At 36.2% G+C, this 268,384-nt stretch overlaps 4 protein-coding genes and 1 long non-coding RNA gene across 8 annotated transcripts; 1 reads left to right on the plus strand and 4 right to left on the minus strand.

Annotated features, from left to right (window-relative positions):
* Positions 1 to 20,560: 20,560 nt before the first annotated feature.
* Positions 20,561 to 39,777, minus strand: LOC149576296 (uncharacterized). 3 transcript variants are annotated; one of them, XR_016361423.1, is made up of 2 exons: positions 39,441 to 39,777; positions 20,561 to 21,451 (listed from the first exon to the last, which is right to left on the minus strand). XR_016361423.1 is itself a non-coding variant. In XM_089816744.1 (2 exons), the coding sequence occupies exon 2, from the start codon at positions 38,970 to 38,972 to the stop codon at positions 36,813 to 36,815; it is 2,160 nt and encodes a 719-aa protein (XP_089672870.1). In that variant the 5' UTR covers positions 38,973 to 39,051; positions 39,441 to 39,703; the 3' UTR covers positions 36,567 to 36,812. The 3 variants fall into 3 exon arrangements, 2 of the variants coding, with proteins under 2 accessions (XP_089672870.1, XP_089672866.1); XM_089816744.1 differs by lacking the exon at positions 20,561 to 21,451 and adding an exon at positions 36,567 to 39,051 and having other exon boundaries at positions 39,441 to 39,703; XM_089816740.1 differs by lacking the exon at positions 20,561 to 21,451 and having other exon boundaries at positions 36,567 to 39,704.
* A 1,270-nt stretch (positions 39,778 to 41,047) lies between these two features.
* On the plus strand, positions 41,048 to 41,740 carry LOC149576297 (F-box/kelch-repeat protein SKIP20-like). Its single transcript, XM_089794222.1, has one exon. It carries the CDS (start codon positions 41,048 to 41,050, stop codon positions 41,738 to 41,740), a length of 693 nt encoding a protein of 230 aa, XP_089650348.1.
* Positions 41,741 to 43,834: 2,094 nt separating this feature from the next.
* Positions 43,835 to 51,940, minus strand: LOC149576298 (uncharacterized). Its single transcript, XR_016360169.1, has 2 exons — positions 51,889 to 51,940; positions 43,835 to 44,303 (listed from the first exon to the last, which is right to left on the minus strand). It is a non-coding gene; the product is annotated as an uncharacterized LOC149576298 (long non-coding RNA).
* Positions 51,941 to 75,342: 23,402 nt separating this feature from the next.
* LOC149576299 (nudix hydrolase 20, chloroplastic-like) lies at positions 75,343 to 243,267 on the minus strand. Of its 2 annotated transcripts, XM_089816748.1 has the most exons (9): positions 242,748 to 243,266; positions 181,993 to 182,057; positions 172,332 to 172,539; positions 171,755 to 171,835; positions 159,498 to 159,623; positions 144,631 to 144,710; positions 94,666 to 94,781; positions 92,417 to 92,537; positions 75,343 to 75,770 (listed from the first exon to the last, which is right to left on the minus strand). In XM_089816748.1, exons 1-9 carry the CDS (start codon positions 243,018 to 243,020, stop codon positions 75,701 to 75,703), a joined length of 1,140 nt encoding a protein of 379 aa, XP_089672874.1. In that variant the 5' UTR covers positions 243,021 to 243,266; the 3' UTR covers positions 75,343 to 75,700. The 2 variants fall into 2 exon arrangements, with proteins under 2 accessions (XP_089672874.1, XP_089672877.1); XM_089816751.1 differs by lacking the exon at positions 92,417 to 92,537 and having other exon boundaries at positions 242,748 to 243,267.
* LOC149576300 (uncharacterized) lies at positions 103,068 to 105,371 on the minus strand. The gene is made up of 5 exons (XM_089816754.1): positions 104,736 to 105,371; positions 104,364 to 104,596; positions 104,104 to 104,256; positions 103,565 to 103,962; positions 103,068 to 103,423 (listed from the first exon to the last, which is right to left on the minus strand). The coding sequence occupies exons 1-3, from the start codon at positions 105,350 to 105,352 to the stop codon at positions 104,189 to 104,191; spliced, it is 918 nt and encodes a 305-aa protein (XP_089672880.1). The 5' UTR covers positions 105,353 to 105,371; the 3' UTR covers positions 103,068 to 103,423; positions 103,565 to 103,962; positions 104,104 to 104,188.
* Positions 243,268 to 268,384: the final 25,117 nt, after the last annotated feature.

Here is a 268,384-nt window from a genome sequence, read left to right on the forward strand (position 1 = left end):
AGCAAGAACTTCTTCTGCTTCTGTTAGTTTTTGCCATTTATGAAATACAGAGGTCACCTTTATTATTGAACCAATGCGGTCCTGAATTCCCTTACTTGCCAAATGCCTGTCAGCAGTGCTGTTGATTTCTTCCATAATCTGCTTTGCAGTTTTCTGTCTCTGACCAAAACTTTTGTTCTCCTCAAGTTTCTCTTTCAGCTTCCCAAAAACATCTATAAGAGCTTCGTAGAGTTTGAACCAATCACACAAACTATCAGCAGAACTCTTTATGTGCCCCCAGAAGTAATTTTTTATTTGCTTTATTGTATTATTTACATGGTCATTCAAGCCATTTTCATATTTTTTAATAGTATCATTTACCTTCTTTAGGTCTTTTTTCATTTCTGAGTACTAGTGTTCACTATGTTTTTTTATTTGCTCTGCTTTATTTTCCCACCCTTTTGCTTTCTCTTCCCACTCTTTTGTTTTTACCCTCTCATTTTCCAATTCTTTATTTAACTTATTGTTTACATTTGCAGCATTCTCCAAGTTTCTGTATAACTTTGTTGAAGATTCTTTTTCATCCTGGAGTTTTTTTCCCATTTTTTTCAAATTTTCCCTCAGAGTTTTCAGTTCTGCGTCCATTTGTTCTTGCTGTTCAATTGCTTCTTTAGAGCTAGAGGATGAATTTTTATCCTTTTCTCTAATTCTTTGCATCTGTTTATTGCTGCTTTCTCACTTGCCTTTACATTTGTCAGGTCTGCCTTTAACTTATCTATTGTGCCCTGAAGCTTTCCTTTCTCTATCTCCAACTTCATCACTGAATTGTAGACCACTTGATTGGTCCTTTTGGACACATTTATCTTGTCCACATTTTTAATTTTGGATAAATCCATTTGGAGGGTGCTAACTTGAAATTCAGATGGATCTAACTGACTCTCTGGTGGATTGTTATCTCTAGCTGGGGGCATAACAACCATTAATTCCATCATATCTTTATCTGGGTCATATGTGGGAAATAGCCTGTTGGTTGCAGGTTCTGCATCACAAGCTGCAGCAATTGCTTCCATCTTCATTGTCTTACTATTTTGTCTATTCTTGTTTTTTGATTTTTCATAGTTAGTTACAAATTCATTGTAACGAAAATCAGGATTTTGTGAGACAATTGAATGTTTGAATGGTGAAATAGCAGTAGCACTTGCTCTAATGTATGAGCTTCCATCAATACCATGAGGATAACCAACACTTAGACCCATTAATGGAGTTTGTGGACTGTTTTGAGGGTTTTGTCCTGAAGGATGGGCAATTGTTGGACTCACAGTCACCATTGGTGTTGTTGTACTAGTAGTACTACTAATACTTGTCATAACCTTCTACTTCTTTACACTTTCTTGATCTTTGGGACCAATTTTTTTTGCATCTATATAAATGTCCTTTTCAGACCACTAGTTGTAGTTGTACCCATGATATCTACAGCTGTGGGAGTGACAGTTGATTCGGATTGAATCTGAGTGCTTGGAAGTGGAACTATAAATGAAGCAGGAACAAATTTAATTAACTGAGATGAATCCAATGTGGATGGAATTGACTGAGTTGATGATTGATCTCCATGCCCAAGGCCTGGTTTCTAACCATGTTTTGGTGCTACAGCTGGTGGTTGAGGTGGTAACCAAACCCCTTCTCCACTGGGACCCAGACCACCAAAACCTTGGTAGCCCATTTTTTCTACAATTTCTGCCCCTTTACTATATAGAAGTTTGGTAGATGCATCAACTTCTCTCTGAATTTGTGTACTGGATGAGGGATTCAAAGAATCTTGGTCATCATAATCATCATCAATATCACTGTGATGTGCTTCAATTGGATGCTCCTTATTCCACAATTCGTCAAATATTCTATCCTCTTCAGCCTCATCACGATCTAAAGAGGTCTTTGGCTCACCGAGATTCTTCCTCATTTTCCAAAATTGATAAATTTTGCTTTGACTCCATCCAGCATCTATACAATCATTCATTAGCTCTTTTGGAATAGGTTTTATAGATGGTTTATTAGCTTTCTTGTAGAAATTGGACGATGTCATGCCCTGCACTTTTCCTTTCTGTTTGTGCAATGCCATTATTTGTGATGACAATTCCTGTATTGACATATTATTTTCAGCAACATATTTCTCCATCTGTTTTTTGACCTCCTCCCAGAAGTCCATGTTTTTAAAATTTTCAACCAAAGGCATACTTTCATGTTGATATTTGCTTGCAAAAGTCCTAATGCCCTTAAGCCTTGCTCCAATTATGTTCAGTGGATCATACTGCTAGTGACTATCAACATCAAATTGAAAAATTGAAAAAAAGGCTTCTGCCACTTTGAATCCTCTTCTCTCAAATGTGAACCCTCCAAAGGAGAATGGAAAGGAGGGAAATATCATTTTCTTTTGCTGACCATGAAAGAGTACATCTATGCTCTCCATTTGTCATACATATTCCAATGCAAATACCCTCTCTGTTACATGTATTGGAAGTTTGTAGGGTTCTACCCATGAACCATAAAACCTTAACACAGTGTACTCTTCCATTAAGTACTAGTCAGCCAATTGTAGTTCACTTTCAAGTTGAATGCAATTTCTACAAGTAACAGGCAATCTAGGCATTGGAGTGCCTGTAATTTTATGGTACATTGGTGCCAAAAAGAAGTCTACAAAATTGTTGTAGTTCCTTCTGTTATCAATCATCTTTATATGAGGTGTCCACTCATATATTGGATTTTGGCCTTTAGTCTGACTACAAAGCTTGTTTGCCTCAAATAATGCACAATGCTTTGCTAGGAGAAGATAGCACAAGTAGGTTGTGAATCTAAGTGTCTTCTCTGAACCTCTTTGAATCATTAGTAATTGATCTTGCATGCAACAAACAATGTGCTCAATAAAATGATATCTTACTGGTTCTTTTTTTAAATGAATATGATAAAGCATTTCAAGAATGTTGGCATCCACTTGTTTGTTACTATCCAATCCCAAACAAAATGCTAGCAAGGAAATATTGTCATGTGCCCATAGCACAAAAAATTCAAAATCATAAGGAGTCATGTGATTTGGACTCAGCCTACAACCGCTTGTTATTCCTCTAATATAAGAATCTCTCTATTCTGCATCTAATTTTTCATAATCATCTGCCAACTTTCCCAGGTCAATATGTATGTTTGAATGTTGTTGTTGAAACCCTAGGTTCAACAGACTAGCAAATTCACTCTCAGTTATGGACAAAATTTCCTCCTGAGTAATTTTATTCACAATTGCTTTTCTATTTTCATCATAATTTTCGGCGCAGAGCATAACAATTTCTGGGCAAGGGAATACTTTAGGTAATGCCATGTGTGTCGACCCAACTAGCCACGGTGCAATTTTATTTGCAGTTGCATTTACACTAGGGTTAAATGAACAAAATTTTGAAGCGTTATTTAGATCGTTCCACTTGTTTTCAAGTGCAAATCTTATCTCCATTATACCCTTATTTCCATGAATAACAGGATCATGTATATCATGGAATAAATCACTGAAACCTGGTGTTTTAAGCATATTGTGGAATTATGTTATTTTTCCCATGTTATTCTTGGTATTTGTTTTGCCCATCGTGGTAAATATTTAAACACAGCTACAAGCCTACAGGGGTGATTCAAAATTAAAACCTTACAGACTAAATTTTTTTATATAATATAAACAGTAAAGTTGTAAAATTTAAAATGCGGGACGTAATTTTTCAAGATTTTAGTAGTTACACTTACCCGTTCACGTTCACGTTGCCCTTAGTTTCAATTTTTGTAGAGAGCCGAGAGTCTAGAGACTGTAGTTTTTTGCTTTCCTCGGACAACAATCCTCAACCCAGAAATTAAGAATCCGTAACTTTGTTGCATTGTAACTTTGTAAATTGTAATTTGTAACCCCTTTCTAATTTCTAAATCTGCAGACAACATATAACTGCAAAATTAAAGAAACTGAACACGCCAAAATTGTACAATCTGTACTCTATAGTCTATAGTCGATACACTTGTCACAGTACACTTTCAATATAAATGTGAGTGGAATCGTGGACCACTAGTGTTACCTAACCCATCATAATGTATTAATGTCATTCATAACATCACTGTTAATTGCAAGTGGAATGTGATTATGTCAATGTGTTAACTGAGCAGTGACACGTGTCATGCTTCTGGGACACGTTTGAAATGACAGGGTTTCTTTTTCCTTTTCATCTCGAAACTCAACTTCGATCGTTGATCTATTAACATCCAATGGCACCGGTGAATGGTGTGGTGGCCCCATGGGTCGTGGGTCCCACTCCCATTAACTATGGTAGTAAGGTATCAGGATGACTCACATCACGAGTTAGACGTGTCAGTGTCACGTCATCACCAAATTGAAACTACATTGTTATTTGTTGGTCGACCGAGGAGTTTAGTGACATGTGTCATGTTTCCAGGACGCGTTTGAAATGACAGGGTTTCTTTTTTCTTTCATCCCAAAACTCAACTTCGTTCATCGATCTATAAACATCCAACGGCACTGGTGAATGGTGTGGTGGCCCCGTGGGTCGTGGGTCCCACTCCCATTAACTAAGGTACTCAGGTATCAGGATGACTCACATCACAAGTCAGATGTGTCAATGTCACGTCATCACCAAATTGAAACTATATTGTTATTTGTTGGTCGATCGAGGAGTTTAGTGACATGTGTCATGTTTTCGGGACGCGTTTGAAATGACAGGGTTTCTTTTTCCTTTCATCTCGAAACTCAACTTCGATCATTGATCTATAAACATCCAATGGCACCGGTGAATGGTGTGGTGGCCCCGTGGGTCATGGGTCCCACTCCCATTAAATTATGAGTATAGTTAGTATATTATTGTACTTGTTGGTAGGCTAGTACTATTGCATTCAGTTTACACAATAAGTGAATTCGTTTAGAATCAACCAACCAATGAAAATGAACTATTTTTCTTTTTATCAAATATTTCTAAAAATGTTATATAAATTTATTATTCTCATATATTATCTATACTATTTATCTGAATGATAATTGGTTCTTTTTATTTAGTGTTATAAGACCTCTTTTCTCGGAGGCTACCTCCATGTTCATTTATTTTCGGCTAGATTCTCACATACTTTTTGACATAAATTTTCTTTTACATAGATTTCAATATCACAATTTGTAAATTGAATAAGAAATAATTATATTATTAAAAAAATTAATAATTCATGAAAAAAGAGTTTATTGGGTTAATCCTAAGCTAGGTGATTCTGATAACATTTTGATATGCAATTATCTATAAATTATACAATTTTAAATCTAGAGAAGGATTGGTTAGAACCTTCTTCACTAATTTGGTTATTAAAAATTAAAATTAAATAATTTAGTAAACTATTTTAAATGTATATTTGTATAATTATATATATTCTAATAAAATATTTAAATTATTTTGTACCTAATTAGAATTAATTTTAATTGAAGTTAAAATTAGTAAATTTTTGTAGTTATTTTAACCAATATTTGATATGCAAATTAATAAACCTTTTGCAAACATTGGTATATCAATGAAATTTTTAGATTATAGAACTAATATGGAACTAGGTGATTCCATTAGTTTACTAATAATATTTTATATTCACATAGGCGTTTATAAAAAATTCAATAGAAAATTAAAAAATGCAAAATATTGCAATGTTGCATAAGTAAGCATAAGAAGTTAAAACAATGAAATACAATTTTATATGGAACTGAAACTCGAGAAATTTCATTGATATTTCTTGAAATTTACAAATTTACAAAATCGGGAAAAAATCCTAGACTCTAGAAGTACTGTACTATTCATTGTGGAAACCACTAGAATTGACCATGGTTGCGAATTCTTGTAGCCAGTTGTTACCATCTTCCACTTCATCCAAGAAAAACCATTTTCGAAGAAAATTCAACCCAATTCTTGCGCATTTCCTATGGTGCTGCAACTGCCCAACAGTCAAGCTCAGTAAAAATGGTTGCAGGACCACATTCTGGCCAGGTTCTAGAAGCTTGTGGACTTCACCCGCCCAAGGGATCCCCACTCCTGAAACTGCATGAGCGATGATTTCAATGTCATCGCCCAAATATACTACTTTAAAAATCTTCCTCAGGAGCAACAGAATTTCGGCCCTTGCTTCTCCGAGGTCAAGTAGGGAGGCTAGAAATTGTGACGTAATGTCACTGTTGACACGATACTGATTCTCATTCTTCAAAAACTTACGCCCCAGAACCATTTTGATAGCAGCAATAACAAACTTCACACCAAAGCATGGGACAACCTCATTGCAAATTGACAAGAGGTTTTCCTCAGGAACGCGGCCTAGAAAGACCTTCTACTCCTCTTCCAAAATGCATCTCAGGCGAATAGGGTTGTCCATCTTTACTGCAAAGTTCAAACTAACACCAAACAATTAACAAACAATTAACAAACTAGACCTATTGACTACCAAAAATGAGATGAGCAATGATGAAAGAATTAGCTCAAACGCCTATAAATAAGCTTGGCAGGCAGGGTGCCAGGGATTATTTGTTTGTTTCCGTCTGACTGCCAATTCAATTACATCAAATTAGCACATATTCTCAAATCTTTAACATAATTGCAAGTGTGTGCTGAAAAGGCCAATTCTAATTAAACACTAATACCGTCCATTGTCCTGTAATGCGTGTGAAGCCACTTAACTGATGGAAAAGGCCAATTGTAATTAAGACTAATAGTAATAGTACTACTGCTAGTGGACTGTGGCATGTCCTGTAATGCGTGTGAAGCTACTTCGTCGATGGAAAAGGCCAATTGTAAATTATAATTAATAGTGACAAGACATCAATATGCTATCTCCTGCAACTTAAGTGATACACGTTGGATAGAAACGTGTCACCGTTCCAGACACTTGAACAAGGTCGAGGCTTCACATACTAGTGAGAGAATGTCGCTATCACTGACATGGCATTTAATTCTTTTCGGGTGCACTGTACTCTACATACAACTTACCTTGATACGTGTCAACATTCTGGTGACTACCTCGACAATTCTTCTTCCTTCAAGAAATGTTGGCCGAAATTAAACCTCAGCGATTGATCTTGGATCATCAGACTGTCTAAGTTCTCAAATAATACATTTGACATAATTACAGTGGTAGTGGCCAATAATTTATGTAAGTTGGTATGTTAGGTTAGGCTACTTATTTCCCATCTTTTGAAAATAGCCATACCAACTATAACTTTCTGAAAACCATTTGCCATAACAAATAAATTAATTCAATTATTTGGAAAATAATTTTGCCACCTTTTTATAAAAAAGGTATTGGTTATTAAAATATTCGCCAACCAATATCCATATTTCAAAACATAATTCGCCATCAATATTAATAATTTTATTAAAAACAAAAATTATAACCGCCATTATTTTATAAAAATTGTCTAAACTATTAAAAAAATTGCCACCAAATATCCATCCATTGACGCATAATTCTCCAACACTATTAATTTTTTTTTCACCCAAATGACATGTGATTCGCCACAATTTTATAAAAAAAATTTTGGGGGGGGGGGGGGGGGGGTGGGGTTCCTTAAAGTTATCCCTGTATAGAGCTTGAGGAAGAGGATACAATATTAGTGATCATATTTATTATCATGAGCATACATACAAGATTCCAACCTACATCAAATCAATGATAACCAATATATAAGTGTTGAGTATGTGAAGTCCAACAATCATACTGCCTTTCACCTTCTCCCACCTCTTCAATTTTTAGTTGTATATGCTTCTATAAATGGTTGTGTACATGCTAAGGATAACTTTTTGGTTAAAATTTAAAAAGATTGGGTGTATCCTGAATCAATGTTAGTGAGTAAATGTAACAAAAATTATTAGGTAAGAGTTAGATATATGCTATGCAAATTCCTTTCCCCGCATATTCATTGAAAAGCCCAAGACATACTAGACTTTCCACTTTTCAGTAATTTTCTTTATGTACAGCCATGAAGTTTCTAAAAATTATCCAAATACTTCACAATAAATTTCACCTCCTCTTCTTTCACTACATTCAACTTTGTTCATCTCCTTCGCGTTGACTTTACAAATGCATTTTCCCTCTTTTTTCAAATTTGTGTGAATTACTTCTATGAGGTTAGATTTTGCCAAGCAATCTTCCTCTACATTGATATTTTTTGTATTATGTCTGGGTTGTTCTACTCGTGATTAATGGTGAGGTCATATACCATATCTAGATAACATTTTCATATTTTTGGAATACAATCTCAATAAGCACCGTCTATATTATATATGCTATGGTATATTATGTATTGTCTTCTATTTTCTTTTACAGATTCATTTGTATTAGTATCTCTTATATGTACCATTAATTTATGGACTCTATTTATTATTTATTTACATCTTTAGCCTCCATCATATCTACATACATATGTTATTTCCAATTTAGTGATGATCTTATTGATCAAGTCACTTGAGTATAAAGGATACTATTTGAATAGTAAACTAACTATTAAGTAAATCAATATTGGCATTTTTACCCTCTTCAACTAAGTGATATATGGATTTTTATTTTATCAGTTACCGTCATCTTTTCAATTTTAGATCATTGAGTATAATTCAAGATGTCTATTGAGTATATAAACTATGATTAGAATAGACACATGAATGAAATTATTGTTTTGTTTGACTATTATTTTGAATCCTATAGTTTTTAGACCATTTTCATTATAATTCAAAGTGATTGAACATGTAACAGTAGGTAGTTTTTATAGTACTCCACGAATGTAGGATGATGTTAGTGGCAGTAATTTCAAGTTTCTTCCTACGTAGGTTAAGGGTTAAAGTTGTTTAAAACAAATAAAAATAAATTGCATTGAATTATAGATGTAAGGAAAATATTAATTACTTACATTAATAGTGGAACATGGGATGCATCTTGCATTTTCTTATGCAAAGACCTAGCTTCATCTGCCTCCAATACACAAAGGTCAATCATTACATTAGAAACCCATAAACCATGTGCATCTAACTTGGAAGGACTTGGAAGGAATTTTCATGGTAAGAACCTCTCTGTAGTCCATAGATGAATTAAGTCTACCATCTATTAAACTTTTCAAGAAATGTCACAAAGTAGAGGAAATCTATTCTCATAATTGAAGAGAGAGTTCCATAACTAGAGTGAAGACACTAAAAAATGCACTTTCTAACTCTAGCATGATTGCCAAAGAAACTATAATCATTTTGGGCCCATTACAAAGCCAACCACCATTGTCGAGGGCCAATCTTTCTAGCCATGGTGGTAGGAAAGTCCACAGACATCTTCTCAAAAGGGATTTTCCTGCACCCCCATTTCATGGATGACCAATGTATTGTGTTTTTCGTCCTCCAGTAATAGTCTTTGGAACTTACTGACCTCTACATTTGGACAAAAATCTAGTAATAGTAATTGTGGACAAATGTTCTACTAAAAGTGTACAAATTGATCAATTAGCAATCAATTTTTTTTTTAAATGATGATTACTTAAATACTCTTATAAAATTAGTAATTGGGGATCAATTCTATGTAAAGCATGCGAGAATTATGCATGCTCTTCCCCAAAACTAATTGGTAGACTTTGACATTTATATTGTTGGTATTTTAATTGGTAAATATACGCATGCTCTTCCCCAAAACTAATTGGTAGACTTTGACATTTATATTGTTGGTATTTTAATTGGTAAATAGATAATCATAAAAGTACTTTATAGAAAAATATATAAATAAAAGTGGATTATTTAGGATGTCACATTTCAGTTATAATTAAATATTATATTATATTTTTTAATATTAATGTCAAAATGTATATTTCCTATTTTTTTCTCATTGTTTTAAACTTAGTTTGTTCATTTTGTCTTTCTAATGCATTGATATGTGTCAAACTTAACTATCAAGTAAAGAAAGTAAAGTACTAAGTTTTTTAAGTTTTTTTTAATTGCTCTCTATGGTAATTATTTAGGTTACGAATTCTATATGAATATTTTCAATATTAAGGATAGTTTATAAAGTACATCATGAAAACAAAATTTATATCCATCCATAGTATTAGCAAAAAAACTAAACTATGAGAAGTTCCATCAAAGTTTAGTTAGTTATAGTAAAATTATACATGTATTATATTGCATTAAAAATAATAATTAATAGTCCTAAGCCTACTAAGATTAAAACAAATCCCTTGTCATCAATAATCCAAAGGCCCTATGATGTTATTACTTCCTTCACATTGATCAATTTCATATGTACCCAAGGGTGGTTCAATATCTAAAGCAACTTGTATTTCCTAATTAGGAGCATCATTTTATTTAGGTACTCTATTTTTTGCACCTATAGATCAACTTTAGTAATGTGTTTATCCTTCAACACCTATTCCAAGACTTGGAGTTCATCTTTATCTAACATATCTTTATATGCACTAAATAAATGGGTAGAAATAACATCATATTTGTAGAGGAGCATAACACAATTGAATATTGATAGCAATATTACAATTTGAGTTGCTATGGAAAATATCTCCTACTTATCAATTAAAGAGATTTTAAGGGCTTTCTAATCAATGGTTGATAAGGCACAATACTTGGAGAAGGTTTTGCAAATGGAGTTGCAAGCATAGTCAATTTAAACTATGGGAGAAAATGCATAGTTAAGTACACTCAAGCTAGAGTAGAATTGGGATGGTTGATCTTCTAGGAAGTCCTAGTGACTATATTAAATGTTTAACACAATATATATGTGGCCAACCTTCTTATCTCTACTTGCACCTTTTGTCACTATCAGTGTACCCCTTGCTCCTTTGGGTGCAAGTGCTAGTTTAATGTTTCCCAATTTTTTTATTTAAATAGCTCATGCGGGTCCCACAGATGTATCCTATTTCAATTCGCTAGGTTCTCAACCCATTTACTCAGTGATGGTGATGCTCCTGCCTAATTCTTTTCTAACAATGCTTCCACCCCTTCGACATGCTTCCTACAAGGAAATTCTCCACAGTTAAATTATATTACCATTAATAATTTATTTAATTATAAATAATCATAGCAGTTAACCATCTTCTTAATTCCATGAATTCGTGATTAACGATCAACTAACATGTTATATTCACTTGAAATCACAATGACTAACTATCTTACCATTTTGCCAGATTATAACAAATTAAACTATCAACTGACTTCATGTGAACCTCAATAGCTATATTTCAAATTAGGTCAAAAATTGGGATGTAACATATCATTCCCCTCATGGTTCATCATCCTCGATGAACTTAAAATTGAAATGAACATTATAAAGGAGTATTTACAATTGGAATGTAACGTACTATTCCCCTTTGTGTTTCATCATCCTCGATGATGTCTACAAATTAGACACTAAAAGAATATTCCAAATACAAGATATATAGCATTGTGATATCATTTCTTTTCAAAGTCAAAATCATAATTGAGACTCAAGATCCATTTTTACTTCAATGTTTCCAAAAAAATACTTGCATGATATCATAAAATTAAACACATACTCACCTGAGTCCTCTTTACCATTCTTGTGGTCATCTCAACACCAATTGAGTTGATTCTATTTCCTATTCATGTCATACTCATGTAAACACTCACCATATCATTAGTTTGATTCCATATGGATATCTTCATTTAAGAGAGTTTTCAGGTTTTAATAACTAAAATTAAAGATAAGTATTCAAAGTTGGAATTCTTCAACTAAGAATTTCTAGATCATAATTTGGTTAAAATTTTAAATGACTTATACATACCATTTGACATATGAGACTTATTAATGGGTAGATCATCCTTCCAACTTATAGATCACCTGAAAAGGATTAATAAATCCATGTTTTTCCATTTATACAACCTTGGCCTTCATGCCCATCATTTCATTAGAATAAACATCTCATGATACAATATTTCCAAAACAATATACAACAGTTCAATATGTAATGTCAACATCGCATGTGTATTATATTTGTATAGCAATGTGTCAAAGGGAAAAAGCATGATATACTATGCAAGATCATCATACATCCAATCAAGATCATAAGCATCTAAAAAAATTCATAAAATTCTCATGAGTAACTCATCATTCATCTGTAAATATCTAGAAGGTTATCTTTTCCACTTGTGTGACCTAGGCTTTCATGCCTATCTTGTTAGTATAATTGTTTCAAGGAATAACTTATGCTAATCAAAAGTTTACATTTGTAAACAAGCATTGATAGTTTCAATTATGCAAGTATGTTTATTCCATACCAGAACACAAAATGATCAACATCAGAGAAGGATCATGGTTCACATTTTGTTTTCCTTCAATTCAAGTTCAAAAATATATAACAAAAATATTATTGCCATTTCATACAAATAGGAATATAATTGCGTAAAGTAAATGTTGGGAACATTTAAATGAAAAGATATATTTAGCCATCATCAGTTTTTTAGATAACATCTCATCAAGGTTATAAGAGCTGGTTGGGATTGTGCAAGCCTTGGCATCTAGACCCATTTTAATCTTCTCTTTCTCTATTGAGAATGACCCTCCCTCCTAGGATAAGGCACATATACCATTTTGGTCCTGTCATTCAAGCATCCTAGTGTTAGAGTGTCCTACTCAGTAACAGTCAAGGTTGAGGATCTGCTCCACCAACCCATCATTCTGTCAGCTAGCACCGCTGACCTCTTAGTGATCCATTTTAGGCAAGCATGCCTTTAATCTACCTTGGCCAAGGATTTTAAATGGGCGGATAAATGGCCCTGATCACCACTATTCGACTTTCCAATCATGTCATCTTCTTAATTCTGTTTCATCTTTATGATATTGCAGATTATCCATCTGTTCATTTCATCTCAACCCTTCCCCGACTATTATGAATGATTTCCCGGTGTGATTTTTTTCTAGCTTTGATTGTAATAAATCTTTTTCAACATTTACATTTTCAATTTCTCAAAAACAATGTTGGGCCCAAGGTTTCAGCATTGAACCCAACTCTCTAATATCATATGTAACATCTCGTTTTCACGGGGTCTTAAATAACAAATAACATACTCAAATAAATACAATTATCACTTCATCTTTATAGGAAGTCAATTAAATTAGTTTCATTCATATGAAAGGGACTGATGGTTAAAATCAATTAAACAAAATTTCTTAGGAAGAGTTGAAAACACCATTAATGAAAATTACTATAGAAGTTAAAAACCACATACCATGAAATTTGAGATTGAAATCAAAACTAGGGATGCTTCTGCAACCACCTAAGTTAGTCCACAAATACCACTATAACAATATCACAAGACAACTACCACCTAAAAATCGCTTTCTCAAAATCAAATGATTATTACAATTAAATACCACTATATTTAAAATTAGGCAATCACATACCACTGTATCAATTAGGGCATCAATTACCATTGGTTCATTTAAGGCTTTCAATTATCTCAGTATCACTTACGGCTTCTGATACCACTGATTCAAATAGGGCTTCTGATGCCACTGATTCAATTAGGGCTTATGATACCACTGTATCATTTAGGGTTTCAGTTACCACTGAATTAATTAGGACTTTCGATACTTTTGTATTATTTAGGGTTCTAGTTACCACTGAATCAATTAGAGCTTCTGATTTCCTTTCCATCTGATTACCTAACTATTGCAAGAACTCAAGATTAGGAAATATGCTCATATAAATAGAAGTTTGATGTATCAATTTATTAGATAAATCTATCCATCGCATATAGTTGTAATAATGAAATAACTCAATTAATCTTACCTTCTCATAAATAGAAGTGATAATACTTGTTTCCGATAAACAATTAAATGTATAGCTTATCTTGTCTGATGCATGTTTGGAAACTTATGGAGAGGTGAAACATTGTCAAGGATTTAACCACCCAATCTCGGACCTAAACTTTATCCCCACACAATCTCCAATAAGAAAGGCTCTCCCTACTCAGAATAGATAGGGACCATCTTGTCATCAGTTGAGTAACTTGGTATTTAATCATACCCCTCGACTTGACAGCAAGAGATTACATTAAACAGAATCATGCATGAGCTATTAAATAATTCATATTAAAATGATAAACATTAATATGTCATGATTGATGTTATTGCAGATTCCTTTCTCTCACCTCATCACCCATTTCCTTGGCTACATAGTTGGGTGAGTCCCAAGAGTTTGAAATTCTTAGAACAACCAGTTCTATCAATTATACAAGAAGATTACATGCATCCAACATTTCACAATTTGTGATTACATGATTATGGTTTTAAAATATTCTAGAATTTGATTTCTTAATTCTAATATCCATCAGTATAATGATAGATCCATACTATGTTTTTCTTGGCTTCAACAAAAGATTCATAATATTTGTCTTTCATAAGAGTACAGAATCATTTTATAATCATAGCCAATGCAATGTGCCCGACCTGGGTATATGGCTTAGCATGATTAAAATTGCTTTGTAAATTATTTATTGGTTCTTCTTGAGAGTGTTATCCCTTATCTCAAAGGTATATGGAAATTACTTTTGTATAAGCTTGCACTGATATGACTTCCTTTTAAACAAAGTTATGATATAAAATCTATATTCTATTATGGAATCAATATTCTGATTATAAAAACATGATCATTGATGTTGGTTCATTCATACATTCAGGTTTTTACAGTTATCATAAGTTTATTTAATGAAAACCTTCAATGAATTCTATATTAAGCCAAAAACCAACGACAAGGTGTTATAATCTAGTCTCAATCTATTAATGTATAGCCGGCTATGGTTTTAACATTCAGACCAAGAAAGAAAAGGTTATGAATATGCAAACCCCTTTGCATTATTTCCAGCTCTATCAATATGTACCTAATAGTAATCAATTAAAGAGGAACTATGAATCACAAACGCATTTGTCATATTTCGTATAGCCAACTATAGTCAACACATGCACAGTGAGGAAGGAATTTCTATGAATTGTGTTGGTGTTTAATCATGACTTGACTTAAGATTGTAGTTGGTCTAGATGTGGTTCCTCCATCCTTGGCCAGAACCCCTTGCTAGTGAATTGCTCTGCTCGCTAGCTCTGAGACTTGATAAGTGTTGGCGGAGTAGGAGCAAACAGAATGATACGGGATTAGAAAAAAGAAATGGAAGTTCGCCTAAGACTTCTCATTGCTTGAATGAATTCATAGCAAACATGGAGAAAGGTTCTACTGTTGGGTTGATTCATGGCTTGCTATAAAGAATTGTCAAGATGCCTCAACTTCCTTTAGTTTTAAAAAGATTATAAAACCATTCGAATTCCAAGTATTAAATCGTTGGAAAAAGAGAGGAAAAGAAAAGAAAAGGTTGGAAGAGAAGTTGGAAAGATTATAAGACAATTGGAATTGCCAAATATTAAATCGATTTATCCTGCCAAGTGTAAATCAATTAAAAGAAAGAATATTAAAATAAAAGGAATGGAAAGACAGTTGGAAGATCGTAATTCGAAAATTATAATAATTCAAATGTTATTATAATTCGAAAATTATTATAATCTTATATGTACATGTAAACATCACTTTATTAAATTATTGAATTATAATGGTGCCAAGTCATTTTTATATTATATGCACATATATAAATATTTATTAAAATAATATGATGAAAGATAAATTAAAATCCTTTGTGATATGTTTTATATTTTGACTCAATTATTTTATGTTTCTCAATTTGTTTATTTAAATAGCTCGGGGGTCCCATAGATTTATCATGTTTCAAGTCGCTAGGTTCTCAACCCATTTATTCAGTGATGGTGATGCTCCTATCTAATTCTTTTCTAACAATGCTTCCACCCCTTCAACATGCTTCCTACAAGAAAATTCTCCATGGTTAAATTATATTATCATAATAAATTATTTAATTATAAAAAATCAAAACAGTTAACCATCTTCTTAATTCCATGAATTCATGATTAACGATCAACTAACATGTTAGATTCACTTAAATCATAACAACTAACTATCTTACCATTTTGTCAAATTATAACAAATTAAATTGCCAACTGACTCCATGTGAACCTCAACAGCTATATTTCAAATTAAGTCAAAAATTGGGATGTAACAAGAATCCCCTATTAACAACATGATTTGCAAGACATTTCCTAAGGATCATCACAAAACTTGCTGTCATATTCAATGCAATGTAAAGTTTCACTCTAATCCCCAATCTCGATAAACATGTTGCAGCCACCACACTTTATTAAATTTATCATTTACTTACACATTTGAAATGCAACTTATAAGTTAAATGCAACGAGAAAATGAAGGTCTACAGATGTTAAATACAAAAGCAGCATAAGAAAAGATAAAATAATGATATTAATATCCAACAAAAGACCAAAAAGAGGTCCATGGGACTGAAAGATTACAACAATGAGGTAGACACCAGCAAGAGCACACAAAGGTGTCCAAAAATAAGTGAAAACAACCAAAGAAATAGCAATAAAGAACAGAGACAAAGAAAGCACTAGGAGGCTTTCTTGGGCGAAAAGAAATCAGTCACGGAATGATACACATGCTGATTTGTAAAGGTATTGCACTATCTCCGACCAATCACAAAGGAGTGTCTCTAGTGCAAATAACCAGAATGGGATCTGACGCATCTGGAAAGCCCGTTAGGTGAAATAGAGCTAGAGGACCTTTTCACACCACACAAAGGGGATAATGGTGTAAAAAAGTTAGTAATGAGTTGAGTAGACCAGTGCCAATGTGGAAGTAGTGTCTGGAGCATGCTATCATGGAGCATAGTGGCCTCACAAAGATATAGTGCAAGGCATCTTTGATCATAATAGCTAAAGAGTTTATAGAGGGAGGCACTCCCAAAATAGATAAAAGAATCTCCCTCTAATCTCATAACAAATAGGGCATCGAAAAAGAAAATGAGCCTCATTCTCAACCTCCCTTAAAGTACAAAGCATACATATCCGCTCCCCACTGTCAATATGATGATCATTTTGAGCCCAAAGACGATGAAAACCAACTTTGAAAGAACGTAAAGAGATCCGCAGGGCATGAGACCAGTGCCATGAGAGATAGCTAGGACGGGCAATAATCCCATCAAAAATCTCCAAAAGATGCGCTACATAAAAAGATATTCGTCGGCTTAACCTACCAAGAGGGTTAACCCAAGTAGTAGTAATATAACGTCTATAAATATCCAGACGAACAGGCTCATTTAACTCCTACAGAGAAGGGAGAAGATGAGCTGGGGCATCCAATGAAAACTGAAAAAGGGGGGGGAGACGATCAATGTCAATCCCAATCAAACTCAGCAAAGAAGAAACCTGTACATACCAACATCGCACACGAGAACCAGACTCAGCAGTCGCAGTGGAAATGGAAGAGCAATAAGCTAAATAGGAGTAGCAGTCCTGGTCCCCAACATTATCTGCAAACCCACGAAGGCGATGAAGGAACCAAACCAAGTCAACAATGGCCGCGAGTCTGAAAGAATGAGCACCGAACTCAACAAGAATGACACGATGAGGAGTGAACCTGTGACATATGATAATGCACCTCAAGAACAAAGTCTAAACCCGCTCAATCAAGTCCCAATCAAAGCTAAGAAGAGAAGGGCCCCAAACCACAAAACCATAAAGAACAGTCGGTTGAACAAGGGCATCTAAGAGAGATAGCTTAGACAAGGTATCTTGGAAATGATGTCTGAAGCATCGTTTCTCAAGAAAAGCAAGAGAACCCATACCCTTATTAACTCTGGGTTGAATAATTGGTCCCATACTAAACTACGAACTGGAAAACAGAACACCTAGATATGTGTAGGATGAAGTGATCTTAATCTCTTGACACTAAATATGAAGTGAAGATGAGAAATCTTTAAACAATTAAAGATCATGACCCGAGTCTTACCCAAGTTAACCACAAGTTGTCTCTGATTACAAAATAAAGCCAAGTCATCGAGAAGTCTCTATAACCTATCTAGAGAGGAAGCAAGGAGAACAACATCATCTGCAAAAAGTAGGATATAGATCAGAACTTAATGAAGATAACAACCATCTCCTAGGAGCAAATACTTCAAGAGGAAGTCCTCAAGCTCATCAATATATAACCCAAATAAAGTAGGAGAGAGAGGACACCCCTGCTTAACCCCAATGGTGCTATGGATTGGATTTGAGAAGCCCTCAGGGATCTAGAATCTGCCAACCACAGTCTCATACAATTTCATAATAGCAATACATAGCATCTCAGAAATACCAATCTCCCTAAGTCTCTCAAATAGAGCCACCTTAGGAATAGAGTTAAAAGCTTTGCAAAAATCAGCAAAGCAACAATAGACCTTCTTCAATCTGTTTCTGGCCTCAATAATAGCTCGTAGCGTGAAGATGTGATCCATAGTCTGATAGTCTGTCCAAAAACCAGCCTGCCCTCTAGCCCTACAACCAATCCTGTCGAGCTCCGCAGATAGCATAGTATTAAGACTCGTCGCATACAATTTAGCAAAAGTGTGCCCAATCATGATGGTTATGTAGTTCTTCGGATCAAAGACAGGGCTGGTCTTGTGAATAGGATAAATCAAATGCCTAGACCAGGAAGCCGAAAACCTAGTGTGAATCACTCTATTAAAAAGAATAGAGAGATAGGGGCCCAGAACTGAGGCACTGGACTTGAAAAACTCGGCCTGGAAACCCTCCTCATCAGTAGCTCTACTACACTTCATGGATCTGATTGCCTCAAAAATATGGGAAGGGGTGAAAAAGCAGACAAAAGGAGGCGAGGAGGGGTGGATGGAAGGCTGCCCAAGAATGTCATAAAGAGCCATGGTGTGAAAGGTAAAGGAGCAATAGTCAAGGGTGGAAGGCAGAGAGGAATTATGGAGGAAAAGAGTGCACCAAAAGAGCTAGAGATTGTGAATCAGCATCGAGCAAAGTGACTTACACTTAGAGGCAGCAAAGTTACGCTTCTTACTCTGAAGCAAGCGGAGATAAGACGAGCAAATATTGGCAAAGTCAGTGGAGTGAGCCTCAAAAGTAGAGCCCATAACATGATGGAAGGATTTGCAATCCGAATCGAACCACTAGTTCATGGAGCAGGTAGATAATGGTTACTTCATTAAAAACAAAAATATTAATTATAAAATGATCCACAAGTGCACAGATTATGAAAATGGATGAAGGTGACAGTATCAAATAGTTTGATGGGAATACATTATGAAGTTTATATCAATAGTAGTGGCATATGAAGATCATACACAACATGAACGGACAATAATGATAAGAAAGCAACGATTTTACCCAGAAACAATGATATAATACTCAAAGTTATTAGAGGTACTTGTTTAGAATGTTGTAGATAGATATGGTTGTATGCTTCAAGTAGCATAGAATAACAGCAGCACTTCAAGAATTAATTTTTTATACAAATAAAATGGTAACGCAGATTATCCATTATGGTTGTTCACTAACACACACAAGGAAAACTATCTAGGTTAAAGGATAGAAAAGATTACAAAGTTGTTAAACCTTGGTCATGAATACAAAGCAATGATCGATGACATACACATCAGATTATATATGGAAGCCAATATCATGAACAAGGGGCATTTCAGTGATTCACACATCAATGCCATTTAGATTCCTTCTCACAATTTCAAAGATAAGCTCATTCCATGTGTTAGCTGGAACAGGCATACGCAAATGTAAGCAATCATGAGGTGGGGGTTGTCCATTTGGACCTCACTGAGTTATAATGACATTCAAAATTTAGAATTCATATGTCCACAAATTTAGAATTTATAATGATACAAACTGGAAGCTATGAACAACAAATTTGCCACTAAATAAATTATGTAAAAAACTACTTAATGATTAAGTGAAGATAAATTCAGTCAAATACAATAGGGATTGATTTAGTCAAATACAATAGGAAACCCAAGGAATAATACAAAGAAAGACGTAATATCCCAACAAAGAGGAGGATAGCTGATTTTTCTAACAAGATGCACATAAAGAAAGTGGAGTTTACAACTAATCCTAAATAGTATGCCTTGATAACTGAGATTGAGATCTATAACCATCCCACATCCTTTTTGCTATTTCATCCCTAAACTTCCCCCAATCCTCTCTATCACGTTGAGTCATCCCATATGTCTCAAGTATTGGTACATGTATCCCCTCACAATCATCTTCCTCATCAATGTCTACTTTGGAAGGAAAGCCGTCTTCAATTGTAATGAAGTTGTGCAATATGCAACATGCCAAAACTATCTTTGTTTGGGTCATGATTTGATATGACGTCACGTGCCTCAAGATTGGAAAATTTTGCTTCAAAATGCAAAACGTGTGTTCTATTACATTCCTGAACAACGAGTGGTAGTGGTTAAACAACTCTTCAGGACTATTTATGGGGTTTGCTCTTAAGAACTCTTTTAGGTGGTAACGTGTGCATTGATAAGGCACAAGAAATCCAAGCACATTGGGATATCCAACATCAACCAAATAATATTTGCCTACATATAATAAAAGTATATTAAAATATAACTTTATAACAACTGTAATATGCATCACTATATAAACATATTTGACATACTTGGGGGAACTACTAATGGATCGGGTCTTGACAAAGTTGATGCTAGAACATGATTATCTACTACCGACCCTTCCCAACCAACAAGAATGTATTGAAACTTATAATAAATGAAGACACACCCATTACATTCTGTGACAAGTTGCCCTTTCTATCACGGTATGGAGCTTGAATGTCAACATTGACAGTGACTAGAATATGTATTCCATCAATTGCTCCCACACAATCCTACAGTATGCAAATTTATGATCAAACAAACATCCAATAATAGGATTTAGAGTCTAGAAACCAAATTGTATAGACATGATATCTACCTTTAAGTATGGATCAAAATGATCCTTCCCACTAATTTCTAGAGGAGTGGTTGGACCAGGTGGCAAAAGATAATCACCATGGAATGCCAAGATTGCTGTCAAAACCTTGTGGAAGTATCGGATGATTGTCTCTCTTGAGTGACCAAAGTTATGGGCAATCTTACGATTCCTTAAATTATGGCCAAGGGTGTGGAGGAACATCACTAGTTGTTCTTCCAATGTTAAGTGCACCGTATTTGTGATGCTACCTTTTTCCCTAAGAATAGTTGCTAGGTGAAAAAAAAAGCTCCTTTACTCATTCGAATTTGATCATGACAATCAGTCTCGTTTGAATAAATAATGTGTTTATAAAAGGGAATCTCGCCTCATTTGAACTTACATATTGATCTTCTACCTTCTTGCACAAACACTGCTATAGATGTAGCAAAGGCAGCCAGAGCAACTACAAGAGCACAAATGACTCTTCTCTTCCTAGCAATGTGTCCTAGAATGTTTGTCTTTCATTAAATCCATCAACAACCTAAAATCATTGTAGAGACGGATTTCATTAGATCGATGAAATTAGTAAAATACAAATAATCCTATGATGAACAATTTTTGAGAGTTAACAAACTTTACACATTTTTTAACATATTTTAGACATGTTTTAGTCGAATGTTTGATTGAAAAGGATGCTTCGACAAATGTGTAACCATATACATTGACTAAAGAAGTATGCATTCATGCATATGCTAAAAATATCTATAGGCAACCATATACAACGATTAAAGAAGTATGCATTCATGTAGCTGCTAAAAATATTTCTATTTTAGATTCACTGCTTCCATGCGGCTAAACAATTTAATAAGAAGTTCTGAGATAATAAAGTAAATCAGTTCTAGCTGCCTCTTAGTAGAGTATCCTCTATTCTATTCAGCATTCAGATATATTTTCTTTTTTATATTGGTTTGCTATTATTTTATCTTTTTGTGGTTGCTGCTCTTAATATCAATAGCCACAACACTCAAACCCCAGGAACTGCAAATTCTAAATTGACATAAATTAAAAGTGTACATCAATGGAAGGGCAGGAGAAATAATGAGAAAAACACAATTTTAGACCACAAATAAAATTCTTCCTTCATTTAAAGATTACAACTTGTACCATATATCATCTTTCTTCTGAACATTGAACCCAGAAAAGAACTAACAAATATCGCCCCATAAGACCCCATCATTTTTTGCTATGTAGTTAGTTCAGTTTGTTGAATAATTTAGCAAATAGAATGTTGTACCCAAAATATTCTTAATCCTGATTATATCTAAAATGTACACAATTATAAATCTTTTGTGTTTAATCTACTCGTACTTCCAAATAATAATAATTAATCTTAGTTGACCCACTAGTTAAAGAAAGAAAAAGTCTTGGTTGAGCTTTTGACAGCACTAAAACCCATCTGCACAGAAAGGGACGGCAACGAAATGAGTTTATCTAGTCTCTTTCTGTCCAATTTCAACAATAATTGTCTAAGAGAGATCTTAGATGAAAAAATATTGCAAGATGAAAACCTACAAGAGATGAAAGATATGGAAAGAGTAGCGAGAGAATGTCTTTATCTTGAAAGAAGGAAAAGACCATCAATGAAAGTAGTGGAGGAACTATTATGGATAAGAGGGAACACAAAAAAGATGAAATTCCATGGGAGTGCAGAGTTTGAAGATGAAAGCACTTCCAAAGAAGCATCGAAAAAGGCATACAAATTCAGGAGATACACTTTTCCATCTCTGCTATTGAGTATCTCAGAGGAGCCATCTAGTGCACTGATTCGGATTTTGACCCTTTGATCAAGAAAATGGAATGACAAAGATTCATCTTTATGCATTTTGAAACGTTTTTGATGCTTCATTTCTAAACTTTTCCATTTATGAAGATAATTTCTTTTGGAAATCAAGTGCTCTATGTAAGCAGTAGTCCCTACCTTGAGCTATTCAGTGATAACATAAAATTGACTTGAGGCACAAGTCAGAATTTGCAATGCACAAATCCATAACTGTTTTCAATTTTTTTGTTTGGCAATTCCTTAGTAATCAGAACATAACATCAGCAGTTGCATTTTTTGTTCTATGCAACATTAAATAGCAAATGTCCAAAATGCACAACATATTGCCAGATAAGTTACAGTTGGTGAAGGTGTGCACAAATATGTTTGTAAGGATGCGAAAGATAGCAAGGATAATTACTAATAATGCATATGTAGATAAAGCAATAACTGGAACAATCTGGTAAAAGAAACTCTCTCACTGTTCTTTGCATTTGCATTCCAAGCAACTTTCAAAGGATAGCATAAACTAAAAAAGTAACTACGTATTTTTTTGTTGATGATTGAAGGAATTCTTAAAGGTGAGAGGAATTTTCTCCAGATACTCTAGAAGGTGTTGTGCCACATTGTTTATTCAAGATATTTCACTTCCAGATCATGTTTATTTATTTTCAAGGAATACGAGTCTATATCTAGATAAACAACTATGAACTACATATAAAATACATGGGATCAGGGAAAAAGAAAAGAGGTAATACTAATCTATTCTCTGGCAAAAAATAAGATACATGTTGATAACAAGGTACATGTTACCATATTTGTATCGGACCATCTACACATAAAGCAGAAATATGTCCAACATTTAAAAGAAAGTACCTTCTAATGTTGAACACATTTCATATCTACAGAACTTCAATTCCTTCAACTAGATATCTCAAAAGTTTAGTAAAAATTGAAACTTTGGAAACTTTTTTTTTTTTAAATCGAAGCTAAATAGCCAGCTAAACATCTCATTCAACATACAATGCCAAGAAACTTTAATAAAAGTTTATAGAAAACTACGACTTACAGAACCAGAAAGAAAAATCAAGACTTCTCTCACCATGTCTACGAGCCACAAGACTCTACACTTGGAGAGAAGATATGAATAAAACATATACACCAAGAGCAACTAAAACAACTATTGAAGTTACATTAAGAAAAAAACAGCAGATTCTAAGGGGATTCTGGTAGAACTGGCTTCTATAATGGTCTAAAAAATAAAAATATACTGCTACATTTTTAATTACATAGGTGAGGGAACCAATAAACTCAACCAAAGTTTGTCGTAAGCACTTAAATAATGGAAAAAAAAGCTATTACACAATATGAATGCAGAAGCCCTAATCAAAATGTCATAAGCTAGAGTGGATGATTAAAACTAAAATGTTAAGGGTTTTTGAAAATACCTGTATATGGAAATAACCGTTCAATGCTATGTTTAGAACTTTTACGACGGCTCTTAAAATATTTGCAAACACCCAGAATTCATTAGCCAAGCAGAGAGGAAACAAACCTCTACATCCCGCACAGAGGAAATCAGAACATATAATAATGTGTAACACAGAATAACTGAACCACCACCAAAAATTACTAAATAATGTTACATTGGCAGTAAACCCTAAGCAAGCTTGAAATGGGCTAGCTAACGTATGACTATTTTTCCCCAAAACATGAGAAGAAAATAAATAAACAATCAAACACACATTTTGTGGACGACCTAATGAAAGTAAAACTGTATGCTCATACTACAATGTAATCCAACAAATAAATGGAGAAATATATGTCACTGTGTTGGGCTCATGGTATTTGAAAAAAAACATAACCCATTATTAATGACAAGTGATTTTATTCGGTTGCTTGGCAGACTTAGAACAATAGCATGCCGAGAATGTCGAGAAGATTGGAAGTTCATTAGTTTTGGACGCTATCATTAGCAGATGGCCAAATGAAAGATCAAAGATGGCTACACCCCAAACAAGACATCAAAAAACCCTTGAATGCATACCTGTGTACAGAAACTCCAGACGTGACAAGATTTCTAAGCAGAGAAATGTTTGATCGAGACTAAAATAGGGTTGAGCCAAAGAGCGGGAAATCAAATACGTCAGGTGGACCTCAACAAAAACTCATTTTTCATAAATTTGCAATTCACGTTTTCACCAAATTGGAATTAAAATCAGAATTAAACCAATTCCACCTATTTTGGTGGAATACGAAATTCAAGTTTTGGGGGTTAAATGGGCACACGGAATTCCATCTTTTTACAATTCCCATTTCGATTTGACAAACCCAAACAGTGGATATATTTTTTCCCGGAATTCCAAATACCAATTCCATCCTAATTTTGGCAACCAAACAGGCCCATAGTGTGTACACACGAAATAAAATTGGAACAAGGTTTACAATTTGGTTTTTGCAGCTTGTCTTTTCTCTACAGGCCACTACTATGGGAAAACTTGGTCATATATCTCGCTTTGGTGTACACCCATATTCTATTGTCAATTTGCTACGACGTGTATGCAGCAAACATTTCCCCTCATTCGCTAAGGCATTTGAACATATTCATTTTGTGTATACTGCGGAACCATAATATGCTGGAAGACGATATGTCGATGAATCGTTCTGTATATACTTTGCAATCATTTCTTTTGTTTCGTTGAAGCAGGCAGCTGGTGAGACACACAGTCAAACTATTTGCATCCAATGTCAGATTCCACATCTTGCTTGCATAAAAACATAACATATCAACTATAAAAATTCAATAGAAATCTTTCCACCATTACGTTGTCACAAAGATCTCACTTTATACTAGACGTAGGGGAGAAATGGTGCATGTTGGCAAAAGTTGTCAAAATTGGGCTTTATTCCTGCTAATTCCATAAGCTAGAAAACTTTCTCCGTTAGTTCTTTAACAGACGTTTTTCTTTGCAAACCCTTGTGAGTGGCATATTCTATGACCTATCAATTGTTTGGGACATTCTGTCAAACAATTACCATACATTGTCATTGATTCCATATTCAACCAAAAACAATTGAGTGCGAATTTCTAAAGAATATTAACAAATCTATTTCTTGCGTTACAAGGAATCACAAGACAATTTTATTTTTTGCGTTGCAAGTAATCACAAGATTTCTTTTGAGCATATGCTGTGGTTTATATGATCACCTCTATTAGAGACACGGTTGCTAAATAACCCAGCTCTAGTGTTAACAATTTTCATTTCCAGCTGTAATATTAGACAGTACTCTTCTTCGATTTGCTTTCATGGTCATCCACAGCTCTAATATTATCACAGATTACCTTTTCAGAATTTGAACCCATGGTGGCTAGTTGTATTTGGTAGATAATTTTCAGAGTTTAAATTCATGGTGGCTATTTGCATTTGGTTGACAATTAAGCATCACAGCAAATTTATTTCAATCATTAGATGTCATGATATAGAGTACAAAACCATGAGCATTTCCAACCAATTCTTGAAATGAGTTTCAGTTATGAGGTTAGATGTGCTTGAAACTTGAGTATCTTTTAAAAAATCTTCACTTTTTGAACATTCCTAACCCTCTAGGTTTTCAGTGCTCAATTTTGTACTATGCTATCCTGGGTTATCAGAATAGAGATAGATAGATAGATGGTTTTTAATGTCCACAAGGCTAAACATAGCCTATGGGTTAGTCTTCCAACTTAAACCAGTTTTAGAAATATTAAAATAACAATAATAATTTTAACTATTATTAGTTTAATTTATTAAATCCATAACCTAAGTCAAAATGAACTTGGTGAAAAATCACAACTGTACCAAAAATAATCAAGAAAAGAAACTTTGGACCACTAACAAATATACAGGTAATACAAGGATTTTTGAACCCTGAATCCTGGGATTAACATGAGATTCCTTTTATATTATAGATCGTTTACAAACCGTGTGCTCATTTGCACAACATAAGATCATTACAAGCTTATTCAATCATCAAACCGACAAATATGACCTCCCTACGAGTAGCAACACTAGACACAACAATTGGAAGACCAAGAGTCACAACTTAGAATCGCCTTTTTACAATGAGACAAATGGAAGACCAAAGATCACAACTTAGGATTCCACAAAGATGTTCCTCTTAGGATTTGAACCAGGATCTCCACAATGAGAACTCATTGCTTCAACCAAGGCAAACCCCTTGGATGATTGACATGAGATTTTGGAAAAAGAGGGCTGACAAAAATGAGGGTAACAATGCCTAAGACTACAGTTGATATGAGACTGCGGTCGAGAAATAAGATCATTCCAAGGTCCTTGGTAAAATGGAAGAATCTCCAGCTCAAAAACTATAATAAGAGAATTTTTACCATTTGAATGTGAAATTTCTTGAGAACAAACAATTTACTTAAGAGCAGTCATATCCCCTCTCCTCAGCCAACATTGACACAAGCATTTTGTATTGAAAAAATGTTTATTTAACCCTAAACTAACCAGGCACTCATTGTTGGCTGGAGGGAACTCGTCCACCAGACATTTGTTTTCAGCTTTACAAGCTGAATTTCATCTCAATACTTGCAAGTATGAACATTGAAAACCATAGTGATACTCCAGGGTTAGGATGGGAAACCTGACTATCTTTGTCGAAAGAAAGGTTTTTCCGGTCTACAACCAAATTTGTAATTTTGTAATTATGGATAGTGCAGGCTGGTCGCCATCCATTACTAGGGTTTGCAATCTGATTGTAGGTTGTCTTTGGTGAACTCAATGAGCGCTACCCTAAAAATCAGTCCCATCAGCATCAAGGAGGGTCTCTACCATCACTCAGAGAGATAGGTCCCAATCAAACTACCATCTGGGTGATACTCTTGTTGTATATCAGACTCAAGGACACTTGGCGCCATCAACCTAGACCTGGAGTTACCTCATGTCAGCTGCTACAGCCTGAAATCATTCAGTACAAGCAACCCTACAGGTTTGTCTACACCTGGCACCTAAAAATTGCCAGATATGTCTTTAAACTGTCATCCAATGACCTTGCTGGGCAAAATCACAATCACTGAGTGACAGTATACCAGCAAATCGGTGGCCAAATCAGTTGAGAGTGGCATCAATTGATAAGGTGTCAACGATATCAGTTACTAATCTTTTTACATGTATATTTTGCATCAAAACTAAGGTTCTAATGTAAAGAACACCAGGTTCTGCAGCCCAGAGCTTTTAGATCAGAATAAATCTTTGCTTTGTGGTATATTCTACTCCATGCTCCTTCTCTCTGACTGTTTACCAAAGGTAATTACCATTGCATATCAGTAAGTTCTTTAATTGAAGATGCTACGGAACAAGCCCTAAAATATTTAGGAATATTTCAGTCCACGAGCAATAAACTCAAACAAATTAAACTCTGTGCAGGTGCTCGTGGCTGCTGTGTGTGCATGAGCCCCTCTGCTTGTCTCTGTGCACATGTTCTTGTGTGTGTGTGCATGTTACTGTGCACAAAGATCTTGAAACCAGAACTGACAGGAAGGGGCATCAGAAAATGCTGTTTTGATATACCCATCTTTATGGCAGATCCTCAGTTTAAAGTTCAAGTTTATTGAACACTATAGAATCCTCCATATTGTTAAAATAGAAAGTGCATGACTTGCTGTGCACATCTTCAGCAAAGGCCCCTTTATAGAGCATCATCCTGATTGTTCATCATTTGGTTTTTACAAGGCACTTGGCAGAAAGAAAGCAAAACTGCAAGAATCTCTTCAATAGATGAAGTATTTTAACCTGTGAAAAGTTCAATAAATATTTCTGTAGCCACTTGTTCTTAAACATATGAAACCCAGAAAGAGTATCCAGCTGAGTTTAATGAAACAGACACTTTGACAGGATTTCAGATGTTTATTACAGATCTCTCCACAATTCCAACTCTCACAATCTCCTAAAGTTAGCAGGGCTAACCAAAACTGATTTTAAAAAGCATCCAAGAATGAATCAACATGTCTACAAAACAGTAGAAGTCTCTTCATACACATGAAGAAGCTGCATCTCATCGAGGACTTACATTCACAATACAATTCCTGTGCCTTCTAACTTTTACCACCGTTCTTAACAAACAGAGAAAGAATCCTCATATTGTATTGCCTACTAATAACATAGCTGATAATATAAACAAGATTCCATTATTATTCCTGTAAGTGTCTGTATTTTACATCGTTACTGTCTCAATACACAGTCAAATTGCACTTCTGATTCTGTACGCACTGCACTCACTCAACCCAGTAAGATGAATATTTGAAACTTCTATGTAACCAAATTATTGACTTATAAAGTCAAAGGGCTACAATTTAATGGCTATGCCATCACTAAACAACAGTAGTGACACAGCCCCAGTTGTTTCCCATAACTGTAATGAATGCAACATTCAACCCAATTGTTTCATAGCTTCTTTCATTGATCATTTATTTATGATCAAACCAAATATTGGATCACAAACATGACAGAATTGAGGGAAAAGTATTGTGCATTTGTCCAGATGTCGGTGCCTATCTCAGGGGAAGGGGGAGTGTGATGTCCCCTTCTAGCTAGAGACATCACTTTAGCTGGTGATTAGCCTATCAGAGACCCTCGTAGGCTAATAAGATTGGATAGAGGGTCACCTTGGTGTGGAGATCCTCCAAGGACCAGAGCAGAGTACTCTTCTGGGTTGCCAGAGTTTGTTTATGATGAGTTTTGCTTTGAGTTTGGCTTGGTCAGGCTATTTTTAGCAGTTTTGGAGTTATAAAGATAGACCCCTGCTATTTTTAGAAAAGGGGTATGGTCATATGCAGTTCTATCATGTTAGCTCCCAATCCAAATGACATTCAAAAATGTTGAGTAATAATGGAGATATTAATGTTTATTTAGTTAAAATAAACATTATTGGTTTTGAGCCTATATTGTTAAGTTATAATATATAACTTAAGTGAGGGTCATGATATCATAAAAGGGGCCATTGTTTCAATTAATTGTGGGTCCAAGCTTATGGAAAAATTAAAAGGGATTTTCTAAGTTTTAATGTAATAACATTTTTTTATGTTATTATTATATCTTTTATCCCACATTGAGCGTGGAGACTCATTCTGGAGTTGAGGAGTCCTTATAAACAAACCTTGTCTTCCTTCAAGAGCAAGTTATGAGAATTGCTTAAAAACTTTGCCTTGTGAAATTTCTTGAAGTTGTGGCAACAAGTGTTTCTACAAGTTTGAGAAGAATTCAGACTGTGGAGAACGTAGTATCTTCAGAGTTGATGCAATTTGAGGGTGTGAAATATCACTTGAATTTTGCCTGTGAGTTGACTTCATTCTGAAGTCAATATTGTGTTTTAGTAGGAAAAAAGTGGATGAATCTGTTTACAGGTTGGAAGGGGTTATAACAGCAGTTACAGTGCTGTGAACAGTACAGCGCTACAGTGAATTAAAAATCAGAGATTTAATATTGCGGTTTTTGATAGGCGTTGCCCAAGGAGGAAGCAACCAGCAGCGTGGTTGCGTATTGGAGACAAAAATCAGGTTTTTTCCAACTATTAATGATGATGTTTTTAATGTATTCTTCCAGCAATAAGTATTGTACATACATTAGGAGCCATCTGAATAAATGAATTTGATTAGCATTATAACCAAATTTGAGTTATAATTTTAAGTAAGATTAGTTTTCAATATTTGTATTTTCTTTTCATCAACTCAAAAACCCAAAAACAGCTTAAAACATTCAAAAACAAACCAAAAACAATCATTACACCCAGGGAAACAAACAGTGATCAGCGTAGAGCCTATTTGGGGTTCTTACATTGGTATCAGAGCCTCATTCCTGCCATCCTGAGGGTTTGGGGAGTCATATGCAGCCACTGAAAATTGGACCACACAGGTACCATACTCGTAGGAGAGCTCTGATTGAAAGAGAACAGTTACAGGAAACAGGAAATATGGAAGAGAGGCATGATAGTAGTCCACCTAGAAACAGGAGGAATAATGATGATCAGGATACCAGAGAATTCTACCGTGCTATGGTTACAGGGCAGCAGCAGATGGCACAGGCATTACAGGCACTCACTACTATGGTAGAAAGGATGAACCCACCTGTTAGACAAAATGGGGAGTCGGGAGAACAGGGAGATAACAGGAGTGCTACAGGTAATCAGAGACCACAACGGACCCATTCCAGAACAGCTGATAGGCCTACACGCCCTACATTTGTTCCGGAGGAGCCAGAAGAAGCTCCGATAGAGGAGGCGACAGGAGACCCCATATTCGCAGATGCACTCATGGCTGCAAATGATGAATGGGAATTATTAGCTCCGCAGGTTCGGGAGAGGATGACCTTTGAACGCTTTGTAAATCAGAGGAGAGAGCATTACAGGTCACTCAGACAAGATAGGAGGCCTAGAGGTCAAAATAGTGAGCTGAAGACGGCTACAGGCAAGCTTACTATGCCTACATTTGATGGGAGTGGTAAGATGACAGCTCAAGCTTAGATTCATAAGCTTGACACATTTTTGGCACTGAGGCCAATGACAGAGATTGAAGCTATCAAATATGTCACCTTGCATTTGGAGGGAATAGCACATGATTGGTGGTACCATGGTATGGTAACACTTCAGCATAACCAAGTTACAGAATACCAGGACTTCGTGGATAGGTTGGTAGAAAGATTTGACAAGAAAGATCCAGAGATTTACTTCCGGGACTTAGCACAGCTGAAACAAACAGGCAACTTGGAGTATTTCATTCGTGAATTTCAGCGGTTGGCAGTCATGGTGCCAAACATTTCAGAGCATAGATTGATAGTTATTTTCATTGAGGGCCTATCCAAACCACTGAGAGGTTGGATAAAGGCATTTGATCCTATTTCTTTACAGGAAGCGATGAAAAAGGCAAGAAGTATGGAACATGCAGTCCCAACAAACAAATTTCAGTCCAAAGGAGCATCTTCTAATAAGGATAACAAACCATTTTATAAAAAATCAGAGAGGACTGATTTTAAAAATGATTCTAAAGATAAAACTCCAGCACCTTTTGACAGGGAAACATTAAATGATTTGAGGAAGATAAAATTATGTTTCTACTGTAAGGGACCCTATGATGCAAACCATGATTGTCCTCTTAGGCCAAAGGGAAAAGCTAACAGAGTTATGTGGGCATACTATGAGGAATCAGAATCAGATAATTCAGATCAGCAGTCTGATATAGAGGAAATAGATGGTGAAAAAGAGGAAGACAAGGCTGAAAACTTGTCTAAAATAGAGTCCAAGGATGGGGAAGGAGATGGGCAACTTAGGGAAGCTCGTCTCACTAGTATTAAGCAAGAAGGGTCATTCCGGATGAGAGGAGTACTTGCTGGACAGCAAGTCATAACCTTGGTTGATACAGGTGCCACTCATAATTTCATTGATGCTAGGATGGTGGAGAAGCGTGGCATACAAACAGAGGAGTTTGGGGGAATTAGAGTGAGGGTAGCGGATGGCTATGTCCTCAAATGTGATTGTAGGATCACTGGACTCCCATTGAAAGTTAATAATTATGACTTTAAGGCAGATTTTTATGTTGTACCTATGGGAGATACAGATATAGTTCTTGGGATGAGTTGGTTGCACGATATTGGTGAGTTCACTCTTAACCTCAAGGAGATGGAGATGAGGTTTAAAGTGAATGGGAAGGCACATATTCTTAAGGCAATCAGGGACAGTGATCTCAGGATGGTCTCTTTTCGTAGAATGGCTAGATTGATTCGACATGATCAGGTAGAGTGGGCAACAGAGTGCATGTTGATGTCATCACAGGAGGGACAGCATAAGATTGAATATCCTCCTGATACTCAGGAGCTTAGAGTTAAACACTCTAAGGTGTTCAGTGACATTCCATCAGGTAGACCACCAGACAGAGGTATTGAGCACATCATTGAGTTAGAGGAGGGGGCTAAGCCCATCATGATTACACCTTACAGGCATCCGAAGAGGTTGAAGGATGAAATTGAGAAAACCATAAAGGAGTTACTTGCTATGGGCCACATTAGACCAAGTAAGTCTCCTTTTGCTTCTTCAGTGGTGTTAGTAAAGAAGAAGGATGGGACATTGAGGATGTGCATTGATTATAGAGTGCTTAATAGGAAGACGATTAAAAACAGATACCCCATTCCCAGGATCGATGAGTTGATAGATGAGCTTCATGGAGCTTGCTTCTTCTCAAAGATAGATTTGAGATCAGGTTATCACCAAATCAGAGTTAGAGAGCAGGACATCGAGAAGACAGCCTTTAGATGTCATTGTGGCCATTTTGAGTTTGTAGTTATGCCATTTGGGCTAACTAACGCACCTGCTACTTTTCAGGCAACAATGAATAGGGTTTTCCATCCTTAGTTGAGGAGATTTGTACTTGTCTTCTTCGATGATATCTTGGTATATAGTAGATCTTGGGAGGAGCACTTGGTTCACCTGGACACGATGCTGGGTATATTGGACAGAGAATCCTTGTATGCAAAGGAGTCGAAGTGTGATTTGGGCATGACAGATTTGTTGTACTTGGGTCACATCATCAGTGCAGAGGGCGTGTGCATGGATCCTAAAAAGATTCGTGCCATTGTGGAGTGGCCTTCACCGGTGAACCTTACACAATTGAGGGGCTTTCTAGGACTATGTGGTTTCTACAGAAGGTTTGTGGATCGATATTCCAGGCATGCGGCACCCTTGACAAATTTGATGAGAAAGGGAGCTTTCTTGTGGACTCTTGAGGCACAGGAGTGTTTTGAGAAATTTAAGGGGTTGATGACTTCTTGTCCAGTGTTAGCATTACCAGATTTCAGCAAACCTTTTGAGCTACATTGTGATGCTTCTGGAGAGGGCATTGGAGCGGTGCTTATGCAAGAGAAGCACCCTATTGCTTATGAGCAAGAAATTGAGAGGGCCAGAGCGGAGCTTCAGCATATATGATAAGGAGATGTTAGCCATTATGCATGCTTTGGCCAAATTCTGGCAATATTTGGTAGGTAGCAAATGTTGTATCAAAACCGACCATAATAGCCTAAGACACTTTTTGGAGCAGCGAGATCTCAATGATAGGCAGCAAAAGTGGGTGAGCAAGTTACAGTCCTATGACTTTGACATTACATATTTTAAGGGGACACAGAATGTAGTTGCTGATGCCTTATCACGTAGGCCCCATTTGAGCTTATTGACAGACATATCGGAGGATTGGAGACACTTGATCCTTGCAGAGTATGCAAAGGACACTTGGGCAGCTGGATTCATAGATGGGACTATTCAGGACAGCAGATACACCCTTGTGAATGAGCTCATCATTTACAAAGGACGAATATTTTTGGTCCCAGGATCAGTAGTGAGGAGGGTGGTTTTGAAATCTTTTCATGATTCACCTATGGCAGGACATCCTGGTTTCTACAAGACATACCGACAGATTAGAGAGTGATTTACATGGAAAGGGCTCAAAGCAGAGGTACTTCAGTATGTTAGGGAGTGTCCCACTTGCCAACAAAATAAGCAAGAACACTCCTATCCAGCCGGTTTACTGCAGCCACTTCCGATTCCTGATAGGAAGTGGGAGTGCTTGTCTATGGACTTCATCACAGGATTGCCTAGAGCCCAAGGCAGGGACTGCATATATGTGGTTGTGGATCGCCTTACGAAGTTTGCACACTTCTTTCCGATCACTGCTACACAGGTGGCAGAGTTGTTCTTCAAAGAGATATTCAGATTACATGGCTTACCTCGGAGCATTGTAAGTGACAGAGACAGCATGTTTATGAGTCACTTTTGGCAGGAGCTATTCAGGTTGTGTGCAACAGAGCTCACTCCGAGTACTAGCTACCACCCTCAGACAGATGGTCAAACGGAGATAGTAAACAAATGGGTGGAGGAATATCTCAGAAATTATATAAGAGGGCAACAGAGGGCATGGGTAAAGTGGATTTATCTCTGTGAGTATTGCTACAATACCACTTATCACATGTCTATTCAGATGTCACCTTTTATGGCCCTGTATGGGTATGAGGCACCCAATTTTATGGATCTGCTTTTGAGTGACAGTAGAGTGCCCAGTGCAGGTGATTTGTTACAGGAGAGTCAAGACCTTGTTAAGACTCTCAAGGATAATCTAAGGCACAGTTGCAGATCAGAAGAGGACTGAGCGGACTTTTGAGGTTGGAGACATGGTGTATCTTATGTTGCAGCCTTACCGTCAATCCACTCTCAAGAAACTCAAGCCACGATACTATGGTCCATTTAGGATTATCAGGAAAGTGGGAGAGGTGGCTTATGAGTTAGACTTGCCGGCGGAGAGCAAGGTGCACAATGTTTTTCATGTGTCACGCCTCAAGAAGGCACTAGGGCATCATATTGTGCCTTCTACAGTACTACCACCCCTGGATGATGAGGGAAAACTTGTTTTGATACCGGAGGCTATCATTGATTTTAGAGAGAGGAACTTGAGGAAACGTACCATCCGAGAATATTTGGTGAAGTGGAAGGATTTGCCGGTAGAGGATGCTACTTGGGAGAGCGAGGAGAATTTACAGCATCCAGAGTTGAGATTGCTTGAGGACAAGCAATTTCAGGGAGGGCGGACTGTGATGTCCCCTTCTAGCTAGAGACATCACTTTAGCTGGTGATTAGCCTATCAGAGACCCTCGTAGGCTAATAAGATTGGATAGAGGGTCACCTTGGTGTGGAGATCCTCCAAGGACCAGAGCAAAGTACTCTTCTGGGTTGCCAGAGTTTGTTTATGATGAGTTTTGCTTTGAGTTTGGCTTGGTCAGGCTACTTTTAGCAGTTTTGGAGGTATAAAGATAGACCCCTGCTATTTTTAAAAAAGGGGTATGGTCATATGCAGTTCTATCATGTTAGCTCCCAATCCAAACGACATTCAAAAATGCTGAGTAATAATGGAGATATTAATGTTTATTTAGTTAAAATAAACATTATTGGTTTTGAGCCTATATTGTTAAGTTATAATATATAACTTAAGTGAGGGTCATGATATCATAAAAGGGGCCATTGTTTCAATTAATTGTGGGTCCAAGCTTATGGAAAAATTAAAAGAGATTTTCTAAGTTTTAATGTAATAACATTTTTTTATGTTATTATTATATCTTTTATCCCACATTGAGCGTGGAGACTCATTCTGGAGTTGAGGAGTCCTTATAAACAAACCTTGTCTTCCTTCAAAAGCAGGTTATGAGAATTGCTTAAAAACTTTGCCTTGTGAAATTTCTTGAAGTTGTGGCAACAAGAGTTTCTACAAGTTTGAGAAGAATTCAGACTATGGAGAACGTAGTATCTTCAGAGTTGATGCAATTTGAGGGTGTGAAATATCACTTGAATTTTGCCTGTGAGTTGACTTCATTCTGGAGTCAATATTGTGTTTTAGTAGGAGAAAGGATGAATCTGTTTACAGGTTGGAAGGGGTTATAACAGCAGCTACAGTGCTGTGAACAGTACAGCGCTACAGTGAATTAAAAATCAGAGATTTAATATTGCGGTTTTTGATAGGCGCTGCCCAAGGAGGAAGCAACCAGCAGCGTGGTTGCGTATTGGAGACAAAAATCAGGTTTTTTCCAACTATTAATGATGATGTTTTTAATGTATTCTTCCAGCAATAAGTATTGTACATACATTAGGAGCCATCTGAATAAATGAATTTGATTAGCATTATAACCAGATTTGAGTTATAATTTTAGGTAAGATTAGTTTTCAATATTTGTATTTTCTTTTCATCAACTCAAAAACCCAAAAACAGCTTAAAACATTCAAAAACAAACCAAAAACAATCATTACACCCAGGGAAACAAACAGTGATCAGCGTAGAGCCTATTTGGGGTTCTTACAGGGAGAAAATGCTTTGGCAATAATGTGTATTTGATATTTGGTACCAAAGTTCTATGGCATTAACCTAACTGATAATTTCCCTGTAACACATCTCCCTTTGTTAGAGAAGGCTAAGTGAAAACAGAGCTTGTTGGAGCAGTCCTCCACTCACAATATCCCCAACTCAAACAGCTGCATTTACACACAGATACACTTGCAAGAATTAGAATCTAGGTTGCCGTCTTGGGAAACGCCCAAACTCACCACTAGACCACAGCCCAACAGGAGTGGCATGTCTTCTGTTGGCTTCCTTGGTTTTTTGCTGTCCCGGGAAGCGCCCAAACTTACCACTAGACTGCAGCTCAACAGAAGTGACATGTCTTCTGTTGGCTTCCTTGACTTTTTGCTGTCTCGGGAAGCGCCCAAACTTACCACTAGACTGCAGCTCAGCAGGAGTGACATTTCTTATGTTGGCTTTCTTGGTTTTTTGCTGTCTTGGGAAATGCCCAAACTCACCACTAGATTGCTGCCCAACAGGAGTGAAATGTCTTATGTTGGCTTTCTTGGTAATTTGCTGTCTTGAGAAGCACCCAAACTCACTACTAGACTGCAGCCCAACAGGAGTGGTTTGCCTTCTGTTCGCTTTCTTGGTTTTCATTTCCAGTTTCTGTGAGAACTTAACAAACACATCTGCAACATCCAACTTCCCTGTTTGTCTCATCTGTTCTCCAAGTTGCTCAAATATATGATGCCTGCCTGCTTGTGAAAAATCAGCAAGGAATTTATCATAACTGAAACGAGGAGCCTTCATGCCCTTCTCAACCATTCTTTCAATGTAGGTGCATGCCTCCTGCGATCTGCCTTCCCTAAAAAGTCCTCCAATAAGCACAGTGTACGAATTGACATCAGGACTGCACCCATTCTGAGCCATCTGTTTCCATATATCAAAGCCCTTTTCAAATTTCCTTGCCCTGAAATATAATTTCATAAGCATGTTGTAGGTGTGAATGGTGGGTTTGAAGTCACATTGTATCATCTCATCATAGAGTTTAGCAGCTTCATCTGGTCTATATAGATCCACCATGACTTTGATTAGAGCATTGTAGGTCTGGCAGTCATGAGGGATCTCTCTCTCTTTCATTTCTAGAAGCAACTTATAGGATTGGTCCAAATTCTCCGCATTGCCATAACCTGTGATCAAACAAGTATAAACAGCAGCATCTATTGGGCAGCCATTTTCCTGCATTTCAAGAAAGAACTTCAGGGCATCCCCCATGTTGTGTAATTTACAAAGGGAAAAAATCACAATGGTGTAGCTCCTAGTATTAGGAGTAGGGCCATTTTTTTTCATTAAGTCAAAGAGCTTTAGAGCCTCATCCTTCCTTCTTCCTGTAAAAAGGCCTTCCAACATGATGTTGTGGGTGACAAGATCTGGTTTATATCCTTCATCCAACATCTCATTCCAAATTTTACCTGCCTGTAATAGATTCTTCGCCCTGCACCATCCTGACAGAAGCACAGTGTAGGTTTTTGCATCTGGAGGAAACTTATCTCTCATTTTCTCAAATAGCATCTCTGCTTCCTTTGCAAGTTTTGCTCGACCCAAAGCATCCAATAGAAAGTTAAAGTTGTTAACGTTGACCCCAAATTTGTACCGTTCCATCAAAAGAAACATCTGAACAGCTTTTTTCATTTCTCTGCCAGCTGCACAGGATTTGATAGCAATCTCTAAGGTATCTGTTGTTAATGCAGAACCTTTCTTGCCCATCTCTTCAATTAGCTCACACATAGTCTCAAACTGTTTTGCCCTTCCCAAGATATTCATCAACATATTATAAGTAAGTGAATTGTGAGAAAAACCAGCCTGATGTCCTGCCCAATTGAAAAACCTCAAAGCAGGCTTCCTGGCATTGGAAAATCTGCTCAAGACATGGAATACCAATGAGTGGGACAAATTAACTCCACATTGATCAAGAACTGCTTCCATATTCCTATCCAATGCAAAAAGCTCCTCCACCACTTTAGAAACTCTCTCCACTTCCCGAAAATCAACAATTTCACACTCCTTCAGACAAGTTCCCTGTTTCTTATCAGTAATTTCGTCATCTTCCTTCTCACTGCAACTCCCATCTGGCTTAGACATTGGCATTCCCTTCGTAGAAACAAGACCAGAACAAACAGCCATAGAAGCACAATTTCTCTGTGGTGTCCCAAATTCAGGAAGGAAACCTAAAATTGGCTCTACTTTCTGCCAGGGTTTCTTCCAATTGTGTGCACGAGTGTTCAAGCATGCTTGAACATTGACAAACCCCACAGAAGGTGGATAATGACAATCAATGGCACCAGACAGGATCAATACATTTTCAGATATAATGCTTGACATTTGACAAGTACAAAATTTTCTTCTTTCTTCTCGTCCTCTTCTTGCAAGGCGACATCCTGTGCAGCAACGGCTGCTTCTGCTGCTAGCAGCATTACAAGTGCGGTGAAAATGAGAACGAAGAAGCCGGGAATGTAAACTAACGCATTCCAAACCAGAATAAGAGGAGCATATTTCAGAAACCCACTTCCATTTGCCCATGCCCTTTAACAGAAACTACACCTGCCTTTTCCTCCTTTAAAACTTTTGGCCTTAACCCTAACTCCCTCTAATCTATTCCCTGTCTCCATTGATGAAGGCAATGGAAAAACTGCTGGAACTATACATTTGTCGATTATTGGGGATCTCCAAATTTCGTATTGTTTATAGAGATTTAGAATATAATCACATATAAACCTCCGCAGCAGAAAACTGTATAGTCCGACTTACAGAAAAACAATTTTTAAAGAGGGAAAAACTGTATTGCCTTACCTCTACATTGACAAAACATTATCCATGTTCTTCAGTAGTTTTTCCTCGCACATAGGAATTGTTCGTCCAGACAAAAAGACATATTGAACAACTCTACCAGCAGCGATTTCGCATATTGCATTTCTCCTTTCTTTATCGACTAATTTTGACCCTTCCAGTCCCGCCTCAAGGTTCAGTTCACCCAGAAATTGTTTTAGGTTAATTTTTGCATCGATTTAGTTTGTGGAAATTCTTCGTAATTCTAAATTCAAAATAGAAATCTATTCTATTCTATCTTCTCTATTATACTTAATTTCCGATGGTTGAAGTTGTATTTAGAAATTGATTTGAAATTAATTTTTGATATTCTTATTTTAAAATATTTGTTATGCTTTTACTTTAGCTTAAAAGCTAGTTTTAATTACTTTTATTTATTTCAAAATTATATAAATTTTAATTTAATTTAATTTTTTATTATTTTATAATATATTATTTATTATTTTATTATTTTTCAAGTTAGAAATTTATTTATTTTTATATTTTTAAAAAAAATTCTAAAAGGTAAAAGTCATTTTTTTTATTTTTTTTTTAATTTAATACATTTCATCTATTTAAAATAGGTAGTGGTGGGAAATATTTTATCTTACATTGTTCATAAAAAAACTAAAATATTAAAAAAGGCATTCCTCAATTTAAAACATTCTCTCAATTATAATTTAGATTTGGAGGATATCCCCTTTTATACATTCATATAAATTCTTTTTGAATGTTGAATTTACTAACGGAGTACTACTTGACCACGGTTAGCTAGTTTAAGTAAGTTATAAAAAGTTACAGTCAAATTACTCGATGTTATATTTCTATAATGTATTGCTTAAATTAGATTTGAATGATAATAAGTTTAGCCAACTTATCCACTAAATCTATATTTTTGTTTCTCTTCCCTTGGCTTTTATTCAAATAGTAAATAAAATATCACTTCCTTACTTATTCAAATTATTTTGTAATTTCAGTTTTATATATATATATATATATATATATATATATATATATATATATATATATATATATATATATATATAATTTTTATTTTTATTTTTATTTTTTAAATTTTTTTTTAAAACAATAAATTTTATACAATTGATATTTCTAAAAATAAAATATTGATTAAATTAAATTTTAAATGATTCTTTATACAATTGATATTTCTAAAAATAAAAGGTTGATTAAAAACAATTAGAAATTAATTACCATTCTATATTTAGAACTATCTACCAAAAGCGAGCAAATATAGAAAAAAATCCTTAAAGCTTGGCATGTGTTAGAAAGTCTATATATTTGGGAAGTCGGATCCATTGAAGTCGTAACAATTTGAATCCTTTGAGAATCATTTAAGCAGTGTACAATTGGTGATGATGGAGTATTTTAATGCAATTTCAGAAGATTTGACAAAAGAAATATTGACGAGAGTGCCTTATACATCTCACAGAAGAGTGAAGCATGTATGTAAGAATTGGAAGGGAATGTTAGAAAATTTAGAGTTTTATGGAAGGAGAATGAGTTGTGGGAGGTCTGAAGAGTTCATATGCTTGATCGATAGTGTGTATTGTCAGAATCTCCACATAACGATGTATGACCCCATTAACCAGTTATGGGAAAGACTCCCTGCCATCCCTGCCAAATTTAAACTCTACTCATTATCCAAGTGTGTTTATGTGAAGCATAAACTGGTTTTACTAGGGTTATATAAGTGCTGGAGATCCAAGAGATCATCAAACAGGAATGTTTTGGTCTTTGATTTCATATTGTTCAAATGGAGAAGAGGTGTAGATATGCCCACCCCACAATTTTTTTTTGAGTTTGCATGCTGTGCATCTCCTCAAGGCGAGATTTATGTTGCAGGAAGAAGACCGTTTTTGGAAAATACAAACCAAACTACAGTTTACAATGTGGAGAGAGATGAGTGGAGGCTTCTTCCCAACATGCTTCAAAGACAATCTTTATACCACTCTATTTTCATAGAAGGAATGCTCTATGTTTTCAGCTTGTTTACTGAAAAGCTTCAAACATTCAATCCAGAAGGAGGAGTCTGGTCCACTCTGCCCAATGTCTGGTTTGTTGAAGATTGTGAGCATCCCATTGTGGTCGCACTTGGGCGTTTTTATTGCTTCCAATGGTATGTTGTGGCAGAATTTGAGTCTACACAGAATTTGTGGAAGATTGTTCATGTTCTTCCTAAGCCTCTTGAAAGAATTGATGCAGTTGTTTTTGGGGATGATGGGATTTTCTTGAGTGGGATTCAATTGGGCACAAACATTTAAGTGTTGTACATGTACTACCCTCCATTGGAAACAGGGGACATGAACACAGGGAAATGGATTTCTGTTGAGATGCCTCCATGCTTGTCCCACAGCAAGATCGAATCTGTGGCCACCATCATTATTTGATTGGGCTTTTCTTTTTTCCTTCAAATTGATTGTTTGATTGCTAGATTGTGTTTTTTTCCCTCAACTTGCTTTGATATTGTGCGCAGTCGCCTTAGACTTCCTCTTTGTAAGCGAGTGCTACATCCGAGTATGTAGATGTATTGCTTTACTAGTTTGGTCAGATTTAATATTTCTGGGACATGAAAGTATGACTGTCACATCTCTGAATCAAATCATTTCAATCTATATAATTTTTTTGCTTTTTCTCTATTTACAGAAATAGAGTTATATGGAGATTGATTTTGGTTCGCTTGAATTTCTTTGATAGGGTTTTGAAGTATATTTCCTGCAAATTCCCCCATTCGCTTTTCTCGGTTTCGTTTAAATTGTTGGTATTTTATTAGGGATGTTTGTTGGTTTGAATGAAACGGCTTGAACATCTCACACATATTAAGTTTAATTCCTAGACTAACAGTGTTAAATAGTTGATTTTTTCAGAGCAGACAGTTCACAAAATAAGAACATTTTGAATAAAAATTATTGTCTACGCTTAATTAATCCCCAATTCACACGGCAATTTTTCTACCACTAAGGTTCCCACTGATGTGTAGAAAGAACTCCATTACAGTTTGTACAAGTAAATTTAGTAAAAGGATATTTTTATAAATATTGTTATAGAAGAATAGATTAAATAATCAAGGATTGAGGGTATTCATTCTCTTAGGGGCATGTTCTGGGCCGCATTCTTTTCAAAAGTTGAGGGCTTTGCATTCGGCAACAATCGATCTCTCATGAGCTCTATGTGAGCCTTTCAATTTCACCAATAGATCAAGGGCCATTGATGATTTGTTTAAATTTGAAAAAAAAAATTATTATTCTTTTATTATTTAATATAAATAATAAATTATATAATATTGTTAAAGAATTTAGATAGATTTTATTTTTAAAAAATTATAAATTTAATATTTATAAAACATATTTAATAATATTATCTAATTGAAATAACTATAATTATGCCAATTATATTATTTGAATTCAATTTATTTTTTCAAAACTTATTTGAAATGTTAAATTCTAGTGGTTTTTATACAATTAAATTGCTTATAAAATTATGATATCATAAAATTTAAATTATTTTGAAGAGGCTAGTCTGCTTCATAATGTGTGTGGTTGTGGGGATATGCAATATAACAAACATGTGTCACCCTTTTAAAAAGGAAAAGACTAACCACAAAATAAGTGTCAAACTCCAACGATGTAAAAGTGATATTTCTGTTTTCAAGTTTAAGATGGTGTAAATTGATGAAGTGCATATAAATGAATGAAGTTTGTCTGTTATTTTAAAAAAGGATACAAAAATAAAGATAGTATTTTTTTAAAAAATTCTAAGGCCTTTTTTTATTTTCTAAAAATTACTCCAAATCAGGTATTATAGTTCCCATCACAAAAATAAACGTAAATAAATGTGTTTGCATCTAATTTTAAAGTATGTTTTAGATGACATATGCAGCTAGAACTATCAAAAAGAAAGATGTGAAAATGTTGTATATTTTACCTGTTATAGCTAATTCCAACTTTGGCTTTCAGAATCTAACTATTTACGGTTACCACTATCTTTTCCATAGAAAATCTATGTTAACCAAAAAACAAGTTATATATTGTCAAAGAAGACTCTTCCCTCTACAACAAGTGATAATTTTTAATTGTTTTCATTGTCATCCACTACTTTTTTTATCTTTTTTTGAATGTGCATCATTTTTAACGTTGAAATACCTACTTGCAATAATTTTTAATTATTGTAAATGATATGTACTCACCATTTTTAAAAAAATTATATGTGCATAATTATATGATATAAATTCTACTAAATTAGTCTATTTAAATTATTTTTTATATTGAAATCAATTATATAAATATTTTATTTGATATAAATTAGTTATTATATTTATTTTAATTGTTTTAAACTATTTTTAAATTATTTTTTAAAAATTAATTAAATTAAATTAAATTAAATAATCGATAGTTCAAAAAGATAGGTACAAAATCAAGAGAGGGGAGGCGAACCTCAACCTCCTAGTTCAACTGGTAATCCATGATCAATCAACTAGCACAATATATAACAGTTTCGGCGAGATTACACAAAAGGAAATTAGATAAGCTAATCCAGAGTATCATTACGATCATCAATCCATGTTGTCCATCCTAGCTCTCCTTCCATCCAAACAACTTTCTTTCGTTCAAGAATATGAGCAAAAAAATCAAGTCTATCAGAAAAAGGGCCTCTAGTATCTCACATCTCCTTAATCAGCCACTTAAGGGCTTCTTCAAAAGCAGCCTGGTCATCAATAATGCTGGCCCATTCCAGCCCATGCTTCATTTTGTAGATGAACATCGTAGCATGCCCATCACAGAGAAATCTTTTCAGTTTGTCTTTTTCAAGTTTCATAATGCAGCATACCTGCGAGACAATCTTAAAGCGTATGAGTTTCAAATGAAACAAAGTAAGGGATCTACCAACATATTGGAATTTGTCCTCATTTCTACTTTTCCAAATAAACCAAAGAATATGAGAAGAGAGAATATTCCAAAAAAAATTAGCATCCTTCTTAAGACCGGATATGTTTCCAAGAATAGTATCCAGCACAGAGACATGAACAGTTATAGATATTCCAAAAAAATTCCATATAATCCTAGCAAAATGACAAGTAAAGAAAATATGTCTTAAATTTTCAAGAACCTTGCAAATAGAACAAGAGTCAGTATCACCAATTTGATTTTTAATAGAAAGTCTATCAAGAAGAAGTTGCCATTTAAAATGTAAGATTCTGGGAGGAATATGAGACTTCCAGAATCTGTCAAGGATTTTGTGCCATACAAGAGAGTCCAAATTCATATACCAGGTGGTATTCAGGTTTGATAAAATAGAGTGATCTTTATTAAGCACCTTATATATATCTTTAGCTTTGATTTTATGTAAGAGGGATCCATCATCCCAACGGAAATATAAGAATCTATGGGAATCCACATCAAATCTACGAGGAAGATTGAGAGGGCGACAGGCATTAGCTATCATATTATAGGTACATTTATGAGAGTCAGGAAGATTGAACTTAAGCCTAATATCTTGCCAATTGGCAAGGTTGTCATTCTCCAAAATATCAATAAAGCTCTTGATACCATGATTGTTCCAATGTTTAGCAGAACACCCTTGAGTCATGGCAAGAGGCTTGCCATTATGTTTAACATTCCACCAGATAGAGCGTTCATCATGGATAGAATTATTGCTCTCGAAGTTAGAATTATAAATAAAGCCCCTCACCAACTCCCAAGCCTGCCAAATAGACTTAAAAACCACGAAGCCTTGAACAGAGACAAGGAACGTCCCAACAACAAGATCAACAAAGGGAAGGTTCTTCTAGTGTTTAGCTTGCTTAGGAAATCTAGATTGAATATTATTTCTAAGAAGAATTTTCCAAGGCTCATAACCATCAAGAGCCTGAAAAACCCAACAATCTTATGAGGTCTGCCCCATGAGTAACCAAATTGGACAAACCAATCTGGAGGTTCCTCTTTCCATCCAAGCATGATAGATTTGGGCTTAGATATACAAGCACCTAAGATGGTTTCAAACCGAGTTTTAGATTAAGACGTTGAATATTAAGACAAGATAATTCAAGGAAGAGCGAGGTATCATCTGCAAATTATATTGTATTTTGGTCATGCATTAAAAAATGTAGCAACTCCATGCAACCAATTCATTTATTTTTTATTTTATTTTTATTTTTTGGTAACTTGTTTAATTATTTTATTTAAATTAATTAATACATTAATTAAGTTTGTTTAATCTAAATTTAGCAACCCCTGAATGCAACTAATTCATCTTAAGACTATCTATCTTTTCATGGAACCAAATATAACGAGCTTCTAAACTTGATAATATTTTTCTAAATTGTTTATGATTTAGTATTGTGTATGTAGGTGAATTTGAAACTCTTTTGTATGCAGGTGATTCAAAGCTCTCTTTTTCATGTTTTTGTGCAATGAGGAATAAAGAGAAAATAGCAAAAATGCATGATCGAGTAACAAATGACTAGAAGAAGGGATGGACAAAACATATTGTAGAGACACCAATTGAAGAGCAATTGATTAAAGTTGAAGAAGATCATGGTGAAGTTCTAGAAAGTAGTAGGAAATCTACAAAGTTTTCTTTTAGGTTGGAAAATTTGATGGAGATGGATGAAGAATCTATTTTTATAGAAATTGAATCATCTAAACACATGGTGTGTGAAAGTAAAATTAAGCTACATCTCAAAAACATGTGGGAGCAATATTTTGAAAAACAAATCTTTGGTTGGTAAAGCACAATTATTTGCTAGGTTATTTAGGAAAAGAGAAATAAGTCTTGTTCTAGAGTTGTTGGGTGTGAACAATAAGAAAAGCCTTGTTCTGGAGGAGCTTCAGTGATTCAATCTAGAAGGAGGAGTTTGGTCCACTTTGCCCAACATCAGGTTTGTTCAGGATTGTGTTGAGCCCATTGTTGTTGCATTTGGGCATTTTTATTGCTTCCAATCGGATGTTGTGGTAGAATTTGAGTCTACACATAATTTGCAGAAGATTGTTGATGTTCTTCCTAAGCCTCTTGAAAGAGTTGATGCAATTGTTTTTGGGGATGATGGGATTTTCTTGAGTGGGATTCAAGTGGGCACAAACATTAAAGTGTTGTCCATGTACTACCTTCCATTGGAAACAGGGGACGTGAACACAGGGAGATGGATTTCTGTTCAGATGCCTCCATACTTGTCCCACTGCAAGATCGAATATGTGGCCACCATCATTATTTGATTGGGCTTTTATGTTTTCCTTCAAATTGATTATTAGATTGTGTTTTTTCCTCAACTTCTCTAAATTTCACCTTGCTATTGTATCAAATTTAATGCAGAGTCGCCTTAGACTTCCTCTTTGTAAGCGAGTGCCACATCTGAGTATGTAAATGTATTGGTTTAATATTTTGGTCAGGATTAATATTTCTGAGACATCAAATTATGGTTGTCACATCTCTGAATCAAATCATTTCACTATATAAACAACAAATTATATAACATTGTTAAAGAATTTAGATAGATTTTATACCCTTTTTTAATAAGTTTTATGTTTTTAAAAATATTTAATAATACTATCTAATTTAAATAACTATAATTATGCCTATTATATTATTTGAATTCATTATAAGGTTATTTGAATTCAATTTTTATATTTGTTTAAACTTATTTGAAATGTTAAATTCTAGTAGTTTGTAAAATTAGTTGAAATATTACAATTTTAAAAAACAAAGTTTTCTAAAGTTTTGAAATTTAAATTCTTATAATAATAAATTTTGTTTATAGAATTATGATATCATAGAACTTAAATTATTTTGAAGAGGCTAGTCTGCTTCATAATGTTTGTAGTTGCGGGGATATACAGCATTGTTGAACTAGGTGAAGGAGACTTTAGTTGCAAGGGTCACAAACTAATGTTTTAATTAAATTATATTATCTTAAATATATTAGTATTTTAATAATTATATTTATTATTTATAGATAGTATGCCAAATTCTTACTATTGTGTTGTAGGTTGCCTAGTATTTCAATATATTTTTTATAGGTAAGAGGCCAAGAGGCCCAAGATTGTGTTTAGATTAAAAATCATCTCAATTGGACACCAAAGATCAGAGATGAATAGGTATCCTTGGCCTAGCCCTTACATAAATATCTCAGAGTAATTTAACTAATTTTAGCACATATTTTTATTTCTGAATTTTTAGCTTTGCTCTTGATAATTTCTTATGAATATAACTTGAAAATTAAACTTGGTTGTGATCACGTTGTTAGAAGGAAACAAAGTATGCTTCATAATAAAAAAAATGTAACTTATCTCTTTTTAACTTTAATTTTAAAATCAAATAGTATATAAGGATAACTTTGACAACCCTAAAATATGTCTCTTATTAAAATCAAACTTCCATGATATCAATTAAATTGGTCAAAACATATAGCTTGCACATAAACACATACAAAACCTATCAAAAGAATTAATATGTTTATTTTGATAGTAAAAGTTCTAAACCAATTTCACTCCAAGAACATGTGTCTAACTTATCATATTAGCTTGTCTTATTAGAATTTGTTTTCCATCTGCTCCTTTGTTAGCAAGATTATATGTTTATCTATTACCTTCCTTGTAAATATGTTTGATGATTGTTTCTTCAAATTGATCAATGGTGACTATGCCATATTCAAGTTTATAATTAAGGATCCAATTTGGGTTTTCTCTTTTTCATAACGCGTTTAGGATAATTTGTGAGTCTCCTTTGATAACTAATATGTTAATACATATTTGTCTACTTAGAGTTAATCCTTCTATTAGGGCCTCTAATTCCACTAATTTATTAGGCATTACTCCTAAAGGCTTGACATATTTAATTAGGCATAATTTGGTATATGAATAAATAAATAATACATCATAAGCCTACTACACTTGGATTACCTCTAGAGGCTCCATCAAAAATTAACTTTGACCATCTAACAGAAAGAGATCTCATTTACATTCTTTCATAACAATCTTGTTGGAGTTTTTGTATATTATTGGTGGATTAATTAGTTTAAACCATTTTTTTCACATATCTGCATCTTAGTCTAAAAAGGAACCTTCCTCATTATATGAGTTTCTAAGATTATTGTTAGCTACCTCAATAATGCAAGCCTCCAATTTATTAAAAAATGATGTTAGATCTATCTTTTTATTACAATAAAACCTTCTATTTCTTTCTTTCCATAATTCCTATAGGAGTACGGAAGGCAATATTTTCATAGATTACTATAAACCTAGGAACAATCGTATTTCAGCTAACCATTTTTACAAAATTAATGTTCTATCAGGGGTGCAATTTGTCAATTTAATTTCTTACATAACCAATACTAGAACAATTCTTAGCAAAGGGACGATCATAAAGCAAGTGTTCAGAAGTTTAACTGATTCTTTTTCACAAAGTGGGCATCTAGATGGCCCTTGAAAACCCATCTTCATAAGGCTATCTGCTATTGAAATTATCTTTTGAAGAGTGGCCCAAAGGAATATACCTTCTTTTGGGAGGCATTTTGGATCCCAACATAGATTTAGAGGAATTTCAATCTTATCCATTGTTGAGAATTTATTATATTTGTATACCCTAGTTTGAGTTTATAATTTCCATCCTTTGAGGCTCCCCAAATTAGTTTATCTTTCCTATCTTAATGATAATTTGCTTGTCCACTTTCTAAAATTTGTTTTAAAATGTATTTTTCCTGTGATGAAAGTGGAGTTTCATCTAGATTTTTCTATTGCCATCCTCCATACTGATTATCATTAATTTCAATGTTATAATCACTTATATTCTTACCCCACAAAGCTGAAAGAGTGTTTTTGATGTTGATAGGTAGAATTACACTATCTGGAGAAGGAAGTCCATCACATGAATCTTCCCAAAATAAAGTATCTTGCCCTAAACCCACATCCCAGGTTAAGTTATTAGATATTAATGGGTGATAGGTCAACATAAAGTTCCAACCTCTTGAACATTTTGAAGGAATTTTAGTTCTAAACAAACACACAGGATTATTATTTTTTAAATATTTATGAAATAAATTTTGGCCCATTTACTATTATGTTCTTTAGACATTCTCCAAATAGGTATTGCCCATAGTGCCTCATTTTGCCAACTCAATTTTTTTGTGCTTATACCTCTAAATTCTTTCGGTCTACATATTTTTTCCCATTTTATCAAAACTAGTTTTTTCTTATCTCCAGTACCTTACCAAAAGAAGTTTGTAAGATTACAGTCTAATTTCCTTTTTAAACCTTTGGGTAGGGGAAGACATGACATAAGATATGTGAGGATGGTTCAAAGTACTGCTTTGATCATAGTCATTCTACCAGTTTTAGCTAACCATTTCTCTTTATAACTTCCCATTTTTTATTCCATTTTTTTCTAAATGTATATCCCGAGCTTTACTTTCTCTAATGTCCTTTTCAAATTGAATACCAAGGTATTTGCATGGAAGGTTTTGAATTCCATTATTCTACAAATTTCTCTCTCCACTTCCTCTTTGCTATTAATAAAGAAAGTATATGATTTGTTAGCATTTACTTTTTGACCTAATGCTTCCATATAATTATTTATTAATTGATTAGTATTTTGAGCTTCTTCCAAAGTGCTTTCTCCTAGTAGAATCGTATCATCTACAAATTGTTGATGTGTTATTTTAGGGACCTCTTCAGTTACTGTGATTCCTCTAACTTTCCTTTCAGATTGAGTCTTTATTATAGCTCTGCCAAAAGCTCCTACCATAATAATGAAGAGAAAATTTGATATCACTAATACATTAGGCCTCCATTTTCGACCTAAATTTTTGACAACATGCCAATTTGGCTTGTCAAATTCTCTTTTTTTTAAATATGTTCCTGATAACATTGAAAGTTTCATGAAACTTAAGTTATTTGGTCAAAATTTTGATGTTTACGGGATATTAAAAAAAAAGTGAAACACTACATTTTGTTTTCACGCTGGCGGGAGGGTTCAACACTTGAGATTGCGGGTGAGAGGGTTCAGCAAGAGAAAGCACTTGCATTTTCTTCAGGTAAGTATGCCAAGCTCACATCTTACCAAGTTGATTTTAGGGTGCTAGAAATGTGCCTCTTCTAGGGTTTTAATGTTGGATCTTGACCAAATTTGTCAACTCTCTTGACTTTCTTTGTATTGTGTTCCATCTAGTATGAATTTCTAATGCGTGCAAATTTCAAACTACCAGAGCATCACACTTTAACACAAAGAATGGAAGGCAACTTTGCATCACCCCATTTGATCTGCAGAAGCACTATCTAGACCAGTAGATCCCAACCATGAATATCCACAGCAGAAGTTTTGACCTCCTATGTTATTGCAACCTAACAAGGACCATAAGTTACAATGTTTCAACATTCAAGTCATCAAACTAATATCACAGAAAAATACATGCATATGCTTCTACACAATATGAATCTAACATGGTTACTCACAAAGACAAGTTCCCTCAATCATGACAGATTTGATTGGAGAATCTAAATATATTGAAATAGTGAAATACCTCTACACCAAGGTGATTAAAAAATGTAATTTCTCGAGCAATTAACATTGTAACCTACAAGAAGAGGACATAATATTCCAATTTCTATTTAGTTTCAAAATATCTCCAAAGATATATACCTAAATTGTTTAGTGTGCAGTCATACAAAGGAAGTAGTCAGATTGCATACTAAATGATTTTTAGAATTCAATCATGAAAGATTGCTACCTTTGGATCAACATTTTGGGCATTCCCAACTAAATTTGTTCCACTTATTTTAATTAGCACTCTATGTCATCTTAGAACTAAGAGAGCTTTAGTTTTAAAATTATTAGGTCGACCAATCAGAGAAGTTGTAACTACAACCATAATTATTTAAGTCACGGAAGATCCTAGGTTTGAGTCTTGGAATGTACAAAATGAACTTGTAACGTTGTCCTACAAGCAATAATGTTTTCAAGAAACATGTGAAGGAAGAGCTCTACTTCTCAAGATTTTCAATTGATTTTCAAGGCATACAATCTAATCCTCTATGTATTTTGGCAATATACCTCTATGGTTTTTGCTTTCACGTTGCTAGGGTTCTTTGGATATTGTTTTTGATACTTTTAGTGCCATGATAGGTTCATTTATTTTTACAGCCGTAACCTTCTATTTTCCTTTGTTATTTCAACACTAGTGGCTTAGGTTACTCAATTTTCTTATCTTGCATCCCCATATTGGGTGGGCTTCTCAAAATGATACAACTATCTCTGAAAATGACCAATGTCTCTATTGTTTTGGCTCTTGATTTGACATGTTTTACACATGACCAATGCTACCAAGATCACAACATGAAATGCCTAAGGTATAGCTAATTTCTATGCTTCTATGCTTGCTGAAACATAAATGAGAAATAGGTCAATTTATAGAAGATCATCTCACCATTTGTCTATGCTTGTTGAAATGGAAATGAGAAGTAGCCAACCTCCACTCTAACATAATTCAACAGTAAAGTATGAGATAACATTCAACTTACCTAACAACATAACACAAAATGTAATAGATCTAGTTATTTTAAATGATGTTTATACAAATATTGATGACCCTAATTGAAAAATCACTATCTTAGATCAATGCCTTCTCCATGGGAAATAGAGTCAGATTACCACTCATATAATGTAATGAAAATTTTAAAAGATCTATCCTACCATCTTGTAATAATATGTATCATTCATTTCTAAAATTTTCCTTGCTTATTGGATTCAATTCTCCTTCCATATTTATATACTCTCTACCTTCATCCATTTAACAAATTCTTTGAATTGAAGCTATGAATTAGACAATAGATATCATAACAATGCACTAAAGATAATTGGAAATTTGTTCAAATTACTCTAAAACACACAAGTATAGAAATGGAGAGGAATAAATTTTTTTTTAAAATCTGAGATTTTATTTTATATTCAATTAATAGATCAAATGTTCAACAATTGACTCAGATATGCAAGAAAATAAGATTGGCATTCTAGAAAAAAAATTATGATCCTTTGTATTCACTGTTCATAAATATGACATCATATATCAATAATGGATAGACGTAACTGGAGAAAATATGACTCCTTTAATCAAATTATAAACCCTACACTCTGGTCTTGGATACTCTTTTATAGACTAAGGGTAACAACAAGATTTAGACATGGAGGTAGTACACATGTCAAAATAAAAATTGTTTACCAATGACATACATAACCTAAAGTAAGTTACAACAAAAAATGGAAAAATTTGCTTGTACTTAGTCATATTCACCTTTTGATGTTGACATGTTAAAATACCCATGACACCTTTGGTTGCAAGAAGAAAGGTGCTTGTCCTAAAATGTGATGTAATCATGTTATTTTTGTTAAGCCTTTGATGACGTGCCTTCTTTACTAATATATGTATGAATATTCCTTCCCTAATGACCAATCAAAATCCATAACCCTATCTACGATCTTCTTGTATGGAATATACTTAAATGAACATTGTTTGGCTTCCCTCTTAGAGTTCTCATAGTATAACTATGAGGTAATTAATTTGTCTAGTATAATAGTTAATGTGGGAAACTTACAATATGGAAACAATCACAAACTTGGCCTTAAATAGGCCTATAGCATTACTTTTTATGCATCTAGTTTGCAACAACATAATGATGATTTTTTTCATACTTTTTGACGATTTTTTATCAATGGTTGTTGATTATTAATGTTGGCGTTATTGTTTTTGAATTGAAACATTGACATGGTGGTGTATTTTACTATGTTGCCTTACTATTAACATAGTGGTGTATGAGCTTATTTGTTCTTGCATCTATGTACATATGTATGTATATTTAAAAAGCATATATTCTTGTATGGACAAACCCAAAAAAAATTCAAACCCAACCCCCAAAAAATGCAAGGTGGTTCAATTTTGCAAAAAGTTGTCAAATGCAACTTTTGCAAAACTTAAAATTGATTTAGCGACTTTTTGCAACTTTTCATTCTGACCAATTATGAACTTAAAAACCTTAATCACATTAAAATACTAAGTCCAAATTATGGTGGAGGAAAAATATTAGGAAAGATGATTTGGGAAGGAATGTGCAAATTGGTTGGCCTAATCTTGTGAGCATGATTTGTGTGTGTATTTGTAAATCTTGTATAATCTTGTAATATATTATTATTTTTTATTATATACAAGATACTATTAATACTTGTATGTTTACATTTTGTATATTTATAGCCTAAATATTTTCCTGTGAAGAAAGATCACGCCTTCCAATATGAACCCAGAACAAAATAACGAGATAATTGCTAGATTGTGGTCTCAATTCTGAAGAAAAGTTGATAAATGAAATTGTCCTTGAAAAAAATTTAAGGGCTTAAAGAATCAAAGAATTCTAATCACAATAGCCCAAGGTCATTATAGGAAACATGGTCACGTTGAAGGGGGCCATGATTTTTCTCGATTGGTGAATGTGGATTTCCAATTGGAGGAACATGGAGGTGTGAATATCCAAGTCGATGATAACACTCCCATGGAAGAAGATGATCCTATGATAGAGAACACAATTGAAGACGATGGTATTGGCATAGTTGATAATGTACTAGAGGACATGATTGAAGAAGATGGTATTGGTGCAGCTGATCAAGATGATCATGATGATGGAACTAGTGCATTTGATAATGATGATGAGCATGGTCTTGATATACCTATACTTGAGAAGGTATATGAACCCCTAAACCAAGGCTCCCAAACTACTCTTCTCTCTGTTATAGTGTTGTTGGTGAACTTGAAGGTTATGAATGAGTTATCTAATGTAGCAATGTCACCTATCCTATGGTATGTCATTTTTTGTTAGAAATACAATAGGGAAGTAAACTCTGAGGGGGGGGGGGGGGGTGGTGCAGCGGTGAATCAACACTTAAAACTTTCAATCTCTAAAAATATTCACCACACTTCCATCTCACAATCTATGCATATAAACTGAAATACCAAATTAAGTATATACATCCATAGCATGAAAGTAAAGTATTCAACACATGTTTGACACAAGATATTTGGTTACCTAGAAACCCTCCAAGGAGAAGGTAAAACTGGGGTGGGGATGACACCCACAAATCTTCTCTACTACAATAATAAAGTGTATCCAATGAAGGTTATGACCATGAAACATGATCTACCCTGTGAAAAGTCTACCTTGTTAAGGCTTACAAGATTGTTAGATCTTACCCTATTAAAGGATTTAAACACCCTGCTAAAAGTGTGCCTGGTAAAAGGACTTTAATTTACAATGAAGTACGCACCCTATTGAAGGATTTACAATACCCTATTAAGACTATTTGGTTAAGAGATTTAACTGATTCACCCATTAAAATGTCTCAACAATGATCCTTCAGTTAGCACTTTGTTGCTTGATGTCAAATCACATCTATACTGATGTGTACTTGATCCTTTCTGATCAGATGTACCTCTGCTATCTTTTGATTCCTTTCATATGTTCTCCTTTAGCTAATACTGCAATATAACTCAATTCATAACACCTTAATCACCTTGAATACTATGTTTGCACATGAAAACTCTCTTTAATTCTCCTTAGCATTCATTAGAGAGTTTAGGGTTTTTCTTCCTTAAGAAGACCTAGGTGACTTAGGGTTAGGTATAATCAACAATAATGATTCACCCATATTTCTACTTAAACCTTCCCTTTTTGTGATTGGATGCATGTAATGCATAAGGATTCACAATTAAGATTCATCCTATATCAACAAAGATCATAAAATAATACTTAAGTTGGCTAAAAAATGATTTACATGGTAGTTTGTACCAATACAAACATTTATGTCAAAACTATATTACTCGACATCTGAAGTCCCTAGTGCATAGCACAAACTGTAACTTCAATGTTGTAACTCAACATCTAAATGATTCACTATGCATTGCTTGCTTGACACTTGAATCACTCAACACATACTATCTGCTCGACACTTGAGTGGCTTGACACTCCCTATTTACTCAACATGCTCTATCTTATATGTTATGCTTGACATATGTTACTTGTTTGGCATCAACTAAGTAAATGAATTTTGTTTGGCATGAACTAAGTAAATGAATTAAGTGTATAGACACTCATTTGTCAAAACCAGTATGAGATCAACAATCTCCCCTTTTGACATGAGTGTCAAAAACACTTGGTCATGCATTAATGATCTTATTCTTACGAGCATAACTTAGATATCTAGTATCTAATCTACTTCTATACAAATTTTCAAAATATCAAAATTTTGCAACACATGACTTATTAGTCATACCTCAAAATTTCATAACTCCCTCTGAGTTGATTGTTCTGTGCTATACTCTATATTTGAACCAAAATCTTTCTCTTGTTGAGTAGATTTTGTGTCTATTTATCTCTGTCTGTCTCCCCCATACTCTTTTCTCATTTTGTTCTCTTAAACCCCCTTTTCTCTTACTCCCCCTTTTTCCTTACTCCCCCTTTTTGACACTTATATCAGTGGGTTATACATGTATAGTGTGTTTATCAAAAAATGGTTTGTAGATCTCTAGTATAATCTTTAAAGCTACATCCCAATTATCACAACCTACCTTCAATGACTTGATTTAGATGGCCAACTCGGTAGCAAGGTGTACTAAGCCTTCATGTGTCAAAAGATAAGAATCTTTCTTCATGAGAGTTTCACCGTAGGCTAGTTCCTTGTACAGTATCTCCATGTGTGGAGTCAATGTAGACTAGATGCATATAATAGGAAGTTCATTATAAATTTCACCCCTAACTGAAACAATGAGGGGAGATAGAAAAGAGTTCAAATGGATTACAAAATCTACAAGAAGTTTTGAATTGCTAAAGAAGAAAGTGAAAGAAGAGCAACATGTGTTAGCACTCTCTGATTTCAACAAGGTGCTCCAGGTGGATTGTGATGCCAGTGGTAGTGCCATTGGAGTTGTGTTGAGCCAAGAAGGTAAGCCTATTGCATATTTTAGTAAGAAATCAAATGATGCAAAGAAGTTTTTTTTTTATGAACAAGAGTTCTATGCAATAGTTCAAGCACTAAAGAAATGAAAACATTATCTATTGCCAAAAAAATATATATATATTGTATACTTATCACAAGGCATTGCAATACCTAAATAGCCAAGGTAAATTGAATCATAGACACTTGAAATGAGTAGAGTTCTTCCACAACTATACATTTGTATTAAAGCACATAAGTAGATGATCTAATAGGGTTGTGGATGCCTTAAGTAGGAGGTGGATATTACTTACAGAAATACAAACTGAGATGGTTGTGTTTAATGAACTCAAAACTTTGTACCTTGAGGATCCTAATTTTGTAGAGGCTTGGAAGGATTTCAAGGAACCTGTTACTCTAGATCAAACAAGGTGGCTAGACTACATGACCCAAGATGGTATCCTATTCAAAGGGAGTCAATTATGCATTTCAACAAGTTCTCGAGGGAGAATTTGATCGAAGAGAAACATAGTGAAGGAATGACATGACACTGTGGTCAAGATAAGACCATTTCCATTGTTAGTAAATATTATTTTTGGCCTCAATTCACTCATTCCCACTCATTGCACCCTGCTCGCTACTCTCTGCCTGGTCCATGGATGGCTATTGGGTCTGCGTCTTCTCGGCCTATCTTCGACGGTCAGTCGTGGGATAGGGTTCCTACCTCAGCCACTAGCAATTGTGCTACTTCCTTTGCAGATGTGGCCGAGGTCCATGGTTTGGGGGTTCTGACTGTGGATCGTCTGGTTTGCTCCTCAGGTGTGACTCTTGTCACGGTCTACAATCCAATCCAGTTGGAGTTTGAGGATGATGTTGCAGAAGAAATTGCTCAAAAGATCAAGGACTTCTTTGAGAAGGAAGCTATTTTTAGATTTCAAGGCTTCTAGCCTTCCCTTTTGACTCTTCATTCTTGGATCTCTAATAAGCACTAGGACCTGTTGATTTCTGAATCTGTCTAGATTTACCCTATGGCTAGGGGTTTTTTCATAGTAAAATTTGATATTGCTGAAGATAGGAGGGCTATTTTGTGTAGTCACTTCAGCTGGGAGGAGTGTTACCCTTTGTTGGCCAAACCCTAGCATGAGGGTTTTAACCCTACTTTTGAATCTTTTTCTCATATGCCTCTTTGGGTTAGGATCTTGAATCTTCTTCTTCACCTGTGGCTGGATTCAGTTCTTGAAGTTGTGGGAGATGCCATTGGAGACTTCCAAATGGTGGATTCTAAACCTTTAGATATTATTCATACTACTTACGCTTGCATTCTTGTGGTGGTTGATATTTCGAAGGGCCTCCCTGAGAAGATCAAACTTGAGGTTCCTAATGGTTCCTGGATTCAGACTATAGATTATGAAGGAATTCCTTTCCATTGTAGAGTCTCCTCTGGAACTGGACATCTGGCTGCGCACTACCCTGCAGAAATAAGGAAATCAAAGAAAAGATCACCTTGGTGGGATGGAGCTTTGGTTCAACATTACTCTATCCTTAAAGACACTGCTCCTTTGGTTTCCCCCATGTCTGTGGTTGATTCGGGTGCCTATAGTTCTTCCCTGTCTGACCAGGCTTCTAGTCCATTGTTGGTTTCCCCTCCATGGGTTGGGATCCCATGGGTAATCTTTCTAGTATGGTTTTTCCTATTTCTTCGGTTCAGCCTAATGTCGATGCTTTGGTTTGGGAAAAGGAGGCTTCTTTGGTGGAGGAAGGTTGGACAAAGGTTAAAGAAAAAAATTGCAAACGATCCCAACAATCCTTTGATCGGCTTCTTAGATCTCACTCTTTTGGGACTAAAGGGTCCTAAATGGTTTTATTAAGTTGTAATTTGGTGGCAGAAGTGAACTGTGTTATCTATGAGGCCACCCTGGTCACATTATTTTGGTTGGTGACCTGTTTCTCCTCTAATTTGTTGTATCTTTTGTTTGCGCTCCATTGAAAATATTTTGATGTGTAAAGGGTTTCAGGCACCCTTAAAACCTATTTTACTTAATCAAAAACATTATTTTTGGCCTCAGTTGTCACAAGATGTAAATAACTTTGTGTCAAGTTGTCAAGTGTGCCAGAGAACTAAAGGAGTTAGTCTGACCACAAGACTCTATCAGTCATTTCTTGTTTCATCAAGGCCTTGGGAAAATACAAGTATAAATGTTCTTCTTGGTTTGCCAAGAACACAAAGGGGCAATGATTTAGTATGTTGACAGGTTTTCAAATATGGATCATTTCATTCCTTGTCACAAGACCCATGATGTGGTTCACGTTGCATATTTGTTCTTCAAAGAAGTGGTGAGGCTACATGGTCTTCCGAAGAGTATAGTTTCACACTATGATACAAAGTCTGTTGGGTATTTTTTGGAAAACCTTGTGGAAGATGTTGAAGTTTAGTTTTCCACATCACCTACAAACTAATGGGTGGAATGAAGTAGGGAAAAAAAAGTCTTGAGTAATCTATTGAGGTGCTTAGTAGGTGGTAAGCCCAAGGGAGAGGACTTGATTCTACCACAAGTAGAATTTTCTTACAATAATGCACTGAACAAAAGTAATGGTAGGTCAACATTTTGTATTGTGTATGGGAGTAATTTGAGAACTACACCATAATTGAGTGAGATGGATCATGGAGGTAGGACTAGTTTTGAGGCAAAGGACTTTGTTGAACATGTCAAGAACCTGCATGAGGAAGTGCATGAGCATATCACCAAAATGAACATGTAGTATAAGGCTAAGGTAAATCAAAAGAGGAGGCATAAGGAGTTCCAAGTTGGAGATGAGGTCATGCAGTACTTGAGAAAAGAGTGGTTTCCATTGGGCACCTACAACAAGCTAAAGATGAAGAAATTTGGTCCCATCGGGATTTTGAAGAAATACAACTCAAGAAATGCATATAAGGTGGAGTTTCCATATGAAATTCACATTTCTCTGATTTTCAATATTGTATAGGAGGTGGAGTTACCATGGATAAGGTGGTATAGAGGAAGAATTAGTACTTGAGTAATGTCCAATTCAGTTACTTTTTTGGGTTGGTATTTTGGCACACCTCGGGATATGTGCTAATGTAGAAAATGAGTTATTTTGTTGATGAGCCATTATTATGAGGAACTAGAAGGTGTCACCTTAGGAGAAGGTTATAATTTAAACTTTAAGCACTCTAAAAGAAATAGATCAAAATGTTTCATCGTTTGAAATTATTGCAATTTAAGTTGCTTGATGACCTAGAAACCCTTTAGAGTCGGATTTAAGGCACTAAAGAGGCCCATACAACCCCAAAATATGGGGAACAAATGCAGGCAAACCATAGGGATATAGAGTGCTCAGAGAACTATTCGACGATCATGTAAATAGTTTGTCAATGGAATCTCGGATCATAAGTTACACTTCCTAAAGGTTGGACCACTTTTTTCTATAACCTTATGTTCTTGCACTGACTTCTAATTTGAATACTAGAACCTTTGTTTTGGCATCATCCGCCCAATGACAAAATGTAAATTCTATTCCTATCCCTAACCCTAAGTTAGGTTATTTAAGGTCCATCCTTGAGGTGAAAAGATAGCTTTCAGAGGAGTTTAGGGGAATATACTATGAGAAAGGTTTTTCTCCAAAATCTAGTAATATTGTAGCCCATAAGGCATGTAGTTAAGTCTGTTTAGATTGTAGTGCATGTAATATCTTCTTATTTTAGATAACATAAATTTTCCTTCTTTGTTGTGTCCATTATGTCTCAAGTTGTGACCTCATCATCTCATCTTACGACTTAACTTGAATTTCATTTTTTGTCACCAACCATAAATCAATCCCCATACAAATCAAATGTGTTTGCATCTTGTTCTTCCAATTGTCATAGGAATTTCCTTCCTATAAGCCAAAGATCTCCTCAAGCTATTAAGCTCCCTTCTCAAAGAGGAGCTAGTACTTTTATACCAATCGTTGAGAAGCAGAGTTCACAAACAACTAAGAAGCAGAGGGAGGTGAATCAATTGTAACAAAATATACTTCAAACAAAACTTATAAATTTGGTCTCCAATAATTAAAACAATGTTTCACAACAATAAGAAACCACACACCATAACACGATTACTTGTTTACAAGGGAAACCCTAGAGCATAAGGAAAACCCTGGTGGGGATGGTGCTCACAAGAGAGCATACTAATTCATAAGCTCCTTGTGAAAGGATGTGACTCTGTTAGGCATCAAGCACAATGTGTTTGGTACAAAATCCATGTTAGAGGATAGATCCCTGTTAGGAGCTCTTGAACCCTTGCTAGAAGGTTCAAACCCCATTAAAGGCTAATAGAAAACAAATAGACCCACTACCAAAATGTTTTAGCAAGTGTGAAATCCTTCAAGATAACATATCCAAAATCATGAGCTAACCAATCTACAACTTGCTTGCCAAAAGAATTCATTTGAAGCTCACCAACATGACCACTACACTGTTTGGATCATCCATAATATAAGCATGCATCCACATCAACCGATCACGTACATGATGATATATCAACCAAGGAAATTGTCTTTCCTTTATTCCCCTACAGATAATTAATTAGGTTGGCTAGTTAAGGGTGTCCCAATGTACATTTAATTATATAGGTCCATGCTAAGGCATACACACCTTCACAAAAATAATTACAAATATTACAATAAATCTCTCACATGTTACAACAAAGATATTACATTTTATAATGATAAAATATATGCTTCCTCAATATTGTTAGCTACCAATAAAATACATTGTACACTACACACCAATGACCTTTCTAGAATACCCCAAACGTTTTTTACTCTCAAACATAGGTGAATGAATAGGTCTTCTATCATATCCCAAGCTTGTTGACATTAATTCCAGCTCACCAATAAGATACAACAAAAATACAACAGTCTCTATCATTAATCCCTACTTACTAGTCTACTACTAGTCTTCACCAAACTAATTGTAACTCATCTAAAACTAAACATAAGACCCAATGAACTTAACCTATCACATACCAACATTGTTGTACTAATAATCAACCTACATTATACAAAAGTTGTGTATGTCCCGATCATACAAACATATGTTGTCATCAATGACAAAACTAGTCATCAAAGAAATACACATGAATGCCAACAAAGACCTCAATTGCTAACAGTAACTTAACCTTGCTATCAAATCCAAATATTCCTAGTTTAATCTTTGACTGAATGAAGGAATCTAAACCTAAATTGTGACCTCATATAGTTTGATTGAAGAACATATAGCGATATCCTTGCTAGATCTTGTCCTGCAATCCTTGATTTGTCTCTATACTATTGATTAAAGATGCAACAAGATCCCAAAATTTATTCTCAATATCATCATAAGGTATTTGAGGGGATGCATTATCTAATTAAAAAAGATGGTTATCATATGCCCTATGACGTATCCACAAGTCAGTGTGTATACTTCATTTCAAAATTAAATATTTCCAAGCTCTCTTTAATTGATTCTTTGAGATGATAGTCATAAGTTTTATAAATGTAGCTTAGTATCGTGTCTTCTTCATTTCCTTGTGTCTTGTGGATCATTAATTGCTGCTTCTTGTATGTTTTGATACTTAGTTATCAGTTTAACCTTTCCAAGCTTTCACGATTTACAAACATCAACCTCTTCATATTGCCTCTCTTAATTTTCAAGGGCTCTAATTTTATTTGTTGTGATTTTTTATTGCATGTTTCTGTGTGAGAAAATGCTAGTGCAATATCATGATTAGTTTGGTAACTCATCTCTTGTCCCTCCAAGTGTCCATGCCTTTGCTTGGCTTTTTTTAACTACTCTTTTTCTTGTAAAGTTACCATCTTGGCATGCTTAGCCTCCTCGATCCTCCATTCACATAGTTGATGATTTATCTCCACATCTTCAACAATATCCATTAACTTTCCTTGCTCTTTTCTTTTCCATGGCTTCATACAAGAATTTCCTCATCTACTCATCTTTAACTTTTGATTTTACATTTTCTTTTGTATCTTCCTCAATGTGATTATATATGATACCGAATTTTTCCCTTGGTTCACTCTCATTGGAATTGTTATCAATCTCATTCACAATCACTTGTTAGTGTATCACCTAGTTTAGTAGAGTAAAATGAACACTAACTATTAAGGAAAGCATTAACAATACTAAAATGAGTAAATAGTTAAGATAGGACCAATTTGTTATCACCACAAATGGAGGCAAACCAAGAATGGTAAGCTCCAAATGGTATAACACAATGATGCAATAGATATGTCCCCGATTTAAGGTATGTGTGCTCACAAGTATAGCTCAAGCTTAGATGGATGGATGGAGTGAATGAGGCAAGGTTTCAACAATGGAGTCATGGAGTGATTCCAACATTATAATGGTATTTTGGTAGTTTATGAGCTCTCAAAATAGCATTATAACTTTGCATGGAGGATGGATTAATTTTAGTGAAGGGAGAGGGTTCAATTTATAGGCCAAGGGTTAGAGGAATGGAGAGCCAAGATGCAAGGATGGCAAGATGGTGAGGGAGGGCTAGTATGCACTCAAAGGGGAGCACATGGATTGTGCTTGTTTAGCACCAATAGGGAGGTGACACTTGTCACAAAGAGGATGAGTGTGAGAGGATAGGATAAGAGTTGGTCAAAGGCTTGATGAGGGTGGTTGAGTATGTAAGAGTCATGAGTGAGGATGTAAGAGCCATTTATGGCTTTGTAAGAGCATTCATGGTTTGGTGGTTGGGATATTTTGAGGGCAAACTTTAGCTTGGTTTAGGAAAGTCTTAAGCTTGCTTAGGTATGTGCAAATGATTAGGGGATGGGTTAGGCTTGGGTTAGGATTAGATTAGGGATGTTAGAGATGTGCAAGTGGATGGTATTGATGAGGGTGGGTGAGTTAGTGGCTAAGCTTGGTTAGTATGGGTGGATGGGGTGGATTAGGCTAAATGGAGGATTTAGGATAGTTTAGGGGCTATTAGATTTTGAGGGCTTTATTTATTAAAGTGATTTTAATAAATTTGAGATTTTGGAATTAGATAGGAGAATAGGATTAATTGATAAATAATGAGTTATTTGATTTATCAATTAGGACTATAGATGATTAATTAAATTAATCAGCTAGGGGATGACAAAGGATTAATTAAATAGGAATTTAATTAATGATGCCTTTAGAGATAGCTAAATAGGATTACCAATGCGGTGTAATCAGATTTAGGTGTCTATAGTTAGTGGATGTTATTTCGACTTAAAGAGATGAATGAGACTTACAAATGCTATTCTACTTTCTAGAATTGCTAGACAAGTTATCCTCAATTGAAGATTCTTAAAATGGGGTGATAAGATAAGATAAATTTATTAATGTCCAACAAGAGACCACAAGGGTCTATAGGACTAAAAAGCATACAAGATACAAAACCGCCAGTAGCAAGAGCACCAAATGGTGCCAAGGAAAGAAAGAAAACAAGAAAAAAAAAAAGATACAAGAAGAAGCAAGGAGCACAAGACAAGGCAAGGACTAAGGGTCCTTCCTCGGTAAAAAGAAGCCAAGCACCAAAGGGTATGAACTAGGGCAAGCAAGTACCCTAAATCCTCGTTAAGAAGAGTTGGGAGGGTGTCACTGACGTTGACGAGTATAACAACTACAAGGTCTCACAGATCTGGAGGGGCTAGCGATGGTGGCACTGGAAGGCCGGGTTAATCTCATAATTCTAATGAGTTATTACATTGGTGATTAAAAAGAAGCATATGAAGATGGGCTTATTTTGTTATTTTTAAGAATGAGATAACACATCTTTACTAGCTTCTTGCTTGCATCTTCTTCAATGCTTGATGTTTCCTTCAATTGTGTTTTCCTAGTTGTGGAGTAAGTAGGTTCTTCGATTGCACCTAGCACTAAATCTGCTTGTTGAATGAATTTCGTCTTTCTACCTTCCACATTTCAATGGCCTTCAAATATGTTTAGGGGGTTGTAGAGATGGAAGGATTGCTTGGGTGCCTATGTGATCATCGAATGTGTTGGCTTTCCAGATAATAGTTCATGGCTATCACTCCATAACATGAAATAGGTGAAAGTTCATGTCATTAGCGTCGAATGGAAAGGAAAAAATGAGAGGAGTGATATAGATAACTAGCTTGTTGCAGCCTAAAGAAACAATAGAGAGGAAGAATAAGAAGAATGGAAGGAGTGTGCATGCCAATAGACAATCCCCTTTCCCTCATAAGGGCACAACACAAAGTAACATGCCTAATAGAGATCACAACCAAAGTAAATTATGCTTCCTCTCTCACCTTGAGAACAAATCTCTTTATACCCATGATTGAGTACACTTAATCTTATCTATGTATTCTTACGTGAGTGGGGGCATGCTACATATAGAACTGAACCTTTGTCCACTAATTATTTAATGTTTAGTTACTTCCTTCTTGTAATATATCAATGTTATTTAAGACAAGTCATTGTGTAAATGCACCTCTTTAGATATCTGAAATATAATTGTTGATCATAATATCAACTATTATGATGTCTGAGATTAATCTTTGTTTATTAATTAAGGTTATTATCAATGCTTGTCACTAATAGTGGTTGATTGTAACAATTTGACAAATACTTGTCAAATGTTACATTAATACAAATTGGTTTTCTATCTATGGAGGTTGTGGGTTCGGACTCTGGACATAGGTCTCGTTGTTGGTACACCCAGGTCTTTGCCCTCTTGGGCTTAATTGGTATTAGTTTGGATCGTCTTCCCCCCTTCAAGTTTTCTCTTGACGCTCCAGCCCATCTTCTTCCACCTCAACGAGAGTTGAATGAGCATGCTAGACTTGACATCTACAAATTGTATGTTATGACGACCTGGAGGAACCCCCCAAGTGGATTTCGCCTGCGTATGGCCTTCTATGTTGAGCACTTCCTTGATATCCAGGATGAGATCATCTTACGCCCCTAGTATCTAACTCGCCATTGGATTTACACTCTTCGTATCTCCTTGGGATCTTTTAGAGTGGGATCTCATCAGCTACGTATTCAAACTGATCACTAGATCAGCAGGTTGGATAGGATCTGTCGGCTTTGTCACCTCAAGGAGGTTGAGAACGAGGCTTACTTTATTTTTCGTTGTCCCATTTACTATTAGATCCAAGGGAGATTCTATAGTTTGTTCAGAGAGTGTCGTTCTCTTCCCTCATTCCTCAGATATATTGACCATCACTGTCTTGCACTCTACCTTCAAGAGACCACACAGCTTTGCAAGCACACTATACAACTCCAGCTTTGGTCGACATCGACCCCTACGCAGCTCATCACCTCTTTCTTCAATCCTTCAGTTCCTACTCGAGGATTGAAGTAGCCTCCTTGTACTATATTAGTTCAGACCAAATCTATAAGACCCCGCAGAGATCACAATCGATAGCGACCTTCCAAATTACCTAATTGCTCTAATGGCGGCCACCTTTCCATTATGGAATACTCACCTGTGAGGAGTTCTTAGTTGTTGTTATTCCTTTTCTTTTTTCTTTTGTTGTTTTAGTTACATGTTCTTTTCGCGAACACTGTTTGATGCTCCCCACTGCTAGCATTTGCCCTTTGTATTGTTTCTAGTCCCTTAGACCCTCATTGGTCTCCTGTTGGACATTAATAAAATTATCTTATCTTATCTTATTACCTATCTATTGCAAATTGTATTGCTATTTGACTTGTTATCTTCACTTCAAGTGTCACTATTCTTTAAACAATAGTTGATTCCTCAAGGAATCATTACCAAAAGTCAATATTTCCATAGAAATATCAAAGATCCCTTATTGTTGCCTTTCACGTCTACAAGATGAGTTTTCTAAAATGCGGAGCTATTATATAAATTGATGCTTAACCAATGTTTGTCAAGATGGCTCTATCAATGGTGGTACTCATCCCTTAATTTATCTGCCTTATTTGATCTTGAAACTTTGTTATCACTAAATCTCCTTGGTAGTCTCACATCCTCTACCAAACAATTATTATTTATTTAGTAATTTTCTTTTATGTGACTCGGGCAACTCTTAAAACTCTGATGTCTTATGCGGGATTACTTTTGCCATGCTATTTGTTCAATGGAGAACTTATGCAACAAGACTTGTTGATCAACTAGAACCTCTTACTGGCATTGCAACTCATTGATTATGGTTGCCTTGCTTTTGCAAATTTCTCTATTTATATAGACATTTTATCTCTATTGAAATATTGTAGGCTTGTGACCACAATTCATTAATAATATCATATAGATCTTTTTTGTTTGACAAGGATAGCGATGAGAATCTTACCATATTCATTCTTCATTTCAATGTCTTTTAATATTGATCTTTTGATGCACTTTTGTAATTTTGTCTCTTCTAGAGATTCTCAAAATTGGTATATTTGACATCATCTGAAAAAGGATGGGAACATCATAGTCTCCCCTTCTTGAAAATTCTAGCCTACAAGAATTCTTAATTTGTCAAGTCAAAACTTCAATCCCAAGTTTGGTAGCACCATTTGTTTAGGGTATGATGTGATGGGTCATTAACATGGATGGACTTCTAAACATCGTCAAGACATAGGACATTACACTATTGCCTTAACTTTTTAGTAAAATATATTTTGTTGATATGTGATTCTTAATTAGGTACATCATAATTCATTTGATGTTCCACAACTTTTGTTTTCTAAATCATTCCTATTGGTGGCCAATCATGTTGATACTACATGACTTTGATTTCAATAAATTAACTCCCACGCACAAATTGTAGTTGTCTCAATCAAAATTTTAAGGAGTGTTCATTATATGTCTTCCAATCAAAATAGATGTAATGGTTGGCCTCATTCTTTACTAATGAGAAGATTTGGTTCAACCATGGGATCACACTCTTTACTTATTTCCTAAAGAATGAAAGCAAATAACTCCACTTGTTCCAACTTATCATGATCATGATTGTCGTAGGATGTTGGCAGGAATCATTCTCTTGTGATGGAGATAAAAATATGAATAAAATTAATCTCCATGAACTTAGAGATGTTACAATGTCTGATGGATTAGTTACCTTTACTTCGAGTGTCAATAGTTGGCTCCTCGAGGAAATCATTACTAGAAGACATCATTTGCTTAACAATGCCAAAGTTTCCTTATTGATTCCTTTTACATGCACAAGATGAGTCTTCTAAGATGTGAGGTTGATATTTAACTCCTTCCAATCTTGAAAATAGTTTTATTAATCGAATGCTTAACCCATCCTTGTCAAAATGGATCTATCAATGCCGTCACCATTCCCTTAATGTATTTACCTTTGTTGAATTGTCCTTATGGTCATATTCAATCTTGAAAATCTATTATCATTGACTCTCTGTAGTAGCCAATCGCTCCTTAATAATTACCTCGCATCCTCTACCAAACAATTACTATATAATTAGTAACTTCTTATTATGACTCGATCAATTCTTAATAATCTAATGTCTTATTCAAATGGACATTTCTCATGATGTTTGTTGAATGAAGAATTCCTCCCATGACAAGATTTGGTGCTCAGCTAGAACCTCTCAATGGTATTGTGACACCATGATTGTGGTTGCATTACTTTCTTCAAATTGCTTGATGGTTACATAAATGCTTATCTTGATTAAAATATTGTAGTTTTGTGTTAATGATTCATTAATCATATCATATCAATCTTCCTTGTTTGACAAGAATAGCAATGAGAATATTACCATATCCATCCTTCATTTTACTATTGTCCAATGGTGATCTTTCGATGAAAATTTGTAAATTTATCTCTACTATAGAATTCACGAAATTGAGGTACTTGACACGATGTGACAAAAAATAGGGACATTGCATTCCACAAAGTGGATGTTTATTGCTACCAACTTGGACATTCCATTATCATTGTGTTAGTTGATAGTTTGCTTCTCCTTGTATTTGGTTTATACCTTGACTCTTGAGTGCCCAATGTGTTGGAGAAACTGGCTATTACCAACAGAGGGACCAATGTATGGTGATATCACTGCCCTCTAAATTGAAAGGTACATCTCCCTTGAATGCAAAGATTTGCAATGAATATAGTTTTCAATAGATCTTAATCTAAATAGGGGTATGCTCTTAACCAACGAGCAAGAGAGGAAATTACCAAATTGCCCATAGCCACAAGAAACCTAGGTTGATTGATTGAATTAGACAACTTATAGCATCCACATTTATGAACACCATAAGCTACTTTTAGCTCTCTCTATACTAACTTCTACTCTATACCGCTTCTCCTACATGCATGGCTATAACTACTAGATGGAAAGAAGGCATGCTAAGAAATGAAAAATTCATGGGCCCAAGAGCCTCTCTGGCCAGATAAAATCACCCAATAGCACTTTCCCAACTCACTTATATCTAAATCTGAGAGCACACAGATCATTGCAATATCAACAGCTTCATTAAAAAATGTCTTTCATTTCCATGCCAATCTAATCTAATGAACGACAAAAGCTCATAGTAAACTCAAAGTCTTAAACAATAGTCTCAACTACAGGGGTGAATTCACATACAAAAATTTCAATCCTTGTATTCATTTTCGACATTACATATATAGGCCCTCTTAAGAGTCTAGTCATTACATTAATCATTACATTGTGGAAGAGGCATAGCCAAAATTAAGATAGGAATTATCTACTGCAAAATTACATTTGAGGGGAATCATCATGAGAAGAATGTAATGCTAATGATTTTGTTAGTTTCTCCTCTTTAGGGTAACTAACTTGGCTTTATGCGCCCTCATAGCATCGAGCACTACTCTGAGCTCTTAGACACTTGGAATGTAAATGTTAACTACTTTGATGATCTAGAAATCATGGTCTTCTATCAATTTCTCCACCGTGGTGACCTTGGATTGCAATTTCTCTAGTGCCTTCATCAGAACATCTATAGCAGTCGGTTCTGAAATCTTTGAATTCTGAAAGTTGGCTAGGTTGGTTGTTTCCTCAATGAAACTTAGTAATTTGGTTTTCATATGCTAGAAGTCTGCCAACTGTCCGTTTGGAGCCACTTGAGATTCCGTATGCAAATCATTCAGGTGTACATAGATCTTTTATATAATCCTCTTCACGGACTCATTTATATTCTTCAATTCTTGCCTAGACTTGTCCAAGCTCTCCTTCTTTAACTCCATTGATTGCTTCCAATGAAGCAAAGATTCTTTGCCACTTCTAAGAATCCCATTACTGATGGAAATGTTAGTCTTCATGTCTATCACTTCTTGTAAAAAATACAATTCTTCTATTAGCTTCTCAAACTCTGATTGAATAGAGGCCTGATGATTGCTCATTGTCTCCTTTAGCCTTGATGTATCCAACAACAAATTACCAAGGTTCTCGATCAGAAGAGAACCTCGGACCTTCATATCTTTGATCCACACACGACTCAACTATCCAAAATGCCTCTCTTATTGTAGCTTAACAAGTAAACTCTTGTGCTCCTCTATAGTGGGATCAAATGAGTTTGGGGTGGGACTACCTGCCAAGATAATTGCAAGGTGCCTGAACATTGCTCTTATGTAATCAATTATCTCTTTATTTGATGCCTTGAGAATAGCCTTAGCCAGCTTTAACTCCTCTAATCGATCCTCAATACTCACATTAGTGTATTTACACACATTAACCATGGTGTCGTGCATTGGAGGGCCCATGTCATGTGTCTTCAATTGGAAATCGCTTGCGGCTAAATCTTGAATTTTTCCCTCCTGTGACTCTACTATCTCCATGACCATATGACCAGTGTTGACATTTGTAGAATGAGTTGCTAATGCCTTTGGGTTTTGTCCTTTTCGGCACAAGGTTGGTTGTTGCATTGCTTGAGCAATTAGGTTCTTATGGGGCGCACTCTCCTCCACTATTTGGCTCTTCCTCTCGTTGGTATCCTCCAACCAAGAGCCGGTTGTGAGGACATTAAGCATTGATTGTAGTACAGAGGCATCAAACAACTTCCTCGCAATTAGAGGAGTCTCCTTTCTTCTTGAAAATGGAAAAGTCAGAATTTTCATTATAGAGTGAGCAAGGGGACCTTAATCACCACCTCCTTGCTATAGTTGTGGTGTGCCTTGAGCTTGATCATCTCCGTCGGGGCTACCATCTAGGGGATTATCCTCTAGTTCATTGCCATCTCCATCTAAGTTTTTCATTGGAATTTTAGAGGAGTCCTTCCCAACTGATTGCTCCTTTTCTTTCTCCTTTTATGCCACTATATGACCAACATTTCCAGTGCCCAGTAGAGAGCCTCCTCTACATGTAGGAGTGACTTGATTCTAATGGCTGGTCACCTCCTCCTCTCCCACTGATTGAGAGGAACCCATATAGGTGGATGTAGTTGCCGTAGTGGTTGAAGTGGCCACAAATAATGCTTGAGCTCCTCCAGAAGCTATGCCTGCAAAAGAACCACCAGCTCTTGTTCTTTTCCTTCTAGATCTCATCCACTGCACCCACTTGTTAGTCCTTTTGATGATACTATCCATTAGGATCTCCATCTTATCAACTATAGGGCCCTCTGGTGGAGTAGACATAATGGATGTGTTTTTGATCTCGTTTTCATATGTTGAGGACCTCAGATATGATCTATCATCTTAAACATCAACATTAATATTTACCTTGTATAATTTAATTTGCTCAACAGTGGGCCTCGAGCAAAACTTCTCCCATGTTTTAATCTCCATGTAGTAATTCACCCAGTAGTTCTCAATATCTGGTATATGCTTGTAACTCAAACCAAGCTACAAATTATTCTTCACAAAGTTCATAGGATCAAATTGAGGCCTAAAAACTTCATAATCCTTGAATTTATAGTTGCCTTCAAAGGCCTTTATCAGGTTCTTTGCATCTAACCTAGATGCACAGGAGTATAATTCTACAACAACTGGGAAAGGAATTCTCACCTTTCTAACAGCTCCACAAAAGACATTCACCTCGAGTATTTTCCTACATAATAAACACAATCCTATCATCAGGATACCTTGGCAACCTCCATGGGAAACCATCAAATCCATTGATTTTGATGTAGGAGGATGAGAATTGGATGAAACAACATCTAAATTGGGTGACCACCAAAATTTACTAGTGAGAATCCCCTTTCAAGGCATCCTTGTAGCTCTCTACACAATCTCATAGTGAAGGCATCATTGACCTTTACAAACTCATAGCTCCTCTTGAGGTGTAGACAAGTGTAAAAATCATACACCTTAGTCATCTTGTTCAAGTCTTCTATGCAAGGCAAGCCTAGCCACAAGTAGTGTGTTGCCAAAGTATAAATAAAATATGAAGACATTCGAAATTGTTTGAAAGCTTTGGCAGAATTCATCCAGCTTGTAAGCTCATTTCAGATTATCTAGGCCCAATCAATATATTGCCCATTCGCACAAATTGCTTGCCCTAGAAAGAAATGGTGCTCCATGAAGTTTAGGACTTCTTCATATCTTTTTTATCTCAGTAATGGGATCAAGATGTTCACAATCTCCCTCTTTAAGCTAGTTGCAAAGAGAGTCTTCAAAACTTTGCTCCTCTTGCTTATAGGCTGCTGGAACCAAGTTGCCATGATGTATGCTCGTCACAGGGTCTTCTTTTCATTGAACATAGAGGCAAACAATCGAAAGTTTGTCACAGTATTCATTTTTGGCCAGAATCCCGAATGCACTCTACGTGAGACCTCTGTCAAAAGTGAGCAAGATAGAGTTGTCTTGCATTTTAATTTGCTTTGTCTTTGCATCATATCTTGCAATACACTCCTAGACAAGCTTTGGTGCTTGACCGGCCATTGGGAATCCTTTAGCTTCAACTAACCCACTTTCCTTAAGCTTTTGAGTGATGGGATGAATGAGTTGAGAATTCAATCTTCTATGCAGGTCATTGAGATCATAGAATTAGAAAGAGGTATCTGAATAATCCTTCAATTTGCTTTCTAAACAAGGCAAACGATCTTGCATACCAATTCTTACAACCATCAATCTTTATATAAGCGCAGAGCAAGAAGCAATTCATACTTGGGATGAAATTGGATCATTTCAAAATGGAGAATTGAGATTGCCTACTTTTCGATCTTTATTGTATTCAAATCTGATTGTTGGGCTTCGAATTTCCTGTGTCACCCGAGTCAGGAGTGACCCATTAACTCACAAATGCCCTTTTAATGGCATAATGATCAAATTTCCCATTAATGTAGTAGGTTAATGACTCCTTTTGACGTCATTCACACCAAATCTGGCTTTAGCATGGTGTCAGACAATGAATTTTATAAGATTTGTCCTCTTAAGCATTGGAGTAGTGAACAACTCACTTTTCTGACATCCTTTATACTTAGTCTTCTTCGAGCAACATCAAAATGGAATCTTCAAAAGAATATTCTCTTCTTTACTTAAGCTGCTACCCAATAATATGCTTTAAATTCACTTTTCGAAAAAGAAACACGTAGGGTGCCTTTCTGGATGACAAAGTGGCTAAAGAGGTGCAACTCAAACAAATCATATACTTAGAGGAAATTCTTTGATCTGGATGGCTTTTTGGCTCAAACATTCTTCTAAGCATCTTCAAGACGTGAACAAATTAGATCTATACTCCATGCATTCTGCTAGACTTATACTTTCAAAAAATGGGAGTCGCAGGTACACTAGGAGCCAAGGTGCACTTGAAATGGCTAATTTCTAAAAACATCAACTCTATCTTCGGGACACTTGTTAAATGGTTCCTTGTTGAGAATTCCCTCAAACATTCCTAGAACGTAGAGTTTCACAAGTATAGTTCATAAAACAAGCCATATCTGCACTTTCAAAAAAATGCCAGCATAGTGCTCCTTTGGTAGGAGTTGCAACTATAGAGGTGGATTTCTGACAAAGTAACAGTTTGTCACTTTCAACTTCGAGGGACTTCTAGAGCTGATTCTTTTTCATTCAAGTTCCCTCAAGCATTTTTGGAATGTGAGACTCTACGTGCTACTTCACAAAATGAGCCAAATCTACGATTTCGAAAAATAGAAAGATTGGCTTCACTGAAGCCAAAATCGCATCTAAAATGGGTTCTTTCCGACAATGTTGACACTTAATTTTCTTCATCGCGAGAGACCTTAGGACCTCTTCCTTTCTTCAAGCATCACTTTATGGGATCCCTATGAGCATTTTCTTCATTTATGTTACCCAAAATGTACTCTAAGTCTCTCTTCATTTTTGGGCAAACTGGGACTTCCTTTGCTTTAAACTTATGCTCTTTTAACATTTCCACTCCACATTTCTTGAACACTTAGCTTTTGGAGGGGACCTTTCTTTGAGTTTTGGCAACTCCTTGAACAAGCTTCACTTCTGATGGAGGGGTAGCGGAGCAAGTGATTTTCCGATGAGAGCACACTTAGGCATAGTGTTGATGTTTCAATGGTAATTTAAACTTTCTTCTCATCGGCGAAGGCGCTCTACAATAATTCCACCCAACCTAAGAGAACTAAGACTTTTGGCGCACTTGATTTGCATGAAGCGTTGGGAGAGAAGGCGGAGCAATGAAATCCTAAAATGCTGCATAGCAAGGGCAAAGAGATAATGGATGAGAAGAAAGTCACCGAAGGGGCAACCTAGACTTGGACATTTAGAAACATTTGCAATGACTTCACTCCAAGCTAAAAGCTTAAAAGGGGAACTAAAAGTCTGGCAACATATTGGCATTGACACAAGAAGCAAAAAGGAGGGGAATATGATGTAGTTATCACCCTATCAACTTGGACATCTCATTAGCATTGACATTTGACACAAGAAGCATAAAACTGGGGAAGATGATGATGTATTTATCAACCTTAGTGAGGCAAACAATTTCTACAAATGAATCTACGAACAACCTAGAATATAAAACGTTGGCTACATTTTGCCATTACATCCAATATTGCTAAACCAACGTTAGTCTACGATCTTCATGGACTACCAGGGCAACTAATGGTAAAAATAATAGCAGGCTGTAATCCTGGATGCAACTTCATTGACAATTCAGATTGTTCTATTCAGCAGAGCTAGATTCAATTTATCCTGTTCTTCCTTAATGAAAGCCTTTCTCTTTGATAATTCTTCTCTCTACCTTTCAAACTTGTCCATCCGGTCTTCCAAGTCCACTCGCGTCCTCCCTTTCCAACTCAATTTATCCCTTCTTATCCATTCCTTGGTACAGTCCCTTAACTTTTGGGTATCCATTCCAAGAATCTTCCTGTAATTCTACACTTTGTTATTTATCTCCCAAGTTAAGCATTCAGTGATAATATTTCTGCATAAGGGCATGATTATTATTGTTGTCATCATTTTTACTCAATATATCCAGCAATATTTATCTACGTTACTGAAGTCAAATGTTTAGTTTTAAATTCCAAATCCTTAATTGAGATATCATTATATGTATTGATTGTTTGGGCACTACTAGCTAAACATGCTACATCAACTGGCAGTCAGCTTGGTATGTGTTAAGAAACATATTTTCTTTTCAAATTAGATGAACAATTGAAGAAACATACTTCCTTTCTAAAATAGATGGGCGATTGCTAAGCAGGCAGTTCAAATTTGGTACACAAGTTATAAACTTGTTATTGCTATACACCACGAACTTAACGCAGTTCTAGAAAAGTCTACTGATAACTATGACTAACTAAGCAAAGCAAGAAAACATGATTACATGAGTCATTCTTATCCAGTAATTGAATGCGCTGAAAGTTAAAGGAATCTAATTTACTGCATGAAAAATGAAGTTTAGGATGGCATAGTCATTCACCACAATTTATAGACGCAGTCAAAAAAGACCAAGAATATTGAATAGGTTGGTATAACTGGTAATATTGGATCCACATGTTTGTTCTAACTAGATCTAATCATAAGGCTTTTTCATTATTCTATAGTAGTCTTGCATCAAAATTGAAAATTTATTAATGAATTATAAGCTTATTTATCCATATAATGTATTACAAAATAGGCCCCCGTTTTGGAGTGCATTGACTATTGAATCATATTTTAAGTCATTAGAATAAAATTGCACACCCCTAGCTTTTGAACAGGTTACAAAATATTGTTTAACTCTTGACAGAATTCCCAAATGGCTAACTTAAAACATCTGCTAATCCTTACCAGCTACGGTCAAATATCTGGTCGTATCTTAAACATTACGAAAAGTATTTGGGAAGGAGACATTGTTTGTGTTTGAAGAAGACGGGAGTTGAGGCAATTGCAACATTCTCAGTGCAGACAGGATGACAGCCTTAGCCTCACAAGCATTCACCTCTTCGCAAATTATTCAACAGGTGCAAATAACCAGGCTGGTCTGGATTTATATACCTACACAAGTAGATCATAGCAATTCATTCTTTTTCGACAGAAAATGAAGGCTAATTCCATCAAGGTGAAAAGAGAAAAAGTACACATCATCTATTCTGTAAATAGAAAATGCAAAGTAACAGAAGCTTTACCACTAGAGAGTTACAGAATACAACAAATCAAAAAAGAAAATAGTTCACAGCAGGTTACATATGCTAATAAGCAAAAACATCATCACTGCTTGAAATAGCACCAAGCTTCCAGATTTTTTTGTTAAACTTAAATTCACAGCTAATAGTAAGCTGAACCACTGTAGTTAGAAATCTAAACCTACTTAATGCTGTAAAATAAATTCCAAAGTATGATGCCCCAAAAGTTTCGGCACTGAATAAGAGCAGATAAATCATTCTGGATGATGGAAAGAAATATGTCAGACAGCATCTCCAATCATGCATCAATGTAATGAATACATAAGTAAGACAAGAAAATTCCTTTTCTTAGTAATGACAATATTGCAAAAAGAATAATATTATTAAATCGAAACTAAGTTACTCGGTTATTTGGAAATAGCTCATATATTGGGAAAAATTGGTTCGGATCCTGGTTCAGGGTGAAGACAGCCTGGGGTCGAGAAGGACCCACAGGGTACACAGGGTGCCTATCTTAGACCCTATGTAAACCCAGACCCAACCCAAGTGAACTCAGAGACTGACTGACACTAAACATTTACTGCACTTTTGTTTTTACCTTTCAAACAAATGCAACATATATGCAATACCAGATTTACCTGAAATGTTCCTCCATTCAAGTACAAGTATCTTGGAATCAACTTCCATAACAAACTCAACTGCAAAACTTGTAGAGCAAAAAGAATTCAGGGAGAATGGAAAGCATTATATTCTTTACAAAACAGATGTAGGAATGCAGAATTATGGGACTGGAAGACCAAAAAGATACTCTTTGGTTTGTTGGTTACCCCGGTGATCCTTTATGGATTGTGAGATTTGGGGCATCAATTTGTCAGATAAAAAATGGAGACAAATAGAAAGGATCCAAAAACATTTAATAGTCTGTAATCTCAAGATTAAAACCACCGTTCCTTACGAGATTTTATTGGCGGAAACGAGCACTTTTCCATTAGAGGCCGCTGCCATGGTTCGAATATTATGTTATTTAAAGAAAACTCAAAGAATGGAAAATCAGCGATGGCCTAAATTGATCATAGAAGAAAGACTTGACAGAAGAAAAAACATTTGGATGAGACAAAATGGTAAATGGATGGAAAAGTGGAATATTAGTAGGCAAGAATGTCCAATAACAATGAGGAAATAAAAAAGTACGTGAATGAAAAGTTCAGGAGTCTAATGTGGTCAAAACAAAAAGGACGTAAAAAGAACTAATATGGTCAAAACAAAAAGGACGTAAAAAGGATTATTATATCAAAGACTTTAATCTAAAGAGGGAGCACGTGGAGAAAACATACATAGGAGCAAATATCAATTGGAAAGCAAAAATGCCCATAGCTCAACTTAGAATGGGTTCCCATCACTTGAGGTGTGAAACGGGTAGGTGGACACTACCAAAGGAAGAATGGGAGGAGAGAATACATTTATTTTGCAACATGGAAGTGGTCGAGATAGAAAGACATTTTATCTTGGAATGCCCAGTGTACACTGACATCCGCTCCAGCTGTGACAATATCCTAGCAACCGGCAATTTGGCTTCTATATTTGAGGAAACACAATTGGACAGTACAGAAAATTTAATTATAACCATTCATTGTAGAAGAATGGACCTAAAGAAGCAGTTTCAAAAGACTTAGGGTCCTCCTGCCCTCTAGGGTGGTGTGCTTTTCTAGGTGGTCCCTTAGGCCACTTCGACCTCGTCAACGTTATTAAAATCATTCATTCATTTAGAGCCCATTGAATTTGAAGAGAATATAAATTGGGGCAACTTCATTAATTTTCCTCCTAAGGGCCCATTTGAATTCAAAACATTTTGGAGGGAAAAGGTTAATTGTATGGAAGTTTGTAATTCAACTTAAAAACTGCCGGGAAGCTTCGAGCTGAAGGATTTGTACAGTTTTGGTGGTGAATATCTCCCACCGTAGTCTGCCATAGATCTTGAAAATTTTGTGATCAAAGATGAGGGCATTGAAGATCTGACCACAAAAGGTCAAGTAACTAACATCACTGCAGCTGAGTACCCATTGCACAATTTGTCTAAATACTGGTGTAGCTGCAAGACAAATCAAGGAAGAGAAATTAATAGGAGCACCCCCATCTAACTACTATGGACCTAAGCATTCCATTGGTGCAGGCTTATATCAATTGAATTAGAACAAGATTCAACATCGTTGCCATCTCAGAGTTGTTACAAATTAATTCAGTAAAAGGCAATTTAAACTTGTTTCAAGTCAGTGGGAGCACTACTACGCAGCAAAATCCCAAGCAATTAATAAGGGCTCCACTTTGTTGGCTTGTATTTTCACTTTGCTTGAATCCTGAGAATCTATTGTGAAAATTCAATATTCATCTGTGCAGTTAGGGTCTGCAATACTCATGTGCAAAGAAATCCTTATAAAAACCCTAGGTTTTTAATTCATATATGTGTTTTGATTAGAAACCCTCCCTTGTTTTAAATTTGTTTCGCACTTTTAAAAGATCTTTGAAATTTTAAGGTGCAACCATGCAACCAAGGTAATCACATGGTCACTGCATGGTTAAACTATTAGTAAAGCTATGACACGATAGTAGGAAATAGTCAGGTGCTCAATGTCCACCTAGTCGCACAGTTTATTGCTAAAAGTCATTTCAGACAGCGAAGGCGCGATGTGGTTTGTAAGCAGCTGATCGCAGAGTCGCACGGTTGAAATTGAAGTTAGAAGTGAAGCTGCGACCCTGATTAAAAGCACAAGGATCTGACATGTGGCGGCGTCTGAAGGTAGAACTTTATGATTAACATGAAAACTATGATGCAACGGTGTGATTGACGTTAAATGTATGCCAGTCGCAATTTCGCAGCTCAAAGCTTAAACAATTGGCACAATGGAGTGACTCAGCGACTAGCTATGATCGCATGATTTTCTATCATTTTGCATGTGTTTGGTATATATGCAAATGCCTTCTAAAAATGTGTTTAAGACTAAAGTGGTGATTTCTAACCATTTTACATGTTGAAAAGTCCATTTGTGTTACATCCCAAAATTTGGACCTAATGGATTTAATGGATTTTTCTTTCATGATCATATGAAGTAGGTAGTTATTTATGTCCGTTGTATTAACTGTTAATGAAGATGGTCGTTAAGCATTAACTGTTATATGATGTTTAGCAGTTGCTTGATTTTGAGAATTATGGTTAACAATTTAAAGTCTTTTAAATGTTTATATGAAAATTATTATGGAATTGTTACTATAGTGTAAGTGTTTTCATGAGTGATTGTAGGAGAAGATGAAGGGGGGAAAGCATTGCTAAACGGGATCATCGGAATGGGATGCTTGCTTAGTCCAGTCAACAAGATTGACAGGTATGACCTTAAACTTCTTTGGTAAGGATCTAACAACTTGAACACAAGATACATCTATGGGACCCGTATGAGCTATTAAATAAATAATCTAAGAAACATAAAATAATCTAATTAAAATATAAAACGTACCTCAAAGGATTTTAAATGATCTTTCACCATATTATTATAATATATATGTATTTATGTACATATAGATATAAAAATGAAATGGCAACATTATATTATAATATAATAAAATGATGTCACAACATTAATATATTTACATGAACGTATGTAACTATAAATTATAACAACAATCATATTATAACTTTCCAACTTTTCTTCCATCCTTTTTATTTTTTTCTTCTTGATTGCAACCGATTAAACACTTGGCAAAATAAATTGACAAATAATCTTTAAGTTATGGAATCCAAAAAGTCACGACTATTCCTTTTAATTTGAAGCCGTGTGTAGAAGTGGACATCTTTTTAAATACATCCGACTGCCTTGTGCTACGATATTATTTAGTAAAAACATTCCGCCTTTTTCCATACACTTGACTATCATAATCAAGTTCGACTCCTTTTTAAACCCGACTCCTCCCTTATTATGTTATTTTATCAATGCTCAAGTTCCAACTTTTTACAACCATCGAACCTCTGCCAAACACGGGATTTTTTGCAAGTGTTTCTATCCTTGTACTTGTTGCTATATTAATGTTTCTTGCCGAACATATAAGTTCCTATACACTGTGGTGACGTCTTCAAGCAACTGGGGGGAAGTTGTTTTCAAATCGATTTGCAAACTCCAGTCCATTCCAAATTTATATCAGGTCATGTGTTAATCATTTCAGAGTGTGATATTCCAATGTTTTAAATCATTTTCCATAGCAGTTAGCTAGGCTCAAGGACTTCTTTCCTTCCATGAATAAGTTATAAGCTTTGTTGAATATTCGATGTCATTGTTATTGATTATTCTTCTTAACTCTCATATCATCATAGAAAAAATCGAATAGTATCTCTTATGGGAAAGTTTTCCAAATGCAATAAAACCTTAAATGAAATATGTTGTATGGAAATCAGAATCCAATAATGTTTTCAATTAATCTCAAGAACATAATCATTCAAGTCACAGTTCGTGATAAGTATTCTAAGCAGTGAAATCCTTCTATAATTTATGCATAGAACAAATTGCTCAGAAATTCCAAACACTTGGGACTCACCGGCTATATAGCCATGTAAGGTGAAGAGGTGGAATAAATCTGCAAGAAAGTAGAAGAGAAATCAGATATGAATAATAAATTAATTAAACATACGCAATAGCTCATGCTCATCCCTATAAATGTTTCCTGTTGTCAAGTGGAGCAGTGGTGATGGGATCGTTGGACCCATCAAAAATCCTTGGCCAAGGTAGTTTAAGGGCATGTTCGCCATCTAATGATCACTTGATGTCAGTGGTGTCAGTTATGCAAACATGTTCGTTTCATAACTGTGCAAACATTCTAAACACTAGGATGCTTAGGTGGCTGGACTAAGAACATCCCAAGCCCGATCCCGAGGTAGAGAGGGTCTTTCTAATTCAATAGATTGTTTGGGGATAAGTATGGTCCGAGGTTGGGAGGTTAAGCTTATGTTAATGCTTCTCCTCTTACCGAAGCCGAGGCTTGCACAACCAACTAAAGACGCTCTGAATGATACTTGTATGTTTCTTGTCTTCTTTTCTTGATAAGCATTTACTTACTTGTATGTAGAAAAGATAGTTAATCGATAATTCAGTTATGTCTAGTTAATCGTTAATTTAGTTACTTTCAATTGATCATAAATATAGTTATGTTTAGTTAATCGTTAATCTAGTTACCTTCAGTTGATCATAAATACAGTTATGTTTAGTTGGTAATGGATACAATTATCTTTAGTTAATCATTAAAATAGTTATTTTTAGATGATCATTGATATGGCTATGGTTACTTTAGTTAATTGTTAAAACAATTATTGTCATATGAAAAGGAATTCAGTTATCTATCAAAAAATGTTGGAAATTCTCTATTTAAATTGTCTTTGTTTTCAATATGAAAAATCATTTGTTACATTGTGTTTGCCTTCAAAAGGTGTGACTTGGTCTTCATGACATAGGGTAGCGACTTTTCTTGACTTTGCACATGTTTGAAATACTAGTTTGGTTCGATCCAGGATTGATCAGGGTTCGATTTTCCCTGGGCTGGTTTGAACTCGTAGTCTAGAATTCAATCCCGGCCGAATTTTGGCTGCCTATATCGAATTTGGGACGAATTTGAGCAAATTTACATGGATGGGCGACTTTCAAGTCGCTTTTTATAACAAATTTTATATTTTTTTGAGTTTCGGTTGCCCTAAAAAGTGAATGTAAGTAGGTTATTTTGGCTTCTAACATCATTAGTGGTATGGTATATGATTTATGGGAAAGATTGTGTAAGAGTTTTTTCTTTCATCAACGTTTCGGATCATACTACATGATCCATCATCAGGATGCCAAAAAGTCAATGAGAACAAAAATATGGATTGCAGATCCAAGAGGGGAGATAAAAAGAGGCTGGAGAGATGGAATGGGCACGGAAAGTTAGGAGACACGGATGACGAAGAGAAAGAAATGCAAAAAGTCTAAAGAAAAAAGAACCAAGAAACAAAAAAGAAGGGGCAGTCAACAAGAAAGGATGACTGAATAGAGATGCACACATGATAAGAAAGAGAGAAAAAAGAGGCAAGCGCAACAAAATAACAAAAAATAAAAAGGAATAAAAATAACTATAAATAAAGAGAAGAAAACTGTGGAGAAGATTAAAAATATAGGAAAGAAAACGAAAAGGAAAACAAAAATAAATAAATAAATAATATATAAATATATATAAAGAAAAAGATAAACCTATAAACGAATAGATGTATAAAAATAAAAGAATGGAAAGGTAAATAAATAATTAGATAATTGAGAACAAAAATAAAAATAGGGGAGAGAATATAAATTTTTTAAACCTACTAGATAAATAGATAAGCAAAAGAATATAAATATAAATAAAAGAAAATTAGATGAATATATATATATATATAAGAATAAGAAATCATATACCATACTCATGGATTGTGGAAATCTGATAGCTTTGATCATTAGTGGTGTGCAAATAGGTGATTTTGTGAGCAAATAGGTGATTAACCAAAAGAAGTTCATGATGCTATGATTACAACTTACGTGTTTGAAGATGGTGTTTTTGTTGTTTAAATGATTAACTTAGTTTACATCATATGATTTTATGATACTCTATGCTTCTAGGCTTCATAAATATGTATACATATATAATTTTTACATGTTTTTGTACAAATGAACCTAAACAAACCCAAAACCCTTTCCAAAATTTTCATGTACCGGTGAACTAGTTCTTCGAACCAGTGACCAAGGTTTTCATTCATCAAGCCAAAAGTACCAATTTCCAAAGGGTTTGCATATATGTTAAGACGTGTTAATGAACTCTAAAAGTGCATCATTGACTAGAAGGGAAAAGTGGCAATTTTTAATGCTATTACATGTTCTTGGCCTTTGCGTTTGCATTCAAAAAATGTGTTTTTACTTTTAGTGCTCTTTGAGAAAGTTTTTGGGCATATTGTTGTGTGTATTGGTTCCCCAAAAGTGCATGTTAGTATTAACAACATATTGCCATATGCATTTTCCCCAAAAAGACTCGTTTTTACTCTAAGTCAAGCCATTTTTGGAAGCTTTTCGAAAAGTGGCAATTTTTGAAGGAAATGTATGTGTTTTAATACATGCGTTTGATTGAAAACAACCCGTCTAGGGCACGTTTTTAGTCAAAAACTTTGCATTTCTTCATGGATAATGTTTTCCAATCACTTCAAGGAGCATTCTAGGGTAAGTATTTCAATCTCCAGCTTGTTATTCATCATTTGCAAGCTATTTTCTTGCCCTAGACATCTTTTTTATACGTCTTTGTTATTAAATCTTGGCTTTGGACAATTCTTAAATCCGAAAATCTATTGGATTCTTTTCAAATTTGCTCAAAATTTGGACAAGGATTTGTCTTTCTCATTTTTGGTGGAGTTGAATTTTCCTTGGTTATTTTTCTTAAGGCATTTGTATTTATTTATTTGAATGTTCTTGCAAGTTATTAACATTTCCATTTTCAGATTTGCATGTTTTTCATTTTTGAAGTTGTTCCTTCTATCTTTCGTCTTCTTCTCCAAGTTGCATATGCAAGGTCTCACCTTACTTGCATATGTCGTCAGGTGTAAAATCTCGTTCTTAAAAGAATGATAAGTTCATTTTTTTTCCTCACATACTAATGCAAGTTAAAACCCCACCATTACGCAATCCATGTACCTCCATGTGGTTGCCCAATGGTTGAAGAATAATTTCTCACATTCGTGCCGGAAACATAGTATTGACTTACACCTATTTGAGCATGTTGTGTTTTCATTTCATAACACTTCACTCCTCACTCACATATTTTAAAGTTCGCTGTTCACATATGCAATCCACTCCAAAAAAAACGTTTTTGGCTATTTTAGCCATTCTAAGCTTGACCCATTTGTTCATTCGCTCTCCACAATCATCCCATACACTTTACCTGATCATACTTTGCCCAAATCCATGTTTTTACACATCAAAAGTCAGAAAAGGATCTATCTATGCTTGAACATACCTTAGTTTTTCTGGAAACTCAATAACAACATGCATAACCCCAGACATGCAAAAAAGAAAGAGGAACATGAAACAAAAGTGATCACATGATGGAGCCTACAAGAAGATGAAAGAATGGTTACAAGCATAGAGTGTTTAAAAGCTGAAAATAGTCAATGAACACTCAATGAAACAATCAAGGATGCATATTCATTTTCCATTTCGAGATGCTTCCACCAAGCATGAGCACAACAATCATAAAATATCGAGCATCTTGTAGCAGCATGAAGATCAATAAAGCTTGATGTAAGAGAATTTGTGTCTAGTAAGACACTTAGAATATTATTTGTAATTGACATGTTACATGTGATGGAAATACAAGATGTAATTGCATGTGATAGTATCATGTGTCGATTTGTAACATGTAATCAAGTTGCTAATACATTAGGCATGCAACTTTGAATAAAGTCAAAGTAGTTAGTTAGAGATAAGTCAAGGTGGTTGAGGTTGTTCCACTTTTTCCTCCACCTTTCTCTGTCCTATTTTTCTACATAAAGGAGAGAGCTCATTGTAAATAATCATCTTTTGGCAAGGCGAGAAAATTCTGCCAATTTATTTGTGCACTCTAAGACTTGGGGCTTGGATGTAAATCTAAATTGCTATCAATAAAAGAGGCAACTTGCTTTCAAACTTTGTGTTGACTCAAGGTGTTATGTGACGACATTTTCTGGACATTGATTGTGAGTTTTGGAGCTTTGATCAAGAGCTGTTTGAATTTAATTGTGTAGACTTTGAGCTGCCTATTACATTCAAAGCCAATTTGAACTTTTGAAAACTTTGTGCTGCAGGAGAACAAATTGTAACAGATAGTAGTGGCTGCAATTACTTAGAGCTAAAGACTTTGGGCTTCAGTTGTAAGTGTTTTTATTAAATTTGAGATTATCTAGTAAGAGACTTTGTGCCTTACTGTTTATTTTGCTTGAATCCTTATTTGAGACAAATGCAGGAGACTTTGGGTTCCTATTTTTGTTTCACAAAATATAAAAAGTAAATTGTTGCCCCTAGTGTTGTTCTTATGTCAATTCCAGGGTCACCAGTATTATCGTAGCAATAAGGAACTTTTTGTTAAGTTGAAAAGTTAGAGTTCTAGGGAAATCATTCCTGAAAGAGGAATTGATCAAGAGAACCATCCTTTTTGTACTTTTAGTTAAGTTCCTATTGAAGCCACCTACGAAAAGAAGGGAACCTCCCCTATTGTTGAGAGGAGAGAAAAATCTCATGAAATGTTGCCTAAAGTCACAATTTTGTAAGTCGTAGTTAGTGACGTACAAGATTTTTAGCCAACATGATGTCTGCACTCGAACAATGGATATAGAAAGCGAAAAAGAAACCCTAAAGCGAGGAGGCATGGAAATGGAAGCGAAAGCTCGAAAGAAAGTGGAGACAAGTCTAAAACAATCCAAGCATTAAGAAACGACATGATAAGGATGATGAAAGAAATGGCAAGGAGCAAGAAGGAGAAAACAAAAGGAAGGAAAAGTTAAGTACCTCTAAACTTCCATCAACTAGGTCTATACCGGAAACTAACATCATACAACAACTACTAGAAGCAACATTCTAGCGAAGATTGTTGATCTATTGGAAACATTACCAAAGTTGTGAATGGCAAAAACACGAGGAAGTACCAAGGAAGAACACCCCAGAGAAGATGGAAAGGAGGAAGCAAAAGTAAGAAAGGACACACTTTATTCACCAAAGTGATGGGGACGACACCTATTGCAGTAGAAATGGAGATAATGGGGTGCAAGTTGACAAATGCTATTGTGGATGAAGGCTCCAGCATTAGTGTCCTCCCTGAGAAAACTTGGAAGGCTATGGGAAACCAACCGTTTGGCTATCCACATTTCAGCTGGTGGGAGCATATCAGCATGAGATCAAGCCTATAGGGATGCTAATTGAACAAAAAGTAATGACTGGCACACAACAATTCTTCCTAGATTTCATGGTGATTACTTTGGAAAAGAAGGGATATGATGCATTATTTGGGAGAGGGTGGTTATTCATAGCAAAGGCAAACCATAACTCGAAGAAAAATACCCTTTCCATCGAAGTAGACTGTTGGAAGTACACAATTGACTTAAGGAGCTAGTTTGTAAGTTAGGAACTTGAATCTGATTTGGAGGTTGAGGGTGAAGGTGACGAAGGAGTTCAGCTAGATGAAAAGGGCATATTACGCTTGGGAAATTGCTCAAAAGATGAAACAAGTTTTCTTAATGGGATGTTCCACATGAAATTGGGGGATTACGAAGCGTTTTAACCAAAATGCAATATGTTGCAAATCTCAAAGAGAGAATCCCAGAAAGGAGATGCAGGATGCCATAAGGAGCACAAGAAAAGATTAGCTTAAGTTGAAACAAACGAAGGCATAAAATATCTAATAATCTCATAAAAGATGTAGTGAAGTCCAAACTCAAAGGTTATAGGTAAAGAAATAAAGATGTCCAAGCTATAGTCGAACCCAAAGATTAAGGAGCAAGAGGAAAAAGACAAAAAGAGAGGGAGGGAGCATAGCCTGCAAGCATCAAACCAACAACAAAGACAACTCCGTACAAAGGAGTTTGTTATACAAAGGCATAAGGACTAAATCCATATGACGTACAAAGCCAAGTAGGAAGACAAAGATTGCATGACATACAAATTCAAGAGGAGAATTTATGTACGTACAATCTTCATATGCGGAGGAAGGACGAACTTTGCAATACACAAAAAGATTATTTCCATCTGGCACAAACTGGGAAAAATTCGTATGCAATATTTAAGCTAGTAGGTTATATCAAAGGCTTTGAATTCAGAAAGGGCATAAAAGGTCAAGACATTGTAGATAATAGTGTGCAATTTGTATGAGATTTTGTGGACCCTATCATGAGTATGTTCTACTTTGCTAATACAGATCATCCTTGTTTGGTAGATGTCTATGATGGCATGGACGCAACCATAGAGAAGGTATAACTTTCTATACAAATTACAAACACATGAGAATGGCCCCACATAGTGTGAAGTCTTATGCAATCAGCTAGAAGCAATCATTCATCATCGTTGGGAAAGGATGATTGCCCCATTGAACCTCCTTGCATATGTCGCATCTCCAAGGTACTATAGTGTAATGTCCCCTTCCCAAATTGCCTCACACTATGAATAAATAAAAATCTTCAGTGACGCAATCACTCTCTCTAGTGTATATACGACTGCACTCCACACAGGCTATTACACTTTTCTTTGAACTATTGTGATCCTTGAAATCAAATCTTTTGAAAAACTGATTATATTATTCTCATGAATCATCTTACGTCATAGCTCCCATATGAATAAAATATTTGATACACTTCTACAGGTGTTTCTATATTCAAATCCTTTATAGTTTCTCTCACAAGTCTGCTGTAGAGTTTGCCTTCAACTTCTCTTTGTAATTTTCTACAAATTCTACCCAGAGGTCTCTATCCAATCTTGTGGATATATATGTAATATACCCTTTTTCCTTTAATAATTAAATGAATCTCTTATTTCTAATATGTTTTGATGCCTAATGCCTGGCTGAACAGCCTCGATGAATGATCTTGATCAGCTTGCTGATTGGATGTATCGAATCTCTTTAGTGATATGAATCACGTTCATCTTTGCATTTACAAATTGTAGTCTTCATAAAGTTCTATATATCGATGCTGCGAGTGTTTTGGTTGGATCAGAATTACTAACTGTGCATCACATTTTTTTATAGCCTCAATGTATGACAGTCGTATGTCTCTGCCCAAGACTTTGTCGCTTCATGCTTTTAATAATATGAATATGTTGTATCATATGAGTTTTGGTGAATGTGTTTGCTGCGTCTATATGAACATATGTACAGTATGAAATCTCTCATGTATTTCATAAAACATTAGTCCCTTTTCAATTCTGTTCACTTCGTTAATTTCTATTATCTGCTTGATGTTGTAATGACTTGGGCTGACATGCTTCTCAGACTGCTCCGTCCAGTTCATGATTGGCACTAAGTCTTTAATATGAATCTCCCGTTGAAAACCTCGCACACTACTGAAAAGTATTTTGATTGTCTTCCTCCATATATTTTCTTCTTCCATATATCTTCTGCTAGTGCTTAATCATTTTATATTTCTCTGTCAATGAATTCTGTTAATGTTGTTGACTGTGATATAAGGTTTTCTCAAACTTAGTATCAATGTCACTGGGTTTTACAGTTGTTCAATTCTAGGTAGCTTCCATGGATTTGGATGCTCTTCCGTATTTTAATACTATGCAATGGTTGAATACTGACTGGTATTTTCTTTTCCAACCCTCTACTATTCTTTCCCATCTATCTGCACCGTTCACTCTACAGGTCTGCCATTATTTTTCTTGTTTCCTTCCTAAGCTATGGTAATGGTTGTCCATTCTTAGAACCTCTAAATAGCCGGAAATGCTTAATAATTATAGTCACCATAAATCCCTCTCTCCTGCCGGGTATGCTCAAGAAGATCCCAAAATGAGTCCTCCAAGATTTCTTTTGGTTTGTTATATTCTACCCTTCGCAGCCTGGTCTTCCACATAATCATTGTCTCCTATTTTCTTTATTCTCCACCTGTACTTCTTTATTCCCGTCTCCTGTGAGCAACTCATGATGAATATAATCCTAGCATTTATATGTTTAATCCCTTCTGATACGTCAGCCTTGATACCTGTGCACTGTAACTCATATGGGACTGCCCTTATAATTATCGCTGATATGAATTTCTCCCCCATTATTCGATCTTTAGATATGGAATCCGCTGGCTGTAAATTTATGGTTGCACAGACTCTTCCTCTCAATCGTTACCTTATTAGAGAACACAATCTTTGCCAATATCTAGGAAATTCGCTGCCTTGCAGAGCAGCTCATTGGTCTTCCTTTTTCCTAAAACGATTCACAAGGCCTTTGCTATATAGGTGATTGGCCGACCTGGGCAGTTTAGATACAAAAAATGAAATGTTTTGGGCTTCCTCCTTGCTGGCCGACCTAACCATGCTCAATTATTATTTTATTATTATAATAGAGCTTTTTTTCATTATTTTGTTTTTACTTGTTTCCAATAATACTAATGTTTAGTGCATTAAATATTTTATCATGTTCATTAATTATTTTTATTTCATACTCTATTGATATATTACATTCATTCCTTATCTAAATAATTCCTTTTAACAATAAAGGCAAAAGCCTACACCGCAATGGCAATGGTAACTTACGAGCCTCTCATATGGGAGGTCTTGGGTTCGAATCTACCTTCGCTTAATATATAATAATAATTAATTCAAATAAATAATAATAATTAATCTAGGCTCCGACCGTTACCCATCAAAATAAAAAATTTGTTTTAACAATAAACTATATTATATTTTATTATTAATATTTTTTTATGGAGGTCATCCACAAAGACGTTTTAGGTACCCGATACGGGCCCATGCATGCCTGAAACCTCTTTGACTAAGAGCCAAGGACCGAAGAGCATCCACGCTGCCAAATTCGCCCGGGGCACGATCCCGACCTCATCCCTTTTTGATGTCTTTGGACCTTGCACTCAGCAAGACTTGATCCCTGGTGGGCTCTTTGTGAGCCATTCAACTTCACCAGTAGACCAAGGGCCCTTTGACTATTATTAATATTTTCATTTAGCAAGCTATTTATTTATTATTAATTATTTTTAATTATTACCATTTTATTATTCTATAATTTTATTACGGTATTTATTATGATAACTTTGTTATTATAATATTGTTTGTTAAACTTAACCTCAAGAGTAGGGACATGACATATAGCCAGGAAGTACTTCCTATGCTAGATAAAATAGCACCATATATAGACGAAGAAGTTGCTAGTGGGTGCTACAAAGCTTTTGCAAGACTTCCAAGATGACGACATTCACAAAAATGTTAAGACAAAATTTGGCTTATTTGATTGAGAGCAAAACTTAGTCTAATTGCAATAAAGGACCAATGTGACATATGAACTATCACATGGTGGTACCTCTATGGTCAACCATTTAGGCATCTATAACCTCTCGCAATCAAAATCCTCTCACAACTAAGTATATATTTTTTAAAAAAAATTTACCACTTGTACTCTACAATTCTTTAAATTGCTTTCTATTTTTTTCTGTTACTTTAATTTTGTGAACATTGTCCAGGTTGCAAGTTCTTTTGCTGCTGAACAGAATCAAGGTACACACTCTTCTATCTACTTAGTGAAGCATAACAAATTGGACTTAAAAAAAGCTGAAGGCTTGGTTTACATTTATACCAACTTGTATCTTTTGGAGGATAAGGAGCATCACTACAAAGAAGGGGCAGCCAAAATTTGGGATGTAGAACCTGAGTATGCAAACTTGGATGCAACGATCAAGATCTTAGAACATTCATGGATGATGATACCGATAGCATCATGACACATGGTACGTCTAGCACAAGTGGAATCGTTTTCAGTTCAAGTGATCTTGAACTTGCAGCAATTGGAGATGATGAGGATATTTTTGTGAACTCATATGATTTTGATTCAAATTGATGACATTGAATCATGAACTATATTTTGATTTTGTAATTGTGATGATTTTCTGATTTGCATTGGAATTGTGAACATAGGTGTTCCTGTTATATTATTAAAAGAGTAGTTTATCCAATTGTTCAGTTGATTTTAAAGTTGGGGTATGTGTGTTGCTCGTTTATGTTATTAATTTTCCTTTAGCTAGAAGTTTAGATGCCTTTTAATATAATTCCTTAAAATAATAGTAAAAAAATTGTATGCCTTTTACTTGGTTGTTGAGTTGCCCTCTCGGGTTCCTGGAGCGTTACACTGACAGATTATAGATTTCACCTACTAATATTTTGTATGCAAAGTATTATCACAAGGACAAGATTAAGGGAGTCAGTCAAAATCCTGGACAAGTAGACAAATTAAATTATTTATGGCATTATATTTGACAATTCGAAATTATTGTTTAACAATTCAGTTAGCTATTATTCCAGCTCTTTGAATATTTGTTTCGAATTTCTTTTAGTTTACAAAATAAACATCTTAGATAGTTAGTGTTCTGAAAATTTTTATTTTATAGATTTAAATTGGTTTATCTATTTTATATTGTTATGATACAATACTTCATTATGGTAATATCAAGTTACAAATTAGAGTTTTAGGAGATTTTGAAAACCATGGACCAATCAATGTATTATATGGTGTCGTTAAAATATTAATTAAATTATTAAATAACATATGTTATTAGAGGTGTTTAGCTAGATAAATTGGTATTACCCATATTTTATTATTATTCTATGTTAAGTTCCTATTAAATTTTAAGAGAGTAGTTTATCCAATTGTTCAGTTGATTTTATAATTGGGGTATGTGTGTTGCTCGTTTATGTTATTAATTTTCCTTAGCTAGAAGTTTAGATGCCTTTTCATAATAATTCCGTAAAATAATAGTAAAAAATTGTATGCCTTTTACTTGGTTGTTGAGTTGTCCTCTTAGGTTCCCTGATGAGGCATTACACTTATAGATTGTAGATTTGGTTGTTGAGTTGTCCTCTTAGGTTCCCTGATGAGGCATTACACTTATAGATTGTAGATTCACCTGCTAATATTTTGTATGCAAAGTATTATCACAAGGACATGATTAAGGGAGTCAATCAAAATCCCGGACAAGTGGACATATGTTTAATACAGTTTTTTGTATTTTATTTTTTTATTGGAAAGTCTCGGGTGACGTTATTGACCACCCATAACACTGGTACAAGTATAATTCAACCACATTCTCGACCTTTTAAAAACAAGCCACACTCAAATCTGCCCCATAATTCTTACACCACAGCCTCACTACATGCCCATGCAAGTTATGAACTGCCTTATTGATGGAACTCGGGTCATCCTTTTTTGAGTATCCCTCATTGTTATTACACTACAATGAATCAAATATGATACCATTCACATGTAAAGTTGTAATTGGATTGTATACCAGATTAGCATTGTCATCGATAAGTGTTTAGCTAAAGCAATGGCAATAACCTCTTTAGGACATAGTTACCTGGAGATCCGCCACCATGCATTACAAATGCTTTATCACCAAAGCTCTTCAGAAGGGAGCTTTGTATTAGAAATATTTTATAACTTACGAGAAAAAAATTGATTTGAGCTATTCAAGTTGAAAATAAATTATTCTATGAGTGACATGTTTATCAATCATGATCGATACACAAGAAAATAAAATTGAGAACACTCAAAACCTAAAACCGATACATCTCTTTGCAAAATAACGCACTTCACTGCTTTATAGAATTTTACAATTTTCTACTTGCATTCATGAACATGGATGTGTAAGTGTGGGGGGGGTAACTATGTGTCTGTGTGCTATTCAAATTAGGCATATCCATGAACATGGATGTGTGTGTGTGTGTGTGTGAGAGAGAGAGAGAGAGAGAGAGATTTTACCCATGACGAAAAAGGAAATCGATGATGACAAGTGAACAATTTGGCTTGAATAGTTTAGTTTTGTAAATGACATTTGCAACTTGCGAAACTGGAACCAGCATGAACCTTTCCACCTCTCCATCTGCCAAATATATTTCCAAAATATGCTCAGAAAACTAAAATTGAAAGAGTAATGCCACAACAATTTTCATATATATATTCATGTTATGGAAATGACATTATTATGAAGGATTTCCTACCACGCCACAGCAACAAAGATGGCTAAAAGGCCTCAGACAATTTGCAAAGCACAAATAGATGTAAGATGGATAGACATGGGAGTCACAATAAATGGAAATGACATTCAAGGTAAACAGCTTTAGAAGAAATCGAAAAGGAATGAGGGATGCCACCTTATGTGCGTTCATTTTAAAAGTACAACTTAGAAATTATAATACTCAAAACAGAATATAAGTAATTTACCGAGGAACAAAGATAAAAGACAGTAAGCATATGCATGTAAGATTCAAGAAAAAATACTGAGATGACTGATGAAAAGAAAAAATACCAGTTAATTCCACTCACTCACAATCTATTTCCATGGGAAGTACCCGGCTTTCTCCTTAGATTGTCCAGCCATGCCATCAACAACTCTTGTATTGGGTCTGTCATGGTGATCAGTGATGCAACTATTGGCCCTCCTGCTTCAAACTTTGATGCATAGAATAGAGTCTAGACAGCTTTGATCTCAATCATTCATGGCCCATTGGGTCTTTCAACATGGTTCCATTGAGGTCTCTTAATTGACATTGTTACCTGTATTTTAATATGGCTTTACATTTTATAGCTTGTCCAAGGTCTATGCCTTATGCCTTTGGATTCTCTCCTCTCACACTAGCATCACCCCCCACCAGATCTTCCATGATTTTAGAGAGAGTTATTTTTTCAGCTCTTGGAGATCAATTTTTAAGACTTCTACTTGCTTGTACAATGTGTATTCTGAATCCTCAAGTCAATTTTTCCCTATAATGGACAAATAATATTTCCTTCTGTTGTAGCTTGTATTATCCTTGTCCTCTTCTATTGACTTATGTTGCCCATTCATGGACAGTAACATTATTTCCTTCTGTTGTAACTTGTATTATCCTCATCCTCTTCTATTGACTTATGTTGCCAATTCATAGACAATAATATTCCTTCTTCCTTCCTTATTCTGGTGGAAAAACAACTCTAGAATTGTAGATAATCTAATAATAACATTTGCAATAATCAATATATATGTGTCAAATAGCTCCAATCACCATCAAGAGTGGGTCTATTATCACACTAGTGTGCCAATGCAAGCTAGCCCCCTCGTAGAAACATGGTTGTCGGCTTTGCCATTTCATTCAAGTACACACCCACGAACACTGTGAAGGAATGTTCATTAATGTTTAGCAAATATATTGGGTTTTCCTCTAGCACAGATATTACAAGATGTGTATACAATTCACTTATATAACACCTCTATTGAACTCCAATTGTTAGATAGGATACAACATTACTAGTCAAAAGCCCTAGCTTCAAAGCCTACACACGAAGAGCTCCTTAATTATTCGGAAGCAAGATCTTGACCTCTCTTTGATAATAAAAGTTGGTACTTCGAGCATTGCAAGATGAGAAAGGTCAAATTTTCTACAAAGCTTTGCTTTTAATAGAAAGCCAAGTGTACAAAATTTGAACAATATGTAATGTAAATGAAAAAGAAAAATCGCATGTGAGGATTCTTCAGACTAAATTGGCATTTTATTTGCTAGTGACTTAGACACTACCACTATTTTTGCTTCACCCATACCTTTATCTTTGCATATATATGCAAATGTTCCTTTTACCTTAGAGAAGTGCTAATCAAAGATCTAATGATCAAGGAACCAATGATTGACAGCTCAAAATACCCTATCATCACATATAAAAATGATGACTAACAATCTCCACCTCATCTTGTTCCCATACCTTAGAAAACAGCAGAAATACGTTAGGCCTAGGAGATCATGCCCTGGCTGTATCATAATCATTAAGCATTGAACTACTAATCTTGGAAAGAATATGTTCTAGATTTTAATGCTATGAATTGGAAAGAATGAACTCTTTGTTCAGCAAGTCATAACAGTTGATTTCCAAAACAAAATCAACTATATTTTTTTGTTATACAATACACAGATTTAAATTATTAGAACTTTACATGTTAAACATGACTTAAGTAAAAGAAGAGAACTGGATTATGAACAAACCTATGTTCTTCGGTTCGAAGTCATGTGGAAGCAGCAGATCATAACAGAAAAGTACATCTCTCTTGAAACAATTTCTATAAGCATCCTCATAGCTAACAGCTCCAACTGGGACAGCCCTGTGATATTTGTTTTAATCAGCAGTATTATATTAAGAGGAAATATTCTATTGGCCAAGAATCATCATAACTCTTTAGAAGGCTACATATTAGATCTTTGTATATTTCAAGCATAATACTTTTTGTGTTTATGTCAATTTATTTGTAAGTAGGTTAGCATTTTAATCACACCATTCTCTCTGACATCAAATCAGGAGCTCCCTAAGAATAAAATGCCAAACTAATTTGCACAATATATATTTGCTAATCTACAATCTTTATAATATTCTTTTTTCTGGAATTTTATGCTAATGTTAAACAAAAATGAATGTATTTCTTTTAGAGTCCACCTATGGTAAGGGCCATTAGTAGTACCCATGATTAAATTTTTTTGTTTTGTCAGGTTCCAATGTTAAAACCTTTTTTTTCTGTCCATCCCTGTTAGTCTATGTTGTTTTTCTCATCTTTATTACTAACTTTGCAGGATTAGATGATGACTGTAATCTCAATAAAGGCAATACGATAATGATGGTTAATGATAGATTAAGGTAGATAAAAAGTATTAAAATGCAAAAACAACAAAGAAGATAGAACTCTTACAGCACCCAAAAATGGCAGCAAACAAATTTTGCAACCAGCAGGAGTAAAAATATTAAACCTTTGCAAAATGGCAGAAATGGAAGCGATTAGCACCCACTAGAATAAAGCGTTTCTAATAAATTTTAGCACACTTTTTTATGGATAAAATTCATAATCTCTTCCTAAATATCATAAGCAATGACAGAAGTCTTCATGTAAAACACCTAGAAAAAGAAACTGACTAAAGCATTCGTAAAATGAAACTACGAAGGTAACACATTAGTCAATACAGAATAATAACTCTGGTTGCATTTGCTACTCAAAAACTACTCCAAAAAGGTAAAGTGCTTCACTCAGTGCTCTGTTTACAAATCCTCAACACTCTCAGGCTCTGTTGCAAACTATCTCACGCTCAGCAATCTGTCCATAAAACGGGAATCCCTGCTCAATAAATTCTTTGAGTAGCTCCTCTTGTAACTTGCTCATACACACTCCACCATAGATCTTATGCAAGACTACCTCAAATTTGGCAGTTTGGCTGTGTGCTTAGGAACATGCTCACACACTTTGATCACAGATCTTGGTGCCAAATACCTCCATCACCTCTTCTGCCTGTTCACTCAGGAACTCCACTCTCATACGGCTGATGCAAGGTGCTCCCATATCCTATCAAAAATTATAAATGCAACTCCGAAATGTAAAAAAATGAAAGGAAATCTGCAAAACAAGTCTTCTTATTTAGTATCTAATGTTCCTGCATCACTACAGTACAAAAGCCTTATTTTGTTAAATATATTGAGGAGACACATCTTGAATTATTTGACATGTTTGGTTTCATTTTTCACTTCTAATTAATTGTATGTACATAATATCCCCTCTTATGATTATTTGGACACTACATGAATTACGGAATTCCTTCTTCAATACAAAGTGCTACAACAATGAAATATGAATACAAGGCAATGAACTCTGTGTGTGTGTGTGTGTGTGTGTAAGAATGCAGATGTATGAATTTTTAAATAATGTATGTTATAACAATGAAATATGAATACAAGGCAATGAACTCTGTGTGTGTGTGTGGTAATTCCAAATACTATAATAATGGAAATGCAATAATGAATGGTATGTGACATGTGTGATGTGTGATGTGAATAATAATGCAATTAACAATACAGTGACAAACGGATTACAACAGAATGCACTGAATCCTCTCTCTCTCTCTCTCTCTCTCTCTCTCTCTCTCTCTCTCTCTCTCTCACTATATATATATATATATATATAAAATCTGTGTGTGCCTATATGTATATGTATATGTCTGTGTCTATGTATATATATATATATATGACTGGTAATTCCAAATGCAATGTTGAATCCTCTCAATATGGATAATGGATGATTCTGCACTCTCAGACTGCAATTTATGTGCAAAGGTTGTTTCTGATGTTACAGTGTATTATATGCACTCAATCCTGTATAGCCATCTCTGGTCTTTGAATGTATTACATGCTGTAGTTACAGGTTCACATGTAAACTTCTGGCAGAGATATGTTGTCTCTAATATTCAGTATTATACATGCAATCTTCTCTGTCACACGAGCCGTCTCAAATATTCAATTATGATGTATGCTCTTCATATGGCTGTCGTCTCTGATGTACTATTATAATGCTTGCACCACTGGTTGCGGCAGCAACCTTCTATGCTCTGAATACGAGTGCTTCCACAAAAGGCAAGTATAAGTAATAATATCAAATCCTCTTCAATTTATCTCTCCAATGAGAATGAGTGCACTCTTATATCTCTTGAATAGTTGAATAGATGTGATTTATAGTCACATTCCATATTCATAATGATCTTCATAATAATCATATCTTTTAATCATTACTTCCAATTGATGATTGTCAAATTCCTTTTATAATCATGGCTATGTGGATATGATGTCCTATGGTCAATTCTATGTTATATCTATAACCAAGGTATCGATATATGATATAATTTGTTATTACTGTATTTTCCTGAAACAGTCAGCATTATGTACTCTTTTAGATTGTTGTTCCAACATAGATTAATGATGTTTCCATTTCCTTAGTTAATTTTGGTACCCATATTGGCTTTGACTGATTTTTGAGTGATGAAATGATGCTATCGATCAATATTGAAAAATGTTGAATATAAATTCACAGGTCTAAATCAGAACTATAGGTATTCGATCCCCAAGGGGCAGAACATTTATTGATTTCAATGATCATGTCTCTTGTTTGGATCCTCATCTTATATTTGCTCCAAGGGACACAATCATAGACAGTCAAGTCTATTCACCATATGCTTCTTCATGAAGAGACGCAACTAAATATTAAAGAGCAATTATTTAGGGACCTGATCCTAATCAGTTGTGATTAGGTTAAACTAATCATCTGCAAACTTTGATCTGGAATAAACAATCAAAAATGTGATTTGTTTGATTGATTGAACATGATCCAAGAGAATGACTGCTTCAGAATTTATACTCAGTTTGATGATAATAATTTGGTCAATTTCAAGAGCTATTTTGCTGATGGCAATAACAGTTCTGATTATGTATGTATATGTATGCATGTATACCAGTTCATATGATGAACTGCTATAAATACGTGCACATATGTATACAGATTTGTCAGATCAGTTCTTGAATTCTGACTGGTGCTACCATATCTTTAATACTCCCTCTTAGCTAGTGAAGATGGCTCAGTATGAATTGGTTTAGATATCACCTAACACATGATATCAAGGAGTCTACAAAATATCAAGTCACGTGATATTTGTATATCCTAGTTATGGTATGTGCACTGACATCACGTCACATGATGTATACCATAACTTATCATGGCATGTCCACGGATATTACCTCACATAATATCCATCATGATTATCTCATAAAGAGCATATTGATCCATAATTGATATCAAGTCAGCATGATATCTATCAATAAGTCTAAGAGATATTAAATTTCAAGACATTTCCATGAATATCAAGTAAGCATGATATCCGCCATGATAGTGAACATTGTAAAATCATCACCTTACAATGTTGTATACAAGTGTATATTATCAGAAATATCGTCACCTTTTAGTAATGTACACAGGGGGGGGGGGGCATAAAGTAATAGAGTCACACATATGACAAAAGAGTTTACACAGAGTCACCACGGATTCTCTCATGAGATGTTTTCATAGCGTCACGCGTGTTTACCATATAGGGTAAAAGGATACTTATCGCATGTAGTATAGTAAGATATAATATAGAACAGATACTTTATTCATATATGCAATATGCACTCCAATGCTTATAATATGATTATGATGATGTTCCAAAGTCCCTTCCGAACGGTGTACATATACTTTCCCGAAGGAGTGAATCAACTGTCACACGCCCTTTCGGATACAATTCTACCCGTCGGCTACAATATAGAATTTAATGACAACATCATCCCCCCCAAAAAGTAAAGTTGTCTCCGAACGACAAAATAAAGACAACAAAACTCAAATTACAAAAACAACTAATTACATCAATAATTAAACACTAAGCAGAGGGATGCGTCCCTAGAGTAGTAGCCACCCATGCCCTAAGCTTGTTCAGCTTTGCTCGTAGCTTATACACTTGCTCCTTTCGTACTTTCAATTTTGCTTCAGCCTCCATCTGAAGCTCCAAAGCTAACTGCATCATCCCAACAATCTCTCCCAGCTCTTTCTCTTTGTCATCTGCCACCCACTCCTTCTCCGCTGCTAATTGTTCCTTCTTTATTGCCACCTTCTGTAGCTAACTTTGTCTAGCTAACAAGGCTGCCCTCTCCGCGGCTAGCCTAGTAGCTAATTCCTCTCGAGCCCTCTCCACTGCTACTTGATCTGCCTAGCTCCTCTAAAGGGTGTAATATACATCCTTGTGCATCTCGACTATCTCTTGAATCAAAACCTCTACTTGGCTCTCCATACCTAGATCTGTCATAGTGGCCCAATCCTAGCGCATCTCTACAATCTCCACACTTGGCCATCCCCGTTCCTTAAAACAAACTGTAAAGGTCATTGGGCATCCTAATTTCATGAAGGATACCACTCTCTCCAGCTCCTTCACTACTAAGTCCAAAGCCTGTATCTCTGCAAAGGCCACTACTTGGCGAGCCCGAGTCGCTAGAGTCGCTATATCAGCGAAGAATGCCTCTCTCATCACTGATTCTGGCACTAGTGGAGGTTGCTACTAAGCACCCATAGCCTTCTCTATTGCTTCAACCATCTACTCATCAGTGCTATGTGGCAATCCATCATTCTGTGTCAGTTGATGCTCCTCCAGCTGTGCCTATAGAGAGTCTTCCTCTGGACTACTTCTAGCGTAGGTGTGTGTGCAAGTATGTTGCTCGAGGTGCTAGGGTACGATGAACCCTCGTACTTAGGTACATGCTCAACCTCTGGGTTCTACTCTCTGTCTAGCTCCTTAGGTAATGCTAACAATGTTGTATCCACCGTGACCACTGCATCTAAACCCACTACGTCCAAATGAACACCCGACATCCTCAAACCCTCGCCTATCAGTATCTCCGTCACTCCTTCCTGAGTACCTACCTCCTTATCAGGTACAAGTACCTCAGCCTTAGCCTCTGGCAAAACCTCGCGAGCAGGCTCCATCATTACCTTCGGAACAGTTGTCTCTGTTGGTGATGGATGTGCCTCTGCTAATGCCTCCGAAATAGCTAGTGTCTCCGCAACAAGCTAAATCACAACTAAAGCCAGAGTCATCACCATTGGCTACCTGAACTAACTAAACCCCGAAATGCCATGTATGCCTACAGGAACCAAGTGTGTTGTCGCTGAGAGTGCAGGTCGTGGGAATCTCAACAATGTAGCTATAATTACTTCTACCTCCTCGTCTTCCTCCTCCTTGTCAGTCCCACTCTCCTCAGAAGAAGTCTCCTCACGACCACTGTTAGTATTTCTACCGTCCGGTCTTTGATCGTTTCTATCCGACCATGGTCTTGGTGCCAAGTGTATTGAGATGCCTTCACTACATGATCAAGGGTTCGCCTGGCGCGAGTGGCCTCGATTTGGCCTCCCGTGCATCGTTGGGGATCATCCACGTTGTTGCCTCCAAGAATAGAGCAATGGCATAATGCGGCATATAGAACATCTTGTGTTGTAGTGTCATAAATTCGTACATCTGTTCTACCAACAATGCAACCCAATTGTACACTCTTCCATTCGGAATCTCATTCATCATCGCCACCTATGGGAATGAAATGTTTAAAGCACGACTAGATCCTATGAGGCGACTTTTTACTACATCCATAAGACAACGCCAATGGCCTTCTTGCACATTGGATTTCTTCAATCCTCTACCCCTTGACACGTCTGTGAGAGCTTCTTGCTCCGTCTATGTCAGACCCCACATACCAGTTGTATCAATTGTGTCGTTACCTCCCAACTCAATTTTTTTGGTTTGCTATCTATTTTCCTTCCCCCTTGTGCATGACCAGGTATCCCGAATACCTGTGTGAAGTCTGCCAGTTGGAATGAAATTACCAAGTTGCAACCAAGGTAGGCAAACGTACTGGTTCAAAAGAACGTATCGTACATTTCTATCATGAGGCACAAAAACCCTTCATAATCTCTGATATAGAATACAGGCATTTGTATTACCCACTCAACTTGTGACTTTCGAATGCTAGCCTTCACTGGAAGGTTATCAGGTGTCTCCTGCCACCACTTCCTGCATTCTGCTCCATTCAACCCTTCAAATGAAACATTCTGTGATGTGGGATTATCTGTCTTAGCCGACTATGCTAATTGCTTGCCTTTCTTTTTGCTTGGTCCTGTACTTGTTCCTCCTGCTACACGGACTCCAGATGGCAAAGTCTTTATATTCTTGTTCATGGCTACAGTTGTTGCTGTTTCTTCTTCCAATTTCTTTTTCCAAACTCTTTTACCAGCTAAATGCATAACTATCACCTATTTGTCATTTTTCTTGAAGAGGACAAAAAAAACCATTAGGTTAGTTGCTCACACCTCATCACATTCTACTGTACACCTTTTCTTCTTAATGGTACGGCTCTATAACTTGAGTTCCACTCTACTACACAGTTGCTTACCTTATGAAACCACAATTTACCAAATGTTGCTTCCCCTTATGTTTCCATTCATGTTGTATAGTACACAATACAGCTATGCTCCAATTGCATGCATTTTCTTTATAACACTTTGAAGCCATACTAGGATGTCGTACAGTGTACGGTAATAACTCTCCTTCAGATGCTATTCTCCTTGGCTTTACAATTGTTGCTCCTCATACAAGACCATACGGTATTGTCTCACATGCTAAGTGTTCTACGTCACCTTGTGTCTGTACGACATCCACAACACTCCACCTTTTTCTATCAATGTTTGTACATTGATGACCCTAGCTCTTTTATGCTTCCATGTCACTGTAAAACGCTTTCTCTGTAACCCCCAAACCGTACGGAATCAATACTACCCTCCTTTCTATCCATACCAAAGTAACATGAATTGGAATCTGATTGAAATCGGCAAGGCCGAATTGAATCATGAATCGTCAATGAATCGGTGATGAATCAGCAAATTTGAAAAAACCCTTTAAATTTAGAGATTTTAACAATTTAAAACTTATTTCATGCACCCTTAATTGAATTTAACTTAAACACACTATAACATCATCAAATAGAAGTTAAAACTTAACATACATAAACATGGAAGTTTGGAACATAAAATCCATCACATACGTAACTATGTTATCTAAAATGTAAATTGTAGGCTAGCTGAAGTAAATAGAAATCAAGTGATCATAATGATTCAAATCATAGAATGTATGTAAGATGAAAATCCATAAGACATCAAATCATAAATGTATGTCAGAATCTAAGATGAAGATCCATGAAAGTTTGAAACGTATGTCTATCAATGATTCAGTATCAATATCTGTAAACAAAATACAAAAACAAGGCTCCAGCGCAAGCCTCAGGCTCATGGTCATCATCATCCTCAAGCTCGGTTGCAGCCTCAGCCTCAGCCTCTGAGTATCCAACCTGCCTACTAGAAAGGCGTCTAATGTAGGTCCTAGAGGACCGTCAAGCCATATCCCCCGCATGTAAGATGGGCTCACGAACAATGTTGCTAGGGCCTGTCTGTGCGTGCGCATCTACCAATGCCTGAAGAACATGCTCTAGCTGCCTCAACCTCTATATCCACCTGGTCAACCCACACACGGTCTTCCTCAGTGAAAACTGGATCCACAACCTCTATGAGCCACTCTGATTTTGGATCAATCTCCTCCAAAATGATCGGAGAGGAGTCAATGCCCAAAATCTGTCTAATCCTAAGACGAAGGTTGTAATGAACAAAGACAAGATCATTCAACCTCTGCACTATCAACCTATTTCTCCTCTTCGAGTGGATGTGCTTGAACATGGACCAACTACGCTCACATCCAAAAGCGCTGCTTGGCTGACTTAGAATACGGATGGCAATTTTTTGAAGTTTTGGCGTTGTGGCCCCAAACATTTGCCACCATCTATCTGAAACAAAGGAAAATAAAAACAATTAGTCTCATTTACAAATTACAAATTACAACTCTAAAATTACATAATCAACTTTAAGTTTAGAATCTAGATTCATGAACATTGAAAATATTATTTAATTTTTACCTGGCTGTATTGTTTCCCGAGCATCTATGGCCATCCTGCTAGAGAAAAGTGGCCCTTCTTTATTATTGAACTTATCGAGCTCAATAATTGCAGCAACGCTATCCTCATCACTACTCAACCTCTGGATCACTATATATAATCCAGTGAGAACCTCCTCATCTGCCTTGAAGTCAGGACGAAAATAAAATGCCGGATTCAAAAAGTAAGTTGCTGCATGGATGGGTCAGTGGAGTTGATTCTGCCATCTCCTATCAATGATATCCCAAATAGGGCATACTTCTCCTGCACTCCTACATAATGGGCTCTAATGGCCTCCGTGGCTCTATCCATGCCCTCATATATGTAGCCCATAGAGGGCTTCTCCCCATCAGCAGTTCGTAGGAGAGATACAAAGGGCTTAGTGGCCTACATATAAAGTAAAACAAAAATTTGAGTAAAAACTTAAATATAGAATAAATTATAATATAACTTAAGGTAAAACTATATCATTAAACAATTAGCATAGTAAACTGTAAAATACTAAATGTTAAATTGCAATAAATTTACCTTAAGGATTTCTCTAGTAGGTTTCTAAAAGCCATCATCATCAAATATGCAATCCACCACATCTATCCCTGCAGTGGTCGCGGCATAGGAAGATGAAATCCACTCCTGCCCAACAAACATACTCCTCAAATCATCCCTTGATGTCAACAAGGACTGCAAAGTGATGAAATTAGAGGCAAACCTCGTGATCCCTAGACGAGCTAACCCCTTGCCTCCTATGTACTTCCTCATTGTGCTAAGGACAAATGAATGATTATAAATAAACTTGCATATGTTTTTTGCCCTATCCACACATGACTTGACCCACTCAAGTTTGCCAATTTCCTCCAACATGAGGTCAATGCAATGTGCCGCACAAGGGGACCAAAATATGGTGAGGTGCTTCTCCAAAAGTTTACCTACAACAATTTTAAATTAATTAGAAATTCAAATTTCAAACATGTTAGAACTTAGGAAACTTAGAAAGTCTAAGTTAGAATTAGAAAAAGTTCAAAATTCAAATAAATTTATTTTCAAAACTTGAAAAGTTAAAAGTTTACCTGCAGCAACATAACTTGTTGCATTATCCATCACCACTTGCACCACATGTTGTTCCCTCACCTCTACTATGACTTTCTCAATAACCTAACATAAGTATGTGGCATTTTTTACATGAGTGGAAGCATCAATGGATTTCACGAACATGGTATATCCTACAAGTAACAAAACAACGAATTATAATTAGGAATCAACAAATCAAAATTTGAAAGTCAATCACGATTGAAAATTATGTATGTAGGAAAGTAGAATGATCAATCACCTCCACAGGTTACAAGAAAATTGAGGACTGTTCTTCCCCTCCTATCTGTCCAACCATCAGTCATGATGGTGCAACCCTTTTCGATCCACTCCTTTCGGTTGTCCTCAAGCTCAACCCTCATATCCTCTACCATTTCATCCAAGAGGTATCCAATCAACTCAGCCTCAATTGGGGCTTTAAACCCCGGAACACAAATAGCAACTGCATCTATCATGTTCTGCCAATAAGGAGCCCTGTCACAAATAAATAATGATATTGATTAGAAATTTAGATGTCAACAACTCAAATCATAAAACAAGTAGATATAATTAAAGTTTTACTTTTACTTTTAACTTTAACTTTAAAGAAAACACAAAAAAAAGAATCAATTACCTGGCTGCAATAAATGGAATGTTGCAAAAGTACCAAAATTTGCAAATCTCTTTTCTAGTAGCATCATGAATCTCCTTGTTCAAACCCATGCCCTCAAGCGTGAGTTGGGAGCCAGGAGTAGTGCGGGACACAAAGTAACTATCCATTATGTTTTTTCGCACTCTGGGCCGCAATAGGTTGGTGTTGGACTCTGTCTTACTATAAGACCGACTACCACTAGCACTCACATGAGCACTAGAACTAGAACAAAAAAGAGGCCTGAAAGAACCCTCTCCAACACAACCTACGGATACGAAAGCTGATGCAAATGCAGATGTAGATGTGGTTGCGGATGCGGGAGCATGGGAGCCAATACCTCTTAACCCTTCAAGTTGCATTTTCTTATTCAACTTGTCTTGTTCAATTTTTTCTAATGCCACTAAACAAGTGCGTTTTGCCTCAACAATTTGTTGAGTGCAAATTGTGACATCATGTCCAGATATAGCAGCAATGTGGTATTTCAATCTATAGATACCTCCAGAGTTTATTTTTTCTTTACAAAATATACATTTTGTTTGAAATTTGGTTCTTCCAGGAAACTCTTCGTTATATTTCCAACATTCATCTTTTTTACCCATTGTGAAAAATGAAAGCAAAGGGCTGCTGCAATAAAAAAATTCATGTAAATTATCAAAGTCTGAAACTAATAAACAAAAGCTACAAAACAAAAAATCTTAGTTTACAATTTAGTAAAAAAAATAACATTCAAGATTTGCAAATGAAAACTGAAAAAAATTTAATAAAAAATGCATAATACACTAACATGCCAAAAAAAAAGCCACCACTTACCTCTTGCAAATGAGTTGAGGAGTGTTGATATTGACTCCTTAATACTCCCAATGCAATTTATCGCATCCCCAGATGGACTTCTAATCTCTTTGGTACTCTTCGTTCTTGTCAGTTGGAAACCTATGGATTTTCTTTTCTCTTCTTCTCTCTATTCCTCTCTTCTATTCATGCTAAGCAATTAGAAGGCCCTTTAGAGTTATAACAAAGAGGAAAGGCAAAAAAGAAAGCAAATAAAACGTGTTTTTTTTTATAATTTTCAACTCAACTTCCTAGTTGCTGTGGGCAATTCACAGGAAAGATTCATGCGATTTTTTGCATGAATCACCTGAATTGGCAATTCATGCAAACAAGTCAGCTCTAGCGACTCAAGATTCATAAAAAATCGGCTAGCATGAATCTTATCACGATTTGGGCGATTTGGGCGATTTTTAGGCGACTTTTGGAACTATGATCCGTACGGTAGACCCTTCTCCTGTGTTGTAGTGACCATACGTCCGTATGGTCCTATTTCCGCTCTTGTGTTTCATACGTCTGTACAGTCTTGCTTCACACTTTCTCCTATATTGTAAGTGTCATACGTTCTATTATGTTTGTTCTAAATTGCTACTCATATACCATACGATGCTTCTTTTCTTCACAGACGATGCTCCTTTATGTGCGGTCCATACAGTAGTCGAGCTTGCCTTCACGTCCGTACAATGGTTTTTTGTGTTCACACGGTGAGTGCCTCCACATCATTCTATTTCGTACGATCCCACAGTGATACTTTTCTTGTCTTCCTTTCTATCACCATCGTACAGTGGTCTCTTCCTTCGTACGGTTCTAGTCTGAATCTCTCCTCTTTGTGATATGTTAATATAAGGCTCATCTACAGTACTCATATGCTAATACAAGACTAATAGTTGTGCAGTACTCATACTATTTTTATATTATTGTTCTTTATATTTATTACTTTATTACTCTTGGGCCATACTAAGAAAATGTGCTTAACTCTATATATATTATTTACATTTTCCTATCTTAAATATATACATTCTTTATCTATTTTTATTTTTATTTTCTCCAAGTTGTTCGGATGCGGAGACGCGTTATTTCTTTCATGGTAGATTTTCAACTTCGACCTGTTTACTGCATCAGGCACTTTCTTCCCATCCAACGTCCATAATTTGATCGCTCCATTATCACCAACTTCACGTATCTTGTATGGTCCTACCCACTTCACTTTGAACTTTCCCAATATGATCTCGTTCCGCCCATTATACTTCAAAACTAACTAGCCTGGTTGAATTTTATTCAATTTTAAATGCCTGTCATGCCATACCTTATGCCTGTTTTGTGTAACTTTTGTGGCCCATTATGCCTATAGTCGTCACTCATCCAGTTTATTTAAATTGTACCTCTCTCAAACTTTCCATATCTTCCAGTTTGTTCTTGATCATGATCGTTAAACTCGATACCATGAATTTCGTCGGTACCACGAGCTCCTGCCCATACATCAACTAAAACAGAGTGTGTCTCGTAGTTATTTTATATGAAGTGAGATGCGCCCATAATGCTGATGGTAGTTTTTCTTCCCAATCTTCTCCCTCGAGTGCACAAGATTTATAAATCACCCCAACCAAGATCTTGTTCATAGCTTCTATTTTTTTGTTGGCTCTTGGGTAGTACGGGCTCGACAGTAAATGATAAATTTTGAACTCCGTATTGATTAGTCGAATGACATGATTGACAAAGTGTCCCCCACGGTCACTTGTTAATTGTAGCAGAATCCCGTATCTTATGATTATTTGCTCATAGATAAATTTAGCTGTGCTTACTGCAGAGTTGTCCGGTAGTGCCCGTGCCTCCACCCACTTGGTTAGGTGTTCCATCGCCACCATGATGTACCTGCACCTTCCAGTTTTACTTACCTTAAGGGGTCCAACAAAGTCCAATCCCCATCTTTCAAAAAGCTCCTACGCGTGTAAAGGATTCAAAGGCATGAAGTCCCTCTTCAGTGGTTTTCCAACTCTCTCACATGTGTTGCATGCAACAACCACTCCCTGGTGTCATTGTGCATGGTTGGCCACCATAACCCTACCAAAAGTATCTTTCGCACAATTGTGTCTGGCCCCATGTGTCCTCCTGCTAGTCCCTCATGCATTTCCTTCAACACCTTCAGAATTTCCTCCTCCAGAACACATCACCTTAGAATCTGATCAAGTCCCATTTTGTACAGTAACCCGTTGATCAACTGAAATGTACGGCTCCGTAGCACCTGTTTCCTCTCGTTCGGCGACATTTCGCTAGGAAACTGTTGCGTCAATAGATACTCTCCAATAAGCATGTACCAAGATGGCAATACTGTAATGTGAAATAGTTGCGCGTCAAAAAAATCATCGTTGACTCCCTCCAATGGCTCTCTTGATTTTATCCTCGACAAGTGATCTGACATAACTCTTTCCTGGCCGTACCACAATCTTGAATGTAAATTCCTGCAACAATAACAACCACTTGCTTATCCTTCCTTGGATTATCGGCTTGTCAACAAGGTATAACAATGCTCAATGATCCACATAAAATACGAATGGTGTCGCCAGTAAATAATGCCTGAATTTCTGTACTACGTATACCATTCCGAGTGCTTGTTCTGTCGTATTGTATTTTTTCTCTGCTTTAGATAATAGTCTACTCACAAATACTAGATGATCCAGTCCGTGATCACCTATTTATGCCAATGTTGCTCCAATCGCATAGTTTGATGCATCAACATGAACATGAAACTCCTTATCCCAGTTCGGATAGGCTAGAATCAGTGCTGTGGCCAACCTCGTTTTCAGTCCATTGAAAGCTTCATTCTGCTCCACTTCCCATTTAAAAGGTTCGCCCTTGCAGGTAAGTTTGTCCAGCAGGTAGTATATTTTGGCAAAGTTCTCGATGAGCCTCCAGTAGTATCCAATATGTCTGAGGAATGATTTTACTTCTCATACATCCGTCGATGGTGGCATATCCAAAATTACACGAACTTTGTCAGGATCTGTCTTTAGCTCTGCCTTGTAGACCATGTGTCCTAATAGCTTCCCCTATGGTAACATGAACCTGCACTTCTTCGGATTCAATGCCAATCTTGCCCGTCTGCATCTCTCCATGCATTCTCTGAGTGTTGTTATATGTTTATCCTCTGCACTGAAAATTGACCAATCCTCTAGAAATGCTTTAAAGTTTCCGACAGAGATTTTATCAAATATGTGTAGGATAATTCTCTGGAACGTTGCCAAAGCATTACACAGTTCGAAGGGCATCTTGTTATAGGCGTATACTCCATCTTCCACTATGAATGTTGTTTTCAACCTATCTTCTTCGACGATGGATATTTGGTTGTCTCCAGAGAACCCATCCATGAATGATAAATTTCATGCCCCGCAACTTCGAAAATGCTATTGGTGAATGGTATCAAAAATGGATCTTTAATTGTTACTGCATTTAGGCATCGAAAGTCTACGCATATTATGATCTGTGTGGTGTCCTTTTTCAGAGATATCACAATTAGTAATACCCACTCACTCATCTACACCCTAAGAATAATTCCTACTTCCAACATCTGGTCAATCTCATTAATGACCCATGCGGCATAATTTTTGTTCATCCGGTACGCCCGCTTCTGTACGGGTACTACACCTATCAACAGTATCCGGTGCACACATAACTCTAGTGGTACTCCTTTCAAATCCTTATATGTCCATGCAAAGACGTCCTTGTACTCCATAAATATTTTGAACGCTACTACCTTCAAGACTAGATTCCAATCGTCTCCCACAAAGATATTTTTTGGATTGGCTTCATCTCCTAAGTTCATTGTTTTTACAGTAGGCTCTTCATACTTTATAGGTTTGTCGTCACTAAACATATGCACTAGCATTTCATCTACATGTGCTTCTCCCTCCTTCACTTCGCTATACTCCTTCAGAAACTCGTTCCCTTCTTTTCCCTCTTTGACTCCCAACATGTTATAGCTCGAAAAGAGCTCGTAATCCTCCATCTACCAATGGAGTAAGCCATTCACTGAGTCTAAGTCATCATCATTTGACCCTCCTAATCTCAATACTCCATCGGGTTCCATTCTTTATTTCCCTCATCGTCACCTTCGCCTTCACCTTCAGAATCTGACGACGCTGCCTCCTTACCTACCATTTGTCTGTGCAGGTCAACTATAAATCTCTAGCCTCCGCCTTCCATGGACGAGGTATTATGCTTCCAATCATGCTTCACCTTTGCCTACACTAGCCAGCCCCATCTGAGGATGGTGTCCTACCCTTTTCATTTCAACGAAATAACCACGAAATCTAATAAGAACAATTGCGTCCAATGGTTACAGGTTGTGCCATTAGAGTTCCTAAAGGCTTAATCCCATGCTGATCTATAGTGAGTAATTGAAATGTAGGTGGCCACAATGTAGGTTGTCCTAACTTTCTCCATATATCCTCCATTAGTACATTTACTCCTGAACCTCCATCGACGATTTTGTCTGTGAATATTGTTCCTAGGATACCCATCTCTACTACTACCAAATGTCTCCCCGTAGTGAGTGCCAGTAGCATTGGATCTATTGCAGTCACTCCACTACCATCATTTCCTGTCTCTTGCATTGCTTTTGGGAGTGGTGTCATGTTCAGTATCACCATCCACAACTGAGGCATTCTAAGGTCAATTAATTTTATAGGAACTTCTATTTGCATTACCTACCTTATCATGTTTTGTTTTGTCAGGTTCCTCTTCGAGGTGTCAGCAACGTCTTTTGTTTGTAGCTTTTCTATTTGCATTTGTTTTTCCAACTCTGTTCGTGCTTGCTGCAACCTCTTCTTTTCTTCCTCTGCATCTAGCTATACTGCCTTCTTTGTTTGTTCACAAGTGATGGCTAGTATCTCCTTATCACATGTTTCGATGCTTAATAGGTTCATCCTTTGCTTTGGGCATTTTGAATCCTCGTGGTCTCCCGGACCACACCATCTGCATAACAGCTATGATGTTTCCTTTGTGGTACAGTCTCTGGCAAAGTGCCCCCAGAGATTGCACGCACAACACTGTATCATCGGCCATCCACTCGAGTCGTACTGTATCCGACTTTGACCTCCATTGTTATTATTATTATTACCACCTCGTCCACATCGGTTATTGTTCCGGTAACCTCTTGAGGTTGCATCATTGATTGTGTTTGTTCCTGCTACTACAATGGACACTTCCTGCGTCAGTAACACTTGCTAATGTCCCTTCGTCTTCATATTGAACAGGCATTCCTTTGTAGAATGTCCTGCAATCTGGCAGATATCGCAAGATTGTTTTTTCAGACGGAAGCCCTTTGTGTGGCCCTCCTTATAGTCCGTACACCACAATTCCCCCTTCCCCGAGTCAAGATTCTTTTTTAGATTTTTTAATTCCTTCATCATCCGTAGCATATCTTTCTGCAATGCTCGAACTTTCTTACTTGATTCTTCGTCACTGCTGCTACTTCCGGAAGATGAATCGTCCGAGTCCTATGATTTGTGCTTCTTTTTGCTTGTCTTCTGCTCACTCTCCAGATCTATCGCTCGATTATACGCATCTGTGTATGATGTTGGAGGTACAATCTTCATTTTCTTCTTTAGTGTTGGTCGTAGCCCTTCAACAAACCATTGTTTCTTTAATCCGTCAGTCGATGGGCTCTCCATCTTTCCCACCAACTCTTTCAGCCTTCTTGCATATACACGAATTGTTCCATTCTTTCCTTGCTTTGTACTGTATATTTCTACTACGATTTCATTATCGTCCCTTAGCAGTCGGAACTCTGCTATGAATTCTTTCTTAACATTCGACCATGTAGTTAGCTTCTAAGGGTCGACATCCACAAACCAATCAATTGCTACAACCCGCAAGGTTGCTAGAAATTGTCGAACACAGTCATCCTGGTGTGTCACACCATTCGCCGTCCATATTGTTTCACATGTTTTGCAGTGTCTGATCGAATCTGTCGTCCCGTCACCATTGAACTTCGGCAATTTTTCCTTTGGTCATGCCATTACTACTTTCTTCTGGAGAATACCTTTTAACCAAGTAGTTCCCGAGGGAAATGCAACCAAACAAAAGAAGGAAGCTTGTGCTGAGGAGACGAACATTCCGATTGATTAACGGGTTGTTGTACAAGACCGTGCACCACATCAAGGTCGTATGGCACTATTGGAGAAACACCTACCAAAAATGGGCCAAATTTCGTACAATCACATTGAGGAAGATACCATGCGGGTTGCAAGGACAAACCATACCGTATGACAAGAATAAGAACACCACATGCAAACGCTAAAGTAATGTACGACATTATTGGAGAGACATACCGTGTGGCAAATCTGGAAACAGACGTGCGCAAGTAGAAACAAATCCCAACACCGTACAGCATACGGCAACAAACCCCCTGCTCAACTATAATATTGTATGGTATTCACTAGCAACATAAAGCGCAAGGGAAAAATAAGAATAAAACATCGTACAACTTTGGGACACCGTGTTGTATAGTAGTGTTGTGTTAAAAAGGAAAATTAAGTATCCCTATGGTGAATTCAAAGGTATCATAAGGCAATGAAAGAAAAATAAGACAATAGCAAACGTAGATATGGGTAAGCAAATATTGAATCTTGGAGTCACACTTAGATCGTACGATAGGAACATACAAAAAGAAAAGTGAACACCAGGAAAGAAGGAAGATTGCAACGCCAAGGTACACAAGGACAAGGGTCATGGAAGCAACAAGGATCTCAAATTACCACTATACATGAGTACCTGAGCATAGACTGGGAAAGAAAAGGGTTGCAACTGGACGCAACCAGGGAGATGACTAAAACCATATTTGGTATTTCAGTCGTACTTGGAGGGAGAAAGCCAAGCCCTAACCATTTTCCCCTTCTCTCATCTGCACAACACACAAATCAAGAAACAATTATGGACAAATGACCTTGGAGAGCACAACTACAGATGCAAGTGAGCAGGCCAGGTTCAAGCAACACCATGTCCAAAAAGGCCCAAGTATTACCATCAAGGTTGAGAGTTGCAGGACGAATAGACACAACAAAAAAGAAGGTACACCCAAAAGTACCGATGCCTACAACATCTCATGTAAGGCCTCACAACATACAGTTTGAAGGGTTAAATGGCTTAGAGTGCCAGAAGTGGTGGCAGGAAACTGCAAACGATGATCTAATTAAGGGCAGCATAAGAAGACCACAAGTAGAATAGGCAATAAAAAAGCCAGTATTCTACATTAAAGATTATGAGGGTTCCTTAAGGAGAATGATAGATATATGTAACAAGCATTCGAAAACAAGCACCTTCTCCTATCTAGACCATGATGAAGAAATCTCCTTCAAGGCGCAAGATTTTACCAAAGTATTTGGCATATCAAGATATGTGGAAAGAGGCAAAAAGATTTATTTAAAAGCCACGAAAATGAAACAGGAGGCAAAGGAGCGACTCATAACCATGATGTGCAGAGACCTATCTAATGCGAAAAAACAAGCTGTGACGCAGACTTCTAGAGGAAGAAGGCTGAAGAAATCAGACATTAGTGAGGAACCGTGGCACTGCATTATGGACTTAGTGAAAAGCGGGCTTAAAGGGTCTAGTCTTGCTTCAGACATCTCATTTCTGCAAGTGGCATTGATGAATGGGATCATGACATGAAGGGTATATGACTGGGTTGCGTTGCTTTCAGAGCATATGTATGATTTTATGACCTTGCAGCATAAAACATTCTATATGCCGCACTATTTTTGGATGCCACAATGATCCCAGTTGATAGGTTGGAGGTCAAGTCGGAACCCTTAGCTCTAGGAGAACCTCCCATTATGCAATGGTGCCATATGGACACACTAGGCAGATAGAAGGCTATGATAGGGAAGCAACGCAGACAAGAGGTGGACTCAGGATCCGAGCGCAAGAACATGAACAACGGCAGACAAGACACCTCATCCGAGAGTGCCAAAGACACAAATGAGGGAGACAACATACAGACAAAGGATGAGGAGGTCAAGGTTATCACAGCAACGTCACTATTGTCCCCACAATCTATTCTCTCCATGACAACTCATTTGACCACCACTATGGGTATGCACAATCCTTCTTTCGGACAAGTCAAGACACCTATTGACATGACTCCAACTATAGTAGTGGCAGAGAGAGCACCCAAGAAAATTCTTGAGCCAGTAGCCATTCCTCAGGCAATAGTTATAGCTGAGACCATCCTGTATTGGAGACAGAGTCCCACACCTCTCTAGCTAGGGCTTTGTCAAAAGAGGCAATGGAAGTACCCAAGTAGGAGTAAACATGCGATAGCCAAGAGGTGCTATAGGTTTGGTTAGATGTGATCGGGTCAGATGTCATTGTCATAGTAGACATTGCCTAGCTAGTTAGCCCAGCTAGAGAGGGTACCGATCGAGCAAGTACAACACAAGATCTGTGTGCTTATTTGAGCCAGAGGTTCAACAAAAACACTAGTGGCACAACCATCTAGCATTCTCTCATCTGTGAGAGAGGTATCTGAGGTTGAGGAGAGGGAAATTGTTGTATCTCCTACAATTCTTTTGGATAGAGAGAGCCACCCCACCCCTGTTGATGAGTGATTACCTCCAACAGATAGTGCTCAAAGGATGTTGGAAACAGTAGACATGGCGATGGGCACATAGGAGCAGCCAACATCAGGGTCATCCAAGGACATAGGAGAGGACATTCAGGCCTACTTAGTAGATGTAGTGACTTGAGGTAGCCAAGTGGTGATCTATGCTCAAACACAAGCACTCAAGGGGGTAGTTCAAGAGTTGGAGCATGTTTTCTCATTCATGAGAGTAGGTTGTCTTGTTGCATTCGCTGCATGCTTCGAGGCACGAGGATGCCCTGACATAGAGACTCCCAAGATGAGATAGAGTGAATTGCTAAGAGAGCTGGTAGTGGAAACATGAGTGGAGACCATTACTCACGAGATAGTGTAGGTGTGTTGAAACACCTACTATGCTCCGCAACGGAGTAAGTCAGATTAGGTAGCAGCAAAGAGGGTTTGAGAGGAGACGACTACTCGATTAGTTGCAATAGAAGGGAACTTGGCTATACAGCAGTCAACCTGGGAGTAGGAGCGGGCAGTGCTCATAGCTCATCTTGGGGCAGTAAAGCACGAGAAAGAATCAAAGAGGACAGCATTCCTAGCCCAGCTGAAGATAATGAAGCAAGAGAAAAGTCTACTAGAGGAGTCTGAAGCAAAAGAGGCAAAACTTGGGAACATTGCAAAGATGATGAAGACAACATTGGAGATTCAAATACAAACTGAAGAGGATTTGAAGAAGAGGACCAAGCCGGTGAGTGAGTTACGGACACAGTTACACGCTTCAACATTGACAACTCCAAGGAAAAACCCTCCTTTCTCCTAGCTTATGTTTTGATGTATTGTATATAGTAGCATCGTCTCCACTTTTGTATATCGTCCGAAGACGATTTTCATTTTGGGGGGGATGATGTTGTCAACAAAAGTGTGTTATGCCATTGGGACTAGTAAAACATGTGTTTAAGGGTGTGTGTTAGTAACCGAAGGGCATTCTGTTATGATGCAAAAGTTCGGTCACACCCCTTCGGGATCTTTATGTACACTCTCCATTGGGAGAGAGGACGCACTAAGTATTAGTCATCACTATCTATCTTGTATTGGCGTATAATGTACTCGAAGCATTTAAGCATTGATGAAATATACATCTAGTTCCTAAAGCATTGCATATCTTTTCCATGTTATGTCTCATGTCTAGTTATTGTAGCACGTATTAATCCAGATTACCGGTAAACAAGGGTTGGTTCTATGAGAATCTAGATGCAACAGTTTTTTTGCAATCATTCATCTTCTGCTCTTTGAAGTTTGCATGCTTTCCACTCTCGTTCTTTATAATCAAGTGCTGACTTTGTTTCTTTTTAGGATCATACATCATACGTAGATCAATCTAATCCTCCAAAGATATGTCTTGTTGAAGACCTCCTTTTACCTAATCTAGTCAGTATTGATCTTGAAGATCAATTAAAGTGGGTTTTTTGTTTTCTTTTTCTTCCTCCTTCAAAATAAAAGTAGGAAATGTTGGTCTATATTTAAGGGTATGATATCTTGAATATTCATCTTTTCTTCTTTTTTCCTCTTGTTTTCTGTGGTAACCCTTGATTAGTAATCCCACTAATTGAGCCAACATTTCTTCAATATTTCTTTGTCCTTTGATGAATTCATCCAAGTGATTATTGTTAAGTCTCTCATTTTCTCCCATTTTGAACCTCTTTGTTATACTATTTCCTCGATTGTTTCGATTTCAGCAGGTTGGCAGATTTCTAAGCTTTGAACCAATTGTAATGTCCCCTTTTACGATTATTTGGACACTTGGGAATTATTGAATTCTTTCTTCAATATTGTGTGCAAGAAATGCAGATATATGAATTATTTATAATAATGAATGCAATAAAAGTGAAATACAAACAGAAGGCAATGAGTTATATATATGAATGCTAATTATAAATGCTATAAAAATGGTGTAGTAATTATGAGTTATCTTCATCTTTATTATGTTCATTATGCATTTGATTACTAAGTTTGAGTCTTTGATTAAAACTTATATTTAATCGTATATCTTTCACTTCAAGGACATTACAATGTACCCAAAATCCTATTACTTAAAAAGGTGACCCTGTGTGACTTTGTAGAACACAATGACAATCCTAAGAGGGGGAGTGGGGGGTGAATTAGGATTGTTCTAAAATCTTTTATTCCAATTTAGTTTCTTGTTAAATCTATTATTTTAGGCATCTCATTAAAGTGAAGAGAAGACAATCTACAAAATAATGCACAAGATGTAAGGTGGAAACCCAATCCGGCAGAAACCACCAGCACAAAATTGCTAGGAGCTACTGTCCTAAGCTAGTCTCACAAATTGCTCTATTCACTTACAATTTTTAGGGCTTCAACCCTAAGGAGCAACAACCGATGTTTTAGAGAAACAAATCTATTCAATGGTGTAATGTCCCCACTATTAGTGTTAGCTTGGGACAAGTAATTCCTTCAAAACAATGGTTTGAATCACAACAATAACAAAACTAACTATATTATTCTACCCTCTAAGTTAACCCCAATCTTAAGGAGCTCTTCAAGTTAGGCTTCCTAGCTCATAGCTACCTTGTCGTCTTCCCGGGAGCGCACCCCTTAAGATTCTTCTTGGACAGGCATCCTCTATCCAAGGCTACTCAGAATGGAGATCTTAATATCTCCATGCTCCATGCTTCATTATCGATTCTCGGCCATGGCGGACAATGGAGATCTTAATATCTCACATGCTCCATGCTTCGAGTTCATTAATATCCATGGTGTTGACCCAATAGGTTAACACAATATCATCCAATAACCATCATTTCTTATATAAGAAATTATATTCATTATTCCCAATATAATTAGTTCATATTATTCAAATGAATGTATTTACATCTACATTCAAGATAACAAACTAATACTATTCAAATAGTATATTTATATCTATATTCAAAATAATTTAATACCATTCAAAATAATACATATTTTATAGGAATAGAAATAAATGAAATAGTCATTTAGTAATATACTATATACCAACTATGTTATTACCAATACTGATGTAATAAACTTATATAACAAATACTAATATGAAAACAAAATATTACATTTACTTACTTACCTTTTCCCTTTTCTATAAAACATATTATTATTACTTTAGTAGCCTAAAGATAGCTTTTTTTAATGAAAAAAAATATACTACTTCCATATTATATACCTTAAAAAATACCCTCCCTATAATTTTGGGTTCCTTATTTTGTAATTACGTGGGCTCCTTTATATAAGAGTGATTTAGTCTTTTATGGTTCCAATACTTCCCTTAATTTTTTTATCTTCCTCGTTCTCTTATGTATGATATTCGATTGGTCTTTGTTCTGCTATATATATTATTTCATTCATGTTAGATGCTGACTGTATGATGCTAAGGATTATTTTTATTATTTTGAGTTCTCCCCCATTCGTTTCTCTTTCCCTACACTCATGCATAGACTTTAATATGCACTCCAAACCGATCAAAGGGTCATGACCTTTGATAGGTCAATGTCGACATAGGATTTGATTTAAATAATGATATTAGTAATATTAGTATATTTATTGATTTATTTATTATTTTATATTAATAATCTTTATTATTTATTTTAGTGAATAGTTAATATGTTATATAGTGAAATGCTTTAGTCCTTATTTAGTAAATAATCGATTTCTTAATTATTGGAATAGGGATGTTGATGATTTGTGTTTTAGTGTCAAATCTCAATACTAGAGGGGGGATGTTACAATCCTACCCTCCCAAATTGATTGTCCTCAAGCAATTACGATTTAATTTAATTTGTTTAAACCTTAGATGTTGTTCAATTTCCAAGAATGAATCTGCCTTGATATAACCAAAAGTTACATGATAAATTAATTAACATATTTTAGGAGTGACTCAACCATATATCACTAATTCATGTTTGATAATTACATGACATAGGAGGATTGATAGATTCATGATGTCAAGGTTGATGAGTTTCTCAAATGATTCCTAGCATAGTCTGATTTTATAATCAAGGATATAGCATCATCAATCTTTATAGTTTCAATATAGTTTCCATGATGGATCATTTAATGAAATAGATTAAATAGGTTAGCGTGTCGAGCTTAAGTCCTTTTTGTTTCATACATTACCTCCTTAAAAGGATGAAAAACTCAATGTCGCAAGGCGCTAGATACCTATCTACGAGTAGGCTCCCTCAAAGCATTGGCACTGCATGTTCATACCCATCTTGGACTCCTTCCTTAGGGATTTTGGAATCATGTTCTTACCGATCTTGGACTCTTTCCTCAAAGTATTCGAAACCATGTCCTCACCCATCTTGGAATCATTCCTCAGTGCATCGGAACCCATGTCCTTACTATTGTGAGGTTTTCACACTATCGCCCCAAAATTTTTCGAGACCCCCTTTTTTTGGTTGCCTTAGCAAATTTGGAGTTGTCCAGAGGTTTTCAATCTAACGATTTTACACCTTGGACGCCTTTGGGCTAGGAGGGGATTTGATTTCTTTTCACTTGGCGCTAACTTGATTTTTTCGGAACATGCAATTTTGTCCTTAGGCCAAACAGAATTCAACCAACATTTTTTTGATGATTAAAATAATATCTGGTAGGATAATTTTGCAAAATTTGGACTTAGACAGATTTTGAAAATTTGATATAATTGTATAAGCTTGAGCATGTTCAAAATAATTTTTTTAGATTTAGTTGTTTTGGAAAATCCTCAATTTTTGGTTGAAAAGGAAATTTTTGATAGTGAAATTGAAATTGGAGTTTGAATTTTGACTATTAGGAAAAGGATTTATTTTGTTTCAAAAAGAATTGAAATTGTATTGCTAGGTTGAAATTGGATTGAATTGCAAAATTACATTAATTTGGTTAATATTTTGCCTAGACGATTTTAGAAATGTTAAAGGAAACTAAGAATTTGGAATTGAAAATCGATTTTGGCTTGCTACGTTTGATTTTAATGATATTTTAATTGCCAAAGCGTTGTTAAATGAAAATTTTGGCATCTCCTAAGCTTTTCTTGTTTCTATTTTGCAATTTTTGATCAAAACTGGCAATTAAATGGGCCAATTTCACTATAGGGCTAAGTAATTTTAATGTTGCATTTAAATCTAGGCCATTAATTGAGGGACTAAGTTCATTTTGTTTTCCCTCAAAGCAGGTCAGCCCACTTGGAGAGGCCAAAAGTTTGGTATAAGAGGGGCTTCCCCTCCTCTTATTTCCTCATTCCTTCTTTTCTCCTCCTTGGATGTGCAATTTTATTCAAAGGGAAGCGAATTTCCAACTTGGGCAATTTTTGGGGGAGATTTGTTGGAGTTGATGAAAGCCAACTCCGAAGACGCCCAAGATCACCGGCATGCGAGAACCTGTCAAAGAGAAGCCAAGAAGAGGAAGAGAATGGAGCAAGGGAAAAACCCTAAACGAACATGAGAGACCACAAGTATGCAAACACAAGAGAAAATGTATTTACAATATGCACAATGCCTTATGATAATACAATGAGAGAGCCCGCTTATAAAGAGCTCATGGAAGCTTGACAACTCAGCACACATCCACAAAAGGTGGAACATGCTAGAAGGGAACAAACTCCCGTGTTGTCAACAACTAACTACTACATGTATTAAATACAAAATATTAAATAAATGCATTTACCTAAGTAAGCTTAAGTAATAGAATAAATAATTAATAAATTAATTATTTACTCTAACACCCCCCCTTAAGTGCAACTTAGGGAAATGCCTTAAGCTCACAAAACTAAAATGAATGCAGAATGGGTCCCGGCAACAAGGCCATGTTAGGTACCCAAGTAAAATGCAAGAACATGCAACCTCTGAAAACGGGGAAAGAGAGAAAACCACATGGGAAAAACCCTCCCCCAAAAAGAGGTAACCTAGTGAAGAACAGGGAGTGATCATGAAGAAGCATCACTGAAGCATGAAGAAGCCGCAAATCTGTCAAACTGCTGATCTGAAGAACCTCCATGGAAGAAGAAGGCACGAACCGAACATGTCTATATCGTAGATGATCCATCTCACCGAAATGCATAGGTAGTCAGCCACTGCAATCGCCTTGTATATAGGATCAACCACTAAATACATAGTTCACACTAACGAACCATTGAACCACGTATGCATTAGAAAAACAGCATAACCCCCCCTTAATGCAGACGGGGTGTGATGACAGGCAACTGAGAAGGTGGGCCAAAGTCTCCTGCAAACGAACCAAGAACGACGAAAGAGGGAAAGAGGTACAGACACCTATAAAGACACGGTCAAACTGACTCTGCATGGGCTAATGTCGTGGAAGGGAGACTCACTTGACAAAGGGAGAATGCCTAAAACAAAAAAACAGCAAACAACTATCCCCTCCATGGTGCTTTATGAAAATAGTGCATGTACAACTGACTCAAAACAACGTTCATGACTCCTGGAATGCAAAAGTGGCACTTTATCTTAGTGCGATACAAAAAAGTGCTTCAAAATGATAGCAACAATGATCAAAACTGAAAATGAGCTGCAACAAAACATAGTACAGCCTAAAACAAAGGAAACCATGCCAGGAAAACGATCCTCGGGCCTAAAACACTCAAAATATCCACCATATAGCAAAAACACCAAAACTATGATAGAAAAAGTATGGGCCAAAAACTCAAAAAAAGGATCACATTTCTAAAAGGTGAAAAAACCAGCTTTCCAAAAATATAAACTTTTCAAAAAACGGGCATGGGACGCAAAAGATATGCATGCCGAAGTCAAAAATAGAACTTCGGACTTCAACTGAAACAACAGGCAACAAAAATGCATCAAAACCTAAAAATACCTGCACCAAAGTCTCCGTCTCGGAACCAGCTTTCCGGCGCTTCTTTTGGATCGGAAAAATACCTCCGTATGCTCAAGTTATGGCCAAAAAATCAAAGGTAGGTCAAAAAAGACCTAGAAGGAGAGTGCAAGCAAAGCTGATGATGCAAGCGCTGACGTCAGCAAACTACGGGCTTAAAATTGATGGCCCGTCAGCCGTCACAGCAAAAAAGAGGCCACGTGGCAGGTCCAAATGGCAGCCACGTGGCTATCGACTGACGTGGGAGGGGCCACATGGCAATGTGCCACGTGGCAGACCTGCCACGTGTCAGGCGCTGTGTGGCTGCAGAAACTGCTGACTGTGCCGAAAACTCTGACGCAGGCTATTGTTCAATCGTCCACGTGGATGGCGGCGCTGACGGAGCAGGGTGGCGGAATCCGGCGGAGATCTGCGGCGGAGCAGCACTGAAGGCTGTGCAGAGGAGAAGCGCCACCGGGACGGCAGTGGGACAGCGGAGCGGCGGGGGCCGGTGGAGGCTGCACCTGGGTGGCGCGGCGGCGGCCGCTACACAGCGAGATTTTTTTAAAAACAAATTCTGACCCTGCGTTCGCACAGTCTGTATGGCAGACCTCTGCAAGCAAATAAAATTTGCCTTCCGGAGCTCTGTCTCCAAAATCGAAAAGCTTTATATGAATCCTGACTGCAAACGACTTTCTGGATCCAATGGTGATGTCCATTTGGCCCCAATGTGCTCCGAAAAATTGCTAATCCTCTGATTTGAAGAAAAAATGCATAAACAAACTAGGGTTTGTGACTTCAAATCACGGCTTCAAAAATCCTTCAACGAAGCAACAGCAAGAAGGCTCTGATACCATGTTGGAGTTGATGAAAGCCAACTCCGAAGACGCCCAAGATCACCTGCATGCAAGAACCTGTCAAAGAGAAGCCAAGAAGAGGAAGAGCATGGAGCAAGGGAAAAACCCTAAATGGACATGAGAGACCACAAGTATGCAAACACAAGAGAAAATGTATTTACAATATGCACAATGCCTTATGAAAATACAATGAGAGAGCCTGCTTATAAAGAGCTCATGGAAGCTTGTAGAACAAGCTAGAAAGTGGTAGAAGATAAAGATGACAACTCAGCACACATCCACAAAAGGTGGAACATGCTAGAAGGGAACAAACTCCCGTGTTGTCAACAACTAACTACTACATGTATTAAATACAAAATATTAAATAAATGCATTTACCTAAGTAAGCTTAAGTAATAGAATAAATAATTAATAAATTAATTATTTACTCTAACAAGATTTTCCATTTCTTGGCGACATTTTTTTCCTCCTTGCTTGGGCAATTTTTGCCCTAGGGTGATTTTTTGGGGCAGATCCAATTTTTTGCAGAATTGGGGCATTTTTTTGAGTGGCATGGGCAGATTTTGCAAGGTATGTGAATTCTAATTTTTCTAGGGCATCATATTTTGTGTTGGGACTGAAATTTTTGAGATCTGATTTGAATTTGAAGAGACCCGATTATTGGTAAAGGCAGATTTAAAGTAAAATACTATTCATTTTTAGAGGTGAAGATTGGTTTGAAAAGCAAATTCTATTCCTTGTTCTTGCTTGGTTCGTTTCCCTTATCTTTTTCTTGCACTTATCATCCACCACTTCATCATTTCCATTTGGGAGATATAAGTGTAGATTTCATGATAGGACACTTGGAAAGGCAGAAATAAGCTAGACCACCCTAGAATTGAAGTTTGGAGATTGATAAATGTAGTCCATCCTAAGGTAACGAAGAGGCAAAAATAAGTGGTAGTCTCATCCCTAAGCAAGAAGTTTGGAGATTGATAAATGTAGAGCTAGGACTTGGAGAGGCAAAAATAAGCTAGATTCCAACGATAGAAAGAAGCTTAGAAATTGATAAGTGCAGTCCATATCATTTAAAACGAGAGGCAAAAATAAGTGTTTAGGATGGTAGATGTTAGTGCAAACAAGAACCCAAAGGGAACAAATACCCCAAAAGACAAGGAAGACATGATGCCTAAGACCACCTTCTTCTCGAAAGTGAGGCGAATAAGTGATACCAATATTGGCACGGTAAACATGGTACAATTAAAGGATAGATTGAAGGAAGAACAATCCCCCATGGCAAAAAAATCTACAAGAGCAGAATTGTACACGTTGTAGCTTTCCCTCCTACTTTACCTTGTCCAGAATTGGTAATGGAGTGTGTATCCCGGTTTGATATTGTTACCAAGTCCATTTTTTATGAAGGGAAGAGAGAGTTGGCTAACATCAGCGGACAAGTGGTCGGAGAAGTATTCAATATTCCCCAACATAGAGGCATGACAGTGGTAACGATGGATCAAACAACCAAGTTCTTTCAGGGTAACCAGGAGGCCTACTTCTTTCATCTAAAGCAAAATTGGTTACACAAAGGCAAGAAGGAAGTCACCAAGTCAGATTTCAAGCCGAAGTATGTCAACCTTATTGTGCTTCTCATCCGGATCATGGGCATGGCTCAAGGTATGCAATTCAAAAATTGAATGTATTACTTTATTGATGAAATTGAAAATGAAAAGACAAAATTTGATTGGGCTAGAATCATAAGTGAACATCTACAATTGCAACTTAAGACAATGCAAAACCAAAAGCAATTCTAAATGGGATCCTATCTTTTCTATCTGATTGCGAGACTATATGAAAATCCTGGACTTAAGACTTTAGAACTAATTGGCAATGAGTCAGAGCAATGTTTGGTGCACGAGTGCTATCCATAGCTTCATTTGCACAACACCAAAGATTAAGATGTTTTATGATGCCTTTGCCATGAAGACGATAAGAATATTGCAAGGGACACCTGCTAGAAGGCTCTCATCGGAAGCAAAAGCAAAAGTTAAGAAGTATGGAAGTTGGTTCATCCAATTTCTGCAATTCACGTATATTAAAGTAGCACGAAGTACAGTTTGTCCCAAGAGACTTCAAAGGTACCCACCCGACAAGGTAGTTTTGATGGAGTTCGCTAGGCAACTTGAGCATTATGACAAGATGATGAAACTTAAGGATGAGACAGGGATTACCTTCTCATTTGGAATAGACAATGATACTTGCTCCAATCTTGTCGCCTTTGCAGCTGCAGAGAAAGAGTTAGAGCGATATCATCTAGGATGGTATAGAGTAAGACAAGGATTTAATCCTAATGGTATAGAGTAAGAGTAAGGCATCTCATGAAAACGTATTCAAGCATATTCCTACTATAGAAGATTTTTGGGCCAATGCACATGATGACATTCATGTGAAGAAGCTAATTTTCTCAAGATTGTCAGTGAGCATGATGAGGGCAATCAAATGGAGAGGCCTTGATATTCCCAATCAACTGGAAGATGATGAAAATGTGCTAAGAGAAGATTATGATATAGTGAGTGGACCAAAATTGGGTCCAGTGAATTGGGATGATCATCAGGATCCTTCCTTGGAAGTAGTTACAAGGACAGTTAATCTACACACTAAGTCATGGTACAATGAGAAGTTAAGGAAATTACAAATCAGAAGGTACACCTTACTTATGAGAAGATGAAACCAGAGGAAGAAGGTCCAGCAGAGTCAGTCGGACAGAAAGGTAAAGGTAGTAGCCAGCAATAAAGAACAGTTAAGAGCAAGAAGAGAAATTTGGAGGTCGATAAAAGTAAAGAACATCAGGAGCCTGCAACAAAGAGACGAAATGTAGCACCATCAAGGGAGAGCATAACTGAGGCTAAAAGCCAAGGGGATAATACAAGTGGACAAGGGGCAGTGGTAGAGGTGAGCTCTGATTCAGAATCAAGTGGTTACAGCAACAGTACCGAGTACTCTCCTCTCTCGGAGAACCAACATAGAGATGATGTGACAGTCACTAGTGAAGAAGAAGATAGGCCAATTGATATTGAGGAAATAAGCCAAGCGCCCAAGGCCATTGGTGATGCTTTGCTAGTCGAACCGAATCCAAATTTAGGGAAATGCACTGCACCACTATGGTTGAGGCAAATGCCAAGAGACGAGGTGGTGACTGTCTGAATGGTTGAAGTTAGTGGAAAAGGAAGATAGCGAGAAACAGAAACAAATTGCAAAAACGGTGATAAAGGTAATCAGGAGTGATGATGAGAGTCACCAAAAAGTTCAGATTGCTATACCAAAGGTTAGCAAGGCAGTAGATGAGATTGTAACCCAGGAGTATGAAATAGTAGAGCATAACTTGGGAAAAATCATGAATGACATGGAATGTGAGGAGATCTAGGAAGCCATGGTTTCAATTAGAGAAAGGTTGAGGAAGGCAAACAAGAGGATTGTAAAGTTGGAGGCCAAAAACAAGTATTGGAGAGATTGCCAGCCTATCCAACAATTGCATCAAGTAGCCCTTCCGCAAGACAACAGGAGCAACATTGAAGAGATTTCGACTCAGCTGCAAGAAATCAAAGATTGGATCAATGATAAAATTCAAGATGGGTGAAATTTCTTGCCTTCTTTTATCTCGACATTGAGGTCATTGGTGGCTATGAGAAACAAATTCAGAGCATTTGAAGGGGAGTGGAAGGATTTCTTTCCAGTCAAGGACTTAGCCATTCCCAGGCTACAAGCATTTATCGAGCTACCAGAGAGATATTTGGAGAGAACCAAGTTGGTAGATGGAGGAATAAGTACGGTGGAGTCTTCGTTTGTTGCCTTGACCATCAGCTTGAGGATACTTGAAGAGATACGGAATGAGATTACACAACACAACCCATGCGTTTACACTTCCATTTAAACCATGCTAGGCGATGTTGGGGTTGCACTTGATTTTGAAGATATCAAAGAGGAGAACGTCAATGAGACAGAATTCAGATAAGGATTGTATGAGTTGGGGAAGGTTGCCATCAAGAAGAAACATTTGGGCACCCTTGCCTCCCTCAACGCCTTTATCAAATATGCGAAAGAATATGAGAAGGATCGTGAGAAGACACTGCAAATAGCAAGCAACATCATGAATTAAGCTGAGCTCAAGATGATGCATACGCTTTGCCCTCCCATGAAGGAAGTCAACGACAAACTAGCAAAGTTCATTGCCTTGGTTAAAAAGATGAAAGAAAAAGGTAGAATTATATTAGAGGATCATTTGATGTAAGCCCAAGTGGCAAATTCTCCTTCTTCCTGGGTAGGATAGTTGTTTGATTCTGACTGGCTACCATTTTGGTGCCTTCTCATTGGTTGCCACTTTTCCTTTTTTTCATTGGTCCATTGATGAGGTGTCGTCTTCTCATTGATCGATGGGGTGGCAACCCTAATGAGGGTTTCTGAGATTTAATCTAGATCGTTGATTTTACCTCATAATCTCTACCGTTGGTTGTAATTTTGGCCCCTATATAAGGCCATTTGCTCTCATATGTAAAGGGTTAAAGAAAATTCTTGCTTAAGATAATACCAAAATTGCTTCTCTTATCATTGTTGTGACTTACATGGTGATTAGGGACACTTGGTGTTATTACATGGTTTCTACTTCCAATAGTTAGAGTTAAATTTCATTGAAGTTGTTAAAGTAGATTTTATTCAAGAAAGTTGTTAAGCAACAGTACAAATAGATGGATGGCTGTATGGTGATATTAGTGGATGTTTGATAGGAATCTATAAACTAGGCCACTAGCATCCTAGCGGCTGGTTAGGAAGCCTTGCGTGGTAAGCTAGTCTTTTTCCTTTGAATCTCTGCATCTATGGAGGTAGAGCCGCTAGTAAGCTTTCAGCATATTTGATTCCCATCCATTTGCTAATCTTTTCATTCATAGGAGTAGAGGTAAAGCAACGAGTAGTGTAGTAGTCGGAGTTCATTCTTAGAAAGCTAGAAAAGGAGAAGCATCATTGGCAGATACACCCTCCATCAGCATCACCATCAACATTATTTGGCGCTCATATACTTTACAAAACCAGACATCATTACCATCACAATGAGAGTTCGACAATCCTTGAATTAACAACGTAAGACAGCCTACGTGAAATCACATTAATATAATTGAGTTAGTATCCACAGGTGTAAGGAACATTGGAATTTTTTTCATGTCTTCATGAGTATTTACTTTTCAAGAGAGGGTTGAGTGTTTGATATTCCGTATCAAGTATTCAATTTTTAATGTCTCCTTCTTTGATATGAAATTAATAATAATAAAGATAAATTTAAAATAAATAAAATGTAACATTAAAATAATGACATAATAATCCAATAATAAGTAAATAAGTGATAAACTCAATACTATATATTAATTATAATATATTGAATATTGTCATATGTATATATATCCAATATGTAAATTAGAGATTAGTCAATGAAGACATATAATGTAAAATCACTATTATATAATTTTAATATAATTATTTTTAAAATGATGTATATTATCATAATATGAATTTGAAATATATAATCAAACACTAAATAAAACAATATAATGATTTATGATAAAGTATATGTATATTTAGAAATATATCTATAAAGTTATCCTCAATATAATAATATAAATACTTGTATATTATATTCAAAATCTAAATCTAAATTAATCAAACTATTAAATTAATATTGAATATATTAAAACAGATCTAATATAAATTATATTTCACAAACAACCAAATGGATAATCGTGACTTTTCACCCCATACACATATATTAGAGAGAAAAACTTACATTTTTAAGGTGAGATGAGGGGCGACAAAAAAAGAAATGGAAGAAGAATTCACCGATAGAAATAACTAATGAATAGTTCTTTCCAAGCAGTGAGAAAGCAAGATACAGCTTTCGAGAGGCATCTAGAGGGGATAGAGACATCTGACAGAACAGCTATGATAAATTTTAATAGAGGATATCAGACAGCAGTTGACCCATCAACTAGCAGCTAGGAAACAGATAGTAGCAGAAATATACACCACGAAACAAGGAAAAAATGAAACAATCCGTGTATATGCTAGAAAGCTAAAAGAATTAGTAAATAAAATTGAAAGTAAGCCAGTAGATGGGCTGAAAAAGAGATGGTTCATAGAAGGACTACGCCTGGAGTTAAAAAGGAAAATGAAGATTGTACCGCCATCATCGTACACTGAAGCATACAATCGAGCGATGGACTTAAAGAGTGAACAGAAAAAAGAAAAAAAAAAAAAAGAAGAAAAGCAAACCAAAGAAAACGAGCTATGGTGCACAAAATGCAAGACAAAAGGTCACACTAAGGGATCCTATCTAAAGAATCAGTTCTATGACATTTGCCAAATCGCAGAACATTCCACAAAGGAATGCCCGTTCAATATGAAAACAAAGGGGCATCAACTAGTGCTCCTCACACAGGAAGCTTCCATGTTAGGAGGGAACGAAAACACAAACAATGATGGTGCCACCTTAGGTGGGTACAGAAACAACAGAAGAGGACAGAACAATAACAATAATAATAATAATAGAGGCCCTAATCGGATTCAGTATGATGCGAACGGCCGACCGATGGTTCAATGCCGAGCATGCAACTTATGGGACCACTTTGCACAAAACTGTACAATGACGAACAAACCGAAGTTGTTATGCAGATGGTATGGTCCTGGAGACCATGAAGATGCCAAGTGCCCGAAATCAAAAGCAGGAGTGAATTTGATCATTATCGAATCAGGAACGGACGAAGAGGAAGTCTTGGCAATTACATATAAACAGGCAAAGTTGTACCCAGACTCAATGGAAGAAAAGAAGAGACTAAAAGAAGCACAGGCAAAAATTGAGAAAGGGATGCAGACAGAGAAATCAAAAACAGAGAAGGGGGACACTACGGGTACCTTAATGAGGAACTGCACAAAACAAAACATCATAAGGCGGATATTACAAATTGTAGTACCAGTAAAATTAAATGATTTGATCCTCACAATGCCCCAACTACGAACGACACTCACAAACATGGATCTGACTACTAAACTACCAGAAGAACCTAGGAAGGAGAAGGAAAGTGGAACAAGTGCACCAGACCCAATGCTACTAGCTCTCACATCAGGAAAGCATTCGACGGTCATAGAAATGGGTATATTGCCAACGATCCTCTCAGGCACAATTGTGGATGGAGGTTCGACAGTAAATGTCCTACCAGAAGATAACTGGAAGAAGCTGGGATAGTTGAAGTTGTGGCCACCCACGTCCCAATTGCTAACTGCAAACCAACATGGCATTAAGCCTCTTGGGATCCTGATGGCACAACCAATGACTATTGGAACATAGCCGTTGTTGCTCAACTTTGTAGTCATACTGCTAAAAAGAAGGGGATATGACACCATTCTGGGATGAGGATGGCTTGTACAAGCAAAGGTTAAACACGACTAGAAGAAGAATACACTATCAATGGAGAGCAGAGGACGGAGATTCATTACTGATTTACACACACAAATGGTGGAAAAAGAAGCTAGATTGTCCGATTCAGAAGGAGAGGACGAAGGTAAGAAGCAAATGGAACTGGATGAGGAACAAGTCCTACGGTTAGGTGGATTGAAGGACGACGATTTGGATTCGGTAAATGGTCTATTTCACTGGCAAATGGAGGATTACTAGCTCTTTCCAAGCTGTAATATCTTAAGGGTCCACGAAGGTGAGGAAGGGGAGGAATTGTTGAAATAGGTTTGTACGGAAAAAGCAACTGACCTAGCAGTTTGTGATCTATCCAGTAAACGACAAAGAAGTGACAGTTATGCAGTCAGATGGAAAAAGGGCTTGGAAAAAAAAACTGGACAAAGACACAACCATGAATAGGAATGTGAAGACATTGTCATCCGAAGTTCGTGTAGTAGGAAGGACCAATGCAGGTCCAAGAAGAAGAAAGTAAAGCAACCAAAATAGCCAGCAGATATTCCTACAGTACAAAGTGTTACATTCGAAGGGTTAAATGATGCAGAATGCCGAAAGTGGTGGCAGGAGGCTCCAAACAACCACCAGGTCAAGGCTAGCATCCGGAAAGCACAGGTAGAATGAGTGGTGCAAATGCCAGTATTTTGTATCAGAGACTACGAAGGGTTTCTACACATAATGATAGAAACGTATCACAAGTTCTCTCGAACTAGTACGTTTGAATATCTTGGTTGCAATTTAGTAGTGTCATTCAAACCAGCCGACTTCATACGAGTATTTGGGATACCTGGCCATGCTCAAGGCGGAAGGAAAATAGAAAGTAAGCCTAAAAAGATGAGCCGAGAAGTGAAGATGCAGTTGATACAGCTCGTGTGCAGAGAACTGTCGTAGGTAGAGCAGGAGGCTCTTTCACACACATCAAAGGGCAAAGGGTTGAAGAAATCTAATATTCAGGAAGGTCACTAGCGTTGTTTAATGGACATCGTTAAGAGCCACCTCACAGGTTCTAGCCGCGCTTCAAATATTTCATTCCCACATATAGCAATGATGAACGGCATTTTGCACGACAGGGTATATGACTGGGCAGGCATTGTTGGCCGAATGGATGTCGAAATTTATGACATTGTAGCAGAAGACATTCTACATGCCGCATTATGCCATCGGTCTGTTCCTGGATGGAACAACACGGATGATCCCCAATGATGCACTGGAGGCCAAACCGGGACCACTCGCGCCTGGCAAACCACCAATTATGCAATGGAGGCATTTGGATACACTTGGCACCAAAACCATCGAACAGAAACGACCGAGGCCAGATGGTGGAAACACAGATAGTGGTCAAGAGGAGACTTCTTCAAAGGAGAGTGGGACCGATGGGGAAGAGGAAGAGGACGAGGAGTTAGAGGTGATCACAGCTATGCCATTGAGATTTTCGTGGCCTGCACTTTTGGCTATGACACACTTGGCTCCTATGGGCATACATGGCATTCCAGGGTTTCGTCAGTTCAGGCAGCTAGTGGTGATGACACCAGTTTCAGCTGCGACACAGCCCGCCGTGGAGACACAAGCTATTTCGGAGGCAATAGCGGAGGCACATCCATCACCAACGGAGATAGCCGCTCCAAAGGTAACGATGGAGCCGGCTCGTGAGACTTTACCAAAGACGGGAGATGAGACATTGGTACCTGATACGGAGATGGACACAAAGACAACGGTAATGGAGGTACTGGCAGGCGAGGAGTTGGGGGCATCGGGTGTCTGATTGGATGTAGTAGGTTCTGATGCAGTGGTTACGGTGGATACAACACTACTAGCATCACCTAAGCGAGACAAAGAGAGCCAAACCCAGAAGCTGAGTGTTTACTTGAGTACGTGGTTCCACCAAACCTCGGCACCTCGAGTGATGTACCTACCCACACCCACGCGGGAAGCAATTCCGAAGGAAAACCCATTACAAACAGAGAAGATTGAGCAGACACAAGCTGAGGGTGTACCACATAGCATTGTTGAGCGTATGGCGGAAGCAATAGAGAGGGCTATGGGTGTGTAGTAGGAACATCCAGAAGCACGAAAGGTAGGGATGAGAGAGGCATTTCTTGCTAATGTAGTAACTCTAGCGACTCGGGCTCGCCAGGTGTTAGCTTCGGCAGAGACTCAGGCATTGGATTCAATAGTGAAGGAGTTGGAGGGAGTCATCTTTTATGAGATTAGGATGCCTGGCTGCCTTCACAGTCTGTTTTGAGGAGCGAGGATGGCCGGATGTGGAGACTGTAGAGATGCGATAGGACTGGGCTACAAGGAGAGATCGTGGTACGGAAAGCTGAGTAGAGGCTTTGACTCACAGGATAGTGAAGTTATATAGGGAGGCATATTACACTCTTCGGAGGAGCCAGGCAAATTAGGTAGCAGCTGAGAGGGCTCGAGAGAAGTCAGCTACTAAGTTAGCCTCAAAGAGGGCAGTTTGGGAACTCGAGAGGCGGCCTGGGAATCCAAGAGAGCAGCCCTGTTAGACAGACAGAGTCAACTACAGAAGTTGGCAGCCAAAAAGGAACAAGTGGCAGCAGGAAAGGAGAAAGAGTTGGGAGAAATTGCAGAGATGATGCAATCAGCTCTAGAGCTTCAGATGGAAGCAGAAGCAGAACTAAAGGTTCGGAAAGAGCAAGTCTACAAGTTACGAGCGGAGCTAAATGAGTTGAGGGCACGAACGGCCACTACGCCAGGGACGCATCCCTCTGTTTAGTATTTATGCATTGATGTACTTTGTTATTTTGAGTTTTGTTGTATTGTTGTCCGAAGATGACTTTTCTTTTAGGGGGGATGATGTTGTCGGTAAAATCTATAGCGTAGCCGATGGGTAGAATAAGTATCCGAATGGGCGCGTGACGCTTGAGTCACCCCTTCGGGAAGGTATATGCACACCATCTGAAATGGACTTTGGTTCATCATGGGAATCATTGTAATCATTGTATTCGGATTGTAATCATTGAGTGCATATATGAATAAAGCATTTGTTTTGTGTTGTATCGTGCTATACTACATGCGTTAAGTATCTTTACCCTGTACGGTAAACAATCTTCATATTCAATACATTTATAATGGTTCTAATCAGAAGTTGAAATTTTTGTTTCAGGTAAGATGATATCCGAGTTGCGTTATAAACACAGAAGTTTTGCATTGCTTGAGGACGAGCAATTTTGGGAAAGGCGGATTGTAATGTCCCCTTCTCTGATATGAAATTAATAATAATAAAGATAAATTTAAAATAAATAAAATGTAACATTAAAATAATGACATAATAATCCAATAATAAGTAAAAAAGCAATAAACTCAATAATATATATTGATTATTGTCATATGTATATATATCCAATATGTAAATTAGAGATTAATCAATGAAGAATGAAGACATATAATATAAAATCATTATTATATAATTTTAATATCATTATTTAAAATATGATGTATATTATCATAATATGAATTTGAAATATATAATCAAACAATAAATAAAACAATATAATAATTTATGATAAAGTATATGTATATTTAGAAATACATCTATAAAGTTATCCTCAATATAATAATATAAATACTTATATATTATATTAAAAATCTAAATCTAAATTAGTCAAACTATTAAATTAATATTGAATATGTTAAAACAGATCTAATATAAATTATATTTCACAAACAACCAAATGGATAATCATGACTTTTCACCCTCGACACATATCTTCGAGAGAAAAACTTACATTTTTAAGAGGAGACTAGTGGGGACAAAAAAAGAAATGGAGGAAGAATTCACCGATAGAAATAACTAGTGAATAGTTCTTTCCAAGCAATGAGAAAGCAAGATACAGCTTTCGAGAGGCATCAAGATGAGATAGAGAGATCTGACAGAACAGCTATGATAAATTTTAATAGAGGATATCAGACAGCAGTTGACCCGTCAGCTAGCAGTTGGGAAACAGAGGAAAGGAAACAGCGAATTACCTTGGATAGCATCAAATCGACGGGAAAAAAGAAGAGGAATACTGGATTCCGAATCCCACAATACACATCAGCATTTACCCTCCTCGAACATTTGATTTACATAAGAGCAGTCATAAATCTTTGATCGTAAGCTATAGCAGAAGTATAAAAGTCTAGTTGGGATGACATGAGAAGGCAAATAATTGTACATACATATTAACCAGTGAGTAGAGGCAGCAGAAATCAAACAATTCGATTCAGTCACTTTATAACAGTCAAACTATGTATACCGAAAGAAATCTACAGCAGTGCTTGCACGAAGTAATCACATTTATAGCTTTAACGTGGCTAAAGAGGAACAGGCAACTACAAGGCATTAAATTCACAACCTAAAGACATATCTAAATTAGGATACATAACCATTGAATCGACCGATATAATCACAGATTTCTTCTATCATATATGGAGTCCCTCTATTTAGAACAACTTCCTTTAATCAGTCATACATACTACATACAAGATTATTTCGTAGCATTCAGATAGAAATCTATTTATTTACAATCAATAGAGTTCAACCATTAAGATTCTGAAATTCGTGAGATAAACTTGATTAACGATTAGAGGATAATGTATATCTGTAAATTTAAAAAAAATCAGAATTACAAATATTTGAATCTCTAAAGGATCTAGTGGTATATCTGAGGTGTGCATATGTGAGGATTGATAAAAGATCATACCAGGATAATGATGATAATGATAGCATCAAATCAACGGGAAAACAGAGGAGGAATACTGGATTCTGAATCCCACAATACACATCAGCATATACCCTCCTTGAACATTTGACTTACATAAGAGCAGTCATAAATCTTTGATCGTAAGCTATAGCAGAAGTATAAAAGTCTAGTTGGGATGACATGAGAAAGCAAATAATCGTACATACATATTAACCACTGAGTAGAGGCGGAAGAAATCAAACAATTCGATTCAGTCACTTTATAACAGTCAAATTATGTATACGAAAGAAATCTACAGCAGTGCTTACACGAAGGAATCACATTTATAGCTTTAACGTGACTAAAGAGGAATGGGCAACTACAAGGCATTAAATTCACAAGCTAAAGACATATCTAAATTAGGATACATAACCATTGAATCCACCGATATAATCACAGATTTCTTCTATCATATATGGAGTCCCTCTATTTAGAACAACTTCCTATAATCAGTCATACATACTACATACAAGATTATCTCGTAGCATTCAGATAGAAATCTATTTATTTACAATCGATAGAGTTCAACCATTAAGATTCTGAAATTCATGAGATAAACTTTATTAACGATTAGAGGATAATGCATATCTGTAAATTAAAAAAAAATCAGAACTACAAATATTTGAATCTCTAAAGGATCTAGTGGTATATCTGAGGTGTGCATATGTGAGGATTGATAAAAGATCATAAATCCCATACATTCATTGTGACAAAATAAACAGTTGGGCACAAATGATAAATATAAAGAGGCCTTTTGCAGTGGGAACTCTAAGAATTTTGTACAAAATCATAGTGTGATAACCAGGAACATTATACAATTCTTATATGTTATGTAGTGGTACAAAACTGACATCAACACTTACCTATCTTGGAATCTACCTATATCGAGTGGATTTACTTTGCCTCTCCCATCTTGAACAATAATTCACTTGTATATTGATAATTTGCTTAATCATTTTTCCAAACTTCTTTATCAACTGTATCAATAATTTGATATGTTTATAACTATATTAACCCTACAAAATGGTAAGATCATGTTCTGATACCACTGTAATGTCCCCACTATTAGAGTTAGTTAGGGACAAGTAATTCCTACAAAATAATGGTTAGAATCACAACAATAACAAAACTAATCATATTATTCTACCCTCTTAAGTTAACCCCAATCTTAAGGATGTCTCCAAATCGGGCTTCCTAGCTCATAGCTACCTTGTCATCTTCTCGGAAGCGCACCCCTTAAGATTCTTATTGGCACGCATCCTCTATCCAAGGCTACTCACATATGCATATGTTGACAACATAAGAATATTCTGGCTCATCGATTATCGGCCATGGCAAACAATGGAGATCTTAATATCTCCATGCTCTGTGCTTTGATATTGATTCTCGGCCATGGTGGACAATGGAGATCTTAATATCTCACATGCTGCATGGTTCAAGTTCATTAATATCCATGCTGTTGACCTGATAGGTCAACACAATATCATCCAATAACCATCATTTCTTATATAAGAAGTTATATTCATTATTCCAAATATAACTCGTTCATATTATTCAAATGAATGTGTTTACATCTACATTCAAGATTAAAAACTAATACTATTCAAGAGAATATATTTATATCTATAGTGAAAATAATTTAATACCATTCAAAATAATACATATTTTATAGGAATAGAAATAAATGAAATAGTCATTTAGTAATATACTACATACCAACTATGTTATTACTAATACTGATGTAATAAACTTTTATAACATATACTAATATGAAAACAAAATATCACATATACTTACTTCCCTTTTCCCTTTTCTATAAAACATATTATTATTATTTCAGTATCCTAAAGATAGCTTTTTTTAATGAATAAAAATATAATACTTCCATATTACATACTTTTAAAACATACCCTCCCTATAATTTCGGGATCCTTATTTTGTAATTACGTGAGCTCCTTTATATAAGTGTGATTTTGTCTTTTATGGTTCCAATACTTCCCTTAAATTTTTAATCTTCCTCATTCTTTTTTGTATGATATTCGAATGGTCTTTGTTCTGCTATATATATTATTAGTCCCTGCCAAAGCAGGAATACTTATGCATTCATGTCAATGCAAATATGACATTAACACAAACCAATCAAATCAAAGTATTTAAAAGATTCTGTGAGATTTCAAATGTTTATATCTTTTTCTTATTTTTCATTGTTTTATAAATCACATTTTTCATCCATTCTATTGGTCCATACTATTTTTGGTGGGGGAGAAAATTAATTTCCTTCAACAAAAAATACAAATATTTTCTAACAACTTCCTCTTGCATTAATGAATGTATTAATTAAAATTTTATCTTTTCCACATTTGTGACAAGTTGATAAGATTTTATTTTTTCAATGATTTTATCTTCCACCTCATACAACGTGTCTAATCAATATTAATTATCACAATCTATTAAATATTTTAATTTCTTATTTTAAATATATTTATTATTAGTTTTACATTGATATTTATTTTTGACTATTTGATATAACTTGTTCTTAAAACTTCATGTAATACATAAGTTTAAATTATACTCCTATATATATATATATATATATATATATTTTTTTTTTTTATAAATTTTTTTTTACTTTTATAAAAATAAATTAAAAAATATTATTTTAAAATTATATTTTACAATAGTGTTTGTAATATGTATAACTAATAAGTGTTACGATTTATAAATTATATCATTTATTATTATTAATATTTTTTATTTAAAGAATTTATCATTTAGTTTAAATACATTTAAAACTTAAATATATATTTCAATATTAAATTAATAATTATATTTTATATCAAAAAAAATACTAAAGAAATAACCACAAAAAAAGAAATAATTCAATTCTAAAAAATATATAAATTGTAATTAAGTTTTTATAAACTATGTATTAAAATTAAATAGTTATATTTTATTTCTTATTTATTACATCATATTTATTCATCAACAGCAAATCTATATGTATTAAATCTATTTATTATTTACAAATGTACATATTAAATTATATAGATATTATTTCATAATTAAAAATTACTTAATTTTATGAAAAAATTAGAAATACAAAACATTAAATAGTAAATCTTCTCTAATTGTGTAAAATTAAACAATTAGTTTTACTTATAAAATATTTTTTATATTTCAATACATTTCATTTTTTCTTATAGAAATGTGAGTTTTAATATAAAAATTAAATTCTTAATTTCATTAATTAAAATATAATATATTTTAATTCTTTATTATAACCATGATTTTATTTTGACTATTTGTTTTATTAAGAAAAATAATTATATTTAATTCTTCGCACACACAACTTATGTTGGTATCACTCTATCTTACTATTTTATCTCTCTTCCTCTTCCTCCTCTATATTATCTATCTTTTTTTTTTCCCTCTGCATATATGTTTATGTTGTTATTGTTCTATAATGCTATTTATCTCTATCTATATCTATATCTATATCTCTATCATAGTTTTTGTCCAATGTTAATGATTAAAAATATGAGCCATCCTATCAAATCACAAGTGCATTTCTAGGACGAGAATTTAACAACAAAATATGAGCAATCCTATCAGATCACAAGTGCATTTCTAGGCAAAAATTAATGCATTCACAATGTTAATTTAGATTCTCACTCATCTACACCTCTACAACCATTATGCATTAGGCAGGAACTATGACGCATCGCGTCTCTTGTTTCATTCATGTTTGATGCTGACCGTATGATGCTAACGATTATTATTTTTTATTTTGAGTTCTTCCCCATTCGTCTCTCTTTCCCTACACTCATGCATAGACTTAAATATGTACTCCAAACTGATCAAAGGGTCATGGCCTTTGATAGGTCATTGCCGACATAGGATTTTAAATAATGATATTAGTAATATTAATATATTTATTACTTTATTTTAATAATCTTTATTATTTATTTTAGTGAATAGTTAATATGTTATATAGTGAAATGCTTTAGTCCTTATTTAGTAAATAATTGGTTTCTTAATTATTTGAATAGGGATGTTGATGATTTGCGTTTTAGTGTCAAATTTCAATACTAGAGGTGGGATACTGCAAATGGACACCAATGGAAACATCATTATAGTCCCTGATGACTGCTTACAGTATCACTCAAACTGTATAAATATGTTCTCTTGTCATAATCATTACAAACCAAATACTGTGAACTGATCAAAAATAATCATGACAATTTCCTTGGCTTTCATAAAGTCTGGAACATACAAATGTTATATCAAACTAGATAGGTACAACTATGTAAACTTCAAAAATCATTGTAGTCTGATATACATATTTACTAAGTCCAAAATCAATATTACTCTGCTCAACTTCTCTCGGTGCAATACTGTAACATCAGAATGCATACAAAATATAACATGAACGAGGAATTTTTATACCTTCCTCTAAAGATATAGACGGTAGGAAATCATCCAATATAGAGCATTTGTGTCTGCAGAATTTAATTTATTCATTATTTCCATCTGCAATATTAATTCCTTAGTGCCAGTTCATTACTTTTCCATTCTTTCTCATTCACGTCCTCTTAGTCACCCACTGTTCTTTTAACAATTTCTTTCACACACCATTCTCATCGTACTTAGCATACACACACATGCACACGCACAAACACACATATATACAATATATAAACCACACCATGCCAACTGTTTTTTTTTATCGACTTAACATACTCAGATTTACCAATAATGAAACATTGTTCATCCAGCTTCCACCGTTTCGACTTTGTCTGTAGGAAGAACTGATTTTGATTTGTTTTGTTTTCCACGCGGCAGCCATGAAACACGAATAAATATGATTACAAAATTGAAAATCATCGTCCTGCTTCACTTGTAATTGTCCTGCTTGGGTGAGTGCCTGATAATGCAATATCATAAACAAATGTTTCAAACTTATTTTTTCATAAACCTCCATTAGCTGTTGTTAAAGAGTTTAGAATATTAATTGAATACCAATGTCGAAATCCACGTTGTCTTACATATAAGCAATGAAGGCAATAATTGCCAATTCTGTTTCAAGCAAACTTTTGAGATTTCACAACCTCTATTATCAAGTGTAGAGAATCTTCAAAAGCACAATGTCTGTGCAGGAACTATATGGATTTTTCCAAGCACCTGAAGCTTGGTATGCAAGATTGGATAAACACTTGTTGACTTTGGGATTTAAGAAAGGTAATGCCGACAGTAATATGTATTTGATAGTTAACTCTTATGGTTTACTAATTATTGAAGCATTTGGGGATGATATTATTTTTGGGGGTATTAATGAAGCAAGTAATAAGTTTTTATGATGAGATGAAATATGAATTTGAAATGTCTATGATTGGTGAGATGAAATACTTTTTGAGATTCCAAATAACACAAACAAAAGATGGTATCTTCATATCTCAGACTAAGTATCTTAAAGATTTGTTGGTAAGATTTGGCATGAAGAATTGCAAACCAGTTGGAACGCTTATGGTTATAGGGATGCAAATTGACTAACAATAATGATTCAATGATTGGGGACTTACTATGCAAACTAGATATAGATCAATGATTGGGGACTTACAGTATTTGACTCATACAAGACTAGATATTGATAATGCAGTTGGACTTGTCGCAAAGTATCAAACAAATCCTAAGGAGACACACTATTGTTAGAATTCTTTAGAATAACTGAGAGGGGGGGGAATCAGTTATCCAAGGTCCAATGATGTCCAATACAACTTTTTTCTATTTTTTCAAATCCTTAATTGCACATAACTGAAAGTATCATGCATGCAATTGAACATTAAACAATCATGAAAAGTAAACATGCATCACACCATAACACTAAGTATTTGATAACCCAGAAACCCTCCAGGAATAAGAAGGTAAAACTGGAGTGGGAATGATACCCACAAAATAATTGCACAATTGATTTCAACCACTTTTGATGGTTTGCCCTGTTAAAGGCTACAGCACATTGTTAAATGTGACCTTGTTAAAGGATTTAAGAACATTCAACTTGGAATGTCACCTTGTTAAAGGATTTACATAAAGCTATTAGGCTCACCCAAATCCATGGGATTTTCAGTCACCTTCTCAAAAGAATCTTTCATCCCTCTCTAAGGATCTCCTATCTTCCTCCTAAGGATATCTTTATCCTTCTCTTCAGGATCTCTTTATCCTTCTCCTGAGGATCTCTTTGTCCTTCTCCTGGGGATCTCTTTATCCTTTTCCTAAGGCTTATCCACCTAGCTATTAAGCTAACCTAGCAATGTAGGGTTTCAATATCTAATAGAATGGTAAGAAAGTATTAGAAGGGTTTTGACCTGATACAGATTGCAACTTCAACCTTGCAGATTTCAGATCGCTCTCCAGTCCTTTTCTTTGTTTGGCTTTCCTCCCTTGCAGTGCTGACAGCTTGTTCACCCTTCAAGATCTGTCTCCTTGAGTTCTTCCACTTGTTATGCCAATGCTCTCTCTGGTCACTCGATCAATTCAGAGTCTTGATACTCTGTTCTTACTCCTCTTGGCTTCTTCGCATGATTACACTTATGACCAACTCCTTCTCATGCATGTGCACTTGATCTCTAACCTGTAACTCCTTATAAAGAAGTTCTGTTCTTGATTTCCCGCTCAAATCTCCCTCTCCAACTTTAGGGTTTCAATGGATTAGGTAGGATACAATGTATCTGTCCCATATCTTGTTTCTATCTAGAAACTTCATGATAAATCCATTAGCATTCGCCAAAAACGTTTTACATAGTGTTCTGTGTCACCAGCGCATCATTCTTATCTTCTATCTGGTTCACAAAATTCTAGATAACTACCATGTCGGCTCAAATCTGGCAAATCTTCGACTTTTCAAAATAATGCAGCAACTCGGCATCATTGGTTTACTGATGCTCGGCACCTTCTGTGTTACTTGGCTTAATATTATTTACTGGTGCTCGGCACCTGTATCTTGCTCGGCACCTAAAGACTGCTAGGCACTTGATCTTCACTTGGCACCTGAAGGCTACTAGGCTTCAACTAAGAATCTATTCGACACTAACTAGGACTTAGTTAATCCTTACATCATGTGTCTCAGTGTGTCCATCCTCTGTATCTTAGAGTATGTCATCAATGCACTATTTCATCAATGGCTTAGCTGATCCTTATACTTCATTACAACATCATAACTTCAACCTTTCTCTAGGTACTCTAGTTACATCTTATTGATTGCCACCTCCTTGTCAATCAACCAATTGATGGTATTTGGATCACTAAAGCAATGGTCATTCCTGCAAGTGGCAAATTTGACATCAATGACAAAACAATGATTGAAAACATTCTTTACCAGTTCCATTATTCTTCATTCATGATCTTTTCAATCATTTTCAACAACTATAAAGTAGTAAAAAGGATTTCCAGATATTTGAAGGGAACATTGGAATTTGGTTTATGGTATAACAGATCTAATGATTTTACATTGTATGCATATACTAAAGTTGATTGGGCAAAAAATGTAGATGACAAAAAAAGCACAAGTGGAGGAGAATTTTTTCCTTGGAGGAAGGTTAGTATCTCCGCTGAGCAAGAAGCAAGATTGTATTTCTCAGTCTACAACAGAATATGTTGCAGCAGCAAATAACTACAATTAGATAATGTGGATGAAATAGATGCTAAAGGATATCAATATTACATTTTCTAAACCTACAATTATGCATTGTGATAATACAAGTACAATTAACATGTCTAAGAATCCGTTTTACATTCTAAGACGAAGCACATTGTAATTAAGTATCATTTTCTACGATAGAAGGTCACTAAGAAGGAAATCAGATTGGAGTATGTGAGTACAAAAGAGCAAATAGAAGATATAGTCACTAAACCATTGGCTAAAGACACCTTTGAGTATCTCAGAGGTATGCTTGGGGTAATGGCCCCACCTAGTGCAGAGTAATTGATGCAGGTTTGCATCAATCAAGTATATTCAGACCTAATTCATTCATCTAGATGTGATGCTTGGTATTGTTCCTTATGGGGAGCGGTTGCAGTGAGCAGAGCTATTTCTAGAGCTCTTATGTAATGTTTTTGACATAACAACATTTGTTGGCACTTGATATATATTTTGTTGCCGATTGACTTGATCCAATGCAAGTACTTTGATGGAGATCATCATCAAAGAGAGTATTTCAGAAGGACAGTTGATATTTGGCATATTGACACCTTTGCGATTGATGTCAAAGGGGGTGAAGGGGTAAAATAAAAAACCTAAGTGAAAGGAAACACAGTTGATCGGAGAAGATTTGTTGCAGGATTGTATAAAAGTTCTTAAAGGTTGTTATGTTGAGGATATTCAGAAAATTATATTCCATTGTCAAAAAGTCACAAGGTTACTTTTGGATTCGTGATTTTTCACCATATGTTGCCATTAATGCCAAAAGGGAGATTGTTAGGAATAGAGGTCTTGTTGGCACTTAGATGTATTGCTTATGTGTTGTATTGATGACTAGTTTTGTCATTAATAACAACATATGCTTATGTGATACAGAAATTTTGTATATCATAGGATGATTGTTAGCACGAGGAAGTTGGCGTATGACAAGTTAAGCTATGTGAGCTTAGATTTGTGTAAAAGAATGAGTATAGAAATCATGTCTATGTTCATTGGATCTTATGTTCAATTCAGGATGAGTTACAATTTGTTTGGTGAAGACTGGCAATAGACCAATGTATAGAGATTATTGATAGACAATTGGTAGCATTTTTGTTGTATCTTATTAGCGAGCTGGAATTAATGTCAATGAGCTTGGATTACGATAGAAGGCTTGTTCATGCACTTATGTTCTTGATGGCAAAGCATTTGGATTATTTTGGAAAGGTCGTAATTTGTAACGTGTAGTGTATTTTACTGAGTAGCCGACAGTATTGAGGAAACATATTATTAATTATTGTAAAACGTAATATTTGCATTGTAGCATTTGGGAACTATATTGTAATATTTGTAATAATGCTTATAAAGGCATGTATGCCTGAGCATGGACCTATGTAATTAATTATACATTGGGGAAGCCTTAACAAGCCAACCTAATTAATTATTTGTAAGGATATAAAGGAAAGATGTTTTCCTTAGTTGGGGATCATCATGTATGTATCTATGTGGTTAGTAGATGTGAGCTTTCATGCTGGATAATTAGAGTAGAGCAGTGATTGTGTTAGGTGATTGAGGTTAGCTTCAAAGGAACTATTTTGGCAAGTAAGTTGTAGATTAATTTGTTCATTGTTTTGGAGATGTTATCCTGAAGGTTTATTCTTCACACTTGCTGGAGCATTTAGGCAATGGGTCTACTTGTTTCCTATCAGCCTTTAACAAGGTTGGAACCTTCTAACAAGGGTTCAAGGTTCCTAACAAGGATTTGTCCTCTAACGGGGACTGTATTACTAAATGCATTGTATTTGACTCATAACAAGGTCACATCCTTTCACAAGGGACTTATTTATTAGTAAACTATCTTGTGCATGCCATTCCCACCAAGGTCTTCCCTCTAATTAAGGGTTTCCTTAGTCAACAAAATCATTGTGTTATGGTGTATGGTTTCTTATTGTTGTGCATCATTGTTTTAATTGTTGGAGTTCAAATTTATAAGTTTGGTTTAAAGTTTAATTGGAGACAACTGATTCACCTGGCACCACCCCCTCCCCTCGCACCCCATCCCCCAACTCCCTCTCAGTTGTGTGTGGACTTTACTTTTTAAATATTTCTTGAGCAATGTTATGATTCAGTTAAATGTAATTGTTTCAACTATGTAAAAAAACAGCACTAGAATGTTAGCTTAAATTTGCTTTAACAAGTTTATTTTTATTCATATTTAATGCACACTTCTTTATTTTCAGTAGTTAGTTTTTAGCATATTGCATAGAACTTTTAGCATGTTAGAGATAACTTTTCCACATATCAATAACTTTTAGCATGTTAGAGATAACTTTTCCACATATCAATAAACATAATCAGCTAATGATTCCAAGTGAGCTTATGTATAATTGGTTTTTGTAAATGTTTCTTATATGCAAATAAATATTTTCCAACTCTTAAGAGTTCCATGCCAAGTGTTTCTATTATTGTCTAGTTGTTGAAAGTGTACATTTTCATGTGTAGGTCATATCTATGCATCTGAAAATACAAAAAGAATTCCATTTTCATATTAGTTAGTTGATTAGTCATCTTAATGATCATTTGCAAGCATTTTGAGCATATTTGATATCCGTCCAAGAAAGAACATCAAGATTGATAAACACACCTAGCAAAATTTAAGATTGTATGCATTGTGCAATGTGTTCCACAATAGTCCTTGAGTCCAAATTTAACAAGTAAGATCACATTTTAGCAAGGGATAAGATTTAACCAGCAGAGTTCCTCACATATACTGCAAAATTTCATAGACAATACAATTAAAAAGTACCTCTCCATGTTGTAAAGAGGTGGACAAGAAAGGAAACAACATACATTTCAGCAACATCCCTTGGAATACCAGCTTCTTCACTACATTCTTTTATCATATTTTCTTTGCAAGTGATCCCTTTGGGCTGCATAATTGTAAAAATTGGAGTGTATTAAATGCAAAAAATAAAAGTCCTCATGTAGAAAATATTATTTTATTTATTCATTTTTTAACCAAAAAGAAAAAGCTACAACTGTCAAAAACTAATCTTCTTGGCAATTTATACAATTCTAAGATGAAATTTGATTAAAATTCAAGGATAAAATAACGAATAATGGATGCATACTTATCAAGTGATGTCATGACAATGCAATAGAAGTAGAGAATTAGATTGCACTACCAAAAAGCTACTATTTGCTCAAAATCAAGAAGAAGAATCTCTACAAAGGACAATGAATGGCGTATACTTAGTGGTTTGCATTATTTAATATGCAAACATTTAGAAAATATAGGCAAATCTATGGAAAGTTAATAATTATTGACCTTATATCATAATTGAAAAACTTGAATGAGGAAATAACTCGGTTGACCTAAAAACTCTGAGAAAATCAGCAATAAATTAAGCACTTCTATCAAACATTTGAAAATATATGACTTCTTAAAATATTGAAAAAAAAAACACAGGTATACACCAAATTAGTAGAATATATACTAATTTGAGATTTCCACCATATATAATCAAAGTTTTCAGTTAAATACAGAGCAATTAGAATTTAGCAAAGTAGCAGTCATACACCAAAAAAACAAGTGCAACATCTGAATACAATTGGTTTAATACATGTTGAAGTCCAACTCCACAAACCAACTACAACCTATGAATACATATTAGTTTCAAGTTTTGGTATCAATGATAATTAGAAATCATAAATTGCATCTACAACTAAATCTCTAAAGAGATGGTTGTCATTGCAGGGGTGGTGCTAAAGTAGTTGCAGCATCCTCAATAGATGCCTTATCCATAGTGATAGGTGCCTCAATGAAAGCCTATGTTAGATTTCCAAGCTTGTGTTCCCCCTTACATGTTGCCACTTCTGCATCCAATTTATTCCCCTTCCTCTCCAACTCAGCTAGGTAATCATCAATAAATAATGGGTCCACATCTATATCATCACCGTCTAGAGCAGCACTCCAATCTATTGAATATGGATCAATGTCATCCAAGTCAAGTTACTTTATGTGAGCCCTTCCCTGGCACACCTTTTTCATATAATCAAAAGTTGCACTGCACATACACAAGGTCATTCAAGCATTGTTGAGTCAACCTAATGCATTTTTTTGTGGGAATCACCTAGAAAACGCTCCATTTGTGCTCACAACTAACAACACTAAAAGGCTGTGATAGTATGTGGATGACAACCTTTTGAAGATTAGGCATGGGGGTACCATAATCTTCCAACCACAAATCGCAAGGATAAAAAATGCAATTTATAAGTTGGTAAATATTTCAATAAACATGATGAGTGTAATAAATGGTTTAAAATAATTAAACAAATATTCGTTTTTACTTGGCTCCAAGGTATCACTTGTATGTTTACAATCAAGAAAAGAAAACAATGGCCCCTCAGCCTTCTTATGGGTCTTGATGGTGTGCATCATCAACTAATCTTTGAATAAGTGTCTAGGCCAACCTAAACCTTTACATTTGCTCTGCAAGATTTGGTGGAAAAAAACTTGGGGTTCAAGTAGTAAGCGTCAACTTGAAAATGTTGGAGTTCTTACTTCCACCTTTGATTGATTATGCGCCATATGGGTCCATATTGGTCTTATTTGACCCATACAATAATAAAAGGATGACTTTAATTTTAATTAATTTAATTAGAAGTGCCTAAAATAAGCATATATTATAAAGTGACTTTATTTAATAAAATTCTCCAGCTTGTTTGAGAAGCAACTCCATGAGAGAAATTCCGAAAGGTTTTGCAATTCATTTTGACATGTTCGGATATTATATTCGATTTGATAAAATTTGACTAGTGTTTTGCATTAGTTGAATTTCTGAAGATAAAACCCTTCAGAATTGAATCGAAGGTTAGGTGGATACCCAATCTGCTTGGCAAATGGATTCACCCAAAGTCCGTTGTTGTGCTTATTTGCAGAGGTTTGGAATTTAATAAATGATGTTTCGACTTAAATAGAACATTGTAATCTGAATGCTTTATAGACATGACCAATGAATCTCTGAATAATATATTTTTGAGTTTTAATTTTCCTAAATAACACTGAAGTGATTTGTGGATTCTGATATTTGTGAATATTATATGAAAAATCAAAATAAATTTGTAGTGATTTCCTTCTGGAAATAAATAAATTCTTTGATTGCCTAGAGAATGATTAAATAGCCAGTGGGAGCCCGATTTATAACTTCAGCTAGTTTACATTTTAATATTCGACCTGCTTGATAAGGATATTATATTCTTTTACATAGCTTGTCGAAAAACTTTGTGAGTGGCACCTTTACATTTGTTGAGGGTATTGCCCTTAACACATTTGTTGTAAAACCTTGCGTATATCGTTGTTGTGAGAAATTATGTCCATCGAACCAAATAATTATCACGCATTGGCCACCAACTATCAATATTATATTATGGGTGTCAATATTACCCATTGTCACGAGTAGTCGCCACTAAGATTTGCATGGACCGGCTGGGAAGAAAACATGTCGGTACTGGAATGTCCTTGAGGAAGGGACCACTTTTCATTGGTGTGATGTTGGTTTTAGACTCATCGACTAAGTGATTCTAAGCCTTGTTTGTTTTATGCAAGCCTTTATGGGTCACGTTTGTGTGCAATATGCATGACATATTTGATGAAGGGTACTCCCCTTAATACAACAAACACATAACACGAAAAGAAGCCTTCATGGTTTTCATTTGTGTGCATTATGCATGACATATATGATGAAGGGTACTCCCCTTTATACAACAAACACATAATGGGAAAAGAGAAATAATAGCAATTTTCAAGAACAAAAAATGGGCTTCTTATTATCTCCAAAAGTATGGAATTGCAAATTTTAGAAATACAATATGCAAAGCCACATGAATGTTTTCCTTACAATATTCTGTAAGACAAAGCCATGAACAACCACCCAAAACTACCCTAGATAACCCTACATGTGTTCCTTATATAGGCAACTTTCCATTTTGACTCAAAAACTACACAATTAAATCCTAATAGTAATATCACAATTTGACTTGTTGTGGAAAATCTCCTACTTATCAATTGACAAGCTTAAGGGGCTTTCTAAAGAATCGTTCATAAGGCACAACACTTGGTGAAGGTTTTGCAAATGGGATTGCAAGCAGAGTGGCTTTAACCATGGAAGAAACTCCGTAATTAATTGCGCTCGAGCTAGAGTAGTATTGAGATGGGTGACCTCGCAAGAAGTATCAATGCTTCACCTCTAAGAGCATCACCTAGATCCAATAAATGCTAAGTGTTCCACTTATTTTCATGAGTGAGAGATTCATGACTGAATCGCTACTCATGATACATGGGTCAATGAGTTTGACTCAAAAACTACACAGTTAAATCCTAATAGCAATATCACAATTTGACTTGCTGTGGAAAATCTCCTACTTATCAATTGATGAGCTTAAGGGGCTTTCTAATGAATGGTTCATAAGGCACAATACTTGGTGAAGGTTTTGCAAACAGGGTTGCAAGCAAAGTGGGTTTAGCCATGGAGGAAACTTCGTAGTTAAGCGCGCTCGAGCTGGAGTGGTACTAAGATGGGTGACCTCCCGGGAAGTCTCAGTGCTTCACCTCTGTGAGCATCACCTAGATCCAATGAGTGCTAAGTATTCCATTTATTCTCATGAGAGATGGATTCATGTGTGAATCACTACTCATGATACATGGGTCAATGTGTTTGACTCAAAAACTACACAGTTAAATCCTGATAGCAATATAACAATTTGACTTGCTATGGAAAATCCCCTACTTATCAATTTTCCACCACTTGGGAAGGTTCTAAATATTCAGTCCTAACCCTTGTGGTCGACGAATCCTAACATTATATTAATTTTCATATTTTATTGCATAGAATCAGATCAAGACAATAACAAATTATATTTTTACATAGCCCAACTTCTAGAGACCATAACTTTTTAACTATAGACCCAATTGTAATTACTTTTTGAAAACAGCATCTACTAATCTATAGTAGCTAATTGTGCAAGTGTCCATCAGACGAGATTCGACCACGTGTAGGAGCCTTTAAAGCCTTCAAAATTGAGCTCAAAGTTTTTATACCAAAAATCCTCATTAACTTCACCAATACATATGATATGGCAATGAAAATCAAGTGGCAGACTGATATATCTAAGATGAACCTCCACCTATGAAATTACAACATTCTTAGCTCATATGACCAACTTACTAAAAATAGTAAGCTTCCACAAATAGAAACTATGCATTGAAATTACCCTAATTGAAAAGACAAAAACGAAAAATATATTTGGGTGACCCGAGATGGTCTTGCATTAAACACCCAGGGTAATTTGAGAAGTGACCCTATCATGTCTCAGGTTTTCAGAGGAAAACCAAGATGGTTAACCTCCTCCCTAGTCAACAATTATGAATCTTCTACAAGTCGTCCTTTCCATTTGATCATATATTCTTCATATGTCCTATTCGGTGTACTTCTGCCAACACGACTGTCCAGTATATCCTCAATCTCCTTTATAGCTGAAGTAGTTGTCAGAATGCTCCATTGCGCTCCTATGACCTCGTCTTCAACACCTTAATGATACTCTATCAGATCGCAAATGTTAAATACTGGTGAAATATTCAATTCAGTGGGAACTCTACTTCATAGGCATTTCCTCAATCATGCTTCTTTAGTATCTTACATGGTCCAAACTCCTTCAATTTTGACTTATTATATGTAGCTACTGGAAATCGCTCCTTCCCCAAATGAACCATGCCTTCATTTCCAACGTAAAATTCTCTTTGCCTTCTTTTCTCATTTGCCTTAGCCCTATATTGTATATTCATCTTTGTAATGTGCTTCCTCATGGATGTTCTTCAAGTGCTCTGTAAAATCCTCAGCTTTAGCATTACTTGTCTCTCCCTAGTCTAGCTTCCTCAATTCAAAAGAATTTAGGAGACTACTTCAATCTAGAATTTAGAATGGTGATTTACCAGTCCTCTTGTTGATAGAATTATTATATTCAAATTTTGCCTATGTTAAAATCAAATCTCATCCCTTTAGCTTGTCTTCAACCAAAAATTCAGCAATTCCCAAACTCCTATTCACAACCTCTTTTGGTCCATTGGTTTGTTGATTAATTAATGAGTTGAACTTCAAATCTGTATTTAACTTCTTCCACCATGTACACCCAAAGTACCCAACAAACTTAGCGTCTCAATCTAAAATGATGCTCTTTGGTAGACCATGTAGTATCACCACTTCCTTGAAAAATAATTCTACCACATGCACAACATCATTAGTCTTCTTGCAAGGAATAAACTAAGTCATCTTTGAAAACCTATCAACCACCACAAAATATTGAATCGTTCCTTTGTTGAGTCCTTGGTAAACCAAGAACAAAGTCCATGCTAACATCCTCCCATAGCTTCTCTAGTACAAGCAATAGCTGATACAGCCCTATATTTTTCTTTACTTCTTTTGTCATCTGACATACTCTATAACTCTGTACAAACTTCTTGACATCTTGCTGCAACTATGGCCAGTAATAATTCTCACTAACTAGAGCAATGGTTTTATCTCCAAAATGTCCAACCAATCCTCCACTACGCTTCTCCTTGATGAGATCCTCCCTCATAAAACTTCTTGCAATACATAATTGACTTCCTCTGAATAGCATATCATCTTGGATGATGAAATCCAACCACTTGGTTCTATCTAGAGTAACAGGTTTGTACAAACTTTCCAAGCTTCTCCGAAATCAAGATCCTCTAAATACAAACTCTTGAGATCCTTGAATCCAACCACTACAATCTGCACCTTTGTTAGCGAAATTTGTCTCCTACTAAGAGCATCTACAACCCTATGAGATTTCCCACTTTTATGTTTCAAAACGAATGTGTAACTTTACAAAAACTCAACCCATTTCAAATGCCTTAGATTCAACTTTCCTTGACTATTGAAATATTGCAAAGCTTGATGATCGATATACAAAAAAAACTCCTTAGGAAGAAGATGATGTCTCCACTTCTTCAATGCCTAAACTATAGCCCTATGACCACCTCCACAGTGAAAACTTGTTACACGAAAACACCCTTTGGTCCTTGTTCTCTTCCTCTTCCTCTCTGATCTCTATTATTCTAATCATTGAAACAATTAAAATTGTTTGAACTCTAATTCTGACTACTGCTAGTCTCATCCTTCTTATCTTCATTTCAACCTCCATAAGACTGTCCACTAGATCTTCCACCACGGCCTCTTCCACTTTACCTGCTCTCAAACTTCTTGTTCAACGTTTCCTCTACTCTTAGGGCAAACCAGCATGTCTCTTCAATAACGGTCATTCCAACCAAACTCAACTCCTCCTGAATAACTAGCCTCGACCCTTTAAGGTAATGGGCAACTGTCTCCTTGTCAACTCTTGCATGGCCTATTCTGATGAGGACTCGGTAGAACTCTTTTGTGTACTCTTGAACAAATCTTCCCGCTTGCTTCAACCCTTGCATTTTCTTCAGCAAATCAAGCTCTTAATCAACAGGAACCAATTGTTGTTTTAATTTATCTACCATCTAATCCTATCTTGTGATTTTCTCTTATCCTCTTTTGTTTCCCTCCAATTGAATCCCCTTCCACCAAATCTTCACATGACCCTTTAGCTTGGCCTTCACAAACTTGACCCCATCATGATCCTCGATATCTTCATACTCAAAATATGCTTCTAATTCATTGATGCAGTCAATCAATTCCTCTAGGTAAGGTTTTCCCAAAAATGTGAAGCCTTCAATCTTAGGTCTTTTCTAAGTCTTGAAAATGGCCCTAAAAAGCATTTCTTCCTCTTGGTTCAAAACTTTGTCTTCTCCTTCCTAATCAACAATTACTTCTTTTTTGAGTTAATCCTCACTTTCATCTCTTACTGCAAGATTCATCCCTCAGTGAATCTCTTCTTGCAATGCTTGCACTCATCTCTGGAGGGCTCTAATCTCAGGGGGCACACCTTCGGCTTTTCCACCACATTCCCTTTGTGGATGCATTTTTGCACTTATCGTTGAAACCCTAAACCATGGTCCTGGTGCAAACTACCTCACAGTCGGCAATCTATCTACACACTCAAGAACTCCTTTGATACTACTTGATGAAGGGTACTCTCCTTAATACCACAAACACCTAACAGGAAAGGGAAATAACAGCAATTTGCAGAACAAAAAATGAGCTTTTTATTATTCTCCAAAAGTATGAAATTACAAATTTTGAAGAAATACAATATGCAATGCTACATGGGTGTTTCCCTTACAATATTTTGTAAGAAAAACCACGAACAACCACCTAGAACTATCGTAGACAGCCCTATGGGTCTTCCTTATATAGACAATTTTCCACTGCTTGGGAAGGTTCTAGATATTTAGCCCTAACCCTTGAGGTTGACCAATCCTAAAATTATATTAATTTTCATATTTTATTACATAGAATTGGCTCAAGATAATTACAAATTATATTTCTAGGTAGCCCAACTTCCGAAGACCGTAACTTTTTAACCATAGACTTGATTGGCTACTATAACCACTTTTCGGAAACAACAGCTTCTGATCTACAACATCACAACCTGATGGAGTCCCAATTTTTTGCACCACTTTTCGGAAACAGCAGCTCCTGATCTACAACATCAATTTGTGCAAGCGACCTGATGGAGTCCCAATTTTTTGCAAAAAATTGGGATCTCCATTTATGAAACATTGTTTGAGATTTGAGATGGAATTCTAAAAGATGTGGAGACAAACAGGGATACGAATGATCATGATGAAGATGATTGGTGATATATTCAATGATATCTATGAAGAAGTAAAGTCAATGTCAGTATGTGCTCATATATGAAGACTAATCAAAGATTGTAAGAAAATCAACATATAAGTCGAGAAGAGCCAGATCCATCACAAAGGATATCTCGAAGGCTGATATCAATTATGGAAGACACAATGGACTCAAGAGGATATGAAGAGTTGTAATGAGTGATAAAACAAGACTCAACAAATATGCCCTTGCAATTCCAATGAGTAGTCAACTTCACCAATAACAATTACACGACATCGTTTTTGCCTTGGGATGGTTATCACTTATACATCAGCAATAGTGAAGATCAAACACAACACACCGCACATGCTAAATCGATGGAATGGACATGATTCACGATATAGAAGAGAATGATTATAAATTGTCCTTATCACAGAAGCAGCAACGTCAAATAGAGTGCATACATATTTGAATAAAGTCAATGGCAAAGAATGATTTTGTAAAGTATGTATTGTGATTCCGTTAAGAAATTTGAGGAATGTCAAGTGAAGAAATGATAATGAACATCAAAAATAGTATAGACTAGAAAGTGCAAAGCTGCATAGGTGTTTGTAAATTCTAGCACAACCCATTTCCAAAACGCAATGACCCTTGTTTGGAGATTTCAATGTATCAAAAAGTCTTCATACACCTTCCGACATGGACAATCAATTAGTGTGGAAGAGTCTTTGAGTGTGCAGGTGTCTCAGAAAAATACAAACACAAGACATTTAGTGTCACTTTTCACATTATGGGCAAAGCTAGAAACTCCGGGGTGAAAAGAGAAAGCCCCACACAGGGGGAGATCACTGTGAGCACATCAACACAGGGGCAGAGGAAATCGCCGTTGAAAGATTGGATGTTTACGATATCCAAAAGAGCCATTTTCTCATCCACAGTAGTGATCAATCAATTTGCTTATGACAATACATAGGGGCGATGGAATATACATATCGTTTCTGACTATGGTAGAATCGTCAAGCATGATATCCATTTATGGTATCGGGTGCAACTTGAGAAATCGGTCAAAAGGGAGAGTTCAAAATTTGAACAAGTCGAGAAGGGGCAACAGGAAGAAAGTGCTCAAAGTCAGCGATAATCAACTATATAGTAGCCTGATATGTTTTTGGCAAGGTTCAACACATATTTCATGGCGGAAAGAAACTCAAGTGAAATGGCATTTTGACAATAAAAAAGTTAACAAAGTTTAACATATTATTTAGAAGTAACAATATGTTAAATAAAATTATAATTATTAGAGATGAAAGAGTATGATTCTTCATTTGAAACGTCATGAACTTCGAATAAGATGTAAATAAGAAGTGAAGACATATTCGGAAAAACACATTCAACATTCAAAGAAGAAATAGTATTCATATTCATTTCTATGGAGGGATAAGGAGTTTTAAATATGACTTTGTAATATAAAATCCAATAATTATATTTTAATGATTAATAAAAGTACTTTTTTCTTTTTTAATTATTTAAATGGCATGGAGATTTAAACTGAAGTTTATTTATCCTTTATAATCATTTTTTAAATTTAGTAAACAAATTATGTCAGATAAGTGATCGAGGTCATCTATGGCATTTTAAACTCGATCATCGCAAATATTGTGAAATATTTTATTGTTTCTGAATCATTTGTCCAGTCTGTCTTGCCGGCTTTAGGAGTTAAAGCACAATTTGGACTAGTTTAGAATTGCGTATATATATTTGATCCGTCGTGTCTTGATTATTAAATTGTTTATAGTTTACGTGGGTAGAACATTATAAAGTTGTACGTTATAATCTTCATTGTAATTGACTCTATTGCCTGAATAAGCTAAAGCACTACCTTTTATCATTGAAGTATTGGATTTATATTTGAAGTCAGAAAATCTACAACTTCCTTCTTACAAACCTCGAATCCATTATTAAAACCTTATATAATTCATTCCATTCAAACACTCAACATTCAGTTTCATTTTAATTAAGTTCAAGGACTTTGCCAACCAAAGAACTCTCCAAATCTTAAATTCTCTTTAGAAAAGCTCTTAACCAAGTGATCAGGTTCGAGGAGAAGGTCTATCTGCCTAGGTGTAGCGAACCCTGAAGTGTAGGGGAATCAAGGTGAATCTCATTCGATGGCCAAAGCTACTTGTGGAATCCTATGTGAGAAGTGGCAGGCTCTTGGATTTCCAATCTATTGTTTTGGGAACCAACATGTCCATCGGTCAAGGTTTGACCTCGTTTTAGAGCCTCTTAGGCGTTCAAAATTGAGCTCAAAGCTTTTATACCAAAATCCTAAATAATTTCACCAATACATATGATATGGCAGGCAAATATATCTAAGATGAAACTCCACCAATGAAATTAGAACATTCTGAGCTCGTACGACCAACTTATTAAAAATAGTAAGCTTCGACAAATAGCAACTCTGCACCAAAATAACCCTTATTGAAAAGACAAATACAAAAATATTTTTGGGTGATGCAAGATTGCCCTTACACCCAAGATGCTCCAGCATCAATATTGTTTTCATCGGGATCTATTGTTGACTCAAGATTTCTAAATGTCCATGTCATATGTTGTATAATTCCTTGATATTTGTTTTATTGAGATTGCACATTGGAATCTCTATGTTGAGCAACAATGAATATCATTTATAGTTTTGAAAATAACAACACAACATGCTCTAGTTTAAAAGTGACTACTGAAGCTATCTGCATATTCGTTCATGTTGGTAGATCACTTGTAGTCCCTATTCATAGATGTTGTATAAACATTCCTGATATTTGAAATAAGAGTTATAGGATGAAATAAATTGAAAAGGGCTCCCTCCATAGAAAGGAAAGTTGGAGCTAATATGCAATTTGAAGAATACTAAATATATATTATGCAAATGTCAGATAACCTATGTTCTTTATGTTCTTTTACGCATCTAGCTACTAGATATATTTTTTTATTGCAATACTTGGAGCTAAGATCACCAAACAAAACATATAAGATAGTGGAACAACAGTATTGAAAGCATCTTCTGTTCAACAAGCAAATTGTTTGACGAAATTTCTGAGCAGCAAATGTAAACATCAGAGCAAGGTTGCTTAAGGGACCTTACAATGGGATCAGAGCATTGAGCCGAAAGGAAGGCTAGAGCTAATATGCAATCTAAAGAATATTAAACGTATATTCTATCAGTACGTCGAATAACCTCTGCTCCTTATGTCGAATAACCTCTATTGCTTATGTTCTATTACGCATCTAGCTACCAATATATTTTGTATATTGCAGTACTTGGAATTGAGTTTTCCAAACAAAACATATAAGATAGTGGAACAATAGTATTGAAAGAATCTTTAGTGCATTAACAATAACTTGCTCATTCATGTACCTTATTCTCCTCCAAGGTCTGCTCAACATCCACTCCAAAATGGGAATAATAGTCAATGAATGCATGTTCAAATGAACCCCAAATAATCTTCTTTTAATACATGCAAATGCACCCTTTTATCTGATGGATGCTATTACAATAATAGATAGTTTCTATTATCTCTATTTAGTTTCTAATGGTTATCTATTGTAATCTTCTGTAAATATTAGAATGTTTCTAATATTTAGTTTTCTGCTTCTAGAATAGAATGTTTCTATTCTTTACAATTGTTTCCTAAGGTAACATCATTTAGCCTCTTGTATAAATTGATCTCTCGGTCTCTGTTAATATCAAGCAAATATTTTCCAATAACTTCGTAATATGGTATCAAAGCCAACACTCTAAATTTTTTTGAAAATAATTATGATTTCTTGGTTGAAATTATCTGCCTTTTGATTTCAAAATTATTTACATGCATATCTGCTTCCAACTCTCTATAATTCGACTACGGTTTCTGTTCCAAGAGATTTGAATCCGTTGACTTCCGGTTCGGTTCTGCAACCCATTTCTGTCTAGATCCATCTGTTTTTTCTACACATTTCTACCAATTTTTGTGGTTTTTTTGCAGTAGGGTCGTTTTTGTTCAAACCCCTAATTTCCAAGTTCAGAAAATTTTCTAATTCCAGATCCTTGATGGGTTTTTCAAGAGCTCAATTGGTTTGTCATCTATTATTTCTAGGTGCCTCAATTTTTGTGCCTCGATTTTCGAGCTAGCCGATCCAAAAACTGACAATATATTCTTTTTGAATTTTTCGAACTCTCTTCTAAGTCACCCTTCAAATTTTTTGGGTCTCTATTTTTTGAGGGTTGCATGTACTTGCATGTTGTTTGCATGTGTTGCTTTACTATGCAAAGTCCTGTGTTTTGCCTCCCTTAAAACTTCTGGTGGGTTTTCATAATTTTTTTCCACAAAAAAAAATATTTCTGATGGGTTTTCATATATTTCCCTTAAAAAAATTTGTATGGGTTTTTGATTTTGTAATTGGCAAAGTTGTGTGGGATTCCTTTGTGGGTCTGTAATTTTTTCCTCAAATTATTTGTTGGGTTTTACTGTTTTTCCTTAAAATAACAAAACTTTGTAATGTTGGGTTTTGATTGATTTTTCACCGCAAAAATCATGTTGGGTTTTTACTGATTTTCTCTAAAAATCATGGCTTTTTGTGGTTTGTTTTGGAGCATTATGCTCATCTACAAAGTTTTGGAGCATTATCCAAAATACCATCAGTAGACATCCTCTGCTCTAGATTCAGAAGGCTCCTGGAAAAACAACATTCAATGCAACTATTGCCACAAGTATGGGCACATGAAGGTTGAATGTTGGAAGCACTTAGCTGCCCTATCTAAGCAATCTAGTTCACAGCCCAAGCGAATAGTACGGAGCCTCTTGAGCAGACATACTCTACATTTTACGCTTTTTAACAGCTTCATGCTCTAGATAGATTAACCATTCAGGCAGGGCATTATGATAATAGATAGTTTATATTATCTCTGTTTAGTTTCTAATGGTTATCTATTGTAATCTTCTTTAAATATTAGAATATTTCTAATATTTAGCTTTTTGTTTCTAGAATAGAATGTTTCTATTCTTTACAATTGTTTTCTAAGGAAACATTGTTCGGCCTCTTGTATAAATTGACCTCTAGGTCTCTGTTAATATCAAGCAAAGATTTTCCAATTACTTTGTAATAGATGCAACCCTATATGTTGGTCAGCCAAGATAACATGTAAGTGTTTTTATTAAGTTTTTATTTCCTTGATCAAAATGGGTCCTCATCCAAATGAGGTGAGCCCAAGAAAAAGTTTTTCATTTGTATTAATTGCAGCCCCCAAGTTAGGGTGCACCTCGTAAAGGGTTGTCCCCATAAAAACAATATTATAGTGCATTTTAAATTTCCTTATGATAGGGTGGCATTAATGGGAGGTCTTCCATTGTATTGCACGATAACTTCCATTTGTTTCCTTCTCCAAACATGGGTCATCTAAGTATAAATAACTATGCATTTTAATATTTTTAACTTGCCTAACTGTTGAACAAAACTCGAAAACAGTGGCCATAACTTTGGCAAAATCTATCTCCTAATATTGGTCTTCAAACACCTTGGGCATCAATGGAAGCAATTTCCAACACAAACAAACTTGCTGAATTGATGACTTGTTCTTATGGAATTCATTTGGTTGCAAGTAAGGGTATACAGAAAAAATTCAGCTTGAAGGTGATTTAAACCACCAACCATCTTATTATTCAAGCATAAAAACAGAGGCCTACAAACCATAGTTCAAAATATTGTTATCGGCAGCTTATTGCCAAGGGCCAAAAAAAGATATCAGAAAATATCAGAGATAAGTCCAAAACTTCTGGAGAAGATATCGGGAACTTGAAATCTGTTTTTCCAGTCAAAAATCTGTTTTTTTAATTTTTTAATCCGGATGGAACCTTCTTTCTCCCCTTTGCCCCTTCTCAAGAAGATATCGGGAACTCCAAATCTGTTTTTCCAATAATAAAAAATGTGTTTATCCCTTTTCTAGGCCATCAGACGATAAGTTTTCTATTTATTGCGATAAAATAGAGAAATATTGTCAATATTTTACCAAGTTCTCTGAGATATTTTGAAACTTCTGTGTGATGACTTATCTGAGATAAGCTGACATTACTTCTCGGGAGCGAAATAATATCGCATTAAGTAGACTTATCACAGATAAATGAGAGATATTTTGAACTATGCTACAAACAGTGAATAAAGGGAAACATGCCAACTAGGAAAGCACAACTTAATCGCTCAAAACTGTCAAGAAATTATTTAAATCAAAAATCTGTTGTTTATTTTCCAAGGATCATGGAATTTATAATATCCCTGCTGACAGTTTTCTCGCATCTGGCTATTTCTAAGACAAGCATCAAGAATTGCAAATTTTTCCACATAAAATTCAACTCCCTGAGCAAATATGAAGTTAGTAGACTCGAGCAATGTCGATAGAATAGATAAAAATGATTTTAAACATCAGTTTTCAGTCCAAGCAATGCAAAAATTATCAATGCCAAGATAATAGAAATAGAATAAATATTAAATCTTTTAAACATAAGGAGCACAACATTCACTCCCAAACCCGTCATGAGTTTTAACTTTTCTCTTACAAAAAATGTCATTTTCTCTTAACTAAGGCACTGTGTTTCCTGCGCAACAATGCCCTTGTGTATTTGGGTTCTCTTTCAGATGATGTTTAAACAACTGTGATTAACTTTTTTTTCTGTTCTCTGATCCTCAATTCAACCTGTCCTTGGGTTTTTATTTGGTCCCCTCTACACTTTTTAACTCCACTCTTCACCTTGATCTCGCAGTTTTTTCCATGCTGTCTCTTCTAAGCTCTATAATTAATAACATCAGTATAAATTCCATAGCGATCCTAGTATTTATAGTCTTATTGTATTCACTAGTTTCTATGGTTTTCTTTCTTACAAAATTGAAAAAAGGGTATATTTGATGTACCAGCCCTCCTGCAACAAGATGATCCAGCATGCCTGGAAATGTTGATTTCATCTCACTCCGCTTTCCTATCCAGAGTCTTTTTTCACCACGAACATTAACATATCCATTCATATGAACACCATAAGCCTGCATTCAAAATCATGCACTACCAATAGTCAATGACCATTAATCAAGCATACCCTGACCACAATCAATGTTGTATTCAGAAGGAAATAAAAAACTAATGATTTCATATTCATCTTTAAATAAGAATATATATATATATATAGATAGATAGATATTTTAAATTTTTTTTAAGTTTCCTTTAAAAGCAGAAAGCTATAAGCTGGTTCTTAATATTTAATATTTCTTCATGTTTGGAATTAACACTTTCTTGAAAGTGTCCCAAATCATATGTCATATCAATACTAATAAGTAGTACCAGTCAACCAGAATATCAAAAAAAATTCTCGTCTCTGGAAGCAAGGCGGCTATTACATGTTTATTTTGATCAATTTGCAGCCACAAATGCTTCATCAAATAATGTAAATTTATGAAATTTTTACATAGAAAATAATGTTAGTTGACACACAAAGTGGTGCACCATCTAAATTAAGTTCTGTACAGTCTGTACAGACAGTTGGCCCAGTAACATATACCTTCAAGAGAAGGAAAATGTGATAGTCTCTGCCTAGACTTGGATCAAGGGAACTAGCTGTAATTTACCTGTTTCGAAGAGTCACAACCCTTCATAATTTCAACTCTTTCAAAGAGTGACAATTCTTCACAATCACAACCCTTTTCTAAGAGTCACAACCCTTCATAATTAATAACTTTCAAAGAGTCACAGCCCTCATAATTACAACCCTTTTGAAAAGTGACAACCCTTCATCATTACAGGCCTCTCCAAGAGTGAAAACCCTTCATAATCACAAGCCTTTTGAAGAGTCACAACCCTTCACCGTTGTCTACTGCAAGACAAGGTCCACAAAAGGCAAGTTGAGTGAAAAGGATGATTATTAAGACCTCTTCAAGCTCCTCACCAACGACTAGGCAAGGATGATGCTTTCCAAAGCCATTAATAGCAAAAAGAATTAATAATGGTTCCTGTTCAGTGGTTTTTGGGGGTTTTTGGTGGCCTTAGTGGCCTTAGTAGTTCTTTTTATGTGTTTACTTTCAGTGGGTTTATTCTAGACTCTACTTACTATAGCCTTGTGTGGCATTATATGATATTTATTAAGACTCACATAGACTATGGTAGATTAGATGCTTCTAGTCTAAATATAGTTAGTATGTTTATGGTGTTTTTGATAGAGGAAAGTTTAGGTGGCTGTCATTTGCTGATATTTTGCTGACAATTGTTAATCTGTTGTTGATTCTCTGATAGTTTGTAAAGGGACAGACCCCTAGTTTTGGCTGCTTTTAATATCAAAAACATGAGGTATGATGTTTTCTATTGGAATTGGTCACTATTTAGCATTAACATTGAAGGTGTCAAGACAGTTTGGTTGCAGCTTCAAGCTTTTATAATAGTCATCTGGAATTTTCTTTGGACATTTGGTGTTGAGTATCTACATGTAGCAATTTTGGGACCAATGTATTCATATAAGTCACAAGGTTCGAATTTTTGAGTTCGGCAATAGTAAAATTCTGATAAAGTTTGCAAAGGTAAAAAATTCAAACAAAAAAAATCAGCATTACATTTGCCTTGTAAAATTTATTAAATATAAATAATATATCCACAAAATTGAAAATAGCCAAAATACTTTAACATTATTAAAAATATTAACTAAATAACCCAATATTATTTTAAAATAAAACACTATCACATAAATATCATAAAATTCAGATAAAGTTCAGCAAGAATAAAAATTTGCGAAAACTTGAGATCACGGATGAAGTTTATGTTGGCAATATGGTCAGATAGATGTCTTGATGATTGTCATTTATGGCAACATAAATTCAGCATTTCATTTATGTATTTCGACTTAGAAAATTGTCTAAGTGTTAGACAATTTACAACAGCACAAAGAACAGATGTTAAGTGTACAGACGACTCGTTGAGAGTTAGCTTATGCACAGTTGAGGGAAGCTTCATGACAGTATCATGATGACGTGTGCCAATGCGCAGATGTGTACGGATAGTATGGTGTGAGTTATGATTAAAATACCAGTGTGGGATTTGACAGTGTAGAATAGAGCATAGCAGAGAATTGGATTGTACGGCCTTAGGAATTATTTTATGAGCTGACTATGTGGATATTATTCCATAAGTTATTTTATATGATGTTAAGTGTGTGAAGAAATGAAGGACGACTAAGCAAAGTTTTGTAAATATGCAAGGTATAAGTAAAGATCTTATCTTGCAAAGTTAAGAAGTTGTGTGTCATATGTAAGATGTATATGACATGTGAACTATTGTGAGAACTATCTGCAAGCCTTATGTGATGTGAATTCTGATGTATGATCAGAACAAGTGCGAAGTACAGCAGACAGAAAGTATTGTATGTATATCTATTCTTGTGAAGAATTGAAATTTGTATTATTGCATGTTAGGGTAGTGGGCTCTTCTTGCATATATTATATGAGTTTTACCAACTCCTAATAGGGTTGAGGCTTCTAACAAGGCCTAGTCTTCTAACAGGGACTCGAGACACTATATGTACTTCATAGACTCCTAACAGGGTCAATATCCTTAACAACATCCTATTGTTAGTGAATCATCTAGTGGGTATGATCCCCACCGGGGTTTTCCCTTGGCCAGGGTTTCCCTAGTTAACAAATAATGGTGTTATGAGTCATTTATGTGCATGGTTATATTTACTGTTCAACATTGTTGGTTTACTTTCATATGCAAGTTATAAAGTAATTAACAATATTTAGTTGTGGGCAAAAGTTTGTAGAATACTAATTCAAACACCCCCCCCCCCCACTCTTAGTATTATCTATGGTATCAAAGCTAGTGTATGCAGTGATATTGCCAACAATGGGTTGGCCAAATGTTGCAAAAGGATTTTCCTTTGTGTCTACAGTTATGTGCGTCCTATCCACTTGCATGGATTCAGTACCCATAACAATGTGAGGTGGTGAAAGTGCCTGTTATGTCTCCTCTGCTTCTTCCTCTTCCCTAGAAGGTGTATAGACTTGCACATATACTGGGTGGTCAAGTTTTGACTGCGCACTCACCTTTGCCATTGTAGTCATATATTTTACAATTGCCTCCTCTATTTCTTTCCTTACATCCTCATAATTGCCTCCCATCAGAAGAATTGCTCTTATTTTGTTCCTCAGCAAGGGCTTAATACCCTTCAAAATTCTGTCTAAGTCCTCCTTGGAGTTAACATCACGTAGTTTATTTATTGATGTGATCCTCATACTTAGATCCTCTTCTAACACTCTCTTCCTCCTATTAATTAACCTAATGTATAGGTCTTCAGGTATCTTATTCTGTATATCCTCAAACTCCTTGTTCCTCAAAATCATATTCCTTATAATAGCCTTCTCTAACTACCTTCTATCCATATTGCTATACATACTATATTACTTATTTAACTGTACAAAATTATCATCATTAATTCTCTGCATGTTCAGATTCTCTACCTTGGGTTTCCAAGCTCTTTTTCTAGCTGTTGTTCTGGCTTCCTGCGCATCTTGTTCAACAGGTTTATCTCCATCTTCATCCTCAGAACTCTCTGAATTACTTACTTGCATTGTCTTTCTCCTTTTTCCTAGTCTGTTGGTGGTCTACTTGACCCTTTTCTTGGCTGATGGTGCAAGTTCTTGCTTTACCCTTACCAATCTCTCAAACTTTCTCTACGTTACAAGTGCTTCCACCTCTGTCTACTTCCTAGGTCATTCATTCCTTGTTCTAACTGGTTGAACTTGTGCAACTGTTGCATAAGGCGCAATAGGGACCTGTGAACCAGGTTGTACTGTCACCTTCTGAAGGTCTTGCAAAAACAATGGGAGTTGCTGCCAACACTTCAATCTGTCCACTGGCTTTCATCTCCAGCGCAATACCTTTTATCTCATCAAACTTTTTCCTAGTAATGCCCAATTCCTTAAGGATGGAATCTATCTCCTTTTCTACTATTTTCTTTCTTTCTTTTCTATGTAGTTCAGACTGAACTATTCTTGTTTACTCCTCATATGTTCCCCATCTAGGGCACCCTGTGTCCTCAAATTCAAGTATAATCTGCGCATACCCTTCTATGAGCTCTACGCTCATCTCATATCCCATCTACTCTATAAATTTCACTCTTGGTACTACAACTTCCATGCAGGTGTTTTTTGTTTCCGCCATGAAGCATAGCTCTTCCTTGTACTTCTCTACCATAGAGGGAGGTATTCTATACCTTTGTTTCGTTCTAGACTGGAAACTCTTCATCATCCTATACATGTCGTTATCTCTGACGTTTTCTAGCTATTGCAATTTTCCACTTCTCAAACTTTACTTTGCACTTCAATTCAATTTCAAATCACTCTTCAATTCGCTCAAGACACTTCGCATGAACAAATGGTACACGTAATCTTACTTGCGATCCTTAAATCATTTCAAATTGCACTGTGCATGAAATGTGTATCTATCACAGATTCATATACTATTTTTGTTTACCATTAAGCTTGATTTCTCAATTCCTGCTCATTGCGATCATATCAAGACTTGCATACTTGACCATAGTCTTCTCTCTATGTCCTTAAGCTCTTGTTAACTGCACAACGTCCATCTCTCTCTCTCTCTAACATCAGTTCTGGCCAACTGATGCACTGCCTCTACTGAAACTACTTAATTTAGGTAGGATGATTCACAAACAATCTATGAACTCACTGTCTTATCAGGTGCATCAAAATTATGTTCCTCCAAAACTATATAAGAGCTTTCTGGATCTTTAGCTATCACAAATGCATCTTTGAATTCATCAACATGTTCCTTAATTGCTTCCTTCTCACTGTTGTCATTGCCCTTATCATTCTATTTGTCATTTTTGTTGTTGTTCCTTCTGTTATTAGGGTTCATGTTAAAGTTCCTTCTGTCCATTCTGCAATATTTCACTATGTCCGAAGTTGTTACATAACTGACATTCAAGTGCATTTCTTCTCTGATTAGTTCCTTTTTGATTCTTAGGTGCTCTGCAATTCCTTGCAATGTGTCCAGGATTGTTAAACTTGTAACACACAAACTGGTTCTTCTCTTCGTTAGATGTCTCTCCATCATTGGATTTGTTTTGTGATCTTCCTCTTTCATTACCTACAAGGTTAGTATTCCTAAACATTCTACTATTTGCATTATTACCATCAAACTTAGGTTTCTTACATTCTACTACCTTGTGTCCATAACCATGACAATTATAAGAATTGAAATTAGTAATGGTTTTAAAAGACTTAGCTGTGCAATCTCTTTTCATGTGACCAACCTCATTACATATGAAGCATCTGCCTCTAAACTCGTGTCTTACTTCCTTGAGTGGTTCATCTTGCTTAGGTTTATCGACTTGGTCTGTTTTCTTAGGTTCAACATGTTTTGCTATCAAATCAATTGATTCTACTTCCTTTAATACTTCAGTAGATGTGCTTTGATTCTACCTTACTCAAATCAAATTCCTTAGGGTATTCAGTAACTAGATCTAATTCTCTTCTGATTTCAACTTTCTTGGCTGATTTCTCTCCAATCAGATATCCAAGTCCTGTCTTCTCATAAGGTCTCTGGGGAAATATTTGTCGATCTATCTTTTCACTACTAGAATAGCATTTCTCTAACTTTTTCTTAGCTTGTGTCAATTCTCCTATCACAATGATATTGTACTTTTCTAATTCTGCATGTTCAATTTTGATAGCATCAAGTTCAGATGTAACTTGACTTAACTAGGATCTAAGGTCTGCATTCTTGGTTTTCAGTTCTAGTTCATTCTTGCCACCATTTTTCTTAAGACTTAACCTCAACAATTTTCAAAAAATTCGAGAAGTCAACCTAAGCTTCAAATAGGCATTGCTCTACCTTAGCCCTTGACTGGTTCGCATACTCAATTGTCCATGGTTTTGCCATAAAACTAGATCTTTTCGGAAACCTACTTAACAGTCTAGGTGATATAAAACATTCAAATGCTCCAGTATCAATTAATATGGACATAGAGTTTTTGTAGATCTTACTCTGAGTTTCAATGGGGCCTATCTATTGTTCTGCCTGCCTATTATCCAGAGCTGCATGAATCCGCTACTGAAAGACTTGTTGTTGTTGCTGTAAAGGTGGTCGTTGTGGTTGGCTGACGTTGAGTTTACTGGGACACTAGTTTACATAATGATCTCCACAAATCCTCCTGGTGGTCCTTTCTTTTCATTATTCCTGTTATTTTTATTCATATAATACTTGCTTTTGGCATCCTTAGCCCCATTGCCCTTTAACTCTGGTTTGTTGTTTTTGTAATCTTTAAATTGCTTTTTTTGAGGCCCGAAATCAGCATCATCTGAATTCCAAGTTGTCTTCCTTTTGTTGTCTCGAATGGAGTCATCCTTTCTGATCTTGTGTTCTTGCCGAACACCTTTCTCTAGGGCCTCTTCCATGGTTCAGGGAGGGAGAAGATCAATAGCTCCTCCTATCCTATTGTTCAATCCCATGATGAATTTCCTCACCTTTAAATTGGTGCCTTGCTGATAAGGTGGCATGTATTTTAGCAATTGAGTGAACCTCTCCTAGTACTTATGTACTGATATGTCTCCTTGTTTTAAGTTTTGAAAGTCTACAAGCTTCTGATCATAAAAGGTTTGTGGCAGCCAACATTTCCGGAATATGTTCACAAATTTTTCGCAAGTGATCTCAGTGGTTCTTATGTTCTGTTCAACCTTGGTGTTTCCCCACCAGGTTGCAGCTTCTCCGGTAATATGATACATTCCCCAAACTGTCTTTGGGGTTTCAAAGAAATTCTTAATCTCAAAATATTGTTCCATCTCAGTTAACCATGCTTTTGCTTCCTCCTCGGACTCAGAACCGGAAAACTTAGGTGGTTTTATTTTCTTAATGTCTGCTGATAAATCAGCCACTATCTCTTTCTTCTTTTGTTTCTTCAATTGCTTGGGAGAGAGAGTTTTGTTATGCTCTGAGACTTTTGTCTTGGCTCTAGGTGGTGGTGAGGTTTGAGTTTCCTCACGATTCTGCCCTATCTGGGCTGCCATTTCGCTCATTCTTTTTTCCATGGTTTCTAGCTTTAGTTGTGTTTCCTATAAGATTTGGAGTAGCAATTGATTTGAAGATTGAGGGTTCTCACGTATTATGTCTTGATTTACAATGTTCTCATTGTTGTTTATTTTTATGTTTATAGTTCCCACCTATTAATTTACAATTGTCTCAATTATGTGAAAAGTAGAGATCTTTTACAAAAAAAAAAAATCTTACAAACACATGATGTCAAATAACTTAATTTAATTTATTATTTCGTTGCTTCACTTAAAGCAACCTTATTTACAAAATTTCCTCTCTTGCAGATGTTTACATCAACATAACATTTAATCTTGCTTTGCAGCACTTAATTTTGGTTCAGCTTGGTACATATCCCACACCATCTAGGATTTATGAAACTGTAAGAGAGGATTGCTCTACCGAGCGTTCCAGCTTTGAATCAGCTTGTTTCTATATGCTACTTTGCTAGTAGGAATCCGCTTGACTCTTTCTTTCTTCATCCACTGAATTGCCTGATTCAAAGTTTCATTATCTCAAGGTATAGAACAACAGGTGTAATCATATTTAGTCATATTTTTAATGAGATAGGGAAAGATGGGGAGTCGAGTCTTCTTGCAAGGTGTTTTACGTAACCTGTAGTCAGTCCAGAATCCTTTCAAGTTTCAAGAAGGTAGTGTGCCCTAGGTTCAGTGTCGAACCCAACACTCTAATATCATAAGTAAAATACGAATTTTCTTAACAAATTTAAAACAGTATTTAACTATCAACTAATCCCTTTCATATGACAATGATTTCCTTTAACTAATTATAACTAGAAAGGAGTAACTGCTACCTAATCAAATTGCATTTTAAATTCAATGGATGTAAACGAAATAAATGATACCATTTAAATCAATCTAACAAGTTCAACTGAAAAAATAAAGTAGCAACTACCATTTTAAATATCTAATATATTCTCGCATATATTCTACACTATCTATTTATGCTTCCATGATTCCAAAGGTAAAGTGCAAAAGAACATACAGATATGATAGAGAATTCCCTTTGTCTTATTGTTCAAGCCTCGACATTGGTGAAAGGAGAAGCATTGACATAGGCTTAACCTCCCAACCACGGACCATACTTATCCCCACACATCCTAACTTAATAGAACGGCCCTCCCTACCTTGGGATCAGGCTTGGGATGTTCTTAGGTCCAACTATCTGAGTAATCTGGTGGTTTGAGTGTCCCATCAGTTATTCCTGAATAACTGAAGCATCTGGACAAACAAAAAGATCTCATGTTCGACACATCTACCTATATCTACCCTAGCCAAGGATTTCAAAGTTGGGTTTGTAAACCCAATCTCCACCACTCGACTTGACAACTAGTTTCATCATTAGGACATGCATGAGCCATTATATATGTTTGTTACTTAGTTATTTGATTTCAATCTTGTTTCTTGCAGATTATCTTCACCTCATCACCATTAATGGCATCCTTGCTAGTGATTTCCTTGGTGTTTGGTCTTCATGATATTATTAACATCTTTGTATGATGTATAAAAAGGAAAAAGAATAAATTTGGCAGGTTCTTTATTCCATGGCTTTTATTATTATTCCATCTTCCATATCCCTAGTTGAGACAACTTATGGTTAGTGAACAGCAGGTGACATGATATCAGACCCTATGAATTCCGACGAGAAAGCTATGTTTAAAAATATATTTGCATACTCCATTCAAACTTTATAAAATTTGGCAACAGCATTTACTTTAACATGAAAAAATGATCATAATAGGACACTGACTGGCATGGCATTAAGATTAAAAGGAAGTAATGAATTCAATACATTTCTGCTAGACTTAGCAAATCTTATGTGACTTGTAATCGGACTATTCCTTCCTTCCGCGGCCGAAAATAATGGATTTCGCACTTCCCTTCTTATGATCTCGCAGTTGGATGTTGACGTGAAGAAGAAAGGAAACCGAATGGCAAGCTTATGAAGCCAATATTAATCTCAGAATCTCTTTTCCTAGCTTAAACGTATAAGTAGGTGAATAGAAGAGTTACGGAATTGCAAAGAGGAAATAGTTATGGCAAATACGAACAAAGAGACTATAAAAATGGTTGCTTGGCTCTTCGGCTACCTTCAGTTATAAAGAAGGCCATTCGAATGCCTCTCAAATCGAATTTTAAAAAGAAAGAAATAAAGAGGGAAAGAATAAGAAGTTGAAGAGTTCTATTTTTATTTTATTTTATTATTATTATGCATTCTTATAAACGTTCATGTGTACGTATTGGTGAAGTGACATCATTAGATTATAAACTTATAATTTAATGGTGTCACCTCATTTTTATATACATGTGTTCGTATTTTAAGGGTGTATAATAATGATTAAATAAGAAATTCCATTAATAAATCTTCAAAGGTATGAATTTTATATTTTTAATTTAGATTATTTAAGTTTCTATTATATTGTTTTCACATGATCAAGAAAGAATAAATTGATACAACATCTATAATTAACTAACTTGTTTCACATGATCAAGAAGGAAATAAATTGATACAACGTCTATAATTAACTAACTTGTTTCATATGATCAAGAAGGAAATAAATTGATACGACATCTATAACTAACTAACTTGTTTCACATGATCAAGAAGGAAATGAATTAATACGACGTCTATAATAAACTAACTTGTTTCACATAATCAAGAAAGAAATAATTCATTAAACCAACGGCTATGATCAATTTAAAACTTAGGGCAAAATTTGGGATGTACCAATAACAAAATCAAAGGCCAAATGAGTGAGCTTCATGTACTCACCACAAGATTGCAGCAACCAGAGGCCAGAATTGAAGATTTCAAATCTGAGATAGAAAAGATCCACAATGCTATCAGAAGCATTGAATTTGACAAGGAAAAGGTATCAAGGAGATTCTTTGTTCTCAAAGAATACTTATCATCCAAAGTTGTCATTTTGCAAAGGCAGTTGAAGGATTGTCTTGCAGCTAAGACATCCTATGATAAGTTTTCCTATACTGACTTGAACGCAGTTGAAGTGGCATCTTATGCACTTTGCACATTCATCAGTATATCTGATACAATCAAAGTGAACTAGAAGAAGGACTTTGACAAGCTGAATCATGCTTTTTCCAATTGCATTTCCAAAATGACCAGCTGATCAACAGAAGGTAACAAAGTTTTGTGGATACAGTTTTTGGCACCTTTGCCATTGATGTCAAAGGGGGGGTATTATGTAGAAGGAAAATTGTATAGTAAGGGGGAGTACACTAATGTACTTGTGTATCAATGTAAAGGAGTGATAAGGAATGTAATGATCCACCAAAATATGAATAAAATTGTTATGTTTTGAAGGCAATTGTGTGTACTTACTTTTATTTGTTTTGTTATGTATGACATCATTTTGGGACTTAGCCAATTTTCCCCAATGTCGTTATCAATGCCAAAAGGGGGAGATTGTTGGCAATATGGTCAGATAGATGTCTTGATGATTGTCATTTATGGCAACATACATTCAGCATTTCATTTATGCATTTAGACTTAGAAAATTGTCTAAGTGTTAGACAGTTTACAGCAACACAAAGAACAGATGTTAAGTGTATGGACGATTCATTGAGAGTTAGCTTATGCACAGTTGAGGGAAGCTTCATGATAGTATCATGATGACGTGTGCCAATGCGCAGATGTGTACAGATAGTACGGTGTGAGTTATGATTAAAATACCAGTGCGGGTATTTAACAATGCAGAACAGAGCATAGCGAAGATTTGGATTGTATGGCCTTAGGAATTATTTTGGTTACGAAATAATTACTAAGTTATGACAAGCCGACTATGTGGATATTATTCCATAAGTTATTTTATATATGTCAAGTGTGTGAAGACACGAAGGCCGACTGAGGAAAGTTTTGTAAATATGCAAGGTATAAGTAAAGATCTTATCTTGCGCAGTTAAGAAGTCATGGGTGCCATATGTGAGATGTATATGACATGCGAACTATTGTGAGAACTATCTACAAGCCTCATGTGATGTGAATTCTAATGTATGATCAGAACAAGTGCAAAGTACAGCAGACAGAAAGTATTGTATGTATATCTATTCTTGTGAAGAACTGAAATTGTATTATTGCATGTTAGGGCAGTGGGCTCTTCTTGCATACATTGTATGTGTTCTACCAACTCCTAACAAGGTTGAGGCTTCTAACAAGGCCTAGTCTCCTAACAGGGACTCGAGACACTATATGTACTTTAGACTCCTAACAGGGTCAATATCCTTAACAGGATCCTATTGTTTAGTAAATCATCTAGTGGGAATCATCCCCACCGGGGTTCTCCCTCGGCCAGGTTTTCCCTAATTAACAAATATTGGTGTTATGAGTTATCTATGTGCATGGTTATATTTACTGTTCAACATTGTTGATTTACTTTCATATGCAAGTTATAAAGTGATTAACAATATTCAACTGTAGGCAAAAGTTTGTAGAATATTGATTCACCCCCCCGCCCCACCCCCCTCTCAGTATTATCTATTTCTAACAATTTGACTAAGCCTGTGACATTGCTATTCTGAGTATTGCCAATAATATTTCACATCTGGTTATGCAAATTAAGGTCACAGATTTATAAAAAATGTTGTGTTCATACTGATTTCATTTCTTGCAGCACATATGCTGTCTTTGTTAATACATAACTGCCAGTGAAATGCATATATGTTAGGACATACCAAACAGCAAGTATTTAAAATATATGACTAATGCATGACTGGTCTTTGTAGCAAGATGAGTGGGGTTATTACAAATACTTTTGGTTTCACATACCAGGTCTTGATTTATTCACCTACACAACTTTAAAATGGACAAGATTAATACACCTGTTTATGAAAGATACTGCTTATTTCAATGCCCACTTCATTTTTTAAATGATAACCATATTCAAAATATGGTTAAATAAAACCAAACTATGACAAATGTGAACTCGTTCAACCTGATAGATACATCTATCATTTATTCATAATGTAAAAACAATTAACATGAAGTACTGAATTATGATCATATGTATTTGTACGGTAATTCACAAGACATAAATGTGAAAAGGATTCACCTTGGTACCAAAATATGGAACAGCCGCACGCTCCAACGAAAATAGTAATTCGCCTCCAAATGATAGGACCACCGGGTTTAACTGTTCTAACATATAACAACATAGTAAACATAAGCAATTACAGTTGTATTATACTGTTATACACTATAAGTTGTGTTTTGTGTTTGAATGCTTGCCATGCAAACTCCAACGTGACTTTAAGTAGACACTATGTTGTCATTAAGTACAATAACTAAATTGGCTGATGAACACTAACAGAATTAATTGAAAATTAAGCCAATTTGTATTGTACACTTTTCCATTCTAAGTAGTGTTTGTGTTTGAATGCTTTCCATGCAATCTTCAATGTGAATTTAAGTAGAGAATATGTTGTCATTAAGAAGAATAACTAAATTGGCTGATGAACACTAGCAGAACTGTTTAATTGAAAACTAAGCCAACTCACTAGATTAATAGATCTTATCCTTCAAAAAATACACCTCCTAGGATTTAAGACAACACCGAATCAAGTTTTAGATTCTAGATATGAAATATCACTAGCAGAAACAACAGAAATAAAGTTGAAAAAGTATGCCACCTCATTTCGTAAACCAAGAATTATTCCTGCTTTATTTAACCACTTAATTGCAACTCCTACTGCTTCAGTCCTCTCATCTGCACTTTTCAGTTGATGGTGAAGAGTGACAAATCTATTGATGTGAGTTTCATTCATAAACATGGCATTCGGGCTTTCAAGACTGTGTACTGTAAATACATCTCCAAACTGTTTGAGGTGCTCTACTATTCTGCAGTGGAAGGAACAAGTCAAAATAGCTCAATCTACAAATTGGATATAGTGTAAAAACAAATATCATAACATAAAATTTCTTATAAGGCAATTATTTAGATGCTCGCTAAAGAATGATTTAAGAAAATAATATGCAAGGGATTGCCATTTTTTCTAGTCTGACTATGCAGTTAAAAGATAACTTTTGCAATGTTCAATGAAGGCAAACATTTTCTAAATGGAAGTGTAAAACTGTTTCTGGCAAGTTTTTTCAAGCAACTTAATGAATCTAAGCCATTAACTCTGCAAGTCCCTGCAAAAACAGAAAAGAAATTTATTTATTTTCAAACACTTCTAATAAACAAAAATGTGCCAAATACCTAATTTCTCCCTTAAGTGAAAATTGTTAAATGGTGACTGGCATGAAGTTGTGCGTGGTTTCAAAGGCCATAAAATTTGGCCATATGATATGCTGCTACTTGGTATTACTATTAATTCTTAGATGTCTATAAAAAGTTATCAATGAATTATTTTATTTATCATCTTTTCTGAAAAAATATAAAATATGTATCTTCGTCTCCTCTTTGATCAGTTGTGCCTAATGTATTGACACCTTCACTTGTTAGTGTGAGTTTTACGCTTTGCTAGTTTTTATTCCAATTTTTATTCTTGGAAGTGGCAGCTTTGTGTTTTATTGTCAGTTTTAATTCCAATGACTTGGATAAAACCTCCCTTTAGAAGTTGGCCCCACAAAAGCCTTATAAAAGTTATCATATTAAAATAGTAAAGATGTCACTGATGTTTAATCTTTTATATTAGGTGTTAATTAATTAAAAATGATTATTTTACAATATTAGAACATTAAAATTGTAATAATTAAAATATTAAAATGTTATATCAGGATATATATGTATATATATAATCTAAATAATTTGTATATTTAAGTGATTCTATTGGTGAATAAAATTGTAGGTCTCGGATTTATTATATTACAATTTGTCATTATTTATTTATTTTTATCTTCATTCTTATTTATTTATTATTTATTGTCATTCTCATAATAATATTTTATTTAATATTATTATTTATTTATTAAGTTCTTCAAAAGGGGGACATCACATTTTGTCTTTTATTTCTGCTTGGGACATTTCATTACCTTAATATGACACCTACAAACTTGCTAATGAATCCATTCTCAGTGATTTTCAAAGATTAAAAATCAATATCTACTTTTGATGCGGTTTCATGATTGCTTAAACAAATATAAAACTAAAACCATACATGACAAAATGATATAATATAAATAAGAAATCCTAAACATAGCAAAAATATATTCAAACCAAAAGATACTAGACATGATTTTGAATCCCTTGCCAATATTGCTCACACTTGATATGAATATTCGATATGACCAATATCGCTTCTCTTTTCCTTTTATCTTCTCGGGTTAGTGGTGATGTTGAATTAGAATTGCCACAGATAAGGTTAGGCAAAAGCAATGTGCATACTTCAAAAAATTGACATCCAAAATTCTAGCTTGCAAATGACTACAATTGAGTGGACCATTGGTAACAATACTTCCAATTTCTCATGAACATGTTTAACAATTTTTTCTCTTTTTAGTTTATCAGGTTCTAGCACAGAAACAAAGGATCACATTAATGTGGAGTCGTCCTTGCTAATGATTGTAGCTTCGATTGGATGGTTCCAATCAATGAAATCAAATGTTGAACAACCAATAGGCCTTAAACATTTGAAATCTATCCTTCACTATTATTCTCATGGAGCATTATTATTAATATAGTATATATATATATATATATATATATATGACATGTATTATCTATAAATAAGTTGCTATCATATATTATAATCAGGATAATACATTGAGCAAATACCAGTTGTGATATGTGTTAAAGCAATAACTAATGTGAGTTAACCTATTAATAAGAGACATGTCTCTACGGGAGACATATACATATTCATTGAGAGTAACTTGAAACACAAAGAAATCAATACGTGTTATTACAAGCTACAGCAGCAACATATCATATAGAATCAGCACATAGAGAACAATGATTAAATTTTGAAATTCCTATTTCCTATAAAAGCCTATTAAAATTAACATGATATTAGAGCAAGTTCCCTACCAGGCCTATAAAGTCCTAGAAATATTTCAGGGTCTAGTGATCATAAGGGTCCATTTTGTCTGACCTGCAAGAGCTTACCTTTTATTGACCAACTGCAGTAGAAATTGCAGCCGGAAAAGCCTCTCCTCTGCCTGTGTCAATGATATTAAGGTTTGAAAACAAAATTAATATGTTTTGGAGGGCATGTATTACAAGATTTGTCAGTTTGATTAATTCAAATTACATCACATTTCATCTCTATCGATAACAGAATAAGGATTTTTGACTGCGCTAAAACAATTTCAAAGAGGATGGCGTAATTCACTTCCCAATTCACTGAAAAGAAATGCCGAGGTGGAGGAATCTAAGCAGTGAACTATTTGAGAGAACGCCATGGAAGGGATTTGTGATTTGTTTGACTGAATGCTGCATAAGGATTGTAATCTTGTAGGTGTTGTGATGACATGGTTCACGCTAAATGAGGAAATACCCAAGTGGCTTTAAAACTATTTTGAATAACAATTCCAAAGGTGTGGAGTCTCGCTAAATCCCATGCTTGTGAAATATGCACAATGCGGATATTCTGAAAAGTCTCCAAAGCCAAGTGTGTCTGATTGTTGAAGTAGGCTAAATTTCACAACCTGGCCCATGAGCCTTGAATACAACATGACAACTCAAGAAGGTTTCAAGTAAAAACAACCACGAGTTATTCAGCACGTCAAGTGCCATCTACCTTCCACAAAGATGCTACGTGCACAAGAGTGAACCAATACGGTCAAATTTGAATCTTTGTTACCATAACATCAAAGGCATCAAACTGGTTGATTAAATTTCTCAAGACAAATTAAGGAGATGCAAAGGGAGTTGCGAGTTGAATGTTTAACAGAATGTGGCATAGGAATGTGGTATCGTGGGTTCTATGATGACATGATATGTGTTAGGTTCTAAGTTACCAATGCTGGTTCTGATGCTGATGCGGGTGCGGGGTTCTGATGCTGATGCGCAGATTCGCAAAAAAAATTGGGGGGATTTTGGATGATTTGGGTGCGTCCATATCAGAGTAACGTGAAGTGTCGCGATTTCTTCTGATTCAAGCAATTTGGAGATTCGATTTGACCCTCCTGATTTATCCTAACTTGTTGAATCGCCTCGATGATTTTTTAGGCATAAATCGCTTGAATCACCAATTTAGGCAATTTTGGGCAATTTTTGCCTAAATCGCCGAGTTATGTGCCTCATGACTCGGCAAAAAACAAAAAAAAAAACTTTTTTTTCTGTCGGTTTCTTTTTTTTGTTTGCATCTCAGTTATGAGTTATGAGTGTTTAAATGTTTTATTGTTCAATTAGCAGATATTGGTGTTTTGTAAACACATCAAATATATAGTTGCAAATAACTTTGAGCATACCTTCCTTGACTAAACATACCATGAACTCCAACATTCTTAGAAGATTAATTAGATCCTCCTTAACCTCTTTCAAACATATGCAACACTTAAAACATTTCATTAGATTAGATATATCATAAATCATATTATCAATTTCTATTTACTTGAGCTACAATTTACATTTTACGTATGTGATGGATTTATCATTTATGTTTCTTGTTTATGTATGTTAGCTTCTATCTAATGATGTTATAGTGTGTTAAGTTATATTCAATAAAGGGTGCATGAGATAAGTTTTAAATCATTAAAATCTTTAAATTTCAAGGGTTTTTTTCACTTTGTCGATTCGTAGTTGATTCATAGGCGATTCACGATTTGAGTAGACCTTGCTGATTTTGAGTTTTGGTTTTTTGGTCCATATATATAAATATATTTTTTAATACACACACACTATAATTTATGTATGCAAAGAAATGCAAGAAATATAGAAAAATAAACCATTCCATAGCATGATGCTTCACCATTGATAATTCAACTGTAAACTTCATTAACACAAAGTGACAAATATACAAATTAAAATAACTAATTAGTAAATTTAAAATTACTCAAGCTCAAGATTCCAATGCAATTTGAATTACAAAATCAAAACTTAGTTCATGATTCAATGTTAATCAATCAAGACTGAAGACTCAAGATTCACTAATCAAATTCAGTCATTCAAAATCATAAGGATTCCCAAAACAATCCACATTCTCATCATCATCAATTGAATACATGCTAAGATTGGTGTCTAAAAGGCCTTTTGGCTGCGGGTGCTTTCTAGATGGGCCCAAATGCTCCCACAAAGCACATCCTAGGCCTGTGATTCTTGTTGGATGCATTGCATAGCATCAATAACAATAGGGTGTGACTAGTGAGAATCCAAATTCCATAGTCTTTGCAATTTATATATATATAATGGGAACCTTCTTGTCATATGTTGTAGTTGCAAGTAAGACCACCACTTTCATAATCATCTCGGTATTCATCAAAGCATAGAAGTTGCGAATGTTTGCTTCCCGCCACCTATCATTTGGTTGGATTGGTTAAAGAACCAAGAATTGCAACCAAATTTAGTTGAAGCAATTTACACTTATTTATATCCTTGTATATTTGAAAGTTGTGGGTGTGAATGGGTGTATCAGATGTCTAATATATACCAAAGGAAATATAGAAGATATAAAGATTTAGAGACTCCATTCCTTGTAAAGGAAAATGACAATTAGTGTGTTAAATGCACTGCTAAGAAGAGATATTTTGAAAGGATCAACATAAACACGAAGCACTTTACAAAATGGTGGTGAGATTGAAGATAGTTGTGACCACCATCATTGCAAGAGTTCGAAGAGAATCAATCAATCTACTAGCATAATGGATCTTATTGGAAATTCTTTGTTATGTTTGAACTACAACCATTGTCAAAATGAGATGGCATGATATATTTCATGTGCTTGAGAGGACTTGATTTGAATCCTTATTTAATGGGCCCTATTGATCCTTCAATGTTTTGTGCTATCAATCTAAAATCAAGGGCGGGCATAATTGAAGTTGGCCAATGTATTTTATATTTGCACCTTGGTAATGTTTTTGTGTTGACAAATTGGTGTAGTTGTTACAAAGACCCTACAAAGTAGAAGAGCTCACTATTTATGTATTGTAATTATAGAGAATACATTTTGAAATATTGGAGTTCAATGAATATCCTTCCTAAAGGATCATCTTCTGGTTTGATATCCTCGGCATAAACAGCTTTTGTCATTTCCTCTTGATCGACCCATGTGTACAGTTATAAGATTTTAGCTTTCAACAAATCCTATCTCAACTCTTGTTAGTTCACAAAATAGAGATCATTGATTTGTAGCTCATCCTATCTTTAGAAGAGTTTATAGTGGTCTCAAGAGAATTCATGATTATTTAAGTAATATAGTTGGAAGACTATGTACTCTGGTGAATATAATCATATAGACAAAGATTATGATTAAAGGCTATTCAGTTTGCTATAAAGAATACCGCTTGGAAGGATTACTCTTATCGCTTATGAAGAGTTACATTCAAAGGGAAGATGTTTCTCAAACAATTTGAGAGTGTGTTTGCTTCTTAAACAAAGAGCTTTAGAAACCCTTGTAATGATAGAAGGGAGCACAACCGATGTACTCAAATTGCTTAACAAATGCTCATATGGAAGGATTTTTTATTCAATGCATATAGAAGGTCTATTGCTTCGTGAATACAGTCCTGGAACAACATTTTTGTCGATTTTCAATCACAAGACCTTCATTGGAGCAACTTGCATCAAGGATGTTGATGTACATTTACTCCAAAATAATAAGATACGTATTTTATTTCTTTGAGTATTACATTTATTTGCTCATTGTAGTCTCTCTCTTGTTTGTATTCCTGTGTGTACAATAAGAACTATTTGCCTTGATCTTTTCCTTTGTTGGTGGGGATATTTTTGCAGCAAAAGAAGAATGTTACATTAAGCATGCTACCAAAATATTTTGGATTTTGGATTTAGGAATACTTAGTCATATGATGATCATGTTAGATAAGGTGAGGCTATTGGAGTAAGATATCTTCTATGATTCGGATTATGAGTATCCTTCTATAACAAGAGGGACCCTAACATTTCATTAGAGGAAACCTTGGACGAAGTGGTCAAGAGGTTGATGCAAGTACTTGAAGCTTCAAAAGGGAACCGTATTATCTCGAATGTCTAGTGTTGACAAACTTAAGGATAAATCCTTAATTTAGTATATTAACTCATGTTACTATGAATCAAGGTATACTTCCATGATAGAGGGAGCAAATAGAGGATATGCTTCATTTTTTTTTGAGGATCTTGATCATATTTATTCAAAGGAGATCATGTCAAGGTGGATTCTCTAGTGATCTAGAAATTGTAGCTGTCAGAGGACTATGATTCATAAGATGAAGTCTCGTGTCTCTAAGCTAAAAGGCCTTTATGTGAATGCCTAAACCATAGAAGGATACTTGAATATTATTCATTCAAAATACATTATCACTGAAGATCTAACAACCGATATATTCCCCGATCCTTCTGCCAAAATAAAGTTTGTACATTTCTGAATACAAGCTTAGAGTTATGGATCGGACCCCTTTACTAAGAGGGAGCTTGAAAATTAGTAATTACCTAAGATGTACCTTAATGCATCCTTCTCTATGAAAAAAGAAGTTTGAGGTGAAAACCCTTGTTCTACCTTTTGGGTATATTCATGGTGGATCCACCCTCTAATATGGTTCACAATAGACATCATGTGAGTTATTACATGATTTTGTGAAAACTTCTTGAGAGGTGATGATCTTTCTGTAAAGTTTATGGGGTTGCTATTGTAAGGTGACGATCTTAACAATACTTTAACTTGCTATCATGATGGATGTCATATGGATGATCTCTATGGAGATCATGATAGTACATACCTCTTATGTAACTAAGTAGTGTTCATACTATTGTAAGTTATATTATTGAGATATGACATGGTGGATACTATGAGACAGTATCAGTGGAGACACCCTGATCAAATATCTTCTCCAGTAGACATCATAGATGTGATGTCAGTGCACATACCAAGAAAAGATGAGTATGGTGAATATCATATGCTTGATAGTCTTGGGTGTACCATACTTCTAATGTTACCGTGAGGTAACAGGTAGTAGACTACGTTGTTTATTTAGATACAAATCATCCTCCCTAACCAAGAGGGAGTGTTAATGATTGTAGCTTCGATCGGATGATTCCAATCAATGTAATCAAATGTTGAATGGTCTATCCACCTTATACATTTATCTATCCTTCACTATTATTATTGATAATAAATTATCAAGTAGATATATATCTATCTATCTATATATAAATTATCTATATATGTATATTATATATATGAGAAATATTATATATATATATATAAAATTTGTAAATATTAGTGTTACCCCAGTACTGGGGTACGTTAGGACATCGAGAGTTCCAAACGAGTTTCCGGGACGGGGGGAAAATGGGCCTCATTTTTGGGACGGCCAGGGGACGGTGGCAAGGGGAGGACAGGGCAGGGAGGAGTGTTGTATAGTATACATATAGAACTTGAAATGCTTGTTATGAAATGATGTTTCAGTAGAACATACCAAATTAAAATACTTGAAAATTGCCAAATTGCAACATGAACTAGAACCATTGAGCATTCAACGTAATAACATTACATACTCAATAGTAACATTCAAAAAACAAAAGTCAAATAGAAATCCAAGTCCCCATACTAGCGGCAACATGGTTGCAAAATGGCGGAGGTGGGGGTACTTAGGTACATGAGTACCCGGTGCGAGAACGTCTCGAGGACGGGTACTCCAAGGTTTGGGAGGGGGTGCGAGTCCCCGTGTAACACTAGTAGATATATATATTATATTATATATATATATATATATATATATATATATATTATTATCATTTATTATAATCATGACAATACATTGAGCAAATATCATTTGTGATACATGTTAAAGCAATAACTAATGTGAGTTAAACTATTGCCAAGAGACATGTCTCTACAGGAGATGTGCCTCTTAATATCATATACATATTCATTGAGAGAGTAACTTGAAACACACAAAAATCAATAAGTGCTATTATAAGTTACGGTAGAAAATATCATACAGAATCAGCACATAGAAAACAGTGATAAAAATTTGAAATTCCTATTTCTTATAAAGCCTATAAAATTAACAATCCTAAAGCCTTAAGCCTATGGATTGCATTTAGAGAAAAGGGGTTGAACTTGTGTCACACACTAATGTGCCCCATTTATTTTAAGAAAACATGTATTCTCATTTTCAATACTCTAGGGTTTACACTCGTCCATATTTCAATACTCAGCAATCACCATGCCCATCCTCGTGATTATAGATTGTCTCATTCCAATGTGCGCATTCAAACCCATGTCACTCTCTCACACATTTACAATTACACAACCCTTTGGAAGATTAACAATGAATTGTTATATTCCAGTCTACTAATAAGTAGGAGATATTTTCCATAGCAAGTCAAATTGTCATTAGGATTCAACTGTGTAGTTTTTAAGTCAAACTCATTGACCCATGTTTCATGAATAGTGATTTACAACAACCAATCTCTCATGAGAATGAATGTAACACTTAGCACTAGGATTTCGTAAGAGTTTGCCTTTCTAGTACTAATCCAGCTCAAGTGTGCTTATTCACAAGGTCGCCTCCACGGAAAGTCTCACCTAGATGCAAGGAGTGCTAAGTTTTCCATTCATTCTCATGAGAGATGGGTTCTTGTGAACCACCCTCATGAAGCATGGATCAATAAGTTTGACTAAAAAACTACACAATTAGCAATATCACATATTTGACTCCTTATGAATCTTAAAATTGCTTTGATAATTTATTTGTTTGTTATTCTAACGAATGTCAAATACCAAAATACATGCAATAATATATACATTACTTCGAATAACTCCATCTAACTCAGTTCAAGCTCCATTGTAAGAATTGTTACCATCCCCAACAATAAAAAATTCAATTGATCTTTGTGTGGAATAGAAAGAAAAAAACAGTTTGATATTCCATATGTATTGCCTTTTATTCCATTTTTATATTTAAGCAATAAAGACTTCATTTTATACCTCTAGTACTTTGTTGAAAAAATTACACAAAAATACTCAAGTATCTCATCTAGAAAGATCTTAGTAATACTCTAAAATTATACAAATGTTTAATCCAAGTGATCAAACAAATGGTTAAATGATCTACAACTTATTAGGGAATTAAAAATGAAAGATACAAATGAAGTAAATGATCTTTTATAGAAACATTAATGAAAAAGGTCTCAAGTGAAATTACAAAAGTATTGTCATGCAAAGGAAGTATGAGCATTCGATGCCTTACGATGGATGGATATAGCCAACAATATTCTTCTCGACAACAAAAGGTAGAAACTTTGATTTTGTTTCCTGCATCCAAGTTTTTCAAAGTAGAAACTGTTATCCACAATTAAGATACCCAACAAACAGCCAAAATTGCACAAAAATATTTCTAATTATATTGTTGACCTTTATAATTACATGATATTCAAGGTCTAACACACACCTGAATTTCACTTGAAAAGTGAACCAAGCAACAAAAAGCAACTTCACACATCATTAGTGAGCTGACTGAGTTGTACATCCCATATTCTCCCCACAAAGATATACCTTGGTCACTTTATTGCATAGACCTCTATCTCAAAATAGATTCATACAAGCAGCAGATCAACAACACCAATTTTTCTCCTATACTCAATATTTTTTTAATGTAACTCATTATCTGCAAAAGAATAAATAATAAGGAATCGGAAGATAGAACTAGAAAAATCAATAAATTGGTATGCATAGGCATTATACAATCTGCAGCTTGTTCAAGGCAAAAACAGGCATCAATTGGGTCTTTCCACAAGATCAAGAGCACTAGCTTCTTTCTTGGACTTCTATTCTAAATCCAATGTTTGTAAGGTTGTTGATGCTCTCATCAGCTTGGATAATGGAAGGATGCAACAATAGAATATTCAGCAATGTTCATCTAAGTTTCTAGGATAGGGGCATTGAGACACAATTTTAGGGAAAATGTTTTTTTCCCCAAAATTGAGGGACGAAAAGAGGACCAAGAGGAGACTACTATCAAAACAATTTAAAAGCAACTGAAAATTTAGACAGAAAATAATGTTAACATTTTAAATCAGACCTATTAGTGAAAAATAATGCTCGGGTGTGATATCCCCTTATGCAGTCTTTTAGGGTTTGGGACTAATTTCTTGTAACTTCAATTAGATGAGACTTATTTCTATCTATAACTTGTACTCAACTCTTTAACTGGCCACAAATGATTATCCTTATATACAAATGCCTTAGACAATAAGATCGACTTGAAAATTTGATAAGAAATCTTATTCAATTGTTGTGTAGATTATATGGATGTCCATCAATATGCAAGAACCAAGGAATGTATTATATCAATATAAGTATAGTAGTCAAGTATGCATATGAGTCGCTATTTCTGATATTTCCTTAACATGAGTGTGATATCAACTGTTCTGAAGTATATAATGTGATGCAAGAGCATCCAATGGTGTTAGGGCAATCCTGTATCGCCAAAAATATGTTTAATGGTAGTTTTTGTTTGATCTTTTTGCATTTCTGGATACCCATTTGGGCAAATTAGAGATTTGAACTCTCAGATTTGCACTGCTACTTTCTTGGATCAGCCTTTCAACCACACGTGAAAATGTAGGAAATTGAGTTATTTTACTGGAAGGCCATAATGGTAAAGATTTGGAGGGTGTGAGCTCAGGGGAAGGTGGTAATTGAAATTTTAAGCACTCTGAAAAAAGAATCAGGTTGAAGTGTTTCGCAATTTGAAAGCTATTGCATTTTTAAGTTGTTTGAAGACATGAAAACCCTTCAAAGTTAGATTTGAGGCACTAAACGTCCTCATACAGCCCCGGAAAAATGAGGGATGTCTGAACTCGGTCCATAGCGTTGTAGAGAACTTAGAAAGCTTTCTGACGATGAAAATAGTTTGTCGATCAAAGTCTCAGATCAAACATTATGCTTCTTGAAAGTTGGACCAATTGTTCCAGAACCTTCTATTTTTGCACCAACTTCTAATTTGAATTCTAGATCTTCTATTTTGACACCCGACCACCAAATTTCATGATGTACATTTCATTCTTGGCCCTAAGGCTAGTTAAGGCCCATCCTAGTAGTGAAACCCAATTTTGGGGGAGTTTTGGGAGAAGGTACCACAAGAAGGGTTTTTCTCAAAAAATTGATAATATTGTAGCTCATAGGGCATATAGTTTGGTCTGTTTAGACTGTAAGGCATGTAATAACTTCTTATTTCAAATAATAGCAATTTCCTTTTCTGTTGTTCATTTCTGTCTCAAGTTGTGACCTCATCAAATGGTATCAGAACCAGGTTGTTCCTAAGTGTGTAGATAGATCACCAACTATGATGCAGTTTGCACTAGGACTATGGTTATGGGTTGTGAGATAAGTGTGAAAATGCCTCCATGAAGGAGCCCTAGTGGAAGAGTCGAAGGTGTTACAAAAGACGGTTTTAGAGCCCTCCAGATGTAAGTGGAAGCCTTGTAGGAACAACTGCAAAGAGGGATTGATATTGGGACAAGAGACGAAAGTGATGAAGAATATGGAGAAGAGGGGCAAGCTGAAGAGGTTCAAGTAGTAGTTAGGGATCTGAAGACTACTAGGCTTCTGAGGGTTATTTCTTAAATTGGTAAAAGACCCAAACTTGAAGTTTCCACATTTTTTGGAAACCTTAATCCAGAAGAGTTAATTGATTGGATCAATGATATGGAGTACTTTGAGTATGAAGATGTAGAAGATCTTGAGAGGGTCAAGTTTGTGAAGGCCAAATTGAAGGGTCATTCCAGAATTTGGTGGCGGGAGATTCAGCTGGAGAGGAATCAAAAAGGCAAGGAGATGATAACAAGATGGAACAAATGATAGAAAAATTGAAGAAACAATTCATTGTCATCAATTATGAGCGTGATTTGTTCAAGAAGATGCAAGGGTTAAAGCAGGTGAGCAAATATGTCCAAGAATATATAGAGGAGTTCTACCAAGTCCTAATTAGGACAGGTCATGCAAAAGCTAATAAGGAGAAGGTTGCCCGTTACTTTAATGGGTTAAGGCCAAATATTCAAGAGGAGCTAAGTTTGGTTAGAATGAGCAACATTGAAGACGCATGCCAGTTTTCCTTGAGAGTTGAGGAGAAGCTAAAAAAGAGGTTTAAAGGAAAGCAAAGAGGGTGAGGCTGAGGAGGAAGGGGCGATGGTAGGTCCTTTGGAAATTGAAATGAGGACTAGAGGAAAACTGAAGATGTGGGTACCATCGAAATCGAAGGAATGAGGGTTTCAACCACTCTTGTGATCAAAATCATGGAGCCCAAAGAGGAAGGCCTAGAAAAGGACCAAGTAGAGGCAATTTTAGAGGAACTTGCTTCCATTGTGGTGAAGAAGGGCATCGAGCCTATGAATGTCATCAACGGTAAGGAAGGACAAATAGGAGAGTTAAAGGTCAAGCGAGAGTGAGACATGCAGATGAAGAAGCCAAGTCTAACCATTCAAATGATGCAGAGAGGGGAGAATCCCTTGTTGTTAGGAGAATCCTGATAAATGCAAAGTTAGATCAGAGGAAGAGCATGTTTCGTACTCAATGCAAAAGTGAGGATAAATGTTGTGAAATGATTATCGACAATGGGAGCACTAACAATTTGGTATCAAAGAATATGATTGTTATCTACCAAAATTGCACCCTGATAAGTTTGCAGAAGAACTTAACCTTTTGGAGGAACATGGAAACATTCCAAGGCTGTGGGTACACTGTGGCTGGAATGAATCTCTGGGTTCTAGGCCAGCTTCCTATCTGGTAAATCACTCTACACTACCTGAAACTGATTCTTTTTGATGGAGGAAAAAGGGGAGAAGGATAACAGAAAATAAAAATCTAAATCCTAAGGGTGATGCACTAGAAAAAGTATCTTTAAGATCTAACAGATAACCAGCACATAGTAAAAACAGTAACAAGGAAGCTCCTTTGCACAACTCAATAATCAGAATCCTTGCATCAATAACTGATAAGAAGGCTAAAATAACAGTCTCTAAAAGGCGGATAAATTACTCACAATCCAAAAATGCTCAATAACACAACTTTCAACCTGCAAAAAACTGAAACAATCCTATAGAAGGCATCGACATGACACACAAACACAGAAAAAAGAGAAGGAACAAGCTGAAATTCCTGTCCAAAAGTGCTGCAAATCTGTATATCTCTCTGAATAACGGGTTACAAGAGGTCTCTGCTCCTGTCAAGAAGTCTGAAAAACTTACAAAAACAGCAAGGCAGAGAAAAGAAGAACCTCTCACACAAAATGAGCCTTCAACTCGTACTTATGCACTCTCCATCCAACTACATTTTTGAAAGCCATAAATGTTGGGTCGGATTCAGCCCTTAAGGCCAAACTTGAGCCTTTGAAAGACTTCAAAAGGTGTACAAAATGGCCCAAAAGACATGGCCTGATAATATCATCATAATTGCCCCTCATAAATGCAATCATTATTTCCAAGCAGACTCCCAAAAGTCTCCAAAATGCAATAACTCTTTGGCTTTCAAGTCTTACCAACACATGACTCATGTTATAACTTTGCAAAAATATCCCAAGATCCTTCTAATTATTTTAAAAGTAAAATAAATATCTTATTCTTATCATTAATATTAAATATTTTGTGATTTAGTTATCTAGTCAATATTTATTAATATCAATTAGATAAATAAATCATAAATTGTTTAATATTTAAATTAATAATATTTATTATGACATTTATAATTTATATTTCAATAAGTATTAATTGTAATAATGTTATTAAATGATAAGTTAAATCACTTAATATTATTAATCCAGTCGATATTTATTGAATTATAAATTATAAAGTTTATAATAAATATTAAAAAATATAAAAAATAAATATTCATTTTACCTAAAAAAGAAACTAAGGAAGGCACTTGGGATATTTTGACTCAAGCCTAGCAAAGTTATATGTAAATGTAAGAAGGCTCACGTATGGAAAAAGAGGACCCTTGGAAATATGAAAAATCCCTACAAAAAACAATGGGAATGAAAAAGTTCTAGAGGTATCATATGAATACCCTAAACCACATCAATTGCCTTCATTCCATACTTTGCAAAATGCGAAAAGGAGCTCTAGCCACCATGGAGGAAAATGAGGGTTTTGTAAGGAAAACCAGAGCCCTTCTATGCGTTTTTCTATCCTTTTTCTCTGCATTTGCTGGGCACGTCTTTGTTTAAGCTGCAACACTTTGCTGGTTTGATACCGTTGAAGACTCTGGACTCTTCATGTCTTCTGCATTCTTTAAAAACGTTTGGAGCCATGGATGCTTCTTTCGCATTTCCTGAAGCAAGAGGTAATATATGATTTTTGTCTTCTTGTTGAAAACACATGAAGCTATTTATTTGCTGTTTGGAAGTCTTCACTATTTGCATTAAAGCTGGAAGCACAATTTTTTACTGTTTCCTCTAGCACGAGCTGTTATATTCATTCTTCATTTACAAAAAAAATGATGTTCTTGCTGCAACCGTAGTTTCCTTGCATTTTCTGATGGAAATTTCCTGTAGCATCTAGCACAGTTCATATTCATTGCTGCTCATGAGTTTGCAAGTTGAGGGTTTCTTGTAAACTGCTCCTTGTTGAATGAATACCATTCGAGCCACCTGCAAGGGTTTGCTGTTTTTACATGGAACATATTCATTCCAGTTTTAAAATCTTTACATAAGGGTTTCGTTCCTATCTTTGTTTTATGCTTCTCAAACATGAGTGGAGATAACTTCACACACTGTGTGTTCCCTAGTTCAGCTTCCTTTCTTGCTAATGCTTTCTTCAAGCTACCTACCTGTTCTTTAAGCTCACGGACTTCTGCACTCTTTATAAACATCTGGCAGTACCAAGTTTAACGGCAGCTACCCTTTCAGCAAGCAATTGTGTCAACTTGCTGTTCATGTAAGAATCTAATTCAGGACTTATGTGCACAAACAGCAATCAGTAATTGATTCTGGAAACAAAATTGTTTGATCAATGTCCATCCCGTTGTGAAGGCCTTCAGAAGTATCATTACCTTCCTTGTTTTGCTTAGCTTTCATTTCACAATTACTTTTCAGTTTCAAAGATTTTGAGTTGTCATTGATTTTTTGCTGATAGGTTCCCTGTGAGACTCTCCTCTTCTCTTTCTCCAGTTCATTCACTATGATTGTGTCTTCATACTTGATCCTTCAGCAGCTTCTATAGGAGACTCTGTTGCTTGTCTTATTCATTCCTCTTCATTTTATCTCAGCGGTTTTCACTGCCACTTCTGCTACAGTTATGACTCTGGTTGAAAGAACCCAAACCTTCCTCACACAATTGTATTACATCCTCATATTTGCACAATGATAAAAGAGCCCGGGCCTTCAATTCAAGCAACTTTTCAGAATGTAGACTAGTTAAAAGAAGCTCATTTACCAAACACAATGAATTCGATGCATCTTCTAAATTTTTTGTATTACCCTCCATTTTTGTGATATTTGAAAGAGTATTTCATGGGGTTCAAGCACGGGCTTGTGACACTCATGAGACTACTCTCCTATGATTTGCACCTGCTGCTTGTGAAATCAACATGCTTGTTATCGATTATAATGGAAAGTTTCATATCAGAAATAATGTCCCTTTAACATTACATTTTCTGCCTTTTGCCGTTTGAGTATTACTGTTTTTTATATGTATTCGGAATAGGAAACATATTGCATGTGTGGGTACATAGTTGTAGAAAATCAGTCATTGCTTATATCTTTTAAGATCTAACCGCACCTTTTCTCATGCAGGAGGAAAAAGACTAGGAACTGCCAAATCAAGAGCTGGACTAGGAACAGCACCGAAGATCATATAACCAGTCAAACGCTGAAAAGGCAATGACTGGTTACCTCTAACTCTACCTTCCTGTGTTATGTTTTTCTTATTCTCAATATGTATAAAAGGCAGTAGTTAGACTCACAGCTTATGTGAGATTTTTCATTTCCAGCACTTTCTATTCATTTCACTCTTTTGTAAAATATCAATTGTATATTCGAGGAATGAATAATACAAGGACATTTATATTCTTTTGGCACATAATGAATAACATTTATGCATTTTTGTCTTCATACTAAAATTTTATAAGTGTGCAAAATTTTAGTAACAATGATCACAAAGTTAAAGCTCAAGCAAGAGAGACACGCATATTTGTATCAAATTGCCTAGTTGTAGGATGAACACAAGGTCATGGTCAATGAATAATGCTTGGTGAAGTACAAGATTGGAAGCTACCGTGATGAGGTACTATGTAACATCATACTGATGCATGCATGTCATATGTTGCTAGGAAGGTCGTGGCAATATAATGGTCGTGCTATACATGATGGTCATGCAAACACCTACTCTCTGGCAAAGGAGGGAGTTCGCCACAAGTTGAAACCCCTAATGAAGGAAGAAGCAAAGGTATCCAGTGGTGCTAGGGTATGTCTTGTTGATGGGAGAAAATTTCGATATGGCATGAAACATCAACACTTGTGTTATGCTTTAATTCCTAGAGTGGATAAAGAAGGCAATAAGGAAGTTCCAATAGAGGTTTCAAGGCTGTTGAATAAGTTTCAAGACATTGTATCTGATAATATCCCTAAGGGGTTACTGCTAGTAAGGAAAATTCAATCATCAAGTAGACTTAGTCCCTAGAGCCAATTTGCCTTACAAGGCTACTCATAGGATGACTCATACTGAGACTGAGGAGTTGAAAAAACAAGTTCAGGAATTGTTGAGGAAGGATTTAGTTTGAGAGAGCCTGCGTCCATGTGCGGTACCTACAGTACTAGCACCAAAGAAGGATGGAAAGTGGAGGATGTGTACAGACTCTAGGGCCATAAACAAGATAACCATCAAATACTAATTTCCCCTACCAAGGATGGATGATCTTATAGACTGCTTGAGTCGAGCTCAATACTTCATGAAGATAGACCTCAAGAGTGGCTATCACCAGATTCGAATCAAAAAAGGCAATGAATAGAAAGTTGCATTTAAGACCAAGGAAGGTCTATATGAGTGGTTAGTCATGACCTTTGGGCTAACCAATGCACCGAGCACTTTTATGCGGCTCATGAATGAGGTACTAAAGAAATGTATGAGAATATTTGTTAGTGCTTTTAGATGATATTTTGATTTCAGTAAGGCACTAGATGAGCATTTATTGCATATCTATAGATCATTGAGAAGCTAAGGGAGGAGAAACTTTTGATGAATCTGAAGAAGTATAGTTTTGTAAAAAGGGAATTACTCTACTTGGGGTTTGTTGTCTCACCTGATGGTCTCAAAAAGGACCCAGAGAAGGTCGTCCTAGAATGTTTTAAGATAATATTTTGATTTTCAATAAGGCACTAGATGAATATTTATTGCATATCCATAGATCATTGAGAAGCTAAGGGAGGAGAAGCTTTTGATGAATTTGAAGAAGTGTAGTTTTGTAAAGAGGGAATTAGTCTACTTGGGGTTCGTTGTCTCACCTGATGATCTCAAAATGGACCCGAAGAAGGTCATCCTAGAATGGCCTACCCCAAGATCTGCTACTGAGGTAAAGTCATTCAAAGGTTTGGCTAGTTTCTACAAGAGGTTCATTAAAAACTTTAGTCTTATCTATGCAGCCCTAACTAGGGCAACAAGGGGAGATAGAAAAGAGTTCAAATGGACCGCAAGAGCTGCAAGGTGTTTTGAATTGCTGAAGAAGGTGACAAAGCAACCTCCGTTAGCACTCCCTAATTTCAACAAGGTGTTCCAGGTGGATTGTGATGCTAGTGGCAATGCCATTAGAGTTGTATTGAGCCAAAAAGGTAGGCCTATTGCATATTTCAATGAGAAATTAAATGATACAAAGAAGTATTACGTTTATGACTAAGAGTCTATCCAATAGTTCAGGCATTAAAGATAAAAAGGCATTATTTGTTGCCAAAAGAATTTGTTTTGTATAGTGATCATCACATTACAATACCTAAATAGCCAGGGTAAATTGAATTAGAGGCACTTGAAATGGGTAGAGTTCTTGCAGATGCCTTAAGTTGGAGGCAAATATAACTAATAGAATGACATCATACCAAGGTAAATTCAACATCTGTATGATTGGAATGGAGGAAGGGCCATTGAGGTCGTACCCAAGGCAATTGAGGTGATCGTACGGTCCTTATCCTCACCCATACATGCATCATAGTCCACCATATGGTGTTTAGACTTTTGGCCCACATTTTTTGTTGTACAGTTGTGTCGTATGGAGGTGAGATCATTTGTTGTGATTGTGAAGGTGGGTATTTTGTGCCATACGTAGGTGAGTGTTTTTTTGTATTGAACAACATCACTTGACAGGGAGGGAGATAATTGTACCCATTGTATGATAATATCTTTGAGGGATTAGCGAGTGGTTATAGAGGTACCAGTGGCACAAGAGTCTACGGAACTGGCTTGCCATATGGAAGTAGTTTGTACCATGCAGGAATATTACATGGAAGGTCCTAGAAAGTCTATATTTTTCCATTTGGCATGTTTATAATGCGGCAATAAGAAGGTGGAAACAATACCTAGTGCAGGGCTATTTAGCAAGGTAGTCAATATAGTTGATAATTGTTTGAACAAATGGAACAATTTATTGAAGATTCTCTCAGAGGATAAAAGGCAATGTCAACGGTCCTAACATTTGCATGATTGGCGTATAGCAAGTATGCTAGCTCAATACCTTGTGGTGCAGATGAGTTGGTTTGATGATTGGACTTAATCCATATTCACAATTCATGGATGGTAGTTGTGCTTCCCATGCAACTATTCTTGCAGTTTTGCCAAGTTTAATAAGAGAATTGGGATCCAACAAAGCTGACGAATTTAGATTTTCTTACGGTCTGATGTTCCTTGTGATGGACTGTATAAATCAAGCTCAAGTGTTCTTTCATGTTGTCAAACAAGGCAAATGCTAAGATTTTGGTTATGTTCCTTGCAATGGACTATATAAATCAACCTCAAGGGTTCATTCTTTTCGATAGACATGGTGGATGCTAAGATTTGGTTGTTAATTGCACTTGTGAAATTGGAATAAAGGAGGTTTGAATGAGGCTTCTCTTCAAGATTAATTCAAATGCCATACTTATAGAATTATCACAGGTCATGTTAGGAACACAAAAAGGGGGGGTGAATCAGTGTTCTACAACATTTTACTTTGATTAGCTGGTTTCTTAACCATTAACCAAATGCAGTAAGTAAACTCAACCAAAAAACATGCATCCACAAAATTATAACATGGTGATTTTTATCGTGGAAACCCTTTTAAGTGAAAAACCACACTGGGGATGGAAACTACAAAAATTACTCGGTTAAAAGTAATGCCTTGTTAGAGGATTTTATAAAAGGGGTATGCACTTGCATACAAGAACACTACCTAGTGCTCACTACTCAGATTGAAATATTGTAGGTTCACTACCTTACAAAACAAAGATGGACTACAATTCAAAAGGTGAACTGAATAATAACATCAACTATGCTTAAATAGATCCATGTAGTTGTATATTTTGATTACATACCAAAACTCTATTGTTCTACTCACCTAACCTATGCCATCTGCTTCTTCGTACAACCAGTATCATTATCCATCATCTTGCTATCATAACTAATCCTCGCTACATTTAATCAACTCAAAAACGCGATCTTATATACCTAATTCCAAGAACAATGTTCTTCACTTGTCAGCCCAAGAACAAAATATGAAGTATGTAGAGTGTTAGCCAAATCCTTCCACCAATATTCCACCCAACCTTGGTTGTCATCATAAACCTCTTCTACTGGGTCGGCTCTATCATCTCAATCTTAAAAACAACATTGGTCATAGACTTGTTAGGATCGTTAATCGATCTACTAACTGACTATCTTTGAACTTCACTGTTATCTATCAAACCAATAGTCAAACTAACATAACTCGATTACCAAGCATCACTAACTGAAGCAAAGCTATAATAAGGTAGAGTACATCTCCCTAAAGCTCCCCCTAGGTTCACTCTCCATAATACTATTGTAACTATCCATACTAAAGAATTTACAAAACCCTGCTCCTTGTTTTGCCATACTTCATCATTTTGTCTTGTGAACTTCAATAACTCTAGACTTTGACAAGTGACCATGGGAATCATGTAGTGTTTCCATCAATGACAACATAACCTTGCTCCTTGTTTTGCCATACTTCATCATTTTTGTCTTGTGAACTTCAATAACTCTAGATTCTAACAAGTGACCATGGGAATCATGTAGTGTTTCCATCAATGACAACATACAACCCATAATGAAGTGTCTCTTGTCACCAAATAGTTGGTGTAACAGTATAGGGAGGATAGCATTTCCATGATGGGAGGGATTGTGAGCTATTATTCTCCAACTTTATGCAAATTATGGGTCGCACAACATGGTAGGTTGTTGCTGACATGTTGTTGAATGATGTATAAGGACTATTGTGGAGAAGAATGAAGAGATGGAGGTTTGTCCCTTCATTGGTACTACTACAAGTACCTTTGACATGATTGCCACCAAAATGAACTTTGTCTCTACTCAAGCTCTTCAACTTTACTAAGAAAGCTTGGAGCAAATATATTTCGACAGTTTTGGGAGTTTTATCGGCTAATATGGAAATCATATCTCCATTCTACAAATTGGGAGAATTTTTTACTTTGTGGAAGGCATGATGTACTTTATGTTGTTGAGGGATCCAAAGATATGGATTTGAATGAGGCTTTATTATTTTCACTTTAATATAATAAAAAGGAGCTATGACAACACTTGACAAATATACATATGTGTGTGCCTGTGTATCCCTGTGCCCATACCAATGGAAAAAATTCATACCCATAGTAACAACTTAGCCAAAATAGAAAATTACAGTCAAGTCCAAACATCTACATTGAAAAGTCATTTTATAACTCCCATAATGCATAGTTAGAAATTGACATAATTAAACAGAAAATGCCATTAAATATTATTTATAATCATCTATTATTGCTAATTTCCCAAACTATACACCCCACCCTCCCCTCTTTCAAGAGACTTTCCCCTTCAGTCTATTGGCATAAGATTAAATGGGCTTAAAGATCACTAAAGGATGAATCAATGTGAAGGGGTCTTCACATAGTCATCCACCAATGATGACTCTACTTCATAGATGTTTTTGGAACTTTTAAACGCCCTACTAAACATCTCCTATGCTCATCAACAAACAACACAAGGAAACTCCCCACAAAGAACATGAATCATCAACAACTCAAAGAAAGGTGGCAGTGTAATGTCTCATTTTTAGCAGGTTCCTACAGTTGGCCAAGTTAGTTCACCATCGCAACCCTCAAGAGCTGGTAATGGGTTTTGAGGGTCTCAATTGTGTGGTTATAGGCTTTCCAACAGCCTATGGTGTGTTTGGCTCCATTTGAGAGACTTACTATTTATAGTAAGTCAATCTGTCGGTTCCATTGAGCTCAATTGAGTTAGACGAGTTGGAGGATGCTCTCAATTTTTATTTCGAGCTTCCGGTTTGAGCTCCAAGAATCTTGGAAGGAGCGTCTATTTATAGTAAGTCAAACCCTCAGGTTCATTCATCATCAGGATCACTTTGGTGTTGTCAGATTTCGATTATGATGCTTCTGCAGTTGCTTTTGCAAGACGGGTGAATTATTATTATTATTCATCTAAATATGCTAAGGTTATTGTTTTTGTTGGTGTTGTTGGTCGGTCACCTTAGTATCATAGCTCATTGGAACCAGGACGAAAAAATTTTAATCGTGGGAACAAGAAACAATGGCCTTGCGTGTCAGAATATTAAATTATGGTGGAAAAGGTCATTTTTGGAGCCAAAAGCAATTAATAAATTAGATTATAATGGCACTTTATTATATTCTAATGTTGTGTGTGGGAAGCTTCTTAAGTGAAGTTCATTTGCGAAACTTTGTGCCATTTGGAGATTATAAATATGAGCCTATTTGATGAGTAAGGCATCCGATTATTTGTTTATCTCTTTGCTTTGTTGTCTTTGTGACAATTCTGAGTCTATGGTTTTGTGCCCTTACTGAAGTAAAAGGGTTTTGGTTCTGAGTTGTGCTTTGATTCCACAACTGAAGTATTGTGGAAATAATTCTGAGAATTATTTTATCTTCCTATAGCTAGAAGAAATCAATTGGGTTTGTAGTGACTGTAATTAAGAAGTGGATTGGAAATTGATCAATTACTTCATTGCATGGCTGATGGAAATTGTGACTGGCTCTGATCATTCCTACCTGTGATTTCATTTGGAAGATTACTATGCATATCTGTGGCTGTCGTCTACCTCCTTGCGGTAGCATTTGATATTATTTGGGATCTATGAGTTTTTCTTGGTGGTTGCGAACTGGTTTATGAGCTGAGCCCTGCGGTTCATCTCTGAGGGCTGCAAGTTGATATCTGGGTCTGCAATTATATATTTCAGACCTGCACTAATGTCCATTGGGCCTGCAAATATTTCCTAAGTGCTATGGTTTGAAGTCTGGTGCCTGCAAGTTGTTCTTACAGGGGTGGCATTGACTTTTGGACTGCATGAGCCTACATTCAAGCATACAGACCAGCATTTTGGGGGTTAAGACAGTCATATTGGTAGTGGACGCTGCATTGGCATGAGAGTTTACAGTTTGCTTCAAATCAGGTTCTTCGTAACCATATTTTGAATGTTTGTAAGTTATAGTTGCCATCGGTTATGTTAGCAATCAGAATTTGCATTGAATAAACTAGATGTCTGATTGTAATTACATTGATGCGTTGAATGAACTGTTATAAAGTGAAGATTAGTGAATTCAATTCCTGAAAATCTATTTGGCATTGTCATTTATAATTTGTATTAATATTCCTTGCAAAAAATTGAAATGGAGAAACAAATACATCCTGATCAACATTATTAACAGAAATAACAAAGTTGTTAGACAAGTGTTTGACGAAATGCCAAACCTTAGAGTTTGGAAGAAAATTGTTGTTTGATTTAGCCATAACCAGGCCAAGGTTATTACATGCAGGTGCAACAGAAAAGAATGAGAGGCAACCAAATCCTAATATTTTGACTGCCTGGTGCTACCAAAGACAAAAAAGACAGAGGCACAACTTCTTTAGGAAGGCAAATAGTCACGAAATGGAATAACAGTGTCACAAGGCCACTACAGCACCCTTTGACGTCAGTTACATTGCTGAAAGCAATGATAATCAAGTGAACTAACCCAGCGACCCTATAACTTATCATAAAAGGTCTGTAGCATATTAGCATGTTGCTGGTAGCAACACCCAACACACCTGTGGCAACTTCCTAAAGCCCGTAACACCTCATAGACAGCCTACAAAAACCCATTTCTCACCTATAACAGTCTATTGCATGGCTGCAGTAACCTTGCAAGTATGCAAGACAAAAACCTTCAAGCTAAAACGAAAGAAGCTGATTACTATTTAGAACATAATCTACTGTTGTTTTTGGTCAAACAGGATGAATTGCGGACCTGGATGCTATTACAACAGCAAATTAAGCCATTTGATCGTACAATTGGTTCACCTCCTCTACGGCACTGAATGCAAACATTAACCATTAACACAGTACGAATTTTCTTCTCAAATCCACTTTTGTCTCCTTCAAGTTAATTGCAAATTGTGAAGAAAATTAACAAGATCGTGAGGTACAGTTATCTGAATTCTGACCCATCCATACTTATAATAAGATTCTTCTTATTGGATCCTAAGGCCACTTTAGGGCCCACTGAACTGCAATCTGGCTTCCCTAAGTTCAAATGTGGCTCTTCTATCACATGACCTTTTGAGATCATCTGTATCATTTCAAAAGGCCCATAAACTTTCTTAGAGCATTTCTTGCTGGCTTGCTTTTTATGAAACAAAATCTTCTATAGGGAAAAGTCAAAGGGAGGCAAAACAAATCTATAGTGAATCCTGTATGTAGAAGAGCACCAATTTTGCCTTAGCTTGAAGTTGGTTACTCATAGATTAACATATAGCAAACCTGGTGATCTAGAAGATTTTGTTGTGCTAACAAAGTCTTTTAATTCCCTAAACATAAAAGTTAATAATATTGTGACACACTTTCCCACGTCAATCTGAAATAGCTGGACATTAAAGCTCTTCCTTGGAAAACAATTGAACATGTTTCATATCTATAGCTATAGTTTATTCCATCACCCATGTGAAAAGCAATGGCTGACTTAAAATGGGGGTAAGTAAATGCTTCAATAAATCCATAGAATAATCAGTCAAACCCTAAATCTTCAATCTTGTTTGATAATAATGTAAGTTTGTGTGTTACTGCATTGACATAAAATTACAGCAGATAAAGTTGGAGGTAATCTTTTGGTAAAACTTTATGAAAATAAAAAGCCTTATAAGAGAGGCATGTATGATGACATACTTCAAAATCCTTACAACGAGCTAGACGTCAATGACAACATCCGTCAAACTCCTGACAGCCATATTCTTAATATCATTCTAAGTCCTTACAAAGCCAAGAAGATTCCCATTAATTGCAAAAAAATTCAAAAAGGAAAAGCAGATAGCGATTTCCATCATAAATGATAATGGCCTCCATAATTTTTTTTAAATTATTTCAATGTCAGATTATAAATATGTTTATTTAAACCAGATTTCAAACATCATAGCAGAACTCAATTTCCTCAGATTCAATACCCGCACTTAAATATTTGTGAATTCAAATTGATCTCCAAATAAGTGTCAACAAAAACAACACACAAACCTAACAATGAAAAATAGGCACCCAATCTACTACAGATCCCCACAGAAGACCTCAACTCGCATCAATGAAGATAGCATTTGTATAAATAAGGGGAAAAATCCTTAACAGAAGATGGCATTTGTCATTTATTGATTAATCTCATGAGGATTTCCTTACTGAAATTTTAAAAAAGGTGACAAACAATTCCAACCATTTGGTTTTGATCCTAATTGTTTCAAGCCTGGTGGATAACTACTAGCATGTGTCTTTTACAACACCTGAGTAACCTCATCTTGGAGATTATTTTGTATAAGCACCGGTCTCAGGAGGCCAGTTGGCCCTTGTGACTAGGAAATTATATTTAATCAAGAAGAATCAACCCACACCTGCAAACAATAATATTACAAAAATTTCACCTAGGAGCACTTGGGAAGAGAAGTTATCTTAAATGAGTGCCATATAATGCAGAGAACCCAAGTTGTAACACCCAAGGACCCAAAAAGGGCCTTCGAACATTTCTAAGTTGTAATAAGGTCCCATGTGACCTTTCATTGTAATAAGGCTCAATAAGCCAACTTGTTATGTATAGGGCATACTACAGCATTTAGGTCATGGTGCTGAAAGTTGGTCAACGGTCACTCCAGGATGGTAAGAATGTGTTTTGATGTCTTTCATGTCTTCATGGGGCATTCTGGACCATCTGTAATCAGTTTGGATAGGTTTTGAGAAAAGTTGCATTTCTTGTCAAAAAGTTGTCAAAGTTGTTCATGACAACTTTGACAACAAATTAGCAACTTTATATCCAATGGCTAACCAATTTGAAATTTGGTTGGAAATGGTTGGGTTGATCGTTGTTCAAGTCTAGAAGACCAAATTGGTCAAAAGGATGTGAGCACAAGGTGATTTTGGTGAATGAAAGCAAGTTGGTGATTGTTTTGAACCATTGTACATTCAATTTCATTACTCTGATCATTGGTGTGAATTCCAGTGGATTTGCTTTTGTGATATTGTGGCATGAATTAGTGGATGAATTATTTTGCTATCCTTTGAAAGAAGTTTGAGGCCATTCGGTGCATAGGTCAAAGAGATCCATTCAAATTACTAAAAGCTGGTTGTTATACACACCAAAACCTAGGTACTTGATTCAAAACGTATTTTGCCTGGCATTTCACCATTGGTTCTGGCCAAATCTTTGGGATATGTTAGGCCTAGAGGTGTACCATAGAATATAAAAGATCCCACAAGGCAATGAATTTTGGGAGAAAACCCTAGGCTTGGCATCTCCATGTGACAAGCCTGAATTTGCTGCAAACAGGGTTGCAGGTTGCAAGGAGTGATTGGTGAGTGCCCAAATTGTTAATGCATAGGATCTCTGATAGAAATAAACTATAACTTCAGACTGTGATAAATCAGATTACTTGATCTCAGATTGTGTATTGCAGATCTTCAACTTCAGAATAGTATTCTATGCTTGGAGAATCTTCTACTTGAATAAAGGATTGATGATATGGTCTTCAATAATCTGCAAGAGATAGAGATCGCTGGGACTGCATATATGACTTGTGATTGATGTATGTTTTGTCCCCACCAATGCAATGATAATATATATACAATGAAGGGTCATGTCCCCGCAGGGGCATGACTCTGCGTTGCCATGACCCTACGTGGGCATAACTACTTGGTTATCTCCTTAACAATAATACAAATGTATATTAATGATCGGCGGCAGTAACATGTCCAATAACAGATTATAACCAATGAATGAAACTCGATATGAATCGGTGACATTAATTTATATAATAACAAATGGAGCCCAATATGAACCATGGCAGTAATATTGATCACACACACACACACATGCATATAAGCAAATATGTGTATACATATAGGTATATATATCTGTTATTCTTACCTGTAATATAATTCATAAAACCAGACTCAAATGTTCAGTATTACTTTGACTGATGCTATACTTCAACACTCCCTCTTAGGAAAGGAGAAGTAATAGACTCTTTAATAGATATCGGAATACAGAATATCTGTATATGACACATTACTTGACTTTTAACACTCTGAAATAGTGACTAGTCAAATAATTAAAATCACCATGCTATGAACACTATCATAACATATATTATGATCTCTAATTGTCCGAAACAATATCTAGAGTAATCATAATGCATTTGTTATCAATGTCTTTTGGCTTATCTAGAACAAAAACTATCATGATAACAAGCTTATCATTTGCAAGATCGTCACCTTACAAAAGATTACCTTTTGAATATATATGTCCATGAAAGATCGTTGCCTTTCATTACATATCTGATGCAACTAAACAACCATAGAAGCATAAACGCATATAAATTGAAAATTTAAATTCAATATTCAATATTATAGTTTAATCATACCAAGTTTTCTTCTGAAGTATTCCAACTTCACTTTAGCAAGAGGCTTGGTAAAGACATCTATTGTTTGCTCATTAGTACTGATGTACTCCAATTTGATAACACCCCGATCCACCATATCTCTAATGTAGTGATAAGAAATTTTAATATACTTAGACCGATTGTGAAAAACTAGATGAGCTGAAAGCTTAATACAACTCTGATTGTTGCAATGAATCACAGTGGGCTTCAAAGGCCTTTTCAACAAATCAACTAGTAACTTTCGTAACCATACAACTTCTCTGGCTCCCAAGGAAGAGGCTATATATTTTACTTCAGTAGAGCTTAATGCAACTAAGGTGCAACATTTGAAGGTTCTGTTTTGATAAGTCCAATTAATAGTGCTACATAACAAGACTGATTTCTTGTCCTCTTGCTTTCTCTAATTACTTCATCAAGTTCAACATGATTCTCTTCTATCATTTTCCTAGTCCAAAGTGGCCTCTTTTAATTGTTAGCATTTTCAATATTCTCAAGATTTGAAATAGTAGGTGAAGGAGGTTCAGTATCATTCTCCCTCTCATTTTCTACTAGGTGATCTTTATCTATTTTAGTGACAGGGTCTATATATGATTCATCACTATTCTTAGAAAGATTGAAGGCAATATCTTCTTCAAATTTAACATCTCTACTGATCTCAATTGTTCTTTAACCCGGAACATAAATCTTGTAGCCTTTGGTTGTTTCTGTAGTGACCCGATCCCGTATACGATTCACAATCAATCTTTTCTCTTGACAATTTGACAATCAAATGGAATACATACAGTGATCTGGAGGCTAGTACAGCTGAGTTGAGATGGCGTATGGATGTCACTTTGCCAACGTACAGACAATGGGGAAGTCATACGGTACAGGCCGTACGATATGGTGGGGAGCAAAAGATGTGTCGTACAGTAACACCAAAAGGGTTGTACGGTATACTTGTGTTGGTCGTACAGTACGCTATGGAGGTCGTACGAAAGGTTATGCAAGATGTACGGTAGGCTATGGGTGTCGTACGGAAGGATATGGAGGCAGTACAATGAACAATGAATGCAGTACAGTGAGCAAGGGAGCCAATATGGGGGACTAGGAGGCCGTACAGTGGTAGAGTTGCAGTATAGAGTTACAATGAAGGTTGCCAGTCGTGGATGAAGTGTGGATGGAAGATCGTTATGCACCCTAAACAATTAAGCCCGAATGTTATCATACGAAAACCAAACAAGAAGAAGATTTGAACATGAAGATCTTTTCAATAATTATATGCTGAAAGATGGTGCTCCAATTTGCCAGATCCGAGTGAAGTATTACAAACGATAGAATAGGATGAGGGTTGAATCCCACCAAAACTGGACAAACCAAATAGGGAAGATCTTTCACTTCCGAAATGGCGAATAACAGAGAATCCCAATGGGAATTCATAGTACAAAGAAATAATCCAAATTGCATACCTAATGACTACCTACAAGCCGTGCTTAAATACCCGTTAAGGAAAAGTTTTCGAGGGTGTACAAAGATAGTCAACAGTGACACAAACTACGGAAAAAAAAAAAAAAATGGGTCCGAGATTTATTAAATCAATCGGCCCATTAACAATAGTTTGATTAATAATTTATTTTATAACGGGAACATTACAGTCCTCCCGTCCCAAATTTTGCTTGTCCTCAAGCAAATCCAGTGTTGGGTGTTGAAGAATGTGCTCGCCCTCCCATGTGGCGTCGTCCAATGGAAAATGTTTCCAATGCACCAAATATTCCTTCACCGTGCAGTTCTGCAGGGTCTTCTCACGTACTTCGATGATCTCAGTTGGTTCCAATATGAGTTTTCCTTCTTCATTGAGGGGCGGAAGGTTTGTGGCTACTGTGACGTTCTACCCCACGGCCTTCTTCAGGCATGAAACATGAAAGACGTTATGAATACGGCTCCCCTCCAAAAATTCTAGCTTGTAAGCGACTTCACCAATGCAACGAACTACATGATAGGGCCCATAAAGTCGTGGCTTGAATTTTTCTTTTCCCTTTTCCTTAAATGAGAATTGTCGATATGGCTAGAGCCTGAGATAGACCAAGTCTCCTACTTCGAAACTCCTCTCCATTCGATGTCTGCCAACATACATCTTTTGTTGATTCTATGCCCGTTGTAAGTTATTCAGGTATCGTAGGATGTCCTATCCCTCCTGAAGCTAGTCCCTTGCCCTTGGTGTACGACTGTCTCCTAGCACTGTGTCGATGAAGGAGAGGGGTTCGTACCCGTACAGAGCCTTGAATGGTGTCATCTCGATGGACATGTGATACGTGGTGTTGTAACAATATTCTCCTAGGTGTATCCACTTGACCCATGCCCGTTGTTGTGCCGAAACATAGTTTCGAAGGTAACCTTTGAGCCATTTGTTCACAATCTCCGTTTGTCCGTCTGTTTGAGGGTGGTAACTAGTACTTGGTGACAATTTTGTCTTGCCAATTGAAACAGTTCGGTCCAAAAGATATTGATGGATTGCCCATCCTGATCACTGACAATGTTTCAAGGTAATCCATGTAGACGAAAGACTTCTCTAAAAAATAAAACGGCAACTTGTGCGGCCTGAAAATCTGAGGGATAGCGAAGAAATGTGTGTACTTTGTCCATCTGTCAACCACTACGAAAATATGATCCTTTTCGTTCACCTTAAGAAGTCCCACTATGAAATCCATCGAAATACTTTCCCACTTATGTTCAAGAATTGGCAGAGGTTGCGATAACCTGGCAGGTAGAATATCTCCAGATTTGTTCTGGTGGCAGATCACGCACTCTCTTACATACTGCAATATGCCTTCTTTAAGTCCTTTACATCTCCCAAAGACTTTTGTAAGTTTTGAGGAAGCTCGGATGTCTTGCCAAGGGTGAGTCATGTACCTCCTTCAAGATTTTCTACTTCAATTTGGATTCCGACACTAAAAATATCTGATTCTTATAGTAGATGATGTCATCCACCACTTTGTATCAATCATTCTGGGTGTTGCCATCCATTAGCTCACAGGCAAATGTGTTTTTGGAATATTCTACCAACAAATGCGCTTTCCAGTCAGCTAGAATCGAGTTTAGTGAGCAGATGGCGGGTGTCCTAGACAAGGCATCTGCAACCACATTGTTCTTTCCTTTCACATATTCAATATCAAAATCAAAAGCCTGAACCTTGCTTACCCATTTTTGTTGTCTCTCATTCAAGTCCCATTGCTCTAGAAAATATCTCAAACTATTATGATCCATACGAACAACAAACTTGGCACCCACTAGATATTGTTGAAACTTGGTTTGTGCATGTACAATGGCCAATATTTCTTTGTCATAGATGATATATAAGTGTTCCATTTGCGTAAGCTTCCTACTCTCATAAGCTATGGGGTGTCTATATTGCATCAGTACCGTGCCAATGCCTTCTCCGGATGCGTCGCACTCCAGAATGAACGGTCGAGTGAAATCAAGTAATATAAGTACGAGACAAGTGCTCATTGCCTCTTTCAACTTATCAAAAGTGAGTTGCGCCTTTTCATTCCACTAGAAAAACTCTTTCCTTGTCAGATCCATTAAGGGTGCACTCAGCTGAGAGAATTCTTTAACGAACCTTCAGTAATAACTGCACAGTCTGAAAAACCATCGCAAGTCCATGAGTGCTTGTGGGGGAGGCCAATCAAGGTAGCCTGAATCTTCTCCTAATGAACTTGAACTCCATATTTACTGACAACATGCCCCAGGTACAATATTTTTGTCATATCGAATTCACATTTGGATTGCTTGGTGAACAAAGACTGCTTCTTCATGATCCTTAGGACTTCATCCAGATGCTTCAGGTGCTCCTCCCATGTCCTGCTATAAATAAGATCATTAAAAAATACCAGCAAGTACTTATGCAACTGTTTGTTGAAGATGTGATTCAAGCATGATTGGAACGTAGCAAGTGCATTTGTTAATCTGAACAACATGACTAGGAACTCATAATATTCGTAGTGACAACGAAAGGCCATCTTCCTCCCTCATGCGGAAAAATAGACTGTGCCATGTAATTCATCCAGCAACTCATCTATCCTTGGAATGGGATATCAATTCTTTATTGTTTTTTTGTTCAACACACGGTAGTCCACACACATGCGCATCATCCCGTCCTTTTTGACCAAACCAACTAACAACGCGAAGGGGTTGGAACTGGGACGAATCCATCCTTTCTCTAGCAGTTCTTGAATTGTCTTTTCAATCTCAACTTTGAATTTCTTGGGATGGCAGTAAGGTGTGATTATGACCGGCTTGGCTCCTGCTTCCAACTCAATAGTGTGTTCAAACTCTCGATGAGGTGGTCTGCCAGGAGGAATGTCTATAAAAACTTTATCATGTTTACTTAAAATATTCTGGAGATCGTCATCCTTGGGGAGTTGTCTATTGCCCTTTTATAGGTTCTGCCAAAACAAAACAATGTGCAACACAAGCAACGTCATCACGCCAAAAAATTGCCTCCATCCGATGCGCAGAAACTTCCTTCAAACCCTCATTTGTCATTCCACAAAGAACAACCTTCTTTCCATCAACAACAAAAGTGAAATCCATCCACTTAAAGCTCTGAGTGTATTCATCCACTATATGCCCAAAATAACCTCCATGTCATCAAGGTCCACTATGAAAAAATCCTCGGTCATCGTGTGATTTTCCATTGTGATACTTAGCCGAGGAACAAGGTGTGTGCAGGGTAGAAGAGTCCCTCTCGCAACCTTGACCTACAATCCTGCGTGTGTCTCCGTAGGTAGACCTCTTCGTTTCACTAGAGATGATTTTATGAACTTTAGAGTGGCTCCACTATCGAGCATCACCATAAACCTTCGTCCTTGAAGGGCTCACCGTACACGAAAAATGTCCACCTTGGGCTACTGGCTAGAGCAATAGTTCCTTCACGTCGTACCTGTTGTGACCAGAAGCCTCACATTGCCCATGCCTAGGACCCCCCTGTTTTCAAACTTAGCCGCACACCGTGGATTCCCTGGTTTAGCGGAGCGCAAGTCAACCGTCCACAGGGAATGGTCAAATCCCTGACTACATTAAAATAATGCCTTCCACAATCTTAGAGCGGGATTTTATGATGGTGGGGAATGTTTTGAGAAGGACAAAATCCTTCATTCCGAAAAAACTCCGCTCCTACAAATTTCCGAGCACAAATTTGGGATAGCTATGGAATGTCTCCCGCGGATAAAGAATCCATGACTGTGCTAAAACTGCGACACGCACGTTTCATTGAATACTCTTTCCACATGATGGGGTTTTTTTTTTTTTAACATGCGCACGTTTCATTGAATACTCTTTCCACATGATGGGGCTTATTTATTTATTTATTTATTTATTTATTTATTTTTATTTTTTTAACATGGATAAAATCCATATGAGTTTGAAAAATCTTGCTCTTTGCTTTTTCTGATTTTTTTATTATTATTATTATTTTGGAGTGGAATCCTTGACGAACTCAAATCCAAAGGCCAAGAAAAGTGTCACAGAAATCATTAAAATTTGGAAAACGTGAAATAATTCTAAAATTCAAATAAATAATAAAAAATCACCCAAGTTTCCAAAAATTCGAAAATTGGAAAATGTGAAAAATCGTTAAACATGAAAAGTGTAAAAATCCAAGATGCCAAAAAAAAAATTCTAAAGAGAAGGAAAAAGAAGTTTGGAATCCAAAATTCTTGAGGATGGAAATCCGGAATCCCGCGAAAAATCCCAAAAGTATAAAAATCATGAAAAGTTGAAATATTGGAAAATTTGAGAAAAAAATTCCAAATTTGAAAAGAAAATCGATCCAAAAAGCAAAAGAATGGAAATTTCTTCATGAATGGAAAAGAAATTCAATGAAAAAGCAGAAAAAACGATTTTCTTATAAGGAGATTTTTTTTGGATTTACATGGAGAATTAAATATTAATTTATTCATATTTAATTTGGTTGTTTAAGCAATAATCCAAGAAAAATAAATATTGGAGAAAAGTTGCAAAGAAGTTTGATTTTTTCATTAAAACATGGAAATTAATTAAATATTGATTTTAATTGATATTTAATTAATTTAAAAAAATTAAAAATTAAAAAATCAAAATGGGATAAAGGAATACTTAGTTTCATCTTCAAGCTAAAAGCATCAATAATGGCAACTTTTTGAAACAAATAGTAAAAAGCGACAAGTGGCACAAAAGGTGGAAACCTTGATGGCTAAGTAAAGCAACTTCCTAATTTTAGCCTACAGCTTTAAAGACATCTTTTTTGAGGGATGATTTATATATGAAACCCTCTCATTCATTCCTTCTCACACAGGAATTTGAAGAGCAAATTGAGAATATGAGTGAAATTCAAAAAGTTCAAAAAGAAGATTTTGGAGAAAATTTCGAAATTGTTGAGGAGTTTTCTAGAAATTCGCGACTGAGGATTTTGAATCCTATCAGAAAGAATTTTTTATGCAGTGAGTTGTGGAAAATTGCATATTTCTCGCCGAAACATTGAAAAGCGAATCTCGAAAGGAGTATGGAAATTCTGGCAAAAATCCAAAATCTTTGTCTTATGGACAAGTTGTATCTGTTTTTATACTTTCTTTGCATAGTTTTATGTGTGGACATTTTCTATTTTGCAGGAAAGGAGAATGGCAAAACCTAGGGAAACAAGAGAAACACTCAGACAATTGATAAAGAATGAAAGGAGAGAATTCTATCCTGAATCCAAAATTGTGTCAAAGTGGGCAAAAATCGGAGATACAAGCCTCGGTGGCCTCGATTTGAAAGATTTTAACCAAAGAATGCTTGGATACAATGATCATCACACGACACACCTAGCCACAAGGATTGTGAAAAGTGGAATCGTTGCTGCAGCTGGTTTCCCTCCTTTTCAGCATCCAGAGTTGATTGTGGAATGTACCAAACACTACAGTCCTAGGGACAGAACCATCAGGGATTCTGAACGAAATATTCTGGCAAACTTTTCTCCGGCATCCATTTCTGAAGCATTTGGAATTCCTTCTCACCCAAGGATGGTCACAAAAACACAGGAGCAAGCATTGAGAATCTACACCTCTAGAGCCCATTTCTGTGATGAAATAATCAACAAAAGATGGTTGAAAAAGAATAGATCACATCATTCCAAGATTCCTAAGGAGATAGTATGGTTCGACTTGCAGAGGGAATATAGTGACATGATCATGATGTTGAGTCGCATATTTGGTATGCCTCATTCTTATAGATTTTGGATGTGGTATTTTGTTGAGCAGGTGATGGAGGAAGGTGACAGAATAGATTGGGTTGGGCTCATAAGTGATAATCTGAATGAACAGTTGATGAATCTAGAGCATACAAGGAAATTTTACATGAGCTCATATGTAATCTACATGCTAGCATGGAGAATGAATTATGAGGGACTACGATGCAAAGGACCGATTGGAAGCGGAACTCAACACCTCAAAGTTCATGAGTGTTACCCGCAATTGCATTTATATTCAAAGGATGATTATATGAGGGTTAATGATATATTTTCCATGCACATAGAACACTACAAAAAAGGCCACATATAAGATTGTCAGTGGGTGCGATGAAGTTGGTCAAAGAATATGGTGACTAGTTTATTCAGTTTCCCACCTTTTCATACATCTGAGTTCAAGGATTCTCCATGGAGCCATACAAACTTCCCAGGTACCCAAAGGACAAGATGGTCTTGTTAGAGCTTACTCAACAACTTACAGCCTATGAAAAGATTCAAAAAGGGATGAAGAAGTTGGGATTACAGTTCCCAATTTCCATAGGAGAAGGGCAAACTGAGGTATGCCCATGTCTAAAGGCTGCAAAGAGATCATCAGATGAGCTCCACTTCTTTCGTCTTCTGCTTTATCCGAAAAGGAATGATTTTGATCCTTACAACAAGATCTCATCAATAGGAGGATCAAAGTACCAACACAAGGTTCACCTTGAAGACTTTTGGGCAAATGCGACAGATGAGAATGAGATTAGGAAGAAGATGCATTCAAGATTACCGTTGAACATTATTAGAACATGCAACATATTCAAGGTTCCTGATCAAATGGAAGAGGACCCAAACGTGATGCAAAAGGGATTCAATCCAGAAATAGCTGAACCATATGATTGGAAGAGGAAAGAAGTTACAGATCTAGAAACTCTTTCAAGGCCAATCTTAGATTTCACAAGGTGGTGGATTGAGCGTAAGCTTGAAAAATTAGCTGCACCAGTTAATGGATTCACATATAAGTTGCTTGGTCATAGACCACTTAGGGATGAAAGATCAGAACAAATATCTGAGGGGACTGTTGAGGAAAGAGGAACTCCATCTGAGGACCTAGGAACCATGAAAGGGAAAGACGTACCTCAAGAAAAGCGTCTTAGGATTGAGGAAGTCATCCAGGAACCTCAAAACAAGAAGTAGAAACATGGAAATGCTCCCTCTTCTCCAAGTCACACTCCAAGTGTTCAAGAAATAGAAACATTTGAAAGGCAAGATACAAGTACAAATATAAGGAGATTTGGGCGAGAAGAAAATTTGGATAGGCCAATTCATGATAGACTAAGTATAAACGCCTATAAAAAGTCCATGCAAGAAAGAGGGAGAGATCAAGATATTGGTACAGAGGAAAGTCTCGCTACAATCTTAGAGCGGGAAATGATTAATCATGAAGATGGTCCACTAGAGGAAGAAACTCCAGCAGAAGCAATACATCCTCCAAATGTCAAAGCCATAGTTCCTGAGGTTACAGTGGACAGTCTAGGAGGTGAAGAGGAGATCGACATTCGAGCAGTCCAAAGGAAAGAGTAATTGGTGATTTCAGGAGACCAAAGTATACCAATTCCGGATTGGTTGAGGCAACGAATTCAATTGCGTCAACAAAGGGAGGTTGATCCGGCAATTGAATTACAGGTAATTTTGGACCGATCAAACCGATCAGAAGAGCAAGGGAAAGCAAGAAGATATAAAAAATTCATCAGAGGAGAATCAGGATCCAGAATCTTGCAAATTGCGACTCCCACAGTTGACAAAGGCAAAAATCAGATTGCTCCAAATGAATATCATGTTACAAAAATAAATCTTGGTCGGGCCTCTCGAGAGCAAATATTAGAAGAATTTGATGACTCTACATAGCCTTTGAAGGATAGGCTGAAGAAAGTGGAAGAAGCGTACAAAAAATAGAAAAGAGAAATTAGGGCCTTATGTCAGTACATCAATAACTTGCCTCATCTAGTAATAGAGGAAGGTCCATCATTTGTCCCTCCAACAAGTGTTTCCATTGAGGTAGTATGTGATATTGACAAAATCAAGCAGACTGCTCAAGGTACAAATGTTTGGATTGAAGGAATCCAAGAGCTAGCCTTCAAACATGCAGAAGAATTAGTGCAAGTGCACAATAGGGCATTAGCTGCACTCTCCAGGATCCAGTGCATGGAGGAATCATGGTGTATGAGCATATTTACCAAGAAGAGGTGATTGCCGACATTCAAAGTCTGATGGAGACCCCAAAGCAAGAATTGATCGATAGTCGAGTTATCAACGAGGGGGATGTCTATGATTTTATTCGATGGTACAATGCAGTGATCATAGCTAAGGAAATGTTTGAGAGCTTTACCAGGGAATCCAGTCGATGGAAGAAGATTGTTGACAACATCAAGCAAGGAATTTCAAACGCAGTTGCATCCTTGTTATCACAGAGATTGGTGGAAGAAGAAATGACAACTGATAATATGAAAGTCAAGTTAGAGGAATTCTTTCAACTAAATGTCTATGAAAGAGATGATTTTGAGAACTTCTCCATCTTCTCAAACACAATGCACACTACTAAAGACTTATTACCAGATTGGGATGAAAGCTTGGGAAAAGCAGAAAGAGCAATTGCAGTTCTAGAATTCAAACAAGAATCTGCACCAAGCATCAGTACGGAGAAGTTGGAAACAGTGTTAGATCGATTTTGCTCCTTCAGGCGAGGAAATCAAGGATAAATGCATTTAATGCATAGTGGGCATTCTTAGGGCTCATTTATTACACCCTACTCCTTCCTAAATAAGCATGCATAGTGGGTATTTATTACCCACTACAGTAGTGGATTCCTTATTGCATTAATGTAGATTCCTTTCCTTTGCCCTAACCCTTATTAGGGCTGATGTCGCACGATCTTGGCCATCAATTATTGTGATCATCTGAGCCACCTGTTGTAATCAAGGACCTATATAAAAGCCTCATTTCTCATTTGTAAGGGTAGATTTTTTATGAGATTGTTGCTATGAGCTACTGAGATAATAAAGTTTTCATTAGAGCTTGGTGAATACTTGATGTGTCTTAGTGCTTGCTTGTTCTCCTAAATTTCTTCAATTAGATTAAGTTTAGCCTAGTTAATGTGTGGTGATTACAATGAAGAATATGAAGTTGTATTGATGAATTCCTTTGGTTCATACTTTTGACGTTTTAGTGATTCTAACTCGTCGTGCAAAGTTAGCCTGAACCTCTTTCATGCATATGCTTAACTTCTTTCATTCGTATACATTGTTCTTTATGATGGCATATGTGGTGATATGAAAATCTTTAGCATAACCCTTGAAGATTGCACCAGTTCACGCGTAGTTGTAGTATAACTTGGCGAAGCGGAATTCAGTAAATTGAGGAATTTGTCCACTAGTGTATTATTTGTTGTTATCACTACCCTTAGGATTAGAATAGAATTCCTGAACCCTGTCTTATTGAATTTCTGCATATTTTATGAAAACTCCAAAAAAGTACTTCATTGCAAAACCTTAAGATAGCTCCCACATCTAGTATGGCCTGAAATGAATCTGAATAAACACGTAAGGCCCCTTGTGATCATCAGCAAATCACATCAACCACTGATTTTATCCACAGTCAAGACTTGGCATTAAAGGAACCTTGAAGTCATTGTATGATCTTCTAGCAATCTTAGCATACACGAGACTTTATTCAAGAGAGGATTAGATATTTCGGTATTTTGTTCTACTGTTTGGTGGGTCATAAAACACACATCAACAGTACCAATGCTGCAATTCTTTTCGTGCGGTTCAAACTAACCATGTTGGTGTTGTAGTGATGTTGGTTGTCTTCGACACATATTTCTTCTTGTTCATCCTCGTCATCGAACATGACCTCAATGTAATGGATCTTTCCTTTGCCGAGGCATCTGTGGCCAAGTTCCCAAGGTCCCTTGCAATTGAAACATTGTTTTTTCCTTCGAAGCTCCTGTCTGGTGGCTTCGTCCAACGATGGCTTCTTGGGCAAAGGTTTATTATCTCTATCCCTTGGAAACATCGACGGTTTCGAATGTAAGTAACTTCGCAAGGATGATGTCGATGATGATGCCATACTATGTGCCTTCTTAATGGCCTCCGACAAGGTGGTAGGATTGAACCCCTTTACCCAACCTTTCAATGATTCTATCACTCCGTCCATGAAGAGCACTACCCGTCTTCTTTCAGAAATGTCCGTTACCAAAACAGAGAGTTTTTGAAATTCCACAATGTACTAGTCAATCGATCCAGTTTCTCTTACTTGTACCAAATCTTTAAAATTGAGTTCCGGACCTTTACCATCAAATCGATCTATCAATCTCTCAGTGAATTCCGCATAAGTATTTGTTTGATCATGCCCCAGTTTGATGGTGTTGTGATGCCACCATTCATGTGCAACTCCCTCCAAGTGCAATGCCGCAAAATTAATTGCTTCTTCTTCTGGCATGGGATTAAGCTGGAAGTAAGTATCAGCCTTCATTACTCACATTTGCGTAGATATGGATCCGGACCCGTCAAATGGAGACAAATTTACTTTACTCAACTTCCCTCTAAGATCATTAAAATATCCTTTGTTTCTGCCCCCCGAATATCTCATTCTCAGATCTGCATAATCTTTGTAGGATATATCTTCCTCAAAATTCACATTCTTCCAATCTTCCCTTAGTTGTTCTTGCATTTCTTTAAAGGTTGGTTGTTTTCCTCCGTTTGGTGGAAAAGATGGCATGAAAGATTGAGAGTGTGCTGGATGAGGGTTTTCTTTACCTGATACCGAGTCCACGCTGTGTCCATTTTGTTCACCAGATATTTTATTGTCTGCCAACTTCTTAAGAGTTTCTTCCATGAGTTGTTCAGTATCATTGATCTGTGCCTGATTCCTCACAAGCTCCCTCAATAGTGCCACGAATTCGGCGGCTATGGGTTTCGGTTCGTCAGCCATTCTATCAACGGAATGTGTTCTCTTCTCTTCCGACTATAAACTCTCATTCACTGTCCATAGGCTAGCAGGATCGAAGCTCTAATACCACTGTAATGATCTGTTCCCGTATACGATTCACAATCTTTTCTCCAGACAATTTGACAATCAAATGGAATACATACGATGATCTAGAGGCTAGTATGGCTGATTTGAGATGGCGTACGGATGTCACTTTGCCAATGTACAGACAATGGGTCAGCCGTACGGTATGGTGGGGAGCAAAAGATGTGTCATATGGTGACATAAAAAGGGCCGTACAGTATACTTATGTTGGTCGTACGATAGGCTATGGAGGTCGTACAGAAGGTTATGCAGGTCATACAGTAGGCTATGGGTATCGTACGGAAGGATATGGAAGTAGTACAGTGAACAATGAATGCAGTACGGTGAGCAAGCGAGCTAGTACAAGGAAGTAGGAGGCCATAAAATGGTAGAGTTACAATGAAGGTTGTCGGTCATGGATGAAGTGTGGATGGATGATAGTTATGCACCCTAAACTATTAAGCCCAAATTTTATCATACGAAAACCAAACAAGAAGAAGATTTGAACATGAAGATCCTTTCAATAATTATATGCCGAAAGATGGTGCTCCGATTTGCCAAATCTGAGTGAAGTATTACAGGGGATGGAATAGGGTGAGGGTCGAATCCCATCGAAATCGGACAAACCAAATAGGGAAGATTTTTCACTTCCGAAATGGAGAACAACAGAAAATCCCAACAAGAGTTCGCAATACAAAAAAATAATCCAAATTGCATACCTAATGACTACCTACAAGTCATGCTTAAATACCCGTCGGGGAAAACTTTCTTAGAGTGTACAAAGATAGCCAACGATGACACAAACTACGGAGACAAAACAAAAATGAGTCTGAGATTTAGTTAATCAATCGGCCCATTAACAATAGTTTGATTAATGATTTATTTTATAACAAGAACATTATAGTTTCACTGTATCCAATGAGTATTCCCTTCTTTCCAGATGGTTTTAGTTTTGTTCTTTTCTCATTAGGAATATGAATATAAATAGGACACCAAAATATTTTTAGGGGACTTAGATTGGGTTTGATACCCGTAAATACTTCTTCAGGAGTGGTGTTTTCTAATACTAAGTGAAGACATCTATTTTGAATGTAAACTGCAATGTTAGATGCTTTAACCCAAAAAGAAGTATAAAGATTTTGGCCGAGCATCATAGCTCTGGCTGATTCAATAATTGATATATTTTTACGTTTTGCAACTCTATTTTGTCAAGGATTATATGGTACAAAGAATTCTCTTTTAATCCCAACATTAATGGAAAAATCTTTGTTAATTTAAGAGATGTATTCACCTCCATTGCCTAATCTTAGTATTTTTATTTTCTTTCCTAACTGATTTTCAACTAGAACTTTGAATTCTTTGAATTTTGATAATACTTCCATTGATTCCTTTTGTTTGAGGAAGTAAATACAAGTTCTTCTAGAATAGTCATCAATAAATATTACATAATAGAGACACCCATTTAAAGAGGGTACAAACATAGGACCACATAGGTCAGTGTGAATAAGTTCAAGTACAAATTTTAATTTATGAATACTTTTAGGAAAGGATTGCTTGGTGTTTTTGCCTAGAGCACATCCTTTGCAAATTCCTAAGTGATCAGTTTTGAGACTAGGTAATCCTTTTACAATTTTCCCTATTGATGACAATGCACGCAAATGAATATGTCCTAATATCCTATGCCAAAGTTCAGTAGAATTTGAAGTTTTTTGACTTAGGGCTAAATTTTGTTGATTACAAAGTTTATATAAACTTTTGTCTCTAAATCCAATAGATATAGCTTTTTTGATGTTAGAATTCTTTGGCCATGATAGAACTTTGTCCTCTTGAAAAGTGATTCTGAATCCTTGATAAGCAAGACCAGAAATAGAGACCAAATTCTTTTTTATGCCAGATACATATAAAACATTTTTAAGTTGGAGAGTAATACCTAATTTTAGATGAATTGAGCAAGACCCAATACCTTTAATCAGATGAGTAGAGTTATCTCCAATGGTTACTTCTTCTAAGGAGCATTTTGAGAAGCTTTCAAATTTGTCTCTTAAGCCTATAATATGTCAAGATGCTCCACTGTCTATAATCCAAATGTTTTTGTTTGAGTTTAATTCACTTGAGAGAGCTACATAAAATGCAAGGATTTCTTCTTTTTCCTCTTTCTCTTCTTTGACTTTTGCTAGCGTTGTTTGAATCCTTTTTCGTTCTGGGAAAAAGTTGTGAGAGTGACCAACTTTGTCACATTTGAAGCATTTTACTTTTGACCAATCTCATTTCTTATATGGTTTTTCAAACTCCTTCTTATTATGTTTGAATTTTCTTTTCTTGTTTGAATTCGCATGAAGAGCTTGGAAGTCTCCCTCTTGATTTATGATTAATCCTCTTGAAACTAATCTTGATTCTTCTTGAGTGCATTCATTTTTGAGTAATTCAAACTTAGGAAGTTCAGGTCGGGAGCTTAGACCTCGAATGAAGGTTTCCCATGATAGTGGAAGTCCTCTTAAACCTATCATGCTGAGTTCTTTGTCATCAACTTGGCTTCTAATTGTTGCAAGTTGATCTTTCAACTCGGACATTCTAAGAAAATAGGATGTAATTGACTCCCCATTATTCATTTTTATGTATAGATGATCTTGCTTCAAAGTTAGCAGTCTACTAGTATTATTGATTATAAAAGTGGTTTTAATAGTAGAGAACATCTCAAATGCAGTTTGAAGACTGGATATAGAAGGGAGAATGTGATCCTTAACGGAGTCTATAATAATTTCCATGGCCTTGTTGTTGTGTCTTTTCCATGTCATTTTATCTGGATCATTTTCAGGAATAGTTTTGTTTGATTCTATGTACTCTTCTAATTCCATTTCTCTAAGTACTATCATGACTTGAATTTTCCATGATGAAAAGTTTGATGCTCCCTCAAGTCTATCCTCTAATCTTACGTGATTAACCATTTTGATTTAGAGGATAAAAATTCTAATATTGAAATTTGAGATTTTAGTTTTAATTTTGAATAATAGAATTTCTTATCAGGATGGCTCTAAAATAAACTATAACTTTAGACTATGATAAATCAGATTACTTGATCTCAGATTGTGTATTGCAGATCTTCAACTTCAGAATAGTATTCTATGCTTGGAGAATATTCTACTTGAATAAAGGATTAATGATCTGGTCTTCAATAATCTGCAAGAGATAGAGATCGTTGGGACTGCATATATGACTTGTGATTGATATATGTTTTGTCCCCATCGATGCAATGATAATATATATATATATATATATATATATATATATAATGAAGAGTCATGTCCCCGTAGGGGCATGACTCTATGTGGCCAAAGTCCACGTAGGGTCATGACCCTACTACATGGGCATAACTACTCAGTTATCTCCTTAACAATAATAAAAATGTATGTTAATGATCGGTGGCAGTAACATGCCCAATAACAAATTATAACCGATGAGTGAAACCCAATATGAATCGGTGACATTAATATATTGAATAACAAATGGGCCCGATATGAATCGTGGCAGTAATATTAATCACACACACACACACATATGCATATAAGCAAATATGTGTATATGTATATAGGTATATATATTTGTTATTCTTACCTACAATATAATTCATAAAACCAAATTCAAATGTTCAATATTACTTTGACTATACTAACTTGAACACAAACTTGACTAGGAACAATTCATTTTCATTGCACAAGTTGCTCGAAGCATTGATTTGATCAAAGACATCGACTAGTGAAGGGTTTTGACAATTAGCTCTCCTATGCACCTAAGAAGCCTAATTTGAAGGTTTTCAGGTTGACCGAGTCAATGGTCAAACTCAAATGCATTAATTTGATATTTTGTAGAGGATCCAAATGGGTATCTAAACAGGTTTCAAATCCTACCTCTGTTCAAGAATTTTGGAAGAAAAACCAACTTATGAGGGTTGATTCTACTTTGGTCTCCTAGCAGCTCATCTTGCAAGTTCTAGGTGTTTGGGGTTGGAAACCTAAACAAAATTAGAAACTTGGTTGTATGGTAGAATGAAGGACATGCAAGGGTACTCACATTGTGACAAGACTATGATTATTGTGAAGATTCTAAAATGTTAGGGCTTAGGGTTGATAGATTGTTCTTAAGGGGGTTTGGATTGCCTAGTGAGTTGGTCTTAGGAGAAGAGACCAAGGGTAAGAACTAAGCAGCCTAAGGGAGGACTTCAAGATTGGTCCATTGGATGGTGTCAAGGATTGGTGAAGAATGTGTGACAAACCATTAAGAAAATCCAAGATCAACCTAAGCCTTTGCATCATATTGGTATCAAACCAAGAGTTGGTGCTTGAGTATAGTGTATGTCAGAAGAAGGGAATCAATCAAAGGCTACCACAATGCCTCCAAAAACTGTAAAGCAACAAGATCTTGAAGACATGGAGCAAAAACTCAGAGAAGAATTGAGGGGACAATTAAAAGGAGAATGGGAAGCAAAGTTGAAGAAATGGGGAAGGCAAATGAAGGGCAAAAAAGCTCGAGGAGTCGGTATAGAAGATGCATCAGACGATGAGACTAAGGATGAGTGGGAAGACAAACCCACAAACCCAAAACTACCCGCCAATCAGAGAGCGTTTGTGAATGCTATTAAAGATGCATCAGTTTAATGATGACGAAGAAACCAGTTGGATACGAGCAACAAAAAACTACCTTGAATACAAAGAAGTAGACGAAAGTAAGGTCAAATTTTCCAACACCAAACTAAAAGATTCTACATTAAGTTAGTGGGACTATTTGCAAAGTGAACGGGAGAGATAAGGAAAGAATATGATCACCGAAAGTAGCAGGATGGTAACTTTGCTAAAAGAAAAAATTCATGCCTACAGATTATAAGATTCAAGTCATCAAGAGATACCATAATTTGAAGTAGAAGGATTTGGATGTGGCAACCTGTACTAAGGAGTTTCACGAGTTAAGTATGAGGGTTGGGCGCAAAGAAGATGAAAGGGAGAAGGTGGTATCTAAATAGCCTAAGATACAATATGCAAGACGAAATTAGTATGGTGATCCCCAATATTGTTGATGAATGTTTCCAATTGACTTCTAGGGAAGAAGAGAAACTCAGGAGGAAGAATGAACAAGGTGGCAAGAATAGAGAACTTGGAAATAATAAAGGAAGGGGGAACTTTGGAGGAAGGACTCAATTTTGTAGACATAATAGTGATCCCAAACATCAAGAACAAAGTGGGTAGTCCAATGCTAGAGGAAGCTTCAAGGGAAGGAGACCCAATGGAAGAGGTAGAAATAGAAGACTAGGATGGGATCCTAGTGTTTTGATAGGGACACCTTATAGTTGCAACCAAGTAGGACACACAATGACCAAGTTTCCAAAGAAGGCATCAAGTTCTCAAGGAGGAGACAAGAGAACTCAGTTGACCCAGGATGAAGACAACCAAAGTGTCAACTCACTAATGTAAAAGCATCATGGATGTAAGGGCAATCTTGCATCACCCAAAGATATTATTGTTTCTGTCTTTTCAATAATGGTTGTTTTAGTGTAGAGTTGTTATTTGTGGAAACTTACTATTTTAAGTAAGTTGGTCATACAAGCTCGGAATGTATATAGATTTCACTAGTGTTGGTTGAGTTTCATTGCCATGTCACATGTATAGCAAAGTTATTGAAGACTTTTTGTATAAATTTTTGGTACAAAATCTTTTATCTCAATTTTGAAGACCATAGAGGCTCTAAAATGAGGTAAAACCTCGGCTAACGAACACTTGCGCAGTGAGGTGTGTTGAATTCTAGGATTCTTTCTGCAAATGTAGAATCATAGCCATTGTTATTGATGATGTCCAAATGCAGATTTGGATCTCATATAAATATATGAGAGGAGACATGTCTCTATGGTGTAATCATCATTATATTAACATGAATAATAATACTATGTATACCAATATATATAATATAATATATATATTATATACAATAATATATATTATTAACATGGATAAGTATATATAGGAAATGATGATTACTAGTAACAATAATGTATATCAGATCGAATCAATCTGACTGAAGCTACAGCTTTAACACTCCCTCTTAGTTAGGGAGGATTGATATAGAACACATTATGCTCTCAAGTATATGAAGAGATATCATCTCACCTTTTATAACACAATTGAAATAAAATACATAACTTTAATATAAGCTTAAACACCACCTTAAGTGTGGTCTATAATAGTAACTATGTCATGCTATCTAACAAGATCTAGCCCAAAGAACCATGATAACAGGTCTACCATTTATAAGATTGCCACCTTACAATAGCTACCTTTTGTCTGTTCGTTATCATGACTTCCAGCACTCTGGGACAACAATTTAATGAAGTTTGTCATGATAATAGGTCTACCATTTATAAGATCGTCATCTTACAATGATTACCTTCTGTTTATCTATGTCAATGAAAGATTGTCACCTTTCATTACATATCATATGTGAAATAGTAACAACCATTAACCTAGTTAGAGGGTGGTACAAAGGCTTTCACCTTAATTTTCTCTCACAGAGAAGAATGCATTACAAGGAGTTTCAATTAGAACTTCTCCTCATAGAAAAGATATCATTCACAAAGGATTGCACCTCAAAAAATTCCCCCTCTCAACAATGATCTTGGGAAGTCAGGTCCAGTAGTTACTCCCTTAGAGACTCTCTTCCCCAAGAATTCTTGTCAGACTCACTCTAAATCTGATATCTAATTTTCTAGTGATAAGTCATCACTTTCCTCATGATATACATAGGAGTGGGCCCATCAATATCATGTAGTTACCCACATGTATTTCTAGACTCCCTTTGAGTATCAATCTTCTAAGCTCCTACGTTGCCTTAGAAGAAGTGCGATTCTCCCTCTTAATGTAGAATAACCTCATAATCTCAATCATCGAAGATGTTTGCTTCAAAAGCCTCACTTTATCCATCTTGATCATCAAGGTCTTTGGAGCTGCTATCATTAGATTGAGTCTACACAATATTTGGTAGCATATGTAAAGTACCAACCTCCTTTATGTGTAAGAATATCCTCAAACATGAAGGAAAAAATCAAGGCAAATAACCCTTATAGTATGTATAGAATTACAAATAAAAGAGAGACTAAAAAGAGAAGATAAATGTAAAAGATAAAAATACTTATTTGCACGGGAAGATTTAGAAATTGTCTTTTTAGATTATTTGAGAATGGAACATCTCCCCTCTAAATAAGCTTGAAGTGGGAATGGAACATTGACTATTATTCCCCCCACAATGTAAAATTTCCACTCATTCTTGTATTGTTGAACAATTTTGCATCAAATATGACAACTCCTTTCTAAGTTCCAACTTGCTCTTTTCGTCAATTAAAGGTCCAAACATTCATTTAGTTTAACAGTAGAAGCGAACATGTCCTTCCATTTTATCAAACTCATCCACAATACGCCAATGTCTTGATTAAGTATGATTGTGCCCCATGAATGACTCTACAACTCATATGTCAAGTTTCATTCATCAAGGAGAAACTCATAGATGGTTCAAATGAATTCTTAAAAACTTCATTAACGTCTCACAACTCAAATTTCCTTACAGTAACTTCTGCAAATACAAGTGACATCATTTAGAAGTCATCACTTCCTCATGATGTACACAAGGGGCAGGCCTATTGAATGTCAATCTCCCTGAAATGTTGCCCATTAATTCTACTACTCTTTCAAGGTAGCCTAAAATGTCAGTCTCCCTCTCTTTTTTTTTCTACAAGAATCATTCTCAAGGGAAAAAGTTCAAGGCAAGTCTCTCTTACTGTGTGTGTGTGTATATATATATATGTTAACATTAATTAGGATGCCTACAACATAAATATATTTCTCATTAATATTATCATAATTCACATTATAAATAATCTATAATCGTGAGAAAATAATTTGAAATTTATAAAATGAAAATTCATAAAGATCTAATTATATATAACATAATGATCTTTATATAATTTCCAATATGATCATTCATACACAGACACGCCCCATGGTGATTTAGACTAAATTAAACCCATTTAATATGATAACATTCCATAATTACCTGATCAGTCTTGGTTAACACATACCACTTCCATGTGAGACCTACGGTCTTTTCCTTGTTCACTATTTTCAGATTTCTTGCTTTGCGTTTCCATGTATACAATTATCCTTTTAGGTCAATGTTGACGTGTGTTTATTTTATATTCATCTGACTTTGCTTGATGACCGATTGGATTGTAGTTTGGCATAAATTATTAAAGGGCTAATCATGTTCAAAGCCATGCGCGTGTTATTACTTCCTACTTACAAAGTCATCCAATTGAATATCTAATTGTTGCCTTTTCATTGATCGCCTCTAATTCTTCACTTCAACAGCAATCAATGTATTTATTGTGCACGAGAAATTGTTTAGAATCTTCATCGAGGCTTCTCAAAAATACGCACTGCATATATTGAAATCCACTTTTAACCAGAACGAAGGTTGTATATACATGTAATAGAATATCAAACTGTAATAATTTCACCCTTATTCGGCCTGATATTTTCAATTTGTCGATATGACCCACTACAGTGTTCAGGTGCCTGCTACTAATATCTTCTTTTGAACATAATTTGTTTTACTCCATAACGATAGGTCGATGTAGAGATGCTACTTCCCTTAAAACTTCTTTTCTCAAGTAATCGTCACCAAGATCACTTTATTGTGTCTTTCTTTGTTGTGTTTACCCATCACATTGTCACTAATGTCACACCCAATATTGATGATTGGTGGGACCGTACTCCAAATCTCTCATGTGGACCTTATTAAAACTTCTCATCTTTATGTATTTCTTTATATTAAATCTACAATTTTCCATCCTATCTTTCGTATGCTTCTATCGTGGTTTTTTTTCATTTTTTCTTTTACGCTAACTTCCACCCCGTATGGTGCGATTCATCTGTAATAATTCTAATATATACATTACATTGGGGATTATTCTAAACAACATCAATTTGAAGAGATATCCCTCTAGCCGATTCTTCTCTTTGCTTTTAGTTCAATAGTTTTACCATTCCATCTAATTTAGATTGTGGTGTTCTACGTCTCTTGTAACTATCACGGAAGTGCTATCACATATTTTACTGAAGTTTTTATTCTTTTCCCAATATTGATAGTTATCACATTCACCATGCATCTTCTATACCGACATTGTCTAATAAATCAAAGACAACTTGGATGAATCATAGACAAAGTTTACAATTCACACAAATAACAATCTCACTTAATCAAAGTTAAGTCTCAAATGCTCCTTTGTATTCACTTTCTCTCAAAATAGTGCTTACACAAAGAAAGTTATGCTGGCACAATTTCTCCAGAGTTTTCTTGCATAAAGATAATGATAATTTTACAATGAGGGGGCACTCCTTTATATAGGCAAAGAAGTTGAGAAAAAAGTGGAGGAAAAAGTGGAAGCAACTCAACCAACTTTGACCTAGTCTAACTATAGAAAATAAAGGGTTACATGCAACTCGCATTACATCCTTTACATACACATGCAACTCACATTACATGTAATTACACATCTTCATGCAATGCATCCTCTTCAATTACAAATATGAAAAAAAAAGACGGAAGAGAGTTGAAACAATCCGGAAGGACCTTGAACTTGACAATGCAATCCCAGATGATCATAGGATCAAAAGTTCTTGTACTTTGTACTGCTGCATTCACCTTGATAACCATGGTGTTACGTCTTTTGATAGCTTGATGTGATTAAACTTTTCTCGTTCAAGTTGTCATGAATTCTCCTTTGTAGATCAGCACAAACTGGAGTCTCTGACACTTTGAAAACCTTCTTGACAATGTCCAGATGTACACTCGGAACAACTTTCCATCAGCACCTTTAACTCTCTCTTTTTTAAAAGTAAAGTGCTTGGCGCATGGGAATGCGTGCAAATGGAGATTGCTGATTTTCAAATGTGACTTAGGGTCTTCAAGATGTCATTACATGAAAAATGATTACATGTAAATGCAACATGTAATGAGGAATGGAAAGTGAGATGACATGCAAATGTGGATGGAGGATGTGCTTTTACATGTAAGTGCAAATGAAAGAGATGCAAAGCATGTAATGACATAGGAAGTGGAAAAACATGTATCTGCTTAAGGAGGCGTGAATGCATATGGAGGGGCAAAAATGGAAGCGAAAAATGGGATTACATACATATGCAGATGGTGAATGAGATGAAAAACATGTAATCGCGTTTGTCGGATGAGATGTGAAGTGTTGTGGCATGGAAAATGGAAATGGAATGTGATGATGCTTTCGCATGAAATGGAAAGTGGAGTGAAGTGAAACATGCTCAAGTTCTTGGGAAAGAACTTGCAATTTCTTCCAAATTGAGAAAAAACCGAAATGCAAATAAGCAAAACACAAAAACGAGCACAAAACAAACACATGCCTTTGGGAAAAAACTCAAAAATGCCAAGATGCAATGCACTTCAACATGTAATTTCGAATTTGAAGTTTGGGGAATTCCAAAAGTGTGAAAATGAGAGTTTTCATCATTTTTAAAGGCAAAATACATTTTTCATGGCATATATATGGACAAGTGGCAATCATCAAGCAATAATATGCATGGAAATAGCAAGATAAGCATGAATTGATGCGCAACTTGAAAATGTCCACTTACATGAAGATTAAGTGCCAAAATGAAGGAGAAAGAGCCAAAATAGCAAGTTTTATAGACTTAAAACCAATTCTCCCTTAAATCTGGATTTTCAAACAACCTTTTGACTTTTTCCGCACTTGCATGTAATGGACATTCAATGGTCGAATTTGACATGAAAGTGCCAAATAAATGATCTCTAAAGACAATATCATGCATTTAAAACTCAAAAACAATCCCTCTTGATCAAAGGTATGGGCTGGAAATGCATTTTTTTGAGTTTGAACAAAAACATGACTTTTTTATGCAAAAATCTGGGCCGTGCATGTTTTTGAGTCATTTTTGACTTGTGAAGGCAAAAACAACTTTCCCAAATGCATATACATGGATCAAAATGCAAAAAAGCGGCTCCAAAACACATAAAAGTGGATTTAAACCTCAATTTTCTGGGTATTTTAAGCAAAAACGTGATTCATCATAAAAGTTTCAAAAACATTTTTGAGGCAAATAAATCAATTTTAGAAGCAAGGAAACTCATTGCCATCCAAAAACGTTTCAAATGGAACAAATCCCATGCAAATCCATTGAGTAAAACTCAAGTTAAGAGCAAAAATGAAAGAATTTTAGAGTTTTTCACAAAAACGTGCCCTAGATATGAATTTCCAAAAATGGTTTTCAGCACATTAAACTCATCTTTGATGGAAGCAAAATGTTCACCAACCAAAAACACCTTGAATGCAAAAGATTTCGTTCAAATCCATGAAGAAAATCTTGAGTTATGGCCAAAATCGAATTCTTTGGGAGCAAGAACACATTTCCTTCTCAAAATCGGACATTTTCATGGTCATTGCATATTTTAAAACATGTCTTCATGTAAAATCGGACCTTTTGAGATCAATTACATATTTTAAAATGTGTCTCACCTTTTTTATGCTTAAGTACAAAAGCTCTACTTTTCATGTCATTGCATCAAAAAAGTCCACTTTCATAAGCTTTTGATGTAATGGCATGAAAAGTATCCTCAAAAGTGAGTTTTATATGTAATAACATGAAAAGTTTCCACTTTTCATAGTTTTAACATGCAAATGCACATAAAAAGGTCCACTTTGAAACCTTCAAGTCATGTATTTCACTTAAATTTATAAAATGTCATCAATATGGGTCAAAAATAACATTTATGCATCATATTATTCAATATAACACATAAACATTATTTTAAAGTGACATTTAAATAAGTATTTGATTTTAAAACCAAAAATTTAAAATGTAACTATATAGTTCTATAGTTTAAGTGAAAAATTAAAAAGTAACTCAACTTAAAATTATAACATAAAGTGCACTATAGTCACTTTAAGTTATAAATTAAAAGATAAAGTAACTTAAAAACATAACAAAAAGTGAGTAAAATGTTATATTTTCAAAAAGTGAATGTCAAAATGAAAATATAACATCATTTTTTTTAATCTGTGCTGTTGCACCTAAAATGTCCACTTTTCAAGCACTAAAACAAGCATAACTCTTAATTGACAACTCCGATTGACCTTTAGGTTGGACGGAATCAAAGGGGAAATCGAAAGGCATGACATGAGCAAAACCAAAGGACTAAAAACAAGTAAACACAAACTCAAAAGCAAAAAACGGACCATGAAGGTTTCAAAAATAAGCAAAGGCTTGACAGAAAGCAAAACAAAAAAGACTTGATGAAGGTCTTCAATAAAACAATTTGATATACAAATTGAAATGGATCAATCAATCAACATTAAACAATTAAATATCAAATTCAAGCTTAGAGAAATGCGAAACTAGCTTGGAAAAGTTTCGTGTTGTTCCCTATATTTTGTGGTGACAAAATGCAGGACAACAAGAATAAGGTAAAGTAATGAGTGGAAAACTGCCTTCAAGACCAATGAAGGTGTTTATGAGTGGCTTGTTATGCCCTTTGGCTTGAGCAATGCACCCAGTTCATTCATGACACTGATGAATGAGTTGGCTTGAGCAATACACCCAATTTATTGATGACACTGATGAATGTGATATTGGTAGAATTTATTGGAAAGTTTGTTGTTGTTTATCTTGATGACATTCTTGTGTTTAGCAGGACCAAGGAGGAACATATTAAGCATTTAGTTCTGGTATTGAAAAGGCTTCATGAGGAAAAATTGTTAATTAACTTGGAGATGTGATTTCATAAAGGAGGAGTTGGTGTACTTGGGGTTTGTCATCTCTAAGGGTTATCTCAAGATGGATCACTCCAAAGTTAAAGCAATCTTGAACTGGCCTCCACCAAAGAATGCAGGTGGTGTAAGAAGTTTTCATGGCTTAGCTACATCATATAGGAAGTTTGTGAGGAATTTCAATCAAATTTGTGCCCCTATCTTAGATACCATAAAAGAGAAGAAAAATTTTGTGAGGACTGATGAGGCTAATAAAAGTTTTGAGTATCTGAAAATTAGGGTAGCTCAATTTCCCATATTGATTCTGTTGAATGTGATTCAACTAATGTGGCTATTGGGGTAGTTTTGAGCCAAGAAGCATGGTAGTGGCTTTCTTTTCTAAGAGGCTCAATGATGCAAGAAGAAAGTACAAAGACATATGATCTAGAGTTGTATGCTATGGAGCACGCACTCAAAAAATGGAGACATTATCTATTACCAAGAGAGTTTGTTGTTTTCATGGACAACCATGCACTTAGTTTTTTGAATGGGTAGGAGAAACTCAATTGTAAACATATAAAGTGGGTGGAATAAATACAAGCCTACACCTTCACTATCAAACACAAGAAGGGACAAGCCAATAGAGTAGCAAATGCTCTTAGTAGGAGGGTGTTAACTACTAAGGGAAGTTGCACAATATGGGTTTGGAATCTCTTAAGGGCCTATACAAAGATGATCCTGATCTCTAGAAGGCATACGAAGTTTGTTCTAATTTTGAAGGTTCTTTTCATGTTAATTTGTCAGAGTGCTTACAATAGGATGGTTTATTGTTCAAAGGAAACCAACTTTGTGTTCCTAAATGTTCTATGAGGGAGAACATTGTCAAGGAGGAACACAATGGTGAACTAGGACATTTTGGATTAGATAAAACCCTTGAGTGAGTGAGGAGATTCTATTTTTGGCCAAGATTGTGAACTAACGTCAAAAAGTTTGTAGAGGAGTGTGGAATATGCCAAAGAGCCAAAGGCATTTCTTCCAATTCAGAATTGTGTCAGCCCCTTCCTATACCCAACAGATCTTGAGAAAGTATAAGCATGGATTTTTTCCCAGGATTACCAAAGTCTCCTAGAGGGCATGATAGCATTTTTCATTTTTGTTGTTGTTGACAAGTTCAGTAAGATGGCTCACTTCATACCTTGCAGGTCTTCTCATGACACATCTATATGGTAGGTCTCTTCTTTAAGGAGGTTGTCAGAATACATGGTTTACCCCTAAATATAGTAATTCGCAGAGAATCTAAATTTGTGGGGCATTTTTGGCGCACGCTTTAGAAGAAATTGGGTACACAACTATCCTACAATTTTGCCTATCACCCTTAGATTGATGGCAAAACTAAGGTGGTGAATAGGTCTTTGGGCAATCTATTAAGGTGTCTTACTAAGCAGCATGGACAAAATTGGGATGTGGTTATCAGTTAGGCAAAATATGCCTATAATGACTCCATGAACAGGAGCACTAGAAATAGCTATTTTGAGGTTCTCTACGGTCTATGTCCAAGGGGTATCCTAGAATTAAGGGATTTACAAGGCTTAGATAAGTGAAGTGCAAAAGGGGGAGATTTCGCAGTGGCTACTAAGGATATGCATGACCAAGTCAAGCACACTTTACTCAAAAGTGTGGAAAAGCATAACGCCAAGGTGGATGAAAAGAAGAGGGATGTTCAATACAAAGTAGGGGACTTAGTCATGGCATACTTGAAGGAGAGAATCCCAAAATGCCAACCCACTAAACTTTTGATGAAGAAGATCAGCCCTTGTAGAGTTTTGCATAAATCTGGTCAAAATGCCTATGAACTTGATTTGCCTGCGGGATTGGCTATCTCACCCATTTTTAAATGGGTGTGATTTATTTCCATTAAAGTGTATGTGGATGCAAATGTAGAAGATGAAGATGGAGTTGAATGACTCAAAGATTTGCCTTCTAATGAACCACTGAAGTTGGAAAGAATTTTGGATTCCAAGGTGCTCAAAAGGACTAGAAATAGAACCTACCGGGAGTACTTGGTCAAGTGGAGTTCTTTGCCAGATGAAGATGCTACATTGATGACAGAAGAAGACATTGCTAAACATGGCACTTCCATTGACGAATTGTTGCCTCAAGGGACTTGAGCTCTTTTATCTCCTTGCGAGTATGATGTAGAGCACTCTAGAAATATTACTCTAGATCAAATATTTCTAGACAGTAAGACACAGTTTAGGGACTGTGATCCATTACTCAAGAGTCTAAAACTTTATGCCTTTTAACTAAATTAGAGTAATTTAGGTAATTTAGGGACTGTGATCAATATGAAAAATTACAGTCTATACACAATTTAGGGACAATACGACAGAGTAATAATCACAGAAATATTACTTCATGCATCCGAACCATATTAATTTAGTACAATTTAATGCCTTTTAATAATCTGGAATTTTACAGTAATTCAAAACAGAACTCTTAATGATTCTTTAGTGAAGGTATTGAACACAGTCCCTAAATTAATCTTGGACTATAACGTGGAGGTATGAGTTAGTCCAAAATGGCTGGGAAAAAGACTTAGTTCAAAATGGCTGGGAAAAAAACTTAGTTCAAAATGGCTGGAAAAAAACTTAGTCCAAAACGGCTAGGACAAAAAATTTTGAACCCAAGTACACAGTAATGAAGCTGAGGAAAAAATTAAAAATAAAACAACAGGAGCATACTTCAGTTACAACTCTACAAGGAATGAAGTTGAGAAAAAATGGCAAACAAAACCCTGAGCAGAGAGTTTGTTGCGTGGGAGGAAGACTTTGTCGTCAGAGGAGGAAGAAAATTGAAGTCTACATTGACACTTTTTAGGTTTTACCATTTTAATCACCAGAAAAAGTTAAAAGTAACTTTAGAAAAGTCAACAAAATTCACATTTGCACCAAAGTCGCCAACAAGTCATTCTAGGTTTGCACGGGGAAAGCGAATGTTATTCCAAATTCGTTGAAAATTTGACCAAGGTCCTGCACATGGAATTTCCAACGAATTTGTCAGATGACAGTCAATTTCAAACCAAACCTATAAGATCCTCACTTGGTTTGACAAGAAATTAAATTCTAACTAATGGAATTTCGACAAACAGTTGGTATGCAACTCGCATATAAAAAACTGATGCTACTATAATATTATCTCACTGATTATTAGCAGACTAATTCACAATCCAGAATTAACATGTAAATAGAAATGACAATATGTTTAGTTTCACGTTATGGCAGAATGCAAAACCACTATTGGTATTTAAGCATAAGTACAAGCTTTTCATACCATGCCAAACGGCTTCCACTTCCTGAACTACTCGAGCAAGTTAAACATAACCATCAGCATATAGAAGTTTGGATGGAACCTGGTATTTGTCGTGAATGGAGAAGATGACTGCCCACGTGACTGGGTCTAGTCACTTCTGCATCCAAACAAATTGCTCACTGCCATGAGTATCTCCAACAACCAACCATAGGCCCTTACAAGGATGTCTGCCTTGGCCGTGGATACTTGACTACAACCTACCCACAATGTGGAGGACTATAGGGTTAGTTGTTACTGCTCCTACCACGTGCTTGGTACTCGGATGCTAGCATGGGTGGGTATGACAATTCACCAGTTCGAACTCAAACTTCCGCTTAGCCTGCTACCAACCCTGTCGGTTATCACTGTCACTGATCACTTCTATTTACCGTATGGGGTAAATAGTTTAATGCATACAGACAATAGACAAGAACATGTAACACAGCAATACTCCATTTATTATTCGCATATATGCCGAAGAGATTACATAGTGCTTCCAATGATGATTACAACCATCATCCAAAATCCATTTCGGACGGTGTACATATACCATTCCGAAGGGGTGACTCAACCGTCGCACCCATTCAGAAATAATTAATTTTACTCGTCGACTACATAATAATTACCCACTACATGCTAATCTACTCGTCGGCTATTTTATAACTTTACCGACATCATCCCCCCCAAAAAGAAAGTTGTCTTTGGACGACAATTACAAAATATCCGAGACAGATTAAAAAAACAGGATACATTAACTGACTAACTATAACAAGATAGATAGGTTTCCATCACCCCACTTTCACATTCATTTCGTGCTTGCACCAAACTAATCTCCAAAATACGTTGCATCTGCAGCCTTTGCTAACACAATATTGTTTCCTTAGTCAAGTTGACCTTGATAGCCACCTGCGCCGCTTTCTCTGCTTCCAACTCCTAGGTACACTAAGTCAAGTGTCGCGATACTGCCTTCAACTGGATGATCAGCTCCTCCCGAGCTCTCTATGCATCCACCAAGACAACTTCATGTCCAACACCTACTCCAAGTGCCTCAAAGCGTATCACCCCTCTCGAAAGGCTTGCTCTATTGTTCTCTCCACCTCTGGTACACAGACACTCCATGCCTGCAGCAACTCCAAGTCTCATCAACTGGTCATACTTCCCACGACTGATAACTAAAGCAACTAGGGGTCGACGGGCAACGCCCCAATGAGGTCCTGGAGCCAAATTAGCACTCTCAAAGCCACACAAAATTGTATGGAACACACTATTTTTGTGATTTTCTTCTGATCCCACACTCTTTCTGGCAACCGCTTATGTTCTACTACCTGTTTATGTCTTTCCCTTCCCTTGGGCATCATACGTTATGCATTCTGAACATTTTTTATTTGTTGTCGTTTTTTTTTTGGCTCCTTCCTCTTTCTTTCTGCTGTACAACTACATCTTTCTTGTTTGTACGATTTTATTTTTGCTACTTATCCTATCCTTCCTCTATAGTGCGGCCGCACGATCTAACTCCTAGCGTTAACAAGTAAATTCGTATGGTTTTCTATGATATCTATACAGTTCCACAATATCCTTGTACGGTGTTTTTCCTGTTCCCTCTGGCGTAAGGTAAGTTGGTTTCCATACAGTGTGTGTAGATAACACTGGGAATCTGTACGGCGTTGTATCCTTGCCTTCAATTGCAATACGGTATGAATGCCAGAAGACTTTGACTACTATATGGTCGAAGCCCACGTGATGTTCTGTTGTCCGTACGGTATCCACATTGTAAGCTCCTTTCCTTGTACCGTACGATGGTTTATTATGCCTATACAATTTGCTATTGTGCAGTACAGATGTCAAATTTTCATGCACTCCTCTTCTCTCCTGCACCATATAGTGTTCAGTATGTGCCTTGCCGTATCGTACGATGCCTTAGTGTGCAATAAGATGTCGTATGGTTGTTTTTTTAATCCTTTGTACTGCTGCTCCTCATTGTTTGTCAACAGGGGAACAATTCTAGCATGGTATATTTTTAACTTGGAACCGTTCACCATTTCTGAAATTTCCTGCCCGTCCAATGTCCATAGCTTTATTGCTCCGTTATCACCTACTTCCCGGATTTGGTATGGCCCAACCCATTTGACTTTAAACTTCCCCGATTTAGTTTCCTTCCGTCTGCCATACTTCAACACCAGCTGTCCTAGTTGGAACTTGTTCAGTTTTAGGTGTTTATCATGCCACGCTTTGTGCCTGTTCTGTATGACCTCTGTAGCCCATTGTGCCTACAATCATTGCTCATCAAGTTTATTTAAGTTACACAATCCCTCCCTCAAGTTTTCCATATCGCCCAGTTTGTTCTCGACACTCGGTACCATGAATTTCGTCGGCTGCCACTCCTTGTCGTCAATAACTGTATTCTTGATTTTAGAACCTTCACTCCATACTGTTGAAGTTTATATTAAGCCCTTCCTCTTTGTTTCCTGTGCAAACCGTACGATGTGTTTTCCTTACTGCCGGCACCTTTCTACTAATTTTGTGGTGTGGTGTAACCTTTTCTTTCCATGCGGTGTGCTTATTGTGTACCGTACGGTGGAATCTTTCCTTTTTTCTAGGTTCGTATTGTATGTTCTTCCCTTCAGCTTCAGTCCTAACCGCCTTTCCTTCTTCCGCTTCTTTGTATTCCTTCAGACACATTCATTTTCCTTTCCCTTTTCGTCGACCCTTAACATATTGAAGCTCAGAAAGAGCTCGTAATCCTCCATTTGCCAGTGGAAAAGGTCATTCAATGAGTCTATGTCATTCTCATTCGACCCTCCTTCTAGTCTCAATACTCCCTCTTCATCAGATTCCATTCTCTTCTTCCTCTCGTCATCCCCTCCACCTTCGCCTTCGAAATCCGACGCCGCTGCCTCCTCACCTACCATTTGTGTGTGCAGGTCAATTATGAATCTTCTGCCCCCGCACTCCATTGATAGGGTATTCTTCTTCCAGTCATGCTTAACCCTTGCTTGTACAAGCCATCCTCAGCCCAAAATGGCGTTATATCCTCTCCTCTTCAGCGGGATGACGACGAAGTCGAGTGGAAATGGTTGTGTTCCAATAGTCACTGGTTGTGCCATTAGGATCCTGAGAGGTTTAATGCCGTGTTGGTCCACCATTAGTGATTGGAACATAGGTGGCTACAATGTCGGTTGTCCCAACTTCTTCCAGGTATCTTCTGGTAGGACGTTTACCCCGGAACCTCCGTCCACAATTGTGTCTGAGAGGACCATTCCTAATATACCCATCTCTACGACCGTCAGATGCCATCCGGATGTGAGCGCTAGCAGCATTGGGTCCGCTGCACTTGCTCCACTTTCCTTCTCCCTTCCGTGTTCTCCTGGTAGTTTAGCAGTCGGGGCTATGTTTGTGAGTGTTGTCTGTAGTTGAGGCATTGTGAGGATCAAATCATTTAACTTGACTGGTATTTCAGTTTGTAATATCTGCCTTCTGATGTTTTGTTCTGCGCAGTTCTGCGTTGAGGTACCAGTAGTGTCCTTCAATTGTGATTTCTCTGCCTGCGTTGCTTTCTCAATTTCTGCCCGCGCTTCTTCCAACCTCTTTTCTTCCGTAGGGTCGGGGTACAGTTTTTCTTTTTTACAGGTGATTGCCAAGACTTCTTTGTCCGCGTCGATGCTAATCAAATTCACTCCTGATTTCGGGCACTTGGCATCTTCATGATCTCCAAGACCGCACCATCTGCATAACAACTTTGGTGTGTGTTGATGTACAGTTCCATGCAAAGTGGCCCCACAAATTGCATGCTCGGCATTGAACCATCGGGCGGTTATTCGCATTGTACTAAATTCGGTTGCGGCCCCCATTATTATTGTTGGTATTGTTGTTTTGCCCTCTTCTATTATTTTTATACCCACCTGAAGTGGCACCATCATTGCCGGTGTTTCCGCTCCCTCCCGACGTGGAAGTCTCTTGTGTTAGGAGCACTTGTCGATGCCCTCTTGTTTTCATATTGAAGGGGCATTCTTTTGTGGAATGTCCCATAATCTGACAGATATCACAAAATTATTTTTCAGACAGGACCCCCTTGTGTGACCTTCTGTCTTGCATTCTGTGCACCATAGCTCGTTTCCCTTCGTCTCTTTCTACATATTTTTAAATTCCTTCATTATTCTGATCATATCCTTCTGGAGAGCTCGGACCTTCGTACTATCATTTTCGCCACCACTGCTATCTTCTTCCAAATATGCATCATCTGAGTCGGATGAGCTACTTTTATTCTTTTTTGTTTTTCTGTTCACTCTCTAAGTCCATCGCTCAATTGTATGCTTCGGTGTATGATGATGGCAGCACAATCTTCATTTTCTTCCTTAACTCCAAGCGTAGTCCTTCAATGAACCATCTCTTTTTCAACGCATCTATCCGCTTACTTTCCATTTTATTTATTAATTCTTTGAGTTTTCTGGCATATACACGAACTGTTTCATTTTTCCCTTGATTTGTGGTGTAGATTTCTACTATGATCTTATTGTCGTCTCACAACAATTGAGACTCAGTGATAAACTCCTTTTTAACTCCCGCCCATGTAGTTAATTTTTTGGGATCGACATCGACAAACTAGTCAATTGCTACACCCCTTAGGGTTGCTAGGAATTGTCGAACCCACTCATCTGTGTCGGTTACGCCATTCGTCGTCCAAATTGTTTCGCATTTCTTATAGTGTCTGATTGGATCGGTCGTTCCATCACCATCAAACTTTGGCAATTTTTCCTTTGGTCCAGCCATTAATATTCAAGTATGAGGTACTTGTGTACCCGCGTTGTTTTGCACTCCCATGTTTTGCACACCCGCGCCATTCTGCACACCCGCGCTGTTCTGTACACCCACGTTGTTACGGACAGTTGTCTTATTTCCAACAGCCGCGTTACTTTGTGAAAAAGGGTTTTCCTCAAGCAAAGTTGTCCGTTCTGGAAGTGTATTGCGGACGAAGAGTTCACACCACGCTCGTGCTCCCTTAGCACTCCAAGCCATGCAAGTTAATTCCCTTCTATCTAGATTCTCTTCCCTCGGCATATACAAGTTAAGAAATTCCTCCCTTGTTTCTTCCACCAAATTCAACTGTTGTCAAGTCTCTTCCAACAATTCCTCGGTGCTTCGATGTCCGTTAGCAATCTGCTGAAACCTTCGTTTGCACTCGGCTTGTTGTGCCAAAATTAAAATTTCTTGTGCGGTGCATATTTCATCTTTTTCCTTTATCTTATTCCTATCCTTGTTAAGCTGATTTGACATTAGTCTTCATTCCTTTGCCTTCGTTCCAGGTCATGGCGCAACGGCGCCAAATGTTTACCATATGGGGTAAATAGTTTAATGCATACAGACAATAGACAAGAACATGTAACACAGCAGTACTCCTTTTATTATTCACATATATGCCAAAGAGATTACATATTGCTTCCAATGATGATTACAACCATCATCCAAAGTCCATTTCGAAGGGGTGACTCAACCGTCACGCCCATTCGGAAATAATTAATTCTAATCGTCGGCTACATAATAATTACCAACTACATGCTAATCTACCTCTCGGCTATTTTATAACTTTACCAACAACTTCCACCACTCTAGATGTGATACGTCTCATACTCGGGCTACCTTCTCACTGTCATTTTAATGTCTTGGATTTTTCCTGCTGCCCGATAGAACTCACATGGCCATTCACCCCCATCTTGCTTACAAACCCTAGTGCTTCGAAAACTCACAAGATGGTATGATCCCTCTGACTCCAGTCCTACGTAGAGTTTGATACTTTAAACTTGTTGCCTCTAGTAAACAACAAAAATCCTCTTCTGAGGTATACACGTAGGATACTTACTTTTGAGAGCCGACTTTTAGTTGTGATCTAGGGTCCAATCTCTGAACTTGATCATGAAATACAATTTCCAACGAGTTGTTGGGGCTACATCCAGCTCCTCTCTCTCAAGGGGTTTCGTCCTCAAGAGTGTCCAGTCACATCTAAGCAATTGATTTCGTATTCAATAGGCTAATATAAATTCATAGTCATAATCCCAATGCAAATGCTTGCTTTTATAACCTTGATGTGAGGGAAGATGCGAACAACTAAGAAATGTGGAATAAAAGCTTATTTTCTCTTTAGTCACTTAAGTCATTTTTGTCATAAAGTGACTTTAAATGATAAAGTACTTTAAAAATCTACTTAATAAAATAAAGTGACTTAACCTTCGGAGTTCCCACTTAAATATCTCCCTCAATGAAACCAAAAAGATCCCTATGACTGGCCGGCATCCTCAAAACAAATGTCCTTAGCCTATCTAGATGGAAAGATGGACCAACAAGGTGCCATTAGGTCTAGCATGAAGAAGGGAACATTACAGTCCTCCCTTCCCGGGATTGCTTGCCCTCAAGCAATCTCAGTATCGGATGCTACAGGATTGACTCGCTTTCCCAAGTGGCATCTTCATATGGCAAATCCTTCTAGCGAATTAGATATTCCTTGATGGACTTGTTACGCAACTTCCTTTCTCTGACCTCTATCACCTCTGCTGGAACTAATACTAGTTTCCCTTCCTCATCAAGTGGCGGCAATCCAATGGAGGGTACTAGGCAAAAAACATGGAAAACATTATGAATTCTGTTGTCATCTGGCAAGTCAAGCTCATAAGCGACCTCCTTAACCCTCTAAGTAATGCGATAAGGACCAAAAAATTTAGGCTAAAGTTTTTGAGACCCACTCTTCTTCAAAGAAATCTGCCTGTAAGGTTGGAGACGAAGATAAACCATGTCACCCAACTCAAAACTCCGCTCTATCCGACGGCGATCAACGTACATCTTCTGCTGATTCTGAGCCTGTAGAATGTTCTCCCGAAGAGATCCAAGAATGTCCTAGCGATCCTGTATCCAATCCCCAGCTAGTGGTGTCCTGTTGTCCTACAAAGCCAGATCAACGAACAACGGAGGCTCGCTGTCATAGAGAGCTTGAAATGGAGTCATCCAAATGGACATGTGGTAGGAGTTGTAGCAATACTCCCCTAGATATAACCAATTAACCCAAGCTCTCTGATGTCCTGCTACATAGTTCTGGAGATAACCCTCCACCCATTTGTTTACTATCTCAATTTGTTCATCCGTCTAGGGGTAGTAACTCGTGTTGGGTGTCAACTCTGTACCGGCCAATCTTCATGCCAAAAGGTGTTGAGGAACTTACTATCCCTGTCGCTCACAATGGTTCAAGTAAGACCATGTAGACGAAAAACCTCTTAAAAGAATAACTCAGCTACCTGAGAGGTCGACCAATCTACTGCTATAGCAAAGAAGTGAGCCAACTTAATCAATCTGCCCACCACCACAAAAATGGAATCTCTGCCTTGCACCCTCAGCAACTCTGTAATAAAATTCATGGAGATACTCTCCCATTTCTATGTTGGATAGGGAGAGGCTGTAATAATCTGGCTAGAAACTCGTGCTCTGACTTGTTCTGCTGACAAGTTCGACATTCTCTAATATGCTAGAGGACATCATCCTTGAGGCCCTTCCATGAAAACCTCTCCCTAGCCTGTCTATAGGTTTTGAAGAAACTTGGGTGTCCAGTTGATGGTGCATCATGAAGAGTTCCCATAATCTTTCCTTTGAGTTTAGATTCTGGTACGAGGTAGATCCTATCCTTATAAAAAATCATATCATCAATTATCTTATACCTGTTGTCCTAAAGTTGTCCATCCATAATCCGACATCCTTGAGTATTCTAACCAGCAACTAGGACTTCCAATCTGTCGATATCTCGAAAATTAGCACAACATTCTACTACTAAAGATCTCCTGGAAAGCACATCAGAAACTACATTGTTCTTACCCTTGACATACTCGATGTCAAAATCATAGACCTGAATCTTGATAACCCACTTTTGTTGTCTTTCATTTAGATCCTTTTGTTCTAAGAAGTAGCGCAAACTATTGTGATCCATCTTAACTATGAATCTGCCACCCACCAAGTACTATCTAAATTTGGCTAAAGCGTGCATAATGGCCAACATTTCTTTGTCATACGTGGAGTACAATCTCTCGCCGTCCTTGAGTTTCCTGCTATCATAAGCTATCGGATGCTTATCCTACATCAGAACTACGCCAATCCTGCTCCTTGAAGCATCACACTCTAGTACAAAAGGGCGAGAGAAATCGAGCAATGCCAAGACCTGGCATGTGCTCATCGCCGTCTTGAGCTTATCAAAGGTCACCTCTGCATCATCTGTACACCTGAATGCCCCCTTCCATGTGAGATCGGTGAGGAGAGTTGTTGTCTATGAGAAGCCTCTAGCGAACCTCCTATAATAAGAGCAAAGACCCAGGGAGCCCCTCAAATCTAATACATTCCTCGATGGTGGCCAATCTAGGATTGCTTGAATCTTTTCCCGATGTACCTTCACCCCAACTGCACCAATCACATGACCAAGGTAAAGAATCTCAGTCAATCTGAACTCACATTTTGACTCCATAAGCAATGAGTGCTCCTCTATAATACTAAGTACCTCATCTAGATGTTGCAGGTGCTCCTCCCAAGTTCTGCTAAAAAACAAGATGTCATCAAAAAATACTAACACGCTCTATCCCAGTTGTTTTCTAAAAATATGTTTCATACATGATTGAAATGTATCTGGCGCATTAGTGAGTCCAAATGGCATAACCAAGAACTCGTAGTGTCCATAGTGACATCGGAAAGTTGTCTTATGCACATCCTCCTTGCAAACCCGTATTTGATGGTATCCAGATCTGAGGTCTATTTTTGAGACATAAACTGCCCCATGTAGTTCATCCAATATCTCAGCAATGTGAGGAATAAGGTACCTAGTCTTGAAGGTCCTCTTGTTGAGAACGCAGTAATCAATACACATGCGAAGATTGTCATCCTTCTTCTTCACCAATACAACTAAAGAAGTGAAGGGACTGGATCTAGGTCCGATGTGTCCCATGTCTAAGAGTTCCTTAATCATCTTTTCTATTTCCTCTTTATAGTGCCTAGGATGACGATAAGGTGTAGCGATAACGGGCTTGGCGCCCTCCTCTAACTCAATGATATGCTCAAACCCTCTATCTGGGGGAATGCCTGGAGGTATGTCCTCAAAATCCCTCTTGTGCTTATCAAGCACAGGTTGAATGTCGATATGAATCTACTACCCTGAGTCTAAGGTAGCCTTAGAGGAAATAAAATAGTGTGCTTCCCACTCCATGTCATCATGCCTCATGATAGCCTCCATCCTGTCGGCTGAAATCAACCTGGGTTCACCCTCGGGCATCGCCCTGAGAATCACCTGTCAGCCATCCTGTAAGAATTCCAATTGCATCTTATCATGATCACCTATGTACCTGCCAATAGTCTGCAACCACAATCTTCCCAACATGGCATCTAATCCATCCAAATCGACCACACAAAAATCTGCCTCAAGAAGGAAGTCATCAAAGTGAATCGGAAGTCTTGACACTTTCCCTGTGCACCTCAATCTCTCACCTCCTGCCACTCTAACCTTAAACTCGGGTATATCATCAATCTGTAATTCCTCTTTGTAACCTAGTGCGTGCTTATGAACTTATGTGATGCCCTTGTATCTAAAAGATGCACAATATGCTGTCCTCTAACGACTCCCTTCAAACGAAAGGGGTGTCCCATAGGATCGCTGGAAAGGGAAGCTATGATAGAAGGCTATCCTTGAGTGAATTCCTTGTTTCTCTCTCTAGGTGGTCATTCCTCTCTTCCTCATTGCTGCCATCAACATTGTTGTCCCCCTGTTGCTCATCCTCCTTTGGGAGTACCTTGACATAATGTATTTTGCCTTTACCAAGGCATCTATGATCTGGCATCCATGGCTCCCTGCAAGTGAAACATAGCTTCTTCCTCCTAAATTCATTTCGTATCTCAAAGTCTAGCCTAGGAGGGGTAGCCTTATGCTGGTTCTTGTTCTTTTGGAACAAAGTGGACCCCTTATAAGGTTTCTTAGGAGGCTATAATATTGAAGATGGTGAATCTAGATCATGTGCGATCCTAATAGCATCACTTAAGTACCTTAACCAAACCTTTATATCTGTCCTATAAACCCTCAATAAACAGCATTAACTTACGTTGTTCTGACGTATCCAGAACCATCACCGAAATCCATTGAAACTCATCAATGAAGTCATCTAGAGATCCACCCTATCGCAACTGTGTCAAATCCTTGTAATAGACCTCAATGTCCTTGTCAAAGCGAGTGATCAGCTTAGAATTGAAAATCTTAAAGACGTAATGAGACCATGATCCTGGGTGACCAACCCACAATGCCACCAATCATATGCCGCCACCAATCATATGTCACTCCCTCTAAATGCATTGTAGTGAATCTAATGGCTTCTATCTCTGACATGGGCTTAAGTGTTAGATAGGTGTCTAGCTTGTGAATCCAAGCTCTCGTGGATGTCCTACTGCTGCCATCAAAAGTGGGGAGAGAGAGTTTATTTATGGCATGCTTCAAGTCCCTGTTATGTGCTTTAGGTCTCCTGTCCTATTGTGGCCTCTCTGTCTCCCTTTTTTGATTCAAGTATCAAACAAAGGACAAATTTTGCTTAACCGGATCAAGGAATAAATCTCATTCATCGTACATTGCCATAATGTTATCCGGCAATAAGGCTGGTGCCGCGGGTGGTGCTACCTCTTCCTCTACATTAAAAACAAGCATCAAAGGCCTGTCAATGTTCTGTATGGGGGCCCTAGCAGCTCGGGGTGATCCTGCCACACTACCACCTCCACTGTGATGACTTGGTGCTGCCCTATGAGGAGGATCTAACTGCTGCATAGCACCTATAAGCTGCTAAAGTGCAGTAGCGATATTATTCTGCCCATCTCTAATAGCCCACAAGGTTTCCCTCACTTCCTGTTTTCGTTCATTCTCATTACGAGCCATTTGAGTGTCCTTGAGTTGTTCACCCTATTCAACCTGTTCACATGTCCCACAAGTTAACTCCTCATGAACTGAATAACTATCCTTAATGTCAATCTAATCTGAAGATTCTGCCTGTTTAGGTTAGAAGTGACTAAATTGATAAGGTTTCCTCCTCATGCCTAACTGTGATTTTTCCTATTTAACCCAGCCTGATACATAATAATCTTTCCCACAAGTTGACAGGACTTATGGCTCTGATACCACTATAAGAATCTTCACTTGGTTTGACAAGAAATTAAATTCTAACTAGTGGAATTTCGACAAACAATTGGAGTGCAACCACACCCGCATATAAAAAATTGATGCTAATGTAATATTATCTCACTGATTATTAGCAAAGACTAATTCACAATCCAAAAGTAACATGTAAATAGAAATGACAATATGTTTAGTTTCATGTTATGGCAGAATGCAAAACCACTATTGGTATTTAAGGGTAAGTACAAGCTTTTCGTACCATGCCAAATGGCTTCCACTTCCTGAACTACCCGAGCAAGTTACATATAACCATCAGCATACAAAAGTTTGGATGGAACCTGGTATTCGCCACGAATGGAGAAGATGACTGCCCGCGTGACTGGTCGTGGATACTTGACTGCAACCCGCCCACAAAGTGAAGGACTATATGGTTAGCTGTTACTGCTCCTGCCGCGTGCTTGGTACTTGGATGCTGGCATGGGTGGTATTACAATTCACCAGTTCGAACTCAGACTTCCGCTTGACCTGCTACCAACCTTGTCGATTATCATTGTCACTGATCACTTCCACCACTCTAGACGTGATACATCTCATGCTCGGGCTACCTTCTCACTGTCATTTTAATGTCTTGGATTCTTCTTGCTGTCTGATAGAACTCACATGGGCATTCACCCCCATCTTGCTGACTGACACTAGGTGCTTCCAAAACTCACGGGATGGTATGATCCCTCTAACTCCACTCCTACGTAGAGTCTGATATTTTAAACCTGTTGCCTCTAGTAAACAGCAGCAATCTCCTTCAGAGGTATACACATAGGATACTTACTTCTGAGAGCTGACTTTTAGCTGTGATCTAGGCTCCAATCTCTGAACTTGATCATGAAATACAATTTCCAACAAGTTGTCAGGGCTACATCCAGCTCCTTTCTCTCTCAAGGGATTTCATCTGCAAGAGTGTCTAGACACATCTAAGCAACCAATTTCATATTCAATAGGCTGATATAAATTCATAGTCATAATCCTAATGCAGATACTTGTTTTTATAACCTCGATATGAGGGAAGATGTAAACAACTAAGCAATGTGGGATAAAAGCTTATTTTGTCTTTTAGTCACTTAAGTCATTTTGTCATGAAGTGACTTTAAATGATAAAGTACTTTATAAAGTGACTTAACCTTAGGAGTTCCCACTTAAATATCTCCCCAAATGAAACCAAAAAGATCCCTGTGACTGGCTGGCATCCTCAAAACAAATGTTGTTAGCCTATCTAGATGGAAAGATAGACCAACAAGGCGCCATTATGTCTAGCGCGGAGAAGGAGACAATACAAAACCCAACTATAGAAGGAATCAACTACCGACTTTGGCCTAGGGAGGGTGAATATGGTAACTTAGTTCTGAACCATTTTTCCGTGCAATTTCATTATTCTGATCATTGGTGTGAATTCCAATGGATTTGTTTTTGTGATATTGTGACATGAATGAATAGATGAATGAGTTTACTATCCTCTGAAACAAGTTTTAGGCCATTTGGTGCATAGGTCAACGAGATACATTCAAATTACTAAAAGCCTTTTGTTGTACACACCAAAACCTAGGTTCCTGATTCAAAATGTATTTTGCCTGAAATGTCACCATTGATTGGTTCTGGCCAAATCTTTGGGAAATGTTAGGCCTAGAGGTGTACCATAGAACACAAAAGGTTTTGAAGCGATCCCGCAAGGCAATGAATTTTATGAGGAAGCCCTCGCTTGGCACCTCCATGTGACAAGCATGAACTTGCTGCAAACGGGGTTGCAGGTTGCAAGGAGTGATCGGTGAGTACCCAGACTTGACTTGAAACAATTAATTTTCAATTTACAGACTTGTTCAAAGCATTGATTTGATCAGAGACATCCACTGGTGAAGGGTTTTGACAATTAGATCTCCTAAGCACCTAGGAAGCCTAATTTGAGGGTTTTCAGATTGACCCAGTCAATGGTCAAACCCAGATGCAGAAATTTGATAATTGTAGAGGATCCAAATGGGTATCTGAAACTGGTTTCAGATCCTACCCTTGTTCTGAGATTTTGGAAGAAAAAGTCTGAAAAACCGACTTATTAGGGCTAATTCTTTTAGGTCTCCTAGTAGGTCATCTTGCAAGTTCTAGGTGTTACGGTTGGAAACCTGCGCAGAAGCATAAACTTGGTTGTATGGAGGAATAAGGGACATGAGGGGGCAGTCACATTGTGACAAGACCATGATTATTGTGAAGATCATGAAATGCTAGCATTTAGGGTTGATAGACTGTTCAAGGTGGGAATTGATGTGTGAAGTTGTATCTCTCAAGGAAGGGAGATTGGATTGCCCAGTGAGTTGGTCTTAGGAGAAGAGACCAACGGCAAGTCCTAGAAGGGTAAGAGCCTAAAAGGGTAAGAAGCCTAAGGGAGGACTTGAAGATTGGACCATTGGATGGTGTCAAGGATTGGTGAAGAATGTGACAAACCCTTAAGAAAATCCAGGATCAACCTAAACCTCTGCATCACATATCAAAGAGAACTACACGATAACGAAACGCGTTAATTAAAGGACCAAATCTGACATTTCGTAAAAGAGAATGATAAAAGACCCAGAATAGAAATTCGATCCAAGTACAGAACCAATTTAGCAAGAAATGTTGCGGCCTATAACTGTTTTGCGTTAAAATGGACAAAACCCATTTCACACGAGCTACAGGAGGAAATTGAGAATTTCAAGAAGTCTTACCTCCATTTACCTAGCAAGATAGTTTTCCCTACAGAACTACGCGTAAGCTTGAAAAGAAATTAAGGATGTACAGGACGCTTAAAGACAAACCCAAATAATCAATTGCCTTCAAAGTAATGTAAATATCGTCAAAACTCATATTCAGAGGGATTCACCTACAATGAGACAGATGTGGTATAATAAGGCAGGAGGGCTGTACCTGCGGGACCTTGAAACTTTGAAATCATAAAACACAACATATTTTCAAGCATATCGTCAAAGGACACCTTCCAGTTGGACTTCACAACAAGCATGTCATAGCTAATGATCCGCAATTTCTATTCAAAAGTAGCACCCACAATCTTAATCACCATAAACCAAATAGTTGACAAATAAAAATTTGCCGGTGAAACTCTCTACGAATAAAAAACAGATACTGCAGGTAATTCTAACAATTAAAAATAGGTGGAGATGCTTACACTGCCCCGATTGCATAGAGAAATTTTCTCCATGAAGCCTTCTAAGTCTAGAGGAGTCCGGTCCTCTAACTGTCCAATGTTTAGCATTTCTTCCATACTTATTCCACTAGCTCTTACACTGCAATTTCTTCTGCTGGTTTTTAGTGAAATGTTATGTAACATTGGAAAAGGCCGTTCTACATTGCCCCTACTTTGTCTTACTGCGGATTGCAGATGAGGCATTAAATGGCTGTGTAGATATGTGTTTTTTGGACTAAAAAGCTTAGTACCCATTGCTAACCGTTGGATTCAAACACCAAGCTTTTTAACCAGAACTCGTAACCTTATTCTGATATGTTAATGTTGTCTAAATTATTCAGATCAACGGCCATATCTGAACTACCCGTTTGACTCGACGGATCCACCTTGTGTGACACTGCTATGGATTTCAAACGAACAATAAGATTTTATAGACCAACGAAATTGATTTTATGACGCGAGAGGCATTCTGCAGCTGTGAGACAAAAAAACAAAACCAGCGAATATATATAATTTTAGCTCTCACAAATGGGTGGGTTAGTTTGTGAGAAATGATCCAACAGTACAATTAATTTTTTTTTTTTTAAATTATGTTGATATATTGATATGTTATCGGCAATATATTGTAAGATCAATAATAATTAATTTTTAAAAAAATATTAATATAATATTTCATATAGGTCTATAAAAAAAATTGGATAATATTTCTATCAAATTATATTAAGTATAAATAGAAAGTACAAAATTTGTAGAAACTCTTCTCCCAACCAATTTAGGGTTAGCCCCATATCAAAACTATCAAAAGGGTCGATCCTTAGTGGATATTAGAAACAAAATAATAACAAAAAATTCAAGGCCAATAAAAGAAGAACTCATGAGGCCTATAGTCGTGATTTAATCAAATCAAACATAGAGTAGGTATCAAATTCATATTTCCAATATTTATATATTATTACATTATTAATGTTAAATGCATTTGACATAAGTTTGATGTAAGGACATGATACAAAATAATTTATTCATATTAATACTTAGGGATTTGCGTAGATCTTTTTATTAACAAATGTTTACATATCAAGTATGTCATAAAAAGGATGATGAATATATTGGCATTGGAGCATATAGTATTTGAGCAAGTAAATACTAGATTTTTATTGAGAGAGATATATGGAACACGTCTTGTACATAAAGTTGCTCATGGGAAGATATCTTTACCGTTGTGGTTGTTAGCATGTTGTAGACATGCTAGGCCTAGTCAATATTGTTATTCCATATTTCTTTTCAACCATTCCTCATTATTTATCATTTCACTTATAGAGGCTAGTGTCAATAAGAGCTTGTTCAACACATCTTTTATCACCTTTGTAGTACTTGTTTAGTGTCCTCAAATTGAAGGTTGTAGAATTTTTTCTATAGACATGCACGTGAGTTGTGTTGCTACTTTATTGAATACAATTACCCAGACTATCTCCACATGGTCATTTAACTTTATTTGTAGTATGTAACTACAATTGAATTAGTTGTTATTGAACTACATTTTGAACAATACTACCAATCTCCATCATCATTCTTTATTAATTTCTTCTTTACATTTTTCTTCACCTATAATGGCCTAAATTTGCACCCCTGTGTAAATGGTCATTTTGCATAACCCCTACCTTAGTCTAAAGCTCAAACCCCTCAAATTCTCATTACCCACTTGCATTTGTGAACTCACCGTCTAGTTTGAAATCTTAACCATGTAGCCTGGATGGCTCGAGATGTGTGTGCATCATGGAGACACTTGTACGGTACACTAGCATGTGTAAATCCACAAACATATAGGCTGTCGTTGGAGCATTATGAGCTATTGACTTGTATTGCTAATGCCTGAATGATAGGCTTGCCTATGCGAGATTCAACTTGCATGTATTATAATCCCTCATTAGGCCTTCTTGGTTATTTTATCAATCTCTTTTGGCTTGTATTCACTCATTCTATGTCTCCTTGGACATTCTACTTGTAGGTTTTCAAGCTCACACCATTGTCCAAGTCTTCAAGCTCTTGCCATTACATTCACATTGGCTATATCACCTTTATTGGGACCTTATTTCATTAAGGGGAGTCTCTTTGCTTTACTCTATTGCATTTCTTGTTGGCATATCATCTATCTTCACCTACTTATTTTATTATTATTGATTTTATTATCTCTTATCTATCATCGTTGTGTCTATTTACTTGTTGTGGAGGTGGAAACACCAAAAAGGGGATTTGACTGAGGTGGGTCTCCAAACAAATGATATGATTGAGATAGACTTTAACTGATCTATAGGTTAATGTACTTTTTTCTTCTCCAAATTTTGGTGAACCCAACATAAACTAGCAACCTTTTCGAGCCTAGTAATAGTTTCCATTATCTCAACCTTTTTGAGCCTAGCAACCTTTGAGAGATAGGGTTTGTGATCTTTTGATAAAGATAGGATAGGAATTGAAGTACATTGATCCTCATGATAACATTGGGCAAGAAAAGGTGCTAGAGACCTTAAGCTCATTTCCCCAACTTTACATGCATGATAGGCAAGGAATATGATATATTTTTGGAGATGCAAGGGCTCTACCAGAGTGAGAGAGAAATGATCAATAGTGAAGCTTGTGTGAGATACCAAGGGATGATATTTATTTTCTTGTATAGTATGGATAGTCCTCTCATGAGGAAAATAGAAGGGTTTGTGAAAAAACTAAGGGATGAATCCCATAAAAGTCAACTAGGAAAAGACTAGTTTGACCCTAAAGAGGATTAACTATGGTATTATCACAAACATCAGGAACACCACTTTAGGTCTCACTTGGACCATAAAAATGTTTAACCCCAAAAATGGAAGGGATAGTCCATCACATCTTCCTATGGCAGTAGAGCACTTGCCATACTTATCGTAATTTAAGTCTTTTACAAAGAGGGACTGGTGCAAGGCACCTAGGTGACATGATAGGTCATCTCATCAAATTGAAGGAGATTCATGATGGAAGAAAAGGGGTGATGATACACCTTAGTAAAATGTTGATTTTTGCTTGTTGTAATAAGGTTGATCCTTGATTGTGAGGTCAAGGAACTTAAGGTGCCATATAAGCCTAAGTTGCCTTAGTCCTAAGGATCTTGTTTTTTATTGTTTTAGTCAATAAATTGACTCTAGGTGTGTTTTGTGATTCATAACAACTTATTTAGGTCCTAAGTGTTGCAAATGTCTAGGTGATTAAGTTCTAGGAAGCAATAGTGGAAAAATTGCATTTTGCAAGAAAAGTTGTTAACAACTTTTTGTCAATTTTGACATTTTTTGCAAAATCGTTAAAATTGGTCTTGTAACTACTCAAACCAACTAGGTATCAGTTGGAGATGATGTATTTGGATGCTAATACCCTCTATGAAGTCAAAGGTGTAAGGAGGTGTATGTTCAACAAGTTTTTCATACTAAATATACATATATTTTGAGCATTTTGTTGTTGTACAAAACTGTACGGATTGGGAGACCAAATCCAATTGCATGATTTGAAGTTGTTATGAGTTTAGATTACATTGCATTTGATTTCATTTTGATTGGTTTAGTCTAAAGCAAGTTAGAGCATTTTTATTGCTTATAGGTGTAAAAACCCTTAAATTGAGGGTTTCAAGCAAGATGTGGCCCTAACCTACAATTCTACAGTTGGTTTTTCATGGCCTTTTTGGATTTTCAAGGTTTGGGTATTTAATTTAAGATTCCAAAGTTATATATTTTTCTTAGGTGATCCAAGGGGTAAATGAATGTGCCCTAGACTATAATTGTTATGTTTTTAGTCATAAAATGTTGATTTTGTGGATAGAACTTGGAAAGAAGTTATGAAACTTAGAAAGTGGTCATTTCTTGGTGGAAAAGGTTAGGTAAGACCTCCTACAACAAAAAACCATTCCTAAGTACCCATCCTCTCTCATTTCCAAGTGATTCGGGCTTGATTTGGCCAATTAGGCTTGTGAGGCTTGTGTAGGTTCAGTGGTGCTAGAGTAGGTTGGAGAGTTGGTGCTTTGGGGATTTGTGTAACTTCTAAAAGGGTATTTGAAACCCTAGTTTTTTTGCCAAGTCTAGTGGAGAAAAACCAAGTTACTATCCTATAACCTTAAAAAGGGCTACAAGGGGAATTAGGCCTCTTAAGAGAAAAGTGGCAAAGTACAAGCTAGGGAAGTCAAATAGTTGTAGAAGTCCAATCCTTGCATGTTCCTTGAAAGGTTCTAGGTTTTAGTCTGACCCAAGGAATACATTGGAGTCCATTTCTCAATTTATGCTCATTTTCCCATTATTGATCCCTAGAATCATAAATAGGGAAAGTTATCTTCAATGATTGAGGAGTTGTGTAGAAGTTTAATTAGTGCAGAAACAAGTTCGAAGGAGTCTTTGAGGGCTCTAGAAAAGGTGGGAAAGGTAAAGTTACCTCAAGTGCTATAGTTTGGGTTCTACCAAGCTTTTGGTGTAAGCATTCTACATCAAGTGGTATCAGAGACACTTAGAATCTAATTGGGAGAACAAGATGGCAGAAGAGGAAGACATTCCTTTGAGAATAACCAACATTGAGTTGGAAAAGATTGTAAAAGAACAAATGGCTAAGAGCAAGGCAGTTAGAGAAGAAAACAGGGTAATGAAGAGAGAAATTGATAAGTTGAAGAGGCAAGTAAGAAGAGGAGAACATGAAGAGTTTGAAGAAGAAGAAGAGGGAGATAACATTCTTAATATGCCTGAAGGTTAGAGGATCATGGTAATAGCCCTATAGAGGGTAGGAAGAAAAGACAAGGGAGACTTACCCATGTTTTATGGGAAGTTGGAACCAGAGGTGTGCATGGAATGGTTGGAAGTTCTTGAGAATCATTTTGACACTAAGGAGATACCTGCTAATCAGAGAGTAAAAGTTGAAAAATCTAAATTTAAAGGTCCAACCCTGAGTTGGTGGAACTTTCTCCAAAATGAAAGAGTAGAGGAAGAGAAGCAACCCATTTTTACATGGAAAAGAATGATGGCAAAAATCATGAAGCAGTTTGTACCTGAAGATTATGAGGTAACGCTCCACAAGAAGCTACATAATCTTAAGCAGGAAAGGACATGGATGTAAGTACCTACACTCAACAATTTCATACCTTAACTTTTAGTTCTAAATTGTATGAGAATGAAAAACAAAAACTAGCAAGGTACATTAATGGGCTCAAATATAACATTCAAGATGAGTTAACTTTGGTGTCAGTGGAATCAATCCATAAATGTTACCAACTTGCCCTCAGGATTGAGGAAAAGCAAAAGAGGAAAGGTGAACAAAATAATAGAGGAGGAAGATGAAATACTTTTAGAGGAAGAGGCCAATTCTTTGGAAGAGGAAACTATCCTAGGCAACAAGGAGAAACTAGCAATAGTCAAGGGGAAAAGAATGATAGTAGTAGCAGAGGTTCCTTTAGGGGAAGAAGACCTAGTCCAAGAGGAAGATTTTGAGGGAGAGGGACAAGTGTGCTCATTGGAAGATGCTTCTCTTGTAACCAAGTTGGACATCAGTCCTTTAGGTGTCCAAAAAAGATAGGTGCAACCAACCAAGGTGAAAGGAGGATTCAATTGCTCCAAGATGAAGATTGCCAGAGCACAACTTTGTTCCATACTATTGCATCTTCTTCAAAATATGCAAGCCCTGAGATAGGAGAAAGCTTGATGTTCAATAGGTCACTTTTGATGCCACTTAACCAAGAACCTCCTTAAAGAAAATTAATCTTCAAGACAGCCTGCAAGGTGAAAGGAAAGGTATGTAAAGTTATTGTTGATTCGCACTCTACTAAAAATATAGCTTCTAGTGAAATGGTGAATAAACTAAGTTTGCAAAGAATCCCGCACCCTAATCCTTATAAGGTTTCTTGGCTAAGTAAGGAGCAACAGACCTTAGTAAATGAGCAATGTTATGTTGAGTTTCAGATTGGGGAATATAGGGATAAAGTACTATGTGAAATTGTGGATATGGATTCTTGTCACCTCCTCCTTGGCAGGCCTTGGCAATATGACACAGATGCCCAACATGAAGGAAAGACCAATATATATACCTTGACCAAAAATGGGGAAACTTACACTATGACACCATTGGTAGGAGAACCTAAGGACAATAGTGTACCTAATACTATCATGTTAGTAAGTGAAAAGTAATTTTTGAAGGGATTAAAAGAGGACAAGATGACATGCTTTGTTGTTGTAGTGAAACCTAAGGATGATACACCTAGGAAAAAGAAGCAAACACAAGAGACTCTAAGGAAAGTTGGCCCAAAAGAAGTTGTAGATCTATTGGATCAATATAAGGGAATAATTGTTGATGAGATCATAGATCCATTGCCACCTAAAAGGGAGATAAACCATTGTACACATCTCATTCCTGGCTCCACACTACCTAACAAGGTTGCATACAAATTAACTCCAAAGAAGAATGTTGAAGTAGTAAGGCAAATTCAAGGATTTTTAGAAAAGGGCTTCATAAGGAAGAGCACTAGCCCTTGTGTTGTTCCAAAAGTACTAGCTCCTAAGAAGGAAGGTACATGGAGGCTATTTATGGACTCTAGAGCCATCAACAAGATAACTATCAGGTATAGGTTTCCAATGCCTAGAATAGAAGATCTTATGGAATGCTTGGGAAATGCAAGATACTGCTCCAAGATTGATTTGAAGAGTGGCTACCACCAAATCAGAATTAGAGAGGGGAATGAGTGGAAAACTACCTTCAAGACCAATGAGGGATTGTTTGAATGGGTTGTGATGCCTTTCAACCTTTCCAATGCTCCAAGCACCTTTATGAGATTGATGAATGAAGTCCTTAAACCTTTCATAAACATTTTTATTGTTTTGTATCTAGATGATATGTTGATTTTTAGAAAGGATAAGAATGAACATCCAACACATCTTGATATGGTCTTGAGGAGGCTACATGAGGAGCAGTTGAAGATCATTTTGGAAAAGTGTGTTCTTGTAAGAAGAGCTTGTGTTTCTTGGGTTTGTTATCTCCAAAGGCAACCTAAAGATGGACCCTTCTAAGGTTTAGGCCATATTGAATTAGCCTACTCCAAAGTCTGCTATATAAAATTTGTAAGGAATTTTAGTGGGATAAGTGCACCAATTATTGATACTGTTAAGGGGGAAGGAAATGTCGATTTGTATGGTAGTGCAACAACTAATCTTAATTTTACATTATTTTAACAAGGTTTTTTACTATTGAGTGTGATGTAGGTAAGAGAGCAATTGGTGGTGTCTTGAGTCAAGATGGTAGGCCTATGGCCTTTTTCAGTGAAAATCTTAATGAGGCAAAACAAAAGTACTCTACTTATGACCTAGAATTCTATGTTATGGTTCAGTCCCTTAGAAAGTGGAGACACTACTTGTTACTTATATAATTTATTATTTATACTGACAATCAAGCTTTGAGTTTTCTGAATAGATAGGAGAAATTGAACCATAGACATGTCAAATGGATGGAGTACTTGAAGTCATATACCTTCTCTATCAAGCATAAGAAAGGAGTGGTTAACAATGTAGTTGATGCCTTGAGTAGGAGGAATCTATCCATTCAAGAGATCTAGATGGAAAGTGTTAGTGTTTCTACTTTGAAAGATATTTATCTTGTTGATGAAGACTTTCATGAAGCTTACCAAGTGTGTATGGAACTAGGGGATATACCATACTAATTTTGTAGACTATATCATTGAAGAGGATCTTTTGTTCAAAGGAAGTCAACTTTGTGTACCTCAATGTTCTATGAGGGAAAAGATAATAAGGGAGAAGCATTGTGGAAGCCTAGTTGGTTATTTTGGCGTTGACAAAACATTGGAGTTGGTAAGAAGATTTTACTTTTGGCCTAGAATGCAATCAAATATTAGGAGGTTTGTAGAAACTTGTTTGATTTGTCAAAGGGATACAGGGACAAGTTCTAATCAAGGTTTGTATACCCCATTACCTATACCTAAAAAACCTTGGGATTTAATCAACATGGACTTTGTTTTTGGGTCTTCTAAGGACCAAGTTTGGTTATGATAGCATATATGTAGTTGTGGACAAATTTTCCAAAATGGCACACTTTTTTCCTTGTAGGTCCACTCATGATGCTTCTAGTATAAAAGTTCTTTTCTTTAAAGAGGTTGTAAGACTTCATGGACTTCCTCTTTCTATTGTGTCAGATAGAGACCCAAAGTTTGTGGGACACTTTTGGCATACCTTATGGAAAAGACCAGGCACAAATCTTGCAATTGCATCTGCCTATCATCCCCAATCAAATGGGCAGAATGAGGTTACTAATAGGTCATTAGGTAACCTTCTTAGGTGTCTTACCAAAGACTATGGTGTTGCATGGGATAATGTTTTATCTCAGGTAGAGTTCTCCTACAATGATTCCATCAATAGAAGTACGGGACTGAGTCCTTTTTAGATTGTGTATGACTCTCATCATAGGGGAATGTTTGAGCTTAGAGTAGTAGAAAAGATTGGTCAAAGGAGTGCCCTTGCTAATGACTTTGTAGAGGTCATGAGGGACATTCACCACCAAGTGAAGGAAAGGTTGCAATAGAGTTCACAAAAGTATAAGCAAGCAACATATGCAAGGAGAAGAGAAGTGCATTTCAATATTGATGACATGGTCATGGTACATCTTAAGGAGAGACTTCCTAAGGGAAAGTACACTAAGTTATACATGAAGAAAATTGGTCCTTTTTAGATCCTTGAGCAATATGATCCCAATGCCTACAAAATTTCTTTACTTGCTGACATAAATCTTTCACCTATTTTTAATGTAATTGACATCTATGCCTATAAACCTTCTAGTTCCATTGACATTGATGTTGCAGGATCTACTGATTCCCTAAATTTAGATAAACTTCAAGATCTACCAAAGCAAGTGCCACCAAGCACTGAATGCATGCTAGAAAAGAGGATCAACAAGCAAACTAGGAGGCATACATACCAATAGTAATTGGTTAAATGGCAGGGAAAACCTTTAGAGGAGGCCACTTGGATGAGTCTAAAGGATATGGAGCACAATGGTGTGAACCTTTTAGACATTCCTACTCAAGGGACTTGAGGCTCTTTTGGCCAGAGAATTATGGTGTAGGGCACCTAGGTGACATGATAGGTCATCTCATCAAATTGAAGGAGATTCATGATGGAAGACAAGGGGTGATGATCCACCTTAGTAAAATGTTGATTTTTGCTTGTTGTAATAAGGTTGATCCTTGTTTGTGAGGTCAAGGAACTTAAGGTGCCATATAAGCCTAAGTTGTCTTAGTCCTAAGGATCTTGTTTTTGGTTGCTTTAGTCTATAAATTGACTCTAGGTGTGTTTTGTGAGTCATTACACCTTATTTAGGTCCAAAGTGTTGCAAATGTCCAAGTGATTAAGTTCTAGGAAGCAATAGTGGAAAAATTGCATTTTGCAAGAAAAGTTGCTAACAACTTTTTGTCAATTTTGGCAATTTTTGCAAAATCATTACAACTGGTCATGTAACTACTCAAACCAACTAGGTATCTATTGGAGATGGTGTATGTGGATGTTGATACCCTCTATGAAGTCAGAGGTGTAAGGAGGTGTATGTTTAACAAGTTTTGCATACCAAATATACAAATTTTCTAAGCATTTTGTTGTTGTACAGAACTGTATGGATTGGGAGACCAAATCTAGTTGTATGATTTGAAGGTGTTTTGAGTTTATATTACATTGTATTTAATTGCATTTTGATTGGTACAGTCTAAAGCAAGTTAGAGCATTTTCATTGCTAGTAGGTTAAAAAGTCCTTAAGTCGAGGCTTTCAAGCAAGATGTGACCCTAACCTGCAACTCTACAGTTATTTTTTCATAGCCTTCTGGAATTTCCAAGGTTAGGGTATGTAATTTAAGATTCCAAAGTTATAGATTTCTCAGGTGATTGAAGGGGTAAATGAGCGTGCCCTATACTGAAATTGCTATGTTTTTAGTCATAAAAATGTTGATTTTGTGGACAAAACTTGGAAAGAAGCTATGAAACTTGGAAAGTGGTCATTTCTTGGTGGAAAATGTTAGGTAAGACCTCCTATAACAACAAACTAGTCCTAATTATCCATCATTGCTCATTTCCAAGTTATCCAGGCTTGATTTGGCCAATTAGGCCTGTGAGGTTTGCGTAGGTTCAGGGTGTTGGAGTAGGTTGGAGAGTTGGTGCTTTTGGGATTTAAGAAACTTCCAAAAGGGTATCTAAAACTCTAATTTTTTTTTCCAATTCTAGTGGAGAAAAACCAAGTTACTATCCTAAAACCTTAAAAAGGGCTACAAGGGGAATTAAGCCTCTTAAGAGAAAAGTGGCAAAGTAGAAATCAGGGAAGTCAAATAGTTGCAAAGTCCAATCCTTATGTGTTACTTGAAAGGTTCTAGGTGTTAGTTTGACCCAAGGAATAGGTTGGATTCTATTTCTCAGTTTATGCTCGTTTTCCCATTATTGATCCCTAGAATTGTAGACAGGGAAAGTTACCTTGAAAGATTGAGGAATTGTGTAGAAGTTTGATTAGTGATAAAACAAGTTGGAAGGAGTCTTTGAGGGCTCTAGAAAAGGTGGGAAAGGTAAAGTTACCTCAAGTGCTATAGTTGGGGTTCTACTAAGCTATTGGTGTGAGCACTCTACATCAAGGACTTCTTTGTGACGATGCCAACTTGGCAAGTAGTATCCACTAAGACACCCTAATAAAGACTATATTAATAGAGGCCAAGATTTAAAGGGAAACAATATCTTCTCTTTAAGGCTTGTTTGGATAGGTGAATGTGATTGTGGTTTCTGGTACCCACCAATTTTGTGGGGAAGTCGGAGTGATGTTCACCATTTATATAGTGAAACTAATACTAGGCTTGAAAAGGTTGCTATTTTAAGTTACATTCACCAAAATTTAGAGAAGAATAAAGTACATTAACCAAGAGATCAATTAAATTCTACCTCATTCAGATCATCTGTTTGGAGACCTACCTCAGTAAGATCCCCTTTTTGGTATTTCCACCTCTACAACAAGTAAATAGACACAACAATGATCTTATCTATTATCATTGTGTTTACTTGTTGTGAAGGTGGAAACACCAAAAAAGGGATATTACTAAAGTAGGTCTCTCAATAAATGGTTAATGTATTTTTTTTCTCTCCAAATTTTGGAGAACCCAACATAAACTAGCAACCTTTTTTTATCCTAGTACTAGTTTTGTTGTAGAAATGGTGACCATCACTCTGATTTCCCCACAAGATTGGAGAGTATTAGAAACCACAATTGCATTCAACTATTTGGACAAGCCTTAAAGATAAGATATTATTTCCCTTTAAATCTTGGCTTCTATCAATATAATCTTTATTATGGGTGTTTTGTTGGACACTACTTGGCAAGTTAATGTTATCACAAAGGAGTCCCTCTTTGTAAATGACTTAAATTAGGGTAAGTAAGAAAAGTTCTCTGCCACCATAGGAACACATGATGGACTATCCATTCCATTTTTGAGGTTAACAAAGTTGATGGTCTAAGTGGGACCAAAAGCAGTGTTCCTGATGTTTATGATAATTCCATATCAAACCTCTTGAGGGTCAAAGTAGGCATTTCCTAGTTGACTTTTATGGGAGTCATCCCTTAGTTTTATCACAAATCTTTGAATTTTCCTAATGAGAGGACTATCCATACTATATAGGATAGTAAATATCATTCCTTGGTATATCATGCAAGCTTCACTATTGATCATTTATCACTCACTCTGGTAGAGCCCTTGCATTTACAATAAGATAACACATTCCTTACATATCGAGCATACAAAGTTGGGGAAATGAGCTTTCGGTCTCTAGCACCTTCTCTTACCCAACATTCTCACGAGGATTAATGTACTTCACCTTCTATCATATCTTCATTAGAGGATCAAATAAAGTACACACCCTATGGGAATTCCCATTACCTACCTCAAGCTTTATAGCCTCTGGTGAAATCTTTATTTTTCAGCATCCACATCTGACGTGGATAAAGGAAAAGAACTCATATTTCCAAAATAAAATGTATGTCCACTTCCACCCATCTCCAACATTCTAAATATAGCTTTCCTTGTTGTATATCACTAGATAGAGAGGTCTCATAAGATTTCACAATCCCCTTTGGCACCAACTACTCAGTGTTCAAGGCCTTTGTTTGTTCCTCTAGTTGCCATAGAGAAAAATGAGGAAGGTATCCTATGTCTAAATCTTGAGTGCCTCCATCATAAATTCCACCTCCTACTCCACTTATTGGGCCCTCTTTTGTTAGTGACAACATTGACAAGCTCTTCCTTAGAATGAGATGAAGTTTTACCTTTGCAAGTTTCTCATCCTTGCCCAAGCCTACATCACACCAACTTGTGTGTGAGAATAAGTGTCATTGATGGGTGAAGGCCATGACTTGTGAGGTTATTATGAAGGTAGAGATCACATAATATGGTCATGTGTTTATTGTTGCCCCAAATTCTAGCTTTAGCTTTGCCCTTGCTCTATTTGTGGCTTTATCAAGGTCAGGCCATAGTAATCGTTCCCACTTTTTGGCCAACTTTGACATTAAAATAGATTAATTTTTTTAAACTTCACTTTCAAATGTGTATTAGTAAAAAATAGTGAAGAAATTTTTTAGTTATCCAATGAGTCACCATATTTAAAAAATATTTCCTTAGTTATTTTTGCCCATCCAGCTGCCGAAGTCCTTCTTCTGTCGCTCCATGTATTTGTTATCATTCAAAGTGTTGTACAAAGTTCTCGAACACTTCCTGTCATTGTCTCTTCATTTGAACCAATTTTAACTCTGATTCAAAGCAATTCAAAGTAGTTCAATCAAAGGATTTTTTCTCTAATGATTTTCTTGTAGGAAACACATGCTAAAGTAGTAGGGTGTTCTTTTGAATCACTTTCAATCACTTTGAACCTCCGTTCAAAGTAGTTCAAAGCCATTCAATGATAAAGGCTTCTTGGTGAAGGCGTATCATGTTGTACAAATAAGTTGTCATCTAACAAGGAATTGATTACAGTATCAGAGAATAATAATTAAAAAGGTGTTTTAATTTCCAATGCGAAGAATCATCATTATGATTAAAAGTGGAAAATCTTCTGCCAAAAAGGGGATTGGATATTATAATGAGGCTAATCATTATTGATACACCCACAAAGGGAGTCATTAAATGAGATGGTTATGTTAGAAGGCCTTTGAACGTGTGAACCTTAATGTAAGTGACTTGCTATGAATGCCTCATAATGAGGTTGTACTTTCGCACGTAAGTACTCTTTCCTTCTTAAAATGAGCTCGACTTTCCCTTTTTGTTTGTCATGTGAAGAATTAAGAATCTAAAGGAGAAGCTGTTAAGGAGGAAAGGGAGGAAAATTGTTATTTTTTCAGCATATTACAGGTGAGAAACATAGAAATTCTTGTTTTGTTCTACAATCTCTATGTTTTCCAAGATAATCACTTTGAAGCCTTGTTGTATTTGATTTGAAGATGAAATCTGTGTTACATTTCTTTGGTAACATTCAATTTTAGAATGTAAAAGGCCTGTCATATGTGATACCAACCTAGAGGGTGTTAAGTTGGAGAAATTGCAAACAAATTTTCTTGAGCATGTTGATGAATCAAATGGGTGTATGGAAATTCTGACCAATGGTCTAGTTGAAGCCCCAGCTTTTCCCCCAGCCTTTCTGAGTCATGAATTGCTTCAAATTTGTATTGATCATTATGATGTAAAGAGTAAAAGCATTGTAAAAAAGAATGGTGAACCAGTGTTATCAATTTCAAGGAAAACCATTGCCTCTGTACTGTGTCTACCAGAAAATACATTTGTTGCATTCTCTCCCATTCAAGCCCTGGCCGAATACTGAGAAACTCCAAATCAATACCGTATTATTCTAGCTAGGAAATGGACTAAAACCAACTATGGTGGAGTTTCTAGGTTACCTAAGACAATCACCAAGGACCATCTTAAGCCTCATATTCATGACTTGGTACTGCTGTTGCATCGAGTCACGGGTTCGGCTAGTGTTTTCCTCTTTGAAGAATGGATGTATTGTTATATAGAAATCATTTTGAAAGGAGTACAATGGATGGACTGGGCTGAAATTATTGCTAATTCATTGAGGATGCACCTAAAACATGCCAAAGAGTCTAGGGAAAGTGTCTACATGGCCTCATACTTGACATACTGCATTGCCTATTTAGTGCTCTTTCTCCTCTTCCTCATGAAGTCTAGAATGAAGAAATAATGATTTATCAATATCACCCCCTACTACAAAAAGACAGAGTACTGGAGAATTTTAGAAAGGTTCATGATGTATTGATTGAAAACATGCATGTATCTTTAAAGAAAGCACCTATGCCCAGATTGTCTTCTGAGGCTTAGAGATTGGTTCAACAATACAAAATCTATTTCATACAATTTCCCAAGTTCACCTATTTGATAATAGGTGGATTTGAAGATGAACCAATAAAGCTTCCACGATATGCATTGGATTGTTTTGTTTTAGCTGAAATTTACAGACAGTTGTTCTTTGTTATTAAAGACAACATACCACAGGAGAATTGGGAGATGATTAATGCTTCTATTATAGGAAGTAATCTGCTCAGGTTTAGTTTTGGTTCTTACCATAGTAGAAGGAATTTTAATAGCAAAGGCTTTGCAGTTCAAATTCTTGGTTTTAAAGGTCACCCATCAACAACTCCACAATTCGAAGATTTATGGTAGGACTGTAAAGATGAAGAAGTATTGAGAAGAGACCATTCAAGATTGACATTGTAACAAATCAATTCCCTAAACCTGAATTTTCAAACAGAAGGGATAATTGAGGATGGCTCAGACATGATTGAACCAAGTTGGGTAGAATCCAATGAATTGAAATCACTAGAAGTAGACTAGAATCAGGACGAGGAAGAGGATATAAATCTAAGGGCTAGATTTATAGTCACTTACAAAGATGATTGGCTAAACAAACAGAGCAAGAAAGTTGTCAATGAACCCTCTTCAAGGGTGGTTTCTTTTTCTGAATCATCAACATTTGACACCCAACTTTCGTCTCCTGTTGCAGGTAATGTGTTGGCTCAAGGTAAGTAGAAGAGGACGCCAATCCATATACAAAATAAGGCTCCTAGAACTAGGTATAAAGCTAAATCTGAGGCCCTTAAGCAACACAAGGTTCAAAAAGAAAGGATGTCAATTCAAGGACAAGTTTTAACTAATGGTCTCAACCTCTCAGATGGTGTCGATGGTGATGTGTAGTTCATCGAAGCCCTTAAAGTGGATCAACCAAGGTTCATGACTCCCACCAGAGACGCTCAGGAAATCTCTATAAACCATGTTGTCCTATCTTAGCTATCCAATACAATCAGTAAGAAAAGAAATCTGCAGCCAGTTTTGACACCTGTAAAGGATATTGTAACCAAGTATGTTGCTCGAGGTTCAAAAGTTAAGAAATTGAAAACCGATGCCTATCTAACTAAAGATCCAGTGACTAGAAAGATAATGACTGAAGTAGCCACTTATAAGCAGAAGATAGAGTCTAGGGAGATTGATAGTGAGGGTTTCAAAGTCACTTTAGTCAAACTGGGAACCATTAATAGGAGCACAAGAAATCACTTTTTCAAGTTTTCTGCCAACCATATGTTAACTCAGTCTGAAAAAGATAGCAGGGAGAAGAAGGAACCTAAAGGTTTAGTGATGACTATGGTTGCTTATATTGATTCTTTGATGAATCTTGGAGCTCTACTAATTGTTCAAGCCTCTCAATCCTTCGACCCAAACTTTGCAAATAGCTAGCAATTGGTAAAGGAAATGCAAAGGGGAAAGCTACTATCAGATGCTATGAAAGATTAGGTGGATGTTATCATCAAGGAGAGTAATAAGTTTATTTTGGAATTCACCAGTGTATATTTTGAAGGAGAAACACTTTTGGGAGAAATACAAACTCTGATTCTAGGATGAGAAACTGAGCAGAGCCGGTGTCAAGCGGTTGTATTCTAGGTAATTGAAGTTGAGAAATTTGGAGTACTCAAGTTTTTGAATGAAAATCCAATGAAGAATGTAGATCCCTGCATGTTATTTATTATGAAAAACAACATGAGTTGGAAAGAATTGATTTATAAGGAAGCAATCAAAGAAATGCAAGCCATCAAGAGCATAATTGTTGGGATGCATGAGGAACTCCTTAAAGACATGAATATAGTAAACCCTACAAGGATTCTATAGTTTGATGATGGGAGCATGGATTTTGAAACATTGGCTAAAAGCTTCAATGAAGTCTTTGAGAAGATTAGGGATAATGAATTGCCTACTGCTAATGATTTCACTACGCTGGCGAATATTGAATCCATGCTATGCCTTAACAAAAATCTCATGCCATATCAAAGCCTAAAAATCAAGGAGTTTAACTGGCAAAAGGACGCACGTAGGGCTAGGTTGCTAATTCTGAAGAATCCACATTCCCATGCAATGCAAGAGTTCATGAACACCTTCAAAAGCTGGAAGTTGGTGCGACAGACCATGGGTGAAGAAGAGAAAATCGACGATGAGGCACGAACAAGATAGTCATTTTTAGTTACATTTTAACAACTATTTCTATAACTATTTTCTTGTTCATAAATGTTCCTTGTTTAAACTGAAACGACTAGGTTTTGATGGAGGCCTTTTGGATCTGTAATGAAACTATAAATGCTGGAGCCTTGAACTAACTAGGGTTTAGAGATAGATAGCTAGAAATTCTGATAGATAGATACTTTAAAATAGCAATCGAAAGATAACATATATATGTTTATGATTCAAGATGTCTGTTGTTGTTCCTACTGTAAGTTCATTTTAAAATTAGGATTCTGGAGTGGTTGATATCAAGTTGTGGTATTATTCATTTCTTTAAATAGATGTTCTACGAAAGTAGAGTTTGATAAATTTCCTCTTTATTGTTTGAATGAATTCTTACCTCACTACCTAGGAGTATGTGAGAGAACCTTATGCGCTTTTTGGTAAAAGTGCAAAGATAATATTTGAATTCATTAAAAAAATTATAAGGAAGTTGTACGTTTAAAATGCAAAGAGAAAACCAAATAATATGAAGTTTTCTCAACTATTGTGAACATTTTTGCGTTTTCCAATACCTTGGGCATAGAGTGATTTTATTAAATAATCAAAAAGACAATCTGTTCACTAACATATTTTTGGCAACTCTGCTGGGTAAGAGTCCCTTTGAAAAAGAACCTGGTTTTTGGAAACTATGAATAACAATGGTTCTTCTAAATAATGATGTTTTCTCTGTGCTACAACCTAATATCGGATTTGAAGATACACAGGAAGATATAATCTCAAACTTGACTTCAACCACCTGGACATTGCACCGAAGTAATCGACAATTTCAACAAGTATTGAATGTTTTGGAAAGAGAAGAAGAAAGGGTTGAGTTATTAAGAGGGGTGCTCAAAGTTCAAGAAGAGGTAGTTGTTAACAGACTTGCTCAAGCACCTACAAGACCCTAAACCTAGAAGTGGGAAATAGAGTTGGCTGCTCAAAGATATACAAGGGGAGAAAGAGAAAAGGGGATTCTAGATGAAAATTTTGAGCCACTAAAGAACCTGAAATTCTTATTGAATTTCAACGATCCCAAAAAGAAGAAGATCAAGTCCTGAAGTAGACCTGGTTCACCACCAAAGCAATTCTCTATTTCACCATTAGTATAATCATTGCTTCCATTAAAATCTCTTGTCACTTCTCATTTGAAATATCTATCCTTTGCAAGTTGTACTACCAAACATGGCGGTTAACCAACCATGGGGGCAAAACATAGGGCCATTAAATCTAGGTGTTAACCCTATAGCATTACCAAAAGGAGCCTCTGATATTTTACCTAAGTTTAGTGGAGATGGTAAAGTGTCAACAGGTGACCATTTGAGTGCCTTTCATACAGCTTGTGGTGTCATAAGTGTTCCCACTCAAGAAGTTTCTATGAGACTATTTGTTCGAACATTAACTGATGATGTTGCTGATTGGTTCAATCACCGACCTCGTCATTCCATCACCAATTGGAATGATATGAAAAATGCATTCGAAGATAGATTTAAAGCTCTTAAAAATGAATGTTCTCTGTTACTTCAACTTAGTCAAATGAAAAAGGAAATGCACAAACCTATGAGAGAATTTTTTGCTAAATTTAATAGGTTGGTTCAAAGAATTCCTACAACATCTAGACCTAATGCAAAAAACTAGAAAACATTCTTTATCAGTCTTGTCCCTCTAGATGTAAGTTTTGATCTCATCAAAGATGCATGTGCTGATTTGGTTGCTGCCCAAAGACTAGCTATTCAATTAGAAGATGCCTTTATCAATGTTGGTAAATGGAAAAGAGAAGTTCAAACACTTTGAACCGCTTCATCCTCTGCCTCTATCAACCTTGTTATACAAAAGTTGATGAATGATGTAGCAATGATGAAAATACAACAAAATGAAACCCATGGCCCTTATCAAACTCCTTATCAAGATATTCATAGGCGACAACAGCCTCAAAATTTTGGTAAAACTCCCATATTGACTGCCCGTCAAACAAGATTACTAATTGAAGAAGCTCCTAAAGAGGCAACGTGTTCTTTTCATATGACTTTAGATCATGATGAATGAACTTGTCCTGACTGGCTAAATTGTGTTCAACTAGTTAAAAATGCTCTTGCAGAAGAACAAACACCTAAAATTGAGAGGGTAGAGGATGGAGATGCAGGTGCTTATTTTCCTGAGTATGAACTTGATTTAGAAAGGGGAGGTAACGTTTTCATGACACTTCAAGACCCTGCTTGCACAGTGATGACTAGAGGTCAAAGAAATTAGAAACCTTATATAGGGGCTAGTCCAAACATGTCAACTCTTAAAGGAAAGGAACATATACATGTCGATTCAACAAAAACTATAGAACCGAGAATTTTGCCCAAAACAGAATCAACAGCCAGTACGTTGGCTTTTGATATTGTAGAATTTTGCAAATCTTCTTCTATATCTATTTCCCCAACCAAATATTTGAGACTTAATCCTAAGGAGTTAGACAAGTTAGTTCAATATGTGAAAGGAGGCTCTAGTACTAATGCACAATTTGCTGATGGTATCACTAAAAACTCAAAAGCTATAAATGAACCTGTTTTTGTTTCTGAAAAATGCAAAATAGATACCCCTTACAAAGAAATAGCTGCTAACTCTGTGGAAAAGGAAATGGAAGAGAAAAAGCCCAATCTATTTTATATATCATTATTATTAAATGGACAGAAACTTAGCAACTGTATCATTGATTCTGGAGCATCAAATAATATTATGCCCATGCTTGTTGCAAAAGCCCTTGGTCTGGAACTCACAAAAACCTTTGGATGTTGCTATTCTATGGACGGGAAGCAAGTACCTCTAGTTGGTAAAGTGAAATATGTACAAGCTGTCCTCTATGCCTATCCAGAGAAAAGATTGAAGCTTACCATCCTTGTAGCTGATATACCAGCCAGCTATGGAATGCTGCTCAACAGAACTTTCGGTAAGGATATGGGTGGGGAAATTGAAATGGATTGGTCTGAAGTCTATATTCTAGTAGGGAAGAAGAAGATAAAGTTAGAGCCCAAGCCAAAGAATAAATACACAGTCATGCCTTCAGATAATCCTAAAGCACAGATACTGTACAAGGAATGTTAGTTGGGAAACTATGTTATATTGCCTAAGGAACAATGTAAGGGAAGTGAGATAGTAAGCTGCGAAGAAGCCCTTTGGACTTTAGAATTTGATGGAAGCTATTTTAATTCAGGTTTAGGCATAGGTGTTGTTCTCATTTCACCTTCAAGAGACGTTTTTCCTTTCTCTTTTAAATTAGATTTCCATAATACCAATAACACTGTGGAATATGAAGCATTACTTCAAGGTCTACAAGAAGCTAAAGCGAAAGGAGTGAAACAACTAAGAGTGAAAGGTGATGCTAAACTCATTGTGAAGCAGGTAAGGAAACAATTTTCTATAAAAAATGATAAGCTAAGGCATTATAGAAATTTGGTGTGGGATGAAATTGAGTCTTTTGAATCTTTTTCTATTGAATTTATACCTCGCTCTCAAAACACTAAAGCTGATTCTTTAGTTGTTTCAGCATCCTTGTTGTTACCACACCTAGAATTCAAAAATGATACCTATAGGATTGAAATGATTTATAGGCCTAGAGTCCCAGATAGTGTAAATCACTAGCAGGTTTTTAATGATGACACACAATTGAAAGAGTTCATTGAATGTGCTGGCAATTTTGCTGAAACTTTTTTTGAAGGGTCTAATCATGATGGTAAATCGATCAGAGAAGAATCAAATGAATTAGGAGAAATTGTTCAACTAAAGGGTAATTAGATTCCTAAGGGATTTATTTCTCTAGAACACTTGTTTGGAAGAAAGGATGACAGCGCCTTAAAAAGAAAAGTTGATTCTAATAAAAATGTAGAAGAACATGATAAAATCAATATCGAAAATGAGGAAAATCCTTGATGAATTTCTATTGGTAGGAACTATTCTAAGAGGGAAAAAGATAGGCTGACTGAAGTTCTTACTTAGTATCAGGATGTCTTTGCTTGGGGGTATGAAGACTTAAAGAACTTCAGAAATGGAGAATTTGTACATCATATACCTTTGAAACCAGAAGCAACTACTTTCAGGAAAAAGCTCAGAAATTATAATCCTTAGGTATTTGAGGCTATTTTTAGAGAAGTTGAGAAAATGTTAAAGGCTTGCATAATATACCCAATTCATTATTCAACATGTGTAGTGAACATTGTTCTTGTGAGAAAGAAAAATGGCGAAATAAGAATTTGTGTAGATTTTAGGAACCTGAACTAAGCGAGTCTCAAAGAAACTTATGCACTTCCCATTATAGATCATATTTTGGAGATAGTTGTTGGATCTGAGGTCATGTCAATGCTTGATGGCTATGCAGGATACAATGAAATTAGTGTTGCACCAGAGGATCAACATAAAATAGCCTTCATTACTCCATGGGGTACCTTTGCTTATAATTGGATGCCATTCGGTTTAATTAATGTAGGAGCAACCTTTCAAAGAGAAATGAATTCATCCTTTAAGGATTTGAGGGACAAAATAATTATGATATATCTTGATGATTTGACCATTTACTCTAAGAGAAGGAAACACCACTTGAGGGATTTGGGAATGGTGCTGGACCAATGTAGGCAACATGGTATATCCCTCAACCCCAAAAAATGTGTGTTCTTTGTTGAAGAAGGAAAATTGCTCAGACATATCGTTTCTAAGGATGGCATAAAGATTGATCCAGAAAGAGTGAAGGCAATACAGAAACTGTCCTTACCCACCAATAGAAGTGATTTGAAGTATTTTTTTGGTCAAATCAACTTCTTAAGAAGTTTTATTCCCAAATTCTCTAAAAAGTTGAGACATATGTTAAGTATGATGAGTGAAAAACATCCTTTCAGATGGCAAGAAGAAGGTAAGAAAGCTTTTGAAGATATTAAAACAACTATTTCAAATGCTCCCATGCTAGTGAGTCCAAACTTTGAAAAACATTTCATCATTTACTACTATGCCTCAAACTATTCCTTGTCCAATATTTTGACTCAAAAGGATGATCAGGATAATGAAGCCCCAATTGCCTTCATGAGTGTCCCATTAAAGAAGCACGAGTTAAATTATACTCAAATAGAGAAACATGCATTTGCTGTGGTGAATGCATTAAAGCAATTCAAGTGTTACATTCTACATACCCATTCAGTTGTGTATGTGCTAGAGATAATAGTTAAAAGTATATTAACTCAGTAAGAAGTTGGGACGAATAAAAGAGTTGTATGGGTAACTAAGGTTCAGGAATATGACTTAACCATTAAGCCTACTTCCTTGGTGAGAGGGCATGGTTTATGCAAATTGATAGCTGAGAGCAATGATTCATTTCTTGACAATGTTGGAGAAACAACTACTGCTTTGTTAGTCAGCCTTATAGACCCCTGGTTCTCCAATATTGCATATCTTTTAACATATGGTGAATGCCCCCCAAACATGAGCTATAAAGAAAAGTGAAATATGAGACTGAAGGCTGCTAAATATGTGATTTCTAATGGTATCTTATACAAGAGAGGGATAGACAGAACCTTTTTAAGGTGTGTAGATGCAGAGCAACAAGAAAAGTTGTTAAAGGCATATCATTCAGAGGTATGTGGAGGACATTGTTCATCTACCGTGATAGCTTTTAAAATCCTAAGGAATTGCTTCTATTTGCTGGGTATGTTCAAAGATGCCTACAAGTTTGTAAGGAATTGTGAGAAATATCAACTTTTCACTGGACACCCTCAGTTAGCATCCTTACCCCTCAGATCAGTAGTGATTGATGAACACTTTCATTAATGGAGAATTGATTTTATTGGACCCTTAAGCCCTCCATCAAGTGTTGGGTATATCCCAGATGGTGAAATAATCTGTTGCTGTTTATATATATATATATATATATTAACAACAACATATTATTTCACCAAGTGGGTGGAGGCTATCCTAACCAAGAAGGCCAATTCTCAAGTGGTATGTGACTTCTTAATGGAATATATTTTTGTTAGGTTTGGAATTCCCCAAAAGATAGTCTCAGACAATGCAAATTATTTTTCATCTGAGGAGATTTCTCTCTTCTACTATGAACATGAGATATCACTAGCCCATTCCTCAGATTATTTTCCCCAAGGGAATGGACAGGTGAAGTCTAGTAACAAGAACCTGGTTTCCATAATTAAAAAATTGGTGTGTGATAATCCTCGAAATTGGCATAAGAAACTATATGAAGCATTATGGGCCAACCAGATTACCCCTAAGACAACCATAGGAATGGCTCCATTTGAATTGGTGTACGGAATTGGTGCTCAAGTGTCCTTGCCTCTGGAGCTGTCTGTTGTCAAATTACAATCTGTAATTGAAGATCATTTCTTTAAAGATTCTCTGGAGAAGAGGATAATGTATTTGAACAAGTTTGAAGAAGAAAGGGATAAACTTGTTGATCATATTACTAAACATCAGATGAAGGTGAAACAAATCTTTGACATGAGAGCCAAACCTCGTGATTTCTTTAAGAATGATGAAGTTCTTCTATGGGATAAAAGAAAAGAACCAAAGGTAGCACATGGTAAATTTGATTCTCTTTAGAAGGGTCTATTTATCATTTACAAAGTGATTGGCCCAAACACCTTTCATCTGAGTTACCCGCATGGTATAATTCTGCCCTTTACCTACAATGGGTAGGATTTGAAGTTAACCAAGGTCTAAGTATCTTGAAGTTCCCAGTCATGTACATATCTTTTTCTTTTGTTTATGTGTGTGTGTCCTATTTTCCTTTCCTGTTGTTTTCCTTTTGTGTTAGGTTAGTTCCTGTTTCTAGCTTTCTGAGTTCTCTATGTACTACGCATACCTAGTCCCTAGTCAGAGCCCCTGTTAGTTATCCAATGAGTCACCATATTTAAAAAATCTTTCCTTAAATTTTTTTTGCCCATCCAGTTGTTGAAGTCCTTCTTCTGTCGCTCCATGTATTTTTTATCATTTGAAGTGTTGTACAAAGTTCCTGAACACTCCTCGTCATTGTCTCTTCATTCGAACCACATTGAACCACTTTGAACTCCAGTTCAAAGCAGTGCAAAGTAGTTCAATCAAAGGATTTTTGCTCTAACGATTTTCTTGCAGGAAACGCGTGCCAAAGCAACAGGGTGTTCTTTTGAATCACTTTGAATGTAGTTCAAAGCCGTTCAACGATAAAGGCTTCTTGGTGAATGTGGATCATGTTGTACAAATGAGCTATCATCTCGCAAGGAATTGATTGCGGTGTCAAAGAATAATAATTAAAAAGGTGTTTTAATTTCCAATGCGAAGAATCATCATTATGATTAAAAGTGGAAAATATTTCAACGAAAAGGGGATTGGATATTATAATGAAGATAATCATTATTAATACATCCACAAAGGGAGTCATTAAATGAGATGATTATGTCAGAAGGCCTTCAAACACGTGAACCTTAATGTAAGTGATTTTTCATGAATGCCTCATAATGAGGATGTACTTTTGCTTGTAAGTACTCTTTCCTTCTTAAAATGAGCTTCACTCTCCCTTTTTTTTTTTTCATGCGAAGAATTAAGAATTTGAAGGAGAAGTTGTTAAGGAGGAAAGGAAGGAAAACCATTGTTTTTTGGGTAGATTACAGGTGAGAAACATAGAAATTCTTGTTTTGTTCTGCAATCTCTATGTTTTCCAAGATAATCACTTCGAAGCCTTGTTGTATTTGATTTGAAGATGAAATTTGTGTTACATTTCTTTGGTAACATTTCAAGTTTAGAATGTAAAAGGCTTGTCATATGTGATACCAACCTAGAGGGTTTTAAGTTGGAGAAATTGCAAACAAATTTTCTTGAGCATGTTGATGAATCAAATGGGTATATGGAAATTCTGACCAGTGGTCTAGTTGAAGCCACAACTTTTCCCCTAGCCCTTATGAGTCCTGAATTGCTTCAAATTTGTATTGATCATTATGATGTAAGGAGTAAAAGCATTGTAAACAAGGATGGTGAACTAGTGTTATCAATTTCAAGGGAAACCATTGCCTTTGTACTGCGTCTACCAGAAAATACATTTGTCGCATTCTCTCCCATTCAAGCCCTGGTTGAATACCGAGAAACTCCAAATCAATACTGCAGTATTCTAGCTAGGAAATGGACTGAAACCAACTATGGTGGAGGTTCTAGGTTATGTAAGATAGTCACCAAGGACCATCTTAAGCCTCATATTCATGACCTGGTAGTGTTGTTGCATCAAGTCAAGGGTTCAGTGAGTGTTTTCCTATTTGAAGAATGGATGTATCATTATGTAGAAATCATTTTGAAAGGAGAGCAATGGAGGGACTAGGCTAAAATTAATGCTAATTCATTGAGGACGCAACTAAAACATGCCAAAGAGTCTAGCGAAAGTTTCTGCATGACCTCATACTTGACATATTACATTGCCTGCATTAGTGATCTTTCTCCTCTTCCTCATGAAGTCTGGAATGAAGAAATAATGGTTTATCAATATTGCCCCCTGCTACAAAAAGATAGAGTGTTGAAGAATTTTAGAAAGGTTCATGATGTATTGATTGAAATGTGCATGTATCTTTAAAGAAAGCACCCATGCCTAGATTGTCTACTGAGGCTTAGAGATTGGTTCAGCAATACAGAAGCTATTTCATACAATTTCCCAAGTTCACCTATTTAAGAATAGGTGGATTCAAAGATGAACTAATAAAGCTTCCATGATATGCATTGGATTGTTTTGTTTTAGCTGAAATTTGCAGACAATTATTCTCTATTATTAAAGATAACATACCACAGGAGAATTGGGAGACATTTTTCCCTATCAAACTTGGTTCCTTGGTTTGCAACAATATGATTAATGCTTCTGTTATAGGAAGTAATCTACTTGGGTTTAGTTTTGGTTCTTACCATAGCAGAAGGAATTTTGATAGCAAAGGCTTTGCAGTTCAAATTCTTGGTTTTAAAGGCCACCCATCAACAACTCCATAATTATAAGATTTATGGCAGGACTGTAAAGATGAAGAAGAAGTATTGA

This window comes from Cupressus sempervirens, chromosome 1 (genome assembly GCF_028749045.1).
Source record: "Cupressus sempervirens isolate cs-2001-9-10 chromosome 1, ASM2874904v1, whole genome shotgun sequence".
Classification (NCBI taxonomy): Eukaryota; Viridiplantae; Streptophyta; class Pinopsida; order Cupressales; family Cupressaceae; genus Cupressus; species Cupressus sempervirens.

Coding starts and splice junctions, on each gene's coding strand:
- LOC149576297 (XM_089794222.1), top strand. CDS start 41,048: ATGTATGACCCCATTAACCAGTTATGGGAAAGACTCCCTGCCATCCCT.
- LOC149576300 (XM_089816754.1), bottom strand. CDS start 105,352: ATGGGTAAAAAAGATGAATGTTGGAAATATAACGAAGAGTTTCCTGGA. Junction 104,597..104,735: donor ATTCCATTTATTGCAGCCAG/GTAATTGATTCT, acceptor TATTTGTGACAG/GGCTCCTTATTGGCAGAACA. Junction 104,257..104,363: donor TTTTCTTGTAACCTGTGGAG/GTGATTGATCAT, acceptor TGTTACTTGTAG/GATATACCATGTTCGTGAAA.
- LOC149576299 (XM_089816748.1), bottom strand. CDS start 243,020: ATGGGTACTAAGCTTTTTAGTCCAAAAAACACATATCTACACAGCCAT. Junction 172,540..181,992: donor GTTGGCTATATCCATCCATC/GTAAGGCATCGA, acceptor CTTCCACTGCAG/AATAGTAGAGCACCTCAAAC. Junction 94,782..144,630: donor CCAAGGGATGTTGCTGAAAT/GTATGTTGTTTC, acceptor CAAATATCACAG/GGCTGTCCCAGTTGGAGCTG.
- LOC149576296 (XM_089816740.1), bottom strand. CDS start 39,170: ATGGGCAAATGGAAGTGGGTTTCTGAAATATGCTCCTCTTATTCTGGT.